The 269,620-nt window shown below is 38.6% G+C and overlaps 1 long non-coding RNA gene across 1 annotated transcript; it reads right to left on the bottom strand.

The window, feature by feature from the left end:
- Positions 1-62,321: 62,321 nt before the first annotated feature.
- Positions 62,322-252,059, bottom strand: LOC139363505 (uncharacterized). Its single transcript, XR_011624026.1, has 4 exons — positions 251,833-252,059; positions 190,626-190,719; positions 147,966-148,256; positions 62,322-64,468 (listed from the first exon to the last, which is right to left on the bottom strand). It is a non-coding gene; the product is annotated as an uncharacterized lncRNA (long non-coding RNA).
- Positions 252,060-269,620: the final 17,561 nt, after the last annotated feature.

Here is a 269,620-nt window from a genome sequence, read left to right as displayed (position 1 = left end):
AGTGTTTAGCCCAGTCTCCAGCACATAGTAAGCTCTCAATTAATGACAGTTTTCATGTTTGAAAGAAAATTAAACAGGTTTTTCTCTGCTAATTAGGAAGCCCAAGTGCAGGACAAGCCGTGTGACAGCTGACAAAATGATGCAGAGCTCACCTCTGAGCAGGCTGCATCTCTGTGCTCACTTGCCCCTGAGAAATGATGATGAATCAGGTGAGAATAATAAATTAGCATGGATAGCAAACAATAAAAGTTGATCTCAGCTCATATGCATTCCTTCAAACTGCCTCTTCAATCTGGTTAAGAGACTATATCATTTATGGGCTATTTTCCAGTTGAAGAAACAAAGAAAGGCTCTCTCTGTTCAGGGTGAGTAAGCGAACTGCTGACTCAGGACAATTTACTGCCCTGAGTGGGATCCTGCTTCTCACCTCTGTTTCTGGCATGATCCTGAGGACTAGCGTAAAACATCATGTTTACATGCAGTAGCTTTTAGAGTGTCCCATGACAGAGGAGCAGCACATAGGTTACATAGTTGTTTTTAAAATGAGTGTCCAACAGCTACCAAGCTCAGAATCAAATCAAGAACTCAACCCCTTTTACAATAGCTGCAACAAACAAACAAACAAACAAAAACTTAGGACTACCTAACCAAAGAGGTGAAAGACCTCTATAAGCAAAACCACAAAACATTGCTGAAAGAAATCATAGATGACACAAACAAATGGAAACACATCCCATGCTCATGGATGGGTATAATCAATACTGAGAAAATGACTAGACTGCCGAAAGCAATCTACAAATTCAACACAATCCCTATCAAAATACCACCATCATTCTTCACAGAACTAGAAAAAACAATCCTAAAATTCACATGAAACCAAAAAAGAGCCGGCACAGCCAAAGCAAGACTAAGCAAAAAATAAATAAATAAAATAAAATAAAATCTGGAGGCATTACATTACTTGATTTCAAATTATACTATAAGGCCATAATCACCAAAACAGCATAGGACTGGTATAAAAATAGGCACACAGACCAATGGAACAGAGTAGAGAACCCAGAAATAAATCCAAATGCTTACAGCCCACTGGTCTTCAACAAAGCAAACAAAAACATAAAGTGGGGAAAGGACACCCTATTCAATAAATGGTACTGGGATAATTGGCAAGTCACATGTAGGAGAATGAAACTGAATCCTCATCTCTCACCTTATACAAAAATCAACTCAAGATGGACCAACGACTTAAATCTAAAGTCTGGAAACTCTAAAAATTCTAGAAGATAATATTGGAAAACTTTCTAGTCATTGGCTTAGGCAAGGATTTCATGACCAAGAACCCCAAAAGCAAATGCAATAAAAACAAAGATAAACTAAACTAAAGAGCTTTTGCCTGACAAAAGGAACAGTCAGCAGAGTAAACAGACAACCCACAGAGTGGGGGAAAATCCTCACAATCTATACATCTGACAAAGGACTAATATCCAGAATCTAACAAATATGAATAGACAGTTCTCAAAAGAAGATATACGAATGTCCAACAAACATATGAAAACATGCTCAACATCACTAATGATCAGGGAAATGCAACCACAATGTGATACCTCCTTACTCCTGCAAGAATGGCCATAATCAGAAAGTCAAAAAAAAATAATAGATGTTGGCATGGATGTGGTGATCAGGGAACACTTCTACACTGCTGGTGGGAATGTAAACTAGTACAACCACTGTGGAAAACAGTATGGAGATTCCTTAAAGAACTAAAAGTAGAACTACCATTTATTCCAATAATCCCACTACTGGTTATCTACCCAGAGGAAAATAAGTCATTATATGAAAAAGATACATGCACACGCATTTTTTTAACAGCACAATTAACAATTGCAAAAATCTGGAATCAACCCAAATGCCCATCAATCAATGAGTGGATAAAGAAACTGGTATATGTATGATGGAATACTACTCACCCATAAAAAGGAATGGATTAATGGCATTCACAGCAACCTGGATGAGATTGGAAACTATTATTCTAAGTGAAGTGACTCAGGAATGGAAAACCAAACATTGTATGTTCTCATTCATAAGTGGGAGCTAAACTATGAGGATGCAATGGCATAAGAATGACACAATGGGCTTTGTGGCGGGAAAAGGGTGAGGAAGGGTGGGAAGAGGGTGAGGGATAAAATACTACAAATTGTGTGCAGTGCATACTGCTCAGGTGATGGGTGCACCAAAATCTCACAAATCACCACTGAAGAACTTACTCATGTAACCAAATGCCACCTGTTCCCCAATAACTTACGGAAACAAAAATAAATAAATAAAAATAAAATAAAATGGCATCTAAAAGTCTTTTATTATTTGTGAATATTGCCAGCTGGAAGTGACTAAACTCATGTGACATTCGTGAAATATAGAACACCTCTTTACTGGAAGTTCATTTTGAGCCTTTTCTTATGGTCAACAAACCTCAGAGGATCTAGATTTGAAATTTTGCAGAGATCAAACTATCTCAAGGACAGAAGACCAAACACCACATGTTCTCACTCATGGGTAGGAATTGAACAATGAGAACACTTGGACACAGGAAGGGGAACATGACACACCGGGGCCCATTGTGGGGTGTGGGGAGAGGGGACGAACAGCATTAGGAGATATACCTAATGTAGATGACGAGTTAATGGGTGCAGCACACCAACATGGCATATGTATACATATGTAACAAACCTGCACGTTGTGCACGTGTACCCTAGAACTTAAAGGATAATAAAAAATAAAAATAAAAATAAAAGTAAAAAAAGAAACTTTGCAGAGATTAAGCATCCAATCTACAAATTTACATGTGCAGATGAATAGATCAATGGCTTGTCTAAAACACAAAATAGATCACATAATTTTGTTAGTTGTAAGATGTTATAAGGATCATCCAGAACAAATCCTTCATTTTACAGATAAAGAAATAAATCCAGAGGTATTAGGGTGCCCAGTTTTGTCACATGGATAGTATGTGGCTCAGGACTTGAACTCAGACATTCTGTCTCCAAGCCCAGTACTCTTCCCCTGTATTCTAGATTCTCAACAATGGGTATGAAGTAAAGGCAGTTCATATAGTTCAAGGTCATGGCAGGACTATTTGGAGTTGCCTTCACAAAGCAAGCCAGCCAATTCTCACTCAGCCTGGACATAGGACAGACTTTCCAAGAGAGGCAGGAAACTGGGCTTTCTGCCACCCAACATCCCATTTTTCTCTTGAAAATGCATAAAGAGACTGATTTCATTTCTGAAGGGCACTTTATTATACGATTCAAAAGCCCAGTAAATATTTTTGACCTTCAACCCGATGATTCCACTCCTAGAAATTAATCATTAAAAAAAAAAAGAACCTGGATGGCAGGAAGGATTTAGCTTCAAGAATGGCATAAAGTTGTTTTTATAATGACAAGATCCTGTACCCAAGAGAATTGTTTAAATAAGCTCTGATATATTTATATCATAGTTTATTTTATTTTACAGCCACAAAAATGATATTGCAAGAAAATAATATCTAATAACCCGGGGAAATGTTCTTGATATGTTGCTCAAGAAAGTATCTTATAAAACAGCATGTGCAAAATGATTCTAATTTTGTGACAAAAATCTATATTTATACCTATATTTGTTTAAAAGAAGGACTCAGATAAAATATCCCAATGTATCAAGAGTCAGCAATAGAATGATTGGTCATTAATATTTTTGCCTTTAGAGTTTTGTTGTATTTTCCAACATTTTGAATATGAACATGCATTATTTTTATAATGAGACTAAAAATATTTTTTAAAGCTAAAGTCTTATTTCTTCCCTCAATATGCCTCTGGGGTAGTCCAATAAACTGAGGAGGTAGGATAGCACTTCAGGCCTTTAGTGGTGGTGACAGAGAAGGGAACAGAGATAGGGACATAGTCTGAGGATTTATCACATGTAATACTTTCAATCCCTTGGGATATTGTATCATCAAGCACGAAAATTTTTTCTTAATGATACCTTCTATAGTACTTTATAAGTCTCAGACGTTTTTTAGACAAAGGCCAAGATAAGCGGGAAAAAATGTCCATGGCCTACTCAGTCTGTCTATTCACTCTTTCCACTAGGAAAATGAACACTTTGGTCTTATAAAATTGGAAAGAAACAAGATCAAACACATTACAGTAAACTTACTGGCAATACATAAGAATCAGTAATTAATTTATGTGAAAAGCATCTGAGCTTGTACACATGATTTCAGGTTATGATGCTGTGTCATGTAAACCTGAAACTAACCCAGTAGTATTTTTATATTTATCTTGTTAGTTTGCTGAAAATTACTTAAATGGAACACATATATAGATGGCAGATGTCACCTGAAAGTGCTATAGGCACACGTTGGGAGCTTATACTTGCGTTAGTGCAAGAGTGTTTCATATTTGAACCATAACACACACATATCTTAGTTTAGTGATTGGGAAATTATAAGCCAAAAGTAAACTTCATGGAAAAAAATGCATCATTGCACACTATGGGGCCAACTAAATTGCTAATAAATGAAGCTAGACTAATAAATGAAGCTAGAATAATTTGTCATTAAAATGCAAGAATTACAGCCATCAAAAACTGCCCAATCAAGACAAAAGTGCTGAAGCACTAATCTGAAAGTCACCTTCTCAAAAATTGCAGAATTCCAAATCTATGCCTGTTTCACAGGAGCTGGGCAGTGCCACCAAGAAGCTCAAGTTTTTGTTGAGCATGGGATTAGAATCCTCAGTAAAATCCAACATACGACTTTTCTTGGCTCATGAATAGGAAGTCTGCGTAACTTGTAATACTTCACTAAGCAGGTTAGTACTAAATCGCCCTGTGTAAAATCGATAACTTTGCACCATCATCTACCTGTAAGAATTTAGGAAAGGACTCTCGTTTTAGCATCAGTGCCCTCTGAAGGCCACCAGTGTCCCAGGTTCATACTTTAAATCACTGTGAGTTCAGGGGATTCTTGGTCAATGTGAAGCCAGGACATGAGCAAGAGCCTAATTTGTTGACTCATCCAGAGCTTCTGAACTCTGGCTGCAGGGCCGGAGGGCAGGCTAAGAAGGCTGCTTCGGAAGAAATATGCAAAACTCCAGGACATTTTCCCCTATTTGCCTTTTGCTCTTTCGTCCTTTTCCATCTCTCCCTCTCTGCTCAGTCTAAGTCATGACAGAAACGGAAGGTTGGTGGTGGAGGACATCCCAGTCCAGTCTTTTCTTTTTTTGCTGCTGCTTTTTCATTTTCTTGGTTCTTTAACAAGCCATCTCTTGTCTCTGAGGAGTAACTTTCCTTTTCAGCTCCCTACACATCTGTATTTCACAGAAATGAAAGGGAAGCTTTAGGATTTTGTCAACAAAGAGATGATGTTGGAACCTCTTTAATAGCCTCCATCTTCAGGGGATTCGTGATTGTGAGAAAATTCCTAACTAGGCCCAAGGAGAAAACCTAGGAATTCTAACCACTAGACAGACACCGTGATGCCCAAGTCTTTGGAGTCTTTAAGAATTAGCTGGGATTTATGTAATGAGGCAGACGATATGAATTCCAGCATCTGAAAGAAGGACTTTGTATAACCTCCTCCCTTTAAAAATGGTTTGGCATGTCAGATGTCATCTGGCCCTGACAATTTACAAGTCTCCCTCCAGAGGCAGAGGATAATGACAATAGTAGCAGTAGTCTGGGGGCCTCGTGGTCTTATGGACACTGAGAGGACAATGGGCCAATGGGCTGAGGTGCCAGCTGTGTGGTGGCAGGACCAGGATCTGAGGCTAATTAGGGCTACCAGACTTGAGGGTGCCCCTGTTGCTCCTGCCCTCTGCAGGGGCCCCACGGCTGCTGAAACGGCCTGGTCAGAGTGAGTCAGGCCTTGGCACCCTTGGACATTTGTGAGTTTTGTCTTCTGGCCCTCTCTCTCCTTCTGTCTTGTCTGTTCTGTGCAGCCTTTCCAGTCTTCTGCAGATTTTTTGATGCTCCTCCCATCTGAACTTGCTGTCAGTAAAGGTACAGATCTTCACCTGAGATTTGAGGAAAAACTTAGGTTGACCACTATCTTTCGAAATGGAAGGATCATTCTCATGTTTTCCTCAACTGATGCAGAGATGATCATGTCCCCTACAAAGGCTGGAGTTAATACTTTGGGAGTTAGAAAGATTTCTTGGATTCCCCGAAATCGCAGGATTGCTACTTCCTTAAATATTATTGACTCCAGGGGTAGTTTTTGCAAGGTGTGAATTCAAACCGTAAACCATCACCAGCTGCCTCCAGCCATCTGTAGAAGGGCTTTCTACAAAGAACTCTGATTTTTTTTTTTTTCCCAGAGAAGAAGCTGGGCCAATCCAGAAGTGCTTCTATCATGCCTTTATCTACACTCTCCTAGGGAAGTACTTAGGCAAGTTACCTAAACTCACTGGGCCTCAGTTTTCCTCATTCATAAAATGGGTATAATAATAATAATGGCACCATCTTATAGGAGAGTTAAATGTAATAGTATAGGTATAAAATCTTTGAAGAGGGCTTGACACACAGAAATTACTCTTGGGCCTAGTTACGGCTTACTTCTGAGGCTTGAGGAGTAAAGAATTGGGACCTAACTTTGGAATAGTGCTACAGGATGAGGCTTTTTGTTTTCTATTGTTTTAAAATCTAAAAGATAAAAACTAAGCAGCAGGCCCTCTTTTCTCACTTTGGGCATTTTGGGGCCCACATGATAGAAACCTATCTCTAGGAACCCCTTTGGCCTCAAAGAGGTTCTCTTACTCTAGTAGAGCACATGTGGACACAGTCGCATTTAATTTACTGGCTTGATTTGCTATGAACATTTATATATTAATTTTAGTTTGTATCATTTCAACCACTGTTCTAAAACAAGAACTAAATTTTCTCTCAGCATACTATACTTACAAAGAAAAAAGAAGAAAGATAAAAAGGAAAAGGAAGAAAGAGAGAAAGAAAGGAAAGAAAGAAAGAGAAAGAATAAATTTTGAGGACACGTAAATATGCTATTATTATGTTAATCCACAAAATCCTAATGAACCAACACATGTTTTAGCCACTGCTGCTTCTGCTAAAGGATATCTGTCTTAGTTAATTGAGTGTTGCTATAAATGAATTCTACCGGCTGGATACTTAATCTTTTAAAAAGGTTTATTTGGCTCATGATTCTGATGACTGGGAAATTCAGGATTGGGCATCTGCATCTGGTGAGGGATCAGGCTGCTTCCACTCATGGTAAAAGGTGAAGGGGAGCCTGCATGTGTGGAGATCACATGGTGACAGAGGAAGCAAGAGGTAGTGGGGAGATGTCAGGCTCTTTTAAACAACCAGCTCTCTTGGTAACTAATAGCATGAGTACTCACTCAACATCAAAGGAGGGCCTTAATCTACCTGTAAGGGATCTCCCCCCATGACCTAAACATCTCCCATTAGAAGATTAAATTTCATTATGAGGTTTAGAGGGGACAAACATCCAAACCATAACAGTGTCCTAGTGCAGATAACACTTCAGTATTGTGATTACCTGTTTATATGCCTGCCTAGCCTGCTAGATTTAGCTTTCTGAAGTCTCCTGTATCCTCTTTGTATCCCTTAAAGCCAGCACAGAAGGTATAACAGATATGTGCGAACATCTTACCTAGTTATTGGCTTAACCTTCAGTTAGTGAGCGTAGTTGGAAGGGCTGAAGTGAGAGTTTATTCTAGGGATATACATTCTAATAGAAGAGAGGATCACGTGGTATTCAAGAAGAGAGGCCAGGTATGTCGGTGCTTTCTGGAGACCAGGAGGGTGTTGACACCAGATTGCATGGATCTCCACTCTGATTTGTCCTTGAGGTAGCTCATTTCTCTAATCTCTCTCTCTCTCTCTCGTCTCTCTCTCTCTCAAAGCAAAGACTGCCAAATGCAACACCTCATTTTGGATGTGGAGTCCAGGAGGCTTGACTGCTCTGTATTCTCCTACAAATGAACCTTGTTTGGAAGTTCTAGCAGGAGCTACTTGTACACCTGTGAACAAGGAAAGGTCCTCCTCTACTGGGGAAGATCGTCTTCTTCGACCAAGCACACAGCTTCAGGAGGAATGCACATGGAGCTGTGTAGAAGGAAAGGGCCACTCACCTAGCCAGCCAGATCAGTCAAATCAACCCTGGGGATCAATATGGTGACAAATGTCACAGCCAGATCACCCTCACATCCTCCATCTCTTTATGAAACGTCAACTTTGAATGCTGCCAACATATTTCTGCACCCTCTACCTCTGCTTCCTCTGACAAAGCAGGATGTGAATGGACTGCTTCTGGGCTGTGATGTGGACACACAGGACCTGTGTGTCTGCTCCACCCAGGATCAGCGGCCCAGCATTTTTTCTGCTGTTCATCTGGTGCCTGAAGTGGATGGGGTCCCAATGGGACCTTTTTTTCTAATTGCCTATGCCATGGGATTAAACATCATCAGAGTCAGAATTTGAGACAAGGTTGTTTTTATGTTCATTCCAGTGACAAACTTTCAACAGATATAACAATGCCTGGAAACAATGCCTGGGACATGGAAAGTCACATCTCAAAGGAGTCAGCCAATATTTCAAATTCTAAGGGCCTGTCCCACTCCATCTACAACCATAATCATCTCTCTTATCCCTAATAAATCTCCAAGCAACCACACACTATTACTAGTGAGAAAAGGACAGAAATGTACACCCTAAGAGAAAGGATATCTTTAAGGCACTAACCAGAGCTGGTTTGAGTCACCTGGATACGGCACTGTATTTTTGTGGTTTTATTTTTTCTTAACCTTTTAAATTCAGGGTTATCTCAAGATGGGGAGACAAGAAAGCAACAAGAAATCCACAAGGAGGGAGATCTAAAAGGAAGGAGAGAAGTTGTGAGCAAAGGACAGTGAGTGACTGATTCTAAGGATGGTGAAGACCAAGAGCAAAAATGCTGTTTTAATAAGTAAAACATTTGCCGCATATCCTATTAGAATCTCTGTCCTCCTTGCCCTTAACCCTGCCTCTTAGGGATGGAGAAAGGGAGGCGCCATCAGCACAGGAAGTCACCCGTCAGTGCAGCTCTCCCTCCCTGAGCCTGGCCATTCCTTCGCCCTCAGCTCCCAGTGGAAATCTGTTATCACAGTACTTGCCACACTACATTGAAGCTGGCTCTTTCTCATGGAAACACATCAGTCCTCTAAAGCACAGGACCAACTTATTCATCTTTATACCTTCAGAGCCCAGTCCCTTGTTGAAGAAATGTTGTTTGAAAAGAGCTGTAAATTTTCCTCCATAAAACACAGTAAAAAGATATTTTCCATTTGCCCAATTGCTTAAAAATTTTAAATTGGAAGCCATGTATAACTTCCTTTCTTCTTAATCATGTAACCGCTGAGAGTGACAGTTCTTAATACAGATACAGCAAGAAAGGTTAAAGTTCATGCCAGTACCTATAGTAGCAATAAGGTACAACACCTAAGTGCGTTATTATTGTGGCTTAGCATGTTTCTCTCTTGCTAGGATGAAGTTTGGCATTGACTGACAGGTCAATACTACCTGAAAACCCCCAGCAAAGCCAAGCCCAGCATTAAGAGCTTCTTGTTTTAAATGAACCGCTAGGGACCTAGTCCTTCAGCATCAGAACAAAAGGGGAAGATGGGTCCTTTGATATCAAAACCAAAATTCATCCTGATTTGAGAGTTCTTTATTCTTTCTGGGAGCGCAGTGGTATGATCTTGGCTTACTGCAACCTCTGCCTCTCAGGTTCAAGAGATTCTTCTGCTTCAGTCTCCCGACTAGCTGGGATTACACGCGCGTGCCACCGTGCCTGGCTAATATTTTGTATTTTAGTAGAGACGGGGTTTCACCATATTGCCCGGGCTGTTCTCCAACTCCTGAGCTCAGGCAATCCACCCACCTTGACCTCCCAAAGTGCTGGGATTACAGCCATGAGCCATCTCACCCGGCCCCCCTTTTGTATTTTTCTACAAGTTGTCACAGATCAGTTATGGTTGTTACAAGTGTTCCTGGAAGCTAATTGTTGGCCATCACATTAACGGCAACAATAGAAACTCTCAGGGTGGGTCCTTGTCATTAGCACTACATATCTAAAGTAGATCTTATTTGAAATGGTTTGAAATGAATAGAGGAAATGAGATGGGCACAAGCTGCGTAACATTTTTATCACTGTCTCTGCGTTTCATCCTGATGCCCATACCTCTGCATCACCTTCCTCCTGGGTACCGTCCCATTGTGCATGCCTGTATTCTTCTTATGAGTATTTGGCATTCTCTGTTCTGCTCAGAATAGCATGCGAAACGACTGCTTGTGGAGCTGCTCTCCATTGTTAGGGAGACAATAAAAGGATGTCTGATAAGCATCTTACCACAGATTTTTTCTACAGCTGAAGCATATTGGCGGCATCATTTTCCAAATTTGCATCCTACCTGTGGCTCCAAGGAGCTAACCTAGACTCCTTGCCAAGGGAGGACATTGTTCCTTCATTTCTAGAGGCTGCAGGCACTTACCGGATTGTTATTGATATTGTCTTAGAACTGGCTCATTCTCACACTACTAACTGGTAACTATGAATCTCTGGCTGCTCAAAAGACTTTTGCAGTGTCTCAGTGTTTCAGGAAAACCTCTCTGAGAAGTACATGAGCAGGTACAATGTAGTCTGTGTTTTCAAATATGTATTTATATTTAAATATAACATATATTTAAGTAAAAGTGTAGAAAATCCAGGTTCTTTCTTAAAAGGTAGATTGAAAATGATGCCTTGCTCTATAGAAGAGTCACAAAAAGAGGACAGAAATGTTTCAGACTCTGATGTAATCGCTATGTTTACTCTGCTGGAGGTTTTCAGCAGAGGCTCAACTCCCATTTTCAAGAACATTCTAGAAGGATGTTGGAAACTACACTAGATTTTTTTTTTTAATGCTTGTTCTAAGATCTAATTTTTCTCCAACTCCTTTAAATAAAAGCATCCCTACATATTTAAAATATAATTAAATTAAAGAAATTTCAACATACATGCGACTCTGTAGGAATGCCTGTTGGCTGAAACAAAACTGCTGTTTATGACTCTTTGACCAACTCTGTTTATTAGGTGTGTGCAATGTGTAAGGCATGATGCAAATATTTTGGATATCAAGAAGGTAAAGGCACCTCACTTCAATCTGAAATAGTTATTGAGGAGACAAATCATAGCTTGATAGATAATTACTTTTTAAAAACCAAATGGTTGCTTAAAACTATGCGGGTGATTTGTGAGTTCTGATTAAGGTGAGAACATTCCAGACTACAATATTAAAAGCTGTCATTAAAAAAGTGGAATTTAAACTGTCCTCTTTGAAGAATTCTTTTACCTATGTGTTTCTACTGCTTCTTTTTAATCATATAATCTATATCCCTGGTTAATCAGAAATTAACCTAGAATAATAATTTCTTTTATCGCTTTCTATGTCTCTCAGAAAATCAAAAAAGTAACAGGACAGTTAGAATTCCAAACAGTAAACATAATGGGGAAAGGTTGTTATTTATTGACAACCCACAGTTTTAAGAGTCTTCATAATTATTTAGCATTTTGATTTCATTCCTTCAGTTTACACTTGTTTTCAGCATAATCATGGCCAAAATAAGAAGAAACAGCAGGAGGCAAATTAATGCCTTAGAAACCCTAGGTCAGAATCATCAAAGGGACAATGATTGCAACATTTTAAAATTGTTGAAAATAGCTAGTGTGGTTCCTTCACACAATGTGAATAATGAGGAGGAATTTCAGGGATTAGACTGAATTTCTGCATTTTGCAACATTTGGTAAACATAAAGTTCTTCCATTTTCTGTTCACCATATGTGCCATATTTTCTATTAGCATAAAATTCCTGTGACCCTTAAATAATTCAGATTCAGTGACATAACATAATTAAGATTCTGTTAAAGTTAAATAGATGAACAAAATTCTAGTCTTTTTACTTCGAAAGTAAAACAGCTTCTCTGGGCCACTCGTATATGGAGATTTCTCTTTCTTGCAAATATTTTTAATAATATAAAATATTGTTTAGAAATCAAATGTTTGTTATGAACTGGCTTCACGATAGAATGATAGTTTCACTTGACCTCTTAATTGTTTTAAACTTTTAAATAGAATTCATAAGACGTGCTTCCCACTTACTTCATCTGTCCCCCAAGTAATTGAGTTTCAGTTACTTTTTTGGTCTTGATTTTTTTTGGTGAGCCGGAAGGAAGCAAAGACAATGTACAGGAAGCACCCAACTTCATCCACCTGGGGAAAATGAAACCTTTTACAAGTATTTGTAGGACATGTACTCAGCCTGATGCTAATGACTCCTTTGTATATAAAGAAGTGAGCTTTGGCGCAGACCCTCAAAGAGCTTCCCTTCTTACTAGGAAAACAGAGCTCCCTGCAAGTGACCTAATTAACCAGTAAGAGCGAACTTGAGTGAGTCAGACTAACAATATTAGGAGTAAGAGATACACAATTGGGAATCAGAGCCATCAGTGAAATGCCCAGGAGAAAGCAGGACCTGAACCGATCTTTGAGATATATCTCATTCTGGACAGCCATGAAATCAACAAACACTGGACAGAGGCCACTATGTTCATAGGCCAGTGAAAAACAATCACTTAAACAAACAGAAACAACAATAAAAACAAACAAACAAAAGGATCCTTCCTGACGGGAGCAGGGGTGTCTTTGGGGAATAGAGGACATAGGTGAGTCAGTAGCCAAGGGGTGATCAGGTGATGGTGGGCTCTGAAATTTAAGCAGAACAGCGACACAATATGGCGGCCTCTGAACTCTTGTAAGTTCTTCTGAGGAAACCTGGAGAACAATAGGCTGGACAAGGTATCACACTGGAGTATCAGATAATCTGTTTGGTGTCTCAATTCATCATAGAAGTAGTTAGGAGGTAAGTTAGGAATAAGTCATCTCATTCTAAGTGGTGTTGGGAGTTTTGTTTTTAACCCATAATTTTTCTTGAACTTTCGATAACTGTTGCTGATCAGCTTCTAGCTTAATTCTAAAAGACATTAGGAGTGAAAGAGACAATCATTTGGAACTTGAAAGCTTGTTTTTTGCTTTGTTTTTATGGAAGACTGGAGCTTCAGGCTCCAGTATTTTATTACATCTATCACATATTTATTACAGTCAGATATGGTAGCTCTTCATAGCAATGACTAAGAACAAAGACCCTAGAGTCAGAGGCCAATTGGGACTGAATCCCACGTCTACTTCTCAAAGGTATATCACCTTGAGGAAGTTATTCTATTTACCTGAGTCCCAGTTTCCTCATATATGAAACGAGTACAAAAATGATAAAATAATAATAATACCTACCTCATAAGACTACATGTGTATATTTATTATACTTATATTTATGTTTTTATATATTTATTAGAACAGTGCTTGGTGCAGAAGAAGCAATCAATTAGGTATTAACTATGATTACTTTATAGTCACAAATGTCTTTAATATTGTACCATAATTAAGTATTTAACATTTTATTATATCTACAGAGAACGCCACAAATTCTAGGAATTAGATGAAAAGGTTTGAGAACCACCAAGCCAAAAATGGGAAGCAATTATAGTTTTTGTTCAAAAAGTGACATGATGAAAATGATTTTTCAGGAGATTAGTTTGCTTTCGTCTCTTTCATGCCTTCTTGGTGTATACATTTTTCCTAAACAATCTTATCCATCTCCATGGCTTCATTTATAGTATTTCTTATATGCTGGTATGCAAATTTCTTGCCTCCAAACCTGACACTTTTCCCTAGCTCTTAACTTGCGTATTCAAAGGCCTAACAGAAATTGATTACTTTTTTAAAGAACTCAGATGCAATGTTTCAATCAAACTCAGCTCTTGTCCAAATCTGTCACATTGAAAATTCTGATGTACTGGTTTTCAGAATGTGATTTCTACCAGCAACACCAGCATCCACTGGCAGTGTATTAGAAATGCAAATCCTTGGACTCCACCACAGACCTGCTGAATCAGAAACTCAGGGCAAAAGAGGGGGCAACAATCTGTGTTTTAAAAAGCCCTGCAGGTGATTCTGATGCATGCTAGAGTTTCAGAACTACCGGTCTAGAACTAAGACTTAGTTTTTGTTTGTTTGTTTGCTTTTTGAGACAAGAGTTTCTGTCTTGTTGCCCAGGCTGGAGTGTAATGGCACAATCTCAGGTCACTGCAGCCTCCGCCTCCCGGGTTCAAGCAATTCTCCTGCCTCAGCCTCCCGAGTAACTGGGACTATAGGCACCCGCCCACCACTCCTGGCTAAATTTTTTGTATTTTTAGTAGAGACAGGGTTTCGCCGTGTTTGCCAAGCTGGTCTCGAATTCCTGGCCTCAGATAATTCGTCCGTCTCGGCCTCCCAAAGTGTTGGGATTACAGGCGTGAGCCATTGCGCCTGGCCAGATTTAGCTTTTTGTTCTGGGTCTATTTTGTGACTTCTTTGCTCTTCACATAAAGAGTTCAGTTTTTCAAGTAGAAAAAGATTAGTCTCGTGGACTAAGAGGATCATGAGTGGGAAGGGACAGGACTAGTATCAGCGATACCTACCTGGGGACTAATGAAACAGTACAGATGAAGGCCTCACCTGGGGCAGGACAGTGGGGTGTTTTATGGCTAAAGCAAGACTGTTCGAAGTTCTTTTCTTTCAATTGAACTGCTATTTAATATTAACTTCCTCTTTTTATGTATTCTAAATGAGCTTCAATATTTTTAGCAAAATTTTAAAACATTCTAACTATACATTATCATACATTCTTTTGAAAGGTTGAGAAAGGTGGCTCATTTACCAAAGTAGAAGTAACTCGTGTAGATTTTCTGAATCATGAGACTTTGTGTCCATTAAAAATGACCTTCAACCTTTAAAAATAGGCTGGGTGGGGCAGGTGGGAAGATTGTTTATATAATTGAGAAAACTGTATCTCTGGAATTTCTCCAAATATATCTGAATGTATCTGGAAAGAGTTATACATTAAAATCAATGTAAGAATTAGATTGTAAGGTGAAATTAGGCTTTAAAAATATTTTTATTTTTTATATTTCTAACATAAAAAAATAGCAGACATTCTAAAGTCCTGTTTTCTGACTATTGATCCTGTTAGAAGCCAATCTAAGCAAGCCATTGGCCAAATGGTTTTCTCTTTGCAACAGAAATATAAGAACTTAAAAACCTATTTTTTTAAATATAGACTTTAATTAGAGCACCAGAAATATCTTCCAGAAAGGCAATATGGAATATGGATCATTGTAGTTTAAGTTAAATTACATTTGTCTTCTAATATTCAGAGAAAAGAGGAATAATCATAGGTAAGTTTCAAGTCAATCTGGAATTTAGTATAATTCATTTTCCAAACGTATTTTTCCTAGTGCATATAGGAAGCTTGTGGGAAAATTAAATCCAGTTATTTCATTTCATCTCTCCTTCATTATTTAGAAGTTTTTAACTTATTAAGTCTTAACTATGGCCCATGTACTTCCAGGTCTCAGTGTGTTATGTAAAACATATCGATAGAAGATAAACAAGACATTGTTTCTGCTTCCAAGGAACTCATCATCCAGAGGAAAAATAAGAGTATAAAACGAGTACAACATAAAAAATGTTGTGTAAGAGTATACTTGGGCCAGGCACAGTGACTCATATCTATAATCCCAGCACTTTGAGAGGCCAAGGAGAGGGGATTGCTCGAGCCCAGGAGTTCAAGACCAGCCTGAGCAACATAGTGAGTCTGCATCTCTATAAAAAATAAAAAAATTAGCTGGAATGTGTCTGTAGTCCCAGCCACTTGGGAGGCTGAGGCCAGAAGATCACTTGGGCCCATGAGGTCAAGGCTGCAGTGAGCCATGATTGCACCACTGCATTCCAGCCTGGGCAACAGAGCAAGACCTTATATCACACACAAAAAAAACAAAAAACAAAAAAAAACAAAAAAACAAACAAACAAAAAACACCACACACACACACACACACACACTAAGGCCAGGCATGATGGCTCACACCTATAATCTGAGCACTTTGGGAGGCCAAGGCAGGAGGATCTCCTGAGGTCGGGGGTTCAAGACCAGCCTGACCAACATGGAGAAAACCTGTCTCTACTAAAAATACAAAATTAGCTGGGCTTGGTGGTGCATGCCTGTAGTCGCAGCTACTTGGGAGGCTGAGGCAGAAGAATCACTTGAACCCAGGAGGCGGAGGTTGTGATGAGCCGAGATCATGCCATTTCACACTAGCCTAGGCAACAAGAGCAAAACTCCATCTCAAAATCAAACAAACAAAAACACACAATCATACAAAAAATATATACTCAATTTATTATGGTAGTCAGTTGATAGAAAGTACTGACAAATTTCATAATGGGTTCAAACAGATATTTAAACAATGGCAAAGAAAATTCACGGTTTCTAATGTTAGACAATAAATAATCTTTCTTAAAAAATATAATCAGATAAGCAAGCATCACCGGACCTTAATGAAAACCAACACCAAGAAAATAAATATTTCTAAAAACAAATGGTACAAGTGATATACAGTACAAATACTAGAAAAAAGAGAAAATAGAAAAGGGTTTTGCTTTTTGCATTTTACTTTAAGAGTGAAGGGAGATAATACTACATCCTTAAAGTATGAACATAGTGCTGCGACCAAAAGGCGCACTCAGAAAACAAAAGTGTTCTTGAAAAATAAAATATGATGATTACATTTTTAAAAAGTAAGAGGACTAGAAAAAATAGGAAGATAGAGACATGCAAAATTTAAAAAAAGATGAGAATTGAAAGATGAATTCGGTAAATCCAACATCTGTTTAGTAAACATTTCAAAAGTGAGAAGAGAGACAATGAGGAGAAGAAATAATCTAAGAAGTAGAAGTAATATTATCAAAGTCTTCAGAGTAAATACTGAGTTGGATAAATGAAAAAGAAAAGCTGAATGCTGACAAATCAACTTTACTTAGAAATGTGGCAGTAAACAACAGATCTAAACACAAAAAGGTCAAAAATAGTTGTCTCCTGGGAATGGGACTGGAGATCAGAGAAACTGATGGAAGACTTCCTTTGTACTTAGATATATTCTAAAATGCTTGACATTTAAAAAGTGATGACTAATTCTGGAGAAAAGTTTTACGAGATGTAATACTTAAGTTGCATTTTAATGGATAGGCTTTTTCCCCCTTGGGCATAAAAAAGGGTAGTTATTCTAAGCAGAGGGATTGGGAAGAGGCATGGGCATGGGGCACGGCCTGTTTTAGAAATGGCAAAGCATTCTGTAGATTGTAGCAGCCACATGAGGGGAGAAGGGGTAGGAAGGAAATGAGACATCTGAGTGAAGTGGGGGCCTGAGCATAAAGGGTCTTGAAAGCTCTGAAGTTTTTGTACAACGTTTTTCATTTGAGAGCCTGGGAGATGGGTCTGTATTACCCGAAACAGGGGATACTGGAGGCAAAGTAATCTCAAGAGGACACAGCGAAAAAGTAATTCTTCAAGTATTTTGCAAGAAGAGTCTGTAAAGTGCATGAAGAAGTCCCCTGACTTCTACAGTATGCAGCATACCGATATATATGACTACTACACTTGGTAGAGGAACTCAGTAAATATTTGCCGATTACTATGGCACACTAGTACCTTGAAAAGATTCAGTAAGATGATTTATCTGAAAACCTCCACTTGTACAATGCCTTCTAAAGAAAAGAGCTTTTACAAATTTCAGGTCTCAGTGTGTTTTGTAAAACATTGCCTTCATTCTTATTCAGCCCGCACCATCATTCTTGGCATTCTTTAAAATATGTACAGGTCATTTTAACCTTGTATGTGATGGATAAACATTCACATCACAGCTGCCAAAAATAATACCCATTTTGATCCTTGTAAATTCTGCACCAGTTGTTGGGCCCTTCAGACTACTAACAACTTTAGATCTTCTATCTTCTCTGGAAGGGGAACAAGGAGTGGGCTTGTGTATTTAACCACCCCATCACCTTTAAGTAGGATATGAGTTTACAGAATGGCTTCCTTTGGGTGAAAGGTTCTAGGTTTGTGAGTTCTGTAGTGTGGAAGGAAAGTTCACAATGTAAAACGGTACTAGCAATGTGTGCTGATTTTTCATGTTTTAAAAGGATAAGAGGCAGAAATATGGTAGAAATATGGATCCTTTTCTTGATTTGTAATTAGTTTCATGGTCCTACTTTCTTATCTGAATAACTGAAGGGTCAAAGGCCAATAAGCAGAGATGCCAAGTATTCCAAGTAAGGCAAAATGCTGGTCCAGTTACACTACAACTACTGATACCCCACTCTTACCAAGGGAACTAGATGTGTTTTGATAGCTCGGCTAGCCATCCAGATTCACACAGAACAAGAAGCAACTGAGGACATCTCTGGACAGACATCTATTATCACACCTCTTCAATGACCCAAGATCCACAAGCATATCTTGTATCATATATCTTTTCTTTCCTTAGGGGTTGAATTATATGCCTTCCCCACCTCCACAAAAAAAAAAAAAAAAAAAAAAAAAAAAGATATGTTGAAGTCGTAAGCCCTAGCACCTCAAAATGTGACCTTCTATGGAAATAGGGTCATTGCTGATGTAATTCGTTAAAATGAAGTCATACTGGAATAGGTTGGGTTCTTGATTCAATATGACTGGTGTTTTTCTAAGACAGCCTTGTGAAGACAGAGAAACATGGGGAGAAGCCCAAGCGAAGATGGAGGCAGAGACTGGATGATGCTGTCATAAGCCAAGGAATGCTGGAAGCTAACAGGAGCTGGAAGAGGCAAAGAAGGATCTTCCCCTAGAGGCTTCAGAGAGAGGATATCTGAGCAGACATCTTGATTTCAGACTTCTAGCCTCCAGAACTGTGGGAGAACAGATTTCTGTGGTTTTAAACCACCCAGTTTGTGGTACTTTGTTACAACAGCCCTAGGAAATGAATACACCTTTCTGGATCCCTAAATATAGATAAACGGGAATAGAGAATTAACCATTTGGTTAAATTCAGCAATGTCATTATATATTAAAATAATTCTCAATATTTTCAATATTTTTATCAATAGTTTTTTTTGCAGATGTTGTACTTAAGGGTTACATAACTCTTACTTTATGGACACAGTAATTTATTTTAGAATTTCTGTGTTCAATATTTAACTTGCTTCTATTTCATTCTTTTTTCTTTTCTGTTCTTGTATTCTAAATACAATTACACTGAATATCTTGATATGTTAATATTTGTCCACTTCCTTGACTAGTATTTTAGAATAAGTAAATAGAAATGGGGTTACTGGCTCAAAGGACTTGACATTTAAAAATATTCCTAGTATGTTATCAAATTGCTTCCCATGAATGTTGTAGCAATTTGTTACTTGAACTGACATATTAAAAAGAGTCTTTTCCAGAACTGCATCCTAGCAAGAGGGTAGATCTTAAGTATTCTCACACCACACACACAAATGGTGACTGAGCTGAAAAATACATTAATTTGCTTAATGGTGGTGGTAGTCACCTCGCAATGTATATGTATATAAAAACATCACATCTTACACCTTCAGTATACACAATTTTTATTTGCTAATTATGCTTCAGTAAAGCTGGGAAGGAGGAAGTATTCTCTGCTAATGTGACTAGCATGGGATTTATTGCTTTAATTTTCGTTACCTTGAATACTAACGTGAAACTGTTTTGCCCTAAAATGTTTATTAATGCTTAGTACGTATTCTATGATACTTCTGCTACTGTTCTGCATTATTGTTTCTTAAATAGAGTATTTGCATGAAATCTATTTGTTCTTTGCATATGGAGTATATGAACATTTTTTAGTGTCCTCATTTGTAATATGAAGGTAGTTAGAATAAGCATCCTCTGGGATTGCAGTAAGAACTACATGTGCTGAATATACCATGTACCAGGCACCTCTTAGGTTCTTAATAGTGGGAACAATTCATTATAATTTCATATGGGGCCTGCATATATATACTCTCACTTGTCTGCTTTCAGGTTTGGTAGCGCAACTGCTTTGACTTTTCAAATAAATCTCATTCTCATTTGTGCAGCCATCTTAGCCTTTTTCTTTTGCATTTCCTGTATACTTTGTTTAGGTTGAACCACGATGGAGGAGTTAGCTAGGCTGGAGACTCAGCGTGTAAAAATGCGCAGAGGCATAGAAGCAAGTGTATTTTGGGGTAAAGGTTCAAATATTAACTCCATGTGCTGGTAAGTGGGTGTCTTTGACAAGTCAACTCATCTTTTTATGCCTCAGTTTCCTCTTTAGTAAAATGGGAAATTAATAATATTAACTATCTCTTAGGTTGTTGTGAAGAATGACATAAATGCTATTCATGATCTATTGCTGCACACCACAGTATCTAAAATTTGCCAGCTGCTTAAAATAATAAGAATCATTTATTATCTCAAATAGTGTCTGTGGGTAAAGGATTCTGGAGAGGTTTAGCTAGGTGGTTCTAGTTTGAGGTTTCAGGAGGTTATGGTCAAGTAGTCATCTGGGGCTACAGTCATGTAAGGTTTGACTGAGATAGAAAGATCCACTTCCAACATGATGGCTCATGTGACTGGCAAGTCAGCACTAGTTCCTGGCAGGAGGTTTAAGTTCTTTGCCATGTGAATCTCTTTCTAGAGCTACTTGAGCATCCTACCAACATGGCAGCTGGTCTCAGCATGATCTAAGAAAGAAAGCAAGGAGAAAGTTGAAGTGCCTTTTTGAAATTTCAAAAGTCTAATACCATCACTTCTGCCACTTTGTAATCATTAGAAGCAAGTTGCTATTGTGACCTACACTCAAGGGAAAGAGAATTAGGCCCCTCCTTTTGACAGAGGAGTGTCAAGGAATTTGTGGACTAATTTTCAAACAACCACATGACCTAATGCATATTGCACACTTGTCTACTTTTTTTGACTAGTATTTTAGAATAAATATATAGAAATGGAGTTACTGGTTCAAAGGGCATGCCATTTTAAAAAATTCCTTGTATGTGAGATAGCTTTTAGGAAAAAGTCAAAAGATGCTCTGTATGGTGTTATCATACTTCATAGCACTATCATTATCGATAGCACTATTATTAAGGCACTGCAAGTTGTGCTGTAGTGGTGGCTTTGGATACATCTGAAGTAAGATAGAAAAAGGATCTTTAAGATAAACAGGAGCTAAATAAAAAAGGGCCCAGCATGTCATGACACAATGCTTGCATTTTTTTTCAGTAAGTCCTTCCTTTTCAAACTGGGTTACTCCCAAGGCACATAGGCACAGGGAACAAGTGCTGCTTACAGCAACAGAATAAACACACATCATCTCTAGTAAAGTGCTATTTGATTTGAAAAACTTTATTTGAAAAAAAAAAAAAAAGAAGTAGATGTATTAAAAAATAGATTGTAAAGTTGCTTGTATTTTAACGTGGAAACATCAGGCATTATCTTGATCTTCTGGTGGCCTGCTTTGGACGGTATCTCCTGATCCTGGGTAAATAATTAACTTTTCTTTCCATCTGGGGTACCTTAGTGGAGAAGTTAAGTGACTCAGTTAGTTGATGAGGAGATACTGAAGGATTTAAGGGAGGTTAAGAATCTGATATTTTTAAAGGGTATCTCCATCAAGAATATTGAAAACATTTCTGGAAAAAGAAGAATGATAAATATTTGAATTTACCCAATAGATATAAAAGGCATTGCAAAACCCTCATAATTAAGCATTGAAAAAAACTAAGAGAAAGATAAAGAAGCAATCCATTTATGAGAGTAGTTACACCAGAAATAAATGACAGTATATGCCTACAAATCTAATATATAACTAAGAAGTCCTCACTAATCAACGAGGGAAGGAATGGATTCAATGCTTGTTGGGGGAAAATTGGGCTCTTTGGGGAAAGAAATCCATCTCGAGCCCTATCTTACATTACTTAGTAAGATAAACTCCAGATAAATGTGATGGGTGTAAAAATAAAATCATAAGAAACTTGAAGACAATTAGATGTGTACTTACTTGCTCTCTGGGTAGGAAGGAATTTCTAAATATAAAAGAAGGATTCTCTAGGGAAAGCAAATCAATCGCTGCATCTGAGTAAGTATTATACTTTTGTATAACACATTAAACATTTGAAACAAACCACAAATACTGATGGATGGCATTCATTGTATACCAACTATGTGCCAAACACCACACTTGGAGCTTTGCCTCTATTGCTTACCCTTAATCCTCACACACAAAAAACCCACCACAGGCTCAGTCATACCGCCTCCACTTAACAAATGAGAAAACCGAGGCTGTGAGAGATTACATCAGTAATTTGCAATGCTGGCTGCACACTGAATCATGCAGAGAGCTTTACAAGGCCCGTGCCTAGGCCTCATCCCGGAGCTGTTTAATCAGATTTGCAAGGAATGGCACCTGGGCATAAAATGCTTTGTCCAAAGGCACACAGCTGGTAACTGAAGAGACGGAGGCTTTTCTGTGTCCTCAACACCTGGACTTTTCCTATGTCATGTGGAAATTTTCTTGAAGATATAAACAGGCACTTAGTTTTCAAAGGTGGTAAAAACCTGAACGTAGGCTTAACTTAAGAGCGGAAGTGTTGTGAGATATGAGAGTCTATTTGTAGAACTACCTATAGCAGACTCCATAGTCTGTGTTTCTGGAATATCAGTGAAAACAGCCACAGGGCTGGAATAGAAGGAGAGCATTTTGATGGTCTAATAGTTTTGAAACAATTGGCGATGCTTACACAACTTGAAAGGTGGTTTGCATGAATCTAATTTCTTAGGCTTATTATCACCATTATAACTTCTTCTCTACCAATTGGGACATAACAATATAGACGAGTTACTTTACTGCATAGTTTTTAGGAACACAGATTTTGGAGACAAACCACCTAATTTTGATTCCCAAATGTATTCTTTATAGCTGAGTAGCCTTAATTTACTTCAATTCTCCATGGCTCCATTTTCTCAACTGTAAAATGGGAATAATGATAGTATTGTATTAATGCTGTGTAACAAATCACCTGAAACCATAGTGGCTTAAGATGTCTCCTGGTTTCTCTGGGTAGGAATTCAGGAACATCTGTCAGGCAGTTTCAGTTCGGAGTTTCTCTGAGCTGGGGCTACTGTCATCTGATGGCTTACCTAGGGCTGGAGGATCCACTTCTAAGGTTCACTCATATAAATGACAAAATGTTGCTTATTGTTGGCAGGAAGCTTAACTTTCTCCCCACAAAGGCCTATACAGATAGGACTGCTTGAGAGTCCACATTGCATGCCATCTGGCTTCCCCCAGAGTAAGTGACCCAAGAGACCAAGGTGGCAATTGCAATGCATTTTGTGGCTTAGCTTTGAGGTCACATATTATCACTTCTGCAGTATTTCATTGGCCCCACAGATCAACTCTGATTCAGTGTGGGAGCCGAATACACCCTTGCACCAGAAAGCAAGGATCACTGGGAGCCATTTTGGACATGGCTATCACCAATACCTAGTTCATTGGCTTGTTTCAAAGATACATACAGTTGACCCTTAAACAACACAGGCTTGAACTGCTTGGGTCCACTTTTATGCAGATTTTTTTCAGCCAAGTGTGGATTGAAAATACAATATTGGAGGGATGCAAAGTTCTTGTATACAGAGGGCAGAATTTTTATATACTAGGATTCCTCAGGGCTGATGCGGGGAACCTCAGCATACATGATGGATTTTGGTATATGCAGGGGTCCTGGAACCAGTCTTCTGCATATACCAAGGGATGACTGCATTAATACATATCTCTCTGTATGTGAATACATATAAAGCTATATATACATACATCTCACACAGAATACTACAACAGAGCTTACACTATAATTAATAATGATGTAACTAAATCAAAAATTCTGGGAGTGGGGTCTGAGCATTAGTATTAGTATTTTAAAAATCACTGCATGTGATTAATATGCAGCCAGTTTTGAATATCATATTTCTATCCCAATACTTAGTTTCATGGTGATCATAAGCCCTGGAACCCTAGTCGAGAGGTTTTCAGCCTTAGTTGCATAGTAGAATCATCTGGATAGCTTTTAAAAATCCAGCCGTTCAGGCTACAACCCAGACCAACTCTATCAGAATCTCTGGGGCATAAGGGCACAGGCCATTAGTATTGTTTTTAAGCTTCTTAGGCAATCCCACTGCAGTCAAGTTTGAGACCCAGTACTCTAGTTATTTAACATAGATGACTGTATTACAGTCCCCTCATTTCCTCAGTGAGTTGAGCTCTACTCAGCATTTAGATTCTAGGGACTTAACGTCACTTGTTGAAAACAAAAGGAAGACCTTTGACTCGTCTTAATACGCAGGGAAGGCTGAAGATGGGTAGGAATGTACAGCATGGCGCCAGTTGTTCTCTGTCTGTGCTGTGTGTCTGGAGGATTCAAGCCTCCAGCCTGTCAGCCAGGCTCCTTTGGCCAGAATGTGCCTTCGTGCAAGAGTAGAAACCTCCTAGGCATGTGATCGCTGGGCCAGGAAAATGTCACACATTGCCAGAGAAAAACCAGCTTTCCACGCAACTAGAGTGAATGGCACATGAAACCAATTTAGCCAGAGTCGTTGGAGAGGCATCACAAGATGGCCGTTCTGGAAGCAATGTCTGAAGGGTGCACCTGGTAATGCCCCCAAGTGCTGTGCAGGCACAGAACCTGCCTCAATTTTAAGAACATGGAGCTGTCTGTCTGCAGTTCTGAGTCTGCTTTTGTAAAGGAGCATTAGCTTGCTGCAGAGAACAATTGGTTACAATCTGGGAAAAACAAGCAAAAATGGCAGCTATATTTAAACCAGAAAAATAGTGGATGGATGACAATTTCTAGTGAATTATACCATCAAATTAGACTTAGAAAACTTGTGGTGTGTTGGGAAAAATCTCAATCCTTTTTGCAAATATTTGGGATTGAGGGAAGCTCTTAACAGACTTTGCCCATAGCTTTCTCTCCACAATTTTAAACCTATGTTTGTTTTAAGTAAAGCTTAATCCATGTGTTTCTGATTCCTGGAAGCATAACTCATCAAAGTCTTTATTTTGGAAAAAAAAAAATCCATTTATCGTCTAAGATGCCTTTGTTTTTAGCCTTTTAAAGCATTTTCCCCTGTTTGAAAAGGGGCTCAAATAGCACGTTTGCTAAGTTTAGAGCCCATTCAGTTGTTGTGAGTGCAGATTTTTGACCACTGCTCAGGATTTAAATTTCTTCACACTTGCCAAAAATGTGACTTCCTGTTTGTTTTTTTAATACCTAAATCCTTTTTAAAATTGAATTTGGAACTCTCAATGAACCCTGAATGCAGCATATCTGCCCGTCCTTAGGCTTTTTTTCCCTCTACTATGGAGTTTGTCAATGCATTTATATTATAGTCTTTCTAGCTCTTTGGAACAATTTCTGTTTGTGTTGCTTAGGAACAAGAGAAAAATATTTTGAGCATGTGATAGCACCTTTTATCAAGGATCTAGAAGTTGGTTTCCAAACTTGAGCAGAGAGCCATGACAACATGAGTCTTAGATGCCCCATGATGAATGCAGAACTTAATTTGGAGGAACAAGAAAATGAGAAGTAAGAATGTAAAAGGAGAATGTCTGAAAGCAGGCCGAATGGGTCTTTAGGACCCCAATAACTGTTTTCTCATAAGTTGCTTAAGAAAACTAATTAGACGTCTCTGTTTCCTCTGTGTCTTTGAACAAGGGGAAAAGAGAACTGGATTTGTTAATGGGCTGAGTTAAAGTTGTATGGAAGTAATGCAAAACCACCTAAAAAAAACTAAAGAAATATTAGTCATACATGTCTGTCTGCATAATGCCATGTTATCTGCTATTTGGAATACCTTTCGTTATCTTCATTAATTTTTTAAATCCTAGATGCCACATTCCGATAATCAGACAGGGGAGAACCTTAAACTCAAGAAGTTTTCATCAATCATCTTCAGTAAGTTGAAATAAATATTATTTTCATGGATGCTGAAAACAGATATAAAATTTGACCCCTGGATGGGTAATTTGGTCAACAGCATCTTCGGTTGTTGATTGTTATTTGATGATGTGGGGGCATTTATACAGGAATTAAAGTCATCGTTCTTGCCCTTGAAGAATTTACAATTAGGTGAGTTTGTAAAGTTTCACTACCAAATATAAAATACAGGAACAAGATATTCATCCATAAAAATGACAGATGTTCAAGCAACTCAGTATTTGTGGGGTTAAGGAGGAAGAATATCAGCAGATAAATTGAGAACCAGGACACCCTGGTAAACAGTAGGTATGATTTTCCACACAATGAAGATTCACTTTTAGAAAAGCAAGATAGAATCTAAATCCTTTAATTTTATACAAATAGTCTCACGTTTGACATTTAAAGAAAAAAAAAACAATTTGAACATTGCAGTGGAGAAAGACAGTATAAAAATTACTATTGGTAGCTTGAGTTTATTTTCTATAATAAGATTCAACATCAACTATGTCTACTTAAATGGGACCAAAACATTTGTATTATACTGATCAATTTTTAAGTGAATGTTATGTAGACCATTTATTAGAAAGGTCTTTTATTTGATACAATGTGTAAGTACATTTCCTTATTTTATTTTATTCTGTTTTATTTGAACAGACGATTTATCTCATGGCTGGGTCCTTAAAATGTCAATGATTAATACAAACTGCAATTACCTCTTAAAGAATATGCAGCCACTTTATTAATGAGGAAGGAAATCAAATATTTTTAAGGGAAGACTCTGAGTATTTTTCTCGAGTGGCTAATCTTAATTCAGTTTGCCTTTCAGTTTCCTTTGCTACAAACCAGGGCTGTCACTTACCAGAAAAGATGTGTGGGAAGGATGAATGCTTGAAAAAGAAATTTGAACACCAGAGTCATCAGAATCATTATTGCTAAGAAATTGGTTGTCATTTGAATTCTGCTTTGCCTGGCAAGACCAGGGAAGCAGATGCATCTGGCTTAACACAATGAGTGGTAACCAACATCATAGGAGATGTATATAGCTTCCCTAGGCCATTGCGCATGTTGTCTACCACAGTCCCTTATGGCACCAGCCACATCTTAAACGAGAGCCACTGTGTAATTATAACATGACCAGGGTCTGTCTGTTGAGATGGGGCACTGTGTTCTTACCCCCACCACCTTAGATACAGAGGGATTCCAACACGAATGCACGTCTTCCAGAAGAAAAAAAAATTAAGCAAGAAAAGAAAGCTAACACGCCAAATTTGGGTTTTAGTTTGCATCCATTCAAGTGATTAACAAATTCTTGTTCAGCAATCATCAGATGCCAAGTACCATCCTAGGTGGAGCGGGTACATTGGAGGGCAAAGTTTCAGACCATATAAAATGAAATGATTTACTTAGGGTTTCTTTAATGAAATATGTGTTGGAGGCATGTTGAACCACGCCAAAGTCCTAAAAATAACTGCAGCTAAGCCCAGTATATTTCTATTGCTCTATTCCTTGTAGAAATTAAACATAAAATCATCATATAATAAAGACATGTGTTGCAAAGCACTCTCATAAATTACAAGTTAAAATTAAAGCCGTATTTTGAATGAGGCCATGCAGTACCAACTTATTGTGGACCAAAAACCCAGCTTCTATTTCTAGCTGTATTCAGTGAATTTAGGTGAGTCACTCGACGTCATGGAGCCTTCATTCAAAGTAAAATGCGAATAATTGCTGCCCATCAGCAGCAGACAGTGTTGATTTATCGCATGCTGTCACTCTTTTTTTCTCATAGTTAGTGCCAAGCCTGGCTGGGAAATGCATAGTTAGCTTTGAAAGACTCTATAATAGAGACAGGCCAGGCTTGCAGCTAGAGGTGACCATGTCATGTAGCAAATAGATGTAAATAGCGATATAGGTACCCAGTGAAATACAGGATATAAGTAGGTGTCTGCTTATATCCTATGAGGGGGTGGAGAATTCCGGAAAATATTTACTTTCCTGATAAAAGGGGACACGGGTTTTAACCATTTTTTCCTTATCTCTTCCTTGAATGCAACTGTGATATCCAAAACATGACAACCATGTTGTGACCATGAGATGACAAGCAGAGACAAAATCCATGTGCTAAAGACAGCCAAATGCATCTGGGAAGATACTACTGAGCAACTGAGTTGACCCAGCAATGACTGACCCTCCCCTCCCAATTTCCTGGTATGTGAGAAAAACACCACCCACTTTCTATTTATTTAGGTGCCTATTAGTCTGGGTCTCTCTTTCTTGCAGCCAAACAGACTGTTATGGGGTGACTCTTCTTGAGTTCGTTTTAAGGACTTCGCACAGAAATGACATCAAGTGTATATTTCACATTATTGATTTGATATTCTCATGTTACATATGAAAAACCTTGGGCTCAAGAAGGGTTAAGTGACAAAGTAGCACTATCCCAGGTCTTCCAAACTGAGATATGTCTTACGATCATGCTTTATGACTTGCTCCCCTTTGAAGCATCCAGAGTATGTCAAAGCTCTTAGAAATAACTCTAAACATCTGTCTAGTCCTTTAAAGTGTTCAATACATTTTCAAAAATGTCATCAAGTTTGATTCTCAGAGCAACCCAGTGAGGTAGATAGTATTAATATCACCGTTGCATACGATCATTTCCTTTCACTTCTTTCTCAGCCACTGCAGCCACTGGGTGTAGCAATCCCGCCGTGACAAATGATCAGTTCCCACTTACTATTCTTTTGATGAGCCCAAGCTCTTTCTTTGCTTCATGTTTCTGCTTTAGTCTGTCTCTACTCATCCCTTATAAAATTCTGTTTTAATTCAGTTGGGTACATAACCACAACATCAGAGCAGATTTTGGCTGGCTGAAGCCAAGGAGCTCTGGAAATCTCACTAGAGAGGCTGTCTACATTGCCAAATAAACTTAAGAAAAGAAAAAATGCTTATAGTATTAGGCATGAAATGTGAGTAGAGTGGTCCTGGCCAGAAACAACTTTTACAAAGGCAGTTGCACAGATTCTGGAAGAACTGTAGCTCGTTTTTTTTTTTTTTTTTTTTTTTTTTTTTTCCTATCAAACATGCTTACTTAGAGTAAACCTCTTTGCCTCATTTGAGCTAACTCAATTAAATCTTCCACTTGCACACAAAAACACACATTCACCCAAGTTGATGACTATAAAGTAATTCCACATGTATAAAAACAGCATTGGTTAGTTAGAAATAGATTCTACATATAATGAAACTTGTCAATTCAATTTACATATAGAGCAGAGAAGTAACTTTACTTATAATCTATCCTATGAACTCTGGCTACTGCAACTGTGGTCTCTGGACCAGCAGCATCAATATTACCTTGGAGTCTGTTAGAAATGAAGAATCTCAGGCCACATTCAAGACCTACAGAAGTAAAATGTGAATTTCAACAAGAGCCCTGGGGATGTGTGTGCATGTAGAAGTTTGAGAAGAGCTGCATATCACATAATTGCGTTTGTTGTGAGTGCACACAACCCAGTCTTTGTAGAGAGTGCATCCTTATCTTTTCTGTACCTCATCTGTGGCATCTGAGGAATTCCTGTAACAAAAATGCACTCCCTTCACCCTACATTTTTATTATTCAAAAGTGTTAATTGGTGTACTATTACTTGCTTTACAGTGAATAAGTTTGAATGTATCCACTTAGAACTCTGGTGGATGTTTCACTGTATTATTTGTCTTCCCTGGTTAGATGTGGATTTAAATTCATAACACAATTTCTGAGATTACTGATCCTCAAGCACCACTCCAAATCGTAGTCAATTTAGAGCATTATGTGAAAACGTGCAGTATGGTGCCTATAACATAGCATTATGCGAAAAAATGGCATTGGAAGTATTTTTTTTGTCACATTTTATTATGTTATTGTTTGTACTCTTGAATCTACATTTAAGGAATGGTGGGGGGTGGAGGGAGAAAGATGGACTATGGCAAACTTGCCTAATAATTTCTTATTTAATTAATTAATTAATTAATTATTATTATTTTGAGACAAGAATCTTGCTCCGTCACCCAGGATGGAGTGCAGTGTCTCTATCTCGGCTCACTGAAATCTCTGCCTCCCGGGTTGAAGCGATTCTTCTGCCTCAGCCTCCCAAGTAGCTGGGATTACAGGTGCCTGCCACCATGCCTGGCTAATTTTTTTTTTGTATTTTTGGTAGAGATGGAGTTTCACCATGTTGGCCAGACTGGTCCTGACCTCCTGATCTCAAGTGATCCTCCTGCCTTGGCCTCCCAAAGTGCTGGGATTACAGCATGAGCCACCACACTAGGCCATAATTTCTTCTTTTAACAGCTATGTACAGGTTATCTACTAGGTTCCCACATTGGCCATAGAAGGAGCACATAAGGAGAGAGTCTCTGTCCCGAAGCTACAGATAGTCGTGTGGTAACAGTTGTGTGCAGCTTGACTCTAATGACACCAGTCACACTCCAGTTTATTCGAGTGGTGCTTTCTGGAGCTGAAGTCTTCCTGGAGATGGGCAACCCACAGTCAATAGTGAATAAGGGCAGAAATGTACTAGGAGCTCTGGTAGCACAGTGGAGGGACACCTAACGTGTACTGAGTGAAGTGTGAGTGTGTGTGTGTATAATGTGTGTTTGTGCATGTGTGCATGAAGCATGTGGATATGGAATGGGATATATGCGTGTATGATATGTGAGGCATGTACACACCCTTTGGGGTTGTGTGTGTGTGCATGAAGAGGGTGAGTATGATATGGCATATAATATATGTGTGGATCTGTGGAGTATGTGCACATTCTTTTGTGTGTATGTGTGTGTGTGTTGTGTGCATGAAGTGTGTGAATGTGGTATGGCATACATGTGTGCCTGAATCTACGAAGTGTATGCACACCCTTCTGTGTGCCTGTGTGTGTGTGTGTGCATAAAGTGTGTGGCTATGGTATGATAAATATATGTGTCTGAATATGTGAAACGTGTGCACGCCCTTGTGTGTGTGTGCATGTGTGCGTGTTGGAGAGAGAAATAGGAGCTTTGGCTACAGGCAAAGTTTCTGGAAGTAGTGATGCCTGAACTCTTTTTATTCTGCTCCAATCAGATGTTCCTCCTCATGTCCCAGTGTAATTATACTTGCCAAGTCCCCATTGTCTTTGTCATTGTCACACCCAATGGCTGATACTTAGTCTTCACGTATTCACCCACTGAATTCCCATCTCAGGAAATTGCAGCTGCTTCGCTCACTTGCTCAGACTGCTAACCTAGGATTTATTCTCGCTGCTCTTTCTCTCACACTCCCCATCCCATCCATCCACAGGTCCTGCCAGTCTCACCTTCAGTGTGTGTCCAGACCCGACCACCTCTCACAGCCTAAACTCCCACCACTGTCAACAGCTGTCTGTTGTGGCCTTGACACTATCAGAACAACCTCTCAACTATTCTGCTCTGCCCTTGCCTTCCTTTAGTCTATTTTATACTCAGACCCCAGAGTGGCCCTTTAAAATCTAAATTTAATCATGTAATTCATCTACTCAGTATATTCCAGTGGCTTCCTTTTATGCTTAGAATAAAATTCAAATTCCTTGCCTGTTTTCATCTAGGAGAAATCATTGTGTAAAACAAAGCCTTACCTTTGATTTTTCCTTTCCCTCAATTGCTTATCCAATAGGCCACTCAACTCCATAGCTTCTTCTTTTGTAATGCTTCTTGCATCCACATTCACCTTTCTCTGTCCACTGCTGTTACTGTGACCAAGGCCTTTAATACCCCATGCCTGGTTAGTATGGCATTGAAGTTGAGAACTCAGGTTCTGAAGCTGGACCACCTACAACATTGAATCCAAACTCTCCTATTTACTATGCGATAGTGAATGTGCTATATAATCTCTCAGAGTCTCAGTTTTCTCATCTGTCAAATGGATATAATAATGATATCTATCTCATGGAGTTGCTGGAGGATTAAATGAACTAATATACATAAAACATTTGGAATAGCCCTGCCACATTGTAAGCAATGTTTTCAGCACTGGATATTGTTATTATTAGTCTTTGCATAGCTTGGTTCTGTCTGCCATCCAACTGTTCTTTACCGCCTCCAACTACATCTCCACGATCTTCCTACAAACACTTGCATCACATTACCTTCTTGCTGACGGTCACTAATGGGTGCCATTTCCTTTCGTTTATGAGAAAACTGCTCTACCTGGCTTTAGAGCCATCTGTAACTTGGTTCCATTCTGGGTGGTCACTCATTTCTCACCACTCCCAAATGTCATCTATGCTTTAGTTTCTATTCCAAGCACAGCATGATGGAAAGAACTGTAAAAATAAAAAGAAACAAAGAAAAAAGGAAGCATATCTTAACTGTCACAGATCCAGTTTAGCTTCAGATAGATCTGGATTCCAATTCCAGCTCTGTGGGACCCGGAGCAAATGACTTGAAAATCTCTTCAAGCCTCAATTTCTTCATCTGCAAAAACTTGAAAATAATAGTACTATACAGTGTTGTGATGAGTATGAAATAAAATGATATATGTTAGCTGCTTCTCATCCTTTTTGCAATGAGTCTGAATATAAATAAAATACATTAATTAGGTAAAATATTATGAATGGAATGTAAAAAATGAGTTTGACACGTGTGCAAACAAATGGAATGTATGCAAAGGTACCCGGAATGTATGCAAACACCTGAGATGTATGCAAAGCACCTGAAAGGCATGCTAGTTTATGAAATGTATGTGAAGAGTTGACATAAATTAGGTTAGATCATTCCTATCGCTTTGCCTTAGAGAAAATGCTCCTTGCTTCAGGACATTCCTCTCAACCCTGCCTTCCCATCTTAAAAGTCCAACTCTGATTTTGACATTTGAGGGATGCCTTTTTCAACTCAGAGTTCTCTCTCTCTTTTTTTTTCTTGTAATATCTACAACACATATTGTCTAGACTGTTAGTTTCGGATTTATTATGAACTGCCCTGCATTGTCAGTTAAATTTTTTATGTTTGCATGTTTAGTTTATTTAACTAAACTATTGTGCTCTGTGAGCACAGAAATCATGCCTTTACATTCCCTGAGCATGTAGACCAGAACTTTGCAAACAGCAACCCCCAGGTTTATGATTTTAATTTAATGTGCTGTGGAAAAAAAGAACCTTTACCATGCTGACTTGTTAGGTTGAGTGAATGACATGAACTCTTGGGCATCTCTGCTCCTCTGTATAAGAAGTGTCATGCAACTCTGGACAGGACTGCTGGGCCTCTTGAAGCCATATTTCAAGTTCACCACCTAAGCCATTCCCAGCCCTGTGCTCCTTTGAGTAAGTCTGGTGTACAATGTGGAGTATGTGAAGCCGGATTGTTCTAGGCACAAATCACAACTGCTTCCTCTTCAGTGGGAGAATTTAGAGTGGGCTCACAAGAAAAATAAGATCTAGCAAGAGTAAGTCTCTCTATGAATAATATATAAAACATTTTTTCAATAATCCCCAGAAACTGCCTGCCCTCTCCTCATCTGGCAACTTTGATTTGGGTTTATATGGATTTTATTAGTTTAAAATGAGATGCGTACATAGAGCCCTAACTTGCCTTGTTATTTATTTCAAGTGCAGACCACATAGGTTTTGATGTATTATAAGTAATCCTATTATAATGTTTAGGTGGCCTGAGCTAACTTGGGCTTTCTGTCCAAACACATTACAGAAACAATCCCTTCCTCAACAAATGTTTAAATGCTGACAGTGATGCCTGGGGCTACACTCTTTGCCCAGCCCTTTGGGGAATAAAAGAAGCTATTCTTGACATGCCTTGGAAATTATTTTATAACAAGATTAATAGTTATTTCAAAAAGCCCAGAGCCGAGTGAGGGAATTTTGAATCACAGACTAAGGAACTTGAGCAAAAGGATCCAACCCTGCATCTTGGAGCTTAATATTTAGCCTGATTCAGCACTAGATCCATGGTACTGATGCCCTGACTTTTCAATGGCCTCACACACTGATCATTAAGTTGATGACTTAGCTCTTGACCTAGTTGAGGATGTGATAAAACTACACCGGTGGGTCAATAACTCCATAAAAATGGTGATCATAAAAACAGAACTACCATTCAACTCAGCAATCCCATTACTGAGTATATACCCAGAGGACTATAAGTTATTCTACCATAAAGACACATGAACATAAATGTTCGTTGCAGCACTATTCACTATAGCAAAGACATGGAATCAACCTAAATGCCCATCAGTGACAGATTGGATAAAGAAAATGCGATACATATACAGCATGGAATACTATACAGCCGTAAAAAAGAATGAGATTATGTCTTTTGTGGGAACATGGATGGAGCTGGAGGCTATTATCATCAGCAATCTAAGGCAGGAACAGAAAAACAAATGCCAAATGTCCTCACTTATAAGTGGGAGCTAACTGGTAAGAACTTATGAATGCAAGGAAACAAAAGATACTAAGGTCTACTTGAGGGTGGTGCTTCTTCTTTTGTAATGTTTCTTGCATTCTTATTCACCTTTCTCTTCCACTACTGTCAGTGGAGGGAGAAGAACAGAAAAGATAACTATTGGGTACTGGGCTTAATTCCTGGGTGATGAAATAATCTGTACAACAAACCCCCATGACATGAGTCTACCTTTATAACAAACCTTCACACATACTCCCGAACCTAAAATACAAGTTTTAAAAAGATCTTAAAGCTAAAAAAAGAAAAAAAAATGGTGCTCATATGAATACTAGTAACAGCCACATTTATAGAACACTCTACCAAACACAATTCTTAGGCTCCATATTATATTGCCTTAGATTCAGTTGCATGAGATTCTTAGGCCAAATATGATAACTGCCTAATGAGAATGTTTCTTGAAATGAGAAATGTTTTGGTGGCTGAGCCTTTGACTCATTGAGGACAAATGAATCCATATGATTTCAAGCATTTTTTTTTTTTTTACTTTGTTTACTTTGAGGAAAGTATTTTAGTAAAACCTAGTAACAATGGAGAACTTAGCCTTATGGTGGAATGAGTGTATAAATTTTTGGAAACTGATTTTAAAATGCCCTGGCTTTGTATTAATTCCTTTTATGTGGAGTTGAGAGGGGCAAAGGGGTATTGGCTAGACAGAAGTACAGGGAGCAGAAATGTTTAATCTCTTGATTTTAGCCTCTTTGGTGGAAGCTTAGATCCCTGATTCAAGATGTTTACAGTGTGGTGATTCCTCAGAGACCTAAAGACAGAAAAACCATTCAACCCAGCAATCCCATTACTGGGTATATACCCAAAGGAATATAAATTATTATATTATAAAGACACATGCATATGTATGTTCATTGCAGCACTATTCACAATAGAAAAGACATGGAACCAATCTAAATGCCTATTAGTGATAGACTGGATAAAGAGAATGTGGTACATATATGCCATGGAATACTATGCAGCCATTAAAAAGAGTAAGAGGATGTCCCTTGCAGGGATATGGATGGAGCAGGAGGCCATTATCCTTAGCAAACTAATGCAGAAACAGAAAACCAAATACCACATATTCTCACTTATAAGTGGGGGCTAAATGATGGGAACATATGGACACATAGAGGGGAACAACACACAAAGGAACCTATTGGACAGCAGACATTGGGAGGAGGGAGAGGATCAGGAAAAATAACTAATGGGTACTAAGCTTAATTACTTGGGTGATAATCCGTACAATAAACCCCCATGATACAAGTTAACCTTTGTAGCAAACCTGCACATGAACCCCTGAGCTTAAGATAAAGGTTAAAAAAGAGAAAAAAAGAAAGAAAAGATGTTTCTTCTTTTCTAACATTTATGTACGTATGCTACAAATTTCCCTGAAGCATTGCTTTACCTGCATTGTCCACAATTTGATAGCTTGTGTTATCATTCTCATTTCATTTGAAATATTTTCCATTTCCCCTGTGAATTCTACATTAACCCATGAACTACTTAGTGCTGTTTAACTTCTGAATAATTGGAGATTTTCCAGATATTTTTCTATTATTAATTTCTAGTTTAATTCCATTGTGATCAGAAAACATATATTTTATGCTTTCAAATTCTTTGAATATGTCTTGGTCATTCCTTAAATGGCCCAAAATATGATCTGTGGTCTATATTTTATGACTTGAAAGGAATGTGTACTCTGCTGCTATTGAGTGAACTGTTATACAGATATCAAGCAGGCCAATTTGGTTGACAGTGCTGTTTAGGGCTTTTATATTCTAATTGAATATTATCTTCCTACTTGTTTTATCAATTATTCAGAGTAAACTATTCAGTCTTCAACTATAATTGTGTATTTGGCTTTTTCTCCGTGTAGTTCTATCAGGTCTTCTTCATATATTTTAAAGCTCTGCTCATAGGAGTGTTAAGTCTTTGTTATTAATTGACCCTTTTATCATTAAGAAATGACTTTCTATATTACTTGTAATATTCTTTACTCAGAAATCTACTTTGTCTGGTATTAGTATAGCCACTCCAGATTTCTTTTGATTAGAATTATTATGGTATATATTTTCCCATCTTTTGCTGTTAACCTATTTGTCTTTATATTTAAAGAGAGTTTCTTATCAGCATATCATCAGGTTTCACTTATTTAACCTAATCTGGCAATGTGCATCTTTTAATTGCTATGTTTGAACCATTTATATTTAATGTAATTACTGATATAATTGGGTTTAAATCACCTACTTTGATACTTGTTTTCCAGTGATCTCATCTGTTCTTTTTACCCTCTCTCCTGTTTTTACAGCCTGCTTTTAGATAATGTATTTGTATAATTTACTTTAATCTTCACTATTGGTATATAATTTATACATCTTTTAAAAATTATAAGTAATAGTTGCCTGAGGGTTTACAATATACATATGTAATCAATTAAAGCTTGCCGTCAAGGTTGTTCAGCTTCACAGAAGGTGTGAAATCTCTGTAGCAATGTATTTTGAATTCTACTTCTCATCTTCATGCTACTGTTGCCATGTATTTTATATTTCTTATGGGATAAACCCACAGTACATTGCTAATATTTTTGAGTTAGACAGTAGCATCTTTTAGAGCAATTAAAAATATTTAATGTCTTTTATATTGGTCTCCGTTTAATCATTCCTAGAAATTTTTATTGTTTTAGATCTAAATTTCTGTCTGCTATCATATTCATTCTGCCACAATAACTACCTTTCACATTTCTTACAGTCAAGGTTTCCTGGAAATAAATTCTCTTAGTTTTGCTTACTCACAAATATTTATTTTACATTCATGCTTTAAATATATTTTTACAGATTAAAGAAATCTAGATTGAAGGTCTTTTTCAAAGCCTATTAACCCTTTAATGATATCATTCCACTGTTTCATGGTTTACATATTTTCTGACAAGAAGTCTCTGGTGATTTTGACCTTTGTTTCTTTGTTTATAGTGTGTCCGTTTTCTCTGACTGCCTTCAGATTTGTTTTTTAATTTTGGTTTTCAGAAGTTTGAATATAGTATGCTTAGATATATGTATATGTGTGTGTGATGCTTTGTATTTATTCTTTTTGTAGTTCTCTGAGATTCTCAAATTTGTGGTTCACGGTTTTTTTTTTTTTTTCAGTTATTATAATCTCAGCACATGCCCACATTCTATCTCTTTGGATGAGCTTGAGTTTTGTTGCTGCAGTTTTTTCTTTGTTTTAAGATTTTGAACCAATTGATTGCCTCAAGAGAAATTACGACTGTATAGTTTACCTAAATTTTTCTTGTTGTTAGTATGGGAGCAGCAACACTTTTTTTCCAGAAAGAAGAAAGATTCTCATTACTATCTAAATCAGAAACTTCCAGTCAGTATCTGGTGTATGAAATTGTAGCAACTGTGAAGAGTTGCAGATTTTACTCTACTTGCAGGTTAACAAGGTAGCTAGCTTGCTACTGTTTCAAGGATGCTGGTCAAAGGACACTCTGGGATCAGACAAGGTTTAGTTTGTTACTCATAGCCATAGGAGTGTCCAGAGTAGCCTCATTTTGTTGTTCTTTTGCTAAGCACCATTTTCCAAAGGGCAACAAGAAAAGGACCAAATAACACCTGCAAATAGAGTGGATTATGTTATAGGGGAGCTCTGTGTTTAGGGAAACCAAATATTTCACCATGGGCCGTAAATATGTCTTCCCTTTGCTGTGACGGGAGACGCTTTGCTCTCTTCTAATAATGATTGTTGTACAAACACCCTTGATAGTGTGTTTAGTGATAGATAGTCCAGAACCAAGGCAGTCACTGCCTCTGCTCCCAGGACAAACAAAATATGAGAGATAATAAAGAACTGCCTCCCAATGGAGACAGGACCTCATGGGCCATTCCATTTTACATCACATTTGGGTTTCTCTGTATTCATAACTGAACTCTGTATTTTGTGTCCCAACGTACATTTCCATTTATTCAGTGATGCTTATTGTGGATCTCTTATGTACCAGCAGATGTGCCAGATACTGGAGATATTACAGTGAACAAAACAGATATAGTCTCTATTTCACTCCACTGATAAATAAGATCAGTGGAGATTTTCAGGGTTTTACCAAGCCATGGAAAGTCTCAATGAACTAAACTTCCAGTGATGGGAGAGTTTAGCTATTCAGCCCGTAGTGAATGAATGCTGTTTACACTTCCACCACTTGCCTTATTATAATCGTTTCTCTATTATGAATGTCTCTGTAGGAATGTTAATAGTTGACTCCGATGTTTTTAAATGCAAGAACTGCATTTAATTATGTTTTGTTTCCCTGGCGCTTTGCTATAACTTCTTATATGGGTTATTACTATGTAGGTGACATAAGAATTTGTGTGTATGTGTGTTTGCCTTTAAGGGTGTCCGCTAGGGTGCCCACACGTTATTTCATTAGAAAATGACAGTTCATTCTGCTTTTCCATAGCATGATGAAATGACCAGATAATTTTTATCTGGATGTTTGTCACATCAAAAAACTGAATCATTAGGCATAACATGCAAATTCTGATATTTTATCACCAGTGAATTTAACACTTCATAAAATAGATATGGTGCTTCCTATTTCTGTAAATGAAGGTGAGAGATAACAAAACTGAAGGAAGTTTGGATTTGCAAATGACTTGGAACCACGACCATATCCTGAATACTATTTCACCACATGTTCTTTTCAAAACAGACGTAAAAATGTGATATTTTCCTTTTTTTAATTGCCAGAAATAGGAATATGATGGCATTTCATTTCTGACAAAACATCCCAGGGTTACCTATTCCCTTCCCTGGTGCAAAATAATGCCTTTGACTTAGTTAAACCCAGCCAATGTTTTCTTAAAGTTTGCCCCTTGATTTTAAATTCCATGAACGTATCTTTATGTATATGTATTCATACACACAATATATATAAACTATACTCTTTATTCATTTATCCCTAAGTTATATATGCCTTGAATAGATGTTTCTATGTTGCATTCGAAGGTGCCCAAGGTGTCTTGCCAAGATGCCTTTGTAAGCGCTGACCTTTGAACCCAGGTATTATGTTTTGCCAGCATTCAGCTGGGCAAGGGCCAAAGTTCAGCTTTCAACTCTTATATGTGCTGCTTGATTTAAATTTGAAACTCGGCACTGTGTGTCCTCCTGTGCCTGGTTATTATTCTTGGAATGCAAAAAGGTACATGTTTTTGTAATTCTCTGAGGAGCTCCTCTATGGCTTTTCCAGAACCTAAGTCTTGTTTGGTTCCAAGGGTGAAAACTGTTTTTAGCAGCTGTCAGAGAGATGGGTGCTATTTTTGAAATCCATAGTCTTTCCTGCTTGCTAGGGTCTATTGAATGGTCTGTGTTACTACCACAGAAATACACTTACTGCATTTGTTCTTCCCTTGCTGCTTAGAGGTCTGTAATTTCCACCCAAAACACTGAAGCAGCCCCAAAGAGGAAAGGGAGAGCTAACTCATTTGCAGGTGAACTTTAGTCGACAATTCTGAACTTCCACAGATTCCATTTCAACATTTGTTTGGAAGCTCAGGCATTGTGAATAATAGGAGTAAGACACTTGCAACTACCTATATAGCCTAGGAGATGAAAATAAAAGATGAAATAGATGTGTATGCTATGATATTTACATCTGTTAAGTTCTTGAAAGAGTATAGACAGATTAAGGTTTAGGAAATTAAATTACATTTTAAATGCAACCAGAAAGCATGTCAGAAAAACACCCTTAGGAAGTCAAAAAAACTCCTTCTTTATTTAAAGGACCACTTGGTTTATATTTTGCAATTCATTGTTTTTAGAACTATAACCTTAGCTACCTGAAACTCACCTATTCTGTGACTCCTCTTATTCAGAACATAACCCAGAGACACAAAATAAGCAAAAGGTATTGCTGCAGGCTAAAAGCAATATCACAGTGTTTGTGCACTAAAACCCAGGAACTTGACTTCGAGGCCAGCCCATTTCAAGATCTGTTCATTAGTAATTCACAGACATTTCCGAAAGCTAGCTATCTTCATCTGTTATTTGTATTAGTTTTCTCCAGGATGTTCTAACAAATACTATAGACTGGGTGAATTAAACAATATAAATTAATTACTTCCCAGTTGTGGAGGCTAGAGGCCCAAGATCACGGTGTCTGCAGGGTTGGTTTCACTCTGAAGCCATTTTCCTTGACAGCCTTCTTCCTGTGTATTCACGTGGTATTTATTCTATGCGTTTGCGTGAATGTGTCTAAATTTCCTCTTCTTATTAAGGACACTAGTCATGTTGGATTAGGACCCACTCTAAAGATCTCATTTTAATTTAATTACCCCTATAATGTCCTTATTTCCAAATATGGCCATATGCTAAGGAACTGGGGGTAGAACTTCCATATATAAGTTTAGGAGGAAGGATACAGTTCAGATGCTAATATAGCAGCTTTGAAGAAGAAAACAAAAACAGTGACTGAAGAAAGATAGAGCATTAGTCAAGTATGCTAGTAACAGCAACAAGCAATTGTCCAAAGAAAAAAGAGAGATCGCAAATTTATTTTAAAAGCTTATATGAGTATATTGAAAAGCACAAAAACTGTTGTTAAATATCTTTGCATCTCTCAGCAGGTCCTAAGGTCATGTTGGTATAACTGCACAATTAAAACTAAGACATCAAGTAAAGTAAACTGTTCGTCACATACAAGTAGCAAGTTCTCATGGAGTGACGGATGGGAGCTTAAGCCCCAGCACTGTCACTTGGATGTCACTTAAACTCTCTGTTTGTTTTCTCATTCGTATCTTGAGAATAAAAATACCTGTGCAAATACCAGAGATAAATGGGTACTTCATAAACATAAGCATTCTAAGAGAATAAACTATTAGATACAAGAAGGTATGAAAATATGTATTACAATTAAATAAAAGTTAGATTTGCATATCAAATTATCAAAGAGAAAAAATTTTTAATTTTTATTGAGTTATATCCTCAATTATCTGGAAAACTGATTTTAAAAATAAGCTGAGTTAATATCTAAGATTTCCCTAAACTAAGGACTTATTGCAAATAAATTTTTTAAGGCGGAGCGTAATTACTTGTTAAAATAATCAAATGAGGTACTTCCGGCTATATCATCCTATATCCAAATCCAAGACATAGAAGATGTAGGGAGTAATACAGAGCTGAAAGAGTTCTGCTCTATAAATTAAAGGAACTGGATTCTCACTGGAACATTGCAACTACTGTTAATTTTGTTTTTTCTGGGTTCATTTCCATGCCTTTAAAATAAAGCTATAAAACCAGATTGTTTCCATGGTGTCTTCTAATAGTAAAATTTTATGAGAAGTCATTTCTAGTTCCTTTGTTCTCACTTTATAGAATTACAGAAGATCTAAAAAGACATCACCTCTGTTCATTTATCACTTTCAATTACCCTTCACCAGTTTGTGGAGAATGTGGAATACCAGGAAGCCTGGTCGCCACCTACACAGCCACCTGTCTTGTCATGGCAACCTTGACTGTCTGATTGTGTCTTAGGTATCTGGTCCTTGGGTAGGGACTTTCAGGAAAACACATGATTGTCATATCTAAATCCGATAATGGGTAGGTTGCCATCTTAAGCTGTTAAGTCCTCCTCAGCAAGGCACCAGACCCTGCCCTCTGTCAGAGGTGTGCTAATCTCTGATATTTAGAAACAACCAGATGATCTGACAAGTCATTGCATGCATATAGATTGTGTCAAGAAAAACGTGCCTTTAAAGCTGTCAGCAATTTAGTAACTACAGAAGCCCAGCATCCCCAGTCATTCTCTTTGTCTAAAGTCCTGAGAAGAAAGTCCTTGTCCTAGATGGAGGCACACCTACAAGTTCCTCTTGGCTTGAAGACGATAAGAAGCTACCAGGTGTTAGAAAATAAGTTGTTCCATCCCTCCGCCGAAGGTACCTAAGAATTTGAGGGTGACAACAGAAATGGTTAACAAGTATTTTCTCAAGCTCTAAGGGATATGAGATCTCAACTTTCACAGAGGTTACAACCTAAGGGTGAAAGAATAGCTTGAATTGATTTAAGCTGATACTGGGGATTTAGGAAACAGGGCCAGTGCTTTTCTAGCAGACCCTGTAGTACAGATTTTTAATTTTTTAATTGGCGCATTCTAATTGTATATACTGGCGGGGGTACAATGTGATGTTTTGATACATATATAGGTTGTAAAATAATCAACTCAGGGTAGCATATTCATCACCTCATGTATTTATTATTTCTATGTGGTGAGAACATCCAAATGCCTCTCTTCTAACTATTTTGTAAAACACAATATCTGACTGTTAACCATAGTCGCCCTGCTATGTAATAGAACACCAGAGTTTATTCCTCTGAGATAATTGTAACTTTAAGAGTACAGATTTTGAACTCCCAAAGGCAATTCAAATTTAACATATCAGCAAACAAACTCATTATTCACAACCTCCTGAGAAAGATTTCTCTTCTTAATCACCCAAGGCAAAATGTAAACCTCTTCTATGCAATCAATAACTAGGATGGACCTACTGATTCCATCTCCTAGGTATTTCTGAAGTCCATTCCATTCCATTCTCCTGTTTTCATTATCATCGCCCTAGTTAACAGCTTCGGTTTGCCTCTAGTCTTACCAACCTCTATATTATCCTTTACACAATCAACAGAGCATCTAAATATAATACAAATTTAACCATATCACTCCTATGCCTAAAACTCCTCAATAGCTCCCCATTTTCTGCAATAAAATCTCAAGCCCCACAGAAGGACATAGAAAGCTGTCCATTACCTGAGCCCTTAGATATGGCCACTCCACCCATTTCCTTCCCATTTTCCATTTCCAACCTCCCATTCTGGCTTTATGACATATTGATACCAGCCCATTAGTGTTTCTTTACACATTGCTTTAACATGCTTCATCTTAGAAATGCAACATAACTTTTATAGCTTAAGTATCTTATAGTAATTATATTTATTTTCAGGAACAAATACGTTCTGGATGAGTTTAAATGGTAAAAGCCATTTCCTTCACATGATCATTATGTATTAAGCTGAGTATTTAGGTTTTAGGACTTTACAATGAAGACAGAACCCTAGATTAAAGGAAAGTAACAGCAACCTTTATAAGCCAGTAAACTGTTTTCTACTACCATAATCTTTTTTCACCATATCAGGCAAAGTGACAGTAAGATAAATTGATTTATAGAGTACATGTTTAGAAAAAGTAGATCAACAATGTTATAGTCTTTAATAAGCCTAGTTTAGTGTAGAGCATTTCTCCCCATAGGCATAAGCATCACCAATATTGGGGTGAAATGGGGGAGGCGGTGGAAGGAACATGAGCTACTGTCCATGGTCCTGATACAAAAATACCCACTATGACATAGCTGTTCTCTGTGAGCCATGTGCCTCCTTCGCTGTTTCTATCATCCTTCGGCACCCAAGAGTTATATCAGTATGGCTAGTTGTAGTTTGTTAAGTGAGTCAGTGGCTTAAGTGAGTCCTGTTATGGATTGAATCATGACTCCCAAAAAGATACTGCGAAGTCCTAAACTCTAGAACCTGTAAATATGACCTTCTACGGAAATAGTCTTTGCAGATGTAATCAGAAATACACTGAGATCACCTTGGATTATGTCAGCTCTGATTCAATGACTGGCATTGTTATAGGAGGAGGAGAATTTGGACACAGACATACAGGGAAGGCTATGAGAAGTAGAAGAAGAGATCGGAGTGATGCATCTACAAGCCAAGGAGCACCAAGGATTGTAGGCAGCAGCAGAAACTAGAGAAGAAAAGGAAGGATTCCTTACCTAGAGCTGCCAGAGAAAAGATGTCTTTGCCAACACCTTGATTTCAGCCTTTTATCCTCCAGAACTATGAGAAACTAGACTTCTGGTGTTCTAAGCCACCCAGCTTGTGGTAGTTTATTAGGGCAGCCGTAAGAAACTAACAGAAGGACACTATAAATACCCCTTTGAATTTTTTATTTTGGTGATATTTTATAGCCCTAAATGTGATCTAATTATCTTTCATCAAAATTTATGTTTTAGTGTATTTATTATTATGTATAAATGACAATACTGCTCAGAACTGAAATATAAACATGCCTACCAGTGAAGGACCTGCCAGGCTTTAGGTTTGACTTCCATGATACTTCTCTATATATACTTCAGTTTAGGTATAAGAGCACATACAGCTTTAATTATCTTAATTTTCTTTCTTTCTTTTTATTTATTTTATTTTATTTTATTTTATTTTATTTTATTTTTTAGATGGAGTCTTGCTCTGTCACCCAGGCTGGAGTGCAGTGACGTGATCTCGGCTCACTGCAACCTCCGCCTCCCAGGCTCAAGCGATTCTCCTGCCTCAGTCTCCCGAGTAGCTGGGATTACAGGTGCCCATCGCCATGCCTGGCTAATTTTTTTTTGTACATTTAGTAGAGATGGGGTTTCGTCATGTTGGCCAAGCTGGTCTCAAACTCCTGACTTCAGGTGATCCGCCCTCCTCGGCCTCCCAAAGTGCTGGGATTACAGGGGTGAGCCATCGTGCCTGGTTACATCTTTAAAGGAATAAAATAGGCAGCCCTGTATTATTCAAAATTAGTGGTGTTTTGTGGGTAACTTACAGGATTTTGCTTTTCTGTTTTTCTTTCTGGAATCCTCAATGCTTAATCATTTCTGTAACAATTAGCAGTGGTTAATGGTTAATATGTCTACTTACTATTTTGTGACTTTGTTAGGTAAATAAATAAGAATTATCTCTCAAGTACCTTTCAGGTCCCCCTGGCACTAGGGGAGAGACTGGTGAAACAGTTGCCAGGGAGAAAGGATGGGATGGTGGACACATCCTACTTTGCAAATTGTTAAGGTCTCTCATGACTTGGTTCCTTCTGAGTGCAGTGATAACAGGCCAGTTTCTCCCCCTCAAGCATACATTTGGAGGCTAAGAAGGCTATCATTTTGTTACTTATGAGAACCTAGAAGAACTTCACTCTTCTCATCTAGGGTGTGTATGTGACCAAGAGGCGTGTGCCCAAAGCTCTGCTTACTGATGTTATCAAGACATCCTATAGAGGATACTGTTGAAGAGTTTCCTGTTCATTTAGAACAGAACAGCCAGATTGAGTTTTTAGACAATGTACTTGGGAGAGGTGATGCTGACAGGCGGCACGTTAACTCAGAAGGAGTCATTTGCATTATTGACCACAGGGTATCTAATTCTTAGATTGTTTTTACTTCTTATTATTTTTTTAAGGGAGTGGCCTTTGTTCCCCTTGTAATTTTCCTATGGATTTTAGAACACATTGTCTTACCCAGTGTAAATACAGAAGATGTCTCCAGGGAACAGCTTCCTGAGATGAATTTTCTTTGTGAATTTTGGAACTGGCATCTAAGTTCATTATGTAGATGGATTGACTTCAGAGGAGTTGCTGTCAGGTTGGGGTGCTACCGTATTAGAATTTGAACTCCCAAAAGACTTATGTGTGTCATGTCTATCATTTGCAAACATACACAGTGAAATCATGAACTTTATTCAAGATTATTTTCACTGTAGCTCATTGGAATAGGTAGTGTTTGAAAATAATTGGCTTTGACTTATGAGATGTCACTTTAGAATCTTGCTCTCTTCCTTAAGCCTCTATGGATAAGTAAAATAATTATTATTTTCTTGCCAAAAATGTTTGCTGGGTGAACAAATGACTCGTTTAATAGAATTATTTCTGTGTCTCTTGTTTGAGTATGGAGGATTCTTTAGATGTTTGTAGGACTGTGGCTTTTAGATCAAGCCAAAAAATCATATCTTAAGAGCAGTAAATTCTGTTTCTATCAGTCATTTTTCTGAATTAAAGAACTCACCATAATACTCTTTTGTTCAAAAGCCTTTGAATTGTTGACTTGGCTACTGAAATGCTTTGCCACTTCCCATCTCCCTTCGTTTGATCTTTCCCATCTATATAATCAGCAGCACAATATATGCTATCCCTTACATTAGAAAGTGACTCTCCCCAAGGGGAAAATGATTTGTGTGTAATGACACAGCACATGCTCTGGGATAAGACAAGTAAGAATATAAGTCTTACCTGATTTCCAGGAAGGGGTACCTTGAAAACCACTTACATGTTGTTTAATAATGATAGAGCTCATAGGCTTAGTGTGGGGTGGATACCCCAGAGATTGTAAAACAATTTGACCATTGATTGAGTTTCAGCAAGGCATATTGACAAACTTGTATAATATGCTTGTAGACAAGATTGAGTGACTATCATACATCCTGATTTACATGTAGGCTGTATTAAAGGAAGTATAATACTCATAACAAGGTACATATTTGTTCCTCCCAGATTTGCCTTCATCAGATCAGTCTTGGGGTTGTGGTGGTGCCATGCTTTATACAGAAATTGAGTACTTGGAATGTGTTCAGAAAACAGAAACTACAATGATGAGAAGATTCAAACTTGAGTCATTGAAAGGAAGGCCGAGTAAATTCAGAATATGTTTTGTGGATGAGAGCAGACATGGAAAGAAGGTAAAATGCTGAACAGTATGCTGGGTCAATATATTGAAGAAGGGTTAAGAGTCTATGTGGCTTTTTTTGATTTAAAAAGGCATCAGGGGACAGAAGGAAAAAGTAAGAGCCTAGAAGTCAAAACTGGGTTTGTCTAAATGTCCATCAGTGACAGACTGGATTAAGAAAATGTGGCACATATACACCATGGAATACTATGCAGCCATAAAAAGGATGAGTTTGTGTCCTTTGTAGGGACATGGATGCAGCTGGAAGCCATCATTCTCAGCAAACTATCGCAAGAACAGAAAACCAAACACCGCATGTTCTCACTCATAGGTGGGAACTGAACAATGAGATCACTTGGACTCGGGAAGGGGAACATCACACACCAGGGCCTATCACGGGGAGGGGGGAGGGGGGAGGGATTGCATTGGGAGTTATACCTGATGTAAATGATGAGTTGATGGGTGCTGACGAGTTGATGGGTGCAGCACACCAACATGGCACAAGTATACATCTGTAACAAACCTGCACGTTATGCACATGTACCCTAGAACTTAAAGTATAATACAAATAAACAAATAAAAAATAAAAAAAAACTGGGTTTGTTGTCATACCACTTTCTAGCCATGTGGGCTGAACAAATTGTTTAAACTGTCTGAATTTTAATTTCATGATCTATAAAGGGAGGGTAATTGTGTCTACCTTGAGAAGATTAAAAAACAGGTATTAAAACGTGTATCAGATACTATTATTTCAAAGAATTAGAACTAATATCTAGAAGGTCCTGGGAAGTAATTTTGCTCCACTACAAAGAAGAGCTTTCGGCTGGGCGTGGTGGCTCACGCCTGTAATCCCAGCACTTTGGGAGGCCGAGGCGGGCAGATCATGAGGTCAGGAGATCGAGATCATCCTGGCTAACACAGTGAAATATCGTCTCTACTGAAAATTTAAAATATTAGCAGGGCATAGTGGCACTTGCCGGTAATACAGCTACTTGGAAGGCTGAGGCAGGAGAATCGCTTGAACCCGGGAGGCGGAGGTTGCAATGAGCCGAGATTGCGCCACTGCACTCCAGCCTGGGCGACAGGGCAAGACTCCATCTCAAATTAAAAAAAAGAATTTTCCTGTGTTCAAGACATTCCAACAATAGAGTGGGAGTGAATTCCTCCTTGCTGGAGTGTTCAGAGTCTGGTGTGTAACTTGGCTGCTCTGTGTAATTTTTCTGCCCATCTTCCCGTATTGTATCCACCTTTACTGTCTCCTAGAGAATCAAGGTACAAGTGAGAGAGTAGCATTTAATTTAAAGAAACACATCCCTAATTCTGATCTATTTCACTGGTTGCTATTTCAACCGTGTCGAAAGAACTTTTTCATTTATCCATAATTTGGATTTGTCAGTTTATTTTAGCCAATTATGCCTGCAAATGTATCTCTTTTCATACAAGATCAGTTACTCTCACCCAATCAAATGACTATAGGCTAAGAAGAGTGTTCATTTCTTCTAAACTTAGAATTCAGAAATCAGTTTAATTGCTCCAAACCAAATGTACACTGTTTTCTCCGTGGGGAATTATTACCTCTTAAGAAAGTAAAACTGAATGCGGCAATACATCATTTTTTATTTTCAGAAACAAAATGAAAACTCAACTTTATAGTACCTTAAAGGAAATGTATAAATGATTATCTCTGAAGTACACAGTCCCTACAGAACATTGAATCTAAGTTATAGCACCATCAAGACATGCAAGTGTAATTTATGTGCCACTAAGGATACTTACATGAATTTCATTAATATTAGAAAGTAAATTGTTGTTAACTCTGTGAAGATAAACTATTTTTCTTTAGTGACTTTTTTTTTTTTTTTTTTTTTTTTTTTTGAGACGGAGTCTCGCTCTGTCCCCCAGGCTGGAGTGTAGTGGTGTGATCTCGGCTCACTGCAAGCTCCGCCTCGCGGGTTCACGCCATTCTCCCGCCTCAGTCTCCTGAGTAGCTGGGACTACAGGCACCCACCACTGCACCCGGCTAATTTTTTGTATTTTTAGTAGAGACGGGGTTTCACCGTGTTAGCCAGGATGTTCTGGATCTCCTGACCTCGTTATCTGCCTGCCTCGGCCTCCCAAAGTGCTGGGATTACAGGCGTGAGCCACGGCGCCCGGCCTCTTTAGTGACTTTTATAAACCATCCTGGGTGCATAGTGAAAACTATTGAGAGAATCGAGATTCTATGTACACAAATTAATGTGTGTAATCACCCACTGTTGGCTGCTCATATTATTGTTCAAGCCAACACATATTGATAAATTAAAGCAGTATGTATATAACTAATACACTGTAGAGAGGCAACATAGTGGGTTTTTTAAAAGACTCTAAGGATTTTGTTAAATGCAATACAAAGGGTGATTCTAAAACATGGTCAAGGTTAGAAATCATCCAACCCTAAGGGATTGGACATTTAAAATTTCTTTCTTGACAGTGAATTTATTCTCCCCAAATAATATGTATTTTAAAAGCTTTGGGAAACATACCCAGAAATCAAAACAATTTCATCTTGCGTTTTCCTCTAAATAATGTAAGATGAAACGAATTAGATGAATTTGCCCCGTAACAGGGAAAGTCATCGTATATTCTCCCCTCAAACAGGAATTGACTGAAAAATTATTCAAGACATCCCCTTGGCCGACAAGTTGGTCTTCCCAAAGACATTTTTGAAATTCTTCAAGATTAGGTGAGCCCTGTTTCTCAAGTGCCTCTGGTAAGGAGAATCATTCTTCGGTATGAACAGATAAATCAATCTCTGCATTATCCTGTTCTGCCTATTGTGCAAATGTGTCAATCATTCCCTTGGAAAGCAAACATTTGAAAACAGGAATAAAATTCTTGTGAGCATTACATAACATCTATGGAGATAGGTAAGTAGGTTGGTAGGTAGATAGATAGACAGATAGATGTCTCATCAGTTTCCTCACACATTAAGAAATGTTATTTTAATCAAAACAAAAGAGAAATTTGCTCTCTCTTTCAAAGATGCTTCAGGGAGCTATGAGTGGCTCATTTTGAGGGTTGTGAATATGTGTATAATACTTCTCCAAATTCAAAAGTGATTTTGAGTTTAGAGAAGTTAAATAATTTTCCCAAGCATACAACAAAGGTGCTGGGTGGTAGAGCTAGAGCTCAAACCCAAGTGAGATCACGTGGACATAACTCTGTTTTTTTCAGGAAAGCATACTCTCTCCTCTGGAAACATTTCCAGCCGTTTTCTGACTGCATTTCCTCTGTTTCACTGCTAAATATTGGGTTTCTTGGACCTGTGGACTGGACCTTCTTCTCTGGGTATGCTCCTTACCTGGGCAACCTCAGCTGTTCCCGCATGCGTAAATACCACCTGAATGTTGACGGTTCCCAATTTTCATCTCTCCTTCACACATCTCTTTTGAGTTATAAACTTACACATTCAAATGTCTTCTAGTCACCTCATACTTAAAATTTTCTAAGTTTAACTTCTCCACAAACCAAAATCCACCATCTCCAATTTTTCCCAACTCAATACACGGTGCTGCTACCCACATAATGCTCATGATGTAAGCCAAGAAGCTACCGCTGATTTGTCTGTGTTACCACATTCAACCCACCACTATGTTTTGTTGAAATATTTCCTAAATAATCCCTTGAGTTCATCCACTTCTCTCCATCTCCTAATGATGAGCACCAGAAAAGCAGCTGCTGAATCAGAACAGCTGAGGAGCATCATCTCATCATGAAAGAGATGTAATGGGTTCTACTTCCCATCCTCTGGGAATCCATCATCATGCATTTGCTCATTTCTGTCAAGAACTTGCCTTCCCTGCTCTGAAAAATTTAGAACTGTCTTCAATTTTATGAAGGAAATAATGATTTAAGACTTTTTTCTTCCTCCTAATGCCTCCTATTCCTTTCCCTCCGCAGGATTTTCTGTGCTTTCTAGAAGCCCTTTTAAATTCTTTCTGGGGCCTTTTTTTTCCCAAGGGCTTCTCTTTGTCTAGGCAGTTCTCAAATTCAGGTTCCTGGGGACTTCATTTTGAAATTATTGTTGTTTAGATGTGAACATATTTTATATAACCCGGCATGTGAAAACATTTTATTTGAAAGCTTTATTTTAAAAATATCATGAAGTGGTATTCTTCCACTAGGGAAAGGAGTGGGCAAAAAAAAGCTATATTAGCATCTTTAAGTCTCAAGGTTTTGCCTCAGGAGAAAAACATTATAATCAAGTTTTGAAAATATCAGACAAACTCTCTCTATTCCCCAGTGACATCCACCCCTGCAGCTGGCCTTTCATGCTTGGAGACAGCAGTATATATGGGAAAAGAATATTACACACTCCTGATAGTAGCCAGGTTTTGTCTCTGAAAGGCATGGCCTGCAGAGAGGAGAACCAGAATAGATGTTGATCTAGATGCTGATCTGAACCTTGACAGAAAAGAGCTAGTGCTTTTTGTTTTCTTTTTTTTTTTTTTTTTTTTTTTGAGGCGGAGTCTCGCTCTGTCGCCCAGGCTGGAGTGCAGTGGCGCGATCTCGGCTCACTGCAAGCTCCGCCTCCCGGGTTCCCGCCATTCTCCTGCCTCAGCCTCCCGAGTAGCTGGGACTACAGGCGCCGCCACCACGCCCGGCTAATTTTTTTTGTATTTTTAGTGGAGACGGGGTTTCATTGTGTTAGCCAGGATGGTCTCGATCTCCTGACCTCGTGATCCGCCCGTCTCGGCCTCCCAAAGTGCTGGGATTACAGGCTTGAGCCACCGCGCCCGGCCGGTGCTTTTTGTTTTCATCAAACACCAGTTTTCATTCTGCTTTAGCTGGGCTGATTTCATGAGCAGTCTTCCAATACCTGTGACACTTTATTAATTTAATTTAATTTATTTATTTATTTATTTTTGAGATGGAGTTTCGCTCTGTGGCCCAGGCTGGAGTGCAGTGACGTGATCTTGGCTCACTGTAGCCTCTGCCTCCCAGGTTCAAGCAATTCTCCTGCCTTAGCCTCCCAAGTAGCTGGGATTACAGGCACCTGGCACCACGCCAGGCTAAATTTTTTGTACTTTTAGTAGAGACATGGTTTTGCCATGTTATCCAGGCTGGTCTCGAACTCCTGACCTCAGGTGATCTGCCCACCTCTGCTTCTCAAAGTGCTGGGATTACCGGTGTGAACCACCGGTAATGAACTCTGTGACACTTTAGGAAAAGATTTTTTAAAATTATTACAACCTTATTTTAAGGATGGTGTGGTTTTATAGCTTCAAAAAATAAATATCAGGCTAGGCACAGTGTCTCATGCCTGTAATCACAGCACTTTGGGAGGCTGAGGCGGGCAGATTTTGAGGCCAGAAGATCGAGACCATCCTGGCCAACATGGTGAAACCTGTCTCTACTAAGAATACAAAAATTAGCTGGGTGTGGTGGTGCATGCCTGTAGTACCAGCTACCTGGGAGACTGAAGCAGGAGAATCGCTTGAACCTGGGAGGCAGAGGTTACAGTGAGCCGAGATCACACCATTGCACTCCAGCCTGGTGACACAGCATGACTCTGTCTCAAAATAAATAAATAATTAATTAATTAATATCAAAGGATCAGCTTCTGAGAATGAAAGTTGAGGCTTAACATGGATTTATATCAAGGTCTTCAGGCATCCTCTTGCAGTCCTGGGAAGTGACAGGAATTACAAAGTGAAAAATGGCTTTTTGTATATGTTTTATATGAAACAGTATATCTAACAGAGTTCTCATTAAGCCTACCTCTCATTATCTAGTTAAATATTGTCCTGCATTATTACATGGCAAAGTTTGTGTTCAATACAAGGCAGGAGGAAATTTGTTTTTTTTTTTTTTTTTCCTAAGGAAAAGTTATGATATTTGAGAATCAAAATGCTGGAACCAGACCAAGGAACGCAAATAGAGCTCATAGGTTTGGAACTCAAGGTCACACTTTGCCACTTACTAGTTGTATGCACTTGAGCAAATCACTTGAACCTCATCTTTTAAATGAATATTTTTTGTCATTCAACAATTCCATTCAGTTTCTATTATGTGCCAGAAACTGTGGTGGACTGGAGTGAGGGTGGTGATGGAGGTATGGTGCTAAACACAATGGACAGGAAGACAAATGTGTTTTCTGTTTTTAGAAACTTAGTTTAGTGATGGGAGATATTAAACAAATAACCAAGAAATTATGTAGCACATTTGTGGTTAGAACTATAAACGAACAGAACAGAACGGGCTAAATTAAGCACCTGTTACTAGGGTTGACCTGATACAATCAGTAGTATCTCTGCTAGGCTCAATAATGACCCCTTCCCCACCCCCTACAAAAGGTGTCTATGCCCTCATCGTTGGGACCAGGGAGTGTTATTTTATATGGCAAAGACTTTGAAGACATGACTGAGTTAAATGTCTTCAGATGGGCCCAAATGTAATCACAAGTATTCTTATCAGACAGAGGCAGAAGATGACAGACAGAAGAGGAGGAGGCAATGTAATAATAGAGGCAGAGACTGGAGTGATGGGGTCACAGCCAAGGAATGATGGAGCCACCAGATACTGGAGGAGGCAAAGAATGGATTCTCCCTCAGACCCTCTGCAGACTCTCAATTTTAGCCTAGTAAAATGGGTGCTGTCCTCCTACCCTCCAGAACTATGAGATCGTGAGTCTCTGTTGTTTAAAGCACCAAGTTTGTGATCATCTGTTACAGCAGCCCTAGGAAACTCACACAGTCTCCAGGTGAGAATGAAAGTTGAGACTTAACATGGATTTGTATCAAGGTCTCCAGACATCCTCTTGCAGCCCTGGGAATTGACAAGAATCACGAAGTGAAAAACGGGTTTTCATAGATGTGTTGTAGGCAACAGTATCTCTAACAGAGTTCTCATTAAGTGTACCTCTTATCATTACGTGGTTGAGTACTACCCTGCATTATTACCTGACAATGTTTGTGTTCAGTATAAGGCAGGAGGAAATTTGTGGGTATTTTCTCTTAAAGGAAAAGTTATGACGTTTGAGAATTAAATATCGGCATGCCAAGAAGAGGCACAGGTCCGAGGATACAGAAAGTACTCAATTTTTATTTGTTGCCATTTCTATCTGAACCATCCAAATTAGTGGGAGTCTACCTACTGATAATTATCTCCATAGACAGAAAAGTTACTTCAGATGAAAAGAAGGAGAGTGACAAACTCTTCTACTTACTAGTCATAACAGTCATTTAGAAATTTTTGTGTGCAAAATGTTATGGATAGGTTTAGTTAATCATCCTCACATGGAGGAAATATTCTCTTATTGCATCGTTTTTGCTCTTGCAGCCTTTAACTGTAGCCTTTGCTGCATCACTTATTTTATATTGATAGTTGTTGAAGTTTACCTGTCTGAACTCTTAAGGGTGAAAGTCTTCAGTGATTTAGCTTTATATTCTCAGCATAGGGCAGGGTGTCTGGTGCATAGGAGGCACTGCACTGTAAATGATTAACTGATGAACTAACTGAATGGACAGATTCAGACTGTCCAGTTCCAGACATATATAACAAGTGTGTCTTTGGAGGGAGCACCGAATTGCCAAGGGAAGGGCTGCAACATTACTGCACAGCCTGGAAAAGGTATTGAAGTCACTATTCCTATATTCTCATCTGTTAAAAAAAAGTGGGGGGTGGCGCCAAGATGGCCAAATAGGAACAGCTCCAGTCTGCAGCTCCCAGCATGAACAACACAGAAGACAAGTGATTTCTGCATTTCCAACTGAGGTACTGGGTTCATCTCACTGGGGCTTGCCAGACAAGTGGGTGCAACCCACGGAGCAGGGCGGGGCATCGCCTCACCTGGGAAGAGCAAAGGGTCAGGGAATTCCCTTTCCTAGCAAAGGGAAGCCGTGACAGATGGCATCTGGAAAATTGGGACACTTCCATGCTAATACTGCACTTTTCCAACGGCCTTAGCAAATGGCACACCAGGAGATTATATCCCACACCTAGCTCAGAGGGTCCCATGCCCAGGGAGCCTCACTCACTGCTAGCACAGCAGTCTGCAAGGCAGCAGCAAGGTTGGGGGAGGGGTACCAGCCATTGCTGAGGCTTGAGTAGGTAAACAAAGCGGCCAGGAAGCTGGAATTGGGTGGAGCCCACCATAGCTCAAGGAGGCCTGCCTGCCTCTGTACACTCCACCTCTGGGTCAGGGCATAGCTGAACAAAAGCCAGCAGAAACTTCTGCAGACTTAAATGTCCGTGTCTGACAGCTTTGAAGAGAGTAGTGGCTCTCCCAGCATGGAGTTTGAGATCTGAGAAAGGACAGACTGCCTCTTCAAGTGGGTCCCTGACCTCCCGAGTAGCCTAACTGGGAGACACCTCCCAGTAGGGGGACAACTGACACCTCATAAGATTGGGTGCCCCTCTGAGACGAAGCTTCCAGAGGAAGGATTAGGCAGCAATATTTGCTGTTCTGCAGCTTCCCCTGGTGATACCCAGGCAAACAGGGTCTGGAGTGGACCTCCAGCAAACTCCAACAGACCTGTAGCTGAGGGTCCTGACTGTTAGAAGGAAAACTAACAAACAGAAAGGACATCCACACCAAAACCCCATCTGTATGTCACCATCATCAAAGACCAAAGGTAGATAAAACCACAAAGATGCGGAGAAACCAGAGCAGAAAAGCTGAAAATTATAAAACTCAGTGTGCCTCTTCTTCTCCAAAGGAACGCAGCTCCTTGCCAGCAACGGAACAAAGCTGGACGGAGAATGACTTTGACAAGTTGAGAGAAGAAGGCTTCAGATGAACGGTAATAACAAACTTCTCTGAGCTAAAGGAGGATGTTTGAACCCATCACAAAGAAGCTAAAAACCTTGAAAAAAGAGTAGACAAATGGCTAACTAGAATAAACAGTGTAGAGAAGTCCTTAAATGACCTGATGGAGCTGAAAACCATGGCATGAGAACTATGTGATGCATGCACAAGCTTCAGTAGCCTATTTGATCAAATGGAAGAAAGGGTATCAGTGATTGAAGATCAAATGAATGAAATGAAGCAAGAAAAGAAGTTTAAAGAAAAAAGTAAAAAGAAATGAACAAAGCCTCCAAGAAATATGGGACTATGTGAAAAGACCAAATCTACGGTTGATTGGTGTACCTGAAAGTGACGGGGAGAATGGAATCAAGTTGGAAAACACTCTTCAGGATATCATCCAGGAGAACTTCCCCAACCTAGCGAGGCAGGCCAACATTCAAATTCAGGAAATACAGAGAATGCCACAAAGATACTCCTTGAGAAGAGCAACTCCAAGACACATAATTGTCAGATTCACCAAAGTTGAAATGAAGGAAAAAATGTTAAGGGCAGCCAGAGAGAAAGGTGGGGTTACCCATAAAGGGAAGCCCATAAAACTAACAGTGGATCTCTCAGCAGAAACTCTGCAAGCCAGAAGAGAGTGGGGGCCAACAGTCAACATTCTTGAAGAAAAGAATTTTCAACCCAGAATTTCATATCCAGCCAAACTAAGCTTCATAAGTAATGGAGAAATAAAATACTTTACAGACAAACAAATGCTGAGAGATTTTTGTCACCATCACGCCTGCCTTACAAGAGCTCCTGAAGGAAGCACTAAACATGGAAAGGAAAAACCAGTACCAGCCACTGCAAAAACATGCCAAATTGTAAAGACCATCAACACTAGGAAGAAACTGCATCAACTAATGAGCAAAATAACCAGCTAACATCATAATGACAGGATCAAATTCACACATAACAATATTAACTTTAAATGTAAATGGGCTATATGCCTCAATTAAAAGACACAGACAAGCAAATTGGATAAAGAGTCAAGACCCATCAGTGTGCTGTATTCAGGAGACCCATCTCACATGCAGAGACACACATAGGCTCAAAATAAAGGGATGGAGGAAGATCTACCAAGCAAATGGAAAGCAAAAAAAAAAAAAAAAAAAAAAAAGCAGGGGTTGCAATCCTAGTCTCTGATAAAATAGACTTTAAACCAACAAAGATCAAAAGAGACAAAGAAGGCCATTACATAATGGTAAAGGGATCAATTCAACAAGAAGAGCTAACTTTCCTGAATATATATGCACCCAATACAGGAGCACCCAGATTCATAAAGCACGTCCTGAGAGACCTAAAAAGAGACTTACACTCACACACAATAATAATGGGAGACTTTAACAACCCACTGTCAATGTTAGACAGATCCACAAGACAGAAAGTTAACAAGGATATCCAGGAATTGAACTCGGCTCTGCAACAAGTGGACCTAATAGACATCTACAGAACTCTCCATCCCAAATCAACAGAATATACATTCTTCTCAGCACCACATCATACTTATTCCAAAACTGACCACATAGTTGGAAGTAAAGCACGCCTCAGCAAATGCAAAAGAATAGAAATCATAACAAACTGTCTCTCAGACCACAGGGCAATCAAACTAGAACTCAGGATTAAGAAACTCACTCAAAACTGCTCAAATACATGGCAACTGAACAACTTGCTCCTGAATGACTACTGGATACATAACAAAATGAAAGCAGAAATAAAGATGTTCTTTGAAACCAATGAGAACAAAGACACAGCATACCAGAATCTCTGGGACACATTTAAAGCAATGTGTAGAGGGAAATTTACAGCACTAAATGCCCACAAGAGAAAGCAGGAGAGATCTAAAATTGACACCCTAACATCGCAATTAAAAGAACTAGAGAAGGAAGAGCAAACACATTCAAAAGCTAGCAGAAGGCAAGAAACAACTAAGATCAGAGCAGAACTGAAGGAGATAGAGACACAAAAAAACCTCAAAAAAATCAATGAATCCAGGAGCTGGTTTTTTGAAAAGATCAACAAAATTGATAGACCAACTAGCAAGACTAATAAAGAAGAAAAGAGAGAAGAATCAAATAGACGCAATAAAAAATGGTAAAGGGGATATCACCACCAATCCCACAGAAATACAAACTGCCATCAGAGAATACTATAAATACCTTTACACAAATAAACTAGAAAATCTAGAAGAAATGGATAAATTCCTGGACACATACACCCTTCCAAGACTAAACTAGGAAGAAGTTGAATCCCTGAATAGACCAATAACAGGTTCTGAAATTGAGGCAATAATTAATAGCCCACCAACCAAAAAAAGTACAGGACCAGATGGATTCACAGCTGGATTCTACCAGAGGTACAAAGAGGAGCTGGTTCCATTCCTTCTGAAACTATTCCAATCAATAGAAAAAGAGGGAATCCTGCCTAATTCATTTTATGAGGCCAACATCATTCTGATACCAAAGCCTGGCAGAGACACAACAAAAAAAGAAATTTAGACCAATATCCCTGATGAACATCGATGCAAAAATCCTCAATAAAATACTGGCAAACCAAATTCAGCAGCACATCAAAAACTTATCCACCACGATCAAGTTGGCTTCATCCCTGGGATGCAAGGCTGGTTCAACATACACAAATCAATAAATGTAATCCATTATATAAACAGAACCAAAGTCAAAAACCACATGATTTTCTCAATAGATGCAGAAAAGGCCTTTGACAAAATTCAACAGCCCTTCATGCTAAAAGCTCTCAATAAACTAGGTATTGAGGGGACATATCTCAAACTAATAAGAGCTATTTATGACACACCCACAGCCAATATCATACTGAATAGGCAAAAACTGGAAGCATCCCATTAGAAAACTGGCACAAGACAGGGATGCCCTCTCTCACCACTCCTATTCAATATAGTGTTGGAAGTTCTGGCCAGGGCAGTCAGGCAAGAGAAAGAAATAAAGGGTATTCAATTAGGAAAAGAAGAAGCCAAATTGTCCTGTTTGCAGATGACATGATTGTATATTTAGGAAACCTCATCGTCTCAGCTCAAAATCTCCTTAAGCTGATAAGCAACTTCAGCAAAGCCTCAGGATACAAAATCAATGTGCAAAAATCACAAGCATTCCTATACACCAATAACAGACAGAGAGCCAAATCATGAGTGAACACATATTCACAATTGCTTCAAAGAGAATAAAATACCTGGGAATCCAACTTACAAGGGATGTGAAGGATCTCTTCAAGGAGAACTACAAACCACTGCTCAACAAAATAAAACAAGACACAAACAAATGGAAGAACATTCCAAGCTCATGGATAGGAAGAGTCAACATCATGAAAATGGCCATACTGCCCAAGGTAATTTATAGATTCAGTGCCATCCCCATCAAGCTACCAATGACTTTCTTCACAGAACTGGAAAAAAACCACTTTAAAGTTCATATGGAACCAAAAAAGAGTCCGCATTTCCAAGACAATCCTAAGCCAAAAGAACAAAGCTAGAGGCATCACAATACTTGACTTCAAACCATACTGCAAGTATACAGTAACCAAAACAGCATGGTACTGGTACCAAAACAGAGATACAGACCAATGGAACAGAACAGAGCCCTCAGAAATAATACCACACATCTACAACCATCTGATCTTCGACAAACCTGACAAAAACAAGAAATGGGGAAAGGATTCCCTATTTAATGAATGGTGCTGGGAAAACTGGCTAGCCATATGTAGAATGCTGAAACTGGATCCCTTCCTTACACAAAAGTCAATTCAAGATGGATTAAAGACGTAAATGTCAGACCTAAAACCCTAAAAACCCTAGAAGAAAACCCAGGCAATATCATTCAGGCCATAGGCATGGGCAAGGACTTCATGATTAAAACACCAAAAGCAATGGCAACAAAAGCCAGAATTGACAACTGGGATCTAATTAAACTAAAGAGTTTCTGCACAGCAAAAGAAACTACCATCAAAGTGAACAGCCAACCTACAGAATGGGAGAAAATTTTTACAATCTACCCATCTGACAAAGGGCTAATATCCAGAATCTACAAAGAACTTAAACAAATTTACAAGAAAAAATCAAGCAACCTCATCAAAAAGTGGGCGAAGGATATGAACAGACACTTCTCAAAAGAAGACATTTATGCAGCTAACAGACATGAAAAATGCTCATCACCAATGGGCATCAGAGAAATGCAAATCAAAACCACAGTGAGATACCATCTCACACCTGTTACAATGGCGATCATTAAAAAGTCAAGAAAAAACAGGTGCTGGAGAGGATGTGGAGAAACAGGAACGCTTTTACACTGTTGGTGGGACTGTAAACTAGTTCAACCATTGTGGAAGACAGTGTGGTGATTCCTCAAGGATCTAGAACTAGAAATACCATTGGCCCAGCCATCCCATTACTAGGCATTTACCCAAAGGATTATAAATCATGCTGCTATAAAGACACATGCACATGTATGTTTATTGCGGCACTATTCACAATAACAAAGACTTGGAACCAACCCAAATGTCCATCTATTATAGACTGGATTAAGAAAATGTGGCACATATACACCATGGAATACTATGCAGCCATAAAAAGGATGAGTTCATGTCCTTTATAGGGACATGGATGCAGCTGGAAACCATCATTCTCAGCAAACTATCGCAAGGACAGAAAACCAAACACTGCATGTTCTCACTCATAGGTGGGAATTGAACAATGAGAACACTTGGACACAGGGTCAGGAATATCACACACTGGGCCCTGCCAGGGGCTAGGGGGAGCGGAAAGGGATAGCATTAGGAGATATACCTAATGTAAATGACGAGTTAACGTGTGCAGCACACCAACATGACATATGCATACATATGTAACAAACCTCCACATTATGCACATGTACCCTAGAACTTAAAGTAAAATAAAAAAAAAAAATGAAGTGGGGCTGAAGTGGATTAAAAAAATGAAGTGGGACTGCAGTGGGTTAATTTATTCATACAAAAGCTACTTACCGAGCACTCTTGGTCACGCACTATTTTAGAATCTAGGAATATAGCAAGGAACAAGACAACATAAGATTTTATCTCACGCAATTCAAAATAGATTTTAAAAAGGCAGGAGATAAATAAGAACTTATTAACTGGTTCTAGTGATTTGACAACGATTAAAGCAGGATGACACAATCGAGAGACTGTTAATTAAAATCTGAATAATAAGGAGACAGCCATGGAATAATCTGGGGGAAATTATGCTGGGTAAAGGGAGAAGTCAGTGCACAGGCCTTACAATAGGAAAAGCTTTGAGTTTTGCTGAATAGAAATAGGGCAAGTGTGGCTGGAGAGGACAGGGCAGAGAAGAGCATAGCGCAAGATGACAACAGAGAGTTTTGGAGGAGCTGTGAAGAGTCTTAAAGAACAGAGGTTGGCCAGGCGCAGTGGCTCACACCTGTAATCCCAGCACTTTGGGAGGCTGAGGGGGGTGGATCACTTGAGGTCAGGAGTTCAAGACCAGCCTGACCAACATGGTGAAACCCCATCTCTACAAAAAAAAAAAAAAAAAAGAAAGAAATACAAAATTAGCCAATAGTGGTGGTGCATGCCTGTAATCCCAGCTACTTGGGTGGCTGAGGCAGGAGAATTGCTTAAACTTGGGAGGCAGAGGTCGCAGTGAGCCAAGATTGCACCATTGCACTCCAACCTGGGCAACAAGAGTGAAACTCCATCTCAAAAAAAACAAAAAACAAACAAAACAAAACAAAACCAGTGCAGAGAGGTTGGACTGGAGGCTTTCACCAGGGAAAGGACTACACTTGGACTATTTATTTTTCAAAATCACCTTTTGTAAGGGCAGACTGCAGTGAAAGCAGAAACACCAGTTAGTTCACAGTGGCAGGAGTCCAGATAGGAGATGATGCTGATGGTTTCTCATAGGGTGGAAGCAGTCAGGATGGAAGAAGGTGGACATATCTAGAATCGCTTTGGGAAGTAAAGTTGACAAGACTTGCTTATGTGTATATTGGACATAGAATAAAAGAAAGAGAGAATCAAAAATGACTCCTAAGTTGTTATCATCAGTAAGTGGGTGAATCATGGGGTATTTACTAATAAGGGAAAATTGGAAAGAAATCACATTGCAGAATGGAAATCATTATTTCTGCTTTGAGATTCCAATTAGAAATTTAAAGATAAACCAAGCGGACAATCAGATATGCAATGGGGAGTTAAGAGTTAGTCAGGGCCAGGTGCGGTGGCTCATGCCTGTAATCCTAGCACTTTGGGAGGCTGAGGCAGATGGATCACCTGAGGTTAGGAGTTTGAGACCAACCTGGCCAACATGATGAAACCCCGTCTCTACTAAAAATACAAAAATTATCTGGGCATGGTGGTACGTGCCTGTAATTCCAGCTACTCAGGAGTCAGAGACAGGAGAATTACTTGAACCCAGGAGGCGGGGGTTGCAGTGAACCAAGATCACACCACTGCACTCCAGCCCGGATGACAAAGCGAGACTCCATATCAAAAAAAGAAAAAAAGAAAAAAAAAAAAAGAAAAGAAAAGAAAAAAAAGAGTTAGAGTTAGTCTGGGCTGGATATAACATCTGAGAATTAATAGTATATAGATTGTGTATTGGTTTTTAGGGCTACAATAATGAAGTACCCCAAACAACAGAAATTTATTATCTCACCATTCTGGAGGCTGGAAGTCTAAAATCAAGGTATTGGCAGGACAATGCTCTCTCAAGGCACTAAACGGGAATCTGTTCCATGCTTTTCTCTTAGCTTCCTTGGCATTTTTTGACCAATTTTCACCTCCAGCTTCCAATTGGCATTTTTGACCAATTTCCACCTCCATTTTCTCTCTTCCCATTTCTGTGTTTAAATTTCCCTCTTCTTGAAAGGAGACCAGTTTTTGAATAAGGGTTCACTCTTATGACCTTATCTTAACTCAATTACATCAACAAATACCCTATTTCCAAATAAGGTCACATTCACAAGTATTAAGGTTTACAACTTCAACATCCTTTAAGGAACACATTTTAACCCATAACGGATGGTATTTAAAGCCATGAAACCGGATATGGTCCCCTAGGAGAAGGTTAGGAAAAGAAAAGTTTCAAGACCTGGCCCTGGGGTGCTCCTGCCTTTAGAGGCTGAACAAGAGGGAGCCTGAAAAGGAGCTAGAGGGAAAACCAGAAAAGTCTGGTCTCCTAAAAGATAAGAGATGAGTGTTTTGATGAGATAGTGGTTAAAGCATATTTTTTAAAATTAAAAAAACGCTAGCTCATGGGTTTCTTTGTCGGGAGAAGTTGATTTTACAGCAGAGAAGTTTCAAGCCATTCCCTGGAGAAGGCAGGAAGGGCCGGGCTCTAGAGGAGCTGCCCCTTGACTGGAGCAGGAGCCTGCGTCCTCTGCAGCACATCCTTTCACACATCTCTGCTCTTGGATCAGGGGCGAAGGCAGACTTGCCAGAAGCACAGGCAGAGAGTTTGAGATGCAATGATGAAAAGGAGTGACAGCTCTCTTCTGAGTCCTTCAGTGTCCTCTGTAATGTGTGAGGCAAAGTTGTTCATAGAGTGTGAGGCAGGAAGAAAGAATGTGGGTGGTATGAAGACAGAGGTGATATCAGGGGATCCCACCCCCAATACTTCAAAGTAGGTTCTTTCTATTTTCATAAGTGTGGCCAGCTGAGAAATAAAGACAGACAGTATACAGAGAGGAATTCTACAGCTGGGTGGCTGAGGGTGCCATTACATATTGGTAGGACCGTGATGCCCACCCAAGCCTCAAACTAGCAAGTTTTTTATTAAGGGTTTCAAAAGGGGAGGGGGTGTAATAACAGAGAGTAGGCACAAAGATCATATGCTGCAAAGGGCAAAAAGCAGAACAAAGATCACATGCTTCTGAGGGAATAGGACAAAGGGCAAAAGCAGAGCTACTGATAAGTGTCTATGTTCAGTGGTACACATATTGTCTTGAAAAACATCTTAACAGAAAACAGGGTTCAAGAGCAGAAAATCAGTCTGACCACAAATTTACCAGGGCAGAGTTTTTTCCCCACCCTAATAAGCCTGAGGGTACTACAGGAGACCAGAGTATATCGCAGTCCTTATCTCAAACGCATAAGACAGGCACTCCCAGAGTTGCCATTATAGACCTCCCCCCAGGAATGCATTCCTTTCCCAGGGTATTAATATTAATATTCCTTTCTAGGAAAAGAATTTAGCAATATCTCTCCTACTTGCACGTCCATTTATAGGTTCTCTGCAAGAAGAATAATGTGGCTCTTTTTGCCCGACCCCACAGGCAGTAAGACCTTATGGTTGTCTTCCCTTGTTCCCTAAAAATCGCTGTTATTCTGTTCTTTTTCAAGGTGCACTGATTTCATATTGTTCAAGCACACATGTTTTACAATCAATTTGTACAGTTAACACAATTATCACAGTGGTCCTGAGGTGATGTACATCCTCAGCTTACAAAGATAACAGGATTAAGAGATTAAAGTAAAGACAGGCAAAAGAAATTATAAAAGTATTATTTGGGAACTGATAAATGTCCATGAAATCTTCACAATTTATGTTCCTCTGCCATGGCTCCAGCCGGTCCCGCTGTTCAGGGTCCCTGACTTCCCGCAACAAGGTGAAGGTGTGAGGTATTTTGGAAGACTGGGAAAGAAAAAATACCAAGAATATATATTAGGATTGATCTCTGAGATTGCTTCCAGTTTGGATTCCATGATTCCAGCCAATAATACGTTCTTACATGATAGATAGACAGACAGATAGATACACAGATAGATACATACATAGATAGATACATAGAAGATAGATAGATAGATAGATAGATAGATAGATAGATAGATAGATAGATAGATGATAGAAGATTCATCTGTCTCTCCCTCTTCATCCATCTACCTGTGTACTTTCACAGTTACTTATTAAAAACTGATTTCTAAGTGTCCTTAATGTGTCAGGGGTATTGCTATTGGCTAATTTTCATGTTGTTACACTTTTTAAAGTCTACTCTTTGTTATTAATTTTGTTATGATATTTTCTGGGTTTTTTCAGGTAGTCAAATCTCATACTTCCTTGTGACTTTTGTCAGTAGTTTTATGCATAGAAAATTCTTCCTTTAGAAGAACATTCCAATTCACCTGCCACCATTTCTAGGACTCCTGGTTTATGATCCTCTCACCTATGGTTATGTTCCTCAAAGACCTAACACTTGTCCCCATCTGCATCTGGGTGTGGAGCAGATGATGCTTGCAGAGCACTGGCTTCTGCACTTGAAGAGTATGGAAAAGACACACTGCCAGATCCAAATTAATAGCCAAGTTATTTCATACTTTTAATTTTCCTATAACTGAATATTCAGTTTTCTCACATGGATCACTCAATTTTTCAGCTTAAAGTCAGGAGTTGGGGAAAAAAAAAAAAAGTAAAACAGTTCAGTGAAAAGAAGGAACACCTGGTGAACAAGTAGAGCTTCGTCTGTTTTCGCCATGGGAGCTGACTGTCAGATGCCTGGAGCACAGAGAGAAAAGCCCTTGGAGAAGCTTAGAGGTCAAGAGAAAAACTCTGCCTCGTGGTGTCAGTGGACAAACCAGGGCTGGGAAGGGTATTTTGCTCTGAAGGTTTGAAGCGCTGTCTTTCAGGGACTTTTCTGGGACTTGACTAAGGGTCTGAAGTCTCCTTTGTCACGTTTCACTTCATCTAACACGAGCTCTGTCACTTTTTTTTTTTTTTTTTTTGAGACTGAGTCTTGCACTGTCACTCAGGCTGGAGTGCAGTGGCGGGATTTCAGCCGACTGCAACCTCCGCCTCCCGGGTTCAAGTGATTCTCCTGCCTCAGCCTCCTGAGTAGCTGGGATTACAGGCATGTGCCCCCACGCCCGGCTAACTTTTGTATTTTTAGTACAGACGCAGTTTCACCATGTTGGTCAGGCTGGTCACAAACTCCTAGCCTCGTGATTCGCCCGCTGTGGCCTCCCAAAGTGCTGGGATTACAGGCGTGAGGCACCGCGCCCTGCGAGCTCTGTCACTCTTACTTGAGAAGAGCAAGTCCGCCCTTGGGCTGAGTTCAAGTTTGCTTCTAAAGAAAGAGGGTGCAAGGGATTAAGCAGGAAGCATGTGGCCTGAGCATGCGCATTTCTATCCAGTCATGGAGACTCAGGCTGACGCCTCCCTCCAGTGCAGGAATCATGAAATAACAAATATTTATTGAGCACCTACTCCTTACCAGGCATTGTTTCAGAAATGGGAAATCTTACTCATATATTGAGTTTGCCTGAATTAGACATTCCTTTCAAAAGGAACTGCTTTCCTTTCAAAAGGAACTGCTTTCAGAGGAACTGCTCTGTAGTATGCAGACTAAGGATACCCTAATTCCTTCAGCATTTCACTTACCTCATCAGATATAATGATACTTACTGTCTCACAATTATATTTCTTCAACGTCCAGCCATTAGTCTCTGTTCAGATATTAATAATTATGATGATGATGATGATGTTATTATTAGTAGTATAATTTATTCCTGAGTTAGCTCGATGACAGAGAGATCATTAGTGACAATACACCATCTGCAATGTCACCAGAATTGTTTGTACTTCTGGGTCTGTGTCTTTGCTCTATCTTCTCTCTCTCCGCCATCTCTCCACTCTCCCCTCTCAGTTCCTGTCCCTCTTCTGTCTTTGTTCTCCCTCCTCTTCTTCCTCTTGTTCCTCTTCTCCCTCCTCCTCCTCCTTCTTCTCCCTCTCTCTGTGTGTCTCTCTCTCTCTCTCTCTCACACACACACACACACAGAGCAACACGCAGCACCCCTGAATTCCAAACCGTGGAGTGTCCTTTCCCACATTACCTGTAAAGTACACAACTCCAGTCCTCTCTATTCACAGATTTAGCTTCTGTAGAGGTTCATGGTGTACTGTCACGTACAATTTTCTTTCTTTTGTGGAATAATTGAAATGGAGTCATGACTCAACCCCTACTGAAACATCACATTGTGAGGCTGACAGACTTGGAAAATACTGCAACTCCTACCCTAACCAAAGCTGTCTTTCTGGTCCCTATTCTATTATTTCTCCATCAACTGCTCTCCGTGCTTGGAGACTCTTTTCCCTACTTAATTTAGTTGCATGAAGTAATGAGGAGCCTTAAGTGAATTACAGATTGGGGCTGAAAAAATTGTGCCCTATCTTCAGAGTAAATTTGTTGAAAAGTAAGGCCATGCTTACTTCAGGATCTCTCCACATGAAACATTGGAAGAAGTCAGAGTTCCAGGGAATGAAATGACTTTGGACTCCTTGAATCATAATTGATCAGTGTATATGTGATCCATTTTAAGTGACTCCATCTAAGTACAATCCTACTTATAGAGGTTGTTCATTTTGATTTTTCCCTCAATTAAATCCCATTGCCGTGTGAACCTCGTTATTTCCTTGGATCATCCTTCCAATTGCTCATTTCCTTAAAGGAGAAATTGAGATCCTTGTGAAGGTAAGCATTTAGCATGGTTTTATGCTAGAGCGAGATCTGGACTTTGATTTGAGAGCTTCTCATCTGTAGAACTGAAAATTCCCGCACAAAGGTAGCACCTGCTCAGACTCTGATGCCATTAGCTTCGTAGCCGGGTGGCATTGCTATGGCAGTCTCTCAGTGTGCATCATGCCTTGTCTGCCCAATTGTCAATGAGGTCCTTGATTCAAGTATTTTTGGTCCTTATGATGCAGGATTTATATCCATTTATTGATATAGATAATGCCAGCTAATGACTTGTGACATACACCCGTGTGTTTTCCATTGTTACTCCTCTATTTCCCCTCCATTTGCTTCCTCCTTCCCTGCTCATTTCTCCTCACCAAGGAATGGCATCATTCTTGCATGGCACCAAGATATTAAGTTCCTGACCTGCTTCTTTGATGACATTACCTTGATTGTGCCTTGCCACCTTCTCAGGTACTTCTCTAGTTCTTATTACGTTGATGTTGAGCTCTCTGTGCCTTTTGAAAGTGCTCACAATCTGATATTTTCAATATAATTGTATGCTTCCCATGATTAAAAGTGCTGGGCTAAGGCCTGCATTGAGTGGTGCCTTTTTCAGGCCCCATGTTGCTCTGTGCCGGTCCTGAGTCCACCTTGCACAGCCCTCCTCTCGAATGGAAGACTGCTCCTTTGCTTTGCTACTTACGGCCTCTGAGGGATTCAGCCCTGAGCTACGGTGCCAAACACTCTACTCATCACATTCCTAATTCTCTCCGGGGCCATCCTGATTGTTTTTAGTTTTTTTCTGACTCCTGGCCCCATGGAACAGGCCCTGGCTCTGGAGTCCATGTGGCCAGAGTCCATACAGAGCAGCATGGCGTCAGGACAGTGGCAGCCACACAACTCTCAGATCTCTGTGGTCTTTGTGCAGCTCCACTGACTCCTCTCAGCAGGCTGGGAGGACTGTTTATCTTGTCCTGTGGTGTTGAGCAGAAAGAAATCGTTTCATGTTAATCAGGCAGCATGGAGACTAGTTCTCCAGTATAGCGTAGTTTCTCATTTTGTAGACTTTTCCTGCTCCTAATTTCAAATGCTCTTTCAATGACGGACATGCAGTATCCACTATGGAACCCAGTCTGCTAGCTGGAACTGGAGCAGAAAACGTTAGCTGTGTCTCACCTGCCACGTGGGCAGCACTCACACATTGATTCTAATTTTGATGAGTTTTAATTCAGTCTAACTTGGAAGGGCCATTATAATGGGAACAAACAACATCTTCTCACAGGGTAAAACACTGTCCCAGATCCCAGAGCAAGCAAATAGGATCTTAACTTTTAGGTACATAAATATTCTTATGAACATATACAGTAACACAGCACAAGTGCAGAGTATGTACCGCTGTATAGATCAACCACACACTTCACAACACGCATCAACATCTATACCAATGTGACTACAGCATGAAATGTTAGGATTATTCAAAAAATAGCCATTTTGAAATCAACCAAGTTTCTTTATCAAAAACTGAGCATTAAGTTATAAATAGTGCTCAGTCATGCTTTCTCCAAACCCCTGCCCAGACCGATTTGTCTTGAGTCTTTCTAAGGTATAGCTGATTCTCAGTGATTTACTGTAGGAATACACTAAGCCCTTTCTCTTGCCATGCAATTTTAGCCCACACTTGTTCACCAGAGAAACCTCAATTACAACTTCAGACCCACTGAGCCACTCAATTTCCTATAGGTTCCCATCCAAAACTTGTGGTTCTGTTCCTCTCGTTCCATAATCATGCAGCACTTTGTGCATTCTCTTATGTGGTACTGTGGTATAGGATGGTGGCTATTTGTGTCCACAACCATCTTTTTGTTATTCTGTGAACTTTTTTTTTTCTTTTTTAAGACAGAGTCTCACTCTGTCGCCCAGGCTGTAGTGCAGTGGCTGGATCTCGGCTCACTGCAAGCTGCGCCTCCCGGGTTCACGCCTTTCTCCTGCCTCAGCCTCCCAAGTAGCTGGGACTACAGGGGCCCGCCACCATGCCCAGCTAGTTTTTTTGTATTTTTTAGTAGAGATGGGGTTTCACCGTGTTAGCCAGGATGGTCTCCATCTCCTGACCTCGTGATCCGCCCGTCTCGGCCTCCCAAAGTGCTGGGATTACAGGCTTGAGCCAACGCGCCCGGCCTATTCTGAGAACTTCTTAAGAGAAGGGACTCTTCTCACCCATCTCTGTAATCCTAACACTGTAGTGTAGTGCCTGGAATGTGGTAGACCCTCCCTTAATCCATTTCTACTGAATTACTACTGGATGAGTGATTGGATTGCCAATTGATTTGTCACTTCAGTCATGCATTCATATGTTAAACTGTGTGGATCAAAACCCGGAGTTATCCACAGTCGCGTAATACAAACCCAGCCTAAGGATTTCCTTGGTAAAATCCCAGCAGGAGGAACGGTTGCCCTTCCCAATGTGTAATTGTGCTCTTCCCAACACTGCTGCTTGATCATGCTGATGTATTCTGGAATGCCTTTAGATTTGATTGATTGATTAGTCTCTGTTCTTTTCAGTTTCCCATAAAGTTGTATGTGAGTGTACTCAGTGGGCTACTACCTATTTTTCTTTCCTTCAGCAGTTGGCTGGGGAATTTTTCTTTGCATAGGGAAATCTAATGCCTTGCCTGTCAGTGTGGCAGTTCTGGTGATGTGACTGTTTTGTGAGACAAGGATTAAGAATATTTAGTCATCGGCACCTAAACTATGTTCTCTCCTGTCAGGGTAGGAGTCAATGAAGACATCTTAGTCTTCTTAATAAGTTACAGATAATCTGTCTCTGAGTGCATGCTTTCTGCTTCTAGCTTGGAGCCAAATGTTGCTCACACTGAAAAGAATAATGTCTGTCTGTTTGTTTGGATATTAAGTCTATTTTGATCTATAGCACGATTTTGTAATTCAGATTGTCACCCCTGCACTTTGTACCACATGTGCATATTCTTTCTTCCCAGTCATTGCTGCAATTATCTTGTCTGTTCTTTGTGTGATATGTTCTGTGTGGGCCTCTGCATTGAACTCCATTTCTTGGACAATTATGGAAATTCCAGTTTGGCTGCAGTTTAACCTTGCACTCTCTATTCATATAAAGTTTCCTAAATAAACTTGAAGAGCAGCATAGTTTGAAATCATCGTGAATCTCCTTAAAGGAAAAACTTTTAAAGAAGGAATGATTTTTGAAAACAAATGAATTCTGCTAATCAGGTATAGTTTTCTCTGGTTATGAACAAAACCTCTATCTGGAAACATCCTACAAAAATTGCCTCCATTATCTTAAAAATGTTAAAATAACAAAAAATGCTTCTTAAAATATGTCAATAACTTATATTTTAACTTAAATACTTCTAAATTTTTAAAAATAGACAGTAATTGTTCATTTCCCTAGGATCATAGTGATATTTCCATACATATAAAATATGATGATCAGATCAGGGTAATTAGCATATCCATCACCTCAAACATTTATCGTTTTTTGGTTCAAACTATTGAGAACATTCAATAGTCTCAAACTATTGAGAACATTCAATAGTTTCCTTCTAGCCTTCTGAAACTACATATTATTGTTAGCTATAGTCTTCTGCAGTACGGTAGAAGACTAGAACTTATTCCTCTCATCTGTCTGTAATTCTGTATATTTTAACAAATCTCTCTCTATCCCCCTACCCCCTGCCCTTCCCGGTCTCTTGTATCTTCTGTTCTACTTTTTACTTCTATGAGATCAACATTTTTTAGCTTCCACATATGAGTAAGAACACATGGTGTTTAACTTTCTGTTCCTGGCTTATTTCACTTAACATAAGGTCCTCCAGTTCCATTCATGTTACCACAAATGACAGGATTTCATTCTTTTTATGGTTGAATAGTATTCCATTATGTATCTATTGGAATAACTACAGTCATCAGTTATTGGACACCTAGGTTGATTCCATATCTTGACTATTGTAAACAGTGCTGCAATAAACGTGGGGGTGCAGATATCTCTTTGATACACCCATTTTCTTTCCTTCAAATAAGTGCCCAGTAGTGGGATTTCTGGATCATATGGTAGTTCTATTTGTAATTTTTTGAGGAAACTCCACACTGTTTTCCATGGTGGCTTTACTAGTTTATGGTCCCACCAACAGCGTATGAGTGACCTTTTCTCTGCATCCTCACCAGCATTTGCTATCTTTTGTATTTTGATAATAGCCATCCTAATTATCTGATATTTATTCTGAAATAAATATTCTGAAATAATGAGCTGATATTTCATTGTGGTTTTGATTTGCATTCCCCTGATGATTAGTAATGTTGAACATTTTTTTCATATATTTGTTAGCCATGTGTTTGTCTTCTTTTTGAGCAATGTCTATTCAGATCATTTTATTGCTTTTTCTTTTTCTATTAATCTAAGTAAGGCCCCCTACAGTTCTCAGAATTGAAAGGTCAGGATATAGGAATATGTGGAGAACTGTCTTCACATTATACTATAAACTCCCAACATATCAATGACTTTCTTTCCTTTTAATGAAGCCCAGGGCAAAGGGTATTTCTGGTTTCTCTAAGATCTACAGAAGTTCCAGAAGTGTACTTGGAAATAGGGAAAGGACTGGCAAACTTTTCCTGCAAAAGGCCATGGAGTGAATATTAGGACCATATACAGTCTCTGTCACATACTCTTCTTTGCCGCACCCCCCAACCCTGGCCCCTGCTGTGACAACCCCTTGAAAATGTAAAATCCATTTTTATCTCATAAGACCACACAACAACAGGAGCTAGGCTGGATTTGGCCTTCAGACAGGAGCTTGAGAACCCCTGGCATAAAGGATTGCTGTTTCCTTGTGAATGCCATGGGGTGATGTATATTGTGAGCGTGTGTGAGTGTGTTTGTGTGAAGGATTTAGACGGTGGCCATTGAAAGCCTTGAAAACATTTATTTTTTCTAGTTTTTGAAACACTGTAGTCTTTCTTGATGCTCAATTTAGATCATTTTAATGACCTAAAACTAGCCAATTTAGGCCGGGAGCCATGGCTCACGCCTGTAATTCCAGCACTTTGGGAGGCCGAGGCAGGCAGATAATGAGGTCAAGAGATCAAGACCATCCTGGCTAATGTGGTGAAACCCCATCTCTACTAAAAATACAAAAAAAGTAGCCGGGTGTGGTGGCAGGTCCCTCTCATACCACAACCCAGCAAAAAGTTATTCATGTCAGTTTGCTTCTAAACTTTTTTGTACATATGTTTTCCTATTATATGTACACATCTATACACATGTGTTTACGATGCATACATATGTATAGAGCCATAATTATATATCCAAAATTCCATTTTATTTTATTTTATTTTTTTTTGTGACGGAGTTTCACTCTTTTTTGCCCAGGCTGGAGTGCAATGGCACAATCTCGGCTCACTGCAACCTCCGCCTCCCAGGTTCAAGTAATTCTTCTGCCTCAGCCTCCTGAGTAGCTGGGATTACAGGCATGTGCCACCATGCCCAGCTAATTTTGTATTTTTAGTACAGAAGGGGTTTCACCATGTTGGCCAGGCTGGTCTCGAACTCTTTACCTCAGTAGATCTGCCCTCCTCGGCCTCCCAAAGGCTGGGATTACAGGCGTGAGCCACTGAGCCTGGCCCAAATTATTTTATATTAATTATTTTATATCAACTTTCATTTCATCTGTTTTAGGCATCATCTGCTGTAATCATTGGTTCTTTGAAAACTTAATTTTAGGCACCATTCTATCTTACCAAAATACCACCATGTATTGATTCATTTTCTATTAGACCATTTTCACTGTAATGCATGGCCTTATAAGTAACAATGTCAAAGTTGCAGTAGTCCTGGGTAATTTTTAGAAAGTGGTAGCTTTGTTCTCCTAAATGAGGGTCAGAGGTCTACGAATACATAACTGGAGAAAAGCAGGAAGCAATCACATTAGAGTTGCTTAGAAATTCATGTTAATAAGGAAAGGGAGTGAAAAAGCTTGGATATTTCTCACTAGAAAGTAAGCAACCTTCAAAAATTTCTTATATTTGTTTTACTCAACAAGATATGCCAAGCGCTTCATGACACTTTCTCAGCCAGGTTATCTTTTCTGTGTATAAATTCTTTTTTCCACTTTACCTCACTTCCCACTTCTTCTCCATGAGTGCCATAGGCCTCATCTATGCGTAAGATGTGCTAAGAAACCAGAACTTTTTAAATAAGTATTTTCTGTTGGCAATTCAACCTAAAACAGGCCACCAATTTCAGGTTATACTGAAATAATGATGATTAGAAATACAAAACTTAACTAAGTGGAAGATATATGGTATTTGCTTTTATATTGTCTGTGCCAGCTGAATTAGCTTTGAGCTCTACAGATACAGAAACTTCTAATAACTGAAATAGCCTGGTATTTGGCAGTAAAAGTTTTGATGAAAAAATGTAAAATTTTACCTCATACGTAGTGTTTGTCATAGAAGCTCAAAAGATAAAATAAATGCAAGTTTCTTACATACCATAATAAATCCTGCAGACTATTAGCCTGAGGCCATACAGCTACAACAGTGAAAGTATCTGAATCAGAAATATGTATACTATTCTCTTTATCTAACAAAGTTATACACTGTCAGCAAAAAGAATAAAAGAAAGGATTCTCTTCAGAAAGGAACAACTGGCTGATTGATATTGATAATATCCAGGGATCTGGATATCAGCAGCTTTCTTTGATACTTAGAACCTTCCCTAAGTGACCAGGTGGAATCATTCAGAAAACATCTTCAGAGCTAATTTCACTGCCTATCCACAAAAGCCACTTCGCACAAAGGCAATTTCCAGGTTCTTTCAGAACCTAGAAGGATAGAGGTGATCCCTAAAGCCAGACGCCAGTTCTGAATAAGCCTGCCAGAACTTCTTCTGCTCATGGTCTTCATTCCATTTCGTTTTACTAAGCAATTAGAAAACATTGGTTTTCAAAATTGTAGATGAGGAAACTGAGATTCAAAGAGGGTATGTGACTACCCTCAAAACGTGAAGGAATTGGACTCTAGACCTGAGATTAATTTTTTAAACACCTTGTTGTGTGGCAGACTTTGAAGGAGCTGGAATCTTTCTCTCTGTGAAGAATACCCCTAAGGTACATGTCTTGACATTGCGTCATTCTACCAGAAGAGAGATTCTTTTGGTTCGATCACTTTTAATGATATGGGAGACATCAATAATTTATGGAATGCCCAAAATGGTACTTTTTTATTTGCGATCTCTAACCTTTACGAAAACTCTGCAAGGTAGAGATTCTTCTTTCCAGTCTACAGTTAAAAACATATGGTTCAGAGCCATGAAATGACTTCTGAGGTCCCACAGCTAGGAAAGGTGCGCCTGGCACTCGAACCCAGATCTCTGGGAACAACTTTCTCTTACCTTTCTGGGAGACACTGTTTAGAATACAAATCCCCCAGGAGGAGCAAACTGCCTAATGGGCATCTCCACTTGGACATCAAATTAGGATCTCAAATTCAACATGTCTGAAACTAAAATTCCAATGCCTCTTATCCCTGTCCCCAGAGATCTGCTTTTCCTGTAGCCTTTCCCATGGCAATTTGTTCTTCCAGTTGCTCAAAGCCAAAACCTTGGAGTCGTCTTTACTTTTTATTCTCTCACAGCAATCACTTAGGAAATCGTATCTTTAAAATATACTGGGATCTGACTACTTCTCACCACCTCTACTGCGGCCACTGGTTTGGGCTCCGTTCACTCACCCAGATTATCACCAGAGCGTCCCAAATTCTACCCTTAATCCCTAAATTGAATCCAGAGTGACGTTTTAAAGTGTGAGATGGTCACATCACTCTTTTCCTCAGTCACTTATGGTATATCTTCATTATACAAAGAATAAAAGCCAAAGTCCTTAAAATGGCCTACTAGGTCCAATGTCATATAGCCCAGGTTTCTTCTCTGTCTCCACTTTCTTGTACTCTATCCATGCATTCTAGCCACACTAGCCTCCTTTCTATTTTTAGAGGCCACTCACTCTTTCCCTCAGGGACTTTTCTCTAGCTATTCCTTTGCCTGGAACATTCTACCTCCAATATCCATTTGGTTAACTCCCTTACCTCCTTCGAGTCTTCATACAAATGTCATCTCTCAGTGACATTTTAATAGACCATTCTGTTTAACACCTCACATGCTTCCCAGCACATGTTCGGCACTCCCATTCCTCCCTAAAGTGATCTACTTCTTTCTTTCCCCATTGAACCTTTTAAACTTTCAATATAATTTACTTATTAATTATGCTTATCGTACATCGTTTGCCTCCATCCATTAGAATATAGGCTTCTTGAGGGCAGGAATGTTGTCTGTGTTGCTCAGTGATTACTGCAAATGCGTGGAACAGTATGTACACATAGTAGGCACTTAACAGCTCTTTTCTGAATACATGAATGAATGAATGAACTGGAAATTAACTGAATCTGATTCAAAAACAGGTTAGAGTCATCTCTTCTGTGAAGAAATTACAGATGTTAAACCGAGAATCTATCACCCACCAATCCCTCACTCTAGTCCAAGGGAGAAGTGTGAGTTTTCCAAAGTTCGACTTACCAATTATAATGGAAAATGTATACTAGAAATCAAAAGAAGCATTATCCCTAGAAATGGACTTTTTAAAAAAAGTTGAACAACTGTGTATGCATAATATTTACATGGAAAATGAATCAACATTTGAATTCAAATCTTGTTTATAAAAAAGTTGTAAACTGAGGGTCAGGATCCTGTTAAAAATTCCTTGTTCCCCAAAATATGTTCTGTAGAATTCCAAGCCTAGTGAGATAAGTGTTCTTAGGTAGAATAAAATACTAAAATGACTCTGTGGGCTGCTAGCATTGGTTCCTACTGGTTCACCAGAACAAAATGTGCACATCTATTTCCAACTCCACATTTCTGGAAATCTGCTGTGTTATGAGTATTTACACCATGGAAATAGGCATGTGGCAATCAGCAAATGCTATGAGTCAGGGAATGTTATTTTGGATATATTCAAATAAGATTTAAATAAGACAGTCAGTTGCTTAACATTCATTAGCACACAGAAGCTGCATGTGTATATTGAAATCTTAAAGATGGCGGGTGGCAGATATCCATTTCACTTTGTCTTTACTAAGTGTGTGTAACTATGGAATCTTTTTTTTTTTAAGTATACAGTGAAACACATGTTAATGGCCTAATAGAATATTCTACTTTATAAAATGCTATGATAGTGGAAATTGCGTGAAACCTTTGAGTCTAAAAATCCTAGGCTATCAAGTATGTAATCTTAGGAAAAATATTCCTTCATGTGAAATGAGAAAAATACCTTGCAAAATTTTTGAGAGGCTTAAAATGAAACAAAGTATGTGATAGTTCCTGACACAGATTAGGCACTTAATAAATGTCCATCTTTCTCTTCCCTATTCTTTTCTCCCCCAGCCTAGCTTTTGGAAAATATAAAATGAATCGGAGACATTCCGATTGCCAGAGTGGGAACTGTCATTTGAAATCTTATTTCTCATCACATAATCTGATATACAAATACATGATCAAGAATAAGAAATTTTTGGACCAATATTTTATTTGTCTTAACACCTTAAAAGATACTTATTCTAAGCTTAGATTTACATTTTGATTTATCGTAAAATAGTTTGAATAACAAAATTTTAAAAAATAAATCAAGCTATGGTATTTCAGACTTCGTTTTGTTTTGTTTTGTTTGGCATATTCTCTAGTGTCAATTTTTTTCCTGATGAGTTTTCTTATACCCAAGCATGGAAACATCTTTGAATTCTATTTCCTCGAAACACTCTAGTTTATCCAAATTGTAAATTAGGGCTTTGGATCCAAAAAGCTCCTGTTATGTGTGAATTATCTTTAAGTCTGGTAGGTATCTTTTCCTAGTAAACTAACTGTTCTCCATGTACTGAGCGTGTATTTCATAAGGAACTGTAAAATCTTCCTAGGTAAAATAAGTTTGTCACTCTTATTTATTATGGAAACCAAATGGTCAAATGTAGAAGTTTCTAGGAAACACTTCCCAAACATCCCCAATCCTAACTCAAGAAGCTGTTTTTTGCCAAAGTCAACTTGGCTGGTGGGAAGTAGGATTGATCAAAACATCTTTCATCAGAATAATAAAGATATTCCAAGGGATGTTTCAAAAACCACTGTAAAAAAATCCCTTGCATGTGTAAATTGGAGGCGCAGCAGTTTATGCAAGGAAAGGTATTTTTTTTTTTTTCTGAAATGGTATTTCCTGTGGGACTCTTGGTCAGGAGGGCCTCATTTGGGACATACCATGTGATTTTTCTATCAGCATCACTCTCCAGACTCAGGGGAGGCTAAGTGAGCAGGGAAGTCATATATTTGACTACAGGTGGAAAAAACTCTTGGTGCTATTCACAGAGCCTTTACATGAGATTGGGATACAGATGTGTAGAAAGTCCTAACCATCCACAACAATCTAAAGGAACTTCCTTGTTTGGTCTCCCTGATTGAAACAGGAAATAATCATCTTTGGAAACGTAAAGTGGTCAGCTCTAGCCATTTTGTGGGTTGCAAAGATTTTTCTTTCCTGTTATCTCCAGGAAAGAAGAAATAAGCACAGACATGAGGAGTCATCAGCAAAAGGCCTTCTAGAGCTCCAGGTGTACTTTATTACTTTGTGCTGATTTTGCAACAGCCAACATTCTTATGGACTAAAACAGTCACTTCAAATTCCATTTAATCTAAAAGCCAAAACCTCTGCCAGGGAGAGATTATGGCTGGAACACAGACATTAATAAGGTACATAACTAGCAACAACAATAGAAGTTAAACTGTTCTTTCTCCTAGGCATCCTTGCTAGTATTTGTTAAATATTACCATTTAAAAACTCCTAATTTTATAGGAAAGAAATATATTTTAATTCCTTCTTTGGTTGTGTGTAAGACTGAATGGTTTTCTATGTTTGTAACCTACTTATTATGTTAGTGACCTAGTTATATGTCACATACCAAATGCCTGCCCCATTCCCTTTAAAATTTTGTTAATACCCTTTGTACATTTTTAATTGAATTTTCATTTATATTTCCTTTGCACATTTGTTCAATATACAAATATTTATTTTTTATATTTTAAAATTGACAAGTATATATTGCATATATTTATGGTACACAACATGATGTTTTGATCTTTGTACACATTGTGGAATGGCTAAATCATATGCATTACCTCACATACTTATCATGTTTTTGCGCTATGAACACTTAAAATCTACTCTTAGCAATTTTCAACCATACAAGATACTCTTACTAACTATAGTTACCATTGACATACTGTAGATCTCTTGATGTTACTCCTCGTAACCGAAATTTTGGGTTCTTTGACCAATATCTCCCCATAGCCCTGTTCTCCAACCTCTAGTGACCACCATTTCACTCTCTGTTTTTATGACTTTGACTTTTTTAGGCTCCACATATAAGTGAGATCATGCAGTATTTGTCTTTATGTGTCTGGCTTATTTCACTTAATGTCCTCCTGGGTCATCCATGTTGTCACTAATGACCATGTTTCCTTATTTTCATGATTAATGTTATACCATTGTATATATATACCACATTTTCTTTATCCATTTATCTATTGATTGATACTTAGATTGATTCCATATCTTGGCTATTGTAAATAGTGCTGCAAAAAACATCAAAGTACAGATGTCTCTTTGATACACTAATTTTCTTTCCTTTGGAGAAATGTCTACTTGTGGGATTGCTGGATCATATAATAGTTGTATTTTTAATTATTTGAGGAACTTCCACACTGTTTTTCATAATTTCTGTATTAATCCAAATGCCCACCAACAGTGTACATTTCTCCCTTTTCTCCACATCCTCAACCACATTAGTATCTTTGGTCTTTTTGGTAACAGTTATTCTGACAGATGTGAAGTGATGTCTCATTGTGGTTTTAATTTGCATTTCCCTGATGATTAGCGATGTAGACCATTTTTTCCCTTTTTACGTATATTCCTCATAAATGTGTGCATATTTCTTATAAAATAAACTGGGCCAGGTGCGGTGGCTCACACCTGTAATCCCAGCACTTTGAGAGGCCAAGGTGGGTGGATCACCTGGGATCAGGAATTCGAGACCAGCCTAGCCAACATGGTGAAACCCAGTCTCTAGTAAAAATACAAAAAAAAATCTGGATGTTGTGATGGGCACCTGTAATCCCAGCTGCTCGGGAGGCTGAGGCATGAGAATCACTTGAACCCAGGAGGCGGAGGTTGCAGTGAGCCGAGATCACGCCACTGTTCTCAAGCCTGGGTGGTAAAGCGAAACTTGGTCTCAAAAATAATGATAATAATAAATACATAAAATAATAAACTGATCCTCTGATAGATATCTGGATTTGTACAAACAGAAATTTAAGATTTTAGCAAATAGCCATCCCTTGGTTTCCAAAGGGGATTGGTTCTAGGATCCCCTGGATACCAAAATTCAAAGGTGCTGAAATCCCTTATGTAAAATGAAGTAGTATTTACACACAATCTGTGCCTATCCTCTCATATGCTTTCAATAATCTCTAGCTTACTTATAATACCTAATACAATGTAAATGTTATGTAAGTAGTTGTTATGGTATATTTCTTATTTATATTATTTTTATTTTTACCGTTTTTATTTTTAATTTTTTAAATATTTTCAATCGGTGGTTGGTTGAAGTCACGAATGCAAACCCATGGGTCCAGACAGCAAACTGTACTTAGGTTGATCACACTGTTTCTTTCTAATTATTTTCTATCACATCTATTCTTAGTGCATTTTCTGCCTTGCAATCTGCTAAACATACACTCCTATTTTCTCCTAGTTTTTGAAAGCTTTAGCTTATATTTAATTTCTTAATACATCTGGAATTTATTCTAGTCCCTTGTGTGAGTTCACACAAAATGAACTTTTAAGATATCAACTTTTAAGATAACTTTTAAGATAAGATTGAACTTTTAAGATAAATTGAATTTTTAAGACATCAAATTAATTAATTGTCCCAGTATTTACCAAATATGCCTTTTTTCCTACTTGATTTATGATCGTAGCAAGATGAATTTCATAAGACACAGAGCATGCCTGAGAGCTACACAGGCCTATGTCCTGCTGTCACCTCCTTATGAACCGAGTGATCCTGAGCAAATCTCTTTAACCTGAAGGCTCTCAGTTTTCCTTTTCGTGAAGTAGACGTAATGATAGCTAACTGCTATGGTCACTGTGAGGATGAAGTGAGAAAATGCAGGCAGAGCAATGTTCCTGGTAGGTCATTAGCACATTTGGCGGTGTTATCAGTAATAGTAATCGGTCTCCCTCACTGTAAGAGCTAGTAATGGAAGCTCTGACACTGGTCTGCAGGTCCTGGCCCTCACCTTCTCTCCCTTGTTTCTTCCCAGCCCATTCCATCTCTGACCTCATCCCCTGCTGCCAGCCTACCCCATTCCCTCCTCTCCAGTTTCCAGGCTTTCTCTGCACCAGCCAGGCTCCTCCTGCCACAGGCTTCACTCTTCTCTTCCAAGTCCCCGGATGTTTCCCCAGTTCATACCTGGCTTGCTCCCTCACCTTCAGAGAGCCTCTGCCCAGCTGAAACCTTCTGACTGGGGCCTTCCCTAAGCCCCCCAACTTAAGTTTGGATCTCCTCAGTGCCCTCTCTCATCCTTCTTTGTTTATTTTCCTCTACAGCAGTTCCCACCTCCATATAGTTTGCTTCTTTGCTTATTATCTGTCTTCCCTCACAATAGAAATCTCCCCAGTGTCAGGGCTTTTAACTGTGTTGTTCATTACTCTATTCTCAGGGCCTGCAATAGAGCCTGAAACGCACCACGTGCTCCACACATTACTGTTGAATGAATGAATTATTGAACGTTTTACATTATATTGTTGTAACCTAACAATCTGTGGAGGTGGGGGTATTATCAAGCCAGAGAGTAGAGGGATTGAGGCAAGAGATGTGACAGAAGGGAGGGCAGCGAGCACCTTCTTAAGGGGAAGGCTTCATTGGAAGCACCCTTCTGGAAGCTCCAGCTATGGAAAGTGTCTGTGCAGACTTGCTTATGTGCCTGCCCTCTGGGGAAGGGGGCTGATGAGAACTAAATGGCCAACCTTGGTTTGATGAAAGAGAAGCAGGAAAGGAGAAGCAATGGCCCTTCAGTGAGTGGGCATTATCTCTGAGTGGGGGGTTTTGCCTATTAGAGCCGTTAAATAACATGCATGCTAAGTTACAGACTTTAGCGATAAAATATTCATCCTAGTTTGTTAAATGCCATTAGACAGAAGACACTGTAACTTAAAACCTAGCAATCCTATGTAGCACGATTCTTAACAATTTCTATAAACAAACCTGATTTTTAGATATTACCTATTTTTCTGCACACTCTGAAACATCGAAGTGTTTGAAAACTGCAAGTTGCACTAAGTCTTTTGGTATCATCTTCGTTTTGTGACATTCTTTACATGACTAATGGGAAAGTTAGATTTGCTCTTAGTTTCCTGTTTACGCAGTCACCTGGGGGCTCAAGAGATGTCTTCATGCTTTATTCTAATGTTCTCTTTATTTTACTGTGTTTACTTAACAAAATTGAAGTGTTCTCCTGCAGGAACTATACTACCAAAAACCTTTCAAAGGAATTCTTATCACTCCCATGAACTCATGGACGTGGGTTCCCAAAGACGCAGAGCTGGGGAGTTTTTCTCTATGTCTTTGTCCTATCTCTTTCCAAACCTATGTAACCTTGTTTAGTATGTCTTGTTTTCACTTCTCCCATTTCCAGACGATTCAGAGCAGAACTCCAAAACATTTTCCTCAGATTTCTATCTTCTTGGACGACTAGAGAAATTTTAACAGTCAAAAAAATAAAAATTAAAAAAAAAAAAAGAGGGAGGGGATTGACTTCACTCTCTAAGCTGCAAGTCTTTCGTAAGTCCTCTTGGACTTGAGGCAGAGCAGACTGGCCAGAGAGCATTGGCTGTTGCCTTAGCAACTTCCTGACTCACTGGCTACTCGCCCTGCCCAGAAGCCCCGAAGGAGCTGAAACCATGTAACCTCCATTGGAATGCCCTCTTTGGCCCATGTTTACTGTTGAGCACCCAGTGAACAGGTGGTTTTAAGGAATGAGGGACAACCAGTGATTGCCTGCCCATACATGAAGAGGCAGGTATTTCAAATCCAGGATGCTTTGCCTGATATAAGCACAGATGAGTCACATGAGTTGGCTTTGGGGACAAAAACTTGTTGAGATCATACAAGCCAGTTGGCAGCGCAGTCCCTGTGTCACTGACTAAGGGGTTCTCTGTGTCATACTGATTAATGCAGTTTCGTTGTATTCTCTAGAAATGGTAAAACAATCCACAGAAGTTCTTGTTTGCTCAGTGCATGGGCACATAAGTTGTTGTTGTTGTTGTTGTTGTTGTTGCTGTTTTTTAGATGGAGTCTCACTCTGTCACCCAGGCTGGAGTGCAGTGGCGTGATCTTGGCTCACTGCAACTTCCGCCTCCCGAGTTCAAGTGATTCTCCTGCCTCAGCCTCCCAAATAGGTGGGACTACAGGCATGTGGCACCATGCCTGGCTAATATTTGTATTTTTAGTGGAGACGGTTTCACCATGTTGGCCAGGCTGGTCTCGAACTCCTGACCTCAAGTGATCCACCCGCCCTGGCCTCCCAAAGTGCTGGGATTACAGGCGTGAGACACCGTGCGCGGCCATAAGTTTTTAGAAGTTAGGTCTTGCCTTGACGTTCAATTCCTGATTGTTCACAGCAGGAGAGGCATTGGTTAGTATAGCTGACCAGACAACAGGCATTTATTTACTAGGTCTCATGTTGTTTGACTTCTAGTCTCAGTTCTGTGATTACTGTGAAAAACACAAAAGAATTATAAAACACAGTCTCAGGTTTTAGGGAGGCTGAACTCAAATTAACATCAGAATGATGAACAGGTGGTGGAGAAACAGCCCCAAAGCTTATTTGCATGTCATTCTGCATGGCAGAGAAGGGCCTTTGAGGAAGAGGTTTGCCCAAAAAGGCTTAAGTTAGAAGTGGGGAAAAGCTAGACTTGGAGAAGCTATGCTTGTCCCCCAACCTGGCCCATGGACTAGGTGAGAGCGTTCTCAAAAGAACCTGAACAAAAATAGGAAGAGGAAACTTTAAGATATACAAAGGCTAGTGCAGCGCTGCTTTGAGGCCTCAGTGACAAAGAACAGGACATAGTAGGGACAGGGAGGGAAGGAGGAAAGGGACATTCCCATCATGTACACTTGGGGCACAAATAGCACAGCTTGGGTGCCCACAAGTCTGCAGCTGGGGAAGCACATAGGATCAAAACTCTGGCAGTGGATCCAGGTGCTGACAGGCACAGGCAGGCAACAGTGGGCATCACATGCACCAGTGTGGAAGAGCAGGGAGGGCTGCTGGTGAGCACATGGGAGAACCATCGAGGGAATCCCACAAATAACTGGGAGAGATCTGGGGTGGCAGGCAAGGTCCTCGTTGTCCAAGTAGGTGCAGTGAGCCAGTAAATTTCACCGTATTACTCAGTGTTACCTTATTTGCTCCAACACGTTGAGGCTGATTTGTCTGACCTGATTTTTGGAGTTTCTCCAACATGTATGAAGAAAACATTGGTGAGGCAGTTCTTTCCAGGACACAGCTTGTCAGACAAGGGGCATGCTGGGTGGAGAGAGAGGAGAGGCTTGGAGTCTGCGTCAGTCCTGAACAAGTTAAGTGAATAATGTGAATATCATTTTTCATTTCTATGTTCTTTGCCCTCCTTGGAAGATTGTGGTTACTGAAATGACAGGATGGTTATAAATTCCCAGACTGAAAGAGAATAAGAACAGAAGGAAACATTCTGATGGAGGTTTGGTAACATTGGTGAAGTGGACTATTGCTCTCACATAAAGTACTATATTTACTTACAGGGGAACTTGGCTAGATATGGTTGCTCACACCTGTCATCCCAGTGCTTTGGGAGGCTAAGGCAGGTGATTGCTTGAGTCCGGGAGTTCAAGACCAACCTGAGCAATAGAGCAAGACCCCATCTCTACAAAATAATTTTAAAAATTAGTCAGACATGATGACATATGCCTGTAGTCCCAGCTGCTTGAGAAGCTGAGGCAGGAGGCTGACTTGAACCCAGAAGTTCAAGGTTACAGTGAGCTATGATCACACCATTGCATTCCAGCCTGGGTGAGACCTGTCTGTAAAACAAAATAAAAAATAAAGTGGAACTTTCCAAGTGACCTCAGACACTGTGCTGACTATGGCCACCCTCTCTTGCTGGCCAAGTAAGACAAAGGTTAACAGGTTGATTGCAGTGTGAGCAAGGGAGGTTATAAAGCAGAGATTTAGTTAATACATGCCACTCTTAATCATTAACAGTTGCACATAACAGTATGCATTTAATCAAGAGATCAGATGGCTCACGCCTGTAATACTAGCACTTTGGGAGGCCAAGGCCAGCCTGAGGTCAGGAGTTTGAGACCAACCTGGCCAACATGGTGAAACCTTGTCTCTACTAAAAATACAAACAATTATCCAGGCATGGTGGTGAGTACTGTAGTTCCAGCTACTCAGGAGGCTGAGGCAGGAGAATTGCTTGAACCCAGGAGGCAGAGTTGCAGTGAGCTGAGATCACACCATTGCACTCCAGCCTGGGCAACAAGAGTGAAACTCCATCTCAAAAAAAAAAAAAAAAAAAAAAAATCACCAGATGAAGAAATGATTTCACCTGTTTAAATAAGTCCTTCAAACTCCACCTTTGTTTTTCTTTTTTATCTTTTGACATTTGGTCCAAATCATACTTATGTTAATACAAAGATCAGAAACCTGGAAAAAGATGGGCAGGTAGGCTTTGCCTGTTGCTTACAACTTCCACAAGCTTGAAGATGTCTGGAATTGTGGCTGATATGTCACTTGCTTTTGGAAAATTTATCATAAGAATATTAAAGCCAATATGTAAGAAAGAACTTTTATAAGTTATGTCATCCTCTGCTTCCCTCTGTTACCTACAGAAATAACTGTGTTTTCAGGGATATTTCAGTACTGCTTTGGGGATGAAAAGTCAGTTGCTAAATTGGCATATTCATTCTTCTCTGAAATATGATTTCAGATCAAATAATGGATTGCATCTATAAATAAGATCTCAGAGGAAATGTTTATGCTTGGTTCATTATTAAGAGCACTTCTTCAAAATGATACGATTTTATGTCTTCCGTGTGTTGAAAACTGTGAAGAAGAGTATGAGATTTCACCTTGCAAGCTAACAATTGAGCCTGCCACAGTTTCATGGATGCTGGCTGTGTTACTCCATTTTGTGTTGCTATAAATACCTGAGGCTGGGTAATTTACAAAGAGAAAAGCTTTATTTGGCTCACGATTCTGAGGACTGGAAAGTTCAAGATTGGGCAACTGCATCTGGTGAGAGCTCAGGCTGCTTCCACTCATAGTGGAAGATGAGGCAGGGCCAGTATGTGCAGAAATCACTTGGTGAAAGAGGAAGAAAGGGGTGGGGAGGTACCAGGTTCTTTTTAACCACCAGCTGTCAAGGGAACAAAAAGAGTGAGAATTCATTCACCCTCTGTCTCCCCAGGGCCCTTCCTGTTTATTCACCCATTCATCTAGCACCCACCACCAAAACTGAAATACTTCCCATTAGGTCCCACCTTCAATGTTGGGGATTAAATTTCAACCTGAGGTTTGGAAGGGACAAGCACCCAAATCATAGATTGGCAGAAGACACAAGACTCTTGGCTCAGAGACAAAGAACTTTCTGACTCACAGCAAAAACAGTAGGCAGAGTATCAGAATTCTCCCATACCAGATCCAAAAGTCCTAATTGCCACAGTGCGGTGCAAAGAGAGCTAAGTGACATCTGTATACACAGAGGGTTGCATTACAAGAAAGTAAGCCAGGATAGGTAACCAGAATCTTCTAGAATGAGCAGTAAACATGTTTGCTCTGTGCTCCAGAAGGAGGCACCATCTCTGTCTTAAAAGACCATTTGCTATAAAACGTTGTTGAAACAATTGTCCCAAAGGCAGCCAATACCTCTGTTCACAAAATGTGCAGAACATGAGATCTGCATTATGAGTTGTTCTCATTCACCCATATTTTTGTTAGGCAAATGTCCACGTCATGTCAAATAATATAAATTAAATACAATAGGTCCCCCCAAAGTAACATTGGAGTATGAATTTGTCTTTCAAATATGTAGTCGTAATTCACATGATGGATTCCCTTCCCAGTTAATACTTTCATAAATATAATCATACAATGATAATAATAATATAAATAAAATGTTATTATATAAATAATTTAAAGAAATGCCCGTTATTTCTAAAGTGACAAATTAATATTTGAATTGAGGTTATTAAGTTGGAAATCAAGTAGAAAACCAGTTGGAGGTCTTTGCAAAATACATTCAATTACAAGATTTAGAAGAAAAATAGATAAAATTTCTCTTTCTAAAGTGTTGATTTAAACAGAGAGATACCAAAATAAGTGAATACTCAGAAGGAAGGTTGTTTGTTCTCCTTTGTCGAGAAAGAAGCTCTTGAGCTGAGCATTGGCCGCTTGTGAGACACAGCTGGTTGGTAGGAGGTTGTCTCTAAAGTTCACTGATGTTAAAGGGTACCCCAGAAATGTGGGATGGAAAGAAAAGGAATTGGTTCAATGAAGGTTTTTTCAATGATAGATAAATACCAATTGACTAGTGTTTTGTCGTTGTTGTTTTTGTCTTTTTACAGCTAGAAATACTTGCTTATTAAAATGCATGTTCTTATCTTTTTCATTTTTCTTACTCATGATTTCCAAATCCCAAGCCAGGAAAGATAATAACCCGATAAATCTTAGATATACAAAATTTATTCAGATAGCAAAAGCTTCAATGGGTTGTGCTTCCAACCTACAGTATTTGATAGAACTTTAAAACCTAGCCTGTTGAAAGTAAACTGAGTGTATTCTGTTCTATTTATTTATTGAGATAAATATGTATCTCTTTGGATTTTGGCATTTTTAGATGCTTAGACAATATCTTTTGGTAATCCATGCTGTTGTTAATATTGACCTGTGTATTCTTATATACTATAATTTGAATGTGCTAGAAAGCTATCCCTTATACTTTTCTCCCAACCTAGTGACCACGTATAAATAAATGAATAAACAAATCAATAAAATTACATTTTGGCATCGAAGTGCCTGAAGGTTTGTAAATAGGATGTTTTTCCCTGACAAAGAATAAAAGCATTGATCCCGGAGCCAAACTGTTTAGGTCCAAATCATCCCTTTAACTGATCAGCAGTGTGACCATGGGCAGCTTACTTCACTTGCCTATGCCTCAGTTTCCCCAACCATAAGTGGAGTTAATAGTAATTTTTACCCTAGAGGGCGGTTATGTTTACTACATGAGTTCATACATGTAGCACGTTTGGAACATAGGAAGCACTCTGCAAGTGTTTGTTATTACTATCTCAAAAATGGCATTTTTTTACTTTATTGTTTCAGATCAGAGTAAAGCCTAGGCCTTGGCAAATTTAAAAATATTTACATCACAGCCAGGCGCAGTGGCTCACGCCTGTAATCCCAGACTTTGGAAGGCCAAGGTGGGTGGATCATTTGAGGTCAGGAATTCAAAATCAGTCTGGCCAACATGGTGAAACCCCGTCTCTACTAAAAATACAAGAATTAGCTAGGCGTGGTGGTGCACGCCTGTGCAGCTGAGAGAAGCTGAGGCAGGAGAATCTCTTGAACCCAGGAGGCAGAGGTTGCAGTGAGCAGAGTCCACACCACTGCACTCCAGCCTGGGTGACAGAGCAAGACTCCGTCTCAAAAATAAAAAATAAAAATATTTACATCAACAGAAACTCTGTGAGCACAGTGTCAGGCACATGGCAAACACTCAGTAGTTATTTGTTGAATGAATAGCTAGATTAAATGAATATATAGATGGATGATACCCATACTTTCATCTTTTTATTATCACTTTACCAGAAATTCAATAATCTGATTGAAAATTAAGTGAAAGGACTTGGAGAATAATCCCGAGGCTGAGCCAGTGCCCGTGGGATTCTGTCGAGCCCCTGTGATGTACATTTTAGTCAGCCCCGATTTCCTTCCTCTTTCAGACAACCTAATGTGGTTTGGATCAATGTGTCTCACTCTTTTTTAATCTTATGATATTTAGCTGTCACACAGGCCAACTGGATAGAACAAGACAGACCTATGCCCTAAGTTATAATGGATAATTAAGGTGAAAGGAAAGTGTATCAGTCACACATGTCTTTTGAGATTTGAGATTATATGGGGTGAAAAATAAAAGTATGCACAGTCCAACTGCGCTACGGTCTGTTATTCAAACTCAGAGAGCCATGGCGTTGCATCTAGGTGTTGGTGCACAAAACTCGCCCCCTATCACCTGTGGTGAAGCCTGTGTGTAATGCAATTTGGTTGGAAAGCTCTTGCATAGAAAAGACAGTCTCTGGGGTGGAGTGTGCTTCCATGTAATTGCTCCAGATGTTCTGTTTCCCTGCCTGATTGAGTGGAGACTGAGGTAACCCAACAGACATTTTCTGACATGTCTTTGCAACTGCTAGACATCCCAGCAAAGGCTTAGCTCTGAACAAAACCCCATGTGACTTGGTTCCATTTTGGGGTCCACTCTGTGCTAAAAATTGTAGCGGCACAGCTCCTAGGGATCAAAGATTATATAAAAAGAGAGTGGGTGGAACCTCAGTAGACATTAAAATGTCAGAGAACATTTCAAAGCTATAACAGTACTGCTATTTCTATTAGGATCTGAAGAATCTGTTTTTGTCTTCAGAAAAATTAACCTATTGGGGAAAGTTGGCATCAGATATTGAATTGACTTGGGGCACAATATGTGTAGTTTACATTTATTTTAGTACATTTATTTTAGTAGTTCCAGAAAGCCTCCACCACAGAGTAAAGGGTAGTTCTGGAAAGCCTCCACCACAGAGTAAAGGGAAGAAAAATAAATTTAAAGGAGACTGTTATGGGTGGAATTTCCACTCCCCCACCCCCCACCAAACTCATATGTCGAGGCTCTAATGTGACCATATTTGGTGACAGGATCTTTATGGAAGTAATTAAGTTAAAATCAGGTCATGAGGGTGGGCCCTAATCCAATATGAATGTTGTCCTTATAAGAAGAGGAGATTAGGACACAGAGACACACAGAAAAGACCATGTGAGGACACAGGGAGAAGATGGCATCCACAAGAGACCCCAGAGACCAGAGAGATCTCAGAAGAAAAGAATCCCACTGATACCTGGCTCTCGAACTTCCAGCCAGAAATGTGAAGAAATGAATTTTTGTTGCTTAAACCACCCAGTCTGAGGTGCTTTGTTATAGCAGCTGTAATAACTAATACAGAGACAGAAGAATAAAGATATTCAGAGGTGGAAAAGCAGTGACTCAGAGCTATAAGGTTAAAACTGTTGTAAAGGTGATAAGGAAGACAGAAAGTTTTGATAAAAACAAGTAGTGCCGCATTTTCACACTCAGGTCTCTCCCATTTAGATTTGCACAATCACAGTCAACTTAATCTTTCTGAACCTCGATTTACTCATCTCTAAAATGGGCCATGAAGTCCTTCAGGCAACCACAGAAATATTTCATCTTCTTTTACTATATGAATCTAGGCCATGGAAAAAAGTTTTCTGTTGAATGAATCAGTGATTCTAGAAAAAGAAAGCAAAGCAGTTCTCCTTCCTCAGGAAGGACCTAACAATCATTTGGAAAGCGTTTATTTGTGTGTGCAAGAAAATATAACCAGGAGGCAGGTAAATGCTGAGAACTCAAGGGTTAGGACTGTAAACCTTCCAGAAGGAGAGCTGGAACTTGAGACTGGGAAGATCATAGAAGGTTTCAAGGAAAAAGTAAAATTGATTTATTTTTTGAGAGTTGCATAGAGACACTGTATATGAAAACAAGATGGCAGCAGATGTGTTCCAGATTAAAGCAAAAGTAGAGAAGTAGACAACGCAGTATGTGTTTTAAGGACAATCGGAGAAGCAGCTTATAAATGTGGATCCCTTTGCATACAGCAGCAAACACCTTTGGGTGTCAGGTCTGTAGATTAATTATTTATAGGCCATAAAAATTAATGAAGTAATTTCACTAGTTGTCGGAGGCAGAAGAAACTTGTCCAGCCATTAAAATCAATCAGGGCTATTATGAATTCTATTATGGCAAGTGGACGTTTTGTCCAGTAGAAGACATTTCTTTGTACTCTTTCTGACCTGGATAATGAAACCTCATGATTCTATTCCACCCCACTGACACTTGTGATTATTTAGAAAGAGATTGCTTGCAATTAACTTTGCTCCATCTAGGAAGAAAAAATTTACCAAAGAAGTAAACAGAATAAACAAGATATCATAATAAATACTTCCAGGGCTTTAAAATGCCAGAGTTAATTCCAACTAACATTCCAATTGTGAATCCCTTTACTTTATTTATTTATTTATTTATTTATTTATTTATTTATTTATTACAGAGTCTCACTTTGTCACCCAGGCTGAAGCGCAATAGCATGATCATGGCTCAACACAGCCTTGAACTCCTGGGCTCAGGTGGTCTTTCTACCTCAGCCTCCCAAGTACCTTTTAACCTTTACACCAAAATAGAAATCCTAGGGATTGCCATTTGACATTGTCCCATAGGCCTATTTAATCCATTCTGATAGTCCTTAAAAGCAATGGCTGTATTTTACAATTTAAGCTTTTAATTCAGATTGGCCTTTACCCTAGTTATCCAAATGATGAGATTTTACTGTGCTTTCCATTTTCTATGAATTATATCAAAAGATAGTTATTGAGTTTCTACCATGCATAGAATTCGTTTTGGGGAAGAAATAACCATGAAATAATTGATGATGATGAACATATGTTCTATTAAAGCCATGGAGGCTTCAAAACCCTGGCAGCTGGAAAAAGAAAACAGTAACTCAAATTGTAAGAAAGGGTGAACAGGGTGGGATTCTGAAGACGGTGAAAGAGAATAAGTCATAGATTTGTTGAGAATGGTGTGACATGCAGAAAACTGATAGCTGCATCTTCCCCAGTGAGGGGTGGGGAGAGAGAGTGAGGCATACAAAGCTCGAATTGGTGACCTTTTATTCCTTATTAGAAACTTGGACCGGAGCTTCATGAGTGAGGCTGTTGAAGGAAGCTTCATTGGAAAAAAGCACAAGGACAGCAAGGGAAGCAAATACTGAGAAGATGTCAGGAAGTGACCAGCTTACAATCTAGAACTTAGTTTTCATCTTACATGTGATGGGGAGTTATTGGGCTCCTTGGAGCTGGCTTCTGATAAGATGTGAATTATATTTGATTAAAATTATTTTAGCAGTTATCTTCAGAATGTATTTCAAAGAGGGATGAAGAAAGTCAGGCTAGGTGAGATTTTGATCATCTGAGTGAGAGCTGATTATATACTATTGTTTGTAACAACAGGGGTGATGGGGGAAAAAGTAAGAATCCTGAAGACATTGACATGAAGACTGAACAGAACAACAAAACATGAAGGAAAGTGAAGTGAAGAGACAAAGGTGATTCTGAATGCCCAGGCACAGAGGGGCCCCCACAGGACAAGCTGTTTCAAAGGTTACTTAGGATAGTTCCTAAGAAGAGGGATGGGACACAATATCAGCCACTGTCTTATAGTTTATTCTTGCCTGTCTTACAATGGTGGGAGAAGGTTACATGCTCTTATGATAAGTGTGTAAATTAATCAGCACCCTAAGTTCCTGATTTCGTGCCTACCTATCAACAAAGATGTTAATGAGCTGCAGAACTTTTAATTTGCTAATGAAATACCATTTTGCATAGTTATAGCTTTAGCTTTCATGGTCTTTAAAATCTAGATCTCTTTACCACATCTCATCTTAAAGTGCGTAAAATTGTGCACTTCCTTTGTATTCATGAGAGTTCACACTACTCATAGTGTATTGTTTACCTTAATTGCACCAGAGTATAGAACCAAATGAAGAGCTATTTTTAAAAGTAATAGTAATAACGAAATATCAATACATGCTCCAAGAGGAATATACTAACTTGGTAGTATGTTCTCTCAACCTTTTATAGCCAGACAAGAATTATGAAAATTCCTCTTCTCTGAAAATGTCAAGTTCCACTAGCTGACAGTCTATGCAGTGAAAAGAGGAACAAATTAGATACAGATGACTTGGTTTACTCTCTGAGCTTTGCTATTTTTTAGGATTCAAGACCTTAGGAGAGCTACACAAGTATGTGAACAACACTTTCCACCTCTGTAAAATGAGATTTTGCTTGTAAGGTTTGTAGGAAATTTCTTTCTCTGGTCTAAGTACCAGGTGGCAGCTTTTATTACTGTTACAGTTTTTGTTGTTCTTCTTATTGTGTCATTGGGCTATGTGACATTTTTTTGGAAGGGGCCAAAGTTTCAGGTCTTAGGTCTAGACCTATTCCCTACTCTAACTTCGTGTCAATTGATTTTTATGGACTGTTGAGAAAGGAACAGGTTTATTTTGGTGAAAGTGCTTCACAAATTATAAAATGCTTCCAATGACAGCTGTCTTTTAATGGAAAAAATTTGTTAGATGTGCAGAACTTCAGATATAAAAGCAATAGATGGTATTGTACAGCAGTTAGAACTACAGGTGATGATCAATAATGACTGACTTGGATAAGAACATATTAAAGATTCTCATGTGTTTTATGGATTTAGACTGAAATCAAGAAACTTCTTCATCTGAGGAGAGCGTCTCATGTGGGTTCTTGGGCTCTCTGTCTTAAAACAGTGGTTTCACTTTCCAGTTTGGTCCTCAAGCCATATGTCACCTACGGGCAGCAGCTCTCATTTCAGATAAGCAATCTACAAGCTGATATTTTTGGCAGAAAACCACCTTCTGGGTAATAGGTCTGGTATCTGGAGGATTCTTGTATCTGCTGTCGTTTGCTGACCTCACCTCTCTTCGGTGACTAACTCTATATTCACCGCTGAAGCGCATGCTTCTTGAGGAGAAGTTGTGGGTCTACTTCCGGTTTCCTCTGTGACTTTGTGACTTAAGCAGCAGAAGCATTTTGTACCGTGGGTACATGCTCCTTCCCATTACCTCCCTACTGACAGGTGCTGTCAGAGTTAGAAAGTTCTGGAAGCTCCTCAAAACATAGACTTAAAATAATAATTATAATTAATAATGGTAATTAACTTCCATCACAGGTGAGTCACCTATAAGAGATTCCATGGTTAAGTTTCTTTTAAAGTTACCTCTTAACATTTCCTGACTTACTCAGACTCACTCATCTTAAAAGGTAAGTTGCATTTAAAAGAAAATATTCTTAACTTTTGATAAGAGCAGAGAGAAGTTTTCCTGTCTTATATTTAATGCATGTAGGTGGTTGGTATTCACAAAGTTAATTTTTTCTTTAAGCCACAAAGAAAAAAAGTGGTACATGTTTTCTAAAGTAGACCGGTATCTGTAATTGTGTCAATACTGATATTTTTGCTTTTAAATTCCTTCAATATTCAAAACGGTAGCTTATCTCTATGAAATGTTTCCTTTTTCCCTGTCCAATAACACATGGGTGGGAAGTTCAAACCTTTGTACTTTTTCTTTGAAGCAATTGCCCTAAGCCGGGAAAAGCTCTTTCATCAGCGAGAATTTTGAGTATTTTCCCTTTTTTCCTGATCAAGCTTAAGGTGTGTGCTCGTAAACAAGATATGCAACTGTCAATAATCATCTTTTCAGCAAATAGAGCCAAAGTTAATTTATTAAACCCAGCAAGCTGCTCTCCTAGTTTTTTCCCCTGTGACATACTGTCCAATTATTTCACATTCTTGTAGTGTAAAATAAACACATTGAGTCTGTTGAGATACTGCTGTGGTTATTTATTTTTTAAAATTTAATAAGAAGGAGGAGGATGACCTTTCCTCTTTGGACAGGAAACAAAATCATACCTGACAGTGATACATTATCAGTTTTCACAACCATGAAGATATTCCAGAAAACAAGCAGTTTTCTGTTCACTCAGGTGACTGCAAACTGGCCAGTGAAGCCAGAAAGCCCAAATCCCTTTTAGATCTCAATTAACTACCCACTTACTTGAAAGATTTCATTGACTGTAATTTTGATAACCATGCATAATTATATCAACTTTCTTTCCTCATCGAATTCCACTACAAATCCCAAGCCTAAAGAGGCACATGAGTCTGTTCTTGATGAACAGACAGAAAAAAAGAAAACAGAAAAAAAGAACTTGAGGAGTCTGAAAACAGGTTTAGCTGAGGGATGTGCCATGGTAAATTTGCTTTGTGAAACTAAACCAAATACGTTTATTTTCCTACATCTGCATTTCTCATAATGTCGCAGGTAACATAAACAGGTTCTCTCACCCAACACTGTAATAACGATGGAAATGCATGATAAAGTTAAAGACAACTACATCTGCATATACGTACCAAATGAACAAACAAAAAATCTGTCAGCAATCCTGGGGGAAACACGAGGCTTTTGGATTCTTCTTTCCTATTTCTCTACTTGCATTCTTGGCTTTGGCATAAGTAGAAGAGCTTTCATAGCCAGAGGCAGAACACTGGTGTGTGTGGGTCAGTCAAGGGCAGCAATATTTGAAGATCCAGATGCATAACAATATTTATAATTGAAAAAAAAGTCTAGATTTCATAAAGACATTGCAAATTCCATGGCAAAAGGGAGAAAGTAGTTAAACAAGCAGGGAGACCACATACATCTCTCCTCTGAGAGCTGAAAGAAAAAAATATTTTTTGGTATCAATCCTCAATAACCTCCTATTTTCATCTTTACAGATTGTTAGCTTGAATCGTAGTTGTTGTTTAAAGAGGACGGATGTTGGGGAGAGGAATGGTTACTGATTCCCAGATTTTTAAAAAACGCAATGCAGGGAGAATTCTGTGGAGGGAAGCATGATGTCTGGATTCACTATTTTCTCCTCTCCGGATGGTGGCTTGATGATGAGAAGATACAACCCTGTCATCATCACTCTCTTTTTTAGGAGTTGCAGCAGAAAGCAATCTTCTCACTGTAAGCAAGCTTCATGAAAATTTGTCTGGAAGGAAGAAGATTGGCAAGATATTGGCTATACTGTTGAAACTGAACCCTGGGAAACAAAGCTATGTACATACTAAAGCCAAACTTTTACTAGGAAGGTTTGGATTGTCAAGGCTCAGGTGTGATATTTCAGTCTTGGTCCTATTTACTTAGGATGCAATTCAGAAGGTTAAAGTTGGCCCTGGGAGATCCAATGAAAAATATACCTGAGTCCAAATTAATCCAGATCTACAACTATTACTTTAAATTCATTACTATGATGAATATATATATGTTAGGAATTATTAGCAGCAGAGTGAATCAGTATGATATTTTAAGGATTATGCTTTTATGCTTTTAAATTTTAGATAATACATTTCCTAATATTAATTTTAAAACACTCTCTTTGCCATACTGTTAAGAATTCTACTTTTTTTTTTCATTTTTATCTTCCTAACTTCTCCTTATCATGACATTGTTGGCCAGATCCTAAATAATTTTAGATACAAGCAAAAGTTTCTTTGTATGAGTGAATAGAATACTAAGTCTCTTCAGAAATATATCTATACATTTTATTGTAAAGTTTAATTTTGATTGTGCTTTAGTGTTTGTGCTTTAGATTTCAGGATTATGGTAGCTTTCCTACCCAAGTGAAGTTTTTTTCCATTGCTGAAACAACCAATGCCCTTCTTTAAAAATTTTCATTAAACAGATTTCTACCCATTGCTAACATGAATAAACAACTTTCCTTCTACCTCCAAGTTCATCATTTCATCTGGCAGTCATTGAAAATTACCATATGTTGGGGGTTGACATCAAGACAAAATATTCAAGCTGTTAGGTCCTATGGTTCACCTTTTCCTACAGGGTGTTTTTCGTTTGTTCCTTTCTCTGCTTGTTGTCTTTTTTTTTTTCCTTGGAAAAAGCTTTCAAGAAATCCTTGATGTGGGAATAAATTTTATTGTGGTTAAAACTTACTTTTTCCAAGGATGAAACAGCCAATAAAGATCCACCAAAATGCTTTCAGGCAGGCAGCGGCAATGTCTTCCAGCTCCCGAGCAGGGAAATCATCTGTGGTCTACAGCCCTCCTCTCTGTTTACTGAAAGAAAACAGTCAGTGGGAAAAGCCCTGCTCCAGCTTTCAATTCTGTTAGAACAGGGTCTTTTCTCCCATGATGACTTCTTGGTCTTCTGAGAGAAATGTCCAGTGAGCTGGCTTGGCACATTTCAGTGGAGGATTTGGCACTTAGGGAGAAGAAAATAGCTCAGCTGTCAGTTCTTAGTGAAATAGAAATAATTCCAGAGAGAAGCAGAAGAAAAACTTAACAGTCCATTCTGAGTCTTTGTCATGAGGGTTCCATAGGGCCAATTTTTTAACATGTCCTCTGAGATACTGGCCTAGCAAGGCCCTCCTTCCAAGTTAAACCAGATGCCAACAGAGATGGAAAGGGTCCCTGGAAAGAGAGCTGTTTCTTTCTTTCCACTTCATTCCCCAGTCTCTTTACTGATGGGGTTTCAAGAAGGTTAGTATGCTGAAGATGCAGACAGAAGCAACCTGGTCAAGAATGCTCCAGGAGATCCCAGGGACCTCAGATCGACTGTCCTAAGGCAAGAGGGCCCTCACAGGAAAGGCTGTCATACTAAATACTGTACATTCCTGGAGACTTTTGGTTGCAAATGACAGACACCCTAAATCAACCCAGATTAAGCCAAAATAACAAGAGCAAACAGAAAAAGAATGTGAATGATCTCAAAGAAAGGACCATCTCTTCCAATAGCTCTGGCGAGGGCCAAGAAAGGGCTCTGATTAGGTTGGCCTGAACCATATGCCCATACCTAAATCAATCTTAGTGGCCAGCAAGCTGGATGGTCAGAATTGAATCAAGTGTCCATTCCTCAGGCTAGTGGGGTGTTGGACAAAGATGGGGACTTTCGGATTACTTGGACTGAAACGTATCATTGAAGATTCAGGAAGAGTTTGTTTTCTAAGGCAATATCTATCAGACACACAAGAAAACGTATGTCCTCTGCATATGTGGAAACACTTTGATGAGGCATTAATTGAAAGAGACCCAGGGTGTCTTGGTGCTCTAAGAAGTAGAGCATCCCACAGGAAGCTTGCATAAATCTTAATGTCAATTGGAAAGTGGAGCTGTGGATTGGATTTTAAACACACTCCATTTCAAGCAATTTCACTGCACTTTTACTGGGTGATCTGGTCCAGAGTGAGTCTGTGGACTCAGTTATATTTGGGTTTGGGGTTTTTATCTCTTGTTTCTGTGGTCCTGTTTTCTTTCCCTTTCTAACACTGTTCATGAGAGCACTTACAATTCCCAAGCCATTTGACCCTGATGTCCCACAGCTAAGCAATGGCATGAACATTCTACCCTTCGTTCCCTCCCAAAATGACCTACCCTATGCTTTAAACCGTAAAGACCTTCAGGGAAATTGATGACTAATATCAACGAAAATGAGCATTATTTGTAACAAGGTAGGATACTGTTGACATTTTAAGAAGAATCTTATGGTTTCCAAACTTTGCAATTTGTACAGGAGACAGAAAGAAAGGGCAGGGGGTGGGGGGGGGGGAGAGAGAGAGAGAGAGAGAGAGAGAGAGAGAGAGAGAGAGAAGAAGAAGAAGAAGAAGAAGAAGAAGAAGAAGAAGAAGAAGAAGAAGAAGAAGAAGAAGAAGAAGAAGAAGAGGAAGAAGAAGAAGAAGAGGAGGGAGGAGGAGGAGGAGGAAGAGGAGGAGGAGGAGGAGAAGAAAGAAGAAGAACAACAACAACAACAACAAGAGAAAGGAGGAGGAGGGGATCAGGGTACTTGTGCTGGCTTCAGAGATGTTGAGGAAGTAAAGGGGAGAGAGGAAGAAAAAAGAGGAAAGATTAAGGAAAAAAATGTAGGGTTTTTAACCATTTTATTTTGCCAAGTTAAGGTCCTTAAAAAGCCACAACAAAACTACTATTTAATACCATGAACATGTTATAAAAGAGAAGATATTTTAATACCAAAATATTTGAAAAGAGTTTAGTTTCATATTACAAGAAACTCTCTTAAATTAAAAAAATTACACTGTGTTTTTAAAACTCACTGAAATGTCCTAAATTAGCCAGAGATCATTTAATGTTTTATCCAAAGCAGCCTTTGCTGAAGATGAGTTTTTGGGTACCATAGCCTCACTCCAGAGAGTTTAATGATGGAAGCTGTGGGGCCATGGCTCATCAGTGGGAGAATTTTATGCCACTGTGCCTTTGTACTTGGAGATATAAATTCCTCTCTCTATAAAGGCATGACCTTGGTTCCAGGCCACAGATTCTGGTAGAACTTACACACATCTGAATCATCATCCCTAACAGAGACCTTTCAGCACTCGGCACAGCCTGCGTTTTATACAGAAGGGAAAACCAAGATGCAGGAGGTAAAGGAATTTGGCTAATGTCACATTCTGTACGTAAATAGCATAGCCAAGAAAGAACTTTTACAAATCAGGACTCAGTTGACACTCAGACTGAAGGCAGAGAGTCCGCCTCTGAAGACTGAACATGCCCCTGGGTAAGCCCAAGTGGCGGAGACGGCCATAGGTGATGGGAAGGAGTCCCAGCCGGCTGGCGGTGCACTTCTGCAAGAGGGAACGATGTTAGGGGAGAGAGTTCCAGCCTGGCCATCAGGGTGTTGTGCCTGGGATGTGCGACCGTGAAAAGGACCCAGACCCATATTGTGGGCTTGGCAGTGTTCAGGCAGTTTTCATGAGGTCAAGGGAAGACCCTACTCCCAGAAACACTGTATTACTGAGTCGGTTATCAAGACAGGGGCTCCCTGGAAGAAAGGTCAGGGCCCAAGATTCTAGAAATGAGGTGTAAGATAAGCAAGAGTAAGAGGGAGGGACTTTATTGGCTTCAGAATATCAGCAGCTCTGGACAGGACAAGCTAATTGTAATATGAAAATTAGAATGTTAGCAGTGGAAGGAGTGTTCCACACTGTAAACATGAGAACTGAAGGGAAGAAATTTACAGGATTTTTTTCCCCAGTAAAATGGCTGTTGTCTTTAATGTTTTCTCATCCTTTGAGCTGCATTGCTGGCACATATTAACCACAGTGTAAGAAAGTCACATTTGGATGCAAATATGACCATGGAAGCAACATTAAAAGTAAAAGAAGAGATGTTGGTGAAACCATGGAGAAAGACATAGACTGGCTCTCAGGAGAACTGGAAACTAGCTGAATGCAGAGGGCAGGCTTTGTTGGAGCACTCATAAAAAATCTCAGCATTAAGCCTGGGCAGAAGAAGAAGAGTAATTGGAACTGAGGAAGCTTGAAATCCAGGCGGTGTCAGTCAAGATGGAGGTTTAACCTTTGCAGCTACTCAACAGATTTGAAATCTAGTAGAACCATGAAACCCTGCCAAGTCAACTAAGAGACACTAAGAGCAAATTAGGCCTAAAATATAACCCGGAGCCTGAGCCTTGGATTAGGATTAATAGGACTTTTTTAGAGACTCAAGAGACCAAAAGAGAAAGCTCAGACTGAGTTCTGAGGAAATCATAGAATGACACAGAGGTCATAATCCCTACCAAGATGAAAAATAGCAGGGAAAGACTGCAATTCCTCAGTGTTTAAGATTGTCAGAAGTTTGTACCTGAGGATTAACCTCCCATTGCAATAAAATGTAGTTATGTCATTTCTAAACTGATTAATTTCAGCTTGGAGTAAGTGGGATCAGAACCTGTGACTCTGCCCAGTTACTTCCCTTGTAACGTAGCAGCCCCCTGGATATGGGAAATCTTTGGTGAATGTATCAGCAATCGAAACAAATAAAATTTCTCTGTGACATTAATCATTAAACTTTCATATCTGTTATGACAAAAACAATACTCTGAGCACGGGCATTACTGGAAATTCATGAAATGAACCCTCTTTTTTGGGTCAGTGTTTACTACAGTCCTGATTGTTTCAGAAAGAAAACTTTATGAAAGGAAATCAAGAGCATTTCTCTAACTCCACAAGCCCTGCAATAACAGGAAACAAAACTTCTATTTCTGTAGTTTTCCAGATAAGAACTGAATAGTGGATTTTTTTTTGAAGGCATGTGGCAAATACTGTTTAAGACATATAAATTAATGTCTATTGCACAGGCTTGGCTGGGTGACTCACATTGCAGCTTCTATTTCTGGTGGGGGAGACTCAGATACATTTGTCATGACTCCAGTAAATGGTAAAAAATGACAAATTGGCAGAGAATTTGTTGCTAACAATGTGGCCATTTCAGGCTTGCTCATTCAATGGGACCTCTCTGCCCCAAGAACATTCTAGACTGAATGTGAGGCATAGCAAAGCCTAACTAGTTACTAAGCAGTTGGAGCCAATTTCTAGTGGCCTCCTAAGACTACTGCAGTTCAGATGCTCTCCAAGAGTAGATGAAACAATGGAAAGATGTGCCAGAGTGTGCAGTGCAAGGAATGAGGAAACATTGCCCCGTGTGAATTTTCTTTTCTTTTCTTTTTTTTTTTTTTCAGATTGAGTTTCGCTCTTGTTGCCCAGGCTGGAGTGCAATGGCAAAATCTTGGCTCACCGCAACCTCTGTCGCCCAGGTTCAAGTGATTCTTCTGCCTCAGCCTCCCAAGTAGCTGAGATTACAGGCATGAGCCACCATGCCTGGCTAATTTTTTTGTATTTTTAGTAGAGACGGGGTTTCTCCGTGTTGGTCAGGCTGGTATCAAACTCCTGACCTCAGGTGATCCACCCGCCTCGGCCTCCCAAAGTGCTGGGATTACAGGCGTGAGCCACCGCGCCTGGCCCTGTGTGCATTTTCTTGTGCATGCTTTCTGTTCACTGGAAGCACAAGACGTAAGCAGAGATATTGGTGAAGAATGATGGGGCATTCCAATATTGAGACAATGCTATGAATGAATGTTCATAATAAAGGTCAGATGCTTGGAGGTTGAAGGAAAATCAGTTGAAGAGTTGCCAGTGACTGTTTACAGTCTTGAGACCTTCATGCCTCCAGCATGAGACCTCATGAGAGATCCTGAGACCTCCAGGCTCCCCTCAACCAGATCTTCCATGGAAGCTAGCACTCAGTTGCCTTAAAAGGGATTATTTCTTTGAATATGCAAAGAAGTGTTTTACTCAGTTAGTTCAGAACATATTTGCTAATTACAAATTATATACTTCAAGTACAATAGCTAGCTGGTCTATTACAATATACTTCCCCAAAGTTTTCACAAGTCGTGTTGTAATAGCAAACATAATTAGGGAGATACGTGTGTTTCATTTTAAAGTTTATCCTCTTCAACAGCTCTGAAAAGGACAGGAAAGTCAGGTCAGAAAGCCAGCAGGCCATTTAAGACATAAATCTCTCAAAACACACTGTCTGAGCACATGGTGATATGGAAATATGGACATTGAGAGATTCTTTAGGTTATAATGCAAAGTCTCTTTTTTTTTTTTTTTTTTTTTGAGATGGAGTCTTACTTTGTCCCCTAGGCTGGAGTGCAGTGGTACGATCTCAGCTCACTGCAACTTCCGCCTCCCGGTTCAAGTGATTCTCCTGCCTCAGCCTCCCAAGTAGCTGTGACCACAGGCGCATGCCACCACACTCACTATTTTTTTTGTTTTTTTCAGTAGAGACAGGGTTTCACTGTGTTAGCTAGGATGGTCTCAATCTCCTGACCTTGTGATTCACCCGCCTCGAACTCCCAAAGTGCTGGGATTACAGGCATGAGCCACCGCACCCGGCCAATGCAAAGGTTCTTTTATGGTCAAGGTTTTCAGCTTTTTAATCATAACAATGGATTATTGGCTTCCTTGTTTGCTAAGAGATTATTGATGTCATTCTTCGTTGACATGACTCAGAGAAAAGAATTTTTAATATTTGATTATGTCAACAATTGTGAAACATTACTGAGAGCATCCAAGTAGAAGAGGGTGAGATGAGTACCTTTGTTGAATGTCTTATTGCTACAACCAGTAAATAACTGTAAAGATGCAAGAATAACATATCTCCACACCCAGATTCAGTCACTACTAACACTTTGCTATATTTTGTTATGTATTTTATTTTTGCTTGTTCTAGACCACATTTATCCACAATTTTGCATCTTGCTTTTATTACACTTAACTTTAATACCATCAGCAGGTTACCAGGTTATTAAAATCATATGTAAAGATCACTTTCATAAAGAGTGATCTTTATATAATTGACACATATAGGTCGTTGGCAGTTTTTGTTTTGTTTTGTTTGTTTTGTTTTGTTTGAGACAGAGTTTTGCTCTTGTTGCCTAGGCTGGAGTGTAATGGCACGATCTCGGCTCACTGCAACCTCCGCCTCCCAGGTTCAAGCGATTCTCCTGCCTCAGCCTCCAGAGTAGCTGACATTACAGGTGCCTGCCACCAAACCCAGCTAATTTTTGTATTTTTAGTAGAGACAGGGTTTCACCATGTTGGTTAGGCTGGTCTTGAACTCCTGACCTCAGAAGATCCACCCGCCTCGGCCTCCCCAGTGTTTCTTATTATAAATAATTTTGTGTGAAATGTCTTTGCAAACAAACCTCTTTCCTTGTTACTTATAATTTCATTGAGATCCTTAGGAGTGAAATCATTAGGTCAAAGGTGTAACTTTTTGGAGCTATTCATACTTATTGCCAAATTGCTAAATAGAAAGGTTGTACCAGTTTATGTCCCAACAGAAGTTGATGAAGGTACAAAAAGAGAATATCCTTAGGTTTCATTAATTTAGTCATAGTCCTGTGAGAATTTATGCTTATGGTAAACAGAGCATTGGATAAAGATAAACAACCGAAATATTTGTGTTTAAGATAAAATGAAGGCAGAAGATATCCTTAAAATGCGAAGAAATGCTGAGAATTGAAAAAGATCTGCTAGGAGTGTGCCAGTCTTCCCGATGTCTGTGTCCCTCAGTGGGGGGTGTTCCTCCTGCATAGATGCAGCTGGGAGGAACATCTCTCTCCAAGAGACTAGACATCGGGAAGACTGGCACACTCCTAGCAGATCTTCAGAGGGAAGGCATTGAGAACAGGTGGAGGGAAGACGCAGAAGCTGGGCTGGAGAAGGAGGAAGCCGAGAACCCTGCACAGAGCTGCACTGCCCTGGGACTGTTCCTAGCCTCCAACAATTCCTGCGGAGGGGGTGAGTTAACTGGTAAGGTGCAACCAGCTTTCAACACGGGCCTCTTGAATCCCTACTGGAGGAGACCCCTCAACCACCACAGACTCTTGAGTTGGTGCTTAGAGAAGTCATAGGGGCAGAACTCCAGCCAGGGTGGAGCCCACAGTATTTGGTAGTGGAGGACGTCCAGAGGTGCCCACCCCACTAAGCTTGACTTGCTCCCATAGGAGACTTTAGCCCTAAGAAAACTGTCTGGTCTGTGTGTTGCAGGGCGATCTTGCCCATGAGAAGGAGTCAGTCTGATCTGAGCACCCCTCAGTCTGCTGGTGTCTCCTGGAGCCCCAGCCTGGCCATGCCTGCTTGCAATGCAGCCCCCAGATAACTCCTGGGGTCGCACATCATAGTTCCTGCACTGGTGGACTGAGTCCCTGACCAGCAGAGTGCTCCAGTAGAGTGGCCCCTGTGGACAGGCACCAGCCCACCTGCGCCCTGCCCCCCTGCAGCCTCCTCCTTGCCACCTTGCCTACAGACACTCGCCCAAGCTCACCCCCTACATTGCTTTGCCAGCACATGTGTGTGGGTGGGCCTAGCTTTCCCTTCCCTGCCAGCCTGTGGGTGCATGTGCACGCTGCCAAGCCACTACTGCGAGTGTGAATGCACCCTGCTCTCCTTCCTCCCACCATACCACCATTGTCATGGGCGCATTGGCAGGCATGTAGCCCTCCAGCCCCACCCCTGCCAACACTTCACTCCGCACTGGAGCTGCTAGTGGGAAATCAGGTGTGGAGAACAGTGGACCTGCCCCCAGCCCAGAATGGCCACTACCATCCATGTGCATAAGTACAAAGGATGCACACAGTCCTACACCCACCAGCACCCTGTCCCTGTGCTAACACCACCACTGCACTGATGTGAATGTGTGCACAGTTGCTGGTGGGGTCCCCACTCCCCCTGAGCCCTACTGCCACCACTACTGTTGGGAAGGCCCACACGGAGGCCAGCACCCTGGCACTGGGTAGCCCCCTGCTGCAGCCAACAAGCATGCACCCTGTGACACTGCCACTGCCGCTGCTGCTGGCACATGTGAACAAGAATGGATCCTGATGCCACTACCTTACAAAGTGCTTTAGCTGGCACCACCCATCAGAATGTTGTCGCCAGCAGTCCTAGAGCACCTTAGCCCCTCCAGCACAAGAAGTTCCTAGCCTCGAGGAGGCAGAGATCAAATCCAGGGCCTAATACCAGGCTCCCAGAGTTATAGTATGCAGTATGGGAGTCCTGAGCTGAGCCTTGGTCCCCTAATATCTTCCAGTAAGGAAGCCAGTCAACTGAATCCACCTTACACCATAGTTAAACTCCAAGGTCATCAAATAAGATTGTAAAAAAACACAGAAAACTCATCCAAAGTTCAGCAACTTCAAAGACTGAAGAAATATCAGCCCAGAAAGATGAGAAAGAACCAGTGCTAGAACTCTGACAACTTAAAAAGTCACCATATCTTCTTTCCTCCAAACAACTGCACTAGTTCTTCAGCAAGTGTTCTTAACTTCATTCCTGTCCATAATCTGAGTTCTGTTTCTGTCATTTCAGCCATCAGAAACAGAACTCAGATTATGGACAGAAATGAAGATCACTGAGATTCAGGAGAATGTTGAAATTCAATCCAAGGAAGTTAAAAGTCACAATAAGGGTTGGGTGTGGTGGCTCACATCTATAATCCCAGCACTTTGGGAGTCTGAGGCGGGTGGATCACCTGAGGTCAGGAATTCGGGCCAGCCTGGCCAATGTGGCGAAACCCCATCTCTACTAAAAATACAAAAATTAGTTGGGCTTGGTGGTGCACGCCTGTAATCCCAGCTACTCGGGAGATTGAGGAAGGAGAATCACTTGAACCTAGGAGGTGGAAGTTGCAGTGAGCCAAGATCACACCACTGCGCTCTAGCCTGCATGATGGGAGCAAGACTCTACCTCAAAAAAAAAAAAAAGAATCACAATAAAACCATACAGAAGCTAACAGACAAAATGACCAGTATGGAAAAATATGTAACTGACCTTAAAGAGCTGAAAAACACTCTGCAATAATTTCATAATGCAATTGCAAATATTAATAGCAGAATAGACCAAGCTGAGGAAAGAATCTCAGAGCCTGAAGACTGGCTTTCTGGAATAAGACAGTCAGACAAGGATTTTCAAGAAAAGAATAAAAAGGAATGAACAAAACCTTAGAGAATCTCAAGAATTATGGAATTATGTAAAGAGACTGAATCTATACCTACTGATGTCCCTGAAAGAGATGGGGAGAATGGAAGCAACTTGAAAACATATTTTAGGATGTCATCCATGAGAACTTCCCCAACTTAGCTACAGAGGCCAACATTCAAATTCAGGAAATGCAGACAACCCAAGCAAAATGCTTCACAAGAAGATTACCCCCAAGACACATAATTATAAGTTCTCCAAGGTCTAAATGAAAGGAAAAAATGTTAAAAGCAGCTAGATAGAAAAGACAGGTCACCTACAAAGGGAAGCTCATTAGACTAACAGCAGACCTCTCAAAAGAAACCCTGCAGGCCAAAAGGGATTAGGGGCCTATATCCAACATTCTTTAAAAACAGAAACTCCAACCAAGAATTTTATATCCAGCCAAACTAAGCTTATAAGCAAAAAAGAAATAAGATCCTTTTCAGACTAGCAAATGCTGAGGGAGTTTTTTTACCACCAGACTTGCCTGAAAAGAGCTCTTGAAAGAAGCACAAAATATGGAAAGGAAAGATTATTACTAGCCACTGCAAAAACACACTTAAGTACACAGACCAGTGACACCATAAAGCAACCACACAAACAACCCAGCATAATAAACAGCTAAAATCACAATGACAGGATCAAATCCACACAGATCAATACTAACCTTGAATGCAAATAGGCTAAATGCCCCAATTAAAAGACACAGTGTAGCAAGCTGTATAAAAAATAAAAACCGAATGATATACTGTCTTCAAGAGACCCATCTCACATGCAATGAGGCCTATAGGCTCAAAATAAAGGTGTGGAGAAAAATCTACCAAGCAAGTGGAAAACTGAAAAAAGCAGGGGTTGCAATCCTAATGTCAGACAAAACAGAGTTAAACCAACAAAGAACAAGAAAGACAAAGAAGGGCGTTACATAATGGTAAATAGTTCATTTCAACAAGAAAACCTAATTATCCTAAATATATATGCACCCAACACAGGAGCACCCGGCTTTATAAAGCAAGTTCTTTGAGACTTTCAAAGAGACTTAGACTCCCACACAATAACAGTGTGAACCTTCAACACTCCACTGACCGTATTAGATAGATTACTGAGGCAGAAAATTAACAAAGATATTCAAAACCTGAACTCAACACTGGACCAAATGGATCTGATATCTGGAGAGATCTATAGAACTTTCCACCCCGAAACAACAGAATATACATTATATCGACCACACTCTTGGACCACAGCACAGTAAAAATAGAACTCAATATGAAGAAAATTGTTAAAAACAATTTACATGGAAATTAAATATTCTGCTGCTGGATGACTTTTGGGTAAAGAACATACCAGAATCTCTGGAACACAGTTTAGGCACCGTTAGGAGGAAAATTTATGGCACTAAATGCCCATATTAAAAAGTTAGAAGGTATCAAATTAATAATCAAACATCACAACTAAAAACTAGAGAAACAAGAGCAAACCAACCCCGAAGGTAGATGAATACAAGAAATGACCAAAATAAGAGCTGAACTGAAGGAGACTGAGACATAAAAAAACACTCAAAAGATCAATGAAGCCAGGAGCTGGCTTTTTGAAAAAAATTAATTCAAAAAATAGGCTGCTACCTAGACTAACATAGAAGAAAAGAGAGATTTAAAAAAATTAGAATTACCACTGACCTCACAGAAATACAAATAACCAACAGAGACTATTATGAACACCTATATGCACACAAACTACAAAATCTTGAAGAAATGGATAAATTCCTGGACACATACTCCCTGTCCCAAGACTGAACAAATAAGAAATCGAATGCCTGAACAGAACAGTAATGAGCTCTGAAATTACATTCATAATAAATAGCCTAGATGAACAAAGAAGAGCTGTCACCATTCCTACTGAAACTCTTCCAATAATAATAATAATAATAAGGAGGAGGGACTCTTCCCCAACTCATTCTGTCAGGCCAGCATCATTCTGATATCAAAACCCGGCAGGGACATAACAACAAAGAAAACTTCAGGCCAATATCCTTGATGAATATAGATGCAAAAATCCTCAAAAAAAATACTAGCAAACTGAATGCAGCAGCACATTAAAAAGCTAATCCACCACAATCAAGTAGACCTTATCCCTGGGACGCAAGGTTGGTTCAACAAACGCAAATCAATAAATGTGATTCCTCACATATACCAAATTAAGGACAAAAGCCACATGATCACCTCACTAGAAGCAAAATAGGCTTTGGGTAAAACTTAACATCCTTTCATGTTAAAAACCATCAACAAACTAGGCATTGAAGGAATGTGGCACAAAATAGTAAGAGACGTCTATGGCAAACCCACAGCCAACATCATATTGAATGGCAAAAGCTGGAAGAATTCCCCTTGAAAACTGGCACAAGATGAGGTTGCCCTCTCTCACCACTCTTACTCAACATAGTATTGGAAGTCCTGACCAGAGCAATCAGACAAGAGAAAAAATAAAGGGCATCCAAGTAGGATGAAAGGAAGTCAAACTATTCCTGTTTGCAGATGACATGGTTCTATATCGAGAAAATCCTATCATCTCTGCTCAAAAGATCCTACATCTAATAACTTCAACAAAGTTTCAGGATACAAAATTCATGTATAAAAATTACTAGCATCTCTATACATCAACAACAGCCAAGCTGAGAGCTAAATCAGGAAGGCAATCCCATTCACAATAGCCACAAAAAGTATAAAATACTTAGGAATACAGCTAACCAGGGAGGTGAAAGATCTCTACAATGAGAATTATAAGTCACTGCTCAAAAAAATCAGGTATGACACAAACCAATTGAAAAACATTCTGTGCTCATGAATGGGAAGAATCAATATTATTGAAATAGCTGTACTGCTCAGAGCAATTTATAGATTCAGTGCTATTACTATCAAACTACCAATGACATTCCTCATAGAATTAGAAAAAACTATTCTAAAATTCATATGGAACCAAAAAAGAGCCTAAATAGTCAAAGGAATTCTAAGCAAAAACAACAAAGCAGGAGGCATCATTTGACTTCAAACAATACTACAAGGCTATAGTAACCAAAACAGCATGGTACTGATACAAAAAGAGAAACATAGATCAGTGGAACAGAATTTCCCAGAAATAAGTCCATTGATAAAAAAGAAATGGGGAAAGGACTCTGTTCAATAAATGGTGTGGGGATAACTGTCTAGCCATATGCAGAAGATTGAAACTGAACCCCTTCCCTACACCATATAGAAAAATCAACTCAAGATGGATCAAAGACTTAAATGTAAAACCCCAAACTATTAAAAACCCTGGAAGACAACTTAGGCAATACAATTTTGGACATAGGAACCGGCAAAGATTTCATGAAGAAGACACCAAAAGCAATTGCAACAAAAGCAAAAATTGACAAGTGGGATCAAATTAAACTAAACAGCTTTGGCAGAGCAAGAGAAACTATCAACAGAGTAAACAGACAACCTACAGAATGGGTGAAAATATTTGCAAACTATTCATCTGACTAAGGTCTAATATCAAGCATCTCTGAGGAACTTAAATTTACAAAAAAATAAACAACCCCATTAAAAAGTGGGCAAAGAACATGAACAGACATTTTCAAAAAAGGACATACCTGTGGCCAACAAGCATATAAAGAAAAGCTCAATATCACTAATCATTAGAGAAATGCAAATCAAAACCACAATGGGATACCATCTCACACGAGTCAGAACGGCTATTATTAAAAAGTCAAAAATAACAGATGCTGGCAAGGTTGCAGAGAAAAGGGAATGCTAATACATTGTTGGCAGGAGTGTAAATCAGTTCAAACATTGTGAAAAGTAGTGTGGTGATTCCTCAAAGAGCTAAAAACAGAGCTACCATTCGACCCAGTAATCTCATTACTGGGTATATACCCAAAGGAATACACATCATTCTGTCATAGAAACACATGTACACCTGTGTTCATTGCAGCACTATTCACAATAGCAAACACACGGAATCACCCTAAATGCCTATCAGTGGTAGACTGGATAAAGAAAATGTGCTGCATATACATCTTGGAATACTATGCAGCCATAAAAAAGAACAAGATCATTGTCCTTTGCAGAAACATGGATGGAGCTAAAGGCCATTATCCTTAGCAAACTAACGCAGGAATAGAAAACCAAATATTGCATGTTCTCACTTATAAATGGGAGCTAAATGATGAGAACACATGAACACAAAGAGGGAAACAAGAAACACTGAGGTCCACTACCAGTGTAGAGGTGGGGAGGAGGGAGAGGATCAGAAAGATAACTATTGGGTACTAAGCGTAATGCCTGAGTGATGAAATAATCTGTACAACAAACCCCCATGACACAAACTTACCTGTATAACAAACCTGCATATGTACTCCTGAACCTAAAAGTTAAAAATAAATAAAAATAAAAATAAAAAATATATGGTAACACACACACAAATATATATATACATAATTTGTAGCTGGGGAAACTTTGCAAGCAATTTTTAAAAGTTCATTTCTTTAATAATGAAAATAATCCCTTATATTTGCAGCCTGCTTAAGAGTTTTCCAAATACTATTATAAATTATCTTTTATTAATTACCATGAACTTTAGCAAATTCTCTTGAAATAACTCAGGACCTACCAGAAACTTTCAAATGCAAAATCATTTTCAAAAATATATTACAAAATTGTCTTGTGTTGTACATTTGTTTTCTTCATGAGTTTTAAAATTTATATTCCCCAGGCGGGGTGCGGTGGCTCACGCCTGTAATCCTAGCACTTTGGGAGGCCGAGGCAGACGGATCACAAGGTCAGGAGATCGAGGCCACGGTGAAACCCCGTCTCTACTAAAAATACAAAAACTTAGCCAGGCGCGGTGGCAGGCGCCTGTAGTCCTAGCTACTCAAGAGGCTGAGGGAGGAGAATGGCGTGAACCCGGGAGGCGGAGCTTGCGGTGAGCTGAGATCATGCCGCTGCATTCCAGCCTGGGCGACAGAGAGACTCCGTCTCAAAAAAAAAAAAAAAAAAAAAAAAAAATTTCCCATGAAAGATCTCTCCTCTGGGTAAAGGATAAACTCTATGGTAAGATTCTTTCTCTTTCAAGCAGCATGGGAAAGTAGGCCTTGGGGATGGGCTGAATAGTGTGCTTATTCCCATCTGTCTTTGCATCTTCTTGATATCAAAAGTAGGACAAATATTCATGGATTGAAAGAATCAATATCATTAAAATGGTTATACTTCCCAAAGCAATTTACAGATTCAATGCTATTCCTATCAAACTACCAACATCTTTCTTCATGGAATTAGAAAAAAAAAAAAACTCTCCTAAAATTCACATGGAACCAAAAATGACCCTAAATTAGCCAAAGCAATCTTAAGCAAAAAGAACAAGGCCAGAAGTATCACACTACTCAACTTTAAACTACACTATAAGTCTACAGTAACCAAAACAGCATGGTTCCGGAACAAAAACAGACACATAGACCAATGGAACAGAAAAAACAAAAAACAAACAAACAAAAAAAATCTCAGAAGTAAAGCCACACGCCTACAACCATCCTCCACAAGACGGACAAAAACAAACAATGGGCAAAGGACTCCCTATTCAATAAATGGTGCTAGGATAGCTGGCTAGCCATATGCAGAAGAATAAAACTAGACCTGTACTTTTCACCATATGCAAAACTTTACTCAACATGGATTAAAGATTTAAACGCAGGACTTCAAACTATAAAAATCCTAGAAGAAAACTTAGAAAATACCCTTTTCAACGTTGATCTTGGCAAAGAATTTTGAACAATTCCCCACAAGCAATTGCAACAAAAACAAAAATTGACATGTAGAACCTAATTAAAATAAAGAGCTTCTGCACAGCAAAAGAAACTATCAACAGAGTAAACAGACAACCTACAGAATCAGAGAAAAGTGTCACAAGCTATGCATTGACAAAAGTCTAATAACCAGAATCTATGAGGAACTTCAACAATGGAACAAGTGAAAAACAATCCCATTAAAAAGTGGGCAAAGAACGTGAACAAACACTTCTTAAAAGAACATACAAGCAGCCAAGAAGCATAGGAATAAATACTCAGTATCACTAATCATCAGAGAAATGCAAATTAAAACTATGATGACATACCATCTCACACCAGTCAGAATACCTATTATTAAAAAGCCCCAAAACAACAGATGCTGGTAAGGCTTTGGAGAAAAGAGAATGTTTATACACTGCTGTGGGAATGTAAATTAATTCAGCCACAGTGGAAGGTGGTTTGGATATTTCACAAGGAACTTAAAACTGATTTACCATTCGACCTAGAAATCCCATGATTGGGTATATACTCAAAGGAAAATAGATTATTATATCAAAAAGACAGATGTACATGTATGCTCATTGCCATATTATTCACAATATCAAAGACATGGAATTGATCTAGGTGCCCATTAAAGGTGGATTGGATAAAGAAAATGTGGTACATATACACCATGGAAACCTACGCGGCCATAAAAGAGAATGAGATCGTGTCCTTTGCAGAAACATGGATGAAGCTGGAGGCCAGAATACTAAGCAAATTAACATAGGAACAGAAAACCAAATATATCGTGTGTTCTCACTTATAAGTGGGAGCTTAACATTGGGTACTAAGGGATGTAAAGACGGGAATAATAAATACTAGGGATGAATAGATGGGGAGCGAGAGAGGAGGGCATGGGTTGAAAAACTACCTATTGGGTACTATGCTCACTACCTGGGTGCAATATATCCATGTAACAAATCTGCACATGTACTTACTGCATGTAAACTAAAAGTTGAATTTTAAAAGAAAAAAAAAGTAGGAAAAAAGAGAGCATGTTGCAGGTCCCTGAAGACACCAGGCATATCCCTACCTTGGGATTTTTCCACTTGCTGTTTCTTTAGCCTGGAACATTCTACCCAAATGCCATCTTGGATCCATCCCTTGCTCTCTTCCTTCAAGTCTTTGCTCAGAGGGCACCATCTCAGCCAGGCCTTCCGGCATAACCCTACTTAGAAGTGTAGCCACCCCCCTCTCCCCGCCACCATGACTTCTGTTTGCTTGTTTGTTTTACTTAGTGACTTGTTTTCATCTGTTTTCTCACAGGAGAATACGCACCCCATGAGAGCAAGGGTTTTTGTCTGTTTTATTCACTGTTGTATTTCAGTTACCTAGAATAGTGACCGGTACACAGTAAGGTCTTACTTACTATGTCTTTGTTAAAGAGAAGAAAGCCTAAATGAATGTGGGGCCTGGAATTGTCTAGCAATATATCTGGATAAGCTATAAAGCAAGATAGTATTCTTAAGGGGAACCTTTGTCTTTGATGCCCGTCCTGCTAATGGCTTACATTAGAATGTAACAGGTGTCCCAGTGATAGCTAAGGAAGAGAAGAGACTGAGAACAGCCTTTATTTTTATTTATTTATTTATATATTCGTTTATTTTTGAGATGGAGTCTCGCTCTGTCACCCAGGCTGGGGTACACTGGCGCGATCTCGAATCACTGCAGCCTCCGCCTCTCAGGTTAGAGCAATTCTCCTGCCTCAGCCTCACAAGTAGCTGGGATTACAGGCACACACCACCATGCCTGGCTAATTTTTGTATTCTTAGTAGGGTTGGGGTAACACCACATTGAACAGGCTGGTCTTCAACTCCTTACCTCAGGTGATCCACCCGCCTCGGCCTTCCAAAGTGCTGGGATTATGGGGGTGAACCATGCATCCGCCTGGGAACAGCATTTATTAAAGTGTATCAGACAGACTCTGGGGAGTCAAAAGTCCCAAGTTTGACACTGTCTTGCCGTATGACCCCGGGCAGTTAGTCAACATCTCTAAGGCTCAGTTTTCTTACCTGTAAGATAAGAATGAGGGTACCTGCCTCACGAGATTGCCATGATTATGCAATAAGATGACATGTGGCACACAGGAAATGCTCAGTAAATGTTGGCCTGCATTATTACGCAGCAGATATTGAGATAAGCATTTAATGTATATAATTATGCTTAATTATCACAACAATGTTAGGAAGCCCATAAGCTCTTCCCAACATGTATTCTGCGAGTCTCCCAATAAGTCTGGACAATGCTATGTAATTCATACCTCCATTGGAGGTTTATCTTATGCAGTAATGTATCAGGAACGTCTGCAATGAAAAACCCCATTTAACTTTAATTGGACTTAATCAAGTATTACCCACAAGATGCTTTTCTCTTTTTACATAGCACTTGTTATCATTATGTGAAGACGGTGATTTCAGTAAATGTCCCTCAACAGAGACAGAATACATATTTTTGTTTCCATTTAACAGAGGAGAATGCTGAGGCTCAGAGAAGTTCACAGAGACAACAGTTTAAGCGCCGATAAGCTAACCCTGGTCAATCTGATTTAGAAGACTAAGCTTATCACCACCTCACTCCACACAGCCCCCTAGTGTCTAGCTTGGTTATGACTATTGCATAGAATGATGACCTACAACGCAGCTGCGCTTCTAGACTTTTGGAAAATTCAAGATCAGCTGGAAAATGAATTTAAGATGAGATTGTTTTCAGTGAACCATAAAACCCCCATATTACATGAACTCTCTGGGTTGGCCATGATTTAAAGTTAATGATGATTTTCTTCTTTCTGATATTTATGTTGTAGGCAGGCAAACAAAAGTAAGGTCATTACCTAAAACGTATGAAAACAGCAGAATTAACTTACAAAGATGAAAACAGAGAGAATCAAATTAAAATCAATGAATTAGAAACACATTAGTACAAATATGAAATCTGAAGCTATTTTCCTCTTGTCAAAGAGAACATTTGAAAATTTAATACACTGAGTGAGGAAAGTTGATCTTCAAAAATGTTATACGTCTCAATTGTTAGTTACCCAGGGGTGCTCTTCTTAGACAGAAATTCCAGCTAAACAGGCAGCCTTGGTTACAAAGAAACATGGCTTCATGTTTGGAGACCGTGCTTACTTGGTTTCTGAATCGAATCAGCCCTAAATTCAAATTTTATAACTATTTAGTCCATTTTTAAAGTCTGAGGCCATGGGATTCACAGATAAACAGAGAGAAACTCAGAATTTTGATTGGAAGCAAAGGAAAGAAAAAGTGCATAATAAATAGGGAAATCTGTTTGAAGATGAAGAGCCCTTTTATTCTCAACTTCCAGTAGAATTTCCAAGTATTTCCAAGTAGGGGTGGACAAGAGTGATGAGACAACCCTGAGGAGACGAGATGCCACAGCGACATCCCCATTGCAAATTGTATTTGGTGCCAGAACAAATCATCTCAATTTAGATAAGTGGGAAGCAGTTTATCTGCCTTTTATCTAGCATACTATAGGAGATAAATAGGCCTAGAAAGGGTGTCTTAAAAATTGGACCATGTATCGATGTAGCTCAGTTTGTTTTGCAATACTAAGTCAGAGTCCCTTAATAACTACCAAAAGAAGGATTGGTAGAAATACTCAAACTATCATTGTCTTTTGTCTGAACTATCAGAAGCATACCCAGGTTCTTACCTCAGCCCCAGACTGATCCACATGCACTTCTCTCAAGACCTTCCATGTTTACTTGATTATTTGTTCTGCTTAAGACAGCAGACATGTCAGATCTAAGCAAGACTTGCTGGGCATGCCTTTGTGCAGTGGTACAATGGCAAAATTACTATTCAGGTGATTATCAGTGGCAACACGAACACTGATTACTAGAAAGAACATAACATTTTGCTCTGTACTATTGGGTCAAATCCAGGGGTGGAGGGAACGGGACACAAGTGCTTGCAGAGTGATTTGTAACTGTCAATAACAGCAAATTCTCCTAGATTTCCCAACACTCAGATGAGTAGCCCTGGAGTACTGTCAGGAGAAAGGCCTTCTTTATATTCTTATGGTATTTTTAAGAGATAATCGCATGTGCATTTTTAACATGTTTCTCTTTTTAAGATAATTAAAGACTTTGATTTTGCCAGAAATGCATTTGAGGCAGGCCTTACGATATCAATCTTAGAAGTTTGGAGGAGTCTCAGTATCTATGTTTAGTGCAATTTGTACACATTTTGGACAAGGCAGAACTATTTATTTTGAGATCTCAATGTTTCCAAGCAACGATGCACTATGAAATATTTTAGAAAAGCCTTTTGGCAACGGCTAATAAGAATTTTCCATATGTGTGAATATGCATAGCAACAATGGGCATAAAAACCCATTTCAACTTCTGCCACTTCTTGGACCTGATCTTACCTTAGAAAGAAATAACAGAGATTAAGCTGCATGCAAAGGCTTGTTGCAGACATTAAGAGAGCCAACTATTTTTTTTCTTTTTTGACATGTGAAGTGATTACACATTATATAAACTGCAAAACCAATGCTGCAGTTTATCTCAAGGAGGTATATTTCTATATTCATTTTTGTCAAGCAATTAACCTTCTGGGGAAAGTGCCCTGTAGGCTAAACATTTTCTGCTCTTTCTCTAAATTCTTTAAACAAATGAAAATGCCTATTTGAGATTATCTATCAAATTCCATCATCCTAGGGATAGGTGGGGAAAGAGGGCATGAAATCAACGATTATTATTTATTAGTATATTTACCTGGTACTTGCAGGTGGCATTTCTAGAGCTTGCCTATCTGGCTGACAGAAAAAATGAGTTGGACAATATTGTTTCTCCACTACGGGAGTCATGAAACTTGATACTCCGATGTTGGTTGTGAAGGGGACCTCCGGTCAACTGGCAGGACCTACCTTTTGGGGTTAACTTCTGGTTTGTCAGTACCTCGTAGAATTGGTTATATTAGAATGTTTTCCCCTATCTGATCATGAACATTTTGAAAACTTTTATTTGCACAGGAATCATCTTTAAGTTGGATTCATGTGTTGGCAACATTCTATGTGTTGTACTAACCAGAAGACAATTGCTTAGTTATCTATAATTCAAGTTTTACCCTCAGTAAGTCTTCTCGGGAGCCTTATAAATAAATACAGTATATCATTAAATGCTGAAATCCTTGCAAATTCAGACACTCCCTATTGAGAGCTTGATGTATTTTAACCCTCTGTTCCTCTAACTCCTTGTATTCTGAGTCTAAACAGATTCTGATTGTCATTTGTCTCCTCAAGTAGGTCTGACTACAGGGAAGAAATTCACTAATGATGCCAGCATGAGTATTCTGATTTTATGACAGTTCTGTTTCTCATTGCAGCATAGTACTTTGGATACATATGAATGACGTGCTACATTTGTTAGTGTCAGTCTGCCTGGTGATCTCTTTGCATTAACAAGATCTGGTTTCAGAGTCCACAAAGTTGAAAGCCTGACTGTTCCATGGTAGGTAATTTCTCCATGGCCTTTGTGGGTGGCCAGACCACCAGTCTTCTCCCCAGGGGAAATTCTCAGGCATCATCATTTGGAGACTATTCTAAATTCCTACAATGTTATTTGTATTTTTGGTGTAAGGAAGTTTAGAAGCTGTGTGAGCAAAAGAATTGTGAAATTGGAGGTGGATGTTGGGGAAATTGAGGGGATAATGGTGTAGGGAGAACACTGGCTTTGAAGTGTGGGAGCACTAAGTCAGGCAAGGAGAGGGGCTGCGTCCCTCTATACAGAGTCTACAACATTGCTGGCATACCAGTGTGAGGGGAGAAGGAAGGCTTCCACAGAAGGGAATGTTTATCCAATGATAGCCAAATTTTGGAGGATGAGGAAAATAACAGTTCCCTATCTATTTTAACTTGAATTTGTCTCTATGTGGTATCATTAATCACTGCTCCAAACAGAGTTAATGGGAATGTTATGGCTCAATTTCTGTGAACTAGGGAAGCTTATCAAGGAGGCTGACACTTCCTAGCTACTCATGGAATTTATCTGTGTTAAATGAGTCCACTCGGGGATGTCACACACATTAAAATTTCTGCCCCACCAGAATAATACAACATTAGAAAATATTCACACAGATTTAAAAGGGAAAAAGAGAAAGCTTCTCAAATCCAATTTCTTCCTTCCATTCTGCCCTGAACTTCTAGCACAGAAGACTTAAATGGACACAAATTACACACAGTAATAAACATCAACAGAGCTTGGTTATATTTTAGACTCCAGTAGTTCACAACACAGTTTTCAAAATACAGGTTGTGATTATGCAGGGATGTCTCTTTTTAAGAAAGAGTAGCATGAAAAGTCATAAATGATAAATTGGAAATATCATGAAAAGCTGCTTCCTTGGGGGAAAAGCTGCCTAAATGGCTTGTAGTCTAAGGAAAACAGTCACATATAGTCATACAGATGCACAAAGTCATTTTATTATGTTATTTAAATAGCAAATGATTGTTGCCTATGAACACTTGAGTGCTGTAGCCAAGGAATAAGGCCATGTCAAGAACGCTGTAACTGAGTTATAAAAGACTGTAAAATCCAGAAAACTGGTTATAGAACTAATTATTCCAGTTAAGGATCATCCACTTAGTTCATTGGACTACACTGTATTTTAATTAAATTATATTTTGAGTAAGAGAGGTGATATGCTTAGACTTTATGTCCCCACCCAAATCTTACCTTCAGTAGTAATCCCCATAATACCCACATGTCAAGGGAGAGATTAGGTGGAAGTCATTGAACCATGGGGGCAGTTTCCTCCATGCTGTTCTCGTGATACTGAGTGAATTCTCACAAGATCTGATGGTTTTATAAGGGTCTCTTCTCACTTTGCTCAACACTTCTCCTTCCTGCTACCATGCCAAGAAAGATGTGTTTGCTTCCCCTTAGTCTTCCACCACGATTGTTAGTTTCCTGAGGCCTCCTCAGCCATGCTGAACTGTGAGTCAATTAAACCTCCTTCCTTTATAAGTTATCCAGTCTTGGGCAGTTCTTCATAATGTGAAAACAGAGTGATATAAGGAGTGAAAGTCAAATGGCTTACAAATAGTAGCAGCATTAGTTAAAGGAATATCCAAGAATCCTGATACTTTTCTTTGCTAAGCTCTGTACTATTTACATTAAGATTTATGGCATTGAGAGCCTAGACAGTTTTAGTCATTTTCCATTTTAACTGTAGGGGTGCGGTGGAAGGATTAGGCAAGAAGACATCTCGATAAAGAACAACACACACAGTCTTCCTTTAAAGCCTATAGAAGAATTCTACCTTTTAAATCATCACTATGTGGCTTTCAGATTTAGTTTTGTAAATATGCTAAGATAAGACTTTCCAGAGGGGATGTGTGATATAAAGTAACTAAATTAATGGAGGTAGCCAAATCTTACAAATTTTTTAGGAGCTACAAATAGTGATTTAATCAATGTTTCTGGACAGATCTTCTTCCTTCCTCCTCCTCACCCCAAGCCTTCATTTCTAGAGTTTTCACAAAAAGTACGTGTGTGTGTGTGTGTGTGTGTGTGTGTGTGTGTGTGTATTAAAATCGACTTGATCAGAATTAGAAGTTTCCTTAAGAAACATTCTCCTGATAACTAAGATGCTAAAATATTCTTTGGTATAAGACATATTGCTAACAATTTTGCTAGGATGCTAAAAAAGATAACTTTTGTGTCTCATTTTCTTTTTTTTAAGCTTTTATTTGAGGTTCAGAGGTACATGTGTATGTTTGTAATATAGGTAAACTCATGTCATGGAGGTTTGTTGTACAGATTATTTAATTGCCCGGGTATTAAGCCTAGTACACAAAAGTTATTTTTCCTCATCCTCTTCCTCCTCTCACCCTCCATCCTCACAGTAGGCCCCAGAGTGTGTTGTTCCCCTCTTTGTGTCCATGTGTTCTCATCATTTAGCTCCTACTTATAAGTGAGAACATGGTTCTGTTCCTGTGTTAGTCTGCTAAGAGGAATGGCCTCTGATTCCATCCTTGTTGCTGTAAAGGACATGATCTTGTTCTTTTTTATGGCTGCATAGTATTCCATGATGTATATTTACCACATTTTCATTCTCTAGTCTACCATTGATAGGCATTTAGGTTGATTCCATGTCTTTGTTACTGTGAATAGTGCTGCAATGAACATATATGTGTATGTATCTTTATGATAGAAAGATTTATATTCCTTTGGGTTCATACCCAGTGATGGGATTGCGGGGTTGAATGGTAGTCTGCTTTTTGCTCTTTGAAGAATCAAGGGAGTGTAAATTAGTGGAACCATTGTTCTCATTTTTAAGTTCTACAGACCTGAGACTGAATAAAAGCTCTTCTACTCATAGCTAGGTTACCTTGAAGATATTATTTCCATTCTCTGAATTTTAGTTTCTTCATGTATACATATGAGGTTGATTCCTAACATCCAGGGTTGTCATGAGGATTTAATTGGATAAACTATACAAATTCTTTGGTGCCTGGATTATAATAGGTGCTCAATATTAGTTTTCCCTAAAATCCATTCAACCTCAACTATGTATCAGTCTTCCTTGCTACTGTGTCAACAACATTTATTCATTATTAGTGGATTTAATCAACAAAGGATGGTATGCAAATTGTCTATGATAGTGTTATAACCATTATCAAAGGAAGTAGGTGAAATATACTTTAATATTATTTTTCCAGCCAGAGAGTACTTAATTAACCCTTCATCAAATCCTAATATGCATAAAACAGCATGGCACTGGTATAAAAATAAAAACATCAACCAGTGGAATAGAGTAGAGAGCTCATAAATGAACCCACACAGTATGGCCAACTGATTGTTGACGAAGATGCCAAGAATACACAATGGAAAAAAGCAGTCTCTTCAATAAATGGTGTTGGTAAACCTGGATATCCACATGCAGAAGAATACAATTGGACACATCTCACAGCATACGCAAAAATCAACCCAAAATGGAATAAAAAATTTAAATGTAAAACTTGAAACTGTGAAACTGCTGGAAGAAAACATAGGGCAAAGACTACCCAGTATTGCTCTGTACAATAATTTTTTTGAATTTGACCACAAAACCACATGCAACAAAAGCAAAAATAGATAAATAGGATTACACCAAACTAAAAAGCTGCACAGCAAAAGGAACAAATAACAGAACAAAAAGACAACCTACAGATTAAGGAATAAATATTTATAAGCAATATATTCAATTAGGGACTAATATCCAAAATATAAAAGGAACTCAAGAATTCAATAGCAAGAAACCAAAAACAAAATAAGTTAATTTAAAACGGGGCAAGGTACCTAAATAGAGACATCAGAAAAGAAGACATATAAATGGCTAACAGATTTGTGGAAAAACACTCAACATCACTAGTCACTTAGGGAAATGCAAATTAAAACCACAATGAGACATCAATTCACAATAGACAAAATGGCTATTTTCAAAACAAAAAACTAAAGATAGCAAATATTGGCAAGATGTAGAGAAAAGGGAACTTCTGGACGCTGCTGATGGAAATGTCAATTAGTATAGCCATTACAAAAAATTATATGGAAGTTCCTCAAAAAACTAAAAATAGAATTACCATGTAATACAGCAATTTCACTTCTGGGTATTTACCCGAAAGACTTGAAATCAGATTGTGGAAGAGGTGCCTACACTCCCAAGTTCATTGCAACATTATTCACAATAGCCATGTAATGGAATTAACCTAAGGGTTCAACAGATAAATGGATAGAGAAAACGTGGTACGCATACACACTGGAACATTATTCAGCCTTTAAAAAGAAGAAAATTCTGTCATTTGTGACAACACAGATGAAATTGGACAATATTGTGCTAAGTGAAATAAACCAGGCACAGAAAGACAAATGCCTCTTGTTCTCACTTACACGTGGAATCTGAAACAATCATTCATAGAAGCAGAGAGTAGAATGGTGGTTACAGAGGCTGGAGGTGAAGGGAATCCGAAGATGATGGTCAGTGGGTACGAAGTCTCAGTTAGACAGGGGAATACCTGTTTGTTTTGATTTGTTGCACAGCATGGTCAATATAGTTGAAAATGGCATATTGTACATTTCAAAATATCTAGGGGAGGCCAGGTGCAGTGGCTCACGCCTGTAATTCCAGCATTCTGGGAGGCCGAGTCAGGCGGATCACGAGGTCAGGAGTTGGTGACCATCCTGGCCAACATGGTGAAACCCCATCTCTACTAAAAATGCAAAAATTAGCTGGGCATGGTGGTGCATGCCTATAATCCCAGCTACTCGGGAGGCTGAGACAGGAGAATGGCTTGAACCAGGGAGTCGGAGGTTGCAGTGAGCCAAGATTGCGCCAGTGCACTCCAGCCTGGTGACAGAGCAAGACTCTGTCTCAAAATATATATATATGTATATGTATGTACTTATATATATGTATTTATATATATGTATTCTTAGAGAGATATATAAAATACATCTCTAAGAGAATATATGTTTACACACATCTAAGAGAATAAAGATATATAGATATCTCAGAGATATGTATCTCTAAAAGAATGTATATATATATATACACACACACACACACATCTAAGAGAATAAAGTTCAAATGCTCTCACCACAAATAGGCAAGTATTTGAGGTGACGGATACAGTAAGTAGCTTGATTTAATGGCTCCACATGTGTTTATAAATCCTAACATCACTTGGTATCCCATAAATATATACAATTCTAGTTTGCTAATTTACAGTGACATAAAAAATTCTAATATGCACATTAATTCCACTGGCAGGAAGATTTTATAACAGGACATGACATGTCAGGAGAATAATATATCATAGCCATAGCTCATAGGGCTTCTTTACCTCTCAATCAGTGTGATTTTATTTTTCACACTTTACATGAGACACAGGCACTTTTTCTCAACTTACCTGTTTCATGGTGGTGGCATCAGGTTGTAACTTCTTGGAGTTTGAGAATTTGGCATCATTCCCCTTATTCAAACTTAAGTTCCACTATTCTAGCTGTTTATCTATTTCTTTCTTCCTCTCTCTCACACACAGGCACATAAATTCCCCCACACACACCTCTTTACTCTTGCTTATATGCTTTCTCTTCCCCAGAATCTTGCCCAAATCCTACCAATGGCTCAAGACTCAGATCAAGTACTATTTCCTCTGACTGTTCGTCCACTGTTGTCTTATTTAGCAAATAAAGGGACCACTAGATGCAGGGCACCACGCTATGGAGACAAAGAAGACAACATGTGAATCCTTCCACAGGTCTAAATTCAAGAGCCGGGAATACAAAAACGTAGATGTAGCCAAATATCACAGAATCTAGACTAAAGGGATTAGGAAACCATAGACTGGACCAAATGGTTAATTCAGCTTTGTCAAGGTGATATGGTGCAGAAAACACTTCATGGATATGGGGTCACGAATCTGACTCTGTGTACACAAGTATCCCTTACACTCAAGCAGATGTCCATCAAGTAGAATGGATATAAACGATAGTGGAGAGGGATATTCCTCAAAGAGGGATGTCACGTGTGCAAACACAAGAGCTTGAAGCATCCTGTCTCGTTTGGACCTGCAAAAAGTTTCATGAGATAGACACAGAGGGGTGAGACAAGAGATAATTTAGGGAAAGGTAAGAGATGCTAAATCCTGATAATTTTCTGTTTATTCAACAGAAGTTAGGCATTGTCCTCAAGAAACTAGGGAGCCCCTGAAGGTTTTTAAACAAGGAGGGCAAATGAGAAGATGTATGTTTTAGAAAAATCTTTGGAAGAAGCATGGAGGATAGAGGAAGGTGAGGTTGGAGGCAAAGTACAGGTTGAAGATTGTATCAGCTCTTGGGGTAGAACATAGCTCACATTTTCTACTTGAAAGTTCCATTGTGCTGATAGTCAGAACTTTATTTTTCCACTTAGGTGTTCTATTGTTATTACATTCATCAGATTTTCCTCTCTACAACTATACTGAAAAGTATTCCTGCCCTGACACACCTTACAATGTTTTTTGGTACCTCCTCTGCTGACCTTCTGCAACAGCCTCATACACATACACTCACACACACACACATTTCCTAGGAAAAAGATACAAATAAAGAAGATGGGCAGAAAATGCTTTTAATTGACAGATTCCTCAAGAGGGATTAGTAGTACACAGCAGTATGAGTGAGGTCAGCAGCAGTGAATGTCACATACACATATAAGCTCTTAAAAGATATTTGAAGGCTAAAGAAACACACTAGAGAGTTGGAATGTGTCTACGTTGTGATTTTTTAATCCTTTGGCTATTTATTCTACATAACCTAAATTAATTTGAACGTTTGCATATAAAAATGCCTGGCCACTATCAACTAATACTCTGACTTCACTAAGTTTGTGAGATGACTTTTGCCCTGAATACGTTACCTTCCATTTTTTCCAAGGGAGTATTTTTGGAACATAATCAAACAGAGAATTTGCATTCAAAGGTATCCATTTTCTAACTTGAAAAGCTGACTTTTTAATCAGACTTCTTATCTGCAAGCACAAATTGGCGTTTGCTGAATACATCATCTTAATTGAGAAAAGACTGTATTACAGGTGTATAAAAAAATACATGCTGTTAAGGTATAATGGAATTTTGTGGATAAGCGGGAGGTTAAAGTAAGGGAAAACTCCCTGTAAGGTGTACCATTCTTGATTTTAAAATTCACGAGTCTGGTCACAGTGGCTCACACCTGTAATCCTAGCACTTTGGGAGGCCAAAGCAGGTGGATCACTTGAGCCCAGGAGTTTGAGATCAGCCTGCATAATATGGCAAAACCCTGTCTCTACAAAACACAAAAATTAGCTGGGCATGGTGGTGTATGTCTGTGGTCCCAGCACCTTGGTATGCTGAGGTATGAGGATCACTTGAGCCTGGGTGGTCAAGGCTACAGTGAGCCGTGAGACTAAGACACTGTCTCAAAAAGTAAAATAAAATAAAATTCACGTAACTAAATAACTATGTAGACTAAGACAAGGCTATGGGCTTCTGCTTTGAAATCACTTTTTCCCTAAAGCCAACAACCTTTTTTTCCATTGGCCTTCAAGATACATTGCAAACAACTTAGAAAAATTCCTGCATTGTGGTAGTAATAAGTGGAGATCTAAACACTTAAGGTTTTAAATTTATATGAATACATGTGTCTAGATGCTAGAAGCTTTAGATGATTCTGTAATAAACCAGCCATTCTATAAGGCTACCTGAATTCTCTTGAAAAGGTACATGTCTGTTGTCATGAATCTTTCGACAGTTTGCCAAACTATAGTTAGAAGAGTGTATGAGTCAGTGTAGAAGAGAAAGGGACAAGGTGGAACAGGTGAAGAAGAAGAAAAGAAAGGAATGGAAGAAATGATTTTCTAAAGTGGAAGAGGTGGACAGTAGCCCCAGTGCAGCAGAAAGGGAAATATCAGAGGCAGAGGCAGCCACAGAAAATGAAAACTGGAGCCTGCCCAGGAATCCACAACATTCCTCTTGTACTGCAAAGTTAGAAAATGAAACTACATTTCCCAAACTCCCTTGCAGCTGGGGTTTATAGACGTAGTCTAGGTTCTATTGATCAGCATCACTCCTAAAAGACGTGAATTTAGAACCAATCAAGTGGAAAGCCATGGAAAGGCAGGTCATACATGCATTTTTCGGATGAAAATATCATAGGGAATATCTGGCTCTGGAGCCAGTCAGTCTAATGGTGTCTCCCTCATTCCCAGATCGCAGCTCAGGCCATGTGATCCTAGAGGTAAACATAGCAGTGACAATCTGAGCCCTGGACTGTAGGAAAGTTTAGGACAATGACTTCCTGATTCCCATGGCTTTTGATTGTGATAGAGATCGGGCTTGCTTCTCTAGGATCTCATTCTCTGTTTTGAATCTCTTACTGCTTCTGTTATCCCTTACTTACACCTGATTGGTACATGCCATTGTTACTTAGTGGCCCTAAAGGAGCCATGGGGGAAAAAAAACCTGGGCAGTAACTACCTTATGAAATAAAACTTTACCTTGTGATTATCAGTGTACAGTAGGCATGCAGATTACACATGATACATCAGTATTGGCAAATACACTCAACTCCACTACTCAAAGGTCAAGCTCTGTTTATCATCAACTTTCCTGGCTATAGCTCTTAATATGGAATTAAGAAAAAGCAAAACTTTTGAACCAAGCACTTGATAATGCTCATAGGTCTTCATCTGGTGAACACTCAGGGTATCACTGACTGCTGGTTAATATTAAATTTGAGCAAATTTATTTTAATATTTTCTTATTATATTGATCAGAAACTAGATGTATGCAATTATTAAGTATAATCTAAAAATAATACAGACACAGAAATCGATTACACACAAACACAAAATATAAATATTGATATTATTTTGGAGTTCAAAGGCTTACAATGCAATGGATGAAAACACCTTATTCCACAAATAATGTCAGATAAATGAAGTGTAGTAATTTCCTCAAAATAGGTAAAGGAAACATATAAGAAACACAAACAAATCTATAGAAAAAAAATCTAATAATTCAATCAAAAAATGGGCAAAAGATTTATAGACATTTCTCAAAAGAAGACATACAAACAGCAAACAGGCATATGAAGAGGTGGCCAACATCATTGATTGTCAGAGAAATGACAGTCAAAACTACAATGAGATACTATCTCACCCCAGTTAAAATGGCTTATGGCCAAAAGCCAGGTAAATAACAAATGCTAGCAAGAATGTGGAGAAAGGGGAACCCTCACACACTGTTGGTGGGAATGTAAATGAGTACAACTACTGTGGAGAGCAGTTTGGAGGTTCCTCAAAAAGCTAAAAATTGAGCTACCGTATGATCCAGCATTCCTACTACGGGGTATATACCCAAAATAAAGGAAGACAGTATATCACAGAGATACCTGCACTCCTATGTTTGTTGCAGCATCGTTCACAGTAGCTAAGATTTGGAAGCAACCTGTGTCCCTCAACAGATGAATGGATAAAAAAAATATGTGGTACATATATACAATGGAGTACTATTCAGCCATAAATATGAATGAGATCTAGTCATTTGCAACAACATGGATAGAACTGGAGATCATTATATTAAGTGAAATAAGCCAGCTACAGAAAGACAAACATCACATGTGCTCACCTATTTGTGGGATCTAAAAACCAAAACAATTGAGCTAATGGACATAGAGAGTGGAAAGATCGTTACCAGAGGCTGGGAGGGGTAGTGAGGGGCTGGGGTGTGGGGGAGGTGGGAATGGTTAATGGGTACAAAACATAGTTAGAAGAAATGAATAAGATTTATTTGATAGCACAACAGGGTGACTGTAGTCAATACTAACTTAATTGTACATTTTAAAATAAAGAGTGTAATTGGATTGTTTATAACTCAAAGAATAAATGCTTGAGGGAATAGATACCCCATTCTCCATGATGTGCTTATTTTACATTGCATGCCTGTATCAATACATCTCATGTACCCCATAAATACATACACCTACTATGCACCCACAAAAAACAAAAATTTAAAAAAATTAAAAATTAAACAAATGAACACTTTCAGATAGAATCAAACGTGTATTCTCCCACCATGTGTAATTCATCAAGAGAAGTTGGACTAACACTAAAAAACCTTGAGCAATAATTCCCTAATTGAGTAAATAGGGAATAATGAAAATGTTCTTGGAGTTAGCTTAGAAGACTGTGTGGCATAGGCACATATTTGTTGAGTGTACTTCTTTTTTGGTCATGTGACAAGAAATTATAAGCCACATTAAAATGTTCCCACCACTGTTTCACATAGGCTACTCAACATTGTTACTAAATCAAATTTGTGAGGTTTAACCACCCCGCCTTTCCTGGCTTTAAGGCAGGGCCCGAGAACACAGCCCTTGCATGAATCCATAACATCAATTATTGAATAGGTTGTTCTTGTTTTATGCCCTATTCTCTGAATTCAAAGGGAAGCATAGGCCAGGCACGGTGGCTCACACATGTAATCCAAGCACTTTGGGAATCGGAGGCAGGGGAATCGCTTGAACCCAGGAGTTCAAGACCAGCCTGGGCAAGATGGCAAGACCTCCTTCTCTATAAAAAATTTAAAAATTAGTCAGGTGTGGTGAATTGAGCCTGTAGTCCCAGCCATTCAGGAGTTTGAGGCAGGAGGATTCCTTGAGCCCAGGAGTTCAAGGCTGCAGTGAACTATGATCACGTCACTGCACTCCAGCCTGGGTAACAAAGCAAGACCTGTCTCTAAAAGAGAGAGAGACAGACAGGGAGAGAAGGAGAAGCATAAATAGATAGACGGATAGATAGAAAGACAGATAGATAGAAGAAAAAAGAAACAAACAAAGAAAGATTTCTCCAAGGCATCTTATTAAATGAAAAGTCAGTTTGCAAAAATAATTCATAGGGTATAATCCCATGTGTTAAAATGCATCAAAAGTAGAGTGAAAGATTACAAGGATGCATAATAAATGTTTAAGAGCAATGCTCCTGGGAGGCGAATTTGGGATGGAGAGTGTATGAAATCAGGCGACGAAGGAGCACAGACAGGAAGTGCCAGAAGGCTGGAATCATTTTTGACTCCCTGTCCACCCAGATCTAAATCAATTACCAAGTCCTTTCCATATTGTCTTCTTCATAACTTTTGAATTTGTCTATTTTGAGAAGCGGTCATCCTCACAGAACCTTCCCTAGTCTGGGCAAGGGAAGGTTATGTGGCAGCACTTCACATAATTGGGGAAATGACAAACTATGCAATAAATGAGTGTTGACCTGTGGATTTGATTAAAAAGGATAGAAACCTCCTACTTTACACCATAAACAACATACACATCTTTGACTTCAGCTTTGAGGTACTCTTCTAAGTGGTCTCACTGCTTCTACTTTTGTTCACCTGCACCATCTCAGTGCAGCCCCAAATCCATGCTAATGCCTGAGCCATAATTCTTTTTTAATTTTTAAATTCTACAATTATGTATTATACAATTATATATTATGCATAACCTGATTTTCAGTGTAGAATATTCAGAAGATACTGAATTATTCAACCATTTCCTTTATGGACCTCCCATGTCACGTCGCCACACATTCTCCGTCCTAAATTCCATTCCTCTCCCCAGGAGCCCTGTAAGTGTTTTATTATGCGTCTCTCATCTCTTTCCTGTGCTTCTTAACATACTCACAACTGAGTGTCAGTTTTCGAAAAAAAATTAATAAGTTATACCCCATGTATGATACGACTATACTGTATGTATTATTCTGCAGCTTGATTTTCTCTTTACTAATCTGACTAATAGAAGTTTTCATGTAAGGTCTGCCTTAATCTGTTTAATTCCTGCAAACTATTTCATGAATAAATATATTGTAATTTACTTATTGATAGCTATTCAGGCTGATTCTAATTCATTGCTATTAAATAATAAATTAAAGCTGGGTGTGGTGGCTCACACCAGTAATCCCAGCACTTTGGGAGGCCGAGGCTGGAGGATCACTTGAGTCCCGCAATTCAAGACCAGCCTGGGCAACGTCTTTTAAAATTAGATAATTAATGAATTTAAAATACCGCATTTGTGTGGCAAACTCATTTTTTGTAGAATACACTTCCTAAAAGTAGGATGCTGGAAGAAGGAGTATGCATTCTTTCATTTTTGATAGACACTGCACAGAATTATATTCTAAAATTTCTTTACTTATTAGCACTTTCAACAAAAGTGTCTGTTTTTACATATACTCATACACAATTGATTTTGTTTATCTTTTAAATGTTTTCAATTCTAGTGGTAAAATATGATATTTAATTTTGCTTTAATTATTAATTCCAGAGATATTGATTATTAATTCTAGAGATACCAACCATCTTTTGTGTTTTTGACTGATATGTCTATTCCTTTGTTTTGACAAATACCTGCATTTTTGTCTATTTTCATAGATTTATTAATTGAGCTGTATGAATTCTGTCCGTCCATCAATCTTTTGTCTGACATACAAAGTTTTTTATTTTTTCTTATGCTGTAGACTGTCCTGGCCATAGATTTAAAAACTTTTCTATATTGTCTCTCCATAATCCATTGGGAGTGCATGTTGTTTATGATGTAAAGTAAGAGGGTCCTATCTTTTTTCTCATTCATTGGCAATGGTCAAAGCTCTTACATTGCATAGTTTTCATTTCCCCAATTATGTGAAGTGCTGCTGAATAATAAACTACAACCTCATGTACACATAATCTGCTACTGGTCTGCCAGCCTTTTGCCCTAATATATTCTTATATTTTGTGTCATTACCACAGTGTTTTAATTTCTACAGCTTAACGACATGTTCTTATATCTAGCCATGCAAGTTCACTCTTCTTTTAAATAATTCACTTGGTTACTTTTATAAACTTTCATGAAATTGTGAATCAGCTTGTCAAGTACTACGATAAATGCCATTGAGATTTCAATTAGGGATATATTGATTGCATGGAATAATTTGGAGAAGAACAATTATTTTACAAAAATGAATCTTCTCATCCAAGACATGGGTAATTACTTAAGTCTTTTTAAATATCTGCCACTACATTTTTATGGTTTTATTTTATTGGTTTCGTATATATTTCTAGGGTTTATTAATAGGACTTCTATTTTTATTTCTACTATGGAAAATAGAATATTTTTATTCAAAATATGTTATAATTAGTTATTTCTGCTATGAGGGAATTTTTTTTTTTTTTTTTTTTTTTGAGACAGAGTCTCACTCTGTTGCCCAGGCTGGAGTGATCTCGGCTTACTGCAAGCTCCACCTGCTGGGTTCACCCCATTCTCATGCCTCAGCCTCCCAAGTAGCTGGGACTACAGGCACCCACCACCACACCCAGCTAATTTTTTGTATTTTTAGTAGAGTCAGGGTTTCACTGTGTTAGCCAGGATGGTCTCGATCTCCTGACCTCATGATCCACCTGCCTTGGCCTCCCAAAGTGCTGGGATTACCGGTGTGAGCCACCGCACCCAGACAGGAAATTTTTAAATTTACATTTTAATCTTATATGTACCTACTTTTTAATTATTTTATTTTACTTTATTTTGTGAGGGATATTCCTTTTTTCTTCCAACTTTTATCTTAGATTCCAGAGGTATACGTATGAGTTTATTACATGGATAAATTTCATGTTGCCAGGGTTTGCTGTATACAGATTATTTTGTCACCTGGGTAGTAAACATAGTACCCAATGGGTAGTTTTTCAATCCTCACCCTCCTCTCGCCCTCCACTTTCAAGTAGGCCCCAGTATCTATTGCTCTCTTTTTTGTGTCCATGTGCACTCAATGTTTAGCTCCCACTTATAAATAAGAAGATGCAGTATTTAGTTTTCTGTTACTGCATTAATTCATTCAGGATAGCGGCCTCCAGCTCCATCCATGTTGCTGTAAAGGACATAATCTTGTTCTTTTTTTTATGACTGCACAGTATTCCACAGTATATAGCACATTTTCTTTATCCAGTCTACTGTTGATGGGCATCTAAGTTAAGCATCTAAGCTAATTCCATGCGTATGTGTTTACAGTAGTACGATTTATATTCCTTTGGGTATACAGCTAGTAATTGGATTGCTGGGTCAAATGGTAGCTCTGTTTTAAGTTTTTGAAAAATCTCCAAAGTACTTCCCATAGTGGCTGAACTAGTTTACATTTCCATCAGCGGTGTATAGTCATTCTCTTTTCTCTGCAGCCTCATCAGCATGTTATTTTTTACTTTTTGGTAATAGTCATTCTGACCGGTGTGAGAGGTTGTCTCATTGTGGTTTTGATTTGCATTTCTCTAATGATTAGTGATGTTGAGTACTTTTTCATATGCTTGTTGGCCATGCATATGTCTTTTTTTGAAAAGTATCTGTGCATGTCCTTTGCTCCTTTTTTAATAGGTTGCTTGTTTTTTGCTTGTTAGCTTTTTTAAGTTTCTTATAGGTTCTGGCTATTAGCTCTTTGTCAAATACATAGTCTGTTAATGTTTTCTCCCATTCTGTAGGTTGCCTGTTTACTCTGTTGATAGTTTCTTTTGCTATGCAGAGGATTTTTAGTTTAATTAGGTCCAATTTGTCATTTTTTCTTTCTGTTGCTATTGCTTCTGACATCTTCATGAAACTTTTGCCAGGACCTATGTCCTAAGTGGTATTTCCTAGGTCTTCTTCTAGGGTTTTTATAGCTTTAGGTTTCATGTTTAAGTCTTTAATCTATCTTGAGTTGATTTTTGTATATAGTCAAAGGCGTCCAGTTTCAATCTTCTGTACCTGGCTTGCTAGTTATCCCAGCACCATTTATTGAATAGGGAGTCCTTTTCTCATTGCTTATTTTTGTCAGCTTTGCCAAAGATCACATGGTTGTAGGTGTGTGGCTTTACTTCTGGGCTCACTATTCTATTCCATTGGTCTATATGTCTGTTTTTATACCAGTATCATGCTATTTTGGTTGCTGTGACCTTGTAGTATAGTTTAAAGTTGGGTAACGCAGTGCCGCCAGCTTTATTCTTTTTGCTTAGGATTGCTTTGGCTATTCGAATTCTTTTTTTGGTTCCATATGAATTTTAGAATAGTTTTTTCCAATTCTGTAAAAAATGTTATTGGTAGTTTGATAGGAATAACATGGAATCTGTAAATTTCTTTTGGCAGTGTGGTCATTTTAGCAACATTGTTTCTTTCTGTCCATGAGCATGGAATGTTTTTCCATTTGATTGTGTTTTCTCTGATTTCTTTCAGCTGTGTTTTGTAATCCTTGTTGTAGAGCTCTTTCACTTCCTTGGTTAGCTGTATGCCTTGGTATTTCATTTTATTCTTTTTAGTGGCTGTTGTAAATGGGATTGTGTTCTTGATTTGGATCTCGGCTTGGATGTTGTTGGTATGTAGAAATGCCACTGATTTTTGTATGTTGATTCTGTATCCCGAAACTTTGCTGAAGTTGTTTATCAGCTTAAGGAGCTTTTGGGCAGAGACTGTGGGGTTTTCTAGGTACAGAATTATACCATCTGCAAACAGAGGTAGTCTGACTTCTCTCTTCCTATTTGGATGCCTTTTATGTCTTTTTCTTGCCTGATTGCTCTCGTTAGAACTTTCAGTACTAGGTTGAATAAGAGTGATGAGAGAGGGCATGCTTGTTTTGTGCCAGTTTTCAAGGGGAAAGCTTCCAAATTTGCCTGTTCGGTATAACATTGGCTGCGGGTTTGTCACAGATGGCTCTTATTATTTTGAGCTATGTTCCTTAAATGCCTAGTTTGTGAGAGTTTTAACATGAGTGTATTTTGAATTTTACCAAAAGCCTTTTCCGCATCTATTGAGGTGATAATGTGTTGTTGTTGTTGTTGTTATTGTTGTTTTTAGTTATGTTTATGTGATGAATCACATATACCGATTAGCATATGTTGAACCAACCTTGCATCCCAGGAATAAAGCCTACTTAATTGTGGTGGATTCACTTTTTGATGTGCTGCTGGATTTGGTGTACTAGTATTTTGTTGAGAATTTTAGTATCTATGTCAAGGGTATTGGCCTGAAGTTTTCTGTTTTCATTGTGTCGGCCAGATTTTGATATCAGGATGATGCTGGCCTCATAGAATGAGTTAAGGAGGAGTCCCTTTACCTCACTTTTTGGGAATAGTTTCTGTAGGAATGGTACCAGCTCTTCTTTTTATGCCTGGTAGAATTTGGCTGTGAACCCATCTGGTCCAGAGCTTTTTCTAGTTGGTAGGTTTTTTATTACTGATTCAATTTTAGAACTCATTATTGGTCTGTTCAAGGTTTTAATTTCTTCCTGGTTCCATCTTGGGAGGTTGTATGTCTCCAGGAATTTATCCATTTCTTTATCCATTTCTTGTGGGTTTTTTAGTTTGTGTTCCTAAAGGTGTTCGTAATAGTCTCTGAAGGGTTTTTTGTATTTCTGTGAGGTTGGTAGTAATGTCTCCTTTGTCATTTCTGATTGTGTTTATTTGGGTCCTCTCTGGTTGTAAAGTCATAGCCATTGCAGGAATGGGAACGTAGGGAAATCCAGTGGCATCCAAGTAGATGATGGGAGCAGGACCACTTCTGAGCTGAGACTAAAAGTCCCTGGTTCAGTCATCGTACCTTCAGACTTCTCTTACAATACACAAATTCAATGATAAAATAATTAAGAATTTTAAGAAGACACCACAGAGCTTTGATTCTAAGGACAAGGTTCTTCTGAGTCTTGAGCCCAGTGCGGCCACTAGCCCTTGCCACTAGCCCACAAAGCTGGCCCTGACTCTGTGACCTAAGAAAAGTTCCCCTGACTTATCTGAGCCTCAATGTCTTCACCTGTAAAATGGGCATGATGAAACCTACCATGTCAAGCTATAGTGAACCTTAAGAAGTAATGTACCCAAATCTCAGAGCAAAGCACTCTGTTGTTTTACAAGAAGTTAAATATCTACTGCTTAAAAGAAAAGACCCAATACAACATTTCAGTGGACATTTTGGTAATGCTTAAAAATGTTTTCAAAGTTTACTCGATAATTTAACCCTAAGCCTTATTATAATATGCTTTGTGTTGGGTTGTAAAGTGGAAAAAATGGCCATGGGATAATTTTAGATTTTTAGCCTACACCTGAACCACACCACATGGAAAGTGGTTCTCAGTCACTGTTCATGATGGGCCTGAAGGGCTTAGATGACACCACATCCTGCACTTCACCCTCAGAGTATCTGGAGATAAGATGCAGGAATTCATGTTTTTTGTAAATCTCTCAGTTGATTCACATACACAAATTTTTCTCTCAACACTTCTTACGCTCTCCTCCTAGATTCTGCTTTTCCCATTTTGCTGCACAGTTTGCCTTCCGTATCTGCAGGTTCTGCATCATAGATTCAACAAATGGAGGATCAAGAACATTTGGGAAAAAAAATACATCAATAAAAATAATACAAATTATAAAACAGTGTAAGAACTATTTACATAGCATTACATTGTATTAGGTATTATAAGTAATCTAGAGATGATCTAAAGTATAGGGCAGCATGTGCATAGGTTATTTGCAAATACTTTGTATTTAAAGGGCTTGAACATCCCTGGATTTTGGTATCCTGGGGGTCATGGTACCAATTCCCTGTGGATAACAAGGGGCAAGTGGTACTTGCTTTATCACATATCCGTCCATCCAAACCTCAGTCTGTATGTCAATCGATCGACTTTTTTTCTAATTCATCTTAAAATGAATTGCAGACATCCATGTACTTCATCCCTAAATACTCTAGGTTGTATATTATAAGAGTTTAGCATTTGAGCCGGGCAAGGTGGCTCACACCTGTAATCCCAGCACTTTGAGAGGCCAAGGTGGGCAGATCACCCAAGGTTGGGAGTTCAAGCCCACACTGACCAACATGAAGAAACTCCATCTCTATTAAAAATACAAAATTAGTCAGGCATGGTGGCACATGCCTATAACCCCAGCTACTCAGGAGGCTGAGGCAGGAGAATCACTTGAACCCAGGAGGCAGAGGTTGTGGTGAGCTGAGATTGTGCCATTGCACTCTAACCTGGGCAACAAGAGGGAAACTCCATCTTGAAAAAAAATAAATAAATAGGAGTTTATCATTTGTTTATAGGGTTTTTTTTTTCCTGAGGTAAAATTACATGCAATGAAATGGACAGATTTTAGGTGCACGTTTACTGAGCTCGACAGATGCATACATCTGTGCCATCTGAACCTCTGTCAAGATCCAAAATATTATCATCAGCCCCAGAAAGTTTTCTGACCCTGATGCTCGTTGCCGGTACATAGATAGGTCCAGTCTCTCAGACAAAGCCACCATTCAGATCTTTTCCAACATAGATTTGTTTGCCTGTTTTAGAACTTCATGTAAAGGAATCATGAAGTGTGTACACTTTCTTGCAAGGTTCCCTTCATTCCTCAGGATTTTTGAGATCCATCCATGTTGCTGCATGTATCAGCAATTTGTCCCGTCTTATCTCCGAACAGTATCTCTCCATATCAATATACTACCATTTGTTTATACATTGTCCTACTGATAGACATCTGTGATGTTTCTAATTGAAGGCTATTGTACATAAAGCTATGAACACTTTTGTACAAGCCTTTATAGATTTAGGTTTTCATCTCCCCGGTGTAAACACTTACAAATGGAATTGAGGGATCATAGAGCAAGTGTATATTTACTTTTGTAAAATAGAAGCTCTTTTTCCAACGTGGTTGTATTAGTTAATACTCTCACTAACCATCCTGATGGTTGCTCCTCATCCTCATCATTTAGTGAGTCTTTTAAATTTGATTTTAATCATTCAGGTAGATATTCAGTGATAACTCTTTGTGGTTTTAACTTGAATATCTCTGAAGACTATTGCTTTTGAACACTTTTTGCATGTCCATTGGACATTCAACTCTCTTTTCTGTAAGGTGTCCATTTAAATCTTGAGCCATTTTTAATTGAGTTGTCTTTTTATTTTTAAGTTATAAGAGTTTTTTTTAAATATATTCAGGACTCTAGATATCCTTCACCAGATATATTTTGCAAACAGTTTTGCTCAATCTAAGCTTTTCTTATTTATTTATTTATTTATTTTTGTTTTGAGACAGAGTCTCTCTCTGTCACCCAGGCTGAAGTGCAGTGTCGTTATCTCCGCTCACTGAAACCTCTGCCACCCGGGTTCAAGCAATTCTCCTGCCTCAGCCTCAGAAGTAGCTGGGATTACAGGCCAGTGCCACCACACCCAGTTAAGTTTTCCACTTTTAGTAGCAACAGGGTTTCACCATGTTGATCAGGCTGGTCTCGAACTCCTGACCTCAAGTGATCCTTCCGCCTCGGTCTCCCAAAGTGCTGGGATTACAGGCATGAACCACCATGACCGACCAGCTCTTCCTTTCTTAATAGTGTCTTTTGAAGAGCAGACTAAAAATTTTGATTCAGTTCAATTTAGCACTTTCTTCATGTATGATTAACGCTCTCACACTAATTTTTGAGGATGTTGCTCTATATTCTCTCTTCTTCTTGAAGTTCCTAGCTGAACCATACTGTGAATCAGCAAACCTCTCTCATTTCCTTTCCTCCTCATTCTGTGACATCATTTTTCTCCAAGTCTCTGAAAGATAACTTCCAAAAAAGTGAACTCAATAGGCACTTTGAAATTAAAAAGTCCCTTGTGCACTATGCCAGCGTTTGGTAATTATCGTGTTTAGAGAACAGCACAGGCTGTCTTTGTTTCCTGTTGTTCATATTCTTCAGAGTCACACACTTCTTGCTACCTTAAAAAAATTCCCAACAGTGTCGAGCTCAAGGCCATGATTTAATGTCTTCATAATTATGAAATTCCTGTGAAGTGGGAAGGGAAAGATTGGGATAATCCTAGCGAACTCCTCAGATTCTCTCTCCCTCTTTTACCCCAATGGTATGCATTTAGAAACAGTCACCTACAGATCTTACAACATTTTGTCAGAGAGGGAGTAAGGCCATTATCTTCCATGAGAAAAAGCAGACACAGGACTAAGGCACCTTGCCTAAGGCCACTGAGGAGAGCTTGGAACAGATGCCAGTCCCCTATCAGGAGATCCCAGTTGCCTCTGAAATTCCACGATCAGAACAGGCAGAACACAAAAGAGAAACCCACTGAGGAGAGGAAATGTTTTCCCACAAAAGCAATTTCCTCCAATTTGTATTTCAGCAACAAATTTGTTTCCAGTTTCAGATGCCACTATTCAAAAACGACCTGTTGCCTTTTGACTATAATAGAACCTCTCTCATTCTTCAATGATTTGCTTGTAAATATTTATCAATACGGCTTGGCCCTTCGCCCCCTTTCTCTGGCTTTATTGTGGTGAGCCCCCAACACCGCCAACATTTCTCAAACCTTTGTGACTGTTATGTCTTTCACGTGTGTTTTCTCCTCTGCTCTATGAGGTGCTATAAACATTTACAACTGAACTGTCAACATGTATAAATAAAGAACTGTAAATTTTTACAGTTCAGTGCCCTTTATGATGCTTTTATGCTCTTGCATGGATCCAGAAGATTTGCTTTATCTCCAGAAACTGAAGCAATAGATTAGATTACTTTACACGTGTTACTTAGTCCCAGTTGCACTAACGTCCTGAAATTGCCCCATTCCTATAGTTAGATGTGTTTTCTCTTTAATTAGAATCTGGTTTATTACTGACAGAAACAAAGTCTTAATTAAAATTTCAGTCTTGCTCTCATTGCCAACTATACTTGTCTAAGGCGGTAGTTCCAAAACTTTTAGCAGGTCTCGGAATTTCCTGGAGAATTTGTTAAACAAAGATGACGGAGCCCCACCTCCACAGTTGCTGATTTCCGAAGTCTGTCGTGGAGCTGGAAATTTGCATTTCTATCAACATCCCTGGGATGTTGACGTTGCTTGGTCCAGGAACCTAAAGCATTGGTTTGGTTCTTCCCTTTGAAGAAACCAAGGATATTTCTTTTTAGTTTGTATTTCAGCAAGTGATCACCTTATTCCTGAATGCTGAGCTTTGCAGAATCTTGAGGTTTTGTCTTCATGGAATGCAGAGTTTGCCTCAGGCAAAATTGGAGAATAAGTAACCCTCACACATGGACAAAGACACACCTAGAGGCAGCAGGGGGCCCAGCAGGCAGCCTGCTCAATCTCAGTGGCTCCCAGTAGTGCTGGGCCTCTGCTCTTTTAGGGAGGCCTCAGGAGAACATTCTCATTTGTTCTTTTCTTCCTCCACATCACCACATATTCTTAGCCAGCTACTTTTGTAACTTCCTCTGCACGTATATGTTAATCAGGGGGACTGACTTCTCACTCTAGTTCACCCTCACTGTAGCTCACTCACTCACAGCCCCACCTATTAAACAGACCTCAAGATTTACCCACACCACAAGACTCAGCTCAAATCTTGCCCTCTCTTCCCACTTACACCCTAGAACTTTCAGCGGTTCTCTATGGTCTGAGCACATTCTGATGATGTATCTCACTTAGCACATTGTCCTATACTTCTCTGGTTAAAGGTTCATCTCTTTAAAATTCAGGGCTCTTCTAAACAGACCAGTGCCCTATTTATGTCTATCACTCCGGGAGGATACTGTCAATTAATTAAGGAGAAAGGGCAAGACAGAAAGGAGGAGAAAGAGGAAAGAAAGTTCTGCTTTCAGAAAATGCTATACATTCTATGAGGAGGGGGATAATATGGTCGCTGGGTGATTGGGGAAGGTGGTGTGGGGGCTGCTGAGTACTGTGACAAACTAAAAGGTTGACCCTCACAGCAACAGCAATGCAGCCCTGGGAGCAATGTTGCCTTAGATCAAGGACATGGATCCAGCCCAACCAGAGAGGAAGATTAATAGCGTAAGAAGGCAGAGGTGTCCTTGTGCTCCTTACGGCTCTCTGGCACAGATGTTAAGCCATGACAGTGGCAAGTGACTCTTTGGGGGGCTTTTATTGGAAGTTGAAGGACTTTGAGACTTAGGAAGGACATGGGATAAGATAAAAACCAAGACAGGAATAATAGTGGCAAATAGAGAGTCATTCATCATTGGCTCATGCTCTGCCAAGGACTGTTCCAGGAGCGAGGCATGCAATGGTGTTGGTTAGTTAAATTGAGGGTTATATAATAAAATAATATGTATTTATCTCTTCTTCATGTTTGAATACTATTAGGCTTTTCCTCGATATAAGCACAAAAATTATAGATTTTTATCTAATTTATCTTTAATAGCACACAATACATAAATGCTGAATTCAAAAAATGCAATATATGTTTTTTACTGCTTCCAAAAATATTTTAAAATATTTTTCTCAAACAACTACTTTGAAGACAGTTTGGCAGTTATTCTAAAGCTAAACATAGTCTTTCCATACAACCCAACAATCATACTCCTAAGTGTTTACCAAAATGAGTTGAAAATATGTGTCCACATAAAAACCTGCACACAAATGTTCATATAAGTTTTATTAACATTTGCTAAATTGGTAAATGAACAAACTGTGGGACATCCATACAATGGAATGTTATTCAGTACTTCTAAAAAATGAGCTATCAATCCACAAAAAGACATGGACGAATATTAAATGAATATTGGTAAGTGAAAGAAGCCAGCTTGAAAAGACTGTGTACTGTAATGATTCTAATTATGTGACATACTGGAAGAGTCAGAACTATTGAGACAGTAAAAAGATCAGTGGTTGCCAGGGGTACTGGGGGAGAGAGGAATGAATAGGTGTGGTATAGAAGATTTTTAGAGGAGTGGAACTATTCTGTATGATAACGTAATAGTGGACACCTGCCATTATGCAATTGTCAAACCCCATGGAATGTAAACACAAAGAGTGAACCCTAATGTAAATTGCAGACTTTAGTTAATAATAGTGTATCAATATTGACTCGTTAACTGTAACAAACATACCATAATAATGCAAATGTTAATAATAGAGGAGGTGTATAGGAACTTTCTGTACTTTGTGTTCAATTTTTCTTTAAAACTAAAACTGCTCTAAAAAATAAGATACAAAATATGTAACAAGACAAAAAAAAATCCGTCATTTTGTGCCATTACATTGTCAAAACATCTAGAGAGCCGTATTTTTTTCCAGTTACCAATGCCTTGCTTTTTTTTTCAAAACTGCCTTTTTATTGTGTAACTCTGTATTGGCAGAATATATTTCATTTCCTTCCCCCAAGCGAAAGGAGATAATATTTAATGCTGCTTCCATGAAGACCTATAAAGAGGTCAGTTCTATGAAATAAAACTCCTTCTAATGAATTTATTACAGACTGAGAGGAGAATGGGTTGGAAATTAACACGTACATAATGCCATTCTTAGAGAATTTGGTCCACATAAATTCAGTCTTGACTGGTAGCCATTAGGGGCTTTTGAAATAGCATATCGCGAGAAATGTTGTAACTTCTTTGGTGGGATAAAGATGGAAGAAAAACATAATATAATGAATTTTTCTTTAACAAATGTTCATGTAAAAGGGTTTAGAAAGTCTGGTTTCAAGATAATTGTGGAAATATACTTTTAAGACTGCTACTTAGCTGTTTGTTTTATAGTAAGCTTAAGTTTTACAAAATGTCAAATTGACAGTCAGTTACAAGGAAGCTTCTATTTATAATAGTATAGTCCATCTTTATAGCACTTTTAACTTGCAAAGGTGCTTTTCACATATAATCTAATTTTATATTCACAATCATCTCAGGAAAATTGTCAATTTTTCAATTTTTTATTTTTTGAGACAGAGTCTTGCTGGATCGCCCAGACCAGAGCCCAGTGGCATTATCTCAGCTCACTGTAACTGCCGCTTCCCAGGTTCAAGTGATCCTCCCACCTCAGCCTCCTGAGTGGCTGGGATTACAGGCATGCACCACCAAACCAGGCTAATTTTTTGGATTTTTAGTAGAGACGTTACCCAGACTGGTCTCGAACTACTAGCCTCAAGTGATCCATCCACCTTGGCCTCCCAGAGTGGTGGGATTACAGGCATAAACCACCATATCTGGCCAAGATTTTTCTTTTTTTTTTTTTTTTGAGTCAGGGACTTGCTCTGATGCCCAGGCTGACGTGATCCTCCCACCTCAGCCTCCTGAGTAGCCAGGACCACAGGTGTGCACCACAATGCCCGGTTTATTTTTTTTTTTAATGTTTTTGTAGAGACGGGGTCTCCCTGTGTTGGGCAAGCTGGACTCAAACTCCTGACCTCAAGGGATCCTCCCACCTCAGCCTCCCAAAGCATTGAGATAACAAGTGTGTGGCCCTGCACCCAGCGTCTTCTAACTTCTTTCTCATAATCGTGATTTTGGTAGATGGATCTGCTGTCCTCCAAAACCAAACTGAGGTAGATGGTCATGCCTTTTCCTAAAGCCACTAAAAGTGAACCCTCTGATAACTCTCAGTCCAAGATCATCCTGAAGATTTCTTACAATAAATACATCCTATTTTTTTCCTTATTTTCTGTCTTTGGCAAAAATCAAATCTGCATATCAAATGCTTAAATAAAAAAAGAAAAAACCTTGTTTCTCATAGATCATAACCAGAGATGAACATAATGTTTAATGAAAGTAAAAATAATCAGAAACATGCATCTCTCAAAACAAAGCGTAAACTCTTTTGTCAGACATTGTTTCTCCCATTGTGCTGTTTTATGTTTGGAAAGTGAATATAAATGTGTGTCCTCCTGTGTGTTGCCATGTGTGCATCTGTTCTCCACTTTAGGCATGTCTCTCCTTGAATCAGTGGCTCAGGAAAAGATCCAAATGCAACATTGATCAGACTGATAGGATGTTGAAGAGCCGGTACAATGAGCTCATTTCTGGAAGCTTTATTAGACAATATATTTTCTGTGCTGGCTGTGACATGGAGTTACCATCAAATTCTATGGACACAATTGATGCCTTTTAGAGGCGGGGAGGCCAAACCAATGAGATTCATTTTTAGAGTGACGGCAAATCCTCTCATCCTTTCCAATTTGGTCATTCTCCAGGGCGCGAAGTTCAACCTGCAGTTCTCAGACCAGTGTGCTTTAGTCTTTCAGTGTGTAACTTTCTGAGATTACAATTGTTTGTGTTTGGGCTTAGGCCTTAGACTACCCAGAAATGGAGTAGAATCACTCCGATGTCAATCTTGCAGATCTGTCTGAGCTTCCTCTCTTTCCGCTCTGTGTTAGGGAGGGTGCTTGTTCTTATAGTTTCTACATAGTTGTACATACACATTAGAAGTCCACATATTTTTTAAAACAAAAATATCTGCAATTAAGGATGTCATGTTATATAAATATCAATTTTACTTCTTTTTTTCCCCTGACTTATTTCATATGGAGGGCAAACAAAATGTTGACTCATTCCTACCTCTTTCTAGGCATGTCACATTCCATATAATCATTCATGAGTAAAAATATTAAAATACCACTAGCCCATGACAGCTTAATTTTTTTGATAATAAAGCAAAATTATCTGTGGTGTACTAAAATCATGAAAATACTTGGTGTTACCCTGATCAGTTGCCTATTACTTCAATAAGCATCTCTTTAAACCCTCGAGGATGTTCTGTCCCTCCTCCCTTCCAGAAAGGCTGGAGTCTGTCAGGGCCATTCTGGGCCTACAGGGCTGGGTGAGTACATTCTCTCATTACCCTGGAGGTTCCTGGAATCCACCACCACTTCTCCTAGAGAAAGCTGTTGGTCTTTGAAAGAAAACTCTTCTAAGTTAGCTACTGAGCCTGCATGTGAGGGAGGTTGGGAAATTGCTGGGGGATACAACCAAGCAGTCAACAGAGTTTCACTCTAAAGATACTGACAGGCCAGTGGAGGAGAAACACGCACTCCCCACTAACTCCAATACAAGACGGGAATCACCACTTCTACCAAAAATGATGTCAACATACACAGAAGAGGAGATGATTATTTTCAACCCAGGTGGGATGGAGTGGAGGTGACATTTTTGTCTTGCAAAATTTGCATCTTCCCTTCTTGGCAGGTGGGATTGATGCTAGATATAAATTTCTGTGGTCAGAAGGAAGCAAGAACATATATCTCCACTTATAATTCCCTAATGACTAATACTGAGAAATCTTTTCTTCGACAAGGAAAAAAACACTCTACAACATAAAGAAAGAAAATCTCATGCCACATGGTTTTATAGATTGCAATCATCCCTTGTTTGATTATTTCTGCAGCAGCATTTACATCGACTGGAAAACTCTTCTTTCTCGAAGACTTCCTGAAGGTGATGGAAGCCTTGCATCTGTGTCTTGGTGCCATGGGGAGCCTCTGTCTGGAGCCTGGGAATTTCTAGAGACCCTTCTGACAGCTCTCCCTGTATCCTTCTCACAGGCCTTACCCAGGATTGAGTTGCCACTATGGGAAATCAAAAGTATAAATTCTTGCTACTGCTGTTGCTGTTACATTTAGTCCTAACTGATACCATTACTGATTATTCTCTTGCATCACCTTGGTGCTGAATTGCAGTTTAGGAGTCTACCACTCTTTGAGGTTGTTCAGCCCAATTTCTGAAAGGACTGAGTAGGTCTCATGCCAGGGTGATTCCTCCCAAACTGCAAGAAGCAGCACGTAGACCTTTGGGAGATGGGGTGGTGTTTGTCTCTTTACATTATTATAAAACAAACAGTAATTTAGCCTGTCCCCATTGTCCTAATCTGAGGGACAGAATTGGCTCCAATAACACTAGCTGTCATTTCTAAAAATTGAGGCAAGTATGTATTTATGCCAACATCTTCTGGAATTAGCCCTGTCTAGTCTTTATTAGAAACTGCTATAAAAAATTATGATATAAATGGTAGGGAGAGAGTAGGATTCACAATTTCTGGTCTTTAAATTAAAAATCTTCACTAAAAGAGAGAGCACTTATTCTGTGCAACTCTCCAGACAGCTGAACTTCAATGCAAGGAAACCCCTCTAAAAATTAAAGCTGCTAAACGTGGGAGGAGATTCCCTACCACTGGGGGCATCATGCTGCAAATTACATGTGTATCCAGAATGATGGATGGTAGAGGACATGCGTACTTTAGTTAGGTAAGAATATTGGAGTAGACAGTATCTAAAGTTGCTTCCAATTTTGGTATCCTGTGATGCAATAGAAAAGTAACCACAGGGATAATGTAGACTAAATAGAATAAATTAAAAGCAAGGTAATAAATTCCTCTCTAACCCCGAGACTAGGGGTTAGAGAAGGCAAGCAGAACATATTGAACAAGTGTGATTTTAAGTAGTGGTCCTTACCCAATAAGGAATGGATTGAGTAGGAAGGATTAAAGAGTGGTGTTTTATTGACATTTATTCCTTCTCTATAAATTGTATTATGTAGGTGAAAGTAAGTAAGAAATTGAATGGCTGCAGAATCTTCTCTCCCATCAGCTTTCCATAGAGTATGACCCACATGTGAATGCCTGTGTGCATACATACATAGAAAGTGACTAATGGCAGGAGTCGCACTAATGGGTTGGCCCATTTAATGGTTAATTTGTTTTTGGAAACTTCCGTAAGAATCATCTAAAAGACACTCTAGAAATAGTGGAACAACAACACTTGGGATAAAGGCCTTTAAACGGTGTAATTATTTGTTCCATGTCTAGAAAATACTATAAATCTCTTTCTCCCCCTGTTAGAGGGAAGCTGCAGGAAGATTTGCAAGCATACCCGGATAAAAGCCCCTCTACAGTCACTTATGTGCACTTCTCTATAACATTGGAGGGAATTCAGTTTTATGTCTGCAGAGCTGCTGTTGCCAGGGAAACAGGGGTCCTTGTCAGAATGCAACTGAATTAAGTCCCAGTGTGCCAGTTACTGGGTCTTTTCATTTGCCTACAACATACATGAATCTCTTTATGTCTAAGAAAGTTATTTTCTTCATATGCATCCATTGCACACACAGCTTTGTCAGCAAGGTCCAGACAGAAGACTGTACCTGGTTACCCGATTAGGACTGTGGGTGACAGGAGAGAAAACAAAGAGAGTAGACCATACCACCATTCGCCAAGAGCAGATGGTGTGAGCTGGCTCTTTCCACTGAGTGCCTTCTGATAAGGAGTTCTCCAGAGACCAAGGAGCTTTACTATTGTTCCTCATAGGTATGCATTTCATCTTCCAAGAGGGCATCACTCTTTCCTATGACTCAGGTAAATTCAACCTGGGCCACTTTGCAACTAGAATTGACACAGGCTGTGGCCACTCATCTGAATTCTCTGGCTCTCAGCTTTTATTGGAAGGTCACCTAGAAATAACCTAAATTCTTAATGTAATTTCAGGTTTGTTCCAACTCAAACAAGTTACCTGAGTGATTTCTAGAGAGTATGTGAGCTGATGCAGACTAGATTTGAGCTGTTAAGTTCCATCGAAGTCCTAGTGAGATAAACACCCCATTTGTATAATCCTGAGTTTATCGGTATCACTAACCTGGTAGACCAATATTTGTGTGTAGATCAGTGCCTTTCAAGAAGCCATCTGTATCCAATTTTTGTTTTATTGGTGGTAAGTCTACCTGACATTTTTAGTCACAATATACAGGATGATGCAGAAAATATGCTGATGTGGTCACCCAAGAAAAACCGGAAACATGGTAATTTCCAAAGTGCTCTCTTTAGGAAGACAGAGAGAATGTGGTCAGTGTATATTTATGAAGGCTCATTGTATGCAGTATTTAGTTTTTGAGTAAAGATCTTAAAGCTTAACTCTCCAGAAAGCTTCATGCCTTTCTCTACTCTGTTATTGTATCTCTAGTCTGCATGATATTATTATTTCCAGATATTTAACTCTCTGCTTAGCATTTATCTAAGGTATATTTTCTGTCTTACATAGTACTGGTAAACTAGTCCCTGGAGGGTTCTTCTTTTCACTCATTATTGCCATGACCTTTTCATTGCATTTGCAAAAGATATTCCAGGACACACATTAGGCATTTCCTTGCTAATGTATTGCTTGAAAATAGCGTATTCTCAAATGAAACCTGTTTTCCTTCATGAAGTGTAGAGGGCTCATTTACCTACTCTGATAGGCTAATTCAGGTTTGGTTGTGTTGAAGTGGCTCATGTGATCAAGGATTTATAGATACTGATTTACTCTGAATGTTTATCCCTTATTCTTATAGCTGAGGCTGTTTGGCCGGGTCATTTAGCAACACCAAAATGATTGTTTAAAGCAAGACAATGTGCTTATGTGGTGGTGTATGCAATGTAAAGCCCTAACCTAGAAGACTGACACTTAAGACTTGACAGAAACATTCCTTTTGCAGCAAAATAAACAGTTTTTTCTTCTCCTAGATAAGGTAGAGCACTTTTTTATTAATCCATATGGTTTGTTCTCTTGCATAGGAAACCACTAAAGACAACAATTTTCCAGATCTCTTCCTCTAAGTTTTCATTATCAATAAATGCTTGTGATATCAGCTGAGGTTTTTAGCCCACACATCCGGCTTGTATCTTAATTGCAATAACTTCTTGTCACAAACAGCCAATGTAGTGATGTATGGAAAAAGTGGATTTTTTCCTCGTCCCTCGAGTCTGCCCCTACCCCCACCTTCAGCCCCCTCTGCCTTTCCCCCATTCCCAACCTCAGGGAGGCCGGAAAGTCTTTCAACATTCCTGGAAAGTTACATAAGACACCAGAAGTAGATAACATTGTATGTTTCCAGTTTAAAATGCAGAATGTTTATGCCTGTAAGGAGAGAAGAATGAAAGAATGTCCCTTTCGGAAATCATATCTGAAATGACTGGGGGCTGACAAGTGCTTCCCTTACAGTAAAAATAATGTTTAAGGACTTGAAGTGTTTTTTACTACCTGGTAAATAGCAAGTTCTTTGTTCGTTAAGTACAAATCCTAAACACCTAAAAGCCCATATTACAGTCAACTAGGCTGAGCTTCCAAGTTCTTATTTCAGGCAAGGGCAGTAGAAGTGAAATTTTATTTTTTATTTTATGAATGTATGTATGCATTTATTTTGAGATGGGGTCTCACTCTGTTGCCCAGGGTGGAGTACAGTGGTGAGATCATAGCTCACTCTAACCTTGAACTCCTGGCCTCAATTGATCCTCCCACCTCAGCCTCCTGAGTAGCTGGGATTATAGGCACATGCCAAAAGACCTGGATAATTTTGTTTTGTTTTGTTTTGTTTTGTTTCGTTTTGTTTTTGAGAAGGAGTCCCGCTTTGTCACCTAAGCTGGAGTGCAATGGTACGATCTCGGCTCACTGCAACCACCGTCTCCCGGGTTCAAGCAATTCTCCTGCTTCAGTCTCCCGAGTAGCTGGGATTACTGGCATGGGCCACCACACCCGGCTCATTTTTGTATTTTTAATTGAGATGGAGTTTCACCAGGTTGTCCAGGCTGGTCTGCAACTCTTGACCTCAGGTGTCCCCCCGCCTTGGCCCCCTGAAGTGCTGGGATTGCAGGCATGAGCCATCGCACCCTGCTTTTTTTTTTTTTTTTTTTTCTGCAGAGGCAGGGTCTCACTCTTGCCCAGGCTGGTCTCAAACTCCTGGCATCAAGTGACTTTCCTACTTTGGCCTCACAAATCACCGGGATTACAGGTGTGAGCCACTGCCCCCATTCCCAGTCTTCTTTTAAGGGTATAGAGGGCAAAGGGTTGAGGACAAGAGTCTTGACGTGGCATGAAAGAAAGGCAAGCCAGGTTCCACTGTTAGCTTCTGACTACCCCTCAAATGCCCAAATCACTGCTATGGAGAGTTTGGTCTCCCAAACTCTCAATCACATGGACCTCTCCCATTTGGTGTGGGACAAACCTTCTGAGAACAGAAGTGACTGTGCTACAATTTGGAAGAGGAGAACATTTAGTTAGAAAATGGAAGCACCAAAAACACAGTTTTGATGTATAAACATATTTGCCCAAATCAACATACCACATAGAATTGGCTCTTCCATGGCCTCCTGACCTTGCCCTTCCCTTCAGTGAGGTCAGCACAGAGACACGCAGCCCCGTGGCTGGTTCCAACACACCGCAACGGTGTCCAAGGCAACACTGGCTGAAGGTCATTTCAGTGCTGCCTAATTTCCAGGAAGCGGCTGTTCTCTGTGGTCTGGCATCAGGTTGGAAAGTTTAACCTGAGCACAAGGGGAAGCTGGTTGGTTTCTGCAGACTCTGCATTCTTTTCTCTGGTGGGTCGGATTTGTGAGCAAGGATTGGCTCCCACCTAGAAAGTAAATATTTTTGAAAGGTTTGTGGAGAGTAGACATGACCTTTGCCCAATGGACTTACCACCCATCTAGATAAGTAGCAACCAAAGGAAGATGCCGAGCATCTCTGCTCCATTCCTTAGAAGGGAAGTGACTTGAGAAATGGAATGAATTAAGAAGGAATGAAAAATACAAAAGGGTTTAGGGCAGTGTCTTCCCCCTGTCCCTATTGGCCCCTATTCTTATCATTTCTTTGTGAAGTTGCTGATTCTAGTCTACTTTTTGAAACAGAATTATGCTACAGGAGGGGTCCGGGTCTGCTGATACTAAAATAAATGCAGGGTTTAGCAATGACTCTCCTCACAACAATGACTCCTCTTTATTTTAAATATTGTCTCAGCCAGTTCTTTCTTGCACAAGTCCTTTTAGTTAATATCATTGATGACACTTATTCTCATGGGCATTCATCAAAAGTTGATGGAACCCCTACTAAGCACAAGGCACTGTGCTAAGCCCTGAGACTAGAAAACAGGCAATTACACTACAATGTGTAAGTGCTACGGAGGTCAAGAGGAAGTAAAGTGACCCAATCTGAGGGACAGCCCAGTGTGATGGCCTGGAAGGGATGATCTTGAGCACCACGTAACCTGGAAGGATCCTTAACCTGGTACAATCCTTCATCTCTCTCTAATATTTTCTATCCAGGCATTTCATGAATTGCCTCCTGGCTAAAAGTGACTGCATAAATTACTTTTAAGTGTTTTATGTCTAGACAAACCCAAGGGTAAAGAGGGCAAAAGGTAGCATTGCTTTACAAACAAGACCCTATATCCCATGGTTTCCATGCCTCAACACAATGGGTCACACGAAGAAAGACTACCACATGAGGACTTCAACTGTAGTTGTTTACCATCCTAATGAACCAAATAACTGAAGCTGATTAAACTCTTCTTAAGAAATAATCACTTGCTATAAGAAACTTCCACAGGAAACCTGAACTTTTTTATTACACCTGGAAGATCAAGGTAGAAGGAAGAGATCTGGGGAGTTGGAAGGCAGTAGTAATGTCTCTCATCCTAGTGATTTACAACAATCACCACATATGTGGCATCCAAATGACAAAAGCTAGAAAGACTCTCAGGAGAATATTTCACATTGACAGTGAAGAGCCCCAAATCCAGGGAAACCAGCTGTTCTAAGTAAAATCAGCTCTCAATAAACAATAGCTCATAGCCCTTTACAACCACTTTATGGATAGGTGTTATCCCATTTTACAGATGAGGAAATTAAGGTTTAAAGAGATAAAGCTACTTGAACAAGATCATCCCAAGTCACCTTTCAACTGGTTTCAAAGCCTGACAACAGACACAACAATACTGTCTCATGTCCGGAGTTTATTTACGTCAGACACACAGCTTCCAAAATGGAATGACACCTAAGACTATCCGAGGCTCTGAAGCCTTAACTATAATGTAATATTATATAAAATTAAGGGATTTCTTGAAATAAATTATCCTCTATGGAAGGGGTTGGCAAACTACTGCTCACAGTCCAAATCCTGTCCTCTGCCTGTGTTTTCAAATGAAATGTCATTGAATATGCTCATTCATTTGTGTATTATCTGTGGTTACTTTCAAGCCACAATGGCAAGAATAAATTGATGCAACAGAAACCATAGGTCTTGCAAAGCTGAAATTATCCACTACCTGACCCTGTACGGAATAGTTTAAAAGTGTTACTATAAAATGAGTTTATCTGTCTATATATTATACTCACTCAATACTTTACAATACTTCAAATACTAACCCTGAAGCTACTTGCAACTTCCAAATGTATCTTCCAAATAATGAAAGACTCAAGTCTACTTCTTGCAGTTTTAGGCGTAAGTATATTTTATCTCATTCATATCTATTTTAGGTGAACTTAGTACAATTCTCTTAGCTAAAACATTGTATTCTCCAAGCATCCTGGATAGTAAAAATCTTAAGGTGATGGTACTCTACAATCTCTAGTCTTTAACTCAAATTGCTACAGTTAAAAGTTACATACTAGTTATGAAGTTAACACATTTATTCATATTTAAACATGGTTTATGTTTTCTTTTGTTTTCCAATCTGCCACCTATACAATTTGATTTCTGTTGCTTGCTATGGCTCTACAGTAAGTATTGTATTTCTCCTTCTTAGCTTCAAAGATAGATAGCCCTTGCGTTCTCCTGTATCTGAAATGTCAACCAGTTAGTAAAACGCACTTATTCTTTCTCTTTCCAATACCATCTATTTTTCTTTTCCTACGATTCATTTATATTAGCTTACCAATATTATTTCTCTCATCTAGAAACAAAATTTTCTCTTAACCAAATTTGCTTTCTATTGTCCCATTTCATAGGATCTCCATGAAGCAAAACTTCTTCAGCAATTTCTTCAATTTCTCTTCTCTCATACCCTTTCAAACTCTTCCAATCTGGCCTCCACTCCTCACCCGCACTCCAACCATTGTACTAAAACTGTTCTCAAGAAGGATACCAGCGACCTTGTTGCAAAATTCATATTCGACTCTCAGTCCTCATACCACCTGACTTGCCACCAGCAGCATCTGAGGTACTTGTTTGCTGTATTCTTCCTCATGCGCTTTCTTCCTTGGGCTTCCAAGATACCACTCTATACCACACACTGGTGTGATCTCTGTTTTGTCAGGGTTCACATTTAGAACTGTGCCTGGCACATGGTAGGTGCTCAGTAAATAACTGTTTAAGAAACTTGAGACTTCTGTTGCATTGCAAAATAAATTCACACCACTGCTATCAAGATACTATTAGAAGTTGTTTGAAAGCTTGTTAGCAAAATATGCTTATGTTACAGCCAGATGATCACATTTCAATACAAAAATACTAAGTACTTTTAGCACAATAGCCATCTTTTATCAATATGTTATATATATAAAACATATATATATATGTTATCTTCACTTAAGATACTTTATATATATATAGTATAGTATATATATAGTTTCTTCACTTAAGATACTTTGGAAGCCATAGTCTTTATCCCAGTATTCTTTTCTTTTTCTTTTAATCTTTATTTCTTCTAAAAAAAAAAAATGGGATACCAGGGCTAAATGTGCAGGTTTGTTACGTAGGTATACGTGTGCCATGGTGGTTTGCTGCAGCTATTGACCCATCCTCTAAGTTCCTTCCCCTCACCTCCCATCCCACAACAGGCCCTGCTCTGTGTCATTCCCCTCTCTGTCTCCGTGTGTTCTCAGTGTTCAACTCTCACTTATGGGTGAGAACATGCAATGTTTGGTTTTCTGTTTCTGTGTTAGTTTGCTGAGGATGATGGCATCCAGCTTCATCCATGTCTCTGCAAAGGACATGATATCCTTCCTTTTTATGGCTGCATAGTATTCCATGGCATATATGCACCACATTTTCTTTATTCAGTCTATCATTGATGGTCATTTGGGTTGGTTCCAAGTCTTTGCTATTGTAAATAGAGCTGCAATCAACATACATGTGCATGTGTCTTTATAGTACAATGATTTATATTGATTTGGGTATATACCCAGTAATGGGATTGCTGGGCCAAATGGTGTTTCTGGTTCTAGATCCTTGAGGAATCGCCATGCTGTCTTCCACAATAGTTGAACTAATTTATATTCCCACCAACAGTGTAAAAGCATTCCTATATCTCTACAGCCTCACTAGCATCTATTGTTTCCTGACTTTTTAATAATTGCCAATCTGACTGGTGTGAGATGGTATCTCATTGTGGTTTTTATTTGCATTTCTCTGATGATCAGCGATGTTGACTTTTTTTCATGTTTGTTGGTTGCATCAATGTCTTCTTTTGAGAAGTGTCTGTTCACATCCTTTGCCCACTTTTTGATGAGGTGGTTTGTCTTTTTCTTGTAAATATGTTTAGGTTCCTTATAAATTCTGGATATTAGCCCTTTGTCAGATGGATAGATTGCAAAAATTTTCTCCCATTCTGTAGGTTGCCTGTTTACTCTGATGATAGTTTTGTTGTTGTTGTTTTGTTTTTCCTGGCAGAAGCTTTTTAGTTTAATTGGATCCCATTTGTCAATTTTGGCTTTTGTTGCAATTGCTTTTGGCATTTTTCTCCTGAAGTCTTTGCCCATGCCTTTGTCCTGAATGGTATCGCCTCTGTTTTCTTCTAGAGTTTTTATGGTTTGGATTAAAGACTTAAGTCTTTAATCCATCCTGAATTAACTTTTGTATAAGGCGTAAGGAAGGGGTCCAGTTTCAGTTTTCTGCATATGACTCAGTATTCTACTGAAAATGCCATCCATCCATGTTTGAGAAAGTTACAGATTTGGGGAGGTCACTGATTTGAAATCATGGCCTGACATTTTTCTTCTTTACTTAACATTGGATAGAAGTTGTAAGAAGACCTGGAGAATATATCAGTGATGGAGTTGCTGATAAATACAGCTATATTAGTAAAGCCCTCTAAGAAGAGAGTCAAGGATTAGAATGACATGTTAACTAGAGTGGAATTCCTTTTGGCCAAATAAGATGTGGCATCTTTGTCAGATAATCCTTCTGAACCACTTCCCACTCCATTAAACAGAGAATATACTCATTGCTGGTACCCAATAATACTTTGGAATTGTATTTAATTGAGTTGAATTGAAAACCACCAAAGAAACAAAAGACCTGGTACATTTCAACTGAGTTGCGTTTGATTTAAGAAGTAATTTTACTTGGTATAGCTTTCCCAAATCAAAACACTATCTATAGCAAGGAGAAATTAAGAATCTAGACTCACAAGGTTATTCAGGACAATCCTGGAGAAAACTGAAAGTGATTGATCTTACTCAGCATCTGCACGTTTTATGAGAAGAAAGGCACGTACCACGAGAGGCCTGTAAACATTGTGTGAGAACGAAGCTGGGAGTGTGATGTGCAGCGCTTCCTCTGGGTGCATGACATGCCATCAAGACAAATGGCATCTGAGCCACTCACTTGGCTCAAGTCTAAGATTATTAATGAATTTCCGTCCTGTTCTTTCTTTATAGGCTTTAATGACCCAGCGAGATTTCACTGTTTAATATTTAAACAAATGTTTTTATCCTGAGACAATGAGTCTCTGTTGAGACTGGATAGAACTGTTAATATTTTCCAGTATGGCTGACTGCCATTCCTGCTGGAGTAAATGGCATAAGCTGATTTCTAGAAATGCTTGAAAATAAAAGCTCGCCTTTTGGTGACACGTGAATGGAAAGCTTTAGTGGCACACACAGCAGAAGAGGTGTGTGTGGTCTGCTCCGCAGGGTGAGTTCCACTATTGTTCTGACCCTTCTAGCAGAACACAATGATTTGGTTGGCATAGCTGGTGTTGGCTAACCAGACTGGCTTGATTTCATGTGCTTCTGCTGCTTGGTGTTGACTCTTACCAATTTATCAAAAGTGACTTTTAACAAACCCCTTCTTAATTATCCATCGTCAAAGGCAGTTGGGTAATGGACTTACCATTTGAGATCCAATGTCACTCATTGGTAAAATGGGCTTTGATGAACTCTAGAGGTAAACTTATTTAGAGTGAGAGCATGATTTCACATGAAATAGGACATTTCTCAAAGTATACTTTGACCTAGTTAGGCAGCAGTTACACATTCATTTCCCTCCAACTTGGGTGTTCTGTTTAGATTAGACACTAATCAAAGCTAACTTTATGGAATATTCACAATTTTCTATGGACCTGAAAAATTTGTGATGAACTCCTTTGAAAGAGATCTTTGACTCCACCTCTAAGGAAATATTATCCTACATGGTATTGTGTGTGGATTGGCACCACTAGCCAGGTGGATTCTTAGGCTCCCAAACCTGAAAAATATGGAGGTATTAAATTCTTCTTGTCTCCAACACGTTTTGATTAGTTTCTTTCCTGAGAGATAGTGTCCAGCATAAAGGTCAGCAATTGGAAAGGACAAGGTAAAACATCAAAAGTTGGACGACAGCAACAACGAAAGGACCAATATGAATTTTAAGGAAAACACCTTATTGATTTTTATTGTTTTAATTTGCTTTTCTTTTTTTTTTTTTTTTTTTTCTTTTTGATGGAGTCTCACTCTGTCACCCAGGCTGGAGTACAGTGTTGCAGTCTTGGCTCACTGCAACCTCCGTCTCCCTGGTTCAAGCAATTCTTCTGTCTCAGCCTCCTGAGTGGCTGGGATTACATACTTATCTTCTTTAAGAATGATTTATATGCATATGGAATGTAAAAAAATAAAATTCTTTGTAAGATTAGCATGTATAAATTTTAAAGCTTTCAGAACATAATGTCCAATAAATAAAAAGAGTGATTCCTCCAACCCCAAAACTGTAGGATATGCATTAAAGAACGTACTTTCTGGGAAAGGTGTGAACTGGTATGGATTCATTCACATTCTCTCACCTAGTTCTCTGAGATTTAAGATCTCAGTATGGCTGCCTCATGCCAGGAATCCAAGCTGCCTGGCCATGGGAGGAAATGTTTCCTCTTAAATCTGTCAGATCAGAAGGATTACTGTGGGCATCGGTGAAAAACAACTTCCTAGCATTCTCACCCACCTACCTTCACCAATGAGATTGACTCATTAGATACAAGTTGGAACCCAGAAATATGGATTATTAATAAAATGATCATATCAGGAAACAGTGTGAAATACTTCTCTGGGATACAGAACTCTAAAATCATGACCTCATCAACTGAAGACATACCAGTTTTATGGCTTAATGTATTTACAGGAAATGAACAAGCAAAACTAGAGAAAAGCTAAGATGTTAAAAGCACCTATAAAGAATAATATGTTGTAGAAGAAAAGATAAGACAGTTAAGTATGACAATATAATGTCAGCAATGTGGTGACTGGAAACTTAACATACGTGAAGAGAGATAGAGAGGAGAGAGCCAGAAACATTTGCTTGCATTCTTGTATCTGCTTTGAATGTGTTTTGGGCTTATGCCCAAAATCAAGGTCTCTCATTCTCATTACAGTGCCCTGCTCGACGGCCCTGTCTCTTTTATGTACGTAGTATTAGATCTCTAGAAGCTAATTAGCAGTGCTTGGGGTTTCGTTTTTATGTATTTATTTAAAAGTGGAAAGCATTAAGAAAAAATAAGTAGTAGGAGGAAATGCGTTGATGTAATAGCTACCATTTATTGAGCATTCAGCTATGCACCTCTCATTGTCCACATATTATTTCTTTATTGGTGTTCACAACAACTCTCTGTGATAGGTTTTTTTATTACAGTTTTATTGATAAGAAAACAGAAACTCAGAGAAGTGGCTTATCTAAGGTCCAATTGCCTGCAGGTGACAGCTGCAATTTAACCCCAGCTGTGTCTCTTTCTAGTACACGCTATGTAAGTGAGACGGCAAAGCCATGGATCATGAAGCAAGAAGCTTAATTCATTTCCTCGGTTGTCTGATGACTCATTGTGTGGCATTAGACCAGTGTTTAGATTCCTTCGTGCCTTTGTTGTCATATCTTCCAGTTTGCAGACAACCTGCCTGTTAACCGGTTTTGACCAGCCCCCAATATAACATGAGTTGAGGTAAATACAGGACTTCTATTTGAGTTCTAAATCTGGTGTGAAAATGAGAGGAACATTTCAGAAATCTTTTAGTTGCTGTCAAAATGGCAGCAGTCATTCACAGGTTAGGGAACCCATTAAAATAGTCAAGAGCACCATCTGCCTAACTGGGAACTGTTTGATAAGCTGCTGTCACTTTTTGACTCTGTCTCATGCTTGTCAACCTGCTAAATGCTGACAAAAGCGGCAGAGTGGACCTACCATCTAAAACAAAGCATTCTGTTTCAGCTGGCAAAATGTCTCCTAGACACTTGCCTAGAAGTAACCGGCTCTTGAATGAGTTACTGTTTTTATTAAATATTTTGTGGAGTTGATTCATCCTCTTGGATTTAAGAGACACAAACATAACACAGTGTGCTTCTCCTATGCAGAAGCTGTTTGCATTCTATGTAAGAAGTCCCCAGTGAATCTCAGCAAATCAGTGATATTTGTATAGACTTGAAGAGGTTTCAGAAATCTTTGAAAGAGTTAAAAATAAGCACATTCAGGCATGCTCTCTGGTGTCAAGGAGCGTTCTTTGCAAGAGGGAGCTGGGGAATACGAAAAGGAACATGAAATTAACGTTGAGAAAACAGATGTCCATAGCCAAAGGGACTAGCAGTGCAATTCCTGAGTAAGAAAGCTATGTGCAAAGGAGTCCAGGAAAGAAATGTGATAACATTGGGAAATGATATCTGCTGGGTAGGTCCTAGGTCTGTAGGGGTTTCATTTTTTCAGTAACAAGTCAGTAATGGCACCAAGAACAAATATGAGTTCATTATGTTAATGGATGACCCCAGGTTGACCCAGAGAAAATTAAAATTCAGAATGATTTTATTCAATGTGGGGAGAAACTTAGTGAAGATTTTAAGGACATGTTCCAGGCAACACATACAGAAAATAACATGGCTGGAGAAAATCCTTTGGGATTTACAGCAAACTTCACGCTCCCCTAGGTCACTGATGCTCAGCTATGGTACTGTTTCCAAAGATCGTACATGTGTGATGTACAATGTTTAACTGGAGAGGAAGCATATGGTGGGCTCCCTTTACTTTATCGGTAAAACAAATGGAAGAAGAAGATAGAAGGGAATTACAGAACTAGAGACTAGAGTCAATCAAGAGGATGAGATTGATGATAGTAAGAATTATTGAACATCAAAAATGTATGGTTAGGAATGTAATGATCATTCCTGAAAGTCTTTGAAAATGCAAAATGTTTTGTCTTGGTAGATTAGCTTGGATGCCATTGTGGCATCCAAGATTTAGATGATTCTTAAGGACACATGTAGCTTAACGTTTCTGTGGGCTCTGGGAGAGGAGACTCCATGCCCTGTTTGAAAGCTCCTGGGGCCCTCTTCTCTCCTCCTGGACACAGACGGCAATCAGGATGACACAGGTTCAGGTTGTGCTGGCTTTTCACCTCTCTATGGTAACTGACTCTGAAGTTGGGGCAGACCACTGTTTCTTCCTTTTCTATCCCCCAAAATGGAACTGAATGAGTTTATTTTTCTCCTTCTCTGAACTAATTCTGATTTAGCAGACTGAGAGGAAGACAGAAAGAAACGGGGAAAGATAGAAGCAAAAGTAGAGGCAGTGCCAAGGAGGTGGCTGGGGACTTGAGCCTCGTTTTCATCTCCACTGCCACATCTTCTTAAGTGGTCCTCAAACTCAACTAAGTACTATCTGGGCTGTGGAAATGTAGCTTTAAGACAGATTCCCCAGACCACAAACCCATTTCGATTTGCTACCCTAAAACTCTGGAAACTCTGGACCTGTCAGTTCTTTCACATCATCAAAAAAGTATTCATTCCTTGTTTACAGAATCAAAGGCACCCTGAGCTGGAAGAGACCTTAGAGTTAGCACATTCAGTCTAACAACTTCATTTTACAAATGGGCAACTGAGGCCAGGCACAGTGGCTCACACCTATAATCCCAGCACTTTGGTACTGAGGTGAGCACAGTCAACGTGGCGAAACTCCATCTCTACTAAAAATACAGAAATGAGCCAATCATGATGGTGTGCACCTGTAGTCCCAGCTACTCAGGAGGCTGAGGCAGGAGAATCGCTTGAACCCAGGAGACAGAGGTTACAGTGAGCCAAGATTGCGCCACTGCACTCCAGTCTGGGTGACAAAGTGACACTCCATCTCAAAAAAAAGGGCAACTGAGGCCCAGAGCAGATCAATGACTAGACCAAAATTACTCTGCCCCAGTGCAACAGAGCTAGGTTTACCATCAAGAATACTGACTCCAGGTGGGCAAGACATGTGCCCATTTTTTTTCCTGCTGCTTCTTCAGGATTTAGCACGATGCCAGGCACATAGTAGGCACTCAGTAAATATCTGTTGAATGAACAAATAATCCATGATTTCTAACATCCCTTCCACTGCTCTTGCTGCTCCAGTACATGTTTTAACTCTCCAGAAACAACAACAACAATAATCGGAGGACCAATTTAGCTCATTTCACCCAACCTCAAGCCCTGAAATGACCTAATATTTTATCTTGGAATGTTCCACTGTGTTTCCAAAAATTCCTAGTATGCAGTGGTGTGGTTTGACTTAATTCTGTTTTCACAAAATGAGCTTGGCTGCATGAGTCCTTCACAAAAGCCCTATTGTGATCCTGTGACTCAACTTTTGCCAATGAAGAAGCATCATCTTGTATTTCTAATTTTGAGCATTTTTTATTCCCGGGCTTTCCCTCTAATCTTTCTTAAAAATTTCCTCCATCACAGTAAGGGAACTCTTTTGCCTTGGTTGGTAGTAAAAGTAGGCTGAGAATACTGTGGGCCATATGTAGGTAAATCTCACTGTGTATAAATTCTCATACAAGGGAATATGATTTCAAATCATAAATTGCAAGTGAGGTCAATTCCTTGCAGTACTGAAGGATTCATCATAAGATTTCTGTAAGTGTTGGTTTTGGATATACATGTGGTTCAGTTTACATCTTCTTAGAAATATAACTATTGTGCAATTGGGGTAACACTTCTGAGACAACCATGAAGTAAGCAAAAATCCAACTGGTAAGGCATGTTTTAGGAGTGACTCAGGGGTCCGGAGTCTGACTTCCAAAGCCTTCTCAAGCATGTAGACTCTTTCAAGCCCTGCAGGCCAGGAAAAGCCTAAAATTACTCCTGCTTACAATTTATTTACTTCATGTTCCACAGTCAGTTAAATCCAGAGATGGGGATGGATTGGGGATTCATGAAGGAAGAATGGGGGGAAAAAAAAAACCATTTTATTTTATACTGGAATGTCAAATGCCCTCATCCTAGATAGACTTGACAGACACATAACAAAACAGTAACATTTCGATACTAAGATATTCACATTCATTATATTTCTAATTGAATAACATAAGGATACACATAAAAAATAAGATTGATACATTAAAAGTATATGAGAAAACATATAGGGATATAAAACCAAAGAGAGAAGCTAATAGAACAATGTACACCATAATATATGTTGTTATGGGAGACATTGAGGTGACCCCTAGCTTTCTGGCAGTCAAAGAGAAAAAGGAAAAACTGACCCATTACGCAATTCACTGTCTTCCTCAGGCTTTTTATTTGTTTATTTTTTTAATGCTCAAGAAAGTGTACCAGAAAGAAATGTGTCTTGTAAGTCCTCATAAAGAGGGTACTGGGTAAGTAATAAGTAACAACCCTAAGGACATCCTTACTATAGACCAGTGATTTAGTTTGAGTATATGTCCCTGCCAAATCTCATGTTGAATTATAACACCCAGTGTTGGAGGTGGGGTCCTGGTAGGAGGTGATTGGATCATGGGAGCCAATTTCTCAAGAATGGTATAACACCATCCCCTTGGTGCTGTCTTTGTGATTGTTAGTGAGTTTTCATGAGATCTAGTTGCTTAAAAGTGTGTAGCACCTCCCCGCATTCTTCTCTCTTGCTCCTCCATTCACCATGTGACGTGCTTTCTCCCTCTTCACCTTTCACCGTGATTGTAAGCTTCCTGAGGACTCCCTAGAAGCTGAACATATACCTGCATCATGATTCCTGTAAAGCCTGCAGAACTGTGAGCCAATTAAATCTGTTTTTTTTTTTAATAAATTACCCAGTCTCAAGTTTTTCTTTACAGCCATGCAAGAATGGCCTAATACAACCAGTGTTTCTCAAACTTTAGCAAGCATTGGAATCAACTGGAGTCTTACTAAAGCACAGATTGTCAATGCCACCCCCAAAGTTTCTGGTGCAGTAAGTCTGGGGTGGGACCCTTGCATTTGTATTTTTAACATACTCCCAGGCAAATGCTGTTGCTGCTGCTTCGCTCCAGGGACCACACTTCAACAACCATAGCTGTAGACGCAAGGCCCACTTTCTCAGGTCCTCTTCTCAAAGCATCCTTTCATATTGACTGATGACAATGTAGTAATTACAACCAAGCAGTTCCATGGAATTAGGTCCAGCCCACAGTAGGGGGTACTCATGTGGAGAGGGAATGGCCCCACCATTTCTCATTCAGTATATTCACTATATCGTTCCTAAATGCAATCCATCCCCATTGGCTTATTCATTGTGTTTCCCAACACACTTACAGATTGCTTCCTCATGCATCAAATTCCTCTGCAGCCCAGTCCAGAAGGAACTCTACCTATTAAAACCCAGCCATCCCTCATCAGCAATCACAAAAACAACCTTTTCTTATTGGTGACTGCTTTTTAAATGCCAACAGAGTTCTGCACCTATATTACTTGTTACTTAAATGATCTTCTTTTATTATTCACCTATTATTTATCTCTTTAAAAGTAGGATATCTTGTATTTCCAACCACGGTTCAAACTCTATGAGCTATGTATAATATATCCCCATATCTCTAAAGCACACAATATAGTGCTTTGAATAAAATGAACACTGAATTATTCGAGAGCTAAACAAACACTTAAGAAAAAAGCTGTAAAAAATAAGTGAAATGGCAACTCATACCAACAAAAGAGATTACCTTATCACCATCATAAAATATCTGCTTTCCCATAAAGATGGGCTGTTTTAAAATAACTGCTTTGCCATAAAGCTGGGCTGTTTTAGGTTAACTACGTGTTATTGAGAAAAAAGGTGTATACAAAAAAATATGGTTTTACTAGCTATCTAACCAAATGTATGATACAGTTATTGTCTTTGAATTCAACTTTTTCCCATATTTTAAAGCTGAATGCATTCCCTGATTCAATGAATGTTTACCGAGAATTTGCTATATGTAAAGTAATTGGAAAGCAAAGAGTACATCCTTAAGGAGTTCACACCACAACAGAGAGGACAGACACATAAACCCATAAATGCAACCCATGCAAGACTAAAAATTCGTGTAAGCCATGCTGGGAAACCAGAAAAGAGTAGTCAGGTTAGAGATGGCAGGAGAGGGACTTAGAAGCTTATCTATTCAAGGTGGCACAACACATATTGGGGGTGGCATTGTTTGAAAAACAGGTACTGTTAGGAATTGGTATGTCTTGTACTGTAACAGGTAACAACAAGCAAACTAATCCATTAATCCTCAGTCTACTGTGAGCAAGGGAAGCATGAAGAATCAGAGGACTAGCTGACACACACGGTGATATGTTTTGAAAAGAACCAGAAAGGATTTCTGGCTGAAGATCCCACCACCAATTGCCACGGTCCCTGACATTTCACCATTAATAAGTCATTCCTAGATATCTTAAAGACTCTCTGGTATTCGAAGGACTTCAAGTAAAATGCCATTTCTCCTAAAACAGAGTCTCTTAACCTTGGTGGCATGACTGACACTTTGGGTTGGATAACTTTTTGTCGTGGGACTTCTTTCATATGTTACAGGATTTAGGAGCATCCCTAGCCTCTATCCACTATATGCCAGTAGCAGCCTGCCCCTAAGTCACAACAACTAAAAATGTCTCCAGACATTTTCAAATGTCCTCTGGGAGGTAAAATTGCCCCCCACTGATAACCATTTTCCTAGGAGATATTACACCTTAGACTGGTGTCAGCGGTGGTTCTGTTGTGTGATCAAAGAATAGCTCAACTCTCTCTAGAGAGACAGTCCCTCCCTCACTCCATGCAGCTAAAGGAAGAGTGACATGGCACTGAAGAATCAAGATGACAACTGCCCAGCCACTCTTATCTGCTATACTAGGTCAGGCTCTCAATGAAGTGACATGCGTCATGGATAGGTGACCATCACATCCAACTGAAATTTAGGAATCAAACTATCTGAACACAGGAAAGATTTGGGAGGGGGAGTGGAGGTGAAGTAGAGTATTTCAAATAAAAACTACCCAATTGTACACAAACTTGAGGAAGAGTGGTCAAATTAAATCTTTTTACTTTAGGTATATCATACAGCAAAAAGGGACTTGATTCCTTATTTATTGGTTGACTAATCATCTGTAAAGCACATAGTTACTTTGACATGTTATTAATAATTATAAAATAGTAATATCCTTTATACATATATCATGTTTTGTAACTCTTAAAATGCTTTTCACATAGTGCCCTTTTAAAAAATTGGCAATATATTCCCATATTTCAAAAATCAAAACAATCCCAAAAGGGAAATAGTGAACAGTCTTATTCCCAGCCTTGCTACAACCTTCCCCTCCCCATTACAGATAAATATTTTAGTTTCTTCAGCATCCTTTCAGAATTTCTTTATGAAAATATAAGAATATACAAATACACATTCATGTTTTCCTATTTCTTACACAAAAGGTATTATGTTATCCTTGCATTGTTTCCAGTAATTTACTACTGCAGGCAAGGCTGCAGTAATTAGCATTAGCCATGTGTCATGTCAAATGTGTAATCACTGCCTATCTACCTATTTATTTATTTACTTATTTGTTTATTTTTAGAAACAGAGTCGCACTGTGTCACCCATGGTGGAGTGCAGTAGCACAGTCATGGCTCACAGTAGCAGGATCACGGTTCACTGCTGCAGCCTCAAATTCCTGGGCTCAAAGGATCCTCTTCCCTTAGCCTCATGAATAACTGAGATTACTGGCATGTGCCACCATCCCCAGCCTCACTGTCTTTATCTAATCCTCACATCACATCAATCCTATTAGATAAGCAGGAAAAAGGATCATTCCTGCCTTTACAAATGTAATTATTTTATTTGTGTGTGTCAAAAAAAGACACCTACAAAATATACCATATTAATCATTTTTACATGTACAGTTCAGTAGTGTTAAGTATACTTTCATTGGAGTGCTATCAGGGAAAATGGCAGATAGGAGGCAGCACTAACTTGCATCTCTCTCTCTCAGATGGACAGAACAGTGTGTGGGTGAACTTTTGCTCCAAGAAGTACTGCAGGAACATACCAGGGAAACCAAAAGAATTAACAGACCCTTTGAAAGAAGCAGCTTGCTGCTGCAAACTCTTGAGACAGCCAAAAAATTGCAAGTGCCCAAAGTGTGAGGGGGGAAAATTCACCTCTGAACACACATCCTCACTGGGGAACCTGAAAACCCACATCGTGGGAGAAGGATTTAAACTTACCTAGTGTTGAAATGAATTTAGAAAGTCGAGCAAACTGTAAAAGTAGAAGAAGCGGTGGAAAGAGCCCTGTAGGCACTCCCAGTCCCCAAGTAAGCCCAGGGAAGACATTTCTGACTGTATCTCACAGGAGTCCTTGGAGAGACCAGCCAGTGGAATTGTGGAAGAGCCACAGGGAGAAGGAGATTTCCAGCTAAACTTTGTAATAATTTTGATTGAGTGTGACTTTCCTGGAATCCTGGAGTGGCAAATGGGAAGTGCAGATACAAGCCCAGAAACCATGGCAGGCAAAGAGGAGTGAAGCCTGAAAGCCCTGCTTACTTTCTCAGCAGGGAGGCTTATAGCCTGAGGCAAGATCTCAGCCCTGCCCACTGGAGACCCGGATATAAGTTCGGCTCTGTCAGCTGTTGGGGAAGCATGGTGGAAGTGAGACTGGCCTTACTGGCTGCGTGGAAACTGGATGAGGCCTGTCACTCTCAGCTTTCCCCTATGTCCGTGGTGACCTGTACAAAGCAGCAGAGGCAGCCATAATCCCCCTAGGAACATAACTCCATTGGTCTGAAAACCATTCCCCCATTCCTCATATTAACTGCAGCAAGCCCTGCCCAAGGTAAATCTCAGCTCAGACATGCCCAAACCTGTCCCTATCTGATGGTCTTTCTCTACCTGTTGTGGTAGCCAAAAACAAAAGAGATAAACTCATGGGAACTCTATGGCCCCACCCATAACCTGAGAAACCTGAATACTTTTCCAAGTGACGTTAGGGCAAGCTTGTATCCCCCCTATACTACTGCAGCTGATGCTCTCTTGAAAGCACCACCTCCTGACTGGAGGGTAACCAACTCAAATCATTAGAGCAACTCATAACAGAACAACCCTGCTCCAACGAGGAAGAAGACAATAGCTAATTCCATCACCTGTAACATCCTAGCTAACCAGAAGTCCTGAACCAGTCCACATGACAACTTCACTGCTAGCATAACTACCATTCAAGAAAACCAGCACACTAAACAAGACTACAACCAAGGACTCTCACAGAGTCCATTTCATTCTCCTGCTACCTCTACCAGAGCAGGTGCTGGTATCCAGGACTGGAAGACCTGAAGATGAATCATATCACAAGACTCTTTGCAGACACTACCCGGTACCAGCCCAAAGCCCAGTAGCTCCACTGGGTAGCTAGACCCAGAAGAGCAATAACAGTCTCTGCAGTCCAGCTCTCAGGAAGCCCCATCCCCAGGGTAAGTGAAAGAGTATCACATCAGGGAATCACCCGATGGGACAAAAGAATCTGAACAACAGCTCTTGAGCCTCAGATCTTCCCTAGGACATAATCTACCCAAATGAGAAGGAACCAAAAAAACAATTCTGGTAATATGACAAAATAAGGTTCTATAACACCTCAAAAGATCACACTGGCTCACCAGCAATGGATGCAAACCAAGAAGAAATCTCTGAACTGCTAGAAAAAGAATTCAGAAGGTCTTTTATTAAGCTACTCAAGTTGGATCCTGAGAAAGATGAAAACCAACTTAAAGAAATTAATAAAATAACACAGGATATAGACCAAAAAACCTCAGAAAAACAGGTAGCATAAGTAAAAAACAATCACAACTTCTGGAAATGAAAGACTTATTTAGTGAAATGCGAAATACATTGGAAAGTTACAACAATAGAATTGAACAAGTCGAAAAAAACTTCCGAACTCAAACACAAGGCTTTTGAATTAACCCAATCTGACAAAGACAAAGAAAAAAGAATTTAAATAAATGATTGAAGACTTTAAGAAGTTTGGGATTATGTTACATGACCAAACCTAAGAATAACTGGTGTTTCTGAGAAAGAAGAGAAATCTAAAAGTTTGGAATAATTGAGGAAAACTTCCCCGGCCTTGCTAGAGATCTAGACATCTTATATAAGAAGCTCAAATAACACCCAAGAAATGTGTCACAAAAAGATCATCACCTAAGCACATAGTTATCAGGTTATCTAAAGTCAAGACGAAGGAAAGAATCTTAAGAGCTGTGAGGTAAAAGCATCAGATAACCTATAAAGGGCAACCTATCAGATTAACAGCAGATTTTGCAGCAGAAACCTTTCAAGCTAGAAGGGAATGGGGTCCTATCCTTAGCCTCCTCAAACAAAATAATTATCAGCCAAGAATTTTGAATCCAGCAAAACTAAACTTCATAAATGAAGGAAAGATAAAGTGTTTTTCAGACAAACAAATGCTGAGAGTATTCGCCACTACCAACCCAGCACTACAAAAACTGCTAAATGGAGTTATAAATCTTGAAATAAAACCTCAAAATAGAATCTCCTTAAAGTATAAATCTTATAAAACAATAACTCAAAGGCTGGGCATGGTGGCTCACGCCTGTAACCCCAACACTTTGGGAGGCTGAGGTGGGTGGATTACAAGGTCAGGAGTTTGAGACCAGCCTGACAAACATGGTGAAACCCCACTTCTACTAAAAATACAAAAAATTAGCCACACGTGGTGGTGTGTGCCTGTAATCCCAGCTACTCAGAAGGCTGAGGCAGGAGAATCACTTGAACCTGGGAGATGGAGGTTGCAGTGAGCCAAGATCACACCACTGTACTCCAGCCTGGGCAACAGAGTGAGACTCCATGAAAAAAAAAAAAAAAAAAGAAACCCACAGTGGGAAAAAAAGCAAGATATTATTCAGGCAACAACTAGCATGATGAATAGAATAGTACCTAACATCTCAATACTAACATTGAATATAAATGACCTAAATTCTTCACTTAAAAGATACAGAATGGCAGAATGGATAAGAATACATCAACCAAGTATCTGCTATCTTCAACAAACTCATACAAGGACTCACATAAATTTAATATAAAGGGATGGAAAAAATATTCCATGCAAATGGCTGACAAAAGCAAGCAGAAATAGCTATTCTTATATCAGACAAAACAGATTTTAAAACAACAACAGTAAAAAAAGTCAAAGGGGGACATTATATAATGATGAAAGGACTAGTCCAACTGGAAAATATCACAGTCCTAAATATATATGCACCTAACACTGGGGCTCTCAAGTTTGTAAAACAATTACTACTAGACTTAAGAAATTAGACAGACAGAACACAATAATAGTGGCAAACTTCATTAGTCCACTGACAGCATAAGACAGGTCATCAAGACAGAAAGTCAACAAAGAAACAATAGACTTAAACTAGAAACAATAGACTTAAACTAGATATCCTAGAAAAAATGGACTTAACAGATAAATATCTACCCAACAGAATATTCTACCCAATAAGTGCAGAATATACATTCTATTCATTAGTACCTGAAACATTCTTCAAGACAGACCATATTGTAGGCCACAAAACAAGTCTCAATAAACTTAAGAAAACTGAAATTATGTCAAGTACTCTCTCAGACCACAAAGGAATAAAATTGGAGCTCAATTTCAAAAGGAATGTGCAAAACCATGCAAATACATGGAAATTAAACAATGTACTTTTGACTGGTCATTATGCCAACAATGAAATCAAGATTGAAATTTAAAAATTCTTTGAACTGAACTCTAGTAGTAACACAACCTATCAAAACTTCTGAGATAGCAAAAGTGGTGCTAAGAGAAAAGTTCATAGCATTAAATGCCTACATCAGAAAGTCTGAAAAAGTGCACATCCATAATATAAGGTCACACCTCAAGGAACTAAAGAAACAAGAAAAAAAACAAACCCAACTCTACCAGAAGAAAGGAAATAACAAAGATCAGAGCAGAACTAAACAAAATTGAAAGAAAAAAATACAAAAGATAAATGAAACGAAAAGCTTGGTTTTTGGAAAAGAAAAACAAAATTGATAGATCATTAATGAGATTAACCAGGAAAAGAGAAGAGCCAAATAAGCTCAATTAGAAATGAAATGGGAGATATTACAACCAATACAACAGACACACTAAAAACTATTCAAGCCTACTATGAATACCTTTATGCCCACAAAATAGAAAACATATAGGAAATGAATAAATTTCCAGAAATATACAACCCTTCTAGATTAAACCAGGAAGAAATAGAAACTCTGAACAGACCGATAACAAACAGCAAGATTGAAATGGTGATAAACAAATTACCAACAACAAAAAAGTCCAGGACCAGATGAACTCACAGCAGAATTCTATCAGACACTCAAAGAAGTATTGATATTAATCCTACTGAAACTATTCCAAAAGATAGAAAAAGAGGGAATCCTCCCCAAATCATTCTATGAAACCAGTATCACCCTAATACCAAAACCAGGAAAGAACATAACAGAAAAAGAAAACTACAGATCAATATCCCTGATGAACACATATGCAAAATTCCTCAACAAAATACTAGCTGAGTCCAGTAGCATATCAAAAAGATAATCTGCCATGATTAAGAGGGTTTCATACGAGGGATGCAGGGATGGTTTAACATACACAAGTCAATAAATGTGATACACCACATAAGCAGAATTAAAAACAAAAATCATATGATCATCACAATAGATGCTGAAAAAGCATTTGACAAAATCCAGCATCCTTTTATGAATAAAATCCTCAGCAAAATTGGCATAGAAGGGTCATAGCTTAAGGTAATAAAAGCCATCTGTGACAAATCCACAGACAACACTATACTAAATGGGGAAAATTTGAAAGCATTCCCGCTGAGAACTGGAACGAGACGAGGATGCGCACTTTAACCAATTCTATTCAACATGGTATTGAAAGTCCTAGACAGAGCAGTCAGGTAAGAGAAAGAAATAAAGGGCATCCAAATCAGCAAAGAGGAAGTCAACCGTCTTTTTTGGCCAATGATACAATCTTATATCTAGAAAACCTTCAAGACTCATCTGAAAAGCTTCTAGATCTGATCAATGAATTCAGCAAAGTTTCAGGATACAAAATCAATGTACACAAATCAGTAGCACTGCTATACACCAACAGCGACCAAACTAGGAATCAAATAAAAAACTCAATTGCTTTTACAATAGCTACAAAAAAACAAAACAAAACAAAAAAACTTAGGAATATACCTAACCAAGGAGGTGAAAGACCTCCACAATGAAAACTACAAAACACTGCTGAAAGAAATCATAGATGATACAAACAAATGGAAACACACCCCATGCTCATGGATGGGTAGAATCAATACGATAAAAATGACCATACTGCCAAAAGTAATCTACAAATTCAATGCAATTTTCATCAAAATACCATCATCATTCTTCACAGAACTGGAAAAAACATCCTAAAACTCATATGGAACCAAAAAAGAGCCTGCATAGCCAAAGCAAGACTAAGCAAAAAGGACAAATCTGAAGGCATTACATTACCTGACTTCAAATTATACTACAAGGCTATAGTCACCAAAACAGCATGGGACTGGTGTAAAAATAGGCACATAGACCAATGGAACAAATAGAGAACCCAGAAATAAAGCCAAATACTTAAAGCCAACTGATCTTTGACAAAGCAAACAAAAACATAAAGTGGGGGATAGGACACCCTTTTCAACAAATGGTGCTGAAATAATTGGCAAGCCACATATAGAAGAATGAAACTGGATTCTCATCTCTCATCTTACACAAAATTAAGTCAAGATGGATCAAAGACTTAAATCCAAGACCTGAAACCATAAACATTCTAGAAGATGATACTAGAAAAACTCTTCTAGATGTTGACTTAGGCAAAGAGTTCATGACCAAGAACCCAAAAGCAAATGCAACAGAAAAAAAGATAAATAGATGGGACTTAATTAAACTAAAAAGTTTCTGCACAGCAGAAGAAATGATCAGCAGAGTAAACAGACAACACAGAAAGAGGAAGAAAATTTTCACAAATTATTCAACTGACAAAGGACTAATATCCAGAATCTACAAGGAACTCAAATCAGCAAGAAAAAAAAAAGAATAATCCCATCAAAACATGGGCTGAAGACATAAATAGAAAATTATCAAAAGAAGATATACAAATGGCCAACAAACATATAAAAAAATACTCAACATCACTAACTATCAGGGAAATGCAAATCAAAACCACAATGCAATACCACCTTACTTCTGCAAGAATGGCCATAATTTAAAAATCAAAAAATTATAGATGTTGGCATGGATGTAGTGAAAAGGGAACACTTTTACACTGTTAGTAGGAATGAAAAACAGTACAGAGATTCCTTAAAGAACTAAAAACACATCTACCATTTGATCCAGCAATCCCAATACTGAGTGTCTTCCCAGAGGAAGTCATTATATGAAAAAAGACACTTGCACATGAATGTTTATAGCAGCACAATTTGCAATTGAAAAAATATGGAACCAGCCCAAATGCCCATTAATCAACAAGTGGATTTTAAAAATGTGAGATACACACACACACACACACACACACAGCCACACACACACCATGAAATACTACTCAGCCATGAAAAATAAAATAATGGCATTTGCAGCAACCTGGATGGAGTTGGAGACCATTATTCTGAGTGAAGTAACTCAGAAATGGAAAAGCAAACATTGTATGTTCTCACTTATAAGTAGGAGCTAAACTGTGAAGATGCAAAGGCGTAAGAATGATACAACGGACTTTGGGGACTCAGAGGGAAGAATGGGATGGTAGTGAGAGATAAAAGACTACACATTGGGTACAGCATACACTGCTTGGGTGATGGGTGAACCAAATTCTCAGGAACTTATCAATGTAAACAAACACCGCCTGTTCCACCAAAACTACTGAAATTATTTAAAAAGTATATTTCCATCATTGTGAAACAGATTTTTGGAACTTTTTCCTCTTGCGGAACTGCAATTTTACACCAGTTAAACAGCAAATTCCCCTTTCTCCTTTTAGCAACCTCTGGAAACCACCTTTCTATTTTCTATTTCTATGAATTTCACTACTTTACCTCTTGTAAGAAGGATCATAGTGTAATTGTCTTTTTGTGTCTGACTTATTTCACCTAGCATTATGCCCTCAAGATTCATCTATGTTTTAGCATATGACAGGATTTTCTTCTTTTTAAGGCTGCATAGTATTCCACTCTACATATGTACCATATTTTGTTTATTCATTCATTTGTCCACGAACACTTGGCTTGCTTCTGCCTCTTCCTGGCTATTGTTAATAATGCTGCTATGAACATAGATGTGTAAATGTGTCTTTGTTGCTCTGCTTTCAATTATTTTGGTTACAGTTCACTCAGAAGTGGAATTGCTGGATCATACAGTAATTCTATCTTTAATTTTTTGAGGACCTGCCATACTATTTTCCATAGCGGTTGCACCATTTTACCTTTGTATCCACATTGCACAAAGGGTCAAACTTGATTCTTAAATACCACAATATTATATGTGCAGAAACCAAGACATATGCTGCAGCCTTACAGATAATACAGGGTGGAATTGAAACATGCCCCAGGTCTTAACACAATTTAGTGCCTTGAATTATTCTATTTACTGCAGCAAAATGTTCAGTGGTGTAAATGATACAAATGTTATTTTCTGTCACACTGACTAAGTGTGATTATCTCTGTCAGAGTCTCTGTGAGAATTCCAGTGAATGGATTTGTCTACATTTTGAGAGTTTAAATCCTTCCCCTTCTTTCTCAATTCTGCTACTGTTCACTTCCAGCACCACCAGCCTGTCTTACATTCCAAGAACGTAGAAGATAGGTACACCAGCTCATTGATTGTTATCCATGCCAAGTTACAGTCCCTCTCCACTATTCATAAATTAGCTGAAGTCTTGAACTTGGAAACAGAATGATGCCCCATTGGCCTAGTGCTGGAGAAGGAGTCCTGAGTGGCTAACACCGTAACCTGGGCTACATGTGTTTGCTAACCCTACAAGCTGTTATCTCTGGGCCAGGCACATGAAGCCAGAGGGAGAACTAACTCTTGGCTGTATTGCTGGATTTTTCCACCAAAGAATTATTGCAGGAAGACAGGTCACAAAGTCAAGGCATATATTACCAAGCAGGGAATACCATCTGAGGCAAAAAACAAATACCAGCAGGAAAAAAGGAAAGCCTGACCCGCTCTCCCTCACACGTCTCACCTCAAAGATGTTAGTAGTTGGAAGCTGTTTCAATAATGATAGTCAAACTTGTTAACAATGCTCTCAAAAACCGTCCGTGCAATCCTGTTATTTTATATCTCCTTGGTCAGGCAGTCGATGAAGGAAAGGAAGGTCAATGCCATGGGGAAGGATGTGACTGAATGTTGTCCTGCAGACCTAATACTTTCCTCATCTACACGTGGCTCAGATCAGCTTTCTAAGGTTTTTGTGCTCTAAATTGTCAAGGGGCTTGCTGTTAAATATAAAATAATGATCTCTGACACTGGTGTGCACATATCAACATTTAAACAAAGGATGCTTTTTAAACATGAATGAAATAGCTAATAATCTGCTAGAAAGTACTGGAAACTGACATATCAAGATGAACTAGAATTACACTCGCCTACAGAAGAAGACATTGAGGAAATTTGCCTGTCTTGAATTTGGCATTGGATAAAACGGAGAAAACATCTCCCTGAAGAATTTATAATTGCATTCCATCACGTATGTGGGTTTGGTACCTAATTTTGCACTTCCACTTTGGTACGAAGAAAACTGAATTCAATCCAAGGCCTTGGGAAATAAGTCTTGACCCCTCTAAGTCCTTCTTCTCTTCAATGATCAAAACCTAAAGTTTATAATAAATTATCTAATTATTCATCTTAACATTGCACTTTCTTATAGATTGTAAATACCTCTGGAAATCAGTAATACATGAAGATATTATTAGGCTGGTGTCTACTGTGACTCCATCTATAACTGTTAATATAGCTAAAGCAATGAATTCTTCTGAGTCTCAGAATTTATCAATTCCCAAAGACTGAACCATGTTAAGGAATGGAAGGTAATTGGAACTGACATTTTGAATCAAGTGTCTATTAAAATGATTTCTTATTTAATTTAATAAAATTCCTAATGTGCATGTTAGCATTATTATTACCATTGCCAACTGAAGCATAGTAATGAAGTAAAAGTAACTCACTTAAAGTCAGAATAAGTAAAGCCAAACTACGTTTCTAGTATACTATATACATTACCTCACTAAGCTCATTTCTACACATTCAATTATTATGGCAGAATTTAAAAATCAGAACTTGTTTGCTGCCCTATAGTTAATAATACGTCCTCTATTATATATTATAATACATATTGTAGTAACTGCATTTTACCGTATTTAATCTCTGCCCCAGTAAAAGGAAGTTTAATGTAATAATTTATCCTCATTTATAGATTAATGTCTCAGTGTGACTAAAGCATCTGAAAGAGGCCAGGCGCGGTGGCGTATGCCTGTAATCCCAGTACTTTGGGAGGTCGAGGCAGGCAGATCACCTGAGGTCAGGAATTTGAGACCAGCCTGGCCAACATGGTGAAACCCCGTCTCTACTAAAACTACAGAAATTAGCTGGGTGTGGTGTGCCTGTAATCCCAGCTACTCAGGAGGCTGAGGCAGAAGAATCACTTGAACTCAGGAGATGGAGGTTGCAGTGAGCCAAGATTGAGCCATTGCACTCCAGCATGGGTGACAAAAGCCAAACTCCATCTGAAAAAAAAAAAAAAAAAAAAAAAAAAAAAGCATCTGAAAGTAATTGTGACTGGCTCTTGAAGGAAAAGAGAGCAATTGTTCATCATTCCTTTATACCTTAGAGGGTCTACTGGGTTCTGCGGCCTATGCATGTATCAGTGAGCAAGGCAGTTGAGAAAATTGCCCTCAGGAAGCTTACATTTTAATGGGGAAAGACATAAACTAAACATATAAAAAGATTAATAATAGCATTTAAGAAAATGGTAATGGCTACAAAAAAAATAGAATGTGAGTACTCAAAAGAATGATTCAACATCAAAAACATATCATTACATGAGACACTGAAACAAATCAATGCTGAGGAGATAAAGCCGAAATCTTTACATCAGAAAATTTTTAAAGCTAAAATGTAAATAGCAACCAAGTTAGGAAGTTAAAAAAGAACAGCAAAGAAAAAAGAAGAAGAATGGAATGATAAAGCTGAATTTGAAATTACTAAAATAGAAGGCAAAAATGAATTAGAGAAATTATCAGAACCATTATTACTCGGTATAAATGCTAATAAAATTGACAGCATCATGGCAGAACTGATCAAGACAAAAAGACACATTTTTTTTAAAAAAAACTATGTTATCAAAATTGACTCCAGAAAATTTTTAATAGAAAACTAGCCTTTTATGACAGTAAATCATTAATATAAAATTATAAAAAGAAAGAAAAAACACTAGGCACATCAGTGTAGCTAATGTAAATCAGCCTAATTTACACAGAAAAGGATTTGGTGTAGGGTATTCATCTTTTTAAAATCTCTGCTAGGATTGAAGAGCAGACTCAAGGCTAGGAGTTGGCAAACATTTTCTATAAAGGAAAAAATTGTAAATGTTTCAGGCTTTATGGGTCCTATACAATCTCTGTCACATATTATTCTTCTGTTTGTTTTTATTTTTGTTTTTGATTTTTAACAACCCCTTAAAAATATAAAAACCATTTTTAACTCAAGGGTTATGTAAAAACATGCCATGAATCAGTGCTGCAAGCTACAGTTTGCCAAGTCCTGCTCTAGGCTGAACATTCTGGAAGGATTCCCAGAAATTAATTAAAGGAACTTTCAAAGGAGTAAGTGCATCAGGAAATAGGAAGATATGGGATCCAGGTAACAAGCAATCTAACACATGAGAGAAATGAAAGAAATTCCCTAATGGAAAAGAAGAAATGCTTGCTCCAAGAGGATATCATGTAGCAGGCCTGAAGGGCAATCAACTCATGTGAGAGCAGGAGGGAAAGGTTCTGGAATAATTGACTTCAGGAAAAAGATGAAACTGATAGGTTTAACTGACATATTTAACTACATGAAAGGGAGTTTTACTGATTATTGGTGAGTTTGAGGATGAATTTGTGTTAGCTGCATAGAAAACCAAGCGAACTCAAAAGTAGAGCAATAATTGACTCCAGGAAAAATGATCAGCTATACAAAAAGGGAAACAAAATCATAGTATCCTTCATGATTCAATTATTAATAATTAGGGTGGGAACGAAGAAGCATGTAAGAATGTTAAACACTCATTTTCTGAGCAAAATGTCAATAAATAATTAACAACTTTAAAATCGAGAAATGCTGGGTGTGGAGGCTTATGCCTGTAATTCCAGCACTTTCGGAGGCCAAGGTGGTAGAATCATTTAAGACCAGGAGTTAGAGACTAGGCTGGGTAACATAGTGAGACCTATCTCTACAAAAAAATAAACAAAATTAGCCTAGGGTGGTGGCATGTGCCTGTAATCCCAGCTACTCGAGTGGCTGAGGTGGGAGGATCACTTGAGCCCAGGAGATCAAGATTGCAGTGAGCTGAGATTATACCACTGCACTCCAGTCTGGGCAAAGGAGGGAGATCCTTATAATAAAACAAAATATAAAAAATAAAGTAAAAATAAATTTAAAATAAATAAAATTCAAGAAATTGTCATATAAGCACATAATTATTTAAAACATAGTACTAAATGTCGGAAGATAGCCAAGGTTCTGATTGAAAGTTCCTACCTTCCAGTCCCATATCATCTGCCTCTTAATAATGGCAAAAAGAATCTGGTTTTTCAAGGAGGCAATAATTAATTCTGGGACTCTCAAAGATCTATTATTAATTTTCTGCCCATGATGTATAAAACCAATTTACATTATTGGATACATGCATTTTCAGCTTTATGTAAATGCTATTACTCTCTTAGTATTATGATATCTAGATGCTCCAAATGTCTCCCCATGAGCAGTACCGTGTTCCAGAGGATATGCTTAGTGCTAAACTATCATCTGCCATTCCTGATAATGGATTCCCTTTCAAAACTCAATAACCTGGCATATACATGAAACATAATAGCAATAATAGCAACCCACATATTTTTGTCTCCTGTTCACTCAGGACCTAGCCCTGTCAGTATCTTCTGAAATGTCTTCCAATTTCAAAATAATAATAATTATTGAAATCTGAGAAGAATGGAAGAGCGTGGTTTTGTTATACACATTTACACGGGTTATTGCTAACTCTTTGCTTTACTTCTTGTTCTTTAAAATTAGAGCACTTTGTTTTCTATGTTCAGAAAAAGCTAATTAGGGAAATAAAATGCCCTCAAAATTCTTATTGGCTTTCTGTGTTACTGTGTTCAACATGAACTAAAGCTAAACAATTAGTTCCTATTTTCCTATAGTTCTAATAATTTTTATATCCTTCTTTCCCCACAAATGTGTGTTTATTTTGTGTATTAATAAACATATTTACAATAGACTGTAAAATCTATGTCCACACATCTACGTAGACATATATATTTCAACCACTGTATATTATCATTATCTATTTTTATCCAATTATAAAAATATAAAATATTATTGATTTATGTCACTCTATTTTCCCATAGCTGTCCATTTCATTTGAGCTTTCCATGACTGCTGTTTGCTGATAATTGCATGCGTTTACTGATTTGCTTATCACTTCCTTATTGTACTACCTACAGTGTCATTTGTAGTGTTAACTACAAATAAGTTTCGAAAAGAATGAGGTACAAATAAATAAAATATGAATCAAAAAACAGTGTAGAAAATATATTTACGGCATATAGTTTGGAGGCTTTACTGTGTTCAAGAGATGATACAGACAACTGAAACCACAATTGATAATATTTTATTAAAATTAGATGCTTGGATTATGATCAGTGAACCATATGCTTACATACGTCAAATGGCTTTTAGTTTAATCACTTTTGTCTAGACCAATCATGTCTTAAATATGTGTTGATGCCATGGTAGTTCTAGGATATCTATAATTTCTAGCCCAATGAGAAACAATACCATTTTATATTTTTGTACATTTTTATAAATGTTAAAAATGTGGATAAAGAGCTATCAAAATGGAGTTGCTAGTCAAAGTCTATAGTCTTTCAATGCTCCGTAGCCCAACTCTTTAGTACATATTCTTACTGGCCCATTTCCAAAGGGTTGCAAGTTTGTGTTGAAAGCGTAGGGCACATCCCTGTGACTACAATGCTATGGCACAGTGGATAAAGTCCACAGAATTCTCCCTAAGGTAGAAAACACATTAAATGGCTTTCTTTCCTTGTGTTCTTAGCTGGAGACAGAACAAAGCAACCTGTTCATTGCCCTCTACAGAAATTTGAATCTAATCAAAGGCTAAAAATTAATCATGTTTTTACAGGAAGAATGACACCAGGAAGCTTTTCTAGCTGGGAGAAAAAATGAGGATGGAAATAAAGCAATGCACTTCACAAATTTGAGAGTTCTGAAAATGACTCATCAAGCAATCATGTCAGGAATGCATGGCTGTTAGCAGACGGCTGGTTGAGGTGTTAGACCAGCTTCTGGGGATCCAGGTTCAGGGTTAGTGTCTTTCCTTCAGACCAGACCTTGGTGTAAGCTTGCAGAGATCCAATCCAATCTGGGGATGAAGACTGTGGTCTTCCAAGGGGAGTTGGAAGGTGCTGTGCTCTCAGCTGTTGGGTGAATTTGGAAGGAGCAGATTTGCCTCAACACTCTTGTCTGTAACCTGAAACAATAGAATCAGCCCTGCCTAGTGTCTTGGTGGGGCTCCAAGTCGATGCAGCACATTTTTGGAATTTCATATTTTTGGAGTGTGGGTAGCGATTCAATTCATACAAATATATGCACTTAGATGTGACAAGTACCACCTTGTCTATTACCTTTTAATCTCAGTTAATCATGCATCACAATTAATTATGATGATTCTTATTTACTTTATAATACAATGTAGCTTTTATATCATTTAATTTTTCATGTAATTCTCTTATCTACCTAAGCCAACTGTTAAGCTCATTAAGAGCAGGGATCGTGCTTTTTACTCTTTTGTGATCCCCCACAGCATCTTATTATCATCTTTTCAACCAAAACATTGTTATTAAGAGTCTCTAATGTCCATGGACCATTTTATCAGAACTTATAGTTGTTATAAAATAAAAAACAGACTGTCATAACATAACACCAAAACTGGGTATCACTGTGTCTTGTGAATACGGTTTGTAGTATACTTATTTGGAAATAAGCCTTAAGATCGAGTTATTTAAGTGGGGTACCTACTAATTTAACTATTCACAAGACACAAGAATCGTGACAGTAATAATCAGGGAGGTATTATTGAGTTTAACAATACCTTAGAGCAGTGTTTCCCAAACTGCCCTCTTTGGTATCACAGTTACAGCATAAATCAGTAAATCAGTAAATGTTCTATGCACACAATGTTTAAATGACTGAGTTTGGGAAATGGTGCCTATTATATCACTCATATGAAAAATTCTCAATGTGTATAATTATAGTAATGATTCTATCAAGTCCTTCTGTTAAGAAATTTGCTTAACTTTGTTTAACTTCGTGTATTCTTGCAGACTACCCCCCTTTAATTTTTAATGGCTTATGAATTTTTCAAAGGGCACTCGTGTTCCAAGGAGCACAATTTGGAAAAGGTTCCCTAAGAGTTTATTATTTAAATCAGTTTGTTTTGATGACAACAAAGGGACTTGTTGAGGAAAACCACAGCTGCTCTCTGTAATGAGAGCTACATGCAGTTTACTCTGCCTGTGTCATTGGTACACTGTCTCTCCTTCCTGAGAAGCAGACACCAACCTGTAACCAGCAGGGTAAGGGAGTAGTTTCTAGGCTGTCTAATTTTTATCTTTTCCCCTTCTCCCCCGGCTTACCAGTCTTGCCTGTCCTTTCTTGTAGTGGAGTACTCATTTCCAGATTCTCATCCCATATTACTAAATGTCAAAAAATTATTAATATGTCCTTTAATAACCACAGGAATGACTTGTTGCTTATTGCTGAATCTGTTAATCTTTTCAACTTGTCTGTTTTCTCTCTGCAAGATCAATATTCTGTGATATTTGAGAGAGAATGAAAGAGACATAATACCTGCTCTCTTGACAGTTTTTCTCCCTTTATCCCCTAGAATATTTTGTGATGATTAATAACTCATGTCTTCAATTTCTTCCCTCAACTACCTTCATTGCCTTACCCCATAAACATGTACAAGTCTCCTTTGTGCTAAATCAAACTCTCTTGACTCTGCTTGGTTATAGTATTGTTCTTCTCATTCTATTTTTGGCCAAATTTCTAGGCAAAGTTTATTTTTACTATTTCTACTTATACCTCCAATTCATGCTTCAGTCCCCTACAATCTAGTTTATACCACGTGCTTCTCCAACCCACTCTACTGGTATTGTTCTACGAACACCAATAGCCATATCTCTGTCATCATCCTGCTTGATTTTCCTGCTGCTCTAGATCCATCAGCCAGAGTCTTCATGAATTATATACTCTCATGGTTTTAGTTATACCACAGTTTCTTGGTTATTCTCATTCTCAGTCACTTCATGAGATTCTCTCTGTCCATCCAACCCTAACTTTGGTGTTTCCTGGTGTCTGTTCTTGTTCACACTCCTCACTCTACTTGTTCTTTCTGGAGTACTTATTCCATTCTCAAATATTTAGCCTCCTTTTGTTTCCTAATGACTGGCAATTGCCAGTCTTTAGCAGGGACATCTCCCCTGTATCTCAGACTCATGGAATCAAATGTCTCCCCAACACCTTTATCTGGATACATCACAGGAACTCACACTCAACATATTCAAAATAGAATTCTTTATTCCTTCCTCCTATCTCACAAAGATTGACTCTTCCAAAGGGTAATCCTTCCCACGGTTGATGGCAACATCATAGTCTTTGTCATTCCCTACAGAAACCTATGTTCAACTTCCACTCTGTCAGCTTATTCTCTTTTCTTTCTGTCACCTTCAACATGAATGGATCACTTAACCCTTTCAGTTCTATCACCTCACTATACAGAATAGCCTCTGAACAGTGGTCTCACTCATTCTAATTCATTGACCTGTTAGAATAATCTACTGAAAATGTAAATCTTGCTAGAAACTGGTGTGAGATTCTGGTAGGCTACTGTCTACAGTAGCAGTACTCTTTCAGGTAGGCTACAAATTCTTCACTTTTTCAACTACTTATCTCTGTGAGACTGGATTTTTTCAGACATTTCAACAAAATCAACATAACACAGCAGATTGAATGCAGAAACAGATTTGAGAACCCAGCTGTCTTCTGTTAAGCCAGACATTAAAGAGACTTGCAAAAATATAAAGTGATGCCACCCTTCTCACTAAATTTGTTTCTTGTTTTGGAAAATATAGCTTTTTATAAAAATATGCACTTAGGTTAACATATAATAGAATTGCTTATTGTTATTTTAAAATGAATGAGTAAATAAATATTTTTAAATGCCTCAGTTGTAATATCTAACACAGGAAATAGAGATTGATGGAACTCATGTATACCAAGTTAACTGGAACAGACAAGGCCGAAATTTTGTTTTTAAAGCTGATGTGGTTATTCTCTTTATGGCAAAAAGCCTACCAGCCTATATAAGTCAACATCACTTTATTAATTATAAGTGAGCCCCTTTCCACATTTAGACTTGAAGCTAAAACTGAAATTCTTAGGTCATTAATCTTTGTACTGCAGTGTTCATGTAAGAACTCATGCCTGTGGAATTCTCTAACTGAATTAGCAATTTCAAGAATTTTGAAGAATATTCTACTAAATGTCCCACAGGCTTAATACCTTTCCAATCAGTACGTGCAACACATAAATAAAAAGAAATCATGATTTGCTAACAAGGACTTAGCCCTGATCTGCTTTTACTACTAAATGGGAATGGAAGGCATGTGTGCTCAGAAAAACGTGTTACACAGTTTATAGTTTACAGAGTTATTAGTTTCCAGTTATGATGCATGAGGATCTGAAAGTAATGATATATGTATAATTATCTGAAAGTAGTGATATTCATCTATTTTGATAAGAAGAACAATATCATGATTCTGGTTAATATGCATATATGTACAGAGCTATGCATGTGTACAGGTATGGGGATGTGTATTTGTATGTGTATATGTATGGGTATGAGTGTGTATGTGTGTACGTCTATGGCTATGCATCTGTGTATGTGTACATGGATGGTATCTGTGTATATGTATGGGTATGGACATGCATGTATGTATGTGTATGGCTGTGTGCATGTTTATTGGCATGTTTACGCTATATGTCTGTGTATGTGCATGGTTACAGGTATATGTATATGTCTGGGTATGGAGGTGTGTGTGTCTGTGTGTATGTGTATAGCTGTAGTTATGTGTATATGTACAGGTATGGCTATGCGTCTGTGTATGTGTATAGCTACAGGTATGCAGTAATACCTGGGTAAACAAATCTTAGAAGGCTGGCATGGAAATAGGTTTCATTCCTGACAACAAAATGTTCTGTTATTCCTTAATCTCCTTCTGCTTATTACCCTATGTTCCTCCTTTCTCTTTTCCCTCCCTCCTTCCTTTCTATCTTATTCTTCCTCCATGCCCAGCAGCTCCCAGTCTTAGGTTTCAGAGGCTGTCTGCCCCAGGGCATGTGTGGCTTCTGGGGAAAGAAGCCTACTGACACTCCTCAAAGTCAGCAGGCCTGCATTCCAGGCACCGCTGCTCAGAATGACGCAGGACCCTCGCATCGAAGGATGGCCTGCGGCTCTCAGGGATACGCTAGAACACTCAGATGCCATCTGACAGGCAGCTTCAGTGATTTGAAGGAATTCAAAGAACACTTTGCCCCTCCTAGGTGAGTTGAGTTCTCTGAAACTGTCATTCTCCTTTCCCTTCACTCCTTGCCCAAGGGCAGGTTGCAGACCCTAACCCACAATCTTTAGACAAAAATAGGGCTGTTTATTTGCCTGAGACACAAGGGCTTGAAGTGTCTTAAAATTGTCCCTCATCATATGCCATTCAGTTAACCTTCTCCCAAGTCTCACACCCCATCCCCAGAAGAAGGAAAGAGGAGGAGAAAGAGGAACAGGAGAAGAAACAGATAGCACTGTAATCTCCTTAAGGTAACAAAATATTATCTATTTCATAGTGAAAAGAGGCACTGAATGACATCGACTGTTGAGGCTTCTTGCATAATCGGGGCTGATTTTTATTGCTTCTGTGAAGGAAATTGATTACAGAAAAAATGAAATCCTACTCCTCTCTATTTCAGCGTAAAATGTGCCCAGAATTTTAGGTTGATAAACAACTGAGATGTATTATTTTTTCAAGGCAAACATCTCTTAGGCTTCCTCCTGCAGAACCCTTGTAAAGTGAATCATTCTCTGAGTTTACTTGCTTCCTATGAGTGATTTAATCCTAAGTTGCAGAAGAGTATGAAATTGACTTTTTGGAAGTAAATTTTGTGTTTTATGTGTTTCGTGTTAAGGACTGGCTGCTAAAAAAAAAAATCATTGATATTTGACTCATTAAAATTTCCAAAATGTGCATGTGCAAGATTTTGAAGGTATAGGTCAGGTCATTCAAGTGTAACTTAAGCCATATACCACAAACTTCTAAGAATTCCATTGAACAAAGATGACAACATTATTACAAATAAATAAATGAAGTCGAGAAAATTTACATTAATTATCTTAACTATACTTTGGATCTTGAGCCCCATACTTTATCCTTAGGGCAATTCTCTCTCTCTCTCTCTCTCTCTCTCTCTCTCTCTCCTTTTTCTCTCTCTCTAACAAAGAGCCAGAAAATCACTTGTCAGCTTGAGAAAACCCACCCAAAAATATTCACCAACTTGCATTTCTCAACAATAGGAGAATTGGCATTGTTAAAGAATGTCAAGACCCCTCCTATTTTTAGGTGCATGTCTAGGCATTTTGAGGTTTGCTCATCCCCTGGGCAACCTAGAGCATAATATTGTTTTGTGTTAGGTCCTTTAATGGCTTTGGGTTTACACTACACCAGCATAGCGCACCCTAGCACTGCTGATTTTCAATGACTCAACAGGTTCAGACTCATAGACCAGAATTTCAGAGCCATCGCCCAGGCCTGAATCAGCCAGAACTAAATCCAACTCATCACTTTGCAATGAGATTTGTTTATTCTTGTTCCAAATGTGATTCAAAGAAAAACAAAACCCAGGGAATCTGGGTACAATTTGTCAGCTTGCAAATAGCAATTATTTCAATGACACTATATAGAATAGACTTGGTTGGTCACCCTGCCATTACTAGAATTCTTTTGACTGCTTTTACTTGAAATGACCAAAAGAGTCAGAGACAAGTCATCAATATTATTTATTGTTCTTAAAGAAAAAAATGAATAATATACAAAGCCTTTCAGAAGAAAAAGATGGTACATCGGAATATTCATAATCCTTCCACTGTCCCCAGTTTTAGTTATTTAACTCCTATTCTGTTTATGGGTGCTTTTTGGAGCCCCATTTGTGTTTATTGGCAGGAATTATCTCAGGGAACATCTGTTTCATATAAATTTCCATGGAATTTTTTGGACCTTGGTTGAAAAGGCACTAATCATATTATTGATAAATTACCACATATCATATCATTCAACTGCAACCCTATTCTGGGAGCAGTAAATCCTGAAACTCTGAAAGTGGTCCCATTGACAGATTGGGTTTTGGGGTCCCACCAGTAACTCTTTTCAATCTTTTTATTCTTTTTGAGACAGAGTCTTGCTGTGTCACCCAGGCTGGAGTGCAGTTGTGCAATCACTGCTCACTGCAGTCTCAACCTCTCAGGCTCAAGCGATCTTCCCACCTTAGCCTCCTGAGTAGCTGGGATCACAGGCGCCACCATGCTCGGCTAACTTTTTAAAAGTTTTTGTTAATATGGGGGTCTCTTTATGTTGCCCAGGCTAGTCTTAAACTCCTGGCCTCAAGCGATCCACTCACCTCGGCCTCCCAAAGTGCTTGGATTATAGGTATGAGCCACAGGGCCTGGCTACTCTTTCCAAATTCTAACATCTCTAGTGAATGTCATTTTTCTCATTGACTTTGAAGATGATCCTTCCCACCACTGATGGAGTAAAATCCCTAAGAAGGGCAGATGGGTGTGGGGGATGGGGGATGGTGAGGAGACAGACTCTTCCCCAACCATAACCGAAACTCTTACTACCTCTGACTATTTCACAGTACAACAAAGACACCATAAACAACATACAATTTTCAAAGGGTGCTCCACCTTTGCTTTAAAGATAAATTTGAAAAGAATCTTTCCAACTTCTTGGAAATAATTAATATTAGGCAGAAAAGTCTGTTAGAAAGCACCACAGCTTGGAAATAGTGGAAAGTTTCTGTTTTTGTGTGATTTGAGCTGGTCAATATTGTGGAGTAACTTGATAATTCTTCTTCCCAGCCTGTATTAGGAGAAATATACCTTAGCTTCTTTCAAGAGGGCAAGGCCTGCCTCTGAGCTTAAATCAACTACCTCAGGACACTGGATGATGCTCTCACTGTTTATAGAGACAGTTAGAAACAAGTCTCGCAAGTTTTGGATAGAACTGACTGTTGTGGGTCAAGACCACAGCTACATAAATTGTTATTTAAAAACTATGACATCAATGTATTTCTGAGTGTTAGAGTGAGATATTTTTTACTATGACCTTTTGTGGGACAATGTATTTGCTAGCCATGAAAACTCTCACACAGCTTGTCCAAACACACGTTGCCTGTGACATGCAATCCATCTTCCTTCAACTGAGATAAATCATTTCTCAGAAGTCTATAAGAAGCTCCAAATGAGGCCAGGCACAGTGGCTCACACCTGCAATGCCAGCACTTTGCGGGGCCGAGGCGGGTGGATCAGTTGAGGTCAGGAGTTGGAGACCAGCCTGGCCAACACAGTGAAACCCCCATCCCTACTAAAAGTACAAAAATTAGCTGGGCATGCTGGTGCACGCCTGTAATCCCAGCTACTCGGGAGGCTGAGGCAGGAGAATCGCCTGAACCAGGAAGGTGGAGGTTGCAGTGAGCAGAGATCACGCCACTGCACTTCAGCTTGAGCGACAGAGCAAGACTCCGTCTCAAAAAAAAAAACCTCCACATGCCAATCACGAATAAAGAGATAAGCCATATCAAACTGAAGTTTGGTTGTTTCCATGAGCAGGTAGGTCACTAAAGTGAGCATCTTGGAGATCCCATACAACACATGGATCAATAGAACCGCTGATGAACACTCTGGTACCTGAGCATACAATATTTTGTTCTGCTTGTGATGGCAGGAGTTAACATTCGAGTCTACTGAAATTCAAATAGGGTTTCCCTTAGCAATTTATCCATGTCTGTCTTTGGGGATTTATCTATCTCAGTTTATGTCCCAGTCACATATGGGTCCCTGCTCTAACTCTAACCAGACAATCTCTAACATGGATATGACTGGTTAGAGACATTAATACCCATGTTGGCTGGATACACGTCTGAATTCCTTTTCCTTACTCAGTATTACTCTAGTAAGCAACAGTGCATACTCTTGGTAAATAAATTGTTAATGAGTATAAGTAGATACTGTCTGAAGAATGTTTAGTCTCTTCTAAACAGAAAGGCATACATTTATACGGAGAGACATATGTTGATGACTACATTCTTAGGACTGATAAACTTTTTGTTCCTTTTCCTGGGTAAATGATATTTAATTTATTTTGGAGAAAAATTTCTATTATTGGTTTTCCAAACTTTCAAAATGCAGCACAGACACAAAGAGTGAGACAGACTGGTTGATTTTTGGAAGTAGTTTGATGTTTCTCTAATATTGGCCTTAACTTCCAATTGATGTTTAAGCTAGTTTTCTTTTAAAAGAGAAGTTAGTTACTGCCTCTCTTAAAAAAGAAAAATAAAACTCCTAAGAAATCTATCAAAATATCACAATACTTTATATAATTAATTACAAGTTAATAGTTAATTATAGTTAAAATTATAAATCTTAGATGTATTCAGTGATCCTCTGAGAAATGTAGGCTTGAATTTCACTTCTTTATTGGATTTCTCTCTATTCTACCAGGCTTAGTCTAATTATCAAAAGAAAAGTAATATAAACTATAACTGGTTAAACATTATGGACAGAACGAAAACCCAAAATAATTTCTTTTTACCATGTAGCTCCTATGGAAAAATGCCTTCAAAATGCTGCAAGCACAATTTATTTAAATCATCCGACTTCCAGGTCTACTGCGTCCAACAGATGGACAGGACTTTTTGCCCTGTCCAGACAGACACCAAGTTTAAAAACATTTTTAAAAAGCCCAAGCACCTTTTTGATCTAACTTTAAAAAGCATTGTCAATGTCAAGAACACGGTGACTGTGGGTTGTTTATTATGCTAGGAGGAGTCTTCTATGTTGAATTGTTTGTGTGGTATGAAGCCACATTGTATGCCTGCTGTCCCTCTGGGACCCTCATGAAAAGGAGGTATTTATGTCCCTGCCTGTGCCCGTAAACGAATTGCCCCCTAAAGTAAATATAATACATAAAGCCAAGTCTGGTTCCAAAGTCATGCTATGTGCCTCCCTCTGGCTATAGAGGAAGTTACTCATGCTTATCAGAAGGCCGAATTTGGTGTGGCATTATTAGGTTGCAGGCAATATGGTAATGGGACCCAGAGAAGTGGTTTTAACCAACAGAGAATGTCTCTGAGCCAGCTGGCTGCCAAGGAAAGTGTATATTACCTTACCCTTGAGCTCAGAGAACTTACATAAATGTAAAGAGAAGTCAGATCCTTCGAGAATTGGCATCATATCACTAGTTCGTGCAGGGGAAGTGGTTAAATACATCAATGTGAGAATACATTTTCACTTCTATGGCATGGAAGTTGAAAAAACTAGAATTTATTTTAGTTTATTTTATTGCTCTAAATCAATCAGGAATTACTAAACTCCCATGAGGAAACCAAATATGCAGGAAGTCAGCCATGTGACATGATTGTGACCACATTACAAGCTAGACAATGAGATAGGACAATAGAGAAGGAAAGTCACGTTGAAATTATATGGCTTCATGGCTGAACAATGCCATTTATATTTCTGCCCGTGAGCCATCAGTTCTATCCAATTCTTTTCTATTTCTCCAGGTTCTTCAGAATATTTGTGTCTGATGTCAGTTAGTTCAATTGCATTGTTAGAGTTAAATAACATTGCTTTGAAGCCATGAATGTCTGGATTAAAATGCAGACTCTGCTGCTTGCTGGCTGTGTGGCTTTATACAGCCTTTCTGAGCCCAGCTTTTTTAATGAAAACATCATACAATCTATATTAAAAAGTTCGATGGGCCAGGCACGGTGGCTCACGCCTATAATCCCAGCACTTTGGGAGGCCAAGGCCAGCAGATCATGAGGTCAAGAGATTGAGACCAGTCTGGCCAACATGGTGAAACCTCGTCTCTACTAAAAAGACAAAAATGAACAGCGCATGGTGGTGGGCACCTGTAGTCCCAGCTACTCGGGACGCTGAGGCAGGAGAATCGCTTGAACGCGGGAGGCAGAGGTTGCAGTAAGCCGAGATTGCCCCACTGCACTCCAGCCTGGCGACAGAGCGAGACTCTGTCAAAAAAAAAAAAAAAAAAGTTAGATGACACCTGAAACACAGAGTAGTTTCATGGAAAGTGAAGATTTGAAAGCAGATCATCATTCTAAGATATGTCATGAGAAAACAACTCATCAAACATACTTTTGCTAATTATTTTAAGAGAAAGGATTGAACCGGGGTATATTTTGTTAATTACTATCCTAAAACTTTTAGTGTTTACCATGTGTTGGCATAATAGGAGACATAATTTTTCCCAAAGGCGTCAAACTTGTCCTTGATGCTCAAGTGAAGATACTGGTCAGATGTTACAGATTTTTATTTTAAATTCAGAAATAGAAATATGCGAGGCACTGTGGCTAACGCCTACAATCTCAGCACTTTAGGAGTCAAGGCGGGAAGATCACTTGACCTGGAAGATTGAGGCTGAAGTGAGCCATGATTGCACCACTACACTCCAGCCAAAGCTAGAAAGAGACCCCATCTCTAAAAAGAGAGAGAGAGAGAAAAAGAAATAATTTAAAGTTTCAGAAAGACTTCTGAATCTTAAAAAATTAAACATAAGTCTCTATGAAAACATAAGCAATAGTCTCATACTATTGTATGAGTAGTCTCTTCTTTTCTTTCTCTCCCAATGATATCCTTCTCAGCCTAAAACACTTTTGTTGACAGTTAGCCCAATATCCACCACATTTTACATCTGCTAAGAATATTAACTTACATTTTCAGTTCAACCAACATTTCAATAATATACAAGGCGGAAGAATCAGGATTGATTCAGCCAATTGAAACTTTGTATAATGAGGCATTTGCAGTAAATCTAGTAAAAATCTTTGGATTTTCCAGAAACTTAAAGCAATCTATTTGTGTGTGTCTCCCCGTTTTGTTTGTTTGTTTGTTTGTTTTGTTGTTGGTTTTTAGGTGGGGTCTCACTCTGTTGCCCAGGCTGGAAGGCAGTGGCACAATCAGAGCTCACAGCAGCCTCTGCCTCCCAGGCTCAGGTGATCCTCTCACCTCAGCCTCCTGAGTAGCTGGGACTACATGTTTCATTCACTGTATCATCTCAAAGCTTAAATAAGAGCCTGTGGAGCCCCAGGATGAAGTTGGAGTAGGAAGAGTGGTGTCAAACTTTTGAAGAGTAAGTTTTAAACCGAGCATTCCAAGAAATAACTGGTGTTTCCTCTTCCTCTTGCCGGCTGGAGAAACTGAAGGACGGAGCACTTAAAATTTCCCAGCCCCATTCAGTGGAAAAGGAAACATACTGTGGAAAGAATTGCTAGCAATTGTAGTCAGTGTCCATCTCTATGGATTTGGTGTGGAAATTTACATTACAACAAGTGAAAAACAACTGACGGTACCCTCAATACAATGGGCATCAATTATTCTGCTTCCTTTGGTGATTTAAAAACAAATCTGGATCTGGATCTGGATATATGTGCTTTAGAAACTGCCATTTGTCAACTTGGTTGTTGCTATATGGTGTTTGTAGAGCTTGACTTGGGCTTGTCTTTAAAAAAAAAAAAAAAAAAAAAAAAGCTTCTTAAAACTGTATGCCTTTATCAGAAGTCGCCCCTCGGCTATTTACAAGTGCCATGGTTACAGACCTGCTAGACTGATGATATTCACATGCAGGAAACAATGCAAGGAAAACAGGATTTGCACGGCTCCGACTGCACTGGCCCAAGAATTCCAGGAAGTGATTGTACTTTATGAAACCGTCTGTGCTCCGCTAGATTGTCTATAGCTTTTAAGGTCAAGTCCTATCACGGCGAGTTTGCAATGCCCTTTGTAACAAGGCAGAGTGTTTATGAAGCTGAGTACATGCTGTATTGTTTATCGGCCCAGGCAGTTGAAAGGTGCGATATTCCAATCTCGTGGTTCAGGATGGCACTGGGAATCGATCACAGGCTTTTCTGACATAGGTTTGGGATTAGTTCAAAGAGTCCCTGGCAACAGTGACCACGCAACAGTCCAGCACATGGAGAAAGTCACGAAGCCCACAGTCCGTGACAAGAGAGATGGGTTCATGTGGGAGATCAATGTGGGGAGCACTGTGAGTTTGTATTTTAAGATCCCTGTGCTTCCTGCTGTGGCTGAGAGTCTCCTTGGAGAGGGAAAGGTGCTGCAGTACAGTAACTGCTGATTCCGAGAGTACGGAAAGGAGAGTGAGACAACAATGGAATTTATTTCTTCGTAAGAGAATTGGGAGGCAGCCAGGCATTCCAGGGCCTTGCTCTCGAATTCTTTGATTTCTCTACAGTGCATAATGTCTAGAGACTCCTGTTGCCTCTGGACTCGGGGATACTGGAGCCGGACAGTGGACGCCCAAACTGCTCACGTTACTCCACAGCCTTGCCTAATCTCTTTGTAGGCGCGAGGCTGGACGTGACTGACCAGACCCCTGCTTGCTCCCTCTCTGTGAATGATGTTGGTCCCTGAAGCTAGGTTAAACAAGCAATAGTCTATAGCTATTGTTAAGGACGCTGTCGTGATGGAATCAGCTGGGTACTGGGCATCCTTTCCACTAGGAGTGATGGCTGCTAGCCAGGCATCTGTGAACTTTCTGGAGACATTTAGGTGTTGTGTACCAAAGTCATGGCACCTTAGGGGCAAGCATGATATCCCGTGTTTTCAGTTGGATGGACTGAATGAAACTCAGTGAATGACTGCTGATGTCCAATCAATCAATATCTATTTAATGAAGTCTGTTAGTTTATAAGTCAAGTGACTTGCCATTAGAGACTGTTTCTTCAAGGGAGACAAAATAAATGACAACAATGAAATTCTTTTTATCCAGTTGCCACATTCTGTGTCCCATACTGGCTTTTGAATGTCTGGTTTTGCAATGTAGGGTTGTATTTTACTGACTGACTTTTATTTTATTTCTAAATTCTTAGGCATCTTGAGGTTCATCACTTAATAGGTACTCTGTGGACTAACATCACATAGCTATCATCAAGCCTTTTAATAAAAGTGTTATTTTTTTCCAGTAGACTCATAGACGACCATTGTTGGATGTCTTATGGGCATAACTACCTCAAAAAAGGTTGCGAATTACTGGCCAAAACACTTAAGTAAATAAAAATTTAAAGTGCCACTCATCAGGTAAGAAGAGTCCTGAAACCTCTGTTTTGGTCTTGACTCTACCATTAACTCCTAGGAAATTTTACCACCCCCAATTACAGATATTGAGATAATCATTCCCTGCACCTTTGTTTTTCCTTGGCAAAAAGAGGTGCTTTAAATGTATAATTGATCTATAGGGGATTTCCCATCTATGAAGATTGAATCTCTAACACTTGGCCTCTAAACCAGAAGACTCAGGGGTGTTTGGACCAGAGCAACTCCATCTTGAATAGCAGCTGGGTAAAGTGCGGCTGAGACTTGCTACATTCTCAGTGCTACTACATTCTCAGTGAGTTAGGCATTCTAAGTCATAGGATGAGATAGGAGCTTACACAAAATACAGGTCATAAAGACACTGCTGATAAAACAGGTTGCAGTAAAAAAGCCTGCCAAAACCCACACAATCAAGACAAGAGTGACTTCTGGTTGTCCTCACTGCTACACTCCCACCAGCACCATGATAGTTTGCAAATGCCATGGCAATGTCAGGAAGTTACCCTGTATGGTCTAAAAAGAGAAGGCATGATTAATCCACCCCTTGCTTAGCATATCATCAAGATATAACTATAAAAATGGACAACCAGTAGCTCTCAGAGCTGCTCTGCTTATGTACGCCATTCTTTTATTCCTTTACTTTTTTAATAAACTTGCTTCACTTTGCTCTATGGACTCACCTCAAATGCTTTCTTGTGCAAGATCCGAGAACCTTCTCTTGTGGTCTGGATCAGGACCCCTTTCCAGTATTTAGAGAGGGAAAGTGAAAGCTTCCTAGGGGAAGTAGGAAAGTAGAAAAACAAATGAGAAAAAAAAAAGGTATGAAAATTTGAGGAGAAATACCACCATAGGGAGAACAATAATTAATAATTATTTACTTTGTAAAAATGAAGTATTATTTTTAATAATTTTTTCACATTTATTAAATCCTTAGAAAAATTCTAGGAATTTGATATTATGATTTTTAATGAACAAAATAAGGAAACTGAAGTTTGTAAAGTCCTTAAATGACTTGCGAAAGATACATTTGATTAAGAGGTTGAGTCTACAACAAACCAAGCTCTTGGGCTCCAAAACTAGGGCCCCTAAAAGGATCCACCTGCGAGGGAGGAAGTGTCTAATTGGAAAGAGGATCAACTAAAAGCACATTCAGTCTTGGTTTTTCTAGCTATACATATAACGTTCAGTCTTCTCTATGTTTTAGGTAGCATAAATACAAAAGGTCATGGGCCCTGCGTAAGAATGTTTTCTGATTTTAAACGTGCTAATTTTATTTTTTTACCCTGTTAAGGCATGTATACTTGAGAGGGAAAGGAAATTATGGAGTTATTTATTTGAGGTATATCTAAGATTTTTTTTTAAGTACGTTAGAAATTATGAAAACTGTATTCTATGCCCTAATGCTCTCAACACATTATCAGATTATGTAAATAAATACCTGGACAAATTGCTTTATTTATTCAATGTTTATGCACCTAGGGTTAAGAAAAATGCTACATTTAGTCTTTGCATGGTGATGCATGCCTGTAGTCCCAGCTACTCAGGTGACTGTGACAGGAGGATCGCTTGAGCCCAGAGGTTCATGTCTAGCTTGAGCAACACAGCAAGACCCCATCTCTCTCACTTAAAAAAAAAAAAAAAAAAAAAAAAAAGCTGTATTTAAAAATTATAGGAAGCAACTAAGACAGTTATCAGAGAAAAAAATATTGTTTATAATTCTTACATTAGAAAAGAGGAAAGTCTTAAAATTGAGTGAACCAAATACCCAACCTAAAAAAATTTGACAAAGAAGAGCACAATAAACCCAAAGAAAGGAACAAAAAAAGATAATAGAAATAAGTACAAAAACAAATGAAACAGAAAGTAAAATTTCAAAAAGCTAAAAGTTGTTCCTTAAAAAGATAAATGTTTGGTGATATTTACCCCCAAAAAAGGAAAGAATATGAAAAAAATAGCATTAGGCATAAAAGAGAAGATTCTTATTCTTTCCATAGGCATTAAAAAGGAATAAAAAAGAATATTATGAACAACCTCAGGCCAACAAGTTGTGAACAGATGAAATATATGTATTTGTAGAAAATATTACATAAAAATAACTTAAGAGGAACTAGAAATCCCTTGTATAGTAAAATCTAATTCAATCTGTAGTTTAAAATCTTGTCACACAGGAAATACCATGCCAGAAGAGTTTACTCATGCTACCAAACATTTCTTACATAAATTCTAAAACAGAAAAAAAGGAACACTTCCCAGAATATTTTATGAGAGTTGCATAACCTTGATATAAATGCTAGCCACGGACAGAACAAAATAGGAAAACTACAGATCAAGATTATTGTAATTCACTACTTTAACAAGTTAAAAGAGATTAAACCATGTAATTACATCCATAGTTGCAAAAAAGATGTTCAGTAAAATCAATAAACATTAATGATAGTACTTTCACGAAAGTAGAAAGAGAATGAGTAAAAAGACTTAGGAAGGAAATGTCTTTAACTTCATAAAGAAGACCTACAAAACTCTAGGGCAAATATGATATATAATAGTAAAAGTTTCAAGTATTCTTTTTAAGATCATGAACAGGACAAGGATGACCAGTCTTACAACTTCTTTTTCACACTACAGTTGAAGTCTCAGCTATCAAGACAAAACAAGAAAAAGAGAAGTTCTAAGAATTACAAGGAAAGAAATCAACTTTTTCTTCTTCTTCTTCTTCTTCTTCTTATTATTATTATTATTATTATTATTATTATTATTTGAGACAAGATCTCACTCTGTGGCCCAGGCTGGAGTGGAGTGGTGCCATCGTAGCTTACTGCAGCCTTGCTCCTGAGTTTAAGTGATTCTCCCACCTCAGCCGCCCAAGTAGCTGGGACCACAGGCATATGCCACCACGCCTGGCTACTGTTTCTTTATTTTTGTAAGGACGGGGATCTCCATATATTACCCAGGATGGTCTCGAACTCCTGGACTCAAGCAATCCTTCCACCTCAGCCTCCCAGAGTGCTGGGATTACAAGCATGAGCCATCACATCCAGCTCAACCTCTCATTATTAACAGGTGACATTGTTTAAATAGATAAATATCAGCAAATAAATTATATAAATTAAGAAAATTGATAAATTAATGAATAAACAAAAGCAATTTTATATATATCAAAAAATCAGATAGAAAATGCAATTTAAAATATCTTTTACAAAAGTAATAAATTATATAAAATACATAAACACATAGGAATAAATCTAAGAAAAGGCATGTAAGACACCTATAGAGAAGGAGAGAGCTTTTTGAAGTTCAGTAAATTACTCAATTATGGAAAAATATACCATGTTCTTGGATAAAACGATTCATATCATAAAGTTGTCCATTCTTTTCTAACGGACATAAATGCAAGTGTAATTATGATAACAACTCCAACAGGTTTTTTCATGGAACATGGCAAGTTGATTTTGAAATTTCTGTAAAGGATAAAGGGTAATGGATGGCCAACATGCTCCTAAGGAAGAAAAACAAGGAATTTGTCCCATTACATATTGAAACATTGTAAAACTATAGTTGTTAACTTATTAACAATGTGATATTGCACATTAATAAAGAAATAGGCCAAAGGAACAGAATGGGACATTTAGAGACAAATTCACAGATATATGAAAATTTGATTTATGGAGGGGGTAGTATTTGAGATCAATGAGAAAAAGATACACTATTCAACAAATGCACCATACACAAACACCAAATTCAAAGAGGATTAAGGCGTAAATGTAAAAGTCAAAACCGAAAAGAATGTAGGATATATCTATAAACAAAATTTAAAATGCACAACTCTGTAGAAGAAAATTGAAGAATTCAATGACTTTCGAACTAAAAACTCTTCTTTGTCAAATGGGTGAAATGATTAACTATGGAACAGCAAATATAAACAAATCACATATATAAAAGCAAATAAAATTTAGTTAATATTTTAATCTATCACTATTCCTAATTTGATTATTTAAAGAACTCCAAGCAATTATTAAGAAAAAGAGAAATGACCCAATAGAAAAATGGACAAAAGACCCAAAAAAGGAATTCCACAGAAAAGGAAACATATATGGCCCATAAACACACGGAAAGAAACTCAGCTTCAACATTAATCAGAGAAGCACAAATACAAATCACAGTGAAGTTTTATGATATTGCAACTCACACTCACCAGATTGGGAGTAAAACCAGACAGTAGCACATGTTAAGAGGATGTTGAGCAATGAGATTTCTCATCTACATCTGGTGGGAATTTAAATATTATGTACTACAACCGGCCGGGTGCAGTGGTTCATGCCTGTAATCCTAGCACTTTGGGAAGCCGAGGCCTGCAGCTCATTTGAGGCCAAGAGTTCCAGATCAGCCTGGTCAACAAGGCAAAAAACCCATATCTACAAAAAATACAAAAAGTAGCCAGGTGTGATAACATACACCTGTAATCCCAGCTACTGGGGAGGCTGAGGTGGGAGGATGGCTTGAGCCCAGGAAGTCAAGGCTACAGTGCACCGTGATAGCAGCACCACAGCACTCCAGCCCAGTGACAAGTGAGACCCTGCCTCAGAGACAAAAAAGGAGAGTGAATACATTCATAGGAAGGATTATTGTGCAACAATGAAAATTTAGTGAGCTACAGGCACAGGCATCAACAGGACGACTTCCCAAGACATAATTTTGAGCAAGACGAGCAAGTCCCAGGAAAATATAAATAAAAATTTCAATTCATATAAATTCCCACCAAAGAAAAAACTAAACTGTATTTTGTTTTGGGTTATATACACGTGTGTTAAAACCATAAAGAAAAGCTTGGAGTGATGAACACAAAATTAGGGACAGTGGTTACCTCTGATGAGGGGCGGGAGAAGCAGCCTTTGAGGTTTACCCAGAAGATTTAAGGTGTGGCATATATTCCATTTCTAAAGCTCAGTGGTGGGTATGTGGGTGTTCATTCTGTCACTATTCTTTTTTTTTGAGACAGAGTCTCGCTCTGTCGTCCAGGCTGGAGTGCAGTGGTGTGATCTCGGCTCACTGAAAGCTCCGCCTCCCAGGTTCACACCATTCTCCTGCCTCAGCCTCCCAAGTAGCTGGGACTATAGGCGCCCACCACCTCGCCTGGCTAATTTTTTGTATTTTTAGTAGAGACGGGGTTTCACCGTATTAGCCAGGATGGTCTCGATTTCCTGATCTCGTGATCCGCCTGCCTCGGCCTCCCAAAGTGCTGGTATTACAGGAGTGAGTCACCGTGCCCGGCCCATCACTATTCCTTAGAGTACAGTTGTATTTTAGATTCTTCTGTGTATATGTGATATAGTCCACAATAAAAGTAAATCTATACTTTTCATGGCCTTGTCATGTACAGAAACCCCTCAAAATACCCTTATCCTTTACCACTGGACCATTTGGGTGGGAAATGTTTATATCTTCAGTATAAACAATACATACAAAGGCGACTACAAAACGTTTATGTGACATTTAAGGAATAACACTTAAGAACTAGAATATTGCCAGCATTTCAGAACCATCTTCCTCACCTGGTAAATCTCCATGATCATGTCCTCCTCCCTCCCTCCTTCCTTCATCGATGTGAAGGATTAGTTTTAAGGTTTGAATGGACAAAATGATAGAACACGAGAGAATGTACTGACTGTCCAGGTGAGCACAGAGGCTCAGAGGATAGGAATTTAGTGAGTGCCACTGTCAACATACTTCACATAGTTGGCAGTTTTGCCTAACATGGTCTCTGCCTGCAGAATTGCCACAAGTTGGAAATCCCACATCAGTCACCACTTCCTTGGGGACATTAGTTGTTCATGTAAAATTCCGAACAATGGAAGTTGGCTTTTAATCCATACGGAAATGGAACACAAAGACAGAGCCCTACAAGTGGAGTGTGATGCTGAGGATTTTCCCTTAAGCCTCTTCCCTTCCACATGTGTTGATGTGTGATGTGTTGGTTAAGTATTTGGAAAGCACAGCAGGTTTTAGGAATTATTCTTTTCTCTAAAAAGAACAATTTGCTCTTAGAAGAATGACAGTTTTCTTCCCTTATTACGTGAAAGCACCCTCTGACCCCCTAAAAATCAGAGATCTTTTGTAGGGATACACACAAGTGTGAAAAACTGAAAAGCAGAGCCGGTAATAATGGACAGAAAATTAAAGAGAGCTGTCACCTCTGGCAAGGGGAGGGAGGAGGACATGATCATGGAGATTTACCAGGTGAGGAAGGTGGTTCTGAAATACTGGCAATATTCTATTCTTAAGTGTTATTCTTTAAATGGCACATAAACGTTTCATAGTCTTCTTTGTACGTATTGTATATATCACAATACATTTTTATTTATTTTACCTGAAGTTCTATCTAGTTGCCAAAAAAAAAAAAAAGCAGAAGTAAAAAAAGGGTTTCCAAAGAACCAGGATCAGAATGAAGTAGACCAGCAGGAGAGAGGTTTGTCTTTTTTTTAATTTTTAATTTCTAATTTTTGTGGGTAGATAGTGGCTGTATGTATTTCTAGGTTTCAAGAGACGTTTTGATACAGGCATGCAATGTGACATAAGCACATCACAGAGAATGGGGTCTCCTCAAGCATTTATCCGGAGAGAGATTTTTCATGTACACCTGTACTCTTCAGGTTTCAGCCTTTTAAATACATAACTTTCACAAGAGATGTTTTGAATGTTTTCCCTTGACCTTGAGAAAGAAAAGCATTTGCTGAGATGTTGCCTATTGAGTGAAAGGGAGGGGAATCCTAGAGGAGAGGCCACTGAGTTTACCACCCAGTTGACGCACAAGAAGCAACTTGAGAAGGACTCCAAAAGCAGCATGTCAAGGGGAAACCAGCATTGAATCAGCTGAATGGGTACCTGGAAGTGGAGTGAATGTAAGTGCCAGTTTGCCTGCAATCCCCCCCGCCATGTATTCCTGTCCCAGAGTAATTATTAACAGCACTCCTGTTAGTGGCAGCAAATTCGTACGGGTCTGCAGCAACCTCAGCTCTTGCCTCCTCAGAAGAAAGCATTCGACTGAGGGGCCTATAGCAGAGTGAGGGACCGAGGTAAGTTTGAGAGCAGGAGTGAAGGTTTGTTAAACAGCTTCGGAACAGGAACAAAAGGAAATAAAGCACAACAAGAGGGACAAGTGGGTAACGTGAGAGATCTAGTGCGCTGTTTGACTTTTTTGACTTGGGGTTTTATATGTTGGCACGTTTCTGAGGCATTGTGCCTCTTCTCCCCTGATCCTTTACTTAGGGCAGGCTGTCTGCATGAGCAGGGACCTCCAGCTCTTGGGAGGAGCCACATGCGCGGTGTGTTTAATGGAGTTGTGCGCATGCTCACTTGAAGCATTCTTTCCTTACCGGTCGAGTGTTCCCATAAGGTCATATCCAGTTAAACTCTGCCATTTTGCCTCTTAGTTTACAGGTGTGACCCTACTCGCCCAGCTCCTGAGATCTTACTGGGAAGCTGCTGATCACCAGTTTCAGGTGTTTCTATTGAGAGACTGCCTTTCCCTGCCTGGGTTGCAGCCAGTTATTGTTTTGGAGAGACAATTAACAACTACCTATCACCTGATGGTCGTCTGACTGTCCCAAACCGGGGAGTGGGGAAGCCTCTCTTGCCCTGGTCATCTCTGCCTGACTACCTACCGTAACACTTCTTTCACTTTCAAAAGTGTCCAAATTTGACCATAAATAATGTGGTCAACCTGTACATACAGGAAGAAATGTAATGTGCTGTGGGAGGAGAAGGGCTCATCCAGGAAGACGTCTTAAAAAGGGACTATCTAGGGCTTAGTTGCGGTGGCTCTAATTGGCAAAGAAGTCTGGTAAAACTCTAAAAAAAATTAGAGAGAGGAAACGAAGAAGGAGAGAAGAAGGAGAAGGATAATTATTTTTGTGTTTATTTAGATCTATAGAAAAAAAAAGAAAAACACAATGGAAGTAGTTATTTTTTTGACCAACTTGTCTTCTGCGTTGAGCTTCTGAAGAGCATGCCTGGGCTTTCTTTCACCTCAGTTTTGTTTTCATCTGAGATAAGTAAAAGATATATGGGAACTGGTATTATCTAAGTTGATTTAGAGATTAGGGTGAGTTCATTTCCAGCTCTTCATCTTGCCTTTGGAGGAAAGGCTGGAAGCTTCCTACTCCTTCACATCGCAGAGCTTGTGACCTGTAATTTTTGCTGTTTCTCAATCTGCATTCTTGTGGCTTTGTTCATTAATGGCATGCTGTAATTTATGAGCTTTCCTCTTTTGACCCTTTAAGAGAACTTTATCAGCATTCTCTAATTTTATTAACAAAAGAAAAGAAACTATTTTTAGGAACCCAGACCATCCCAAGCACATGTTGCGGTTCTAAAAAGTGGTCCCGTGAGGTAGTTGCTCCCACACGTGGTCTCAGCTCAGAAGTTATTGTTTTTGCAAACGTTGTCCTTTAAGGAGGAACAAGGTGCAGAACTTTTGTGTCTCTTTTCCTTTCTTTTGAAATATCAATTTGCATATAACCATATGGTAAATAACAGCCTATAGGAAAAAGGGGAAGGGATGGAGAGCTACACGGAGGAAGTAGTAAACAGAAAAAGTAACAAGTCACACCGGAACCAGGAAACTACAAATTATAATGGTGGTGCTTCCGTTTTCTTCCTGCCTCTGTTCTTTTGAAACAGGGGCTAAATTGGGATGGGTAAGATCTAATTGGGATTCCCCCCCCAGATGCAACATCTTTGTGAATTTGTGGATGGGACCAGATAAGAAACTCGTGGAGGAAGGAGATTCAAATGAGCAGATTTCAGTATTCTTCAGGCAAACCCAGCCTTGAGTATCTCTCAGCCTTCAGAGATCCCAGAAAATCATAAATGATGGAGTCACTAGGAGATAAACAATGTAATTTGACTCAAAAGAATAGGTAGAAAATGAGACACACTAGGGAAAAAAAAAAAACCCTGCTATTTGTAAATTTATTCATGGTGGTTAAGATAAATAACAGCAATCAAATGGTTTAGTTACATGCAGGAAAATTTTATTTACTGGTCCCAGGCATGCTAAGCTCTGAATACCAATTTCCTGGGTGCAGGAGGATCACCTAGAATTATTGTAAAAAGTTGCATCATATCCAAGAGATATTTGTCAGCAAAAAGACTCACACAACAGGTTTAAACTGATGAATGCCCACTCTGATGGCTCAGTAAATATTATTAGTGATGCCTTAATTTTTCTTGGTTTTAAGGATGTCTTTCTTCTATACAAGCACTTCAGTTCTCTCTTTTAGTTGCTTCCTATAAGAGTAATCAATTCATATGTTAGACTTTCACTGGACATTTCATGGCAAAAGGAATATCGACCCAGTATTGACATTAATAATACATATAAAGGAGAATGGCAGGAAAACCTACAAAAATCTCTCCCTATCAACACAGACTCCAGCAAAGGTCATAGTAGAGTGGAACATTTACAGAGAGGTGAAAGGTATTGACAGAGATTAGCATGGAGCAGGGAAGAGAGACATACAATTTGTGTTTTAGAGTATGGCTGTCCCTCATATACATGCTTGTTCAATTTTTATTAGGGCAGTGTACCAAGTGTTTATGTTTTTCCCACTGCTCCAGATAATGAGCAAGGTCATCTCTTTCCAAGAGTGGAAAAGGTGGTGATGGTGGCTTCCTCCTTGAGAAACCAGCTGAGCCTATTAGCAGGGAAGCCACTCAGAAGGAAGGGTTCCATGTGTCAGGACGGATTCTTTCTCTTTAATATTTGAGCTCATTTGCTTCTCTAGACAAAGAGTAGTCTCTCTCCTTTTTAAAACAAATACACTCGGGAGGAGTCCTATTTTAAGTGTTGTTGACTTTTGGATTAATTGTTAAGGTGGTGTTTGCGACAAATTAGAATACAGTCAGCTGAGAGCAAAGATGACTTTTTCAGAAGGGGAAGGCTACTGATGGGTATGGGAAGTGGAACTGAAGACAGATGGCAGAGACATCAGGAGACAGAAAACGATGGAAGAGAAGAGAAGTGGGAAGAAGATGAAGATTAATTTCACTGATTTAAAAATTTTGTCTAAATTAATTCTGGCCATTCTGGGAATTTGCTCATGCTCTTCCATGCAATGTGTGGTTCCGGGGCAGACATTTATTGACCACCTGCAATGTTCCAGGCACTTAATTCAAACCTAGTGATTCAAAAGTGAGTAAGTTATAGGGATGGCTTCTATCACAGATAACATGCTAGAGGAAATGGCATCTAACATGAGCTTTGAAGAGTAAATAAGCATTCACAAAGGAGGCAGTAGCATGGAGCAGGATGGGGCCATTTGTGATTCCCAACTCAAACGAACACTCAAACATAGCTTGTAGTTTTTCAACTCTTCCTCAGAGTCACTAACTCTATACGTTGTAGTGTTGAGCCTTCAACACTGCCCTATATCTATTTACTGTCAGGATATAAACTAATTTTCTGTTTCTCAAAAAAAGAGGGACCACCGTTCATGAAAATCTTCCATTTCTTTTTGCCATCACCTATCCATCCATATCTCCCTCCACCCCATCACCTGGTCTCATAGGAAAATGTATTCCTTCTTCCTCCTTGAAAAAAACCAAGGCTTTCTTCAAGTCACTGAGACCCGGACCTTTCATATCTCACTTGAAAGCTATGAAATCATTGTCTCCATTATCTTTGCATCTTTATCCTCTTCCTTAGGTTCAGTATGAACAAAAGCTCAGATCCTCTCCATTTCAAAAAGCAAACATGCATGTACACACATGCACACACACACACAGAGAAACTCTTATTAAAATAATCCCAAACTGTTTTTCCCCTACCAGTACTTAGATTGTTTTATTAATCTCCTCATTGAAAAATCAATGAACTCATCTTAATTCTCATTCTAATTGACCTTTCTGCACCATTGGATATTGCTGATCTTTTCTTCCTTCTTAGAATGCTCTCCTTTCTTTCTTTTTTTATTTGAGACGGAGTCTTGCTCTGTCACCCAGGCCGGAATGCATGGATGTGATATCGGCTCTCTGCAAGCTCTGCCTCCCAGGTTCATGCCATTCTCCTGCCTCAGCCTCCTGAGTAGCTGGGACTACAGGCACCCGCCACCACGCCCGGCTATTATATATTTTTTTTTTGCATTTTTAGTAGAGACAGGTTTTCACCATATTAGCCAGGATGGTCTTGATCTTCTGACCTCGTGATCTGCCCGCCTCAGCCTCCCAAAGTGCTGGGATTACAGGCGTGAGCCACCGCACCCAGCCAGAATGCTCTCCTTTCTAAGTAAGACACTCATGGAATACTCTCCTTTCTGAAATATTGACTCCTTACCAGTTCCCTTCCTTTCGGCTATCTCCTCCTAACTTATTGTTCCTTATCCCTTAAATGTTCATAGTCTCCAGGGTTCAGACCTTGACCCAATTCTCACTCCATTACCTTTCCCAAGCAATTTTATTCTTGTAGGGCTTACTCTCTCTGACTTCTCACACTTAACCAACAGCAATTTATGTTAGATCTTCCTTCCTAACATACGTCAATTCTAACCCCCTCTCTATATCCCATCTACTGTCATTACTCAGCTTTGGCCATCCTCATCTCCCACCTGGTTTAGAATAAAAGCCTCCTAATGCATCTCTCTGCCTCTTCTGGCTACGCTCCAATTCTTTAACGCTGTGCAAGAGTGATGTTTCTAAGTGATAAATCTTATCTCTCTGCTATCCTTAAAACACTTGAGCAGTTCCTCATTGCTTTCAGAAGAAAGTCCATATCCTTATCAAAATTCTCATTGTGATGCAGCAAAGTATTTAAGACTTGACAATATACTTTTCTGATGTCTCCTCCCCTTCCTTACCCACCAAGCATATACTTGGGAAGATTTTCCATCATGATTTTTCAATCATGCCATGATTTTCAAACCTCATGCTTTTGCTTCTGCTTAAAGTTGAGCCTGGAATACCTTAAATTGACTTACTTGAAAAAAAACTGCATTTATTCTTCAAAATACAAATAAAATACTTTCTCTCTGAACCATTTCTTGATATTCCTCCTTACTCGTTCCACTGTGCAAATACACATATCCCAACCAAAGTTAGTTATTATTTCCTCTATACCCCTATCATATTTATTTCCTTCCACTACTTATCACTCATACCAGATTGTTTTATGGCTCTATGATCGCTGTGTTCCTCCTGGGAAATTAAAGACTTAATCCAGCATGACATGGACAGTTAATGTCACAACCAGAACAACAATGATCTAGAGTGCGTAAGCCAGTTAACCGTCTCTTAGGCCATGCTGTGTGGTTGATATCATCCTGCCGGAAGGGAAAGACACAGAGCTGATAACCTCTGTAAGTCTCCGTCTGCTACCGCCATGATTCTATGAACAACCTCTTTAAACGTTGCTTCACCACAGAATCTACATAGCTGATGCCTTTGTTTCCTAAAGGCTACCCTGGGAACAGCAGCAGGAAAAACAGCATCTCTCTCACCACATCATAGGCATCATTAATGAAGGTGATATCTTGGTAGTGTTCAGACTTGCCATCATTCCTAGATGCCTGGATAAACAGAATGACATTTTTAGGGCTTCCCCATAAACTGAATCATTTTGAAAAGTGCCCCAGTGACCCAAGTGGTTGGGTTTTCTGAGTGTTGATTTACTGTGGCTTATGGGCTAGTTGAATGAATTAATTGTGCTTAATTTAGCTATTAGTTCAAAGATCTTTCTGAAGATCAATCCAATATCAAAGTCCTTCTAAAGTCTAAAGAACTTTTTCTTTTCTAAAATGGGAATTGGGATGGAGATGTGGTTACAAATCTAGTGAACTTACATATTTTAATCTAATTGCAGATACTAGAAAACCCAATTGTAAGTAAACTATAAAAAGACACACTTACCTGTGCAAATAGAACTGTTTGTAAATAATTTAAGTTCCTTGGATAAATAATTATTTTAAGCAATAGTTTTATCATATGGAATGGAATTCTGGGTGTCATGTGCAAACCACAAAACATGTTAGCACTTCAGCTCTGAAAATGTACCGTGCTCTTTGGGGGATCTGGGGGAATGAAGCATGTGAAAATTTTGGGTCCAAAAGCCTAGGCCTCTCATGAAGTTCCTCTTTAACTTCTTCTATGACCTAAAGGAAGACAACCACCTGCTATGTCATTTTCCTCTAGTAAAATATGGGTTAAAAACACCTACCTTTCAAAGAGACTATGAATTAGGTATGATAAGTGAAATAGAAGTTTCCTGGGTTCTTAGGAGAAGTCAAACATTCTAAGGCTGAGGTGTCTGGGTCTCTATTGTATCATTGACTCATTGAGCACATGTTATATGTCAAGCACTAGTCTAAGCCCTGGGGATGAACAGACAACTAAAGAGACAAAAATTCTGGGGACTCCTAGAGGGAGGAGAAGTGGAGGAAGGCAAAGGCTGAGAAACTACCTACTGGGTGCTATACTCACTACCTGGGTGACAAGATCATTCATACCTCAAACCTCAGCATCATGCAATGTACCCATGTAACAAACCTGCACATGTAACCCCTGAATCTAAAATAAAAGTGGCAATTATAATTTTAAAAAGTTACTTAATGGGGGAGGAGAAAAGCAAGCAACAAACAAAAAACTAAGTAAAGTAGGTATTAGAAGATGGGAAGATGGGAGATAGTGTGGAGAACAATAAAACGGGGAAGGGGGCCAGGCAATCCTGCAGGTTGTGGTGGATTTCGATTTTCAATATAAAGCTGAGAAAGGACCTCACAAAGAGAGGGACTTTTCAGAAGCACATGAGGAGGTGAGTGAGATAAGGTGAGAACATGAGGATATTTGGAGAAAGAGCAACCCAGGCAGAGAGAATAAAAGGCATGGGAGATTTGAGATGCAAATGTAACTGTGTTTTCAGGGAATAGTGCAAAGGCCGGCACGGCTGCATGGTGGAAAAGAGTGAGTTAGCAGGGGGCGAGACGTATACAGCCTTGGAGCCTATTGAAGGGATTCGCTTCTCTGAGGGAGATGAGAGCCATTGGAGCATTTGATGCAGAGGAGGAACATGGTCTAACTTGTATCTTGAAGTATCCCTCTAGTTACTGTTTTGGGAATAGATTTGTGGGGAGATGCCCAGGTGGAAGCGGTTAGGAGGCAGTGGCAGTAGTGCAGTTAGTGCCTCGGACCAGGGAGGTGGCAATGGAAGCAATGCGAAGTAGTCAGACTCTGGATATATGTCATAAATAGAGACCACACAGGACTTCCTATTGGAATGAATTGGGAGCATTAGAGAAAGAAAGAAGTCACGATTGGCAGCAAGGTGTTTGTTCTAGCAAATGAAAGAATGTACTGGCCATTACAACTCTACTGGTGACACTAGATCAATTTGGGGAAAACTTAAAGCAAATTATTTAACATGATCTCTTTATCTGCCTTTGTTATGTATCTTTCTAAATCATAAAATGGGAGTAATCAACTGAGAATTTTTTTAAGACCTTAATTGAAAGATGCTAGCTAATAAAATTTTTTCTTGCGTCTATTACATTAAAAGGCTTGTTTGATTCTAATAAAATATTTATGATATAAAACATGTTTACAAGAAAGGTTAGCAAGAAAGAAATGATAGAATATTATTACTCAGGTTTTATAAGTGAAGAAACTGAGGTCCTGAGAAACTGACATGCACTAAGATGCAGTTCTTCAGATTTCTTCTTCAGAGAACTTTCTAGCATAACCATTACCTCTCTGACAACAGTAAGCCCCATCCATGGTACTTTTTATAATGATTTTTCTCCAGAAAGGCTCTTGGTTTTAATAGCTAATGAACCCGTCAACTAGAGAATATTGATTGTTATATAGGACACAATCTATTACCAGGTTTCCTCTTTCTTTTCCTTTAAATCCTGTTTTCCCACCTTTCAAGTTGAAAAGAGTCTTTAATCTATGACTTTTATTGTTCCTTATATATAAACTAAAATGTGAAGATTGACTTGAAATGCAAATGCTACTTTAACATCTTTCCAGCAAATACTACTTCTTGTACTAATGCTAGAGAGTGTGAGATAAATAAATTGGAGTTCAATTTTTCCTCCTTCTCAATTCTCTCTGTTTGCCATTTTAGAACACTGTGAAAGGCAGCAAGCTATGCTAGAAGATAAAACTTATAACAATTTTTATTTCCTCTGTTGTGACCTCCCCACTGGTCCCCCCCCCCCTCCAAAAAATCTTAACTGTTGGTTTTATAGTCTTCTCTGCTCTCAAGGGATTTGAGGTATGCAAAACTTTGGCTGAGATTGGAAAGAAACAGCTCAGAGGTGGGGACTGCTGCTTAAAATGTTCCTTTGTTTCATTTTTTTTTCCTGTTATTGTATACGAAACTTTGAAACTATCCTGACTTTCCATTCCAAAGGCAAAGGCCAGGACAGGTGCCAATCGCAGCGACCATTTGGTGGAGGGGCATACATGATGATTGGTTTTTATGGGGGCTCAGAGTGAAAGCAGAGGGGATTCTCAGAAGGTTTCATTATGAGATTAAGATGTTGGCCTTGTTAGGGTAAACTGTAATCCTCCGTCACCTTTTGGTGAGAGGGATCATGTGAGAACCTTCTACAAGGGAGATCTTCAGGTTTAATACCAACAAACACAATGCAGGGTCGTAGCAGTCCAAGAACTGAGTGGAAACTCCAGGGCTGGGGATGCTAAACTCCATCTGTGTTGATTTGCTTTGTAACCTGAGGCAAGTGTCTCTAAATTCCTTCAGCCTCCACTTCTTCATCTAAGTCAGGCTTGCCACAGGCACAGGTATTGTGTAAATACATGGATACTATCATTCCTTGGGGAAAAAAAAAATGCTTTGTTGAGCCAGCAGCGCTCTCTACTGCTTGAAGCAGGGTGTGAATAAGAGCTCCTGGGTCTTTCACCAAATTGTTAAAGATGTTCTGAGATGCTGTAGAAAAGATGCTTTCATGGCTTTAGAAACAGTACACAACAGCTGCTCAGATTGAGTAGTATCTCTTTAATGGCAGGGTTAGGAAGGTGTGTTTCATTTTTCTTTTGGATAAGTCACTTGGAAGTGATGGACTTATGGGCCTGCTGACCTGGCCATTTGACTATGTCGAACAGCAATCCCACCTTTAACTTGTTAGATTCATTTTCTATACTCCCCTCTATTCTCTCTCACCTCCCAAATACACACACACACACAACACACACACACACACACATCTCTGCATTTGCCTGACCTGTAGAGTATGATCTGAGGGATGCCAAAGTGCTTCCTGTTGCCACATATATGCATTCCTAAATATTTCTCCTGTTACAACATTTAAACCTGTTGTTTAAATAGAAAATAAGAGTCAAACATATCCCGTTGTTGCTCATGGGATCCGATTTGTGTTTACCAGTGTGGGCTCTGGGTTTGAATCTCAGCCTTGTCACTCAGCTCTGTGAATTCTCTGAGCCTTGATTTTATCTTCTGTAAAATGGTAGCAGTAATGGTACAGCCCTCATAGGGTTGCTGTACAAAGTAAAGATGATAATGATGTAAAATCCTTGGAATGTTGCCTGATGCATAATAAACACACAGTAGACACAGCTGCTGAGGTTATTATTGAAGTGGTACAGCGGAAAGAAATGGTACGGAGGAAGGTCAATCAGGATGGCGTAATGGGACAGAGCAAACCATAGACTTGTACTGACCATTTATGAGCATTTAAGTTAACTTTTATTCTGCTTCTGCTGATGGCAAAATTTAGGCAGGCTTGCAAGAGCTGCCTTGTTCTATAAGACAAAAGACTAGCCTAACCAGTCTCTTGCTAATAACTGGAGTGACCTCTAGTGGTTCTGATTTTTTTCATAGTGGAAAACACAAAACAAACCAGACTCACCCAAACTGTACACTATTTTGCTTGCACTCAAAATTCAGAAGCTGATTAAATGGAAATTAGTCTAGTGTTTAATTGAATTGACTGATTTATTAATAGAAGCCTTATTTCTACCAGATAGTTTCAAGAATCTCTTCCCAGTATGACCACACCCTCACTTCCATTTGGCCTTCTGTCCATTATTACTGAGTTGGGGGAGTAATTTATTAGCATTCAATTAAAATGTATAGATGTATTTAAAATGTATAGGATGCTTCCCATGGGCAAGACACTGTGCTAGGCAGAAAAGAACATATCAAGATGAAATATGGACAGATCCCTTTGAAAATACTAAAAAAGTACCTACTCTTAAAACATGCTAAAATAGATGTCGACACAAAGAATTACCACCATCTTATGCCTTATGGCTTTGTGGGCAACTTTGCTTTTTCTGCTATGGGAAGAAACAGATCCCCTCAGAATAAAACAAAATAAAGCATGCATATCCATTGATACACAAGAGAATTCTCACCCATGGGCTGGGAGGTTTGGCCAAGAGCAGAGCCAGGTAGCAAAGGAAAAATGTATCCTGCTATGGTTTAAAAAAAAAAAAAAAAAAAAAAAAAACATTAAATAAAGCAAAATTCAAAATTCAAAAATTAATTAAAGAAGTCATTTTAAATGTGTTTATTCCGCAACCATACATCATTTATGTTCTAGGTAATTCTATCTTCAAATAAATGTACTCCTTTTTACAACAGCATTGCCTTAAATATGCAAGTGAAAATGAAAACTTTTTATACATTTATATGATTTTTATTTAAATAAGTCCATAAGTTATTTATATTGCCAAATTCTGTTATACACTGTAGAATGTTAGCAATGTACATATGGCCAATGTATAAAAAGTAAGAGTCCCAAAGAAAATACTAGTGTCCTGATATAAGGCCCATACTCTGATTTTTTTTTTACTTGATGGGTATTTGAAACTGAAAAATATTTTTAGCTATCCATGCAAAGTGCAATTGTCTCTTATTTTTCCACTTGTACTTCATGAAGACCTTTGGTGATGTCTAGTTGACAGGCTAATAGCCTTACCACAAAGAGCTATTTAGACTTGGCAGAAATTTAGAAATTCCTGAAGCCTAAATCAATCTAAAAACCTCAAAACAAATTCACAAAACTTCAAATTCTGCCCTGGCAAAACTTTATTTGGTAATAGTGTGTAGGGGGATTCATTGCAAACACAATGTCTTCTAACGCTGGAATTTTCCTGAAGCACTGGGTTTCATCATTGGGCATTCTGTTCCATTTCTTTTTAGGGTTTCTATTTAATGTCATTTATGTTCAGCTTATGCCCTGGGAGTACAGAAATAGCCAGTTGAGAGTATATAAAATGTTCTGTTTTTAAAACTTATTTTTAAATTTGTTTTTATTCTTTTAAAATTATTTATTTCTTTATTTGTTTTCTTATTCTTTTTTATTTTTATTATATTTATGATTTATCTTATTTATCTTTAGCTGGTTATCAGTTTAAATAAACCTTAAAATGTTTCACATCTTAAAGATGTTGACCTCTCCAAGGTGGGGCTGGGCCTGATTAGGAGTTAAAACTGAGTGGAAAAAAACAATTCACAAAGACATATTACAGGAAACATTTATAGTAAAAAAATGAAAATTAGAATGTCATCTACATCAATACAATATGATGGTCTTTGAATTCTCATTGTCAAATCTTATTGGGTTCTATATTTAGTATTTAAAACTATATTGGCAATCTATTAGCCTTTCATAAGAAATTAATATTCTTAGCAAACATTGATTGAGTGGTGCTTTGTACAAAGTTGAACATCTTACACTTTTTTCAGCATTTTTACTCAAGCATTGGGCTGATAGTATTAACAAATACTGCTATTAATTATTCGAACTTAAATATTACCACTTAAAACAACTATAAACATGTTTAAGACAAAAAAGAGACTGGTTGACAATACAGATTTAGAATTAACCCTTCATGATAAATGAGAGAAGCTATGATATTTGGGTGTCTAACTTTGACTCCAGAGAAGTAACAAAACTGAATACGGTGTTAGGGTCATTGGGTGATAACTGCTCCAGGACGTTTTAAAGAAAGTAAAGTTAGCTTTAAGCAGCTTCACACGATTATCAGAGAGGCAATAGTGATTCATGCCTTTGAAATTTTTGCAATTGGGTGTGTTGTTTCATACCATTCAGTTTTATCCACCTGCCATTTTAACCTCCCTTTCGAGTATTGGGGAACAGGTTAGAGCCTCTTGGTCCCTTGGCTAATGGTTTAGCTCAGCAGTCTGCTGCCACCTAGTGTCTAGGATAGAGTGTCGTCTATTAACTCACACTTGGTGACTGAAGGAAGAACTCCAACTGCTCACCAGAAAGTACATACTACAAAAGCAAGCACACATGGGTGCTATGATAATGGCTCCCAAAGTGATCTAATGATGCCATCACATGATATTCAGTTCTCATCAACACATGTCTTACAATGGGAATGGCAGGACGTGGGGTGGGTAGGAGGGTCTGGTGGCAACAGTTCCAGTTTCACATTAAATCAGCAAACCACCTTACACATTTTCAAGCATCTGAGTCTCAAACCCCATTAAGTTAATGATGAGAATCCTCATGACTCCAGCCTTACCTGATGAGTTTCACTAACACGATCACAAAAGCTCTTGTAGAATTTCTGAGGGATTTACATTGAATTAGGTCTTCCATTTTCAGAGATACTTTTGGCTACTCGGTCTTAGCATAAGGGAAATTTCTCTTTATCTTGCCAACAAAATTATAGGCCTCTTTCACTTAAATCTTCCATTTATATCAACCTACAGTGGGATCATGTGTTACGTATGAAAGTCTACTTGTTACTAGGATATGACAACCAGTATTTGACATCCACTCTTCTTCCTGAGCCTGTTCTACTTATAGCTGTTCTGAAGAATATATTTCACTTCGGGAACCAAACACAGTGCTGTTACATAAAGTCTGATTGATAGGAGTTAAGGTGGGCAGAAGTTATCGAAATCTGAAAATCAAGTGCTTCAAGAGGAAAGAATGCATTATCATTAGAGCAGTGGGAAGATAGAATTGCCTGTGCTAGCTGGATGATTGGTGGGGAGCATCAGCCTCCACTGTGGATCCCAAGCACTAAGCCAGCCTGGCTTCCTGAAAACTGCTGACCTCAGAATGCAGGAATGATGTTGCCAGACGAGGTTCCCTTCAGCAGTCGATGGGCTCACAATGAAGGCTTGTTTGCTCATCTCACTGTGTGTCTCACTAGACTAGAATACTAGAACTCATGAAGAAATGGCCTCAGCAACTTGGAGCCAAAATGAGCACAGGGAATAAAAAAGAGAAATTAAAAATACCAGCCTCACCGTGACAGCCAATCTAACATCTCCCTCTCTGCTCATCTCTCCCTTCCCCTCCCTACTGATTATCTCAACATTCTTATACTTCCCTATTCTTTGTCCCTGTCATACACAGACACATGCACTCACATATTTATCCCTCCTCTTTCTTTTCTGCAAGAAATATATGCCACAGAATCACTCTTCTGGTAGTGAAACAACCATTGAGTTCAGTTAAAACCCACAGCTATAACATTTACCCATCCCCATTCAATTTCCCAATTGATTGCCAATCTTCCTCATCATTTCCTACATGGATATGGGCTTTAAATGCTACAGCATCATACACAGGATCTGTAAACAGAGCAAACATAATATTTATCTTTTCTTCTACAGTCCTGAATATTTTCATTTAAACAATCTCATTTATTAAGTTTAACCTCTAGCAAAGGCAAGACTCTTTCTCTGTTCTGATCATTAAGTACTTGGTTACCAGAAGGAAAACTGGATTTTAGATGAAGATTTTTTTGTGATCGTGTTAGCTTTGTTGTATCCCTGAATGTTCAATGATATAGTTAATGAAGATGGGTCACTAAACCTATGTCACTCATGAGAAAAAATTCCTAGATGATAAACAGCAAGGCAACCCGCATGCAGGTATGAGTATATATGTGTATATGCATATGTATAGACACACACACACACACACACACAGAGGAAAAAATATATGAACATACTACAGAGATACTGAAGCCAGGAACAAGAATCTTAACTTAAATATTAGACAAAGAAAAGCTCCTTTTGTGAAAAAAAACCACCTTAAAATACAAATTTTCAGTGCAGAACTTGAGTTACCAATGGATAGTGTTCCTAGTAAACCTGATGATAATAAAATGTCCATTTTTTGTTTTTTAGAGACAGGATCTCACTCTGTCACCCAGGCTGGAGTACAGTGGCACAATCATAGCTCACTGTAACCTCAGACTCCTGGGCTCAAGCCTTCTGCTTCAGCCTCCCGAGTAGCTCGGATCACAGGCATGTGAGACACACCCAGCTAAGTTTTTACTTTTTACTTTTTTTTTTTTTTCTCATAGAGATGAGTCTCATTATGTTGCCCAGGCTGGTCTCGAACTCCTGGCCTCAAACCATCCTCCTGTCAAAACACTTGGATTACAGGCCTGAATTACCACACCTGGCCAATAAAATGTCTACGCTTGTTGGAAAAAAAAACCCTCTGTTTATTGACACTTCCTGTATTATGTAAAGAAGGCCGAGAATCCTTTTGCACACTGTTTTATGAATATAACAGACAATACCCATCAATTGTGGCAGTGACTATACTGTTGTGCTCTTGGTAAGGTGCTAAGAACAATCCTTTCTGTAAAAAGATGAAGAACAAAACCCTTGAGCAGTAAAAGATGACACATTCGACAAATGCTAGCTAATTTCCTGCAACAGAGCATAATGAAAGTGCATGTGGACAGGGTGTGCGTTATCTGTAAAAAGAGAAGCAAAAAAAGAAACAAAAGCATCATCATATCTTTTGGTATCCAGAAATAAAATCCACTCAGTTAAATGGTGATTATGAGCAACTTTGAAGAGATTGTCAATATCAAATGCCATTTTTAAACAACCAAAGTTTCTCTTCATACATCTAGCAGTCTTACATTTTAATGAAACAGGCTCAGAATAGCACAACACATATTTCTAGGTTTTGATCATTAAAATTCTTCATCTGTGGACTACTAGCCATAAATAATCAACTTGAGAAAATAAACCAAACTTGATGGCTTTCTTGTTTCTTCTTACCATTTCTGGAACTTTGAACCTTTCCTTCCACACTCTCAACCAAAGATAGCCTAAACAAAGAAAGCCAGCTGTTTGCCCAATCTTTCCGATCGACCTGCATAAATCAAACTAGAAATGACCTTATTCCTTGTTTCAATGAAAAGGGACTTAGTGTCACAGCTAAACCTTTCACTGGAGAAGAGAAATGGGGTTGGCCAGAAAGACTAATGATAAACCTGCCAGTCAAGGTTTACTATAGAGAAACAACAGGAAATATCTATGAAGCTGTACACAGCTTGTCAAGATGACCAATGGAAGACCACATATATGACTTACCTTGACAATAGCTTAAACTCTGGAGGTTCCTTCCACTGTAGTAAGTTTTATGATGCCCTTGAACCAAGGAAGCAGTGTGCTGTGCGGGGGGGAACACGGGATTTGCTGATAAACAAATCTCGGTTTGAATCCTCCAAAGTCTACTTACCAGGTGAATGGTTTCTACAATTTTTTAATGAATCTGAACTTCTTCATTGTAAAATGAGTATAAAATCTATACCTAATTGTACTGTGTGAAGAACTAGAGATAATATGCAAAAAAGTACCTAGAGCACATCTATAAACGTTATAAAGGGCATTATGGGAGTTGAGCTTTGTGAAGGCAGAGCTGTCCTTAATTGAAGTCACTCTACCATAGTCTGTTTCATCTCAGATATGTATTTGAAAGGCCCTTTCATAAGAGGTTCTGTAAAAAGTAGTGCTCACGGGGAAAGTGTTATTCTGAAATCATCCTTCTTAAAATCAACTTTCTGAACTGCCACGCAGTCTTGGCAAATATGAATTTCCATCACCTCTTTGCTACATGCCAGATTGGAATATTGAGAATGCTGTCTATTACTCAATCTAAGTAACGTACATTACTTTTAATTGGAGGTTGTTTCACTACCTTTTTGAATGAGGAGACTAATCATTCATCAGAAATATACGATTAAGGACTTTTGTGTTAATTTGGCATTATTGCCATTGATCCGAAAGTGTTGTTATCTTTTAAGCAAGAGCTGAAGTGAGTTCCTCCCATATGTTTTGGCAGAATTGGTGCATCTGTAAGATTCAGCGCAAAGCCCTCCATGGCTTGGCATAGCAGCTGCACAGATCAGTGCTCTGGGGCGTATTCCAAGCACGTCACCACATAGATTTGCAACAATAAATCAGAAATTTCAAATCTACTGAACAAAGTTTGCTACTGGATCTGTAAGTTGATTTACTTTTGCAAACATCTATTAAGCATCTTTTCATGTAAGTCACTGTATAAATATTATTTAACTTTTCAGCTATCTTGCCCAGAGCCCAAAAAAGCTGCAGAAAATATTTAATTTTACCTCAAAAAGCATTTTATGCCAGATAAAGAGAACACATACAAAGTTTCAAAGCTTCAAAGAAAGAAGAAATATTTCAGAAACCTACCAATATTTACTATGGTTTTATTAGAAGTAAATCTTAGACAGGCAAGGATTTCTTCAACTGCACAGTAAAAGCACTCCCAAAAAGAAAAAAGTTTTGATAAATTAGACTTTATAAAAACTAAAAATGTCTGATTATCAAGAGACTCCATTCAGAAAGTAAATAGACATACCACAGAATCAGAGAAAATGTTCATAATACATATGTGAAGATGAACATATATTCAGAACATATTTCAAAATTGCTACAAGTCACCAATTTTAAAAGTGTAATAAATATTAGCAAAAGTTTTGAATAGACACATTCCATAAGAAGATATACAAGTAGCCAATAACCACATGAAAGAGTTTTCAACATCATTAGTCATCCACAAAATGCAATTTATTTATTTAGTGAGACAGGGCCTTGCTCTGTCTCTTAGGCTGGAGTACAGTAGTACAATCTCAACTCACCGAAGCCTTGACCTCTCTGGTTCAAGCAATCCTCCTACCTCAGTATCCCGAGTAGCTGGAACTGCAGGTGCACACCACCATGCCCAGCTAATTTTTGTATTTTTTGCAGAGACTGGATTTTGCCATGTTACCCAAGCTGGTCTCAAACTCCTGGGCTCAAGCAATCCACCCACCTCAGCCTTCCAAAGTGCTGGGATTACACGAGTGAGCCAGTGTGCCTGGCCAGTAAAATGCAATTTAAAATAAATAAAATACCATTTATACTCACTAGAAAGGCAAATATTGAAAGCAATGACAACACCAAGTGTCAGCAAGGACATGCAGCATTTGGAATTTGGAGCTCTCGGACCTTGCTGGTGGTGATGGCGTACAGTAAACCACTTTGGAGAACTATTTGACTTCCAGCAATTCCTCTCCTACCTATTTACAAAAGAGGAGTGATAATCCATGCCCACACACACACAAAAAAAAAATTGACTTGTACAAGCATATTCATAGCAGTTTTATTTATAATAGCCCCAAACTAAAAATAGCTCCAGTGTCCCTTAACAGGAAAATAGTACACACATTGTGGTATTTTCCCATAATGGAGCACTCTTCAGTAATAAAAAGAAAAGCACTGCTGACGTACACTACCACCTGGATGCATCTCAAAAGCATCATGTTGAATGCGAGAAGATGGGTACAAAAGGCTACAGAGGGTATGACTCCACTTCTGTGAAATCCAAATTCAGACAAAATTTTTATGGTTCTAAAAATCGGCTAGTGGTGAGAGGAGAATGTGGCTGGAAAGAAGCACAGAGACATTTTTAGTGGGGATGGAGATGTTCTCATCTTGCTTTGGATGGCGGTTACAAGGGTGTATACAAATGTTAAGTCTCAATGACTGAAAGGGCTCCACTTCTGCTAATAGCCAACTAGCTCCTACCAGGTTATTCTACCCTCTAATAATAACTATAAACTCTGGGGAAAATGTCAACAACAACAACAAAAAACTATCCGAAACTCCTAGAGAGTGAGGAAATCAGACATATACTGGAAGGCGAGTATTGTTTGGATAGACAGAATACAAGTGAGAGAATTTGGTATTTGTATGACTTTACCCTGAGGGTGTACCACAGTCTATACCATGCAGAGCAGCTAAAGCTTGGGCATGTGCTGCCTTACTAGCTTGGAGAACACAATATCAGAAGTTGGGTTGACTTCTACAGCTAGAAATGTGGAAATCATCCCCCGAAAAAGACAGACAGAGACAGGGAGCCTCAAATACTGTATATACACTCCGCTCAAACCATCTCTTAGCCCCCAGACTACACCTGCAGACTCCAGCCATCTAGCTGAGGCCAAAGAAACAGCTGAAATTTTAACTGCCTCCAACTGTGGGGCACACAGTTTGCAGTTTAAGTCTAGACATCTGCCTGCTAGCATGTCTCTACAACATATCATTTAACCAGAATATAATCCAAAATTACTCAATAAAGAAAGAGGAAAGCATTACCCACACTCAAGAGAAAAGGCAATCAACGGAGACTGATGCTGAGGTGTTCCAAATATTGGAATTAGCAGGTAAGGAATTTCAAGCACCTATTACAACTATGCTATAGGATGTAAAGGACAGTGGTCAGAATGAAGAAAAATATAATAAATGCAGCCAATAAATCAACACTAGATAAAAAGAACGAAGTGGAAATTCTGTATCTGAAAAATCAAATACCTGAAATACAAATTCAATGGATGGGCTTAATAGCTGATTGGAAATTTTGAAAGAAAAGAGTTGCTGACTTTTAAAACAGAAAAACACTAATGATTTAATCTGAACAAAAAACAGTGGAAAAAATTTTGCAAATAATGAATAAAATCTCAGAGACCTGCAGGGCAATATTAAAAGATGTAACATACACAGGATCTTTAGAGTTCAAGAAAGAGAGGAAAGAGAAAATGAGCATCCCACAACCAGAAAAATATTTGAAGAAATAATGGCTGAAATGTTTCCATATTTGATGAAACACAAAATTTTTAGACGCAAGAATCTCAGCCAACCCTAAATCTAGGCGATCGGATATGAATATTCGCCATACAAATCTTTCCATTTTTCTTTGTTTAAAATTTTTCATAATAAAAATGTTTACAAATAATATAAAAACTCATCAAAACAAACACCTAAGATGTGCGTATTTTTGTATGTTAATTATATCTCAATTTCTTTAAGTAACTAATCTAATTATAGAATGTATTCGGTGGATATTCAAGCTTCAGGCATTAACTGGAAGGTACAATATTTCTCACCTTTTTGATTCCTGCTTAACATAGGTAAATTGTAGCCCATGGAAGAAGGGGTGGGTGATTGGCATTGTCTGAGATGCATTTGCTCCCAAATCCTCTGCTCACTCATCAATTCTCATGTCATTCAGTAAAAGCTGTTAAATTTGTCTCATGGATAAATATACACATCTAACCAAGAGGTTTTGAAAGACCAAGGAAAGCAAGATGAGTGGCAACACAATGCCATGCACAGCTTCCTCCCACTGGGCTGTTGGTGGCCTGTGCATGCATAAAAACAATCAATCGGAAAGCTCACCCTTTCAACCCTGTATGTAGGCATATGATGACAAAGAATACAGTTCAGAAGGTTAGTGCCCTACCTTGGTCATTAACTAATGTGACTGTAAATAAACTCCCAGATTGACTGGGAACCCCATTTCTTCTCTACAACACATAAAGGCAAGGAAAGAATGTATGTAGGCATATGATGACAAAGAATATAGTTCAGAAGGTTAGTGCCCTACCTTTGTCATTAACTACTTACATGACTATAAATAAACTCCTAGATTGACTGGAAGCCCCATTTTTTCCCTACAATACATAAGGCAAAAAAAAAGAATTGCTCCCTTAAGCCCCTTTCATGTCTAATATTTGTGGTCATCACTGGGCTCTTCAGAAAAGGATAATAATAATTCTGCAATTCTGGGAAATCATCTGTGATGCAGGGTGAACCAAGTTACCTCGAGACAATCTCTGGCCAAAGTCAAGAATACAGTTTCAGTTGACCCCACTTGAACCCAGCAGATTTGAACATTTTCAGATAAGCATCCCAAAACTATTAACAATTCTTCTTTCTTCAAAAAAGGGAATTGACATTAACAATCAAGTGGGTTTTAAAAGACACAAAAATCCCCAAAGAAAAAGTCATGTGCTAGGATTCAGTTCATACAGAACTGACATCATGTAGGGGGAAAGGAAAAAAAACCACCTACAATAAAATGTTATGCCTGTCCCTGTTTTCAACGTCCTCCCACGTATCTACTGCTTCTGTTGAAACTTGTTATTGCTAAAGTACTTTTTTATTATAAAAAGAGCTACAGTTCCAAAAGAGACTACTGGCACCCAAATTCAGCTGTGGTATTAGAGGCAATTAAATTGGGTTTGGTAATTTCTTTCTTGGGCATTTCATATTATTACTGTTGTCAATGTGCTCAGAAGAGGGCTGCTTTCTATTAATCCTAAATACAGAACTATTACAAGTATTATTACTAGAAATATTAGAAATATTACACTAATCTTTGACTATGTCTTTTTGAAGGCAAAGAGATAGATTATGTCAGGCAATATTGGAAAAAATAAAAACAGAGACCTAACTACTGATAAAAAGAGATACATGTTCAATTGCAAATCAAAACACACAAGGAACTCCAAAAGCTCATCCATTAATGGAGGGTGCTTTATATTCAGAAAATTATTTCCAGAGTAAATTTAAAGCATAATCAAAATTTGTTTAAACAGTAAGCCCTCAACTCTGCAAGACCACAGCACTGTGAGACCGTGAGACTACAGTACTAGGCACATCCACAGACCATGAGCCTGTGAGACTGAAGACCATGACAAAGTGGGACAAGGCGATGATGAGACGTTGAGACCACAAGACTGCAAGACAGCAAGTCTCAAGACTGCAAAATGTCCATGTTAGATTGTGAGACCTCTGAGTTTGTGATGGAATGCACTGTTTCCATTCCTTTTCTGTGACATCTGACTTATTGTTCTACTAAGCAGTTAAATGAGCAAAAAAAACTTAAAGGCTAGGCATGGTGGCTCACGCCTGTAATTCCAGCACTTTGGGAGGCCGAGGCAGATGGATCACTTGAGTTCAGGAGTTCAAGACTAGCCTGGCCAACATGGTGAAACCCCATCTCTACTAAAAATACAAAAATTAGCCTGGCATGGTGGCGGGCACCTGTAATCCCAGCTACTTGGGAGACTGAGGCAGGAGAATCACTTGAACCCAGGAGATGGAGGCTGCAGTGAGCTGAGATCACGTCATTCTCTAGCCTGGGCAACAGAGCAAGACCCTGTCTCAAATAAATAAATTAATTAAATAAAATAAAAAAGAACTTAAAGTATTCTGTTAATTTATTTGGAAATAACTCACCTTGGATCTCTTTGTCTTTTTAAAATAATTCTTTGGGTAGTTAATTTAGATTCATTGAAATTATAAGAGACTTCTGGCTTTAGGATGGTCAAGTAGAGACATTTCTTTATGTCTTTCCTCTTGACAACCACTTCATATTAACCAGAAAAAGAAACACAAACTCCTGTTTTGATGAAATGTTCAATCCCCATCCACAAAGTAGGAAGAGAGAAAACAGTTGCTGGGATAGTATAACTTAACAGGAGAGTGAACGGTCAAAGCTAAATTTTGCAGAAGGTGATGCCAGCAAGCAACAAGCCAATTTGCTTTACAGACCCAAGGAAAGGCTTAGGAATTGGAGGCACTGGATACTTTGAAAAGTGAAGGTCAGGGGGAGCTGCTAAATACAGCAGTTTTACTGGAAATCTGTTTCAAAAGCAATTAGATACCAGTGTTTCATCCTTTCCAGACAAGCAGGCCACTTTTCTTCCACTTCTGCTACTGAATATAAGAGGTAATTTGTTTAGGGAAAGAAAATTAAAGAGGCTCGATATTCAGAAACACCAAGCACAGAGGAAGGTGGTAATAAATCACTACACTGCAATCAGAAGAAAAGTCTGTATCCTACATACCTACCTCTGTCAATTCCCAACTGACAGAACGCCAGCAGTCAGGCTTATACATCCTTCCAGATGAGAGATGAGAGGATCCATCTCTGGAGAAAGTGAATCAAGCCAGAAAAGAAACCCAGACACTGACATTTTGGGGCCTCAGAGATAGTTAGCTGCCATAGCAAATAGACTAAAAAAAAAAGCTTGATGGTGCAAACACATTTATGTTTAATTCTTGCTGTGTAAGAGCCATGCCATCATGCAGGCACCTGAGCTGATAGAATCTCTACCATTTTCAACATATGATTTCTAAGGTCATTTTCTGAAGCTCTTTTTTATTCCAGCCATAAAGCAGTAGATTAGGGTATTTTAATAGGCCAGGTCTGGAAGTGGCAAAAATCACTTCTGCTAATATTCCATTGTACAGAACTCAGTCATGAAGGCATTTTTTTTTTTTTTTTTGAGACAAGATCTCACTCTGTTACCCAGGCTGGAGTGCAGTGGCATGATCTCGGCTCACTGCAACCTCTGCCTCCTGGGTTCAAGTGATTCTCCTGCCTCAGCCTCCTGAGTAGCTGGAATTACAGGCATGTGCCAGGCTCAGCTAATTTTTTTGTATTTTTAGTAGAGACTGGGTTTCACCATGCTGGCCAGGCTGGTCTTGAACTCCTGACCTCAGGTGATCCACCCGCCTCGTCCTCCCAAAGTGCTGGGATTACAGGTGTGAGCCACCGTGCCAGGCCCATAAAGGTATTCTTAACTACAAGGAGGCTAGGAATGGATTTTGGTGAGCAGCTGGACGTTTTTGCCACACTCAACCAAATAGCTGGTTCCGTGACTAATGACTTGACACAGCCCTCCACTCAGTAAGCCCTGTCTCTGCAGAGAGGCTTTTAGTGCACAGGCCTGGTCAAATATGAACAAGCATCCATGAAACAAGAGTAGGGCACAATACAAATAGAATAACTAGAAAGGAATTTTGGAAATTAAAAGTATTAAAGCCAAAATAAAACATTCAATTAAAATGTTGAAAAATAAAACTAAAGAAATCTCACAGAAGTGGGAATAAACAGAGATGAGAAGAATAAAAAGAAAGGAAAGAAAAAATTTATATGAAGAGATGTAAAGACCATTTTAACATCAGCACTGCAAGTTAGAAGCAAGAGATCAATATCCTCAAAACTTTGAGTAAAGCATCCTCCCAGCCAAATGATTAACTAAATGTGAGGACAAAATTAAGAAATGTCAGACATGCAAAGCTTCAAAACATTGATCTTCCATCAGTCCTTACTTAGAAAGCCACTAACAAAGAGAAGAAACAAAAACAAGAAAAGAAGGAGGTAAACACAGGATTCAAGAAATAGGGCACCCAAAACAGGAAGAAAGAGGTGCAGAAAAGTCTTAGAAGGATGGCAAAGAGATGTCTCAGTATAAGAGTTATGTAGCAGGCCCACAGACAAACAAATACATATTGAGAAATGGAACAGAAGTCAGCAGAAGGGGTTGTCTTGAGAAAAAAAAGGAAAGTGGAGCTGATTATCAAAACAGATTTTACCATATGAAAAACTTTTATTGAGAAGTGTTTAACGTAACTAGTGGGTAATATGGCAAAACTACAAGGTCGGAGAAAACTAAGCAGAGAGGTGAAAGATAAAAGACTACATATTGCGCTGTAATCCCAGCATTTTGGGAGGCCGAGGCAGGTGGATCACAAGGTCAGGAGTTTGAGACTAGCTAAGACAGTGAAACCCCATCTCTACTGAAATTACAAAAATTAGCCGGGTGTGGTGGCACGTGCCTGTGCCAGCTACTCGGGAGGCCGTGGCAGGAGAATGGTGCGAACCCAGGAGGCAGAGCTTGCAGTGAGCCGAGATCACACCACGGCACTCCAGCCTGGGCAACAGAGTGAGACTCTATCTCAAAAATAAATAAGTAAATAAATAAATAAATAAAAGACTACATACTGGGTAAAGAGTACACTGCTCAGGTGATGGATGAACTAAAATCTCAGAATTCTCTACTAAAGAACTCATCCACATAACTAAAAAGCACCTGTTCTCCAAAAATTATTGAAATTAAAAAAGAAAACTAAGCAAATGAAAAGATGAAATTATTAATTACAGAAAGAAAAGTTATACAAGAAGAAACATAATCACAGTATACAATAAGATAGAGTAAACAATATTTACATAGACTTTCAGTTATCCTAATTTGGTTCCTAATGAAATTGGAGCATGATTTAACTGGATCTTAAGCTTCGTAGTTTCTCACAGGCTGTAGTCAAGGTGTCAACTCAAACACTATAGTGTAAGCTAAAGAATTGAGTGGGGAAGGAAGCGCTTTCGCAGTCACTCAATAGTTGTTGGCAGCATTTGGTTTCTCACAGGCTGTTAGAAAGAGCTCCAGTCCCTCACTGGATGTTGGCCAGAGGCCACCTTCAAATCCTAGCCGTGTGGGCCTCTCCAATACGGCGGTGTGATTCACCAAAGCCAAGAAAGCAACATAGGGAGTCTACTAGAAAGCCAGAAGGTACAATCTTATGTAATATAATCACAGATGCGGCATTCTTTCAAATGTTGCCCTCCTTTATTGATTAGAAGCCAGTTACTCCAAGAGATGAGATTACACAAGGCCATGAATACCAGGAGGTGAACATAATTGGGGGCCATCTTAGAAGCTGCCTAACATACACAGTTAAAATTCACAAGGTGGCAGGAGAGAGAAGAGAAAAGGAGGAACTTCCAAACACTTATAAAACCATCAGATCTCGTGAGAACTCACTCACTATCACGAGAAAAGCCTGGGGGAAAACCCCCCCGTGACCCAATCACCTCCCTCCCTTGACATATAGGGATTGCAGGTCCCTGCCTTGGCACACGGGGATTATAAGAGATGAGATTTGGCTGTGGATGCTGAGCCAAACAATATCAAAAATGAAGGTGATAACACTTGTTGAACACATTCTATGTCCCAGACACTGTGCCAGGTATTGAGAATAGGTTTTAAGTTGTAACAATAGTCAATTGAAAAACTTTTTATCACACTGCAGTTAATATTAGTTGGCTACAAGAAAATTGAAATCATTAAATGATTCAGTTAACTTTCATGCATTTCATATGTAAAAACTCATTCACTTCTTTTTCATTACTATAATTCAAGAAGCTCCTCCACTAACAATGATCAAAATATACTAGACATGATAAACATATGTTGAACTCTCAAAGGCAATTGATGATTTAGCAGTATGATTGCCTTGTGACTGTGTAGTTCGTTAAAATCCAAAGTGCCACCAAATAGTTGTCTTATTGACTCTTTTAATCTCCAGCTCAAGAAACCAGAAAAAGAAAACAATTCGCAAAGGCAGCATATAGAGAGTACTGAGCGTCGTTTGTAAGCCTGAGTAAGGCCAATGCAAGGTTCTGGGCTATCATGGATATTGTGGTCTGATGATTTTTCCACTGATTTGCAATACTAACCACTGCTTTCTGCTTTATTTCACATGGCTTCCAAGACTCCCTCAGGCACAGGAGTTGCTTTATTCTTTTGTACTCAAGCTTGAAAAGTGAGTTTCTCTTTATTACGTATGCTTTTGGTATATAGCATCTGAAGGCAGAAGCTTAGGTAGGGACAACATTTGCCCCTGGTGCAGGCAGGTGGATGATACTAACCCTTCTAAGTGTGACCTTTCTTCTGAGAACAAAGTGCTTTCCAAATATTATCTGAGTGAGCTCAGAACCCCAGCAGAGAGGCTTGGAGATAGAGACTAGTATTAAATTATTTCACACCTGGGAGAATCAAATAAAAAGAAACTTTCCAACAGAGATGTGAGAAAATTTTAACCTCTTAATGACTAGAGGCAAACTGTCTAAGAAATAATTTGAGGATGAATTTGCCTCCTACATATGGACAGTGGCTAACACAGCCCACAGTGCTTGGTTGTATTTTGCTTAAATGGTAGCGATCCAATCCACCCAGATTCAGGCTTTGCAAATAGCCCTTTGCTCAAAGGAAATTGCCTGACAGTGCCTTAAACCTAGTGGGCTCTTGATAAATGAGTGTTAAATTGATTTTGGAAAATGTGATAGTGATTCTTGGCATAAAAATAGAATAACTGCTATGAATAACTGCTATAAGGAAGAAGATACATAAGACAGTGTCTACAATAATTGCCACTGTGACCTTAATAAGGAGATGTAGACATCATGAAGTCACTTGCTATGAATTTAGATTGCATCCTCCCATAGCAGGACTTGAGAGGTATGTATGTACAGCTGTTATAGACATCTATATATGTATTTTAACATACACATGTGTGCATGTGTGTGCACATGTGTGTGTGAACTAGCACTTATATATACATAGTGTATGTGTATATATGCTGAAATAAATATACATAATGAATGAAAAGTACAAACAACCTGTTAGAGTTTGAATTAAAACAATTCTTTATCAACTGATCTCTGTAACTGAACATTTTTACTAAGTTATTCATTGGAATGGGAAAAAATTAGTAAACCCATCCTCTAACTGTGTGAACTTGGCCAAGTTATTGACTCTCCCTATGCCTCAGTTTCCTCATCTGCAAAATGAGGTTAACAATAGCATTTACCTCATTGGGTTATATAAGAATTAAATGAGTTAACAATGAAAAGCACATATTCCAGTGCCCAGTATAGCATGTGCTTTATATGCTGGTTATGTCTGTTATTGTTGTTGTGGTTGTTGCTAGGTGTTCATCCTCACAGGAATGGAAATGAAAATGTGGTGTGTGTATATATCACACACACACACACACACACACACACAATGGGATATTATTCAACCTTTAAAAAAGAAGGAAAGCCTGTCATTTGTGACAAATTGGATGAACCTGGAGGACATTATGCTACGTGAAATAAGCCAGACACAGAAAGAAAATACTGCATGATCTCACTTATATGTGAAACTGAAAAAGATTGAACTCACAAAATCAGAGAGTAGAAAAGTGATGACCAGGGACTGGGGGTTGGGGGAAAAGGGGAGATGTTGGTCAAAGGCACAAGCTTTTAGCTATAAGATGAGTAAGTTGTGGAGACTTACTGTACAGCATGGTGACTATAGTAATAATAATGTATTGCATACTTGAAATTTGCTAAGAGAGTAGATTTTATATGTTCCCACACAAAAACAGTAACAATGTGAGGTGACGGATATGTTAATTAGCTTGACTGATTAACATATGGAAATCATTTTACAATGAATATGTGTATCAAAACATCATGCTACATAGAAGCAGAGAGTAGAACAGTGGTTACCAAAGGCTAGGGTGTGTGGGGGCAGGAAGAGAAGACACGGTTTGGGCAAAGGATACAAAATTAGAATTAGCCCAGAGGAGTAAGTTCTGGTGTTCTAATGCACAGTAGGTTGACTACAGTTAATGGTAAAGTATTGTATATTACAAAATAGCTAAAAGAGAGACTTTTGAATATTCTCACCACAAATAAATGATAAATGGATAAAGTGATACATACACTATCCTGATTTTATCATTATACAATATAGATATGTATAAAAACATCAAACCACACCCCATAAATATGTTCAATTATAATATGTCAGTTAAAAATCATATTGTACACCTTGAATATATACAATTCTTTTTTGTTTGTTTGTTCGTTTGAGACGAAATCTCACTCTGTCACCAGGCTGGAGTGGAGTGCAGTGGTGCAACCTCAGCTCACTGCAACTTCCACCTCCCGGTTTCAAGTGATTCTCCTGCCTCAGCCTCCCGAGTAGCTGGGATAACAGGTGTGCGCCACCATACCCAGCTCATTTTCATATTTTTAGTAGAGATGGGGTTTCACCATGTTGGCCAGGATGGTCTTGATCTCCTGACCTCATGATCCACCCGCCTCAGCCTCCCAAAATACTGGGATTACAGGTGTGAGCCACTGTGCCCAGCCATATATACCATTCTCACTTGTCAATTACACCTCAATAAAGCTTAAAAAAGAAGAAAAAATAATGTTGTGTTATTCTAATCCTGGAGTACCAACAAGTGAAATAAAACCCCCAAATTCGTTGTAACAAAGTTTTCTGTAGGCTTCTAAGTGATACTGAGATTGTAATTTTTAAAACAGCTTTACTGTTATTCAAAAGTCAAAAATAAGAGATGCTTGGAGGGTGTGGAGAAAAGGGGACGCTTATACGTTGTTGGTGGGAATGTAAATTAGTCCAGCTACTGTGGCAAGCAATCTAGAGAGTTCTCAAAGAACTTAACCACCATTCAACCCAGCCATCTCATTACTGGGTATACCCAAGGGAAAATAAATTGTTCTACCAAAAAGACATGTGTACTCTTATGTTCCTTGCAGCTATATTCACAATAGAAAAGACATGGAATCAACTTAGATGCCCGTCAACAGTGGATGGAATAAAGAAAATGTGGTACATATACACTATGGAAACCATATACACAGCCATTAAAAAGAATGAAATCATGTTCTTTGCAGTGACATGGATGCAGCTGGAGACCATTAGTCTAAGCAAACTAATTCAAGAACAGAAAACCAAATACCACGTGTTCTCACTTATAAGTATGAGCTAAACATTGAGTACCCATGGACATAAAGATGGGGATAACAGATGCTGCGGATCACTGGAAGAGAGAGAGAGGTAGAGAGGGGGACAGGGTTGAAAAACTTCAGGTTGGGTATTCTGCGGTTTACTTGGGTGACGGGATCATGCATGCCCCAAACCTCGGCATCACATTATGTAACCAACCTGCACAAGTATCCCCCGAATCTAAAAGTTGAAATTTCAACAATAAAAAATAAAGTAGCCTTTATATGGCAGAATTATAAATAGCCCGATCTTTTATTTGTTTGTTTTTGCTATGACGACTATTTCAAACAGGTAGCCAATAACCAGTTCAAGTCAGGGGAATATTTACAGTATAAATAATGAAATCCTTACAAGTCTTGCCTCTCTTATTTGTTACTGCAGCACATTGTTTCTATATATCTTGAATTAGAATTTTTTTAATGCTTGAGGATATGATTTTAATTTTTCATTTCTAAAAACGTATTCATCTAACTATTTTTACCTTAATCAAGGTGTTTAAGTATATTTTTCTTGAGTCATGCTTACCAAGGACACAGACTCAGGGTTGACTTTAGATAAAATTGTAAAAAGACAGCATTTGGTTTGATTCCACCAGTTTACCCAATCTGTTTTCTTAGCCTTCCTCAACTCCCACCTTCCACTTTCTTCCCTGTCCCCCAAAGCAAACTGTGTCTACACCACCCACCTGATTTAACCCATCAAAACTTCTTAGAGGAAGCAACTGAAATTAACGTTCCATCATGTCTTTTTAGTTTGATGATTTTCCCCACACTGAATTTTAATAAGAAGCAATGCTTGAGCTTATCATATCAGGGTATCTTTAATCCTATGGTACATTTGGCTGCCAGAGTATGCAAAGTCACAGGATAAACATGATACATCTTCTTGAATGTAAAGATTAACTGTACCTCATTTTAAATATTTGTATGCTAAAATAAGCATAGCTACATTATAAGTGGGGATGGCAAAGTACCCCACAATTTTAAAGATAAAACACAAAACTGTAAAAAGAAAGCTTATATTTGTGATAGGGTATTTGAGCCAAAGCCCTCAAAGTCACCCATTCCTCTACCATTGATGTCATGACCCTTTGCTACGAGACAGGCATCTGCAGAAACATTTTAGGAGCACTATCTCAGTTAAAGGGATGAAGTCCTAATATGTAATTGCTGTATCATCCAGCTGTTAAGGTACCAGAAATTGGCAAGAGGATGATGACTTTTATATAGCAAAAAGAAGTTGAAGTTCCAATACTGACTGGCTGCGTGATCTTGGGCAAATCAGTTAACCTCTCTGAGTAAATTTGCAAATCTGTGAGTTGGGAATGAAGGCTTCACAAACACTGTTGAGGCTGAAGGAAAACAATTGTGAATACACTTTATACACTATAAAATTCTATACGAAAGTAACATACTCTGGTTTGTTTCTGTTGTTGCTCAATCACTAGTTTTGTGGAAATGTCTGAAGGCCTTCTCTGAACCCTGGAATCTCACAGTACAGTGGAGCCCCATCCTGACTACTGACTTGACTGCTGGTCTCCTATTTTCTTATGGGCGTACTTCTGGACTTTTGAGCTCAAGTTGCAAATTGCCTATGGAGGAGTGTCAAAATTTCATCATAAATAATTATCCATTTTGCATAGTAAGATCTTACACAGAATACAAAAACGTGTACATCTTAGAGGATCTGTGTGCTCGGTTCTGGTTCACTTTCCTCTTCCACTTGGAGAATCTGCAGGAGCTTTCAAGAAATGCAGGATTAACTCTAGTGATGACTACTTGAGAGCTGGAAGTAACTCAAGTAATTACATTCCTTTCATTTGGGACCAAGATTACCTCTATCTTTGGTTTATTTGCCATCTGTGCCGGTAAACCATTTGGGGAGAGACAAATATACAGGTCTAGATTTTAGATCCTTAATGGGCTATTTATAAAAATAGAAAATAATGCCTTCATCTGGACTTGAAACTCTTGTAGTAGGTTTGGATATAGAAATGCCACTTCCATTGTAGAATGTAAGCCACGCACTGCATATACATAAATCATGCAGACTTCTACCCCTAAAAAGTACCCGAAGTTGTCTTTTTTAGTTTTTTTTTTTCTTGCAACTGCTCAATACAGACAATTTTCCTTTAAATTGCTACTGCATTCTCCTTGTCGTGTGGACAAGTGGGGAACTTGAGTCAACCTTGGGGCATAGGAATTGTCAAGTTGGAGACACAGAATGCATTACCACTTTAAGGCTCCAAGAATAGTACCTCTCAGGAAAGGGTATGTTGGCAAACAGGCATTAAAAGTGTGTTTTCCTAGAGATTATTCTAGATAATGTGTTCTAATATATTCTGCCCAAGTTTGAGAGTTCACACATGTGGCCTCTGATTCCAGGCCTACCACCGACTGTACAGCTGGTAGACCAGCCTCTTGCCTTGCTGGTATTCAAGGAAACTTAGGTAGAGATGGAAAAGATGGATAAATATTCTAAGGAGATGAGAACAACCTCAGCTCCAATCTTTCCTTTAGCTTTGAGAGAGTTTGTTCACTCTCACAAACTCACTTGCAAATTTTAGGGCACATTCCTTTTCTTGTTTTCCTTCCTTCCTTCCTTCCTTCCTTCCTTCCTTCCTTCCTTCCTTCCTTCCTTCCTTCCTTCCACCCTTCCTTCCATGGGATCTCACTATGTTGGCCAGGCTGGAGTGCAGCGGCTATTCATGGGCATGATCATAGCACACGCTGGTTGCAAGAGATCCTCCTGCCTTAGCCTCCAAGTGGCAGAGACTACAGGTGTGTGCCATGACACGTCACTTCTTTTCTGTTAAGAGAGATGATTATTTTCATATTATCTCACAATTACACAGTAATACATGCTCATTTCCAGAGAACAAAGGTAGATACAAAGAGGATAATAAAAATAACCTTTGTGAACATTTTAAAAGTCACCTTTCATGACTTTAAGCTATGCATATTTGTGTATTTACAAATCAGAATTCTAGTAGGTCATGGTGGCTCACGCCTGTGATCCCAGCACTTCGGGAGACAGAGGCGGGTAGATCACCTAAGGCCAGGAGTTTGAAACCAGCCTGGCCAACATGGTGAAACCCCGTCTCTACTAAAAATACAAAAATTAGCTGAGCGTGGTGGCAGGTACCTGTAATCCTAGCTACTCGGAAGGTTGAGGCAGGAGAATCACTTGAACCTGGGAGGTGGAGGTTGCAGTGAGCTGAGATCATGCCACTTGTACTCCAGCCTGGGTGACACAGCAAGATTCCATCTCAAAATAAATAAATAAATATAAAATTTAAAAATCAAAATCAAAATCCTAACACAGAGTCATTGGACATTGGCATGTCTTGTCTAAACTGTTCATGTCCTTTGACCAATTTTATTTTTTGACAGGGGGAACATTTTAAATCTTTATTAAAAGGATATACAAAATACTGATTAATAACTTCCAATTTTGCAGAATTCATAAATTACCATGCTTCTAATTACAGAGACAAGACATCCTTCTTGTCAGAAACCTTTACCCTAACCGCAAAACTTAATTCTTCTTTCTGATGAAGCAATTATTAAATGATTTACTTATAGTGACAGCATAATGTACTTGATTTTAAAAACTATTGGCTAAATATGTTCTAATTGATTCAAAAGAACTTGCAATGCAAATTTTATGTATCAGTTGTAAACCAATAGAGATATAACACTTACTGATGATAAATTCAGCACAAGTACATTTTCTGGAGTCTTCTAATTTTAGGTTGATATTGTAAGAATGTCTGCTATAGCCTGTGGTGGATGGACATATATCAATATGTTTCAGGAAAGCCAAAGGAGAGCCTTGAGATAACTTAAGGAAAAGCCAAGAGAAGACTTATTAGTACTTCAAAATCATTTTAAAAACCTTTTAAACTGGACGTGATTTTCTATATCCATTATTTTTTATCTTAAAAATAACCTATACAAACTATTCTAATTTCCTATTTTGACAAATATATTGATGGCAATGTTCTGCTTCTAGCAAGGTTTGACAAAAGTACCGACAAATTCTGTGCCCCTAAATTGTACTAATTAAAACACCAAAAAGGCCAGACTTGGTGGTCTTATGCCTGTAATTCTAGCATTTTGAGGCTGAAGCAGGCAGATCATGAGGTCAGGAGTTCGAGACCAGCCTGGCCAATATGGTGAAACCCTGTCTCTACTAAAAATACAAAAATTAACCGAGTGTGGTGGCACGCTCCTGTAGTCCCAGCTACTCGGAAGGCTGAGACAAAAGAATCGCTTGAAACCAGGAGGCGACGGTTGCAGTGAGCTGAGATTGCACCACTGCACTCTAGCCTGGGAGACAGAGCAAGACTCCATCTCAAAACAAAACAAAACAAACAAACAAAAAGAAATCATGTCTTACAACCAAGTATTCGAAAAAGATTTATAGATATTCTAGTTTTCTGAACTGTTAGAAAAGTTTTTGATTGTTATTTAGACACATTAACTTTTAAAACAATCTTTACTTTGAAAATATAATCTGAGAGAAAGTCAGTCACATTCACAACTGGAATCTATGTGAATAAGTAAATAGGTTAATAACCTAAATCCAATTGCTGGATGTCCACATGAATATCAAATGGATTGGTGCTTCGTTATTTACTTATTTAGATTTTATGTTAGCAACAATCCTTTGCCCAAATTTTAAAGCGGGAAATCATCTTTTTCTGATTGAATTGCAAACCCTAATCATCTATTAAGGATAGTAACATCTTATCATAGATATAGTGACTTTGTGACTGGTGTGTTCTTGGTCTTTTAATTTATTAGGTTTTTTAAAAGTAAAAGTAACTATAATTTTTTTGAATGGCATAAGCAAAAAGTATCACTGCAAAAAAGAAATAGCAAATATCAGTAAGCAAACAGAGCTTGCTGAAAAAGAAAAGTCCACATTAACCTGCACCTAGAGATGACCACTACTAATACCTAGCAACTAGGAATTAGAAAATACATCTTTCCTGATGCTTTCACCTACATGTGCACATATTTCCCTTGACTATCCTTACCTGAGGATCGTTGCTCACTCTTTTTTATTTTGCACTTAGCTATGCCCTTTTACTTCAGGTCTGTGAATTACAATCTCCACATAATTCAATTCTGTGTTTTTTGCTTTTTTTTTTCTCCTATTTGAGAGACTTGACAGACAGTTAAATCCATGTACCCTTCTAACAGGTTTTCCCCCTTTCTATTTCTGTGTTTCAGTCGTTTTCCAAAAAGACTGTTTGTTTCTCCCACTCATCTTTCCCTCTCTTTCTCTGTATTTTATTTCGACATACAGCCTTTTTTGTTTTATTATTAATCACATTTTCTTCTCTTTTCTTTTTTTCCTTGTCTCTTCCTTTCTTTTTTCTTTCTTTCTCTTTTTCTTTTTTTTTCTTTTTCTTTTTTTTGACAAAATCTCACTCTGTCTCCCAAGCTGGAGTGTGGCAGTACAATCACAGGTCACCGCAGCCTCAACCTCTTAGACTCAAGCCATCCTCCCACCTCAGCCTCCCAAGTAGCTGGGATTACAAGCCTGTGCCACTATACCTGGCTAATTTTCTATTTTTATTTTTTGTAGAGACACAGATCTCACTATGTTGCTCAGACTGGTCTCAAACTCCTGGACTCAAGCAGTCCTCCCGCCTTGGCCTCTCAAAGTGTTGGGATTACAGGCATGAGCCACCACACCTGGCCCACATTTTCCTTAATACTTAATCTTTTTTCTCTGCTTTTTAATGTCAAAACTGAAAAGAATTATCTTTCAATTCCTCTTGTGTAAGATGAAAAAATATAGCATTACCTCCTGTCCTTTCCTCAGCTTGATCTAACCTGAAATTTTAGATCTCAGTTATCATTATGTCATTAATATTTAATTAACTAATTATTTGTGTTTTAATATTATAGAAAACTTCTCTGTCAAGGTCTGCTGATATTTTTATCGTGTTGTAGCTGCACATTTCTGTAAATTGGGTGTCTGTCTCATATTAAATTAGTTTCAATGCTCCTGCTTATTACTATTTCTTTTGTTGCCATAACCCACACATTGTCCAGTTGTCTATTTTGATTTCTTGTTCAGTTACATGGGCCACCTGGTGGAGATCCAAGTTTATGTCCCATCACCCTGTGCATGGCATACGGGTATGTGGCATCACTCTCTTTTCCTCAGCACCTGGTGAGCCCTTTTCATCTAGAATCTGGGGTTTCGGGAAACTTTCTTCTTCCTTTCATCATTGCCTTGGGTCCATCAGTGACACTCTTCTTCTGGAAGGAATAAACGTGAGCTCCTCATTATGTTCTGTGTGGCTCAGCATTTCTTTTCTTCCTTCTTTCATTTTTATCTCTGTATTTTCTGTCTTAATTTCAGGAACAGTTTTGAGGGGTTTTTTTTTTCTACTTCAAAAATTTCATATTTTCAGTATCAAATCTACTATGCATTGCATACATCATGGTTTTTTATTTGAATACTTGTATCTTTAATCTCTTTATATACAACTCTGATTCTAAAACTTCATGGCTCCTTATTTTGGATTCATGTATGCAAATTCTTTTAAGGCATATTGATAACATAGTCAAAGCCATTACACTTTTTCCCGACTGCTCCTTGAGGTAAATCTGTTTCGGGGGAAGCTCTTGCTTTCATTCTTCAGAGCAGTTCTTACATTAGGTTGAAGCATACAAAGTTGCCAGTATTTCAACAAGTTTTTACTTACGAACGTGGCAATTTTACAAGATTTAATCTAAAATAAATGCTTCATCTTTTCTAAGATGTGTGACTTATTCATCTTTTTAGAAGCAAGTCTCTGCTGCCCAGATTGGCTTATAGGCAAGTTGAAGTTAAGATGAGTTTATGGGATTTGTTTATGGTTTTGTTGCTAATTCTTCAAGTCCAGGTGCATAGGGAGAGGAGTGTTTTCCTTTTTCTTTCTTTTTGTTTTAATTCCTTCAAAAAAAAAATAACAAAACAAAAAACAGGATCCATGTGCAGAATGTGTAGGTTTGTTACATAGGTATATGTGTGCCATGGTGGTTTGCTGCACCTATTGACCCATCCTCTAAGTTCCCTCCCCTCACCCACCACCCCCCAAGAGGCCCTAGTGTATGATTTTCCCCTCTCTGCGTCCATGTGTTCTCATTGTTCAACTCCTATTTGTGAGTGAGAACATACAGTATTTGGTTTTCTGTTCCTGTGTTAGTTTGCTAAGGATGATTACTTCCAGCTTCATCCATGTCTCTGCAAAGGACATAATCTCATTACTTTTTATGGCTGCATAGTATTCCACATTGTATATGTACCACCTTTTGTTTATCCTGTCTACCATTGATGGTAATTTGTGTAGGTTCCCAGTCTTTGCTATTGTTAATAGTGCTGCAATCAACATACATGTGCATGTGTCTTTATAGTAGAATGATTTATATTGCTTTAGGTATATACCCAAATAATGGGATTGCTGGGTTAAATGGTATTTCTGGTTCTAGATTCTTGAGGAATCATCATACTGTCTTCCACAGTGGTTGAACGAATTTACATTCCCACCAACAGTGTAAAAGCATTCCTATTTCTCCACAGCCTCGCCAGCATCTATTGTTTCCCTACTTTTTAATAATTGCCATTCTGACTGGCATGAGATGGTATCTCATTGTGGTTTTGATTTGCATTTCTCTAATGACCAGGGATGATGAGCTTTTTTGCATATGTTTGTTGGCCATATACGTGTCTTCTTTTGAGAAGTGTCTGTTCATATGCTTTGCCCACTTTTTAATGGGGTTGTTTTTTCTTGTAAATTTATTTGAGTTCCTTGTAAATTCTGGATATTACACCTTTGTCAAATGGGTAGATTGCAAAATTTTTCTCCTGTTCTGTAGGTTGCCTGTTCACTCTGATGATAGTTTCTTTTTGCTGTGCAGAAGCTCTTTAGTTTAATTAGATCCCACTTGTCAATTTTGGCTTTTGTTGCAATTCCTTTTGGCGCTTTTGTCATTAACTCTTTGCCCATGCTTATATCCTGAATTGTATTGCCTAGGTTTTCGTCTAGCGTTTTTATTTTGGGCTTGACATCTAAGTCTTTAATCCATTTTGAGTTAATTTTTGTATACCATGTAAGGAAGGGGTCCAGTTTTAGTTTTCTACATATGGCTAGCCAGTTTTCCCAGCACCATTTACTGAATAGGAGATCCTTTCCCCATTGCTTGTTTTTGTCAGCTTTGTTGAAGATCAGATGGTTGTAGACGTGTGGTGTTATTTCTGAGGTCTCTGTTCTGCTCCATTGGTGTGTATATCTGCTTTGGTACCAGTGCCATGCTGTTTTGGTTACTGTAGCCTTATAGTATAGTTTGAAGTCAAGTAACATGATGCCTCTGACTTTGATCTTTTTGCTTAGGATTGTCTTGGCTATACGGGGTCTTCTTTGATTCCCTGTGAAGTTTAAAATAGATTTTTCTAATTCTGTGAAGAATGTCAATGGTACTTTGATGGGAATAGCATTGAATCTATAGATTGCTTTGCACAGTATGGCCATTTTCACAATATCGATTCTTCCTATCCATGAGCATGGAATGTTTTTCCATTTGTTTGCATCCTCTCTTATTTCCTCCAGTAGTGGTTTGTAGTTCTCCTTGATAAGGTCCTTTACATTCCTTGTTAGCTGCATTCCTAGGTATTTTATTCTCTTTGTAACAATTGTGAATGGGAGTTCATTCATGATATGGCTCTCTGCTTGTCTATTGGTATAAAGGAATGCTTGTGATTTTTACACATGATTTTGTATCCTGAGACTTTGCTGAAGTTGCTTATCAGCTTATGGAGTTTTGGGGCTAAGATGATGGGGTTTTCTAAATATAAAATCCTGTCATCTGCAGACAACTTGACTTCCTCTATTCCTGTTTGAATACCCTTTGTTTCTTTCTCTGATTGCCCTGGGCAGAACTGCCAACACTATGTTGAATAGGAGTGGTGAGAGAGGGCACCTTTGTCTTGCATGAGTTTTCAAAAGAAACGCTTCCAGCTTTTGCCCACTCAATATGATATTGGCTGTGGGTTTGCCATAAATAGTTCTTATTATTTTGTGATATGATCCATCAATACCTAGTTAATTGAGAGTTTTTAACATGAAGAGATGTTGAATTTTATTAAAGGCTTTTTATGTATTGAGATAATCATGTGGTTTTTGTCTTTGGTTCTGTTTATGTGATGGATTACATTTATTGATCTGTGTATGCTGAACAAGCTTTGCATCCCAGGGATAAAGCCAACTTGATCGTGGTGTGTTTATTGGCATGCTGCTAGATTCGGTTCGCTAGTATTTTATTGAGGATTTTTGCATCGATATTCATCAGGGATATTGGCCTGAAGGTTTCTTCTTTTGTTGTGTCTCTTCCCAGTTTTGGCATCAGGATGATTCTGGTTTCATAAAATGAATTAGGGAGGGGTGAGAGAGTGTTTTTCTTGTGATAAATTTACATTGTTATTTGAGCACATCTGAATACTGGGCAGTGGGGAAGAAGGCGGAGCTATAAATATTCTCTGCATTGAATATTGCACCTGTCATTTTCACATGCAAATTGTGGATGCTGGACAGTAGAATTGACTCCATGTCTCCTTGGGACTGTGGAGCCATTTCTTTTTTCAGTAATCATGGCAGACAAAACCAATAGTCAGCATGTTCTTCACTGTTACACGTGATTGCCAAAGTTGATAAATAAAAATACAAGGTACTTAGTCAAATTTGAAGAAACAACAAACAGGTTTTTAATTTTAGCATGTCCTGTGTAATACTTGGGACATAACATATACTTAAACAAGTATGTGTTGTTTATTTCAAATTCAAATTTGTCTGGGCATTTTGTATTTTATCTGGCAACCCTACTGCTCAGCCCAGTCACAGCATTAAATTCTTCTCAACACAAGCATGCAGTCAGTATAAATCAACTGCTGTTGACATGTGAGTTGATGTCTATTTGACATTTCACATTCCACAATGGAACTTAGCTGGTGGGGTCCAAATCTTACAAAACAGGCCTTGCTTATCTCCAGTTCTTGCTTGATTAGTTTTGGATGTTAGCCTGGGTCTGGCAGAATCTCCTCCCCTCTTCTCCAGGAGCATAGCTTTTGTACAGGAGGAGTGGTGTGAGTCACTCTAGAACTTTCATCAATCTGGGTTCATCTCACCACCTCTCCCATAAATTCTCCAAAGGTAGTGCAAATTCGGTAGTGCCCTTCCTACTTTCCAATGGCCATGTGGGTTTTCTGTTGCTTATTTTGAAGGAATTTGGGGAAAAAGAGTATTAGATGACTGTGTTGTAGTCATCTTGTCATCTAATATGAAAAGTCAAGATAATTTTCTTGATCTGAAACAAAACAAATCCTTGCACATGGTTAAATGTCCATGTTCCACTATGAACTTTAATACTCATATAAGCCCAACTGTGAAACTTATACATAGGTTGGTCAATACTTTTATGGCTGGATTGTTCTTCTGGTTTTAACAACACAAAGATTTTAGCAAAGGCAATCATGAAAGAAATTGCCCCCTGCTATCTATTTTGAGTATGAGGCAATGTGCAGACACTAAGATTTGCAAACAAGTATCATGAAGTAGAACCCTGTAGAGAAACACCAATGGAAATTTAGAAATGTCACATGAAGATAATTTCTTATTTCAACATACAGTGACATCAAACTTCAAAGAGAAACCATTAAGAATAAAAGTCAGATAATTTAGGTAGCACTTTGGAAACGATCATACATGGCCTCTTTCCTTCTCTTCCTTTATCTTTTCCTCTCTATGGATGATATATGACAAAAGAGGAACATTCTGTAGCATTAAATCAGATTTCATACTCATTATTATGATTATATGCACATCAACAGTACATGCTCTACTTTTGCTTAAATCATGGAGATTATGAGAAAAACATTCTTTTGGAGAATTTAGTTTGTTTACCAGCTTTTATAGATATTTCATTAGAGAAAAATTGGAACTCTATCTGGGTACTCAGGATTCATACTTTCATCTGTAAATTTCAGTAACTGCTAACACCAGCCGGCCAAACCGATTATGAAGCTCTAAATCTGATCTGAAATTTCAAATTCAATTCAATTTCAGTTCAAAACATATGTTGTTAATGATGCCCTCCTGTTCCTGCAGTAAGAAGGCTGCTTTTCTTTTTTCGTATAGACAATAGCTTTGATTATTTTAAGTTTTATATGTGATACATATTTAAAGTATAAACTAAAATATATAAAAAGGTATAAAGAAAATATATAAAAATTACTTTTAATTACAACACTATGAGATAAATAGCCCCATTATGTTGATATATTCTTTACTTCGCTTCCTGGATAGAAACATAAGTGGGAATATATGAGCACAAAAATACCATTAAAAGAATTGACTTTTTTTTAGGCGTAGTGAGCTTTAGCCCTTTATTTGATTTCCTTTTTCATATTTAAAGCCACCTTATAAAGTATGTACTATCATCATTTCCTATTTAGAGATTAAAAAATTGAGGACAGAAAAGGTCAGATTGGCCAAAGTCATGTGATAGCAAGTGGAGAAGCCAGAATTTGAAACAAGGCCATTTGACTCCAGAGCTCACGATACACGACACGCGGTTTAATGGACATGCATTTTATCACCTAACGATATACCATAGATACCTTGCCATATTGGCACATATCAAAATACATACATCCTTTTTATGGCAACATAGTATTCCATTAGGTGGTCGTACCATAGTTTACATAAACAGTCTATTCATAATGGAATACATTTTTTCACCACTATAATATTACTTTGAAAACTAAAAGAACCCTTGCAGTTATCTTTGCTAATTTTTTTACTGCTTGTTTAGGATAAATTCCTAAAAGTAGGATTTGGGAGTTCAATTTAATTTTTCAGCACACATTGCCAAAATGCGCTTCCTGAAGATTAAGCCAACCTACTCTCCTTCAAACAGTACATTAGAATAACTTTTCCACACTCGCTCCCTTCAGAAAGATAATTCTTAAAGTCTCACATTCCAAGACACTTTGAAAGCAAAAAATCTCTTTCCATAGTGAGTCATCACTGTAATTTCCATATAGCCAAACTTCTTTAAAGACTGTGATACCCTGTCTAGGCACCAATGCTTCTCTGTAGACCAGCTTCCCAAGATCAATTTTCCCTATGGTGGCCAGCAGGCGGTGCTCACACACAAATTAGAAAGATCTATGTGGTCACTTTGATTCTCTAAGGCAAAAGGCTTCGTTCACATCACCTCAAACCCTTGGATAACACTACGCGGCCTGTGAAAACCACCTGATTGCTCGAACCTTATAGTATGGTTTATTCAATACTCTCTGAAATTCAGGTTCTTATTCTTATACCAATATCTTAGGAAGAGTCATGTGAGCAATGTCCAAATATTCTTGACTATGAGTAAGATCCATGTATGCATACTACCAATAGCTCCCTAGGACCCAGGCAGGTAAGTTTTTAAGTATCCAATCTTAAACATATATCACAACCTTAACCACCAACTCCGTATCTATACTCCTTGCCTGTAACAAGTGGCATATGCCAAAAACCACCTCATGCTCTCTCTTTTCTGTATTTTACTTTCTTTCAACAATTACATATTTCTTACTTGAAAAGTAGATAACATATGTGATTTGTTGCAAGGCTGAGGCAGGTAAAAGTTTCTCCATATTTTCCTTCCTAGTAGAGTCCAGTCTATTTTTCTTTTATGGTTTTATATATGGAATAATCATACTGCCTTGTGCTTAACACAGAAAAATTTTAAATTCCTGTATAGTTTGGTTGCTAACATCTTGAAAAGCAGAGTTCAAATTAAAAATTGACTGCACAAAAATAGAAATTTTTGGTATTTTAATTGTTAAATTTGGTCTGAACAACCAAAATACCAGGGAAAAAAATCTGAGAAAAATATTTAAAACCAATACGATCCACAAAATGTGATGTCCTTAAGAGATAAGGGAGTGCATAGATCTATTCAAAATAAAATACTGGGTCAGGCATGGTGGCTGATGCCTGTAATCCCAGCACTTTGGGAGGCACAAATGGGAGGATCTCATGAACCTGGAAGGTCGAGGCTACAGTGAACGGTGATTGTGCCACTGCACTCCACCTTGGGTGACAGACCCAGACTCGGTCTCAAAATAAATAAAATAAAATTATAACAGAAAAAATGGGCATGGTGCCTGAACAGAATTTACAGAAACATAAGTAACTATAAGCACATTTTAAGAAAAAATGTGATCTAATTACTTATAGAAAAAATGCAAATTAAAATGACCTTTGTTCAAATTGGCAAAGACTAATTCAGTAATTAGTAATTATACTTAGGATCTGGCAAAGATCAAAGTCATGCTTTACATATAGTTAGTAGAAATAGATCATCATTCTAGGAAAAATTTTACAAAGCATAGCAAGGAGACAGGGAGGGGAACATCACACACCAGGGCCTGTCGGGGGTGGGGGACAAGGAGAGGGATAGCATTAGAGAAATGCCTAATGTAGATGACGGGTTGATAGGTGCAGCAAACCACCATGGCACGTGTATACCTATGTAACAAACCTGCACGTACTGCACATGTACCCCAGAACTTAAAGTATAATAAAAAAAAAATGTAATACCCTTTGACTGGTAATATATCTCTGGAAATTATTAGAATCTTAGTCAAAGAATATATGTGAAAAGTTTATTCTGGCATTCTTTATTCTAACAATAAATTATATACCACCAAATATCCAATAATGCCACATAATCTTTAATGTACATATATATCAGAAGGAAAAGGAAATGAAAATATATCATATCTTCTGTATTTGTTTTCTCTGGGTATTGGGTCACAGTTTTTGTTTTTAGTTTTACATTTTATTTCTCACACTTTGTAAAAAAGATTGTATTACTTTTATGATCAGAAAAAAACAATTTCAAAAATCAACTTGAGTCACAATTACCTTACAACAAAACAATCTTAAGTGTAGAATTTAGTGACTTTTGACAAACGATATCCTAATGTAACAATCATGTAACACCCACCACAATCGAGATACAGAATATTTGCAGTCAAATTTCACCACTTCAAACCCCATCAACACATGGGCAATATTCTGTCACTATAGACCAGTTTAGATTTTACTAAAATTTAATGTAAATGAAATTATACAATATATAATCTTTTTGCTTGTCTTCTTTCTCTCAGCATAATGTTTTTGAGATTTAAACAGGATGATGCACAAGTTAATAGTTTGTTCCTTTTTATTGTTGAGAAGTGTTGATTTTAACATAAGTAACAATTTGTTTATCTAATCAACTGATGATGGACATTTGGGTTGTTTCCTATCTGGAGTAATTATAAATAAAGCTTCCAATTACATTTATGTAAAATTCTTCCTGTGAACTTATGCTTTATTTTGTCTTAGGTACATACAGTGGAGTAAAATTTCTGGCTAGCACTGTAAGACAATATTTAAATTTATAACGAAGCATCAAATTGTGTTTCAATGTAATTATAACAATTTACCTTTGCAACAGTAATGCATGAGAGTTTCAGCTGTTCCACATTCTCACCAACACTTGGTATTGTCAGTCTTTTTAATTTTAGTTATCCTGGTGCTGAGGAATGGGATCTCTTAATTTTTATTTCCCTGGTGACTAATGATGTTGAGCATCTTTTCATGTGCTTATTGACCATCTGTATACACGTTTTTTGGTCAAGAGTCTGCTCAAATCTTTTCCCTATTTGTACCTGGTATGTTCAAAAACTTATTATTGAGTTGTAGGAGTACATCGTTAAGTTCTAAAGTCCTTTGTCAGATATATGTATTGTGAATTTTTTCCTAGTATATGATTTGATTTCTCATTTTCTTAACAGTATCTTTCGAAGAACATTTTTGAATTTTAATGTCATGTAATTTATCAATTTTTTCTTTTATAGTTTGTTTTTGGTATCATATTTAAGAAATATCTTCCTCCTACAAGGGAAGAAAATATGCTTCTATGCTTTCATTTTAAAGTATCATACTTCCAGCTTTTATGTTTATGTGAATGTCTATTTCTGTTCATTTTTATATACGTTGTGAGGTGATTTGAAGATTCATTTTTTTTATGTGGATATCTAACTATTCTGGCACCATTTGTTGAAAAGATGAGTTTTTCACCAGTTAATTATCCTGAAATGTTTGTTAAAAGTCAACCACCTGGCTGGGCACAGTGGCTCACGCCTGTAATCCCAGCATTATGGGAGGCCAAGGTGGGTAGATCATGAGGTCAGGAGATCAAGACCATTCTGGCCAATGAGGTGAAACTCCGTCTCTACTAAAAAAAAAAAAAAATACAAAACTTAGCTAGGCGTGGTGGTGCATGCCTGTAATCCCACCTACTTGGGAGGCTGAGGCAGGAGAATGGCATGAACTCAGGAGTCAGAGGTTGCAGTGAACCGAGACTGTACCACTGCACTCCAGCCTGGCAACACAGAGAGAATCCATTAAAAAAAAAAAAAAAAAAAAAAAAAAAAACACCTGTAAATGTAACAGTTCACTTTTTTTTGTTGTTGTATTTTTACATTTTATTGAACAAGAGTTTTTCTTTTTTTTTTAATTATAATTTAAGTTCTGGGGCACATGTGCAGAATGTGCCAGTTTGTTACATAGGTATACATATGCCATAGTGGTTTGCTGCACCCATCAACCTATCATTTACATTAGATATTTCTCCTATTGCTATCCCTTCCCCCACCCCCAACCCCCCATCCCCTGACAAGCCCTGGTGTGTGATGTTCCCCTCCCTGTGTCCATGTGTTCTCATTGTTCAACTCCCACTTATGAGTGAGAACATGCCGTTTTTGGTTTTCTGTTCTTGTGTTAGTTTACTGTGAATGATGGTTTCCACCTTCACCCATGTCCCTTCAAAGGACATGGACTCAACCTTTTTATGGCTGCATGGTTTTCCATGGTGTTTATGTGCCACATTTTCTTTATCCAGTCTATCATTGATGGGCATTTGGGTTGCTTCCAAGTCTTTGCTGTTGTGAACAGTGCTGCAATAAACATACATATGCCTGTGTCTTTATAGTAGAATGATTTATAATCCTTTGGGTATATACCCAGTAATGGGATTGCTGGGTGAAACGGTATTTCTTGTTCTAGATCCTTGAATATTGTCAGTCTTTTTAATTTTAGCTATCCTGGTGGTGAGGAATGGGAATTGCCACACTGTCTTGAGGAATTGCCACACTATCTTCCACAAATGAACTAATTTACACTCCCACCAACAGTGTAAAAGCATTCCTATTTCTCCACATACTCTCCAGCATCTGTTGTTTCCTGAATAGTCCACTTCTCGATTGGCTATTTTGTTGCATTGACCTATATATCTATCCTTACAGCAGGAATCATCAACTCTAATGAGCTTCAACTTTTGGATCTCTGTCACATTGGAAAAGTGAACAGATTACTTGCTCCAGGTGATACTACTAGAATCAAGCAGAGAATATTATTGGGGAAAGAGACAGATTATTATAATGCACATTCATCTGTTGACTGTATTTATGGAATAGTCCTCTCTTTACAACAGTAAGCTCCCATCACTGGAAGTGTTCAAGCCAATGTCAGATCATCATTTAGCAATAATGTTCTGTAAAAGAGTCCTTGTCTCTGCTTGCAGATGACATGTCTCTGTTTGCAGATGACATAATTGCATATTTAGAAAACCCCATCATCTCAGCCCCAAATCTCCTTAAGCTGACAAACAACTTCAGCAAAGTCTCAGGATACAAAATCAGTGGGCAAAAATCACAAACCTTCCTATAATAATAGACCAATAATAGACAAACAGAGAGTCAAATCATGAGTGAACTCCCATTCACAATTGCTACAGAGAGAATAAAATAAACTTTGGAATACAACTTACAAGGGATGTGAAGGGCCTTTTCAAGGAGAACTACAAACCACTGCTCAATGAAATAAAAGAGGACACAAATAAATGGAAGAACATTCCATGCTCATGGATAGGAAGAGTCAATATCGTGAAAATGACCACACTGCCCAAAGTAATTTATAGATTCAATGCTATCCCCATCAAGCTACTATTGACTCTCTTCACAGAATTACAAAAAAAAAAAAATTCTTTAAATTTCATATAGAACCAAAAAAGAGGCTGTATAGCCAAGACAATCCTAAGCAAAAAGAACAAAGCTGAGGCATCACACTACCTGACTTCAAACTATACTACAAGCCTACAGTAACCAAAACAGCATGATACTGGTATCAAAACAGATATATAGACCAATAGAACAGAACAGAGGCCTCTGAAATAATGCCATGCATCTACAACCGTCTGATCTTCGAGAAACCTGACAAAAACAAGCAATGGGGAAAGGATTCCCTATTTAATAAATTGCGTTGGGAAAACTGGCTAGCCATATGCAGAAATCTGAAACTGGACCCCTTCCTTATACCTTATACAAAAATTAACTCGAGATGGATTAAAGACTTAAATGTCAAACCCCAAACCATAAAAATCCTGGAAGAAAACCTAGGCAATACCATTTAGGACATAGCCATCGTCAAAGACTTCATGACTAAAACACCAAAAACAATGGCATCAAAAGCCAAAATTGACAAATGGGATCTAATTAAACTAAAGAGCTTCTGCACAGTGAAAGAAACTATCACCAAAGTGAACAGGCAACCTACAGAATGGGAGGAAATTTTTGCAATCTATCCATCTGACAAAGGGCTAATATCCAGAATCTATAAGGAACTTAAACAAATCAACAAGTAAAAAACAACCCCATCAAAAAGTGGGCAATGGATATGAACAGACACTTCTCAAAAGAAGACATTTATGTGGCCAACAAATATATGAAAACATGCTCTTCATTACTGGTTGTTAGAAAAATGCAAATCAAAGCCACAATGAGATACCATCTCATGCCAGTTAGAATGGTTATCATTAAAAAGTCAGGAAACAACACATGCTGGAGAGGGTGTAGAGAAATAGGAATGCTTTTACACTGTTGGTGGGAGTGTAAATTCAACAATTGTGGAAGACAGTGGGGTGATTCCTCAAGGATCTAGCACCAGAAATACCATTTGACCCAGCAATCCCATTACTGGGTATATACCCAAAGGATTATAAATCATGCTACTATAAAGACACATGCACGGGTATGTTTACTGCAGCACTGTTCACAATAGCAAAGATTTGGAAGCAACCCAAATGTCCATCAGTGATAGACTGGATAAAGAAAATGTGGCACATAAACACCATGGAATACTATGCAGCCATAAAAAAGGATGAGTCCATGACCTTTGCAGGGACATGAATGAAGCTGGAAACCATCATTCTCAGCAAACTAACACAGGAACAGAAAAGCAAACACTGCTTATTCTTACTCATAAGTGGGAGTTGAACAGAGAGAACACATGGACACATGGAGGGAAACATCACACACTGGGGCCTGTCGGGGAGCAGGGGGCTAAGGGAGGGATAGCATTAGGAGAAACATCTAATGTAGATGACAAGTTGATGGGCACAGCAAACCACCATGGCACATGCATATCTATGTAACAAACCTGCATGTTCTGCACAAGTATCCCAGAACTTAAAGTGTAATAATAATAATAATAATAAAAGATTCCTGCAATGGGTAATTTGTTTAGAGGGGATGCAAAATCCCTTCTAGCTCTTCAAGTTCGTGATTCTGTGGAAAGCTTGCAAGAACTCAGTAGAACACTTGAAAACTTACATCACAAAAAAATTCACAGCTTCTCAAGCCAAAATAGCCTATGAATAGATCACGAATTTAAATACTGAAATAAAAGGAGAATCAAAGTTTACTTTTCTTTGTCATCTCTGTAAGTGAAAAAAACAATCTTCCAACTCCAGAGGCACTAAGTGCCTTGCTCCAGAATAATACAAATAAAAAGATAAAATAGCTTGAAGAAAAGAGGTACATTTTTTTCCCCTGCAAACGGAATTAACTAGGTCCCACAGATCCAAGGCTGGAGGGAAATTAGGCTATCATATAGGGAATCAGACTACAAATAGAAACTTTAAAATACAGAACAACTATAGCATCATTGTATTTATTACTTTGTAGCCTGATGCATATTAATGAGCATCAAATGCATCCACTGCACACAAGCTCTTCACAGTGAAGCTCCTCTTTTATCATGTCTTCTCACCGTATTTTGAAACAATGTATCAATACAACACAAAATATTAAATAATTTATTATACCATGTTGTATGCATCAAGGACCTTTATAAGTGATAGTCAGAGCTTCTGATTGGCTTAAGAGGTTAAATTGATAGAATTCCTCCTAGCTCATATCTTAGTTCATAACTAAGAACAATGCAATTAATTGCACTATGACTCCAATTCTTTACCTCTCCTTGAACCCACACACTTTGTCAAGTGACTTTGGAGCTCATCCTGTAAAGATGGAGTATTTCTCCATTCCATGTGCCTTGCTTTTACCTCTGGAATAAGTGGGCATGGCAGTGGGTTCTACGCCTGGTACTGCAGGGGCTTTGCAAGTGTTTGCTTGCTATCTCTTGTGTCCCTGCCATCAACATAAGAACGTGCCCACGGATATGGTTTGGCTCTGTGTCCACACTCAAATTTCATGTTGAATTGTGATCCCTAGTGTTGGAGGTGGGGCCTGGTGGGAGGTGATCGGATCATGGGGATAGTTTCTGATGGTTTAGCAGCATCCCCCAGTGATGTCTTCTAATAGAGTTCTCAGGAGATCTGGTTTTTTGAAAGTGTGTAGCACCTCTCCCTTAGCTTTCTCTCTTTCTCCAGCTCCTGCCATGTCAGATGTCCCTGTTTCCCTTTTGCCTTCCACCATGATTGTAAATTTCCTGAGGCCTCCCCAGCCATGGTACCAATGCAGCGTATGGAACTGCCAGTCAATTAAACCTATTGTCTTTATAAATTACCCAGCCTCAGGCAGTTCTTTATAGCAATACAGTAATGGACTAATACACCCATGCTAGTCCTCTGGAAGATAAGAGACCTATCCACCACATCTGAGTTGCCCATTATTTCAGTCACAGCAAGCCTAGACCAGCCAACTCCCAATGCATGAGTGAGCTCAGACAAGATGAGCAAGACTCCTGGTTAACCTAAGGCTGACTCCATAGGGTAAACACATCTCTATGAAATAACAGAGCTAGATGGTTGTTTGTTGTGATGTGGCTGTTTGACAATAAGTAACTGGTACAATTTTCTTGTGAACTTTCCTGCAGATGATATAATATACCCATCACACTTTTAAACACATTGAAAATACTCCCTGAACTGCTTTTGTTTCCCTGCATATCATTAGAACCTTGGGCACACTAGCTTGCAAACAGACTTCTTCTGTAAGTGTGATCACAATCATTGTTACAAATAGACTGCACGATCTGTCAGGTGTGAGTCTATAAAACACAAGCAGACATGACTGCATTCAAATGCTGTCAGGCTTATTTTTAGAGTCTCCAAAATCAATTTCTAAGTGAAATCCATTCATCCAATAAACCTGGATTCATTAATATGTGTGTAGGTATATGTATATATGTGTGTGTATATGCCCTTGAAATATTTTTAGAAGAATAATACACTAGTCTGCAAAGAAAATGAATCAATAAATTTTAAGAAATCAAATTATACTAGCTGTTTTCTCCTATCTGATACATTAACACCAGAAATGTATAAAAATATTAAACCAAAAGCATCAAATTACTTTAAAACTCCATTTTAAAATCTTTTTATGTCAAACAGAAAATAATTCTCAAAAACTCTTAGAGAACTAGGCCTAACAGTATATTTCATACATGAAGAGCTTTTAGTTTGAAACTAGAAGCCACATCATACTTAATGAGGAAATACTTGTTCTGTCACACTTAGATCAGAAATAGAAAAGCAAAATGTATAATGACAGCACCATTATTTATCAATAGTCTAGAAGTGAGAAATCATATGATAAAAGAAGAAAGACATCAGAAAAAATACATTTATCACTATTTGAAAGTAATTCAATTTTCAATGTAACATATTCAAGAATATCAATAAAATTATTCAAAGTTTTAAAAAGTTATATAAGGTAGCTGATTGAAGCACAGATGTAAATCAGTTGACATCAGACATCCAGCACAACATTTCAATATATGTAATTAAGAATTGATTGAAATCATCCGGAAAAAATACACCTTTTCCCAACCAACACTTTGGTATTCAAAATACGAAGAAACGATATTTAGTAGATAAATTTGTAAGGACTTGAATATAAGGCAATGCCCTTTTTATTGGGTGATAATTTGGGAGAATTGCTATTTAATATTAGGACATATATATTATATATAAAATTATATATAATACATATAATAAAAACATATTTATTTTATATATTTACAAATACCAGCTTATAGATATTTATACAACTTCAAACAACCATATTCTTATACATGTAATAGGAAAAATAGTCTGTTTATCAGAACAAATAATAAATAACTGTCAGATGGACAGATAAATGAATATAGATGTGAATATAGATTTTTTTAACAACTAGAATTAATTTTTATAATAAGGAAATGCTGTTGAGAGAATGTTGAAAATAGGTGTGGAGAAAACCTTGGAATAAATTAAGACTTGCTTGAAGGCTAGTTTTTTTATTTGTATTTTTATTTATTTTAGACAGGATCTCACTCTGTCTCCCATGCTGGAGTGCAGTGGTGCTATCACAGCTCACTGCAGTCTCAACCTCCCAGGCTCAAGTGATCCTCCCACCTTAGCCTCCCAAGTAGCTGTGACTACAGGCACACACCACCACACCCAGCTAGTTTTTGTTTTGTTTTGTTTTGTTTTTTTCAATAGAGATAATATCTCACTGTTTCCAAGGCTGGTCTCAAATTACTGAGCTCAAGCAATCGCCCTGCTTTAACCTCCCAAAATGCTGGGATTATACACATGAGCCACTGTGCCCAGCCTGAGGGCTGGTCTTATCGTTGGTTAGTGCTAAGAAGACTAGTAGAATTTAGGCAGGGCACAGAACAAGCACTACCAAGTAAAAAACTTGGGTTTTAAATTGCAACTTAGTACTATGCATAACATATCATGCATATCATCAACTAATTGATAGAAAACAAAAAGAGCTGTAAATATGTAAGAGTTATCAACATTACAATTTATACCTATTGCACAGTAATTTGTCTCTGTGATTGTACAAATCTTATATAATTATTTCAAATAGTTACTGATACTAGAAAACGCCACAATAAAACACTGAATTGGTTTTAAACATGCCTGTAGCTATGACAAACACACTTGTGCATGCTCTTTTTGTTTACTTTGCAGAAGAACGTTATTCTACTTCTGGTCTCTATTCTCTTCCCATGAGTTTTATTCTTGAGTTGCGTAAGAATGATTTCTCAGGGAAAAGCAATTCTATTTTACACCATGAATTCAACAATGCTCTAGCAATATATGCGAGGGAGGTAAGATTCGTGCGTCAAAACCACAGATGGATGGCTAGGAGTTCATCTTCTCTTCCTTCTTCAACCTACTGTCTGGTAGAGGTGTTAATGAACAGTGAAATGACCATATGCTTAGTGCAGTTCAGAAATACATAAAGAGAAAAGAAACAGAGATTGGGTATTCCTGAAAACTCAAATGTTTGCTAGACCCTAAAGGCAAGCAGGTAGAAAATAAATAACAGATATCAATCATTAAATCACAAACAAAATTAGCATAAGTATATGAGAAGCAAATCAACCTCACCAGTGATGATGAGTATCTGCCAAAACTTAAATGCAAAAGTCTAACACAGTGTAATATTTCCTCTAGGAATTTAGGCCATAGAATACTTCTAGAAATACTATGCAAAGATATTCCTGTCTGTGTAAGTACTTATGGAAGTATTTCTATGTGTGCATATGTATGTGCATTTGTGTATCTTTGCACACTTCTCTGGAAATACATATATTCATACCAGCATTATTTTTAAAAACTTAGAAATAATTTTTAACTTAAATAACAATTGATACCTGCTGAACTGAACAGTGCCAACTATAGTAAATGTTAAATTAATATGTAGTGTTGTTTTGTTATTGGTGCAATTTATTTTGTTCTTTTTTTTTTATCTCCCTCAATAGAAGATTTGTTCAATTAATTGTGGACATTGATATATCAGAACACCCTGCAGCAATCAAAAAGAACAATCTAGGTTTACATTTGCTGACATTGAAAAATATATTGTTCCAAAAAGAAAATGCAAGTTTCTTAATGGTGTATGTAGTATCATCTTATTTTTCTTTTAAACATCAAGGAAAAATGAAGCTGAGGAACATACTTGGTAAAGAGATTTTGCATTTCAATATTGTCATCTTTTTTAAACAAGCAAGAATTACTTTTTTGTTTTTCTGGCCTGATTTTACATTTCCTCTTTGTTTTCCACAGCTTTAGTATGATAGGCCTAGGTATGATGTGTTTTGTATTTCATCTGCTTAGAGATCTGAGCACTTCTTGAATCTGTAGCTTGATGTCTTTCATCAATTTTGGAAAATTCTCAACCATTACCTCTTGAACTATCATCCCTGTCCCTTTCTTTCTCCTCTGTCCCTTTCTTTCTCCTCTGTCACAGTGATTATGCATGTTTTAGACTTTTTCACCATATTCCATTTGTCTTCCTCTTTTCTGTGTTTTCTATCCTTTTAGTTTTTTGTGCTTTGGTCTGGATATTTTCTTCTTACTAATCCTCAAGTTTACTAATTCTATCTTTAGCTATTTCTAATCTTTAAACAGTCCATTGAGTTTGTAGTTTCAGATGTTGTATTTTCAGTCCTAGCATCTCCATTTCATTCTTTTTTTTACAGTTTCCTTTCAGGATTCTCATTTATTAATTTTAATGCCTTGAATATATATTACATATTTTGAAGTCCCTGATAACTCTTTTATCTGTATCTGAATAATGATTTTTTGGCTTTTCTCTTATTTTTTACATGTCTGATTATTTTTCATTGAGAGTTATACATTCCACACAAAGACCTGCAGAGATATTTTGAGATTCTATATAATATTATCTTTCTCCAGAGAAGATTTAATTTTGTTTCTCAATTCACTTTTCCAATCAGGAATTAAGATGATCTGAAACTGGGCTTGATTCTCTATAAGGAATTTTCTATTCCCAGTCCCTTTTTCTTTTACGTTTGAGGGTTCCAAGCAAGTATCTGGGATGTTTGTGAGGGCCTCTCCACATTGGTGGACCCTGAATGCCAATTGTTCACCTTCACACCCATGACAGCCATGTGAGTCTGTTGAGAGCCTTACTCAGCTTCTCAGCCTTTCAACATTGCTTTGGAAATTTGCAAATGCTTTGAAGAATCACCTTTCTGGGGTTGCCTTGTTTTTCTTGTCTTAGGTACATAAATCCTTACTCTTCAGCTTTTCTACTGTTTTCAGGTCAAGGATTCATGAAAAACAAGCTAATATGCCATCAACCAAGTATAAATAATAAGTAATAGGTTTTTTAATTTAAAAAAGAAAATATAAAATTTTATTACAGTCAGTCACATTTTGAATTAATATCTGCCATTTACTTACACCAAAATGAGAAAGAGAAGAGAATTTTTATGGGAATTCTAGATTTAGAGATTATATTCAAGGGATTGGCAACTCCAGAAGATGTGAGGGGAACTGTGAAGTGCATAAGATGATAAAATTAGGAATCTGGTTGTCATCAGGCTAGTTTTTGTTTTAGGATTAATCCACTGGAGACTGAGATCTATTAAAAAGTATCAAAATGACCAATTAGTAGGAAAAATGAAATTTCTAGGTTGAAATGTCAACACAAAACCAGATCACAATCTCTTTTCGTTAATACTGTTAATACATGCTGTTGAATAAATTGCATTATTTTTTCTTAGCAATATATCTTAACAAAATATCTATCAATTTTCGCAAATATAAGTTACCCTAAAACTTAAGGCAAAACAATTATCAACAGAAACCAAGCAAAGAAAAGGCAAATAAATTTTTCAGAAAACTGGCAATCAAGAATCTCAAAATTTGTTTGTGACTTCACATCTCCTGACCTCACATACTAGTGAATAAAATGTTACCAAATCCTGAAAATTCTCACTAATACTCACTTCCCAATTTAGGTAAGTCCAGACTGGCAGTAAGTAGACAACTCAAAAAAAATCAAGGAAAAACAATCATAAATGAAACAATCTAAGATAACAGGATCTCTACAAAGACAAGAAAAATCATCATCACTTATTTGTTGGCACTACATGCTTAATGAAGTATCCCGGAGAACCTATGAAGATAACTGGGTACATCCCCCACATAGAAGGAGTAAACTCTGAAACAGGACACTTGAGACAACCTTAGAAATGAGAAGACAGTCTTTGCCATTTAATAAAGTCTGCAGTACAAGTCTCTCTATCACTTCCAATGTTTGTCCCCCATCTAGTGTCCACAAACTCAGAAAAGCAAATCAAACCAAAATCCCCCTGCTTCAAAGTGTGAGTCAAGGGAAAGACACATTCTTACATTGCTATCAGATGAATTAGAAGTATCATTAGTGAGTGTTAATTCATACTGTATTAGAAAAATTGAAGCCTAGACAGAGTGGCCCACCTTAACAAGAACAAAAGAAAAGATACAACAATAAAAGAAAGCACAAACCAAGAACAGACAAAAATTCCTAGTGGGTGCCTCATGTCATGGAAAAGTTTTAGAAGAATACGAATTTAATATGTTAAGTACTCAGAGTTAAAATAATAACACCATAGAGTAAGAGGAAATGTGAGTGCTCTTTCCAGCCAATAAAACAAATTGAGAGCCAAAAATCTACCCTTACCTAGCAAATAAATAAATTAATTAAAAATGTTAAGGAATAGATTAAGTATGACTGCAAATTAAATTACTGACGAAGGGGAAAGCCTTTGAACGTAATGAATGCTAAGGAAACAGGCAAACAGATAAGGCAATTAGAAAAATGATAAGATATATAAAAGAGAGACAAACACAATCCATCATCAAGATAGTTCCTACCCCTAGGTAGAAAACAACAAACAAAATACAACAAAAATATGTTTAAAGGTATTATAGGTCAGAATAGTGCTCTGAATACATGCAAATAATTTTTTTCATCCTAATGCCCCACTATAATCACAGAATAATAACAACTACTATTATTACTATTCAGTAATAATAATGCTATGCCAGACAGAACAAAGATGAGAAAACTGAAAAAAAATTCAGTAGCTGAAAAGCAAATGGATCAATGATAACTAATTTGGCAAGTACCAGAAATACAGACCTCAAGGCTGCAGCTGGGAAAGTTGAGGTTCAACACAGTTTACTTCACAGAATTCCGACAAGGTGCATGAAGCGGCAGCCTCACATCCCTTTAGAACTGGAGGCAAAATGGAAGAGATGCCAAAATGAAGAGGATGACTGACAGAGTTGTTTGCAAAGAAGATATACAAATGGTCAACAATCACAAGAAAAGAGACTCAACATTAGCAGCCGTCAGGGAAATGCAAATCAAAACCACAATTAGACACCACTTCACACCACTTAGATGTATATAGTCAAAAAGACAGACAATACCAGACGTCAAAGAGGATATGAAGAAATTGGAACCCTTATACATTGTTGATGGGAATGTAAAATAGTACAGCTGCTTTGGAAAACAGTCTGGCAGTTCATCAAAAGTTAAACATAGTTATTTTATGACCCAGCAATTCTACTCCTAGGTATATACCCAAGGAAATTGAAAGTATATGTCCACACAAAACTTGTACACAAATGATACATAATTCACAATACTCAAAATTTGGAAACTCAACGTCCGTCAACTGATGAATGGATAAGCAAAATGTGGTAATGACAATAAAAAGGAATAAAGTACTGGTACATGCTACAACATGGATAAATCTAGAAAGTATCATGCTTGTAAAAGAAGCCAGTCACAAAAGGTTACATATTGTATGATCCCATCTATATAAAATGGCCAGAAGAGACAAATCCATAGAAACAGAAGGTAGATTAGTGGGCTTTTTAGGGCTGGAGGTGGGGGTGGGAGTGGGGGTTGGGAAAATAAGAACTTAGTGCTAATAGATATGGGTTTTCTTTTTGTGGTCATGAAAAAATTCCAAATTTAATAGTGGTGACAGTTTCACAACCGTTTGAATGTATTAAAATCATTTCATTGTACTTTAAGTGAATTGTATAGCATGTGAATTACATTTCATTTAAGTTGTTCTTTTTTAAAAAATGATTTGTTTGATAGGTGCAGCAAACCACCATGGCACGTGTATTCCCATGTAACAAACCTGTAGGTTCTGCACATGTATCCCAGAACTTAAAGTGTAATAAAAAAGAAAAATTTTTTTCAACTATTAGAAGAAAAAAAACGATTTGTTGATTTTCCAGAATAATGGATGAAAACAGATGCAACCAACCTTCATTGTTGTCCCCTTTTCAAAATACCAAAGACAAAGACAAGATTTTGTAGACTTCCAAAGGGAGAAAAACAGGTTCAACCTCTTTTGAATCAGAAATCTGAATGGCATGAGTTTTTCCAACAGCAACCATAAGCATGAAGAAAATACAGCAATTCCATCAATAACCTGAATAAAAATATCCCTAAGCTAGAATTCAATTATTAGCCAAACTATAAATCCAGTATGAGAGAGTAAGACGAAAACATTTCAGGCATGTAAAGTCTTTTTTTTTTTTTTTTTTTTTTTTTGAGACGGAGTCTGGCTCTGTCGCCCAGGCTGGAGTGCAGTGGCCGGATTTCAGCTCACTGCAAGCTCCGCCTCCCAGGTTTACGCCATTCTCCTGCCTCAGCCTCCTGAGTAGCTGGGACTACAGGCGCCCGCCACCTTGCCCGGCTAGTTTTTTTGTATTTTTTAGTAGAGACGGGGTTTCACCGTGTTAGCCAGGATGGTCTCGATCTCCTGACCTCGTGATCCGCCCGTCTCGGCCTCCCAAAGTGCTGGGATTACAGGCTTGAGCCACCACGTCCAGCCGTAAAGTCTTAAAAAATTAACTTTGTGCACGCTTTGACAAGAAGCTGCAGGAGGATACGCTCCTTGAAATGAGTGCATATACCAAGAAACAGGAAGACATAGGGACATGGAAAATAGATCATCCAATGCAGGAGAGAGACAAAGAGAATTCCCAGGGAATTCCAAGGAAGAGGGAAAATCTCAGAATGGTAGTTATGCTCTAGATTAGAAAGCAACGGTCCAGTCTGCAGTAGTATGTCCCAAACAACAAATACACAGAAATCTTTCTCCACCAAGATCCCTACAGGCCTTCAACCCAGAACGTCTGGGTAAGCCTGCTCCAGATTCCACGCCTTGGGTTGTTTCCCCACATGTTGCATAAAATTCCTGCTCTCTCCTCCATGCTCAATGCTGGTTCATGTTTTGACACATCTAAAGACTCTCATTTCAAAACACAAAAGGGAGCTTAATTCACCTTTACCTGGCAGCTAAAAGTATGCCATGATGAGATGCTTTCGTCAAAGTATCCGTGGTTATGCTGTATAACAAATTAACTCCAAACCTCAGTGAACTTTCACTCTCACGCTGCACATCCAAAGTCTCTGAGGCACCTAGGCTGATGAGCATGCTAATTCTTCTTCTTCTTTTTTGTTTTTTTGAAACAGGTTCTTGCTCTGTCGCCCAGACTGGGGTGCATATCTGGCTAATTTTTTGTATCTTTTTGTAGAGACGGGGTCTCACCATGTTGCCCAGGCTGGTCTCAAATACCTGAGTTCAAGTGATCTACCAGTCTCAGCCTCTCGAAGAGCTGGGAATACAGGAGTGAGCCACCGCACCAGGCCAAGCTTATTCTTAATGTGCTGTTTCCACAGTTGCTGCGGTAGTTTTAAAGAGAGTTAGCCAGTGGACTGGGCACGGTGGCTCAGGCCTGTAATCCCAGCACTTTGGGAAGCTGAGGTAGGTGGATCACTTGAGCTCAGGAGTTCGAGACCAGCCTGGGCAACATGGCAAAGCAACAAGGTGAAACACCATCTCTATTAAAAAAAAAAAAAAAAAAAAAAAAAAATATATATATATATATATATATATATATATATATACACAAAATAGCTGGGCGTGATGGTGTACCTGTAGTCCCAGCTACTTGGGGGGTTGAGGTGGGAGGAATGCTTGAGTGCAGGAGGTTGAGGCTGCAGTGAGCCATGATCACACCACTGCACTCCAACCTGGGAGACAGAGCAAGGTCTTTTTCCCCAACAACAACAAAAAAAAGACAGAGGGAGAAAGAGTTAGCCTAGCACCAGCTTGTGATCTTTTACTCAGAAATGACAATACATCTCCTGCACTCCCAGTACATCAGCAAGAACCAGAAACATGGCCCCAACTAACTGCAAGGGCTCTAGGAAATGTGGCAGACCACATGAACAGATGGTGAGCAATCTATATCTCTGCTGCACAAGCTGAGAAGCAGAAAATACCGAGCAGCCCAATCCTAGGTATTTTTGTCAGATACCTAGAATGTGGCCCGCAGTTCATTTCCACCAGACGCCCTACCTTGGCAAGCCCTGAGTTTCCCAGGACTCAGTCATGATCTCGCCCACTTACTTCCTCAGAGGAGGCTGCTGTTAATTCCAAGGGAAGCTGAAGCCAGAATATGACCCAGAGAATGTTCAGCTATGGTTCCTTCACGCAGTGTGGGCCTTTCCTAACATAACTAGGCTTGTACTTGCTACTGAGATTTTTTTAAACTAAGGGCAGATAGATAGGAGACAGAGAAGAAAAAGGGAGAGAGAGGGACTGGAGATTCAAACATGGATTTAAAAAACTGCTTTTAAAAGCAAAGAGGCCGGGCGCGGTGGCTCAAGCCTGTAATCCCAGCACTTTGGGAGGCCGAGACGGGCAGATCACAAGGTCAGGAGATCAAGACCATCCTGGCTAACACGGTGAAACCCCGTCTCTACTAAAAAATACAAAAAACTAGCCAGGAGAGGTGGCAGGCTCCTGTAGTCCCAGCTACTCGGGAGGCTGAGGCAGGAGAATGGCGTGAACCCGGGAAGAGGAGCTTGCAGTGAGCTGAGATCTGGCCACTGCACTCCAGCCTGGGTGACAGAGCGAGACTCCGTCTCAAAATAAATAAATAAATAAATAAAAGCAAAGAAAGGCTAACACAAAAGTCAAAGCAGTGGTTGCCTCTGGTGGAGAGGGGAAGTGATACAACTGGGAGAAGTTCTGGTATTATAGTCTATTTCCTAACCTGGGTAGTAGGGAATGAATGGAGGTGTATTTGTTCTACTAATGTTCTGAAATCTATCTATCTGTCATCTACCTACCTATCTACGTACCTATCTATGTACCTACCTACCTATCTATCCACTCGCCTATCATCTATCTACATATCTCTCAATCGTTTATCTATCTACCTACCTATCTACCTGCATACCTATCATCTATCTACCTATGATCTATTTATCTATCTACCTACTTAACTATCATCTATCTACCTACCTATTATCTATCTATCTACCTATCTACCTATTATCTATCTATCTATCTATCTATCTACCTATCTACTGATCTATCTAATATACATGTGTTTTTTATGCAGTTTCCTGTTGTGCCTTACTAACCTTGCCCCTAAAAAGGCCTGGCCCTTGGGCAGCTCCTGAGAAGTAGGTAACCTCTAATCCCTTCAAATGTCCTGCGTGGTAAGAGTATGTTTCTTTACCCAGGCCTGGGTCCAGACCAGACAGTCCATGCTAACAATGTGATTTATGGTGGTAGCCCAGGGCTGGAGATAGCAGCTTGACCTCTGGAGGAGCTGGAGCCGAAGGTCAGCCATGTGGGTGGTCGACCACGCCTGTGTATGTGTCTGGACACAAGCGCATAAATCCTGAGCCTGGTTGAACTGCCTGTTTAGCAGTACCCATGCATGTTGACACATGTCATTGTTGGGACAGGTGAGCCCTGTCTGCACAGCTCCCATAGAGGAAGACAACTGGAAGCCCACCTCTGGTGTCTGGAATGCTGCCTCACATGCCCCTTCTCTTTGCTGAATTTAGTCTGTATCCTTTTGCCATAATAAACTGTAATTGTGAGTATAACAGCTTTGTTGAGTTCTGTGAGTTCTTCCAGTGAATCACTGAACCTGAGGGTGGCCTTAGAGACCCCCAAACTGCAGCTGTATATATCTTTCACAATTAATTTTTGAAAAGATCTAACAGAAGAAAATTTATCTAAATATAGATAGCACTAAATCTACAGAACACAAGGACATTTTGTGTTCTGTGGAAGATTTCTATTAATAGAAGATCTGCATGAAGATATGTCATAAAGAGGTTACTGAACATTAAGTGTAATGAGAGAAAAGAAAGCTTTACTTATCCAAGGGAAATGCAATTCACTTACAAAAAGGAAAAGTAACTGCCATTAAATTCCAGGAAGTAATACAAAAACATACATAAAATCTGCAGAAAAATATTACTGAAGAATATAATATTCAGTTAAAATGATTGCTCAGGTACTAAACTAACAGATATTCTTGGTCAGGCAATAATCAGAGGAGAACATACCCACGAGGCTTTGATGAAAGCAGTGGCTCCAAAGTGAAATAAATCAAAAAATGAATCAAAATAAAGGTCTCAGACAGGTGGACACTGAACTCAAACAATGAGTATTGAGTATTGCATTCATTTCAATGTGAAATCATGATGAAACAACTATCAGAATTATAGATAGAGAGCAGAATGCAGATGTTAATATTCTTAGTTAAATAAAAATAGTAAAATAGAAGTCAGGATGTGGTTGGGAAGGAAGTAGGAGGGAGGGAAAGAAAGCATGATAAATTTCTCCACTCTTCAGAGCAGAAAACCAAATAAAACTGTCTAAAATTTTTTCAAAAATGGACTCAACCCAGAAATATGATTCCCACCTCTGTTGTTTTTCATAATTCATTTTAAAAAATGAATCTATATAATTGAGCTAATATAAAAATAAATAGCATTCATGAATCATTATATTCCAGGGGCTATTCTCAATGTTCTACCTTATATCTTTTTACTCCTCACAACATCCTATGATTTCGATACTTTAAATCCCATTTTACAGGTCAGAATTCCAAAGCACAGAAATGTTAAGTAATTTGCTCAAGTTCCCACCGAAAGTTTAAGTGATGGATCCTGGAGGTAGTACTTTTTCATGTACAGAAACAATTCTACAAAATTTGACTTTATTTCCCTCCCTATTATGTTCAATTATAATTAAGTTGGAAATATTTTACTTAAAATAATGTGTATGGCAAAAATTCATTTTTATAAAAATGATTTCTTTTATATAGCTATTTTTCCAACTATACATATGCATAGGAAAATGTCAGGAATGCGGCTCAACTAACATTACAATGTACTTCTGGAGTTAAAATTGGGGGTGACGTTTTGCTCTCTGCTCTGTAATTATCTATGCTGTTCTAACTTTTATAATTGTGTAATATATAAAATTAATAAAATATTAAATGCATGTCTTCAAATTTTTAGGAAAAAAAGTTATGATTTTGCACCTACGCCATGAAATTTTAAGCGGCTTTTTAAAGTAACATTGCTGGTAACACTTACTGATGGGTAACCTTATTTTTGTAAAAACAGCCACTTTGTGATACAATATAAAAAGTGCATTTTAATTACGTAAAATTAAATATGTTTTATGCGTGTGTATATTTAGAGACAGACATAGAAGCATGCTTTCTATAACTATTGGCAGTGGTTATATCTGAATGCTGGGACTTTAGATAATTTTTACTCTATTCTTTATTGCTTTTAGTGATGATTCAATTATGAACCATAAGCACTTTATTAACTTAATTAGAATGTGTATATTCAGTTGGGGAATAGTAAAGGTAAAATATGCATTTTTGCTTGTCCCTCAGAGAGGCACCTTGATTACTCCACTCGTGGTGTTAGGCAGATGTGTGAGTGTTTGGATTTTTTTCCACTATATTTTTTTCTTTGCTGATGATTGCCTAAAACCTGGCTTTGATTACTTACTTTGAGATTTAAGACAGCAGAAGCCTTTCAGCATTGAGTCATTTTGCCTGAGAGGGAAAAATAATGCTCTGGGGCAAGTTGAACGACAAGAAAGGAATTGATTATATTTTGACCTGTTGCTGCTCAATTAGATGAATTTGACCAGCTGTGGCAAGATTGTCCTCATGGGCTAGTCTGCTTAGGGAACACGTCATTCTTGATCCTTCTCTAAAGACCTTGCTACTTAAAGTGGGTTTGGGGAACAGCAGCATAGGTCTCACCAGGAAGCTTATTAGAAATGCAGAAGCTTGAATCCCACATCAGCCTTACTTTTATCAACATCCTAGGGGTTCCTTCGGTGCATTAAAGCGTGAGAATCACTGACTTGAGAGCATCATGATCCTGTTTCTCTGTGCTCTGCTGGGGTTAGTTAAATGGGAACTGCATCAAGGTTAGAGAATCACGCACCTTCAATGGAAGAGACCCCACATGCCACAAAGGAGTGCCCCGGGCCGAGAAGTAAATAGACTCACAGGAAGAACTCACCCACACTCCTCACCACAAACCATACCCTGGACAAATAAATGCTTTGGAACCTACAAAGCCACAATTCAGAGATGGAAACTGACTTCTCTAAAGTCACATCTAAAGGCAGTATCATTTACACACCAAATTTGGAAACCAAAGACCATGTGATTTAAATGTTCTGCGTTGCCCCTTCAGGGTACTGATTTCCAACCTTATTTTCAAATTGACTTATATCTGAAATATTTCATGTGCGTGAGACCTAGAGTAATTTAGCCAGAAATTTCTTTGGTTCACAATGATCAGCTGTCAACTTTTTTTTTTTTTTTTTTTTTTTTTTTTTGTGGTGGTTTAGGCAAGAATTTAAAAATGATCTACCATTTGTATGTAGAGAAAAAACCTCAACGTTCTTTTATTTTATTCTTAAATGCTTATTTCACAAATAACAAAGACGAAATAAATAAAATGTATTTGAATTATTAGGGTGGACAGAAAATAAGTGTATTATTATTAAATACCACTATCATAAAGGGTGTTTCTACATGCTTTGTTAGAGCAAGAATTTAAAAGTCCTTAATGAGAAAAGTGGAACTATAGCACACTCAGCCAGTTACATAATTCTACCAAATCTTCCAGGAAATAAAGCTCATAATGTTTATTTAGAAAAACATGTGATTGCCAAGGCTGCACCTGCAATGTGCCATTAATAATTCGATTTGCCTAACCACTACATCTAAGGAAAATATTTTACATTTTGGTAGAAGCTTTAACTCCTTCTTCTTTTTCTTACCTACCACATCCCGGAGGTGAGTCTGAGGCTAGTATAGATATCCTCATTTTACAAATGAAGAACTGAGTCCCACAGATCAACTGTCACCCAAAGTGATGCTGTATTTGAGGACTGATGATTCTTCCTGAACAGTGGGTTCCGATTTGTTTGACCAGAAAGGACAATACCCATTAGATAGATGACTTTAAAAATTGAAAGGATTATGTAAATTTCCAACTATATCAAAATGATATAAGCATCCAGGAAGCCATTAGTGGTGTTTAAATTTGAGTTTTAAATGTGAGGTGGATGACAATGTAGAGTCTTTGCCTGTGGGAGGAAGGGGTGGAGACTGGCGGAGAAAGGCATGAGGGGGCTTCTGCGAGGATGGTCATTTCTACATGGTTAGTGGGGTGGATACCTATGTGATAAAGTGAGTATAGCAAAAGGTTAATGGTAGAATCTTGGTGTGTATTCAGTGTCTGCTCTAAAATTCTTTCAGTTTTTCTGTATGTGTAAAATTTTCTGTATGTTATAATATCAACTATACTATACTAAACAATAAAATATTGCAAAAAAGATACATTCTTTTAAATGGAGTTTTTACCCTATATATTACAAAACCCCTAAGTACGCACATAAGTCGTGTGTCTGTTTGATAAACATGATGTGAATTAATGTGCATAAAAATTACACTCAGAAGCACTTAGAACCTCACTGTATTTTTCATAGAAAAATTTTTTATTTATCCAAATGGTACTCTAATTTTACTAAAATGAAAACTGAGAGTATTTGTTCTTTTCTGGCTATTTTAGAATCATGTTTATTTTCAGAGCAACTGATTGCTAATGAATTCCATTATTATCCTTAATATCACTAACTAAACAAATATTTCTAAATTATTTTATTTTCAAACAATTATAGACCTTTTTTGTTCATTTTCTTTTCAAATGATCTCACTATTCTTAAGACAATCTTGAAATAAAGCAAAGAAAAGAAATAAAGCATTTCCCTTTTTTTTTTTTTTTTTTTTTTTTTTTTTTTTTTTTTTTGAGACAGAGTCTTATTCTGTCACCCAGGCTGGACTGCAGTGGCGGATCTCGGCTCACTGCAACCTCTGCCTCCGGGGCTCAAGCGATTCTCTTGCCTCAGCCTCCCGAGTAGCTGCGATTACAGGCACCCACCATCATGCCAGGCTAATTTTTTGTATTTTTAGTAGAGACAGAGTTTCGTCATGTTGCCCAGGCTGGTCTGGAACTCCTGACCTCAGGCAATCTGCCCAACTTGGCCTCCCAAAGTGCTGGGATTACAGGCCTGAGCCACCATGCCCAGGCAATATTTCCTTTTTTAGTAACATAGCAGAACCTTGCCATCAAGCTTGCTTATATAACTTTTTTTTCCAGTGCAATGGAACACAAGTGCTTCCTCTTTCAAGAACTCCAGTGACTGACAGCTGTCAGTGTTGGCTGAGTTACCTTGCATTGGTTTTCTCCATTCCACTTGTCTTTTGATTTCACAGCTCAAGGAGAAGAAGGTAAAAACAAACAAACCAGCCTTAAATAAGCAAAGAGTAACTCTCAAAGAAAACTATTTGGGACAACCTTCTTAAAAGAATAGGTAACAGGCCGGGCATGGTAATGCCTGCACTTTGGGAGGCCAAGAAGGGCAGATCACTTGAGGTCAGGAGTTTGAGACCAGCATGGCCAACACAGTGAAATCCTGTCTCTACTAAAAATACAAAAATTAGCCAGGCGTGGTGGCACGCTCCTGCAATCCCAACTACTTTGGAGGCTGAGGCAGGAGAATCGCTTGGAGGTTGCAGTGAACTGAGACCACGCCACTGCACTCCAGCCTGGGCAACAGTGAGATTTGGTCTCAAAAATAAAGAAAAAAAAAAAAAGAATAGGTAATAATCTTTTTCAAGTGACCCTGCTAATGCAGCAGTTTCATTTTTCTAAAAGGGAATTGAGGAAAGATATATGTTTTCTCTCTTTGGCTCTGGCACGCACACACATACACAAGCTTCATTAAGGCATGTCAGTCACTGTACTTCATTCGTCCTTGAAACTCTGGGCTGCCAGAACATTCGCCTTTGCTGTGTTTTTCCTTCTACAGATGATGTGAGGCAGGCTTGCCTGTTTGTTGGAGATATTAAAGCTCACTAGCAATACTTGGCTAATGTTTAGTTTCCACTTGAGAATTTTTCTGATTTTTCAAATGCTTCACCAGGCTATCTGCCTTAACGTCACTTAGTGGTGGGATCTAACCCCTGTTTTAATGATCCCTTTATATAGCGATTCTCTTCGGATGGTTTTATTGAAGCTTTAAGCAACCCAAGCTTATTTGTGAGATCCTCAACTATTGAATAGCAACTGTGGAAGATGCATGTATTGTGACAGAGTTGATTTTTCCTGGGGGGATGTCCAGGATACTGGCATCTTTAAATCATACAAATATTAAAGGCAAGAGCTAATAAAGGCTGCTGGCTCCTTCTCACGTGCCCAAAGAGGTAGATGCCACAGGAGAGGGGAGGCTGATAGATCCTAGAACCTAACAAAGAACCAGAGGAAATCCCCGCGGAGAGAGAAGTTGCTGAGTGTTGCGGTGCATGTGGCAGAAGTGGCAGTGAGGAGTCAGGACAGGAGGAAGAAAGGGAGCCAGGTGGGGAGCATGTGTTAGCGGTGGACTTTTCTCTCCTCCTATTTTTTCTTTTTTTTTTTCAGGTGGGGTCTCGCTCTGTCGCCCAGGCTGGAGTGCAGTGCCACGATCTGGCTCACTGCAAACTCCGCCTCCCGGGTTCAAGCAATTCTCCTACCTCAGCCTGCCGAGTAGCTGGGATTACAGGCGCCCGCCACCAGCCCGGCTACTTCTTGTATTTTCAGTGGAGACAGGGTTTCACCATGTTGGCCAGGCTGGTCTTGAACTCCCGGCCTTAGGTGATCCACCTGCCTTGGCCTCCGAAAGTGTTGGGAGTACAGGCTTGAGCCACCGCGCCCGGCCTCTCTTCCATTATTTTATCTGCTGTCACTATGGAGTGGAAAAACTACAGTTCCGGCCCATTGTCAGGGAGAGGAATGGTAACATCAGAGAATCTCTGAAACACGCTTTGGGAGGAAAGAGTATGAAAACAGGTGCGATAAACTGGCCAGCCCTCTATACATTCCCTCTGCCCCCCCTCACCCCACTTCTGCCCTTGGCTAGATAATTATAACTAACTGAGAATTTGAAGGCTTTTCAAAATAAGTGGTTTATGGAACAGAGGTGCTCAGGGAGGGGAATTCTTAAGAGGCAAAGTCGCTTCATGGTAGGGGATGGGCGTGGAGTAACTCGGATTGTGCCATCAGAGGCTCTCCAATCTGAGCATATGCTCCTTTTCCTAACCAACCAGGGGGTAGAAGCTAGGGCTGAGGCATTTATCCCTCCCACTGTGTACACATCACCAACCAATATGAGTTAATAGATCCAAAAAGATATGAGCTCCCAGAGAAAATAAGGAGGTATCTGGCAAGCACAAGCGGCACAGAATTTAGTTCATATACGGAAAAACTATGCTAAAGTCAGCAGAATTAACAAGCACAGAGAACAAGAATTTAAAATAAGCATAATGACAGTTTTCCACTGTATTTTCCATAAGGGAGAATATCGCAAACATAGAGCTGAGGTCAGCAATTATAACTGAGCAGCATTTGGTGAAAACAGACAAGAAAAACTTTATAGCTACATAAAGTCTTTAAAAGGTGGTGAATTTGCGGAACAGGTAGAGTTGTAAACAATTACTAAATTGTAATATTAGGTATAGAAACTCTCCAAGAAGACATTAATAAGAGATAAAAAGTAGAAAAGTTAAGAGATACAGAGAAAAGGACAAAGTGAAAAAAGCTTATTTAATATGAGTCCTAGAGAGGGAGGAAAAATTTAATGTATGCAAGAAGAAGTAGAAAAATGTAAACATTTGTATAATACAGAAGTCCCAGAAGGAGAAGAAAAAATGTATATAATTTAACGGAGAGAAAGTAGAAATGGAGAATACTTTTAAAAACAAAATACAGTAAATTAAAAAAATGACAGAAAGAAGTATTCACAATAAGAGTAAGTGGTGTAAATGCAGATCAAAGAATAAAGCATCTCAGACTGATTAAAAACAACACAAACAAAACAATACAAGCCAACAATATAGTCTATGAGATGTATTTACAATAAAAGGATATCTAAGATTGAAAACATGGGAATATCAAATAAATACAAGTTAAAATAACGTACTGTATTTTATCATTAGTCAAAATAAAATTTAAGACAAACAAATAAGGATCAAAGAGATGCATCATTTACTATAAGAAAAAGAATTTGGCCAGGCGTGGTGGCTCATGCCTGTAATCCCAGCACTTTGGGAGGCCAAGCCAGGAGAATCACGAGGTCAGGAGTTCAAGGCCAGCCTGACCAACATGGTGAAACCCCGTCTCTACTAAAAATACAAAAATTAGCCGAGCGTAGAGGGTGCCTGTAATCCCAGCTACTCAGGAGGCTGAGGCAGGAATATCGCTTGAACTCGGGAGGCGGAGGTTGCAGTGAGCTGAGATCAAGCAACTGCACTCCAGCCTGGGTGACAGAGTGAGACTCCATCTCAAAAAAAAGAAGGATAACTCAGTGAGGCTCCAAACTTATCTGGAATGTAATTGCATCCAACAATATAGCCTTAAATACGTAAAGGAAAACCAATATAGATTCATCTGCTTGGAGTTGAAGATTTTAATGGCCCCTCCTCCAAAATAGATTAGATAGATGATGCACGCACACAAGAAAGACTTAACAACACAACTTATAAATATAGATGGACAGATAGAGGTATAGATATAGATGTAGATATAGACAGGTACTTACATATCAGAAAATACACGCTCCTTCAAACACATGTCAATAGTCATAGTAATTGACATGAGTTAGGCAAAAAAGAAAGTTTTAAAAATTCCTCAAAATCAGTATCATACAGATTATATTTTCTGATTATAATGCCATATAATTAGAAAGCAAAATCTAAAGGAGGTCTAATCTGAAAGGTCAAAATGGTTATATCTAGTTTCCACAGGCTCATTAAATGCAACAGACATTTATTAGGCATCTAACTAAGCTGCTGTCCTTGAATACCCTCAGAGTATTCAGTGATGCCCATTAGAACACAAAAAATATAATTTATTTATTTTTCTCCTGTACTTTAAAAACTTCTGTGCTTTTATGTGCTTTGTAATGTATATATTAGTATAGTATTTCAAGTATATAATGTATACATAAAATTATACACATACACACATATATATGATTAATATAACCACCTATATGTGTGGTTATATTAATTACCATAGAAGTAGTTATATTAGTTTCCTAGGGCTGCCATAACAAATTACCATAAACTGGATGGCTTAAAACAGCAGACATTTATTCTCACAATTCAAGGGGCTACAAGTTCAAACCCAAAGGTGTCAGCTGGGCTACACAGCCTCAGAAGGCCCTAGGAAAGAGCACTTGCTCTCCTCTTCCTAGCTTCTAGTGTTTACCAGCAACTCATGGTGGTCCTTGGCTTGCATTGCAGCTGCATCACTCCAATCCCTGCCTCCATCGTCACAAGGCCTCTTCCCCTGCGTGTCTCTGGGCCTCCAAATCTCCTCCTCATGATAAGGATAATAGTCATTGGATTTATAACCCGCCCTAATCCAGCATGACTTCTTAACTTGAATGTATTTGCAAAACCCCCATTTCCAACAAAGGTCACAGTAACAATAATGGGGTTCAGGACTTCACCATATTCAACCCAAGACAGTGAATATATGCTAAAAGTTTTTAAAAAATATAGTGGAAGTATACAATCTAAAAAACCGTAGACCCCCAGGGTGAATCTCTAGGATTAGTACCATGGCAGACACAGGTGTACATCAGATGTGGTGTTAACATGCTAGCAGTCCATGGGAGATATCACATGTTCATTAGTTACCACAATATACTCTGAAGAGAAATGTCCCAAGAAGAATTCTGACAATGGTCTAAAGCAGCTTATAGCAAAAGGTGTCATAACCAGGTGTGGGGAGCATGAAAGGTTTTGCTAAGGGGGTGAAGTCTGTATTGAGCACTGAGTTATGTTATATCAGAAATGAATGTTCTATAAAGTGCATTCCCAGCACAGACACTGTGCCCAGGGGAAGGGCAGGAACACTGAATACAGTTTGCTTTAGTAGAGTAGTGGACAGAAATGTAAGATGAGATCATATTGCTTTGTCACTTTGGACACAGAAGGAAGTGTTTGTTTTGTTGATGTTTTTGTTTTTTTCCTTCTTCTGCACTTGGTGGCAATTGAGAGGACCGAATGGGTTTCAGCAGAATATTATTCTGGCAGCAGTGTGCATACAATGGCTAGGAAGATGAATAGACAAGAGGTGCAGTAGAAGCCAGTTTTAATATGTGAGCCAAGGAATAAAAAGGAGCAAAAGCAACACAATGTGTGTGGGAATAGAAAGGAGGAATCCATGGATATTACAAAAGTAGAATAAAATAACCTGGCACGAGACTGCATGGAGGGACAAGTTGGAAGAAGTCAGAGGGCAGTTAGGTCTTGAGCTTGGGCAATCAAGAGGCCAATGAAATCAGCCAGGAAAATAGAGTCCTCAAGAGGAAAATAGGAACTGTTTTGGTGGGAGTTTGAGGTTGGGATTTCAATATACTGAGATTTAAGAACACCAGGTGAGGATGTCAGACAAGTAGAGGAGAAGGTGTGTAGTGCAGCTGTGACTCCAGGGTCAGGAGTCATGGAGCCAGACAGAGGTGACAATGGAAGCTCTGGGGATTTATTTGCCTTTACGGAAGAAAAGGAAAGAAAACTACGATGAGATGGGATGGTGCTGGGAGTCTTCATTTATTAATAACTAGTTCCTCTTTGAGCTCTCTTCCATACCCTCCAACAGACTTCATAAATTTAATCTCTGAAGAATGCTTTTGTAGCAAAACAGGCCCTTCCTCTCCCTCCCCATATACTTATTTTTTATTCTTTGACTATTAGTTTAGCTCATTTCAAACTCATTGAAGTGGATGGCCACAGAGAATTCTGGGGTAGGTCTGAATTTGAATAAATCTTTTAAAGATACACACACACACACACACACACACACACACACACGTATTCCAGGCGTTGTGTTAGAAGCTGAGATACATGGGGAACCTGAACTTGAAGGATCCTCCATTTTAATGAATAAACTTTCAATTCTATAGGGGAGAAAGGGTAAAAGCTGGATTGGAGGTGTGCAAAGGTGGTGATGCCAAGTGGGGAAAGGTAGTAGCTTTCAGGTTTAGCAGGGGCAGACAAAAATTGATTGTTTTTAATGAGGGAGAGGATGCAGGCATGATTATTCAGAGAAAAGGTGCCCACAAGAAGGCAAGACAAGTCAGGTGAGAGAGAGGAGGATGGAAAAGAGCAGCCCAATAGCAGGCACATGTAATGGGGTGGGAGCACCAGTCCCAGGCTGGGCTTCACTCTTCTTCTTGGAGAGGAGAAGAAAACAGGGAATTAATTCGAGGATGGAGAAGTAAAGTTGAAAGCAGCAGACATTAGATGATGTATCAGTAAATATAACTGGACTACAAAGATAAAGAATCATTGAACCTGCAAGTAAAAATATCAAGGGAAAAAGATCCAGACTGGTCTCATTCTCTGCGTAATGTTAGAACCAGTTGGAGTTCTGTCCCAAAGTCCTCAGGAAAGACAGCAGGACCTACAAATGACCCATCCATTCAAGCTGTCTGTCATGTATAATGACAGAGACAAATGTTTTGGAAGATGCAAAAGACCCCGTGACTATAGCTCCAGTTATACTGCATAAAAAAGAATTAAGCAATTGCAAAACAGGGGAGAGAGAAACCGTGTTTGAAAAGCAATTAACACATACGTAAATATCCCTTCCTTTTTCTCTTATACTTCAGATAACATTTGGAGTTAAATGGAAGTGTCATGGCCAAGAAAACAAACTACATGTGAAATATTTCATTCCTTTGGACAACAAAACTAGTTTCAAACCAATGTTTAAGTAGAATTTGTGAAACAAATGTATTCAAAGGTTGAAAACTACCTTTACTGTAAAAAACAAAAAGAGCTTGTCATATTACTGAGTTATCATGTGATTGATACAGTGTATTACTTCAATTTCTAACATTACCCTTAGTGAAGGAATGATTGATTACAACTTTAACAGCCTGACTTAAATGACCACATGTAGGAATTTGCCACTTTAAAAATTTTTTATTTTATTTTTAGTTTCACTGTCTTGTGCCTTATATGTTTGGAAAAATCTCCACCTGATGAGTTTTGCTGAGAGACAGTCATTTCCCAAATGCCTGTTTGCCAGGCTCCCTTGAAGACAGCTTGGGCACCTAACAGGTTTGGCCCATCAATTGTACCAAGTCAAGAATGACTTAGGAGTTCACGATGAAAAGAGGAAAGCTACAGGGAAGCTTTGGTGTTTGTGGGCAACCTCAATAGTAGCAGTTGCTTTGAGTTTCCAGGGACCACAGTGGCTAAAGTACAGAGGAGACCCCACAGCCAGTGCTGGGCAGTGGTGGCCCAACTCGTGGCATCAATTGTTTCGTGGTGACATTTGCAGTGTCTTCTCCTGACAATTGCAGTGTGATTGTAGCAGTGATTTTCATGCTGGCTCCCTGCCCAGCCACCCATTTATCTACCACTGTGGTCTCTGGAAATTCACAGACAAGTCTGCAGAATGTATGCATATATATGTATTCGCATAGCACAAAAGGAAAATTCTGGAACTCAAATATACCGTTTCACTTAATATAGCTTTTCAGTTGTAGCTTCCAATTTTACTACACTCTACAGGTTAGATAACTTGTACCCTACACTTTTCCGCTTTCAGGTTCCTGATATTCCTGCTCCTCTTGCCTGGGATAAGATCTCCTCTTCTCTCCAGTGACTTCCGCTTGTCGAAAACTTACCCTCCTTTGACAAATAAGCCAAAGGCGCTGGTTGCATGAGTCCTTGGACCCTAAAATGACTGTACAGGTGGGTCGGGAGAGAAACTAATTTGTGTTTTTGATGAGTGACAGCTTCCTCCTGATTCCTAGGTAGCAGAGCATTGACCATCTCCCCAGAGAGCAAGGCAGACTGGCTCATGGCTTAAACTGAGTAAACTTCCTCCATTCCTAGCAATCAAAGGGAAAGGTCATCTTGCCATCCAAGAGTGTGAATCTCCTCCTACGTACTTCCCTACCACTTCTCTCCTTCTCCTCATGGAGATTCTCTCTCCCAAGTGCCACCCTAAACAAGAACCTTGTACTTCATCGGCTGATGCACCCGCCCCCTGCTGGAATGGAAAAAGGAGTTAGCTTTTTTCCCCCAGTATATTTGTTACTGCTGTTTCTTTCGTTACACATAAAAAAGGGCCCTAATTAGATGGTGCCCCAGAGGCCATTTTTACTAGCCAGACCTCTTGCTGTACTCCTCAACCTCCCATTTAAATGATAGACCCTCCTCAGTGTATTTTCTGACCCCTCTCCTGCTCATTTCTCATCCCCTACTGCATGCAATCTCCTCTTTTTTTTTTAATTCCACATCCATTAGTGTTTCTCTTAAAGTAATTGCATTTAAAATAACTGTAACAATTACAAATGATGTGTACTCCTTTTATAGTGATCCCATTCTTTACCCCTTCCTATACTTTAATTTACCAAAGGAAACTAAGAACCAGACCTGCTTACAGACTAAGTTAGTCATTCAACAATCACTAGTTG

The sequence above is a fragment of the Macaca nemestrina genome, chromosome 5 (assembly GCF_043159975.1).
Source record: "Macaca nemestrina isolate mMacNem1 chromosome 5, mMacNem.hap1, whole genome shotgun sequence".
Taxonomy (NCBI): Eukaryota; Metazoa; Chordata; class Mammalia; order Primates; family Cercopithecidae; genus Macaca; species Macaca nemestrina.
This window is presented reverse-complemented; position numbering and strand designations above follow the sequence as displayed.